At 39.1% G+C, this 288358-nt stretch overlaps 16 protein-coding genes, 1 long non-coding RNA gene and 2 other non-coding genes across 19 annotated transcripts in view; 10 read left to right on the forward strand and 9 right to left on the reverse strand.

The window, feature by feature from the left end:
* LOC140935322 (uncharacterized) overlaps positions 1-10250 on the reverse strand; it is a 12634-nt gene extending 2384 nt beyond the window's left edge. Inside the window, exons 1-4 of the mRNA XM_073384874.1 lie at positions 9752-10250; positions 2194-2495; positions 908-1009; positions 1-198 (exon numbers count right to left, since the gene is read on the reverse strand). The exon at positions 1-198 is cut by the window's left edge and continues 198 nt beyond it. Of these exons, the coding sequence (XP_073240975.1) occupies positions 1-198; positions 908-1009; positions 2194-2495; positions 9752-9885 (736 nt within the window). The 5' untranslated portion in view covers positions 9886-10250. The remainder of the gene's footprint in view (positions 199-907; positions 1010-2193; positions 2496-9751) is intronic.
* A 6896-nt stretch (positions 10251-17146) lies between these two features.
* On the reverse strand, positions 17147-23767 carry LOC140934045 (ephrin-B2a-like). The gene is made up of 5 exons (XM_073383729.1): positions 23441-23767; positions 19503-19801; positions 18724-18825; positions 17740-17919; positions 17147-17340 (listed from the first exon to the last, which is right to left on the reverse strand). The coding sequence occupies exons 1-5, from the start codon at positions 23545-23547 to the stop codon at positions 17147-17149; spliced, it is 882 nt and encodes a 293-aa protein (XP_073239830.1). The 5' UTR covers positions 23548-23767.
* A 3273-nt stretch (positions 23768-27040) lies between these two features.
* LOC140935338 (ras-related protein Rab-11A) lies at positions 27041-32462 on the forward strand. Its single transcript, XM_073384890.1, has 6 exons — positions 27041-27334; positions 27428-27589; positions 27934-27967; positions 28803-28996; positions 29953-30033; positions 30521-32462. The coding sequence occupies exons 1-6, from the start codon at positions 27295-27297 to the stop codon at positions 30664-30666; spliced, it is 657 nt and encodes a 218-aa protein (XP_073240991.1). The 5' UTR covers positions 27041-27294; the 3' UTR covers positions 30667-32462.
* An 11607-nt stretch (positions 32463-44069) lies between these two features.
* On the forward strand, positions 44070-79867 carry LOC140934046 (transient receptor potential cation channel subfamily A member 1-like). Its single transcript, XM_073383730.1, has 31 exons — positions 44070-45281; positions 49946-50042; positions 50324-50499; positions 51960-52076; positions 53455-53563; positions 53895-54001; positions 55222-55269; positions 55407-55543; positions 56976-57024; positions 57143-57331; positions 58047-58139; positions 58224-58306; positions 58977-59138; positions 60076-60193; positions 60797-60966; positions 61632-61713; positions 62343-62402; positions 63049-63129; positions 64443-64513; positions 66217-66409; positions 67423-67610; positions 67938-67998; positions 68561-68635; positions 69125-69319; positions 70525-70593; positions 72080-72190; positions 72856-72980; positions 73959-74079; positions 74730-74795; positions 79214-79357; positions 79751-79867. The coding sequence occupies exons 1-31, from the start codon at positions 44829-44831 to the stop codon at positions 79865-79867; spliced, it is 3867 nt and encodes a 1288-aa protein (XP_073239831.1). The 5' UTR covers positions 44070-44828.
* On the forward strand, positions 53650-53731 carry Trnas-gcu (transfer RNA serine (anticodon GCU)). The gene has a single exon. It is a non-coding gene; the product is annotated as a tRNA-Ser (tRNA).
* Positions 57750-57831, forward strand: Trnas-gcu (transfer RNA serine (anticodon GCU)). The gene has a single exon. It is a non-coding gene; the product is annotated as a tRNA-Ser (tRNA).
* A 3078-nt stretch (positions 79868-82945) lies between the features above and the next one.
* Positions 82946-90475, reverse strand: LOC140935316 (peroxidasin homolog). The gene is made up of 6 exons (XM_073384869.1): positions 90375-90475; positions 89701-89935; positions 88874-89055; positions 87021-87349; positions 84530-85086; positions 82946-83370 (listed from the first exon to the last, which is right to left on the reverse strand). The coding sequence occupies exons 2-6, from the start codon at positions 89912-89914 to the stop codon at positions 83312-83314; spliced, it is 1341 nt and encodes a 446-aa protein (XP_073240970.1). The 5' UTR covers positions 89915-89935; positions 90375-90475; the 3' UTR covers positions 82946-83311.
* Positions 90476-90484: 9 nt separating this feature from the next.
* LOC140935361 (uncharacterized) lies at positions 90485-94114 on the reverse strand. The gene is made up of 3 exons (XR_012165194.1): positions 94024-94114; positions 93613-93658; positions 90485-90972 (listed from the first exon to the last, which is right to left on the reverse strand). It is a non-coding gene; the product is annotated as an uncharacterized lncRNA (long non-coding RNA).
* A 12678-nt stretch (positions 94115-106792) lies between these two features.
* Positions 106793-112403, forward strand: LOC140934048 (zinc metalloproteinase nas-4-like). The gene is made up of 6 exons (XM_073383731.1): positions 106793-106918; positions 108277-108441; positions 109109-109238; positions 110464-110558; positions 111894-112036; positions 112323-112403. Exons 1-6 carry the CDS (start codon positions 106855-106857, stop codon positions 112401-112403), a joined length of 678 nt encoding a protein of 225 aa, XP_073239832.1. The 5' UTR covers positions 106793-106854.
* A 4250-nt stretch (positions 112404-116653) lies between these two features.
* Positions 116654-144941, reverse strand: LOC140935310 (cold shock domain-containing protein E1-like). The gene is made up of 29 exons (XM_073384861.1): positions 144816-144941; positions 143871-144030; positions 142764-142939; positions 141582-141709; positions 140887-140920; positions 139751-139847; positions 139345-139439; positions 138261-138335; positions 138029-138085; positions 137399-137499; positions 136832-136895; positions 135772-135834; positions 134890-134976; positions 134037-134304; positions 133583-133665; positions 133364-133459; positions 131972-132019; positions 131745-131816; positions 131557-131639; positions 130440-130548; positions 130040-130132; positions 129376-129455; positions 128274-128463; positions 120373-120537; positions 119556-119663; positions 119304-119387; positions 118991-119070; positions 118589-118657; positions 116654-117651 (listed from the first exon to the last, which is right to left on the reverse strand). Exons 3-29 carry the CDS (start codon positions 142782-142784, stop codon positions 117483-117485), a joined length of 2619 nt encoding a protein of 872 aa, XP_073240962.1. The 5' UTR covers positions 142785-142939; positions 143871-144030; positions 144816-144941; the 3' UTR covers positions 116654-117482.
* Positions 144942-146028: 1087 nt separating this feature from the next.
* On the reverse strand, positions 146029-154614 carry LOC140935341 (ras-related protein Rab-8A-like). Its single transcript, XM_073384893.1, has 7 exons — positions 154424-154614; positions 154245-154305; positions 152803-152863; positions 151325-151402; positions 150194-150349; positions 149608-149658; positions 146029-149529 (listed from the first exon to the last, which is right to left on the reverse strand). Exons 1-7 carry the CDS (start codon positions 154545-154547, stop codon positions 149440-149442), a joined length of 621 nt encoding a protein of 206 aa, XP_073240994.1. The 5' UTR covers positions 154548-154614; the 3' UTR covers positions 146029-149439.
* Positions 154615-154716: 102 nt separating this feature from the next.
* On the forward strand, positions 154717-164272 carry LOC140935339 (ras-related protein Rab-8B-like). Its single transcript, XM_073384891.1, has 8 exons — positions 154717-154879; positions 155467-155527; positions 157841-157901; positions 158973-159050; positions 159893-159982; positions 160725-160790; positions 162276-162323; positions 163336-164272. Exons 1-8 carry the CDS (start codon positions 154753-154755, stop codon positions 163432-163434), a joined length of 630 nt encoding a protein of 209 aa, XP_073240992.1. The 5' UTR covers positions 154717-154752; the 3' UTR covers positions 163435-164272.
* Positions 164273-171631: 7359 nt separating this feature from the next.
* Positions 171632-185928, reverse strand: LOC140934049 (uncharacterized). Its single transcript, XM_073383732.1, has 10 exons — positions 185863-185928; positions 185175-185258; positions 184948-185034; positions 184155-184220; positions 183673-183762; positions 182807-182870; positions 179273-179431; positions 178841-178965; positions 178105-178348; positions 171632-177565 (listed from the first exon to the last, which is right to left on the reverse strand). The coding sequence occupies exons 1-10, from the start codon at positions 185926-185928 to the stop codon at positions 172836-172838; spliced, it is 5715 nt and encodes a 1904-aa protein (XP_073239833.1). The 3' UTR covers positions 171632-172835.
* Positions 185929-204835: 18907 nt separating this feature from the next.
* On the reverse strand, positions 204836-214730 carry LOC140935319 (testis-expressed protein 9-like). The gene is made up of 14 exons (XM_073384872.1): positions 214669-214730; positions 214411-214574; positions 213315-213378; positions 212862-212926; positions 212175-212238; positions 211857-211939; positions 210455-210657; positions 209634-209716; positions 209365-209451; positions 208914-209000; positions 208374-208438; positions 207678-207747; positions 206927-207061; positions 204836-205612 (listed from the first exon to the last, which is right to left on the reverse strand). Exons 1-14 carry the CDS (start codon positions 214669-214671, stop codon positions 205538-205540), a joined length of 1248 nt encoding a protein of 415 aa, XP_073240973.1. The 5' UTR covers positions 214672-214730; the 3' UTR covers positions 204836-205537.
* Positions 214731-214863: 133 nt separating this feature from the next.
* On the forward strand, positions 214864-215643 carry LOC140934050 (carnosine N-methyltransferase 2-like). Its single transcript, XM_073383733.1, has one exon. The coding sequence runs from the start codon at positions 214864-214866 to the stop codon at positions 215641-215643; it is 780 nt and encodes a 259-aa protein (XP_073239834.1).
* Positions 215644-222425: 6782 nt separating this feature from the next.
* LOC140934051 (histamine N-methyltransferase-like) lies at positions 222426-223394 on the reverse strand. Its single transcript, XM_073383735.1, has one exon. It carries the CDS (start codon positions 223350-223352, stop codon positions 222426-222428), a length of 927 nt encoding a protein of 308 aa, XP_073239836.1. The 5' UTR covers positions 223353-223394.
* A 3157-nt stretch (positions 223395-226551) lies between these two features.
* Positions 226552-235269, forward strand: LOC140935317 (ferrochelatase, mitochondrial-like). The gene is made up of 11 exons (XM_073384870.1): positions 226552-226700; positions 226770-226893; positions 227175-227312; positions 227911-228059; positions 228978-229050; positions 229232-229400; positions 230700-230798; positions 231600-231707; positions 232364-232528; positions 233276-233335; positions 233627-235269. Exons 1-11 carry the CDS (start codon positions 226661-226663, stop codon positions 233759-233761), a joined length of 1260 nt encoding a protein of 419 aa, XP_073240971.1. The 5' UTR covers positions 226552-226660; the 3' UTR covers positions 233762-235269.
* Positions 235270-237789: 2520 nt separating this feature from the next.
* LOC140934052 (uncharacterized) lies at positions 237790-249312 on the forward strand. The gene is made up of 15 exons (XM_073383736.1): positions 237790-237880; positions 238115-238276; positions 239239-239362; positions 240156-240247; positions 240752-240835; positions 242409-242545; positions 242984-243065; positions 243822-243875; positions 244012-244062; positions 244175-244228; positions 244693-244746; positions 246398-246469; positions 247014-247070; positions 247446-247644; positions 248718-249312. The coding sequence occupies exons 1-15, from the start codon at positions 237790-237792 to the stop codon at positions 249310-249312; spliced, it is 1908 nt and encodes a 635-aa protein (XP_073239837.1).
* Positions 249313-249484: 172 nt separating this feature from the next.
* LOC140934053 (chymotrypsin-like protease CTRL-1) lies at positions 249485-256027 on the forward strand. Its single transcript, XM_073383737.1, has 9 exons — positions 249485-249494; positions 249645-249695; positions 250451-250819; positions 251611-251652; positions 252355-252440; positions 253119-253219; positions 253943-254187; positions 255559-255649; positions 255808-256027. The coding sequence occupies exons 1-9, from the start codon at positions 249485-249487 to the stop codon at positions 256025-256027; spliced, it is 1215 nt and encodes a 404-aa protein (XP_073239838.1).
* The last annotated feature ends 32331 nt before the right edge of the window (positions 256028-288358 follow it).

Genomic DNA, 288358 nt, shown 5'->3' on the forward strand with positions numbered 1-288358 from the left:
GAACAGTGGTGGATCCCGCATTTGTAGATAGGATCGCTGCTTGAATATCTGTGTCAGTACTTATAACTTTTGTTCTTGCTTTTGCTGACGTTGCATTTGTGACGCGTGGTTTTGTTGTTGTTGTTATTGTTGTTGTTGCTGTTGCTGTAGTTGTTGCTCTTGTCGCTGTCGTTGTTGTTTGCGGATTGCAACGGGGGTCTTGAGGAAAACAATAAACAAATCAGAGAATTAACTAATTACTATATAAACAGTTTATTATCATTGAGTCATACTAATCTAACGACCGTCGACGGCTTTTTAAAGCGAGAGAGAAGAGAGCTACTGGCGCCCTGTATGCTGACGTCCCAGCATGTTAATGTGTAAAGAGGGCACGTCCTGTTGTCCTCTTGTCTCATCCACGACATTCGGCTTCGGTAAATAATTGATCTGCTCGCCAATGACAAATCACGATATTTCGCTCAACCTCGTCCAATTTATTTACGCTGACAACAAGCGGCAGAAGTTAGACTTACATGGACACTTTCTAAAAAAAATAAAGAAAATGTGCAAAATGACATTTGTGGATGAACCTATCGAAACCTGACATGCTGTGCAAATACAATGAACATTTAACAAAAAGCAGCGAACAATTTGCCATTTGCCGTAAACGTGATTCTAGATTTCTCTCTACTCTCTAATCGTGAATGACTTTTCCACGAAAGACAGAAGAGTTATTCGATCAACAACGGATATTACTAAAGTTAGGAAAGACGCAAGCCCGACAAATCACTCCACGAAGGCCTGTTATTTTCTTGAAAATTGAATCCTTCTTTAGTCCAATTTGATTCGGAATCAACAAGCGGAAATACGAATGTTCACTAAGTTTACTGAATGCCTACACTGTCATACATTTTGAAATATTTCTAACCTTTCTTGTTGAGACACACAAATATTCGTAGTTTCATATTCCTATGTTGGCAATTTCCTCCTGAGGGTCTATCAAGTGATTCTAGAGAACCATCCGAAGTCGCTGAAATTTCATCAGATTAAAATCAGTTTAAGCAATCTTACACAAAAAGGCAACTTCACATAACATACATCACATAATAACAAACATTTTATTCCAGGCAAAAAACCAAAGGAGAGATTGCATTCACATTTTCCGCATCGCTCATTGCAAAATGTTGTTGAATGATACAGTGCTTGCCTAGTCTCTGTACGTCGTCTTCCTGAGCCTCCTAGGTCAATGCATTCGGATGACGTATCCGTGACCCAGCGAATCGCTCGGACCACGTGACCCGAAACGCATAAGCCGCGCGTAATAATCAGGACTAGCGACTAGGAAATGATAGCAGAGAGGAGGACGACTACGAGTACGAGATTTTCTCAATGTATAACTCAAACGTGAATCAGCGTCACTTTGGCGGGAAAACGTGGTAGCCGTCGTCATTCTGCTACGAGTTTTAGCGAGAATGTCGTAGCGGCGGGAGCAAGTTATCAAATGTACGAAGTTTTATCATTTTGCCATCGGGAAAGGGCTTAAGCTCCTTCAGTATAAATAACCATACTAACTTTTTTGGTGAAAAAAAGTAGAATGAAGCTTTCCGGTGTGTCTTTTTTTTTAGAACTCGCACAACAAATCTCGTACTCGTTCTCGTCCTCAAATCTAAGCTCTCTATTTACTGATCAATCAAATAGAACGCACCGGTGAGAGGACACAAGATGTCTTGATTTTGTGGCCGCCCGTTGGGGTGTGGGGTGGGGCGAAGAGACAGCTGACATTTTAAGGTACGGTCAAACGGGCCGCAAATACATGCAACGAGAAGAAAACGATGTTGCTCGTCATTTTTACACCCACGTTCAAACCTGTCTTGCAACAAATCAGGTTGTTGCAGGTTACGAAAAATTTTTGCAGAAAGTAGACAAAATGTTTACACGTTGCGCGCTCTACCCGCCCAAGGCAAACTTGCATGGCGTGATTCCCGCGTACTTTTATCCAATCAGACGTGAGTATTCACGCAACTTGCATTATCCTGATTTGTTCATGAAAGACTGGTTTGAAAGTGGGTGGCAAAACACGCAATATCGTTTTCAAACTAGTTTTGTAGCAATGCTTCAAAACAAGTTGCACGTATTTGTTGCCTGATTTACGGTAGCGTAAACTGTGTACTACGCGACGGCACGTATCAAGAACCATGGACTAAATCAACATACCAATGAAGTAATACTCTTGCCCAGGAATGTAGCCAAAATCGTAAACAGCACTATATCTCTGAAACAATAATGTGAGGTACTTAAGTGACAAGGGAGTGTCGCATCGCAAAAGCAGTTTACTCCCTTGGCTCTTGTCAGTGCTACAGCGCTCATAGCTTTCGCGTGAGACGATCCATAGGTTCTGGTATTCCTTTTCTGTGCTGTCTACTTTCACTTTTTTCATAACAGTTGATGGATTTGGGCACACAACCTGAACTCTGGACAAAGGAAGTACGTAAAGAACGCTATCATTTCGATCAAACCTGAAAGGACAAGAAATTGAATAACTTCAACAATGGAATCAGTTCTGCTTGTCACAGGGCGAGAGTGACATAAATGACATATCGTAAAATTCCGAAAATAAGTCCCAGGGCTTTCGGAGGGGCTTATGTACGGAGGGCAATTATTTGGTACAAGTAATAGAAAGTTCTTTGGAAAATAGAAAAATTTATATGTTACCGCACCGATTTTGCTTTGTTTTATCACTTTGTATTTGAGGGCAATTTCCAAGTGCAGGCCCCCGAGGGTTTATATTGGGAGGGGCGATTTAACGGAGGATTTTTTTGCGTTACGAGTTTGGGGTGCTTTTATTTGGAGGGGCTTATACATATACACGAAGGGCTTATTTTCGGAATTTTACGGTATAATTAAAACAAATAGGCTTTCAAACCGAAGTTACATAATCAGCTTAATCCGCGAAAAAACTGCTTTCCTTGCCGGGTTCGACTAATTGCTATGATTTAGTCGAGCAATATACATTGAAGCTATGTTCACACGGCACACCGAACAAATTATAATTCCGACAGGGTGCAGGTGTTCCGTTCACACAAGGAATCACCTTAGGCGTATGAAATTTCAAAGCCAAAATTTAGGAGATATTTTAAGCCGGTACAGTCGAAAATTTGACTGAAGCAATGCGCGAACACCACGACCTTCTTAATTTTTCTACAGCAGGCGTGGTTGCATGGATGCGTGGTAAGTCAGCTCGGAGGCGCCATGATTGGATTTGCGTAAATAACTAGCGCTCTGTGCATGGGCCGATAGTGAAGCCTCTAACAAAAGTTAAAATTCAACCTGTTCGAAAATATATAAATAATGCACAGTTCAGTGTGAACCAAGCAACTCGCCAAATTTTTCAGCCGATAGAAAATCCGTCCAGTGCCCTGTGAACGAAGCCTGAAATTTGCGTCAAAACAATTCAGCAGTGTAATAACATGCCTCGCTGGTCACACAAGAACCCAAAGTGCGCAGGGACTTAGGTCTCGGTCAAGGGCTTTTTAAAAGTGTGAAGCGTTTCTACAGGTCACGTCAGTACGCTACCAGACAATTTTAGACATATTTAAAGACTTGAACAAATGGGCAAATTAAATTAAGACAGACAAAACACTTTTCTCATAAAGACTACGCTTGGTATCATATCCGTATTTTAATTTTTAATTTTTAGTTCAACGTGATCCCAACTTCAGTCTGCAACAAAACATTTAAATCTCTACAAAGAAGATCTCTTGACGGTCCTCTGACACTTTGTAATAAACAGGAAATCTGCCATGAACAAAGAATTGGCACGGGCGAAGCTTTGACTAACAATATTAATGGAAAAGCTAACAATACGACGAAGAAATCTTAAGTACTTTCGGAAACGAGTGGAACTAACTCTTAATGAAAGCCGACGAAAACATCAACCGACCAGGCATGCACGCACCGCTTTGAACACGCGATTTTTGACAATGAATAGACAAGCTTTAGGGCTTGTCTCAAGGTCGAAGGGACAGGGTTAAAGCATTGGAGAAAGCGAGAATAATTCCTGCCAAAAAAAGTAAGGAAAAGCTGGAAAGTGAACATAATAACAATACAAAAATAACTTTGATTTTTTTACTTTACACCTGACTTAACTTTTTCGAACGGAAGGTAATGAATTCTGCCATTGTCAAATTAGTGCGACACTAAAAAAATAAAATATGGCGCTCACGGAAGTACTGTAATCAAATAAATAAACCATACAAGTCTGACAAAAAAAGAAAATAGTGGTACCAGACAAAGACTTTTTGAAGTCTTGTGCGAATTAACAGAGGCTAAAAGGGTCTTTGACGAAGCCCATATGGCCACGAAAGGCCCCCATTTCCGATTCGGTTGTAGTTCTAGTGGGGACATGGATTAATTTTATGCCGTCTTGAATATGTGTGGTATAAAAAATCTCCGTTAAAGCAAATACTCTAAGCAAAGAACATCTGTGTTAAGCGAAAACCCTCTCTTTCTAATTGTCAATATCACTTCTCCTCACTCCCGCCTCTATCTGAGAAACAGTAAAAAAAAACTTTTCAATGGCTCAATTAAAAAAGATACGATGCTTGTCTAATAAGACTGTGAGGGTCGGTTATTTACGGTTTAGTAAATCTTTGGACCTCCAGACCTCCTCGTTACTGGGTCATTTTAAGAAAATATATGCTTTTCTAGAATACGCCATATGCTTTCATGAAACTGTTCACGATAAATGGCGTTTACATTAAAGCGTTCGGCAAACTGCAATGGCTTAGAAGAAGCAGTTTTGCTAAACACTGCAGGCTAAACTGGCCCTGAATCTTCATCGCTCTTGGCCTAGAAAGGGCGCAATAGATTTTAATCAACGCAATAGATTTTAATCGCAACGGACATTTAAAAATGTCCGTTGCGGGTTTTTTTAGTCGTTGCCTAGTAGACACAACTCCACCTTCTTTAAACTTTTTATTTACGCGTCGCATTGTTATGCTTGCGGTGAAAAAATACCACGCAAAACACCACTGAACAATTCCATGCATGTTTGTTCCATAAACAGATTTAATGAAATTTGTATTGCAAAATTAATCAAGATTAGAGGAACTTTGATGCATTCTATACTTATGTCGACAAGTTATTAAGCCTGTCGAAGTTCGTGTAAAATAAAGGCACCGGGTGATATGACTCGATAAAAAGTATGGCTGAGAATATCTTCCAGTAATATGGATGCTTATGGTTGAAAACCTCGGCTATCACGTGAGGTAAGAAGAGGCAGCGTCAGTGTTCTCCTTAGTTTTTTCCGTCTGCAATATCAAATCCCCCTTTGTTAAACTAACTATTAAACCATATGTGCCAGTCTGCGAGAGTGTTTTTTACAAATTTACAGACAAAATTATGTAGGTGTGTATTAATTACTGTATCGTTTCGTTGACGATTTGTCTAACTCCGCATGAGTTCGAACGCGTCGAAACAACAGTCCTGGGGGTACGTTTTCAAACTCGCGCATGGATTTTGGGGCGTGATTGAAGTTGTTACTATGTAAACTACGTCCGTATGGCGGTCTTGTTGTTTTTCTGAAGGAATTTAAATGGACCTTCTTGATAGGCAAATTACTGAAAGCAATGTTTTTCGTTTGAAATATGCTAAAACGCTACTGACATTGTGACAAGTTAATTTACATCCGCTTGTAGCTTTGAAAACGTAACAAGGAATTGCTTCTGCATTGCTTCTGTCGGAGGCAAATTAAAAAAGCACTTGTCGCCGCGTATAAAAGGAGGAAACTGCTGTAAATCAGTCCTAATAAAATCAAATTATCTTTTGCGTCTCCTAATGAGTTAAAGACGTAAGCAAAAAGCTGTGATGTTCCAATGTTTCAAATGACTTCACTGTCGTATATCAATGATTTTCAGGGTCCTTTTATTGCCTATGACGTTGGACTTACCAACGTTTGAATTTCATGTCCAAACAATCGCGAATCAACTTCTACTGGAAGCTTCTACCGGAATAGACGCCTTTAAGGAAGGAATTGTGTGGTTCTTATAACAATATTACTTTTCAGCTTCCAGAAAAAGAAAACAGCGGATCTCCAATATTTTTCTTTTGACATTATCGCCTTCGGAATCACAAAAAAGTCAGTCAACACAGCATCTTTTATAACTTGTGATTTGCCGCTAGTCGAATATTAATAAGATATTCCTTTGTAATAAAAACAAACTTTATTGGATTTTATTATCTTGATGATATTACTTCATGAAAGCGTAAGTATGTTTTTCTTCACGTCCTGATATTACTTTATGTATAAAAAGTAAGTCTGTTCTGCCTACGAGGATTGAAGAAATATAACAAAAAACATCAGATAACTAAAAAAGAACTACTACAACTGTGCTATAACGTAACGACATTGTTAACTCTTGGTATTTCACTTTTTATCCTGAACATGTGGTTAAACTGAAGACTCAACCGTTCCAAACAAAATAATCGTACTTGGAATTTCTCACAATGCATGGGGCCGGATCAATCAAAGATTTGTGAAATTATTCAGACACCTGATTTACAACAGATGGCTTTTCCGTACGTTCCAAAAATAGCATTTATTAGCCTATAGTTTGAATACAACGTGGAAATTGGGACACACACGTTAATTGACAAACGATGGATATGTCCTTGAACAGCTAATAAACACCTATCCTTATCTTCAAATACTGATTTTCTGATTTTATCTCAGAGCTGTAGCTGGAGCGTACACGCAAGTTTCTTTGACATGTTTTATTTTCATACAAGCTTAGCCTAACCATTGCATGACAGTTTATCGTGGCAAAAATGTATGGTATTCGTTTCGTCTTTCATAAAATAGGAAAAAAGCTCACCTAGTGTATTTTTCTTAACTGAAATCGCCACTAAGAACCAATTTTGAGGCCGTTTAAATTTGTAGGCGATGTGGTTGCTGTAGTGTACAGGTTTCATTTTAAACAAAATCACACCGAAAAATGATAAGTATGATTACTGGTTTAGGGCAATAAATCTGTCAAATCTCTACATAGCTGTTTTCGCTTGCAATCTGCAAAGTCAGGCAAAGTTAAAGACGGTGAAAGGCCAATGTCAGGTCCTGCGCATTCCAGCAACTATTAAACAAGCCAGTAACGCAATTTATGAAAGGATTATAGCAGAAACTCATTAAAACTACCACGTTTACAACGTAAAGACACCTAAAGAAATGTAATTCCTGCCCTTACAACTATTTTAACACCCCGAGGTCTATTAAATCCGGAGGTCTTAATACATTGCAATGAAACACGCCGTCTTTTAGCTTGCTCGGCAGGCTAGCTATATCATTTCATTCAGTTCATCTAGTGTATATACTGCCATTTTCATCTTTTTCGTATTAATGTGTTTCGTGAAGATATTTTTATGATTTAAAGCTCTGCATGCAAGAGGCTAGTGCCAGATGACCTCACGTCTTTTTCATCTTGGAGAGCACATCTAACACCTTTTCAGACACAATCCAGGAAAAATCCGACAAGCCAGTTGAAATCTCCGGAAAGTAATTTTCTTGACCGTGATGACGGACAAGGGTGGCCTTTGCAACAACTCAATCAACTTTTCTAAGGTATTGGACTCATTTCAGAACGCTCTAATGAAATGAAAGATATCGCTAGTCGCCTGAATTGCCAACTGACAACAATTATATCTCCAAAAGGACCAAAAGTACTAAAAAAGCCAAAGAGAATTCAATTAACAAAATAACACCGCAAATAGAATGGAGAGGAAACGATTAACACTAAAGGTGTTATCCGCTGATTAGTTGCTCTCAAGTAGAACACAAGCCGTCTTGCATGGCGAATATTCGCTTGCCAATGCAGATGAAGTATAAGTTGTACTACTGGACAGTCAATAGTGGCTGACTTGTGTTATCTCCTCTCTCACAAACGAAAATAAGCTGTTAATATCTGAGCGGTGATATCATTTCATCACTTGGCAAATAAAGGACCCACTCTGTCTTTAAGAATTAATTACAAAAATCTATATCAGAGGGTATCAAAAAAGCTCGTGACATAGAATATTCAATATTTTAAGCACTTTTTTCAGCTATAACATTTCAAAGGCTGCGCTTTTCAAGTGCTGCTTTCAACATTGGTTAACTTTGGCCCCCAGGAGCTGGGTTAAAACGTCAAAATAGTTTCACATACTGTTTTCACATGTTTTTGTAAATTTACATTGCACATCATCCGATTCCTTTCTCTCATTTCGTCGCATTATCAAAATGTTATTCTTAGAAACGACAGAATCAACCCAGACGGAAAAACAAATAAGGATTTCAAATTCCAAGAGTTGGCCTACTTAATTTTTGTGCAAACAGGATTATCCCACAAAATTGCCATGAACCGGGGTCATACGTTTCGCTTTTGTCTGAGGTTGAAGGCACAAAACTGTCTTGATTCAACGCTACATGGATCTTAGCTTATCAGAAAGGTGTATTGTTTTCGATAAAACTTAATTTACGTTGGGTCACTCAAAACAATTCACGGGTCATTTACTGTTGTTAGCTCAGGAAGAGTCTACCGCAAACGAAGTAATCAAATCAAGCGGTTACAGAACATTGAGGGAAGGGTATAAATTAAGCAAACACATAGACAAATAAAGAAATCCTTTTGTCACTAGTGTTACGAATACCGCCAAAGTCTCTCGAACGGCAGAAATCTGGTGGCACGGAGTGCTCACATTTCGCGTAAGACAAACAGTTAGTTTTCTAAAGAGTTTTCGCTTGGAAATTCTCTGTGTAACTAAGGTAACAACGCTTATCCCAATGGCATTCTCTAATTAAATTTATCAGAAAACTCAATACAAATGGCCAATTCTGAAGTACTTTCTTTTAGTTGTGTACACATTCATTATTACGAATGTGGTCTTTCATTACAACTTGTTGTTCTTGTAGCTTTCCAGTAGCCGGATATTTTTACTTGGTTAGGCTACACACACGAAGTTGCGAGAGTTATCAGTTGTTGGGTTATTGAACATGCCAAGCTAATATAGAAAAAGTCATAAAAGATAAAAGGTTTCCGCACAGACTTCGTTTTACTTCTGACATTGTTTTGCACTAGTGGTTTTCGAAGCAAACCCAACAGGACTATGTAAACAACGCGACATGAAGCAACAAAACAAAGCTACAAACGCCAGAAGTGAACGAATATAACTCAAAGCTGTTCCGCAAGTAAAAAGGCTTTTCATTGCACAAATATGCATAATGAAAGAGAGCGTTCAAAGCTACACGATATTGTCTATTTTAGTTGAAAAAGAAACTGCTCTCTTCAGCGAGTAAATAGACCGATACATGGCTGTAGTTCTCCACAACGTACTGCACTTTATAGTTGTGGCCACAAATCCTTATCAGTAACTTGTGACACATTATTAAAGGTAACAAAACCGCGAATAAGTTTAGGGAGTAATAACTTTCCTCCGACTCGATTGAACTGATAACAGTGCGCGATTTGTATTCACTGTAAAGGCTCCACTAAACACATAATTAGTAAGCAAGACAATAGGAAATTTAGCAATTTCAATAGGGAATACAATCAAGCGATGTCATTTAATAGCTTAGAGCCGCAAGAATCTAGGTAGAGAGGTTTCAAAAGAATGAGAAAACGGATTGTCCGAGAGACTGAAGAGTAAGTCAAAGAACTGACTGAAAATACTCGCGAAGTTTGATTTGCGTAATCTTATTAAACCATTACCCATGTAAATGAGCTATAGATTGAAAATGATGACTTACAGCGGATTCTGAGGAGTCCAGTAAATTGATGGATGATACAAAGCACACTCCACGACGTAGAAAAACAAGATAACTTGCGCCACAATCAGTAGAAGATGTTGCATCTTGAACACCGCGCCGCCAGCCATGTGCATTGAGATAGCTCTGCCTCGTAAAAACCGCGCGACGGGTTTTCCCTATTCAATTCCGTTTCACAACAGTTGGAGAGACGAATGTTTCACAGCTTCCTCCCCAACAACCGTAGCATACCGGAAAGGCTTTGATTCGTCTAATCCTCTTGCCACAAATAGCCGTGTTTTCATGGAGAAATATCAGACTGCCACTCTTGCCACTCCAATATGGTACCTGTGCTGAAGGCTCGTGACAGTCGCTGACAACCCTTTCGTCTTGTTTTGGAACGTGCCCGCGAGCAAAGACGGCGCGTGAACTTGTCACCTGACAATCCAAAGCAATCCGTATCAAAATTTCCCGACTGCAAATGTACTTTGTAAAGTTAATCCGTTTTTGTTCTTCTCCGCACGGTGTGTTTGTCTCGATTTCTGGTTGTACGCCAACTGCCCTTGAAACTCAAAACTTCATTGAGAGGCGTTGAAAACTGTTGGTGTTGATTAACGATTCTTCTTACTGTTCTTCAGCCCTCCCCCACTGTAATTTTCTCAAATCGTCCTCTCCCCTCCCCGCACCCTTGTTTATTGTTTCACCTTATATCAATCACATGGGATAACACTTTACGAAATCATACTAAAGCACAAATACGCAACTCGCTTCTTCCGTTACCTTTAAAAATATCAGATGAGCTTTTTTCTAGCCACTGGGACTTGCAAATTATTTCCCGTTTGGTGAATACTCGGACTGACATGTTTTGATTTTCATCTCAGGCCCCCTGCTGAAAACAGCATTACTATCCACAAAGAATAGCAAATAAATCTGTCAGTCTTTCAATAATTGCGGAAACTGAATAAGAAATATTATTCAGTGATCAAAACAGAAAGGAGCTATGACCCGACAATACTTTTTCTGGGATAAAATAAGTAACAGAGTAAGGATAACTGATAGGTAGTAAAAGTACTGATACTTTCTTTTAATTTCTTTGTGAGTAAAGAAGTATACTAATTCTATAAAATGGTAACCAATGTTTTAGTGTTTAACAATTAAAAACAGTGTGGTTAAGCGTTGACAGGCTCTCAACCAACAAGCAAAACAAAATGTATCAGACTTGCGTGAATAAGATTTAATAAAAGTTGAACTTGTTTGCAGTAAAATGTGCGAGAAAGTAGACGTAGGTCTTTTTCGTAATAACTGCCCCTTGCATCGGTCTGAAAGGTTAGGGCAAGCTTTTATTCTAAAGCAACGAAGGGTAAAAGAAAAGAAAAGTTCATAAATATGTTTGAGTCGATCTCTGCATGTCTCTTTAATCCCGCTGTGATATCTATTAGTTTATTAAGACGGCGTGGCTTTAACAGAGTCTCTAAATTTGTTGATCGATAAGCCGTCATGCAACTTGAACACAGTCACGCGATGTTCTGGCAGCTTCGCATAAGAGTTGACAAATGACTTTATGATTAGGTTTAACACAAAGTTATTAACAGCATTATTGTGGGAAGGTAATTACAACCCGATTCCATCGAGAGAGAAAGTAAAGTTATCATAAAAATTACATTTTCCTGGACAAATATTTTACTTTATGCTATTTTTAAGCGAGAGCTGAGAAAGTACTTTAATTAGTGCAAAAGAAGGCTGTAAGGGTCTCAAACAGAAATCAGATGTTTTGGTGTTCAGCTCGAGTAATTCCGTAGCATTAATTTTACGATGCGCTTTACATGCAAGTCGTCATTTATTTTCATAAAACTTGCTTTAAAAAGACCTCATTCTCTCCTGAAAAGGATGCAAACGGTTCCTCTTACTGGCCACTTTTGCTTTAACAGGCACTTACCATGCATTTCATTGAAACTGGATTTGCATGAAATTCTGGGCTGGCTTTTTATAAAAAATTTTCTTTTAAATTAATACTCTTCAGTATTAATGCTTTTTCCTTAAACAGTCGGTTTTAGCGCTCGGAAATACAGTTATATCCTTCGGACAACAAACAAAAATGTCAAGATTTTAGCAGCACCACTGAAGTATTTCACTTGAGAACTCCCTCTTTGGAATGGGTACTACCTCTCGGCGCAATGATTTCTGGGATCATTTGGCTAGACATGCGTTTCCCGGGTTATGGGCTCCTGGCGTTTCTTAATTTTGATTGGTTAATGGTTGCCTTGCATGAGTGCCATCGACCAATCATAATTACTGTACTCAAATTCGTCCCTAATAATGGGCTAATCATTACTAGCCTGCGTCGCAGACACTCTAAACCGCCGGTCACGAGCGTCACCAAATGCAACGATCTAGATGATACCAGGGTCGGCTGCAACGCAGGGTAGTCATTACAGGTACAGTAATCAAGAGAGGCTCTTGAGGAGCTACTTAGTGCTAGGGTAAATAAACAGCGAAAGAATATTACAGTCTATTTCCGTCATTTCAGAAACCCCCAGCCTCGAGACCGTGACTATATAAGGTCATGTTCACACTGCACCGAGAGCTCTTGTGTCGAAACGAAAACCATACAGTATTGGGTGGGTTTCCATAAGAACGGAGGTTTCGGCTGGACTTTTGTAACGGGGCAAAGCTGTGCTGCGCCGATCTCGAAACTGAAGCGTCACGTATCGGATAGGCTCTGTGGCGCACTTTGGGGCAATGTGAATTTCGGCCAATCGTCCCGGCACGATTGATGTTTGTGAACGACTTGTTCTAGTACCTGACCGTTGCTGTTCATACTGAGTACCAGATAGCTTTTCGAGTCGACACTAAAAGCTATTGGGTATAGTGTACGCATAGCTTTAGCGTCAGTAATAGCGGGGTGCGAGAAGAACTTCATTAGTAAACCTGGCCATAAAAGGCGGAGGAAATATATTTCAGTTGTCTTAACCTTAAAAGATGCCGCTGGAGCCGCTAGATGTCGGTCAGAACTACAGTGGAGCGATAAAATTGTGGTGTCGAAACCGAAGAAGGTGACCGCAAGTCAGCAATAGCGGGACTCAGTTAAACGTCTGAAATATAATTTTTGCTGGAGAAGTAGATGCTGTGTCCGTGTGATAGCGAGGCTTTACAAGGAGAGTGTTGACTGTACTAAAGGAGATAGCATAGATCAAGACAGGTGAGATTGATATGGCGACTATATATTAAACGATGGCCCGATTCAAGACATTCAGTTAATGTTGCAAAGTGTAACTGATATTGCCACCAGGCTATTTATAAACAGTGCCACGTACACGGATATTTACCGACTGGTGTCTACCTCCAAAACGTGAAAGATATTGCGTAACGATTTGGCATTACCAACAACTGAGTGTGGGGAACATTATCAGAGATGAGATTGTTACAAAGTGCAATTGATAAGACAGTAAAAAGATTTTGCGACGCGATTATCGTAAAGTGCAAAAAGTGTCGCAAAGTGCGGCCGTTAGAAACGGTGGCACGAGTAACAATACTCACAGGTTCTGTTGGAGGTTCTGCTTGGGGTTATCAATCCCTGCCTCACCTCCACTCCCCAAGAGCTTGTTCGATGGCTAATAAAAAAGCGAAACTAAGCCTCGATAGCAGTCCTTTTTGCTACATTTTTGGGAGTTAGTTTCTGTTCTTAATTCATTGCCTAAGGTTGTGTTCCTCCCGAAGACAAGAAGTTTTTAGAAAATCTAAATCGAAAAATCTTCACTATAGCAGTGAAGTAATAGAATGCATATTTATAATATACTTTAGCCAGGGCTAAAAGCGAAACTCACGTTTCTATACTTAGAATTTTCTCACACAAAAATAAAATCATGTAATGCAACGCGAAGGCAACGAGAACATCAAAAATGAAACAAAATGAAAGCAAAAAAATCAGTTTAATTAGCATTAAAAACAACTTTGCACGCGTGTAGCACACTTTTTTGTACATTTCTTTGCCGTTGTTGTTGCATGACTACAACGTGGAACTATCTACAGTGTAGTTACACGTTTTATGGAGGAAATGTCGCATTTTCTCTCAAAAAAAATATTGTTGTCTGTGTTCCTGTTCGCTTTATTTTTCACTGCCGCGCATTTTCACCGTACTGGTCGCTAACATTTCTCATTTTCTCACCACCGTTTTAAAATTTTCATGTTTTGTGAAGTTCTTCTCCGCTTTGCTTTTGTTTTTTATCTCTTGCTCTAGCTCTTTCTCTTTTATTCATGTCAGCGTAGACACAAAAATTTAGTCGCGAAAAAGGCTTTAATTTGTTGCTGTCCGGGCGGCCAAGACGACCATGATATGGACGTCTATCATTAAGTTAAACACAGGTTGCAGGCTCCACACAATGTAAAAAAGTGTGGTGCGGACAGACGGGCGGGCGGACGTACGGTCACCTTACTACCAAAATTTCTCGCGGCTAACCAAATTTTCTTACCCATGTTGCTCCGCTGCGCGCTCCGCTATTAGTTTTTTCCTTTTTTTGTCTCGCGGTCCCCAGGGCTTTTTCTTTTGCAGTAAAACATTTCAAGGTCGCGTTAGGAATAAACAGGTATAAAATATGGGACGTTTAATTAACATTTTAAAAACTTATTGCGTTCGACGAAGGAGAACGCTTACTATTTGTGTACCGTACATGAAGTAGTAACCGTTCAGCATGCCATGCGATTTCACGGTTTGGACGCCATCTTGGACCGGCCAGGCAGATTTTGCCTCGATCTCATGTGTTCAGTTTTTCTCACCCGGGAGCTGGTATCTATTTTGTGACTCTCGTTCACAGACTGGGGAAACGTTGGCGATTTTCCTGTATCCCAATTTTTAGCCAATTTTATTGACCATAATAGAGTGCAAAGGAATATCCTGAGGATCATGGTCAGTGTTTGACCTGTTGTTACATACATGTACTTTACTTAGAGGTTTAGTCAAGTAAATGTAAAAAGTACAGTACGCTCTTGCATTTTGAGGAAAAATGAAATAGTAACGAATTGTAAAGTGGGAGGATAAACAATAACACTGATAAAGACAGCTGCTGATATTCGTATTGATAAAAGCGTTTGATTTTGATTTCTCAATATTACAGGCCCATCAGGTTTTGCACCCCTTTCCAACTACCACTCACTATCCACCACCCCACCCTCCCCCCTCTCCATCGAACGCACTCCCCTAATTTGCAATTATTACTAGTTAGGGTAACCATATATTTGACCCGGATTTGGAATCGTAATCATATGCATATAGCCTGCGCATGCGTGCATACGGCTCCTATTTCCTTTTGTCACTTTTCCGCGTCCCGCGTGCAGAAAGGAAATCACGGGAGACGTCATGCAGGCTGTGTGCGAAGCCGTAGGGCTTAGCGATCTAGTGGAAACAACGTTCTGATTCCCCTCACGTCTCTGCTGCTTCATGAATGTGTTGAGAACTTTGTCGGAGTCACAATTAGCGAAGAACTAACTCAATCTAAAAAGCGTGGAAAAGGGCCTAACCTTGTGGTTAGTGTATTCTTCCGTTTCTGGTTCCGACTCGGACAATTTGTTGGTCACTAGAGTCGCCACTTGCACATCTCCCATAATGTACCTTATTTACCCACTAAAATTTTGCAAAGCCTTTGTTTTTTATTTCTCCTGGGTATTGCAGCCGTCCCAAGAGGAATTCAAAACAATATGCTTATACAAAATTTTGGGGGACAAATGAGGTGCATCCTGAGAGGTGTGCAAGTGGCGAATTGTCGGAGTGGGAATTGAAAATGGAAGAAATGGTTGTGCTTATGACTCGTCTTAAGTGGTTAGTAAGGCTAGCTAATTTTGTATTCATATTGCAACTTTGAAATGCGCAGATGCCGTTTGTGGAATCGCCAAGAATCAAATTTGGCGAACGTACAGGCCAACCACTCCTTGAAGAGTGCGCTTGCTCATCCCAAATGGAAGTCAGTCTGTGGCCTTGAATCTACTCCAAAAATAGACAAAACACTCCCTGACAACATTTTTATGCACTAGTGCGATTTTATTGACCATTCTTTTACAGAATAATGAGTTACAACTTTCGTTTGAAACATGGTGTAATACTGTAACCTCAACTGAGCTTGGATCTGAATTCAGGAGGCACACACTGCATTTAATAATAATAGATTTAGCCAGGGGTAAAAGTGCAGCTCTCGATAATATTTACAGTTTGTTCAAACAAAATATAAAATCGTGTAATGCAAAGGCAACGCCGGAGAACGGTGAAAAACAACAATAGGTCTAATTAGCAAAAAAGCAACTTTACACGCGCAACACACTTTTTTTGTACATTTCTTTGCCGTTGTTCTGCACGACTACAACGTGAAACTTCCAGAAACGTCTTAGTTACACGTTTTATTGAAGAAATGTCGTACGTTTTCTCGTTCACTATTTTTCCACTGCCGCTGATTTTCATCTTGCATTGGTGGCCGCTAGCATTTCTCATTTTGTCACTGCCGTTACAAAATTTTCATGTTGTTCTTCCACCAAAAAAATTGCTCCTTTGTTTTTTCTCTCTCGCTCTAAATCTCTGTCGCCCTTTGTCTCGTTGAGAAAATTTGTGGACATGACAATTAATCTAAGCTTAATACTTTAGAAAACACGAATACAGAGACAATTTCACTTCTCATTTTCCTCTTCATTGACTCTTTCGTTGTCTCTGCTTTACAAGACGCCGGTGGCTATGCGATTTGCCGTCAAAATAACCTCGAGTTGCATTTGGGTTGCCATGCCTGATGATTAAGTTATTTTACATTAGTATGCCTGTGGTACGGACGGACGGTCGGGCGGTCGGTCCGTGTACGGTCACGTGATTACCAAATTTTCTTGGATGGGTAGTTTACGACATTTTCTTAGCTATAGTGCTCCGCTATATATTAATAACAACATATATTCTCTGTTTAAAAAACCACCAAAGGAATCGAAAACGCCACTTTCTTTTTTGCTACATCTTAAAAACCGATTGCATCTACATGTGTATGATGAACTGTCGCAAGGTTATAATGGGTGGATTTCTAACCCACTCAAGATCAATATAAATTAAGTTTTAGTTATCTCTTTATGTGTAAATCATGGCATATTTGTAGTACTTTATAAATTGGCGCGTATGTAAAAAGCAAAATATATAAATTCTGGTTACCATCAGCACCAGTGGCAGAATCATCACCACTCCAACACGATTTACTTCTTGTTTAATCGATTGGTTCGTTGCTCACACCTCTTTCCGCAAAGCTTTTGGTCGGCTTGGATAGTGGTAGGTTGTCCAAAGCAGAACCTTTCCATACAAACTCGCCACACCTATGCCAGGGCCATTTTCCTTCAGTTTGATTTACATTTATATGTAAAGATATCGTATTTTCCGAACACACTTTAAACGTCGGTGGGCGTGTCGTGACTTGACAGCGGTTGGCGTGACTTGTGCATTCTGTTCCGATTTAACCGATAGATCAAAATAACAGAAACGATGATAAGAAGAACGCACAGGAACACAAGAACACCAATGGCTATAAAGTACGTAGTTTCCTTAAAGGATCTCTTTCTTTCACGTCCGGGATTGGCTGCAACTGAAAAGAATGTTGCGTTTTTCAGTATTTGGAAATAGAAAAGTTTTTCGACTGCCTCATCTACTTATACTTTGTCCTTGGCGACCAACGTAAGTTCCCGCCAGTAATTAACTTTACTTTAAATGAAAATAATTTGAGGAGGAGGAGGAGGAGGAGGAGGAGGAGGAGGAGGAGGAGGAGGAGGAGGAGGAGGAGGAGGAGGAGGAGTAGTAGTAGTAGTAGTAGTAGTAGTAGTACTATTAGTAACAGTGGTACAAATAATGGAATTGTAAAGAAGTTTACTAGTATATCTTATGCTACAGCTTCATAGAGAACACGTCAAAAGAATGCCTACTAAGCTCGAGGATTTAGGCATTGAATATTATTTCGTGCGAGTAACATTCAGGCTTTTTCAGTTACCTGTAGTTTTTATCCACGAGGTGGGAACTATGTACGCTGTGGATGAAGTGTTTTTTACCACGTTAGTGGTAGCGGGAGTGGTTTGTGTCGATTTCGTTGTTGCCTTCGCAGTGCTAGCAGTTGTTGGAGCATGTGTAGGAACTATACCATTGCACAGATCATCGCTTTGGCACCGTGGATCTAAAGTGGAACCGAAAGAGATTGCTTGATAGCGGAAAGAACAAATTAAGCTATGGTCGCTCGCAGTCAGAAAGCAGACAATTCAATTTAAAAGTTACCAGTAGTAGTTTTACACACATAGGATCCAATATTGAGACTCTCCTTTGCACTGTCTCCACGGTTAATATCAAAAATAGCCCAATCTCGAAGCAGCTACATGTGTATGTGGCGGGGTAACGATCACAGAACAAAAGACCCTTCCACGGTTTTTTTTCATCTTTTTACCGCGACCAGTTAGCAAAAATCCTTTAACACCGCTGGGAAAAATAATCAGTAAGGAGGCTCATTTTTAGAGGGATTTGTTGAAAACTAAGGAAGATCTCGATCAGCAAAGCTGCGAAACTTTACAAAACGTTTGTATGGTGGGGAGCACGAACTCGCCCCCACACCATACAAACGTCTGTAAAATTTGGCGACTTTGTGGAGCAGCAATAGCTTCGCGCACTTTAATAGACGTATCACCTTTAAACTTGGCAAATTTACTTTTTGTAAGGCGCTGAAACCTCCCAGCGGTGTCGATGGATATTCACCAACTGTCCTTTATTAAAACTTGACAAAAGCGTCGGAAAGGTCTATTGCCTAATTGTGGCTTTATCTTTTAGTAGCGGCGTTATATAGTTTGTATCTTTCATTTTTACTTGCACCTGTTCATAAACCAGGGAATTCCTTCAACCGTTCATTCTTTAGCTCATTCATTCTTGTTGAGAAATAAAAAACGACCCCAAGCCAGCAGCCACTTTTGCTTCCGGGAAGTTCTGTACTAACCTGTATTGTTTGTACAAACATAGAACTTAAGCTTCATCGTATGTGAGCTGCAACGCCCTCCGGAAGTTTTGTCCAAGGACGATCTTGTACCATCTGAAGTCGCTAAAAACGTAGCATAGAGGACTTAGTTGGCCCCATATTAGAAAGAAGTGGACAAGGAACAGGCCAGAAAACTTGGTCAGCCCCACCAAAATTCGTCTCCAAGGCTAATAGGAGGGACCGTAAAGGGGGATAGGGGGCAAGCTCAAGGCGCGGATGATCAGAATTTGCTATATTACCTTGATTCCAAACCAGACAAAAACCAGATTGACTTATCTAGCTCTGGCATCATGAGTGCAGAAAAGCCAGCAATTAATTTTCTATTTTCCCTATAAGTGGGAACTTTTACACTGGATATCTGAGGTCGAACAAGCAAGTATTTGAACTGACTTTAAGGATGGAAGATCTTCGGCATTTTCCGGGAATGTCAAGAAGTCACGTGACCAGTGCCTTGCCGTCAGGTTTGCGGTTTGAGGTTCACGTTTACCGCAAGGTTTTTAGCACCCTAAAACATCACATACTACTTTTAAGAGCTCTTTTGCTCATTAAATAACGATTTCTCTTTTTTTATAGAAACGTACGTAATTTCGAAAACGATTTCTCACAGCCTGCCAAAATCGACCTTAAGGGCTCTAACAACAAACTTCTTAGGCCTTAAATGACCGTAAACTTTGATTAAATTATGAAAATTAATAGGGGAGTTATTGCGGTCACCATTCTTACTTACTATGTAATCTTACCAATAAAATAGTACTCCTTTCCTGGTTCAAACACTGGAGCACTCATGACTGCACTGTATCTCTTAAATATGACTTCATAATAGAGCAAGTTCAATGGATTATTGCAATCTATTAGCTTCTTGTCGATCGATTTGTTCACCTCACAACCTTCAAAGCCTTGTTTGCCAACCAACCACAGATTCTCGTATTGCGGACTTGATTGACTGGTTTTTAGTCTGGTTAGGATGGTAACAGTATTTGGACAAATGAAGAATACTCTGGACAACGGATTAACACAATGTGTTCTGTTTATCGTAAATCTGAAAGAAAAATAGAATATAAGCAGTAAATCCTAGTCTGCGTAGAAAACGTTTCCGATCGAGCTATTGCGCGGAAGTTAGAGCGAGAGCAAAAACAAAAATTCAAAAAAGAGGGGCGGGAGGGGGGGGGGGGGGGGGGGAAGGGAAGTGAAAACACTTGCCTCTTCCACTTCAAACCTCTTTTTGCTCCTTTTCCAAGTTTCCCAACGAACTTGCGCGGAAACGCTTGCTATGCAAGCTAAATAAATCCGGGAATTAAGATTCATGTGTACCGAAGGAATACGAGGCCAAGAGTATTTAATAAAAAATTAAGAAAATTCTCCATATTTATATTTTCATATTTATCTTTTTCACCATCTCGTATGATTTGTTACCCTTGGTGCCAGAGGCTTTTCATGTGCGGTTTCCTGTTTCGGTTACCCGCGGCTTTTTGTGGCGGTTTCGGCCTTCGGCTTATTTGTGTTTCCTTATTCAAAAAAGGGATAGATCCTAGGTCGTCTTATTAGTCCCTAAAAGAGCCCACATTCCTTAATTCTTAGTTTTTGCAGACAGGCTTAGAAGAAAGCAGTTTCTAGTTACACCACTGCCAACATAGCCAGATCGGATATGAATCGCCCTGCATACCATAGAGTTTAGAGGACTTAGAAACAGGCTTTATTCCAAGTAGTATTCTCAAGTTATTTTAAGTAACAAATTGGCGGGAAATTTAAACCTCAAAGAGTTATCTCTTTCTGGTGGATATATTGGCTCAGGACTGTTTATAGTCCCCTATTATTTTTTGTAAGATCTTCAAGATCGAAGACTTAGCGTTGCGGGCGGCCATCTTTGTTGAATTTCAAATTTACCGGCCCTCGGTATATATGGAACCAAGATGGCCGCCCGTACCGGTAAGCGCTCGATGCTGACAATCTTACGAAACAATAAGGCACTGTGAACAGTCTAATTAATAGACCCCAACCACGTGACATGGCGGACAAATTGGTTGAGAAAACAATATTCATCATTTTTATTCAAGGAATTTGCATCAAAAAAGAGTGTACTTCCACAAGGCTTTTTTTCTCTTGGAATCTAGGAGGGGCGGGAAAAGGCCCTTACCATTTTCCGCTCCTCCAAGATTTAAAGGGAAATCCTGTCATTCGGTAGCCTGCGTGCGCAGAGGTTTCTCTCTTGCATGGCTTTTAGCATTGACGAAATCGTTCTCGCGTAGTGTTTTGCAATTCTTTACGCCCTAACCACGCGACTGACAAGCGACACGAAACACTTCGTAAATGCTGTGAAACCTCTGCTGCTGGCAAGGTAGTCATTCAGTATAATAAAACCAAAATAAAGCACTAAATTATTTTGCGACATGATTTTCTTTTGAACTCGTCCCGCAAAAAGACGTTTTCGGATAACCATATTAAAACTAAAAAAATATCTTCCATATTTCATGTTTCATGCTCCTCGATAGCCCTGGAAGCACTTATTTAACAATAAGGACTTTCAGGGCTTAAAGCAGTGAAAATTATAATAATAATTTAATAATAATAATGATAATTTATTGCTGGCTAAACAGTACAAATGTACTATAAACGTTTTTGTCAGTAACATTATATACATATTCCTAATTGATAATGATGTGAGCAGCATTGCGTGAAACCTTGTTTATTCTGGAAGCCTTACACAAGTTGCTTTTACACAATAGAACTAATCCATGTCAGGATTGAAGGTTCCTGTTAATGCTTGTGACTTTCGGCGCATATTTTTACACTTAGTATACGAATAGACGATGTAACTACGCACGCAAAATGTACCAGATAAAACACAGAGACCAGAACGACGCCCAAAATACAATAAAAATACACAATGACTGATTACGACCTGCCAGACATCTGAACAGGTGCTGCATCGAAAACAAAATAATAATAACCAAAAAAAACGCACATCGAATTTGCAAACAAAATTGCCTATTTTGAAACTGATTTCCGGTCACGAGTTATTTCCCCTCACAGACCAGCTCAAAGAGTTTCCAACTACTTTTCGAGAAATTGTCGTTCACAAGAGTACGGACCTGAGCCATTATCAGTATCTTAACCTGCTATCTAGAAATAAGAGAATATTAAATCCGTCTTTTGGCCGAGAAATGTTGCTGCACAAATTGCCACTGACTGCAACAGTATTCAGTAGGTCCTTATTTCGCACTAACTACTTTGTCGGGGGAAATTGCGCTGCATTCGCCGCCGGTCGGTATATAAGACACACCAACTGATGACAAGTATCGTATTGAATCAATATATTCGTTAAGGGCTAAATTATTGGAGAAATTAAGTTATTACGTAATAAATGCTTTCGAGATAATTGCCTGAAACTGAGCTACTTTTCGGAGAAACTCTTATCAATATATTATTAAAAAAAAGGCGTGATATGTTCAGTGGGTAAAATGCTTCCGAAAGTCGGAAATTGCAGAAAGAGAGCAGAAAAGAAAGTGCTTTAATGAGCATAATTTATATTACCCTCAGTCTTAATGCTGAATTGTTGCCAAGTCTACTGAATCTCTACTGAAACCTCTCTTGAACTTGACAAGCTTGAACGGCACTTCTGTAGTGAAATCAAGGTCACTACAAAAGCCAAATAACATTGTAATCTCTATATAAATAGATATTGATCTGGGTGTTTCGTGATCATCAACTCATCCGGTAAGAGAATATAGAAAATTATTTATATTCTAGACCTCTTTCAATATTCAAACAAACATTATGATAATTACGCTCGTTTGTTCTTTGCTCTGGCTCAAAAATATTATTTTTCAGAAGTATCAGTGATGGCTTAAGACTCGGCTTCTCGTTTGTCCAAATGAGAAAAAACGATGTCTGCTGATGGCCCGGGGCTGATGGGCGAGTAGGAGTTTCTCAGTTCGCCTTTTCTCTGTGCAGTGTGCGACAAACGCAGGCTGCATATTTTATTTCTATATGAAAAATAATGTTGCGTAGTTGGAGAAGACGGGAGAATGGTGTGCGACAAACGCAGACTGCAGACTTGCAGACTGGCAGGTAGACGAGATAAACATTGTTGTCAGTGAAATACTCAAACAGATTCCCTATCCCTAAACTTGACTTTTAGGAGACTTGAAGTTTAGCGATAGAGAATCTGTTAGAGCATTTCACAACAATGTTTATCTTGTTTACCTGCCAGTCTGCAAGTCTGCAGTCTGCGTTTGTCGCACACCATTCTCCCGTCTTCTCCAACTACGCAACATTATTTTTCATATAGAAATAAAATATTCAAACTCTCTCCCACCTCTCTTCTACACGGTGAAGCATTATTTTAGAACATAAGGTGTAGAATACCGTTATTTTCTGACTAAGAATCTTGTCAAAAAGGTACCTCGTTGTGCCATTACACTTTCCCTCAACACCTTATAAAGATTACGATCTCATAAAGATAACGCACTTCCGTTTCGGTCCCTGGAGTTGTAAATACAGTACAGTTGTTACGTGTTTGACTTAAAATCTATGAACCTATGATCCTGCCAATCTTTGAGGACGGATTTGTTTTGCCTGATTCGTCAGTAAGTATTTTTTCCAATCGCTAATTAGCCCAATCAAACTTGGCAAAAAGTACATGCAATTCAATTTTCACTGTTTCACATGAACTACTTACAACGGATTTGAGTGAGTCCACTGTATCGAAGGATTCAGCTCGCATCTTCCCAAATAAAACATAATGGATAAGATTAAACCATACTGAACTCCGAAGAGAAATCCCATGATCGCCCTTGTAGAGTCCGCTGAAATCCTGATATACTGCTTAGAATATTGATATTAAAGTTCTTGATAATCGGTTTCCACGAATACCCAGAAATTGCTTTCGGTTATTTGCAAGGGCGTTCAAGTAAACAACCCAAGCAGAGAATAACGTAATTTCCGGTTTTCTTCACGTGAGCTCTTGACATGATAAGGGAAAACACCTTTTTAACAGTTCCTCGATGGCTTCATTATAAAATAAGCGAAACTGTTGTAAAGTAGTTCAGGAAAAGAGGTTGACAGTCTTGACAGACAAGGACAAACCCTTCACTTACAGGCACGACGAACCAATAAAATTGAAATTTATTCTTCGTTACGTGACACCCACGACTGGCACAAGACCACAAAACCTCCGTGACAGCACCTTAAATCATGCATATCAAGGCACAAGTTTGTTTAAATATATATATTGTTGTTTTATTCTTTTGTTTACTTCTTCATCGCCTTGCCGTTAGGATCAGTTTGCCGTTTCATATTTTTCTACAAGTTTAATTGTACTGATTCAGGTCTACAACTGGGAAATCCGGCACCACTCATTGGTTTGTTGCTGTGGACCTGCTGACATTTTACACAAGTTTATCGCCTGGCAACCAGACTGCACACTCTCAGATCACTGTTGTCGCGCGTAGTCGCGCGTTTATCGCACAGGCCACGATAACGTACAAGCTCTCTTCCAGTTTCTCTTGGCTCGTTCGCTCTATACCAAATTGAACTCTGTACGCTATACCGAAAACAAGAAACTCTCACGGCGCAGTCTACCTAAAAATTAAGTCTCTAATTTTTCAGTGCTATTGATTGGGACTTCCGGGGTGGTGCAAGTGCCGATTGTTCTAGTACCTAATAAAGAAAGGATCAAAATTATTCATTATTACTATCGTCTTTTATCATTATTTATTATCATTATCATTATTTTCATGTTAAAAATAACTATAGCTTTTTGCTAAATCTTCCGCTTCTTTCAAAAATTTGCTGCCAGAAGAAAAGACTCAGGTGAGTCTATATAAATTTTTTTTATCTTTGAAGGCGATTTATTTCACCTTTTTTGTCGTAAGCATTATGCCCTGATGGTGTTTGCCGACTTATAGTCTTAGTTTTAACCGATAGATTTTCCAGTATAGTGAAAATGTAAGGCTTCTTACTTTTTATCAAGTCAAACTGTACTACATGCAACCTCGCACAAAACCTGTTAAAACACATCTCAAAGAAGCTATTTTTTCCTGTAATCCTGAAAAAAACGGAAACCGTCGCCCGCATGAATGTCCGTTTTCCCCCCTCCCCCCATTCAATGTTGTTTAGCATAACATGAGAATAGGACATTTGGACGATGACGTCATTTTGTGCTTTCCATTCATATGTTTTTAACATGCTCCCAGCAAGCCTAGCTAACAAAAGCCCTGATTTGCATAAGAAAGCAAAACTCAAAGGATTCTGGTCGTAGTAGTAAAATGAAGTCCCGTGCAGATGGCCTATTAGACACGTCATGTTTCCTTTAGACAGCCCTGGGGGCCAGCCTCGACTCAGCCTCGTCTCCAGGGCTAAGGAAAAAGCACTGGGGACAAGCAAGGGGGGCGGGGTTTTTTTTAAAACCAAAACAACTTTGTATTGGGGGTAGGAAAGGGACTCACTTTTTCTGTTTAGAGGAGATAGTAATATGGCGCAAGAGTTAGAAATAGATGGAAGTGTCTCAACAATTTTGTAGCCTGTGATTCAGATGACCCCACCTAACCCGTAAGCTAGCTAGCCTGTGAACAGGCCTTTGGTCGAGCGGGGCTATAACCTAGCCTGTACATCACCTAACCTGCTGCAGAAGAAGGAAGTAGTACCAGGAGCCACACATGTCCAATACTCTCGACCAGATTCCAGTGGACAAAACTTGGACAACCCTCCCAGGAGCCGATTACTTAGTTTGGCTGGCCGAAGCAGTTGTGAATACTTCAATTTTGGAGGGTGAATCCTCGTGTTTTTTTTTTTTTTTTTCAACTTTTGAGATACTTGTAAAAGCCGTCCTGTCCTCCAAACCCTCACCTTATTTTTAACCAAAATATTTCATTTTCCAACACTCTAGTTTGTTTCTCCGATGTCAAAATGTCAATCAAATAAAAGGTAAAACTAACGCAAGGTTGTTGTTGTTGGTTAAAATGAAATTATCACGACACTTCCCGTCACCTGACTGTCCGTCTTAGAGAAGTGTCCGACTTGTAGAGAGTCAAGGTAACGTGACATCAGTAAAAACTTAAACTGAACCCATTCGCTTTGAATATAATCGTCTGTTTAACTTGTGCAAAAGTTCAGCTAAAACTGGAACATTGAAACAGAAAAGTGGAATCATTTTTAATTTCTTAGTTAAGCAATCAAACGTTCATTGTAAGCAAACGGCTTTGTTGTCCTGGAGGGGCACTCAATAATTTTTTATAAGGGGAGGCTTCGCCCCGACAGCCTTTTATATACCTTTTTTTACGAAAAGGGTGCCCCTTTCGTATACCTTATATTGAAAAATGGTACCCCTTTCACATACCTTGTTTAGAACTTTGCAGCCCTTTTAACTACTGTAAATGCACTTTCATTTAAATAGGAATTAATCACGAAAATAGAACGTTTTCTTGACTTTATAAAGCCGTAAAATCCATGTATTAGCCCTTTGGGCCCTTTCACAGAGCCAAATGACAGATTTCTCTGCCCTTTCATATACTTCTACGAGTAAAGTCCCTACCCTTTCATCAGTATACCTGCAGCCTAAAAAAGGTAATCCTTTCGGGCGGAGCCTCTCCCTATGGACCAGTATAGGGAGTAGCCCCCCCCCCCCGGGTTTGCAGTCTAAAAGCGTAACAGTATACACTCTGCGAACTGGAGAAAGACTACAAAATATTAAAGTGAATTTTGCATTTACTGTCATTTATATAGCACACCTACATTTTCGTTTTGAGGTATTGATTACTGCATAAAGCGATTTTCAAGCGTCTTAATTAGAGACTAGAGAGGTGTCCGTCTTACAGGGGTGTCCGTTAAGAGACAATTGACAGTACCCGTTATTCATGGTTTGATTACTCTTATTTCTACTTAGATTAGAACGTCAGCAAAAAGATTTGTTAAAATGGAAAACCATACCCACATATTATAATGTTCACTTAAATCTGTACAATTATGACCCTGGTCTTTTAGGTTAAATCTTCAACTGCCAAAAAGTCCCAAAAGAACTGAACTATGTTAAGAATAGTTTTGCTTTCACGGGTGTTAAACTTTGGAATTCTCTCCCTTCGAGTTTAACGGAAGAGACTTTTCTGAATGACAAAATTTCAAAGTTTAGATCAGGTCGTACACTGAGAATCGAGAAGTTCTTGGAAAGTGTGAAAGTGTGGCAGTTAATTAATAGTGTGACAGAATGTGTGACAGTGGAACGGGAGGTTTTTGCTGTGGTCTCGTTCCCAGGCGCTTAGATCATTTCCAAATTTGGAATCCTCCAGGCCCACTCCTGCAAGGGCGGCCATTTTGTATCGCTTCCGCCCGTTTGAAAAACTACAATCTACAAGAAATCCTTGCCATCCTCTGGCCTTTTTCAAGGCTTTTTGGTAATAGAAGATCGGAGATACCTCCTTTGACCTTCCTCGTCCCTATTTCCGGCTGTAAACGAATTTGCGAAGCAGGAGGCTGTGATAAGGTGAAGTAAGATTTGAAAGACGTTATATTTATCAGGATTTACCAAAGGTTACCGCTATGGGCACGAAAGATGACGAATACGACTATCTTTTTAAAGGTATGTATATTGTACATCTTGTTTTTGCCTATCGCTGGACAGATGTTCCGAGAACTTTTCTGACACTTTTTGTCCTGTCCTATGTTTCCACAGTTGTTCTCATCGGCGACTCAGGTGTTGGCAAGTCAAATCTTCTCTCTCGGTTTACAAGAAACGAGTTTAATTTAGAGTCAAAGTCCACTATCGGAGTAGAATTTGCTACCAGAAGTATACAAGTTGACGGAAAAACCATCAAAGCCCAAATATGGGACACTGGTAAGATGACATGGGCATTTTGTTTATCAGTTGCTCGGTTATTTGGGCTTGTAAATTGCTCGATCTTTTGAGCTGGTGTAAGCTTTCAACCATGGAGGGGGAGTGTTAGTTCTTCTTCCCCCGGAAGCTATGTGTTAACCGAGTTTTCTGACACTAGGAGAGCATAAAACTTAAATAGTTCATGAAAGGGAACTCGTAAGACAGCATTACTATTATGCCGTAAGTGTGTTATAAAAAATAATGATCAGGACTTATCACACTCTTCGTTGAATGCTAGAAATTGGCTTCACGAGTGTTAATATTGATCATGCAGTATTAACTTTCGCTTGTTTCACTTTTCACAGCGGGACAAGAAAGATACAGAGCTATAACAAGCGCGTAAGTTTTCCCGAATATCACGTATTAATTGTTATTGTGTCTAGTCTGCCATTGCGTCTTGTCACGAGCCTCAAATTGCTATTATTGTACCATTTTTTACTGTGCATTTTATACCGCCCTGTGTTAATGATACAGCTTACGAATTTGTTATAACTTGCAAAGTATTCCAAATACACAATCCATGATGTACGCATTTGTTGTAATTTTGTACACATGCATGAATGTTTCAACATCTATGACAGCATAGGTGTCAAACCCCAAATACTTGAACTTTATACAGTACATGGATGGTGTAGAACTCGACAGCAGCAGGGGCCTTTAGCTACTAAAATATCTATGTATTGAATAGAAAGCCTGCTTGACTTCACTAAAGCACAGGCTAATGGTGTAAGCAACATGGCTTTTTAATTTTCTGAGTAAAAGTTTAAAAAATTATTAAACAACAGAGTGTTCAAAAGCTGGCCAAGACTTCTTGATTTTCAGTAGGAAACCATTTCTACTTACCAAAGATCAAGTCATTGAAAAAGCTGTTTGGTATTTCTGTTTACAAGGTCTTAATGGTATTGTTGTATCATGGTGCCCCTTAACAACAGAAATAAAATGACTTTTGTGTTGCATATATCATTGCCAACACTGTATGCCTATTGTTAAAAGTTAAGTTTGTACTTGCACTATGTGGAATATCTTTCATAAAATTACAACAATCCTGAGCGATTCATCATCCATTTTGGTACCATGCAAAGAAATTACTGCTGGTCTCGGGAAACCTCTGTTTTCATTGGATATTTTTCATTGGGAAATCTCTGTTTTCATTGGATATTTTTCATTTTGATAGATATTACAGGGGAGCTGTTGGTGCCCTTTTGGTTTATGACATTGCAAAGCACTTGACATATGAAAATGTGGAAAGATGGCTGAAGGAACTCAGGGATCATGCTGATAGCAACATTGTGATCATGTTAGTGGGCAACAAGAGTGATCTTCGGCATCTGAGGGCTGTTCCCACAGATGAGGCTAAAGCCTTTGCAGGTGTAGTATTTTATAATTATAACAGGGTTGCTTTTCAGTGGGAAAGGGAGAATGCCATAGATTTACTGCATTTTTAAATTTTGGATTTAATAATTTGTTTTACACAGTGAGACACAGAAGTTGATTATTTAATAGTAATACAGTCGGGAAATCTGAAGTTCGTATGGGCCTTTGCTATATGCTGGGGTCTATTTAAATCCACTTGATTGACAAATCTTTCGTATTTTATTTTGTTGGTGTCTTTGGCTGTCTGAAGGGTAGACATCTCGCCCTTTTTCTTGTAACCTCCTTGATGGTGTCTCTGTTTTAACTTTTTTTCCTGCAAGTCACTGTACTTTACACTGCATACACTATCAAAATCTCATGTGAAGCCCCTGAAAAAGAATGGAAAATTAAACCTCTATTAAGTGGCCACTTCTGTTAAGCAGCCGCGGCCATTGTCATCACCTGTATTAAGTGGGCATCAGGCACTTGATACACTTAGTTTGGCTTCATGTTAACCCTTTAAGCCCCAATATCCACATGCAAATTCTCCAAACTGATCTCCATACATTTCCTTCATGGATGGGTTGAGAGAAATTGATAAAAGATGAAAGCATTGCCTCTTAGGTGATCATTTTGTTAATTCTCATAACCTAATCTCTTGACATTGTGTGGATATTGTTAGGAGAAAATTGATGTTGGTCACCACTGGGACTTAAAGGGTTAAGAATATGATGAAGGAAAATAAAGTCCGAGATAGAAAGTGGCAACCAATTGTGGACCAGTAATGCTTCTTCCGCTGCACGTTTGTTTCAAAATAAAGTTATGTTTAACTTCTACTAAACATTATGCTGATTTACGATGAACCTCTATTGAGTGGCCAACCTCTTTTGAGCGGCCACTTGTTGATACCCAAGGGTGGCCGCTTAATGGAGCTGTTTCAACTGGAACTGTTTTCCTACTTACAATTTCAGAAAAAAACGGTCTTTCATTCATTGAGACATCAGCATTGGACTCGACAAATGTGGAGGTGGCATTTCACAACATCTTAACAGGTTAGCTTCCAGCTTCTTAATGCATACAATACACATGTATAAAATTATTGTTTTATGACACTACCAATTTTTTTAATGGTCAAAAGTGGCCTTGATGTACATTGTACAACTAGTGCAGAAAGAGTTCTGGGCTTTAGATCATTTTTGAAATACATGTTTTTGTTTTCCTTAAATAAGTTTCGATCCTAAAGTATCACCAGAAATGAATTACATGCAGTACTGTCATAAATATTATTGCAAGTTTCAACCGTAAATTGTCATCTTTTTTGGTGATTATGTTACTGTATGTGTACCAGTTGGCTTTTCATGATATTAAATTATTTTTTAAAGTACATGTAAAGAAAAACTCTGTCCATATCTACACGTATTTCATATTTTATTTACTTAAAAAACATTTTAAACTGTCATTGAACCATGCATTCACATTCCTATATTATAATCATGTATTATATATAATTATTAATAATAACACTCTTTTGTTTGGCAGAAATCTACCACATTGTATCCCAAAAGCAAATTCATGACTCACCTGGTTCAGATGGAAACCAACCGAGTAGCAATGTCCAGACTATTCATGTAGAACCCACAACAGAGGCTGATCATAAAAAGAAAGTTCAATGTTGTAATGCTTGATTACCTAATTAAGTCTTAGTCTAATGTCAACCAATACATATTGGGCTATAAGCCTTTCAGTACACTGCCAATTGAACCTTTCCAAAAGTCTTGTTTATTTTCCCTTGATAGTATATTAATGTTAAATCGAATAGTCTATAGAGAGAGACTACAAAAATATTGTTCAATTGTCTCTGAAAATTGTCTCTTTTAGGGGAATTTTGTAACAGGTATCTTTTTGGGCGCTTTCTACTTGCTAAGCCTGATAGGCCTTCCTTGAAATACTATAATCTTCTCTGTGCACTGTATACAACAAGGCCAAGTTGTTTGAAGTATCATTTAATCTAATCCTGGGTGAAATTAACCTATGCAGAATTTCTTTTGGCTCATCAGTCAATCCTCTCCAGCCTTGTAGAGCATTGCATGATGAACCAAAGTACTATCTTCTTGGGTGAGACGGGTTAACAAGAGAAGCGACAGCCGGAAATGCTTCTATGTTCGCTGGCTGGGGTTAACACTAAAGAAGACAGGATTATTGCTAATTGGCCTTAAAATAATTATCTTGGCCCACACTGACTTTTTTGCTCTAGAACTACATTAATATTTTTGCTACTTTAACCTGCATGAATTCAAAGATTTTCATCAGCTGTAAAAGCCTACATGCTACCTCTGAGTTTTGATAAGGGTGACAAGAAGGCTTTCAGTTACAATAAAGAGAAAAGCTACTTAAACTGAGGTTACTATTGTCATGCATATGGTAATTTTTGGGAAGGTCTACTGGTATACTGGTATACTGGCAAGTGAAAATATGAACTAAATTTTATTTTGTATTTCCATCTTTTTGGAATGATTCATCTTTTCAATATTGTAACTTTTTTCCGGGAGGTTGAGTTTGTGAACTTGTTTAAAGAGGTGCTGTGGATATGCCACGCCTGAACTGTACCCAAGTTAATTCGCTGACCAAGGACAAGTTCTTGATTGTGTGTGCTTTCAAGCAGCCTGTCTTCTTTGTTCCTTTGGTTTTCATTCAGTGTTTTTTTTTTTCAGTCATTCATCAGTTCTTGATGATGATCACTGAGCTATTAATTGAAAAAGGCATAAAAAAGAATTGAAACAATGAATGATGCTTTCTTTTCTGGCATTGTGGCAGCAGGATGGGAAACAGGATGGTTTCTATTCTTTTTGTTCAGCAAGAGCCTATACCATGTTATGATTTGGGCATTTTCACCAAAGCTGGCAGATGGAGTGAAAAAATTAAAGCATCCCTAAAGAAGTGGATGAATAAGTGATGAGTTTCGGTGAAAAACAAGGATTTAGTGGACATTTATTCTTGATGTACTGTAATTGGCTCTTTGTGCAGGTACCATCAACTCAAAGGAATCAAAGGAACCAAACAATAGAGTTCTCCTGGGTGCTTTATTGTTTGGTTGTATTTTTTCTTTTGTTGTACATAATCTGTGCCTTGATACCTACAGAAGAAACCTAAATGGATTGCAGGTTTTTTCTGTTTTCTGTTTAGTTTTTTCTTCTTGTTGGGGATTTCTTTAGGTCTCAAGCTAATGTTCTTTTATGTTGACTGAGCTTTATTATATCTTCTCAATATCAAAACTGATTACTAACATAATAACACGATAAACTTGAGATGATGAAAGTCTCTAGTGTTAATTATATTTTGGAAAAATGTAGAATAAAGGCCTGAGTTAGCTTAGGCATCCTGCCTGCAATATACAGGATTATTGTGTATAATTCAACACATTGAATCTAATGACATTTTAATATGGACACATATTTTACGTTTATGTATACATTTGTTTCTACGTGTTGACTTGCTTGATAAAGGAGTGTTTAGATTAACCATAATCAGTATTTGAGGATCAGGTCAAAGTAATTTGTAATGTTATTGACTAAACTGAATGCGAGCAAAGGAAAATACATGGTCTTTGTGTAATTTTCAAGAAAGAGTTTTATTGAGAGACTATATGATATTGGCTAGACCCTTTTATGAAAGTTAAAGGTCTTCTAAACCCAAGTAATCTCTCTGTTCATCACAAACTTCTTGTGTTGCCTGTAGATGAAATGTGCAGGTAAAATATACGTTTCATCGTTTCCCTTACCGTGTCGATCCAGAATATACCCATGGAAAGGAAGGTGTGTCAAAGACTCATAAAAAGGGGCCTGTGAACAGGCACTCTGTTTGAGGAAAGGGTGAAAAAATCGCGAAGAAAGAGAACGGCACCCTTTTCCTTCCCTTTCCTCGCGATTTTTTCACCCTTTCCCCAGACAGAGAGCCTGTTCACAGGCTAATAAAAAAGCATTGTTTTATGTTAATTGGAATTTCCACATGTCCTAGGGAGTCCTCGAAAAAAATCCCTTCCATGGGGAAGGGTAACATCCTCGTAACCTTTTTTAATGAAACAGTATTCTAAACTGTGAATTGGGTTACAACAAATTTATGCAATACCACTGACTATTTTCACCGAGACCGAGAATTTTGCATAAACATTGTCTTGTTTTCTCTTGGGACGACTGTAATACCCAGGAGAAATAACCCGTTCTATGTCATGTGAAAACACCATTAAAATTCTAACATGACTCCGAGCTTCAGTTGTCTCGTAATTGCCAGAAGAGACTTAACACAAAAACAAACCAAACTAAATATAGAAAAGAGATCAGAAAGCCTCTGAGTCATGTTAGAATTCTGATACAGCTATTTCGAGAAAGGTTGTTGAAAAAATGTGCACGCGACAATCCCGAAAGGTAATATGGGATATGTTCAATACACTGTTCCTGACCGGCTGTAGCCGTCGAACCTACTTTTGTTGCTTTCCTTTAGCACTCGCAGACATATGCCCATGGCCTCTCTTGCCATTCTTTCAAATTTCTTTGAAAAACAGTAACCTGAGATCAGGCTCTATTTTCGTTTCGCTTTGAAAATTACATTCCGGCGGGCATGGCGAAACGAAAAGAGAGCCCAATTTTAGCGGTAGCTGTTAGAGAGAATGTATGAGAACCGCCAAAATTGGGCCTGTTCTCAGGTTAGAAAAACAGTGAACTCAAAACCACCCACAATACCTTTCGGGGTTGTTGCGTGCACTTTATCCGACAACCTTCCTCGAAATAGCTGTATATCGAACGTGGGAACATTGATTATGTAAAACTGGGGGGGGGGGGGAGGGGGCGGGGGTAAAAAAGGTGCGTTACTGGTCTTGGTAAAGTTAAAAATAATGTGCAAGCAGGCAATGGCGAACTCTCGTGTCTCCTTTCTAGATACAGTTCCGAAATGGAGAGTACCAGCTCATTCGCAGGCTAATACCGACCTAAATTCTAAATTTGTTCTATTGTCCTAAATCCTTAAAAAGGACGTTAAAGACGAGGCGTGGCTGGGTTGGGGGCGGGGGGGGGGGGGTGGGGACGGCCGGATTGTGGGTGGCTTTGCGTACGGGCAACTTTGTTCAGCTTTGCTCACACTATGTACCGGATAGAACCGGATAGCTTTGGCGCCGACACGAAAACCATAGCGGATACTGAGTGTCCACGAGCCAGCGAATCCTGTGTTCTGATTGGCTACCCAACAGGCAAGACGCGGACATATCGGGACAGTTATTTAAGGTGGCTGAACACTGTTTTGGCAGTTTGTGAGTATATGTCATTTGCCAAATCATGTCAAGAGCAATGTCGCAGCTCACAAGCTGAAACTTGGCAAGTGAAAAATATACTGATAAAAGATGCTTATTGACAGGTAAAATTTGACGATTTCGTAGTTTCCATGGCAACATGTAAGATTGAATACAACCTTTAAATTTCACTTTCGCTCAGTTTACATAAAATTCGCTCATTAGATTTTCCTATAAAACTTGCACACAGCTTACTATAATTAATCATTGCCATTTGAAACTTATTTGACAGAGTTTTAACAGACGAGTTTTTAGATAATCAATAATATGATTGTAGTGTAATTATTAAATGTGTCACAAAATTCGTCTGTTCAACTTGCATTTAAAAGTTCTCATTATACAAAATACGATAAAAGTAAAAATTCTGCCAAATAACGTAAATTTTAATAAGTAGATTTTTTGAGAAATCGTCTTCTGTGTACCATTGCTTTTTTCGCCGCCATGTTTGTTCACGTCTAATTTAAAACACGCGCTACCGCTGACCGCCCGCAAAACTGTGTTCAGACACCTTAAACGGAGTTTAGCCGGTATTTAACCAAACTGGTGCGTTCTAAGCCTTTTTCAGTTTACAGAACGCTTTTACGTCAACACCATTTATCTTGAACAGTTTCATGAAAACATTTAGCGTAGACTAGAAAAGCATTTGTCTTCTTAAAATAACCCATTGATGAAGATATCTGAAGGTCCAAAGATTTGTTAAACCGCGGTTTAAGTTAGACTTCGTTTAGATAATCGACCCATCTTGTCTGAAATGTCATCTGTCTCTTCGCCCCACCCCCCAACGGGCAGCAAGACGAGAGAGACTCTCCTCGCCGCCCGGGATTGCGCCTATGCCCCGAGACAAAAATTTCTTTTTGCATCATGATCGATATTTTACATTCTTTCGACCAAGATGACTGGACATTGGCTGAGTCCTTTTCTCATTTTTGGCTTTCGGTGGCCAAACAGTAAAAACCCGCGATTAACAACCTAACGGATCGCACACAAAAAAAGATGGGGGTGAAAGGGGGGTGGGGGGAGAGGTTGAAAGAAATTAGCGAAATTCTGTCTACAGCCACCTTTACACAAATCCCTAAACACAACACGAACAACAACAACAAAAAAAAGGTCCTGAAACTGAGCTCAGTAAAGAAGCTATTGGACAGGGGAAGTTAAGAGAAATTAATTACAAAATGTTTACTAACCCGCGGTTTTCACAACTCCAGGTAGATTTTAATTTTCTCTTTTCACAACTTCCTTCATTTGACGGGGAAGAAATTGACGGGACGCGGGTTAACTACGAGGGTCTTCTTTTCCCGCGGCCGCACGGTATAAATATGCCTCGTTCCGCTTTATCCCGTCTCGCGTCCCGTTACCACGGCTTCCAGGGGACGGGAAAATAAATGAAATAAAGAGCATGAAACAGGGTGAAGAAAAACGCTGCTATTAAAACGAGACTCATCAAATCGTGAAAAGTAAAACGACTGTTCTTAAGGAACTAAGAGGTTGAATAGGTCATTGTTAAATCAATAAAAGGGGACGAGAGGTATTGTCGTATCGTTCTTGTCCCATGATTCGTTGCAAACTGTTCTTCTTTTGGTACAAGCCAATCAAATTGTGCGCCAACACACCTGGTTTCTTCAGCTTAGTTTCTTCGCGTCAATTTCATTTCCGTGCTCAATTTGCATTTTCTAAGACAGAATTAAAGTAAAACCAACAATATTAATTTAATCAGATTGGCCAGCTTTCTCGCTGTTAAAAAAAACCCGTCTTAATTGATTGCTGTTGTTCGTCGATTGTGAGTTCATCGGCCATACAAACAAGAATAACTACGGACGCTTTCGTAGTTTTGTAAATGCACTCGCTCACTTGCTTATAATCCTACGAATATGATGCAGATGGTCTAAAATTTGACGGATGATCAGAGTGTTGTGCGCATGCATTCTTAAATGAGATCTCATTTCATTCTTTTTGCTGGTTGATCGATAAACTTCTAACCGTCCAACTTAAGTTGTACACTGATCTGCTGTCTCTGTGTAGTCTTCTGTGTAAGTGTACATAGATATGGCTTCATTACAACGGCTTCTGGATTGTCAGAAATGAGGGTATCTCGTTATAATCGTCGATCAAGGCCGCGACGGCTCTCTTTTCGAAAGGTAAGATTAAACCACGCTGCTTATTAAATAATTTTCATGACCTTACTAGGGAGTCATTCAAAGAGAAACGAATTTGGGTGAATACCGGCTTTCTGAAAATATATCAACATCTCTTTTGTTCAATCGAAATTACTGCTGAAATTAGAAGACAATACCATCGTATAATTTTTAAACACAATATTTCTAAGAAACACACTAGGTACTTCAATATTACAATGTGTTTATCCAACGTAAGTAATAGGCCTCAGTGCGTTTTAGTCGGGTTCTCAGGTCTCCTGTTGGATTTTATATCCCTTCCAACGGTGTTCCAAGCATTGTGAGCAGAAATGTCATGTCCTCGAAGGTCACATATATCATAATCACATTACGTTTTATACACAAAGGTAGTTTCCTAGTTCTGTGGTAAGAGAACAGCAGACTCAACTTCGTGCTTTTTACAGATAAAATGGAAAATTGCCAGCCTGGGCACAGTACACGCAGATGGCCAGTTTGCAGGGGCACCCAACGACAATTTTCGGAAAATATCTGTCCGGAAGACGATTTGAGATCTAGAATTTTTGGAACATTTGTTGAAAAATTTCTTGCTTGCCTGCCTCTCCGAGGATTTTCGAACATCTAAAAACTACTATCATTGCCCATTCATTAACGGATTATTACCTTTAAAACGTCACCTAGAATTTTCGGGAGCCTTTTTTCTGCCTGAAATTTTCGAAAAGATACGTTTTGATCCCTATGATTTTCGGATCACTAGACTTTCAGCTAGAAAATCCGAACAGATGAAAAATTTTTAGGGGGATAAAAATATGCCTATATCTACCGTTTAAATACTAAAATAAGTTTAACAATGCTATGTTTAAGTGGTTTTGAACTATATTCTCGTTGGGTGCCCCTGAGTTAAGTCTCCAAGGATGTTTGAATTGAGCGTTGACAAAACGCGAGCAAACAAATGTATACATAAACATCAAAATCACTCAAACTGTTCTTAAACATGGAAACTAAACTGCGAAGAGAAACGGCATTTATCGTTTCTTAGAAACAGAATTTCGAAATTGTCAACGCCAACTGACAACTGTAACGTCACCCATAATGTATATTATTGTGATCTTAATAATATTTTTGTTTTTTATCCGTTTTTATTCAGTCATCCAGGGACTTTGATAAATCGTCAATTCTTCGGTTCATGTATTATTAAAGCACGATCCCCACGCACCACAACAAAAGAGTCTCAATAGGGTTAACCGTTGTCCCCAAAACCGACCGAATATTACGTTTGAATAACAGAAAAAACTTCAACCACTACTAGCAAAACAATTAAAAAGTAAAATGATTGATAGACTTTATGCTAGCTATAATTTTTCATTTAGAGATTTTCGAGATCACTTGTTACGTCTGTCTGTCCGTCTTATCTTTTGAAGATTTTTTCACAAGATAGATCCTTAGAAAATAACAGACCCGGCCAAGATAAAGGCCCTGACAGACAATTGCCGATAAAAGCGTTTTGAAGCTAGTCTAGCCATTTTCTGGTCACTGTCTGGCCAAAAGGAACGAAAGATGCCCAAAACGCCCGTTTATTAGTCGACCACTACGCTGCCAGTCAAATAATAGCTTTGACATGCACACCGTAAGAGCAAAATTTCGAGATTTCGACTTTTACTTTTCTCTTTCATCCTTGCATCTTCTTTTGCATATGCTAGGTATTTACTAGGCTTCATTTCGGTGGGAAAAGATTTTTGGAAGACCTTTACGTTTTTCTTTGGCCTGTTTGACTAAATTATGTTCATTCGTATGCTTCAAGATTTCGGCTTTAGTTCCCCCTGCACAAGTTAGATATCAAAGTTGTCTTTGAACGTTACATGTAAAATTGATTTGATTGCTTTGAAATCAAGATCATGTAGGCTGGCTTAATTTAACACAACTTTAATCCGCCGCTCAAGTTGGTTATATGCATCGACTTATGGATGTATGAACCAAAGAGTTGCTACGGCCATGTGCAACCGTCAAGAAAATTATAAATTTTAATTAATAAAAGGATAAAATGAATGAATGAATGTATAAATGGATGAAGGAATGAACGAACGAACGAACGAACGAACGAACGAACGAACGAACGAACGAACGAACGAACGAACGAACGAATGAATGAATGAATGAATGAATGAATGAATGAATGAATGAATGAATGAATGAATGAATGAATGAATGAATGAATGAATGAATGAATTACGCGGGAAAAACGAAAGTCACCCCGTGACATTAGAAAGTTCTACATACATGGGTAGGGAACAGGGGTCTTTTTTGAATGAGCATGCGCGACCGCTGACTTGTCAAAGAGCACTAACAAAGAGCACGCGACCAGTGACAGCGACCGTGCTGCATAGTCATAGGAACCAAATTGTTCACTTTGAACGCTTGCTTGAGATTGAAATGGTAGCAGGAACTTAAGAAAGAACTTCGTTGTACAAAATAAGTAAAGATCTGTTGATTTAAAGTGGAGACTGATGCGCTGAACGAGGTGAAAGGGCAAGTTTCTCAAGGATGTCTGACACGAACATGGCTGCTTGTTGTTGTTTGGCGCTCGACTCGTGTCTTGATTCCCCTTTAAGAAACGCAAAGTTTGGCATAGAATGCATTGCTGATGCGTAGCTACTGAGCAAAATGTTCTTTATTTAATGTTTGTCTATAAATCGGATGTAAATCAGTTTCTCGATGCCGTAGAGGATTTCTGACAATTATTTGTTAATAGCTGATTTAGCCATATTTCGGGAGTGGATTAATAACGATCAGCGGGCGACTACCACGCCGTTTTCAGTTGGAATAGAAAGTTTTTGCCTTAAGTATTTTAGTGATACAAAGTTTGTTTATAGGAAAATTGTAGAACTTCTTGTTTTTGCGTGGACTAATATTGTAACGCATCTTTTGCAGGAATTTGCTTTTAGCCAGAACTTAAATGTTCTAATGATTTTTAACTTTTGGTCGGCATCACATGTTTACTGTACTTCTTGGGAAACCTAACCGTATGTTTCATCAAAATCGGTCACAAGATTGGACTTTAATTTCGGTCCTATTGAATGCAGTTTTGACTGTGTCTCATTGATATTCATCTTTTTTATTGTTCGAGACATACAGAGTGACTACCACCAACATCTCACCAGGTGACTAATCTACGTCTCGTGTGCTCTTAATTTTGTAGCTTTAAAGTGCTGGGAAAATTGTAGAACATATATTAATTCACTGCTGAACTGAACATCGGCTTTCGCGCACTCCGAACCCACTCGCTGAAATTTGCTTTGTTTTTTTTTCTAATATTTCTCTTCCTTTCCGATTTCAAAACAAAGAAAATTGAAAGTGTTTACTTGCATCAACAAACTGTTTCTGCACTTTGTTTAGACTTTGATGAGGTCAGCGCAATCTTCCAGGCACTACATACACGCGCGCTGTTGTCCAGGTCAAGTGGGGAGATGAAATTTGATAGTAGCTCGTGTATGTTTAAGCTTGTCTACTTCGCTTTTGTTAAGACCATGTTAGAGTTTTTTTTGCAAACTACACATTTTGTTAAATCACGAGCACATTCGCCAAGACCAACGAGCAAAATAACCGCTATGATAGCTTTGAGACGCGCCATTTTGATGAAGGCAAACCCTGTGGTGAGCCGCCCCATGCACATCGCTTGTTCAGCGGTCGCGCATGCTCATGCAAAAAAGACCCCTGTTTGGGTAGGGTAGGTTAAATTGTTCATAGTTCCAGGCTAACTGTTTCGGTCATGACTCTTCTTAATCGTGTGCAACGGGCTTAATTTATCACAGTATGTCCATCATGTGGTCGGCTCGTGAAGTTTGTTAACGATACAAACCAGTATAAAATTACCGTCTATCGTGAACGGTTTCCAGAGAAAACAGCTATTCAGAAAAACCAAAATAGCACTTGATGCACTCAGACATCACTGACGGCCTTTGGTGTCAAGGGGCCTGACGGCTACGCTTTTAGTGCTAATGATCCCCGAGGGCGATACAGCTGTCCGTGGCGCCAATTCCTGGGTGATATGGCTGTGCGCATGCCTGAGATACTGGCCAGGACGTAGATTTAGGGTGCGTTCGATCATAGTAGTAATCCCCTCTACCAACTATGGTTCGATTGGGAAATCTGGATTAAGGTTTTAATCCGGATTTCGGATTGGCAATCGAACGCGAAATCCGAAACCGGATTTCAGCGCTGAGATCATACTGAGATATCTTTTTTTGGATTTCCATTTTTACCGTTCGATTCGGAAATCCGAAAAAGGATTTTAAAAACTTTCCTTAAGAACAGCGGTCTTGCACGCGCACGCATCATTAACAAAAAGAACACCACTGTTCAAGAGAACAGTTTTGCAAATACTTTTTTGGATTTCGCAATCGAACGGAAAGGAAATCCAAGAAATCCGGCACTGAAATCCGACGCGCTTTTGGATTTCGTGTTCGATCGCAAAATCCGAAATCCGGATTTCAATACTGGATCTAAATCCGGATTTCCCAATCGAACGCAACCTTAGTCATCTAATCATAATCTGTGTAGCTCATTTGTGAGGACAGCTGTTGAAAAACATGGTGATGTTGTTAGCGACTAAAACGGTCTTCGCGCAGACATGGTGATTACATCTTGCAGACAGACACTCAGTTTTAATTGAGGTTGTTCCTGTAACTAACTCTTATTTTTAGCCTGGAGAAAAAAAAAACTTTCAAACATGATCTCACCAGTCGTTGTATTTTAGGTGATTGTCGCTTTTAATTATGATACCGTATTTCCTTGAATAATAGCTGAGGCGATTATTTCTTTTTTCGCACCAAAAGGGGGCGAAATATTCACTCGACAGCTCATTAGAAGTCGTACCCTAAATATTTTGTTCTATTTTGTGCCATTGAATCAAAAAATAATCACATCAAATAAACTGAACATTCGCATGCAAAGTGTTCCAAATTTAGTTCCTTGATTAATTTTCAATGTCAAGGTCCTCGGCGTCAGGGGGGGGGGGGGGCGATTATTATTCGAGGGGGCGATTAATCGAGGGACGGCTATTATTCGAGGAAATGCGGTATATAAATAGGCTTGGATAAATTCTTCCGGCAGAATTTCGAGCAAAATAAGCGATTTTGAGGTGAGCATTCTGCCGGCAGAATAAGGCATTTTCGAGCAGAATTTGAGCAGAAAAAGGGAAAATCAGCGGCACTAATGATATGCATAACAGTTGTAAGAAAAATTTAAAACTAAATAAAAAGCAAACGGAAAATACCTTGTGATTAATTTGATTATTTAATAGCTACAACGCATTAAAACATTGAATAAAAAGTAGGATGAATTAAAATTTTGCTACGCATAATGAATATCTAATTAGTTTTCAAGGGTTAGGCCCAGTCCTTTTTATATTTGCGAAAATAAAATTTTTCAGATACCGTGCAGAATTTTGAGCAGAATGAGCGATTTTTACAAGCACTACCGGCAGGTAGAATAAGCCATTTTACGAGTAGAATTTATCCAACCTATATATTATAAATCACCATTATTTACCTGGGTTTCTCTTTGAAAAGTTCGTCAGATCTTTTCTAGGCGAATGGCACAAGAAAAACCAACCACCAGTTTCCATGTTCCCAAAACACGTCTTCTAGACATTACAAACCCTTAATAATTGCTTATGTCTGAAATTATTTCGAAATTTTATAAATAGTGCTGAAGGCCAAGAAAACCTCCAAAACACAACATTTAATATAAATTTATACAGAGGTCAATATTTACTAAAACTCCAATGGACTAAATTTCCACTTAATAACCTTCAACGTTGCAACCGTCAAAATTGGAGAAAATTGACCATTAACCGTCAAAGCTACCACCCTATTGAGAAGGCGGCCCTCATTCCCAACCCACGAATTAAAATAGGTTTCGTTAACCTTTGCAATAGAGTACTAAAGTGTGACGTCATAAAAATGAAATTTCTGAAATTATGGGATTTGTCAGGATATTCTGAAAGAACAATGTCCAAGAGGCCTACTTGCCAAAAATGAGCATTTGGGGGCAAATTGTCTCTGAGATCGTAGCCCAGTTATGCTTACAAAACTCCATACAAACCCTTCTAAATTTTTTTTGGGTCGACCCAAAAAAAGATTAGAAGGGTTTGTATGGAGTTTTCTGAGTATAACTGGGCTACGATCTCAGAGACAATTTGCTACGAAATGCTCATTTTTGGCAAGAAGGCCTTTTGGACATTACTCTTTCAGAATATCCTGACAAATCCCATAATTTCAGAAATTTCATTTTTATGACGTCATCACTTTAGTACTCTATAAGAAGAGTTCAATTCTTCTTCTTTTAAGCCTTAAAACTTGTAATGAATTTTCAAAAGACTCATGGCCGGAAGAGTAAACATTTTTGCAAAATTAAAGTGGTTGCTGACCATGAGTTTTATTCGGAGCCGGCTTTGACCTGAGGTCTACGACATTACTTAACTGAGGAGTTCAAATTCAAAGTACGCCCAATTTCGTTTGAACAATTACAATAATTCAAGCAATAGGTAGTTAAAATCTTTCGTATAGTGCTATATTTCCTTTCATTTATTTTATCTTATTAATTATTATTATTATTACTTTAATTAATTCTCTATTTTCTTCTATCTCGGAGATTAGCTTTAAGAGCTACACTGTAAATCTGAGTGTGTATGTAGGCCACCGAATTTACTTTGATTCGAAACATAGACTGCTAGCAGTCTCTTATTTTTCTTTGCAAAGCTACTCCACGAGTAAACAACCCTTACCAGGATAAGAACTGGGTGGATTTTCAAAGAAAAGGCGAAATCCACTCGGTCTATTCGAAATAAAAACCGCTAGGCAATAGAATTCTGTACGTCAAACGATAGAAAGCAAGCCGGCTACTGGCGTCTTCTGACTCTGGCAGTAATAATTATGGTAACTACTTTAAAAATCAAATTTGTGAAATGAAGAGAGAAATAAAGTTCAGTGAAACTTGTCCGTACGAAATATCGGGAAACCTCAAGTCACTTTAATTTGTCTTTGCTGTTTTGTTATCAATGCTTAAAGTTTGTCTTGGGTAAAACAGCAGGATTTGGATTGTTTTTTCACCGTGGCAACCTAATTTTCCGTTTGCTTTTTCATAAATTATTTTTTTTCACAAACATGACATGTGGAAACGACGGTATTTTAAAGAAACAGCTCTCTAGAGCAGCACCATGGCTTACGATGGAAAAACAAACAAACTAAGACGGTAAGGAAGCTGGAAGGACATAGATTAGTCTCCATGTCAGAAGCCCACAAATGCACACGAGATGACTAATCATAAGGTGACTCATGGTAACCATAGCAGTTGATGGCTTCATAAAGCCTTGCGTAGCCGACATGAATATTTGCGATGCCCCAACCGCTAGTTCCGTGTTATCTATATATCCGTTCACTGATCAAATTACATTCTGTAAAAAGTTTCTCACTGTGCTGCCTTCACTTACCATCCAACCACTGCACTGAAAGGCAGAGTTAACCACACTCTTGATTGAACACTGTGTGAGCGCTCAATTCCTTTTGTACGGTTGGCATCAATACAAATAAGATGATATTTGTTCACGAATACTAATTCTTGCAAATTAAAGTTGTTGGCCAGACAAACGTCATTCAAATAACCTTCAGGTTATATTTCCTTTTTCAAAAAACTGGCGATGCATTGATTTGAAAACGATCCTAGAGGCAATTTCTTTCTAGCAAACAATATGTGATTTATTCATGAATTATTTACTGCCGGGCAAGATTAAGGCTAGAGGATATGTTTTGTTGGTAATGACAGATGCACACAAATGTTTATATTTCACGGACCAATAATATTCTAGGGAATCTTTAATTTTGGTTCACCATTATAATAATTACATGGGTAACTTTGTTTAATTATGCCCACCGTTTCGAGGAAAATCCGTAAACGTCTTAACGTGGTTGGCAATATAAGCTTCAACGCCATATATCATTTATCTTTTTTTTTCAAATGATTCACGGGAAGTATAATTTATAATTAGCTGCGCGGGCGTGACATCAAGAGAAGAGCAGAAGATAAATATATTTTAAGCCTTACACTGACCTACATATATCGTTCGAAGAATTATTTTTGATTTGATATGATCAAGTGGAGAATTGAATAGTTTCCTCTGCCAGTCAATGAAGTCTGTCCATCGGAAACGAGGAACGATTATAGTACTAAGACCGACAAAATATTGTTAAATGTCTGATTGCTCTACCGAAGAACATTGAATCAGTGGTATGATAATCTGATGATCGGCAACGTATGATGATGGAATAAGTTGGACATCTCAGGAGAAATTCTACCATTTACTATTCTACGTCTTCGATATGAAATGGCAACGAAGTGGGAGAAGGTGAAGTATATAAGGCGCGTGAGGCCAGATTCAGACGACGGGTTAACAGATGAATGTAATGATGCCATTGACGACTCCAAAGTGAATATAACACTCAATGGAGAACAATCGGCCCTTACGTCCCAAGAGGGTATCAAACTGAAATTCTACCAAGAGAATCCACTGTTATCTCAATCTCAACCGATTCTGAAGCACCGATCGAACAGTTGCTTATACTTGTCAGTTCCACAAAACATTGGTAGACAAAAGATTCATGAAGAAGCCAAAGGAACTTCTCCTTTGAGAAAAACTTCCAGTACATTTTCTTTGGTTAACAGCCATGAAATCGATGGAGATATTTCTACTCGATCACAGCCATCAAAAAATACTCCGCGAATACTCGTGAAGGATTTGTTTAATTCCAAACCCGAGTACAAATCGCACCGGTTAAAGGTAAGTTTAAACATCATTTACATAAACAAACTTACTTTATGCCGCAAAATCGCGGTTTTCCACATTTCTGTGTTTTATAATATATGCAAATTTCCCAATTGTGATAAAAGTACGTGATATTGTATTAAATGAAGTTGATATTACTGAGCTAGCGGAGAGAAGTTTGGAAAAAGATCGATTTTCATAAATATTGAGTAACAAATAAACGAGCCCGAAGGTTAATATGTATCTCCACGTGCTACTGAAGTTGATAAAAAAAATACCATTCACTGCTCCCCAGTGTGTGAATTTTAATTCGCGTCACAGGCAAATTGCCAAGCGATACTGGTTAATCTTGCACTAGTTTCGTTGCGTCACTCTTTTATAGCTCTATTTGTAAGTAGAATAATGTCATTTTTGCAATATGCAACGAGCCTTCCATCATTTCATATAAAAGAGCAAAATCGCTAGGAGATATCCTCGTTAGAGCAACTATAACGTCACGTATCACACTATGAAGAGCTTATGAGTCATGTTTGGCCTGTCAACACCTTCCACAGATGGTCTTGATCAACGATCACTGAAGCGTGAACGAAAATTCAGAAGTCGTGCTGAAAATTTTCAAGGTCGAGTTTGAAATATGAATCGGCAAGTGTAATTTGATGAAGCGAGTTACGGCGAGCAAGGTCGTTTAATAAAAAGACGAGTGTAAAAAAAGACGAGTGTAAAAACGTTTTCCAATGATGCGAAATCTGAAGGAAGAGTGTACAATTTTATATTCGGCTATAAAATTCAAGTAGAAATTTAAATGATGAATTTAAAAATCAAACAATGAATTTTTGCGGGGATCGTAAGCCCTAGAATGGGGGTACCTCGATAACACTAAACACTTAACAAGGAGTTTTTGGTCATTCTCCAACATTTCCTGATTATTCGAAGATTTCCGTAAACTCCCGAAGATTCTCGAAACTTGCGAAGATTTCCGGAAATGACCGAAGAAATCCGAAGATTTGCAAGGAGGAATCCGAAAATTTTTTACCTTACTTTTTCGTCCCTAATTTCACATGTGAAAGATATATTTTCTCATAGGGTACAGATAGGATTTTTTTTTTTCAGGTAAGACCCCTCTCCCAAAACAGTGAAACATTAAAAAATTGTCCACTTTAACAGCAAACACTAAAAGTTATGGCTAAATAACAATAAACACTATATAAACCCTTATCCAGACCCTCTCTCAGGAAGAAGAACGGCTTCACACCGTTCGAAATATCGGGAATAGTTACTCAAGTCGCTTTGTTCTTTGCTGTTTTGTTGTTACAGTTTATTGGTCTTTGTTAAAACAGCAAGATTTGGATACCGTCATTACTATAAAAAAAACTTATGTCAGGTCCCGAGGGAAACATTAGCACTCTCGCAAAAACAAACTGGTTTCCCGAGAGATCTGTCATGAAGTGTTTCGTTTTATTCTCATATTTTCACTCAAAGAAATAAGTTCGAATCAAACAAAGTAGGTACATATAGAAACACAAGTTTAATTCACAAAGGACAAAGACAACATCTGGTCAGTGAAAAAAACAAGGGACTAATAATTACCTGGAGAGGAGGTTGGGAAATTAGAGGTGGACAGAGAGAGAGGGGGGTTGGATGTAAAATTTAATACATACAGGGGGGGCTTTACTTTTTCATTGCTTTTTGCAAATTGGAAAAGTAGTGGAAGAGTTATTAGAGTTCAAATATAAATACTAACATTGGAATAAAACTGACAAATTTATCAACTCTAAGGTGTTCTGATCTATGAACTGTTGTTTTCCTATCTGTAATGCAGTAGGAAAGGAATGCCTCTGTTATATATGTTTAAACAGTGCTACTTTATTTGCACTAGGATTTAATAAAAGAGAAAACTTTAATTAAAAGTTGCAAAAGTAAAACTATAATGTGATTCAATGAAAAAGAAAGATGCCAATGTTAGCGCACATGGCATCACAATTTAGCAGAATGAAAGACCCAACTGTTGAAATTTTAATAGCAATACAACTTAAAGTATGGTAAATAAAACATGTAAAAGATGTAAACGCGATTACCACCAGGCTGCTAAAAATGTATCTAAAGCAAAAAGGTCTTAAATTAAGTGGAAGCAAGGCTGAGTTGATTGGTCGAGTTCTCACCCACGCACGCGGGAACCTTAATGCCAGAGACCACTGTAGAAGATGAGGAATCTCTCAATTCATGGGAAGAAGACACAAGCTCAGAGTCCAGTGATTCTGATGACTCTTCAAATGACTCTTCGACATACGTCGGAGAGTCATTTGCAGTGACTTTTGTACCGGAGGAAGAAACCCAACAAGTAAACTAGTTATGAGGGAATCAATAGGAGGAGACTTTTTTAAAGGGGGTTGGGGGGGGGGAAGGTTAGCCTTAATATTATCATTATGTGGGGGGGGGGGGGGTTGAGATTAATTTTTGCTTAATGAGAGGGGGGTATGACTGAGTTTGGGGGTATATTTCACTCATTTTCCAACCCCCCCCCCCCCCCTCCTCACCCTCAGGGTAATTATTGCACAGTCCCTAAATGCTGAAGAAACAACTCACAATTTATTCACAGTTTTTACGCATGCACAGTAGAGCCGAGGACCATCCCATGACGGAAAAGCCGGTGGCCTTTTCGGGTATAAAGCTAGGGAGCCTACATGCTGCTGTTCTCATAAAATCATTTTATCAATGGATCAGTACAACAGTAAATTAAATATAACGGGATGTGCGATACTGATAAATTTGACCTTTTCTTTCGTCATTCAATAACTACCCAAATTCTTTCGACCAAAACTGGTAAAAAAGCACCAAGGCACTTTATTATTTTGAAGACCACCTCGTTGTTACGACGGGATTTTATGGCCCAAAAGTCACTTTAAAGGAGTTCAACTGTACTTGAAGTTAGCCTCTTTACAGGACAACGGAAATATTGCATGAATGCGACAGGGGTTAAACTGCGGCATTTTTGCAAAGAAGACTGCCATGCAATCGTAATGAGCGGGCTGACCCCACAACTACTGAGATATACGATATAAATGAAAGTAAAGGAAAATTTGGTAGTAAAAGAAATTAGGCTGAAGTGCTCACTTCTGATCGATATCATGAGAGAAACAAGAATGATTGTAATCATGAAAGCTTCATCGAACATTCGGTTTATCACCTGACCCCGTTTCTGTAATATCTAGGTTTCATTTACGGTTAAAATGTCAAATACAGATTGTTGCGTTTTATAGCAATTTAGCAAGAATATCTGGTTGGTTTTCTAAAAGGGTCACTTTGCTCTTAGCCAATTAGCTCTTTATGAGAGTAAATATTATTCAATTTCAGTGCAAGGTAGCTCATTTTCTGTGGTTTTAATCGTTTTCATTTATAAAAGAGTCTTGTTTCAAGATATTTGTATTATGCTATTAAAAAGCTTTTTTCATCGTCACCCTTGCTAAAAAATGCAAAAAATTTACCCAACACCGACTATATGTGATTGCTTATTTTCTTAAGTTTGACCAAAACTATTTCTTTTACTTTGTCGTTTATTATCTGAAGAATATTGAGTTTTAATAATTAAAATGTATCGACAGATGTTTTGGCTGCCTTTCTGTTTAAAATGAAACAAAATGATAAAAAATCAATCCTTCGACTCATGTCTATCCATGATCGGAGAAATTTTCGCGAATAATGAAATGCCAAAATTGCATTCCGGTACGATGCAAGGTAAATATTTAATTGTTTCCTTCATAAATTATTTTACTCTTGTGTCAGAAACAATTTACAGGCTACAAGCAAATTGAAAAAATCACGACCAAGTCCTGATATGTATTGTTTTCAGTCGCAGGGTCGGTTTCATATTTTTTTGGCTCTTTAGCTTCTTTTGTGTGTTAACTGAGTTGCCCAATAATTCTTATAGACTCAAAGAAAGGTGCACAACCAATCTTGTCTTCAGCGATCAGGCGATTTAAAAATCTGCTCCAGAATTTATTCGCCTACTCATAAATAGACACACACAATGTATTTCTCGATGACTTGTCTAAATACCTTGTTACTTCAGTGTTTGACACCAACCAGCTCATCACAAGTGAGCCCAATCAGTCAAATTTAGACTGACAATTTGATTTATATTCTTATTGTCCTTTTGTTATTCTGTAATTGTATATGTTTTCTTTTTAAAACATTTCTCGAGAGCCAGGCTGTATATATCAACTTATGCCGCAGGTGAAGTATTTCCCATCAAAATGTCTTTTAAGGATAATTAAGAGTCACCTGACCTAACTAGGTGAGCTTCAAAAAGTTATTGAGTAAAGGTAAAAATACAGTCTAAGTTCCCGTTCTTCGGTCCCTCCGTCCATCTCTTCGTCCGTCCGTCAGTCCGTACGTCTGTCTGTCCGTCTGTCGGTCCATCTGTTTCCGTCTGTCTGTCCGTGACTGGAGCTGACCGCCAGAGGTATGATACTCGTAACAGGTCACTTGTAAACCAAGCTTTACGTGTATTTTATCTTTTCTCCGGAACTTAACCCTCTATTCTATTCTATTCTATTCTTTTCCATTCAATTCCATTCCATCCCACCCCATCCCATCCCATTCTATTCTATTCAATTCTATTCTGTTCATCAATTTAGTTCGCATGTTTCAGATTTTTTCCCATATGTTGTTTGATTCTTCAGTCTAGTGAGTATGGTGACAGCGAGAAGGAAACACTCCACACTCACTCAAGGAAAGGAAATACACAGGAAATCAAAGCGCTTCTTCAGCAAAACGAAGGTCAGTTTTATTATAAGAAGAAAACATCGAGGGTCAGAACAAACTTTTATAAGTTGATTAATAGTATTATATTCCTCAGTTCTTACGGGCACTCTGACTGGGCAGTTTAGCAGACCATATCTCACTCTTACAAACCGGAAATTTCAAAGTTTGTCTTGGTTGCGATTCATGACATAAGCATGTTATAAGGCTGTTCTTGCCAAGTACGTTTGTTTAAATAACCCGGCCTTAAAAATTACTACTGGTTCATAAAAGCAAACACCCTCCGCGTTTACCTACAGACATTGATAAAAGAGACAATTATGGCAAAACCGCCCTCCACCATGCTGTATCAGCAGGACAGGCCGGTACAGTGAAATTTCTCCTCCATCACCATGCCAACCCAAACCTGAAAGATCACAGAGATGAGGCACCTCTACACGCCGCAGTGCGGACAGGGAACTTGGAAGTGGTGGAGGTATTCCCGATTTTAATCGACTTTAATCAAGTGTTCAATAGACCTTCTTACCGATACGGCGGCCATATTGAATTTACTAGATTTAAGGAGTATTATGGGATACCCAGGGGGCACTCGCTCAGTATTTAAGCGCGCTTTTCGGGCGAAGAGAGAACTTCACTGTATATATCTCGGGACAAAGGCGATCATTAGTACATCCAAACACGGCGCAACGATCTTTTTTGCCCATTACAATCTTTTTTCTAGGAGGACTTAAAGAAAAATTGGCCTGAAAAACGCGGGTAAATACTGAGCGAGTATATCGGATCGTGTTCATGCCCCCTGGGAATCCCATGATAGTCCTTAACTCTAATAAATTCAATATGGCCGCCGTATCGGTAAAAAGGTCTATTGGTTTCCTTTATGATTGGCTAAGAAATCTTCTCTGGCCACCCCTTTTTTAAGTAAAAAAAGAATGCAGGCACGCATCGTGACTAACTTGATTTCTCTTCGTTTGGTCGCCGATACATCCATATGTTACGAGGAGTGATTGTTGTACTTGATTGTCACCAATAGCAGCGTCATTATGATTTTTAGTGGTGTGTGGTTACTTCCCTGGTGTGAAAACCTCTCATAAAGGCATGAAATAAAGTAAATTCCAACTTATAGAATTATTTTAAAATGACTTATTTAATCAATAGAACACGGTTTTTTTGTCTTTTCACTTTTTAGCCTTGTGATATCAATTTAAACCTTCAAAAAATATTGTTAACTTGGAAGAGGTAATTTGTGACATTACTTAGAGAACAAGCAATCCAAAATGCTCAAATATGTGCAGTGTACTTTCAGTTGAATGTCGTGTATTAAAAGCTAGACAAACATAAAAGAAAAGGGAAGCCCCTACACCAACTCACGGCCCGGCCAGTAACACACGCATGCACACAACCATATCACACGGGCAGTGGCAGCCAGGAACAGCTGTTTCGCCTTATTTGGGGTCATCAGAATGCCATAACCCGGTCGAACCTCTGTGAGGTCAAAGCCGCGTTCAGAGGCCCTTTACTTCTGGTGCGTGTGTATAGTCAGGCTCCTTTAAGCGCAAGCTCCACACAGAGCCTCAGCTAGGTGTCAACGGCTTCTTTAGTATGCGAAAAGTAAAATGAGTGCACTACTTCGATACTCCGCCTTAATCCTTTGGCCTTCTCCGCTTGCCCCGTTGTCCGCGCGAAGTCTGGGGAAGGGTTCGGTGACGTCACAGGTCATGTTAGGGTCCAGGTTTGACCAAAAAGAGAACTCCAGTGGACTAGGCTGACAATACTCAAAAGTACAAATCCTTTTTTAAGAGTTTGTTCAACGGTGTTCTCTTTGCTTTCAAATACGCTTTTGATTTAATTTTGCATACTGAGCTGCCTATCAAACTGGGAAAAACTAGTCAGTTATGGACAGCAATCTCAAACATTAGACTTTTCCTTATTTGTCAGGTCTTACTTCACCACAAAGTAACCAATGTTAACATCGAGGGACGTAACAAGTACACACCGCTCCATAATGCTGCTTATCTGGAAAATAGAAACGCTCTTGAAATATGCCAAAAGCTGGTAAGGATAACTCAAAGGGTGAAAATATACCGGGGTGCGGAAGGGTATTCCCGAGGGGAGGGGGGCATCCGGGATTTGACCAAAATACAGTGCAGAATTCGGGCAACGTTACCGAGATACGGGATTAGACTGCTACCCTGGAAGCGGGATTCGCCAAAATTTGGGGAAGAAAACGATATTCGGGATAGCAATGACGGAAGTTCAGGACGCGGGATTCTCGTGGAACAGAGGCGGGAAAGCGGGATCAGGAACTTTCCTTTCCAGATCCTGATTTACCACTGGAATGAAGTGGTGCCTTTTTTTAAAGCCAAATGTAAGCAGGCCAAGGCACCTATGCGTTCGTAATTTGTAAGGCTTCTTATCGGGTCCCGTCTGTGCGTCTGTGTAGGTCCACGGTCGCCTTATACCTGATACCTGATAGTGAAGTCAAAACTCTAGTGATTCAAAGAGGAATAAAAGCGCTAACTTATGTATAACCTGTTCTAAACTGTCAGTTGGTCGGGACGAGCAAGAAAGAAAAAACGAGCGCTGCCTGAAAATAAAGAAACTTTATCATAATGACGAAGAAATTTTAGGAGCGAATACGTGAATATGGCAGGAATGGGAAAAGAATCACGAAAGCACCTAACTGTGACTGAAATATTGAAGGAAAGTCCAGCCTCCACTTTAAGACTATTTTCTCAGTTAAGCGTGTTTTGTTTTGTACTAGTTCATGATTTATTTCATCCTGTACATGTAAGAAACAAGAAGCTGTTTATGTTTATTCCAATGACAAAAGCAAACAAAATGGAGATAAGACGTGAAATTGTACGAAGTTGGCACTGCATACCTATAATGTCCCGACAAGGGAAACTAAGTTATGGGAGGAAACGACGACTGCCAGGACAAAAGGCATGCCGAATAATGAGGGAATGCGAGGTCAACCAGCACCATGGGAGGTGGGAGGGGCGAAACTTTGAAGTCACTTCCACTACTGGCCAAGAGGCGGGCAAAAAACGAATAATTCTAACCAAGGACCGCAATGCATCAGGCCACCAGCGCGCAGGCCCAACTCGACGGAATTTAAAGGAGTTACTTATTTCCCGCGTGACGGGTTAATTATGTATGCAGTGGGAATAGAAAACAAAATTCATTCTCTCTTGGTTTAATAGGACACTCCCGAGTTCCAAAAACTCTCACTTTCAAAATAAGGCCTAGTGCACAACCTTTCTTGTGAAAACGAGTTTTATTTGCATGAGAATGAGAAATCATTTCCATATCAAAGGCTGAGCACTTAACCTCATTCTGATACAGAGGCCCGGAGAAACTCGGAAATGGCCTGTTGCCTGTAATAATGAGAAAATGAAGGTCGAATGTTCTTTTTTTCCTTTATTTTCAGTTAGACTGCGGCGCAAAAGTTACAGCTAAAGGAATAGATCAGATGACTCCACTTAGTGTGGCAGCTCAGAAGGGGTCGGCGGATATAATGGCCCTCTTTTTCAAGAAATGTACGTACGTTAATGATCGGGCATGTCTTTTGAAAATAACAAGTGGTTACGTAGCAACCTAGTTCGCTCCTTTTCCGTACAGGTCGGACGAGGTGGCCGAGTGGTTAAGGCGTTGGACTGCTAATCCAATGTGCTCTGCACGCGTGGGTTCGAATCCCATCCTCGTCGCACGTTTAATTTTATTAAATTTTATGTATTTTTAGTAAGTGTCTTTTCTTGGATTATGTAATGAGAAAAATATAAATCTGGTCTTTTTGGCTGACGTCAAACAACCGTGGCTTTTCATGATTAAAGAGCTCGTTGTTTTTATTTTTCGATTCATGTCCAACAGGCGATGAAGTTAAAAGAGGAACAAAACAGCAGCACGACCTGATCTACAATGTTGACTACGAGGGTAGCTCTCTTTTGCATTTAGCAATAGACAGTGGTGTTTTGAAGGTAACAAAGAATTGCGCATAATGGCCAGTATTAATATACCGTATTTCCTAGAATAATAGCCAGTGGCGATGATTATTTTTTTCGCACAAAAAGAAGTGATTATTCGGGGGAGGCGATTTTTTAAATATTCAAGGGAAGTCGTTCCCTAAATAGAAAAATGATCACGTCAAATAAACTGAACAAGGGCTTTTTAAGTGTTCCAAATTGGGTTCTATGATTAATTTTCAATGACAATATCCTCGGCGATAGAGCTTGAATCGTTAGTGATCAGTTTTGCTGGATCAGACTCTACTTTGACTTGGCAGGGAGTGGATAAAAGAAAGGGAAGAAGACCAGAGGGGTGGGGAGGGCGATTATTCAAGGGAAGAGATTATTTTAAAAAATTTCCGTCTAAGGGGGCGATTATTCGAGGAAATACGGTATCCATGCCATGATTTTTCATTTACCAGTTTACAAAGCCCCTACTTAGAAAAAAAGTATTATCTCAATTCAGTATTACAAGGTCGACAACAGTTCCCAGTTAACATTAAAACATACCTGTTCGCTACTTTACAGGGTTATCCCAGAAGTGGAACTCGTGTTCCGCCGTGAAATACACGAGGACTTGAGCTGGGAGCGTCCTAATCAGTAACGCGCCATCTAGACCACTTGCATCACCTAATAATTTGCGTAGAAGTGTAACTCTGTTTAGTTGTATAAGTAATTTTGTCACTAATTATTCTTCCTTAGTAACTTGAAAACTCTTAATTTAATTTCTAAACAGTAATTCTGTCTTTATGCCTATTACGTAACTTACACTATGAACTTCTTCAAGTTGTCGCTATATGAACTTCTTCAAGTTGTCGCTCCTTGTGATTCAAGCTGACAGTGTGCTTTTCGTTCATTTGCTATTCCTCAAAAACCCATAACAAAAGTAAAAAAACATCGTTCTTGTGACTGAAAGTCAAACACTTTTATTGTCTCAAAATAATAATTGTATCTGCTGATGTAGCTCAAACAAGTAAACATATTTTTATTGTAAGCGTGGAATTAATAACTGTCAGAATAACTGAAACAATCCGCAAAAATGATTTTCATGTAAAAGCGTAAACTTTCTTAGATAAGGTTGCTGCGTTAAGTATCTTTTTGGGAGAGACACGCAGCAACCTTATCATAGTATTACTGAATACTATGTATTGCCTTTAACAGTTATACGTATTCTCTTTTTATAATTTTTTCAGGCAGTTAAGCTGTGCCTGGATTCCGGGTGTTCTGTAGCAGCAGTAAAGGTATAATTTAGCCTCATAATCTAGTTTGAACACTTAGTGAATATTACCGATTTGCTCAGGCTAATGACCCAACAGACTTTTAAAAAGTCTATGTGTTTTGCTTTTCCGCTTTGATGATTTGGTATTCGGTTTTACAGAGGATAAATGGTGGTACTCCGATCCACTTGGCTTGCAGACTTGGCGCGCTGGAAATCTTACAATGCTTGTATGAACACGATCCAGCGGCCTTCAGATTCCCCTTGGTAGACAAAGAAGCTATGACCCCTTTACACAGGTAATCAATTTAGAAATTACATAGAAGTCTATTCATTCAGAATTGTAGTTTTCAGTTCAGCTCGAAGTTAAGGGGTCATCTGCAAAACACGAAACACAATGTCAGTCATCACATATCAAACATAACATGATAAGAGAGTTCAAAAGGCGATGGGTAGGTGAATATTTTTAAGAGGAACTTCGAGTCATAATACCGTAAAAGTCCGAAAATAAGCCCGTCCATGTACAAGCCTCTCCAAATATAAGCTCCCCAAACTCGAAACGGATAAAACCCCCGTTTAATCGTCCCCCCGAATTGTTAAAACTCCCGTGGGATTATACTTAAGAATTGCTCTCAAATACAAGCCAAAACGGTACACTAACACATATTTTTTTGTTTGCCTAAGAACTCTGGGGGCTTGGATTTCTTCGTTCCATAGACAAAGTACTTGCAAGGGCCGGAAGTTATATTCAGCCACCCTGCACCCAAACTCTTTCTGGTGCTCCTCGCTTTTCACCTGTTATCTTTGCGACGATAGAATATACTTTCATAAATTTCCTTCCAACTTTAAGCTAGCCCAACAGATTTTGAGACGCAGCTTTCCCTCCAAGTATAAGCCTAAGCCGATTTTGTAACGCAAATTTCCTTCCGTATATAAGCCCATCCGAATATAACCCCTTCAAAACATAAGCCCCTCAAAAAGGGTCCATGAAAAAGTGAAAACTATAAGCTCTGCGGGGGCTTATTTTCGGTATTTTACGGTATCAAGAGAGAATGATTCTCTCCTGACGGTATTAAAGCATAAGTGACGTCATAAGCACATGCATTGATCTATCAGTTACTAATTATATAAGTATGGGTTTAGTAAGTAAGGTTACCATAAAACAGGCAACAAAAACGTGCAACTCGTTTTGCAACATTGCTGTAAAAAGAGTTGGAAGCGCGTTTTACCACTCACGTTCAAACCTATCTTGTAACAAATCAGAAATTTCTTATTGGATAAAACTACGCGGGAGTCACGCCATACAAGTTAGCCTTGGGCTGGTAAAACACGCAACATGTACAGATTTTGTTGCAAAAAGTAGAATAACTCTCTATTTTCTGCAACAACTTTCGCAACTTGCAACAACCTGATTTGTTGCAAGACATGTTTGAAGGTGATTGGTAAAACGCGCGTCTTCGCATTTCAACTCGTTTTACAGCAATGTTGCAAAACAAGTTGCACGTTTTCAGTTCTTTGTCGGTTTTACCATACCTTAAGGCGGCTTTTTTTCGCATCTTTTTATCATTTTTAAACCTAAATCTCATGGCTGGCTTCAAATCAGCAGCACGTTCATGGCTTTTTCATTTAGAAATCGTTCAGATCAGTCGATCTGCATCCGCTTTACTCTTAATGATGACTCTGGTTCTATAAAATTAACCTTTGTATTTCTAACACGCTTTCTTCTTGCAGATGTGCAATGTATAATCATGTAGGAGTTGTTCAATTTTTAGTGGATCATGTAAGTATCCACTCTGTAAATTTCTTTCAGTCTTAAGATCTCTTAATAACACTAGTAAATGGTTTGTCCTTGGATTTTTCTTAATCTTCTCTCCTTCGTCTCTCCTTATCGTTTTCAGGGAGTAGAATTAAACCCACGAGACCGAGAAAAATGTACACCACTACTCTTGGCAGCGGCTCACGGCTGTCCAGCGGTTGTATCTTATTTGTTGGAAAGTGGAGCTGACGTCACATGTGAAGATGACAAGAAAAGAACAGCACTACACTGGGCGGTTGGTCAGGATAAAACCATAGAGCGGCTATTGAAGGTAAAATTTTATGCGCTGACCAGTGAATTAGCACGGTCCTGTTTAGACAGCGTTTTGCCAAACGTAAGGGCTATCTGCACTTCAGTGGGCCCCATCATCCATCGTATAAGAAGATCACGAAAGCAGCGAGATAGATGCTGGCCACTGATTGGGCACAAAATGATTTTTTTGCTGAATCACAGACAAACATTCGAATAAGTCGTGGAACTGATTCGTTAAGAGTAGTATCCAAGGGGCTCTCTCCCCCGTTCTTGAAAACTTTCGCCGCCGTTTTTCCTGACCCAACAGACAGGCAGTGGCGATGAAGATAGTTTTGACAACATTCTGTCATTAGAGTTACACTAAATCCATTGTTGGGATTTTTGAAACGGCACTTTGTCCGTTATGCTTATTAGTGGCGAACAAGCTGCACCAGTCCGACGAGGTGGCCGAGTGGTTAAGGCGTTGGACTGCTAATCCAATGTGCTCTGCACGCGTGGGTTCGAATCCCATCCTCGTCGTGCTCTTATTTAACTTTTTTTTACTTTTGTTATATACTTTAATATGCGTTTTGACGATAACAGTAGAAGGAGCTATACAATATTGAAAATAAACGTCTGAAATACTGAAAAAAAGCATTGAAATTTTCTCATTTTCCAAATTAGCTCGACACGTCATGTTTTGCGTTTAAAAAGTTTTTTAATAACTTGGTTTACACGCTTAACTTGTTACACAGGATTCCCTCGTACAGAAAATGAAGCTTGTGAACCAGCAGGACAGTACAGGGGCGACAGCTCTTCATTACGCTGCACAAGGCGGATTCCTCAAGGTGAGACTTATTTTTATTTCCCTCTAGTTTCATATTTTTGTTTTTGTTTTATTTCTGTCATTTCCTTTCCATTTCTTTTTACAGAGCGTTCTTTTATTGCTCAAGAATGGAACTGATCCAAGCATAAAAAACAATACGCTTGAAACTCCGCTTCATTTATCCGCCAGGTAAAGTAGGCACATCAAACAACAGGGCTATAGTTAAGCTTTTGGGCCTGTTTATATGAGGTGAGCCAGCCGGGTTAGCCGGGATGGTCCGTTTTACCGGGCTGCCTGGCTCATGCCTTGCGTTCTCTCAAAATTGTTGTTGTTGTTGTTTCTTTTTTTATGAGAAGGCGGCCGAGATCTCTGCACGAGCAACCGGGATCTCGGCAAGAGGGCCAATCTGCTTTCTCATGTAAGCAAAACACTTATTATATGAGGAAACAAAAAAACTTAAACAAGGCATGAGCCCGAGCCAGTCTGGCAAAGCTTGCCAGCCCGGGTAAAAGGGCTGGCTAACTTCGTATAAACAGGCCCTTAATTAGTAGGCTCTTGGTTCGTCTCATAAAACAGGCTTATCCCTAATTTAGTGCTCCTCTTAATAATGCTAAGAAAAAAAAACAATAACAGCAACAGCAACAGCAACAACAAGAGCTTTTTAAAGACTATTGTTGATTAATTTCCAAAGTGGTCTTGGTTTATTTCTTATGAAGCTACTGCGCGTTTAGTCGGCTTAAGCGCGGGTTTAGGTATCGCAACTGTGACTGATGACGCTTTGTGTAAATCTACCTCATGTCTCAAGACTACAGTAGTTACAGTAGTAAATGATGTTATCTTCTTATGCTTGTTTCTTCAGCCATGGCTGGCTACCGATCGTAAAGAAGCTAATGGAAGGTCGACAGACGCGTTTAATGAATGTAGGTAACTTAAGCGATCACACGCCTCTTCACTTAGCTGCTTCTAATGGACAAGACAAAGTTGTCAAATTTCTCTTGGACAGAGGTGCTACGATAGAAAGGTGAAAAGTAACTTTAGCTAATAATTATTTCAACTCTTCTAAATAAACTAAAAGTGCCGTGTGTCAAAAGCCTTATTGTACAGCTTGATTGAGGATAAAGTCATCAAAAACGGCATACTTGCATGCAGTAGCATAACAATAAAATTTTCTTTTCATGGTTTTAAGCATATGCTTGTGCTTGCTTTTAGAGTGTTCTATTGCGCTGGATTCGTTCAGAAGTTGCAGAAACTCGTTGGCTACCGTGGAAGGCTTTTAAAGGCCTAGGGAAGAGGTGTGAGAGAACAAAAAGGGCGCGCACATCGTGTTAACGTGCGCTTTTATTCCCCCTACACCTTTGAACCCCCACACCTTCAAGCGTTTGTCACGAGAACCAAGCTTAATACAGGGCTCGATAAAGTCATGAAAAATCTAAAAAGGGGTGAAATGTAAGAACTTCATTTTCCAGGCCTGAAAAGTCATGGAATTTAATTGTCGGTCATGGAAGGCCATGTAAAATTGAAGTTATTTGTGGTAGATTAGTTATTGCAAATTTCAAAGCAACTGAGGAAAATGTAAGATAGAGACGACAGACGAGTAATTCAATAGCGCGAACGGGACCCACCTTGGTGGACACAAGTGTTTCTGTCTGTTTAACAGAGTTAGGCGAAAATATTGCCAAAAACAAGAAAAGTTTTCAAAAATTTCGAAAGTGACAGCTAATCTGACTTAAGGTCATGGAAAACATGGAAAAGTTCATGGAAAAAGTGGTGGAAAGTATAAGTCATGGAAGAGCTCAAAAAAGTTCGAACCCTGTGATAGTATTTAGTGGCTTTCCAGCTTTCTGCTGGACTCCTTACGACTCTACATTCGATTGTTGTGATGTATTAAATGGGAAAGTTGACGTTTTAACAATGCAAAGACTGTCTTTTTATCATTATTATTATTATTATTATTTTAGGGATACAGACGGGCGTACACCACTGCATTTTGCCGCAGCTAAGGGTTCATTGAAAAGCGTCCAGTTAATCTGTGCTGCGAGTGCTAACTGCATCAACGTGGAAGATAATGCAGATCAGGTAATTATAAGAAAATGCTGGAAAACACTGTTTTCGATGAGAACAACACATGCGAGTAAATTCCGAAATATAAATCACACTAATCTCGCTTCCATTCCATCAGGGTATGAGGATAAGTTATGGTAACAGGACTGAGTGGAGACCAATTCGGTCTGTAATCATATGAGTGATTAACAACATCGGATGACCACGTAGCGGGAGTCCGATTTGTTTAATCACGAGTATGATTACAGACCGAATTGGAAGACACGAAGTTCTGTTACCAATTAATCATAACTTTAACAAAATTTGTGATATATAAGGCTCTTTTTAAAATCAAAACACAAGAAATTCTAAGATTTTTTTTGCCAGCAATGAAAAAAAGCCATTTCAGTGCGCGCGTAATGGCGTGTACTGTTCACGCGTACTGTCCTATTAAACTGTTCTATTAAGGCTGAAATCAGGGCAGTTGATAACCAATCATATTTGAGAATTTTGTTATAGTTATGATTAAATACCGTATAACCCCGCCAAAATTAGGTAAGGCAATTATACACTTACCCTAAAAGCAAGAGTTCCGGACGTCAAACCGTGTTTTAATTTCACTTTATCTTTCTCCTACAGGACACTGCCTTGCATCTTGCGGCGAAAAATGGTCATTCAAGTCTAGTTACCTATCTCTTATCCCATGACTCTCAGAATGTGACGTATAATGCTTACAACCAGAATGCCCTGGATGTCGCCATAGAGGCGGGAAAAGAGTCAGTTGTTCTGGCCGTTGCGGCGCATGGAAGGTAGGTAAACTGCGCTAACGAAAAAACATTGTGGTCGCACAATGCGGTCGCACAATGCGGTCGCACAATCGAACAGCGCCATTGCGTTAACACGGGACCATTATCAACGTCGACGCAGTAGAAATTAAAGTGCTAACACTACAAAATGTGGCCGTATTAACAGAGAATTAACAGAGCTTAAGGAATTTTTTTTTATTGTTAAGACTATTCTCTTTAACTTTATACCTTAATACAACATAATAGCCGACTGCCTTTTCCTAGGGCCTGGGGTTAGGATGAGGTAGAAGTTAATTTGATGGATAGTGTCTTTCTTAGGATATTAGGATATGAGATGTTCTAAGTAGTGTGATCTTCTGTAGTTCATGCATTTTAATGTTATCCGGGATCTGCTGTGTATATTTCTTCTTACTATTATTTGTTATTATCATTATTATTTGAAAAAGTGGCAACAGCGAATCAAAAAGCTAGAAAATCCTCCCCATAAACAATGGCTGGCTATCTGCTCGAGCAAAGGCCTGTTATATTTACTCACGTGCGGAATAACAGACTACTCCCATATTCCAAACGTATCTTACTTCAGTTGTTACTGACTGTGTCGTCCTAACTTCGACTACGGAAAACTAAAAATGATTAATACTGACTTAATTTCACCTTTATTTTATTAGGTGGAGGGAAATGTGTCACCGCGTAGAAGAAGGCATAACACAACTACAGCGTCTTGTAATGAAAATGCCATTAGCCGCGGAGGTTTGAATCAGTGTTGTAAATTTTTTGACGTACTCTTACCTTCTTTTGGTAATTCTCTCTTAAGACATGGAAGTAGAAGCAGAAGCTATATCTCAGGAGAAAACGTTTCCTGCTTTGTTGATGACTATATAATATATAATCATTATTAAAAAGCTTTAAAATTATGACACCAAAGGAACAGTTTCTTAAGTGAATCACTGGAACGAAAAATAATAAGGAAAAATCAGAGACGGCCCATTGCATTTTCGAGTTGGAATCCTTCGCCTTGTCGTGGCCAAAAATAACTCAAACTAATGCTTGTAATTATATATTACTTATGTTTAAAGGGACTTAAACAGTTGGTTACAAGGATTGTTGCTAAGACACAAGGTTTTGACCACCGCAACTCGTCATTGTCAAGTTTTTCACTGTGAAAAAAATACGGACAGTTATGTTTATCTGTGGAACGCAACCGAAAGAACGAGAACAACTAAGAAAAAAATTGCTAATAGATAAGGTAGAAGAAGAAATAAAGCAAAAAAGTTTTGCAAACGCACCTTCTAGTTTTTCCATATTTTGAGACAATTCCCTTAACTGAGTCCTTGTAAAGAAATCAGCCTTTATAATTTGATTTTCTTGTTCGTTTACAGAAATTCCTCGACAAATGTGTTGAGGAGAGCGGAGATAAAGATAAAAGTGAAGATTATACAGTAAGTTTATCGGCGTCACTTTACGACAGAATTACTAACTTTTCCACTTTTTCCTATTCCCTATCTCTCCAAACAACTCTTGCCTAATTTAACGTCCGCGGTTTTTCTTAATAACTGAGTAATTGATAGATTTACTGGTCCTACCAGTTTTTTTCTAGCCTCGTTCCAGTCCTCCCAGTCCTTGCTCGTTCCCACTAACCAAGAGACTAGAACATGGTCGCGTTTCTCCAAATTTCCAATCAAGCAAAGACACCATACAAGTACCACCAACAGGGTGATCGTGTGCTATAGTCGCAATACTTAACGGCGTTAGAGCTTTAAATCCGCGCTCTTTGTTTTTGGAGCAGAAAGGTTTCTCTAGTCGCTAAATCGTTCGTACGAATAATCTGTTGTTGACTTTTCGAGAAAAGGCTTGTTCCTCTTAGATGCAGATTCCTTGTATTTATTTATGTAGATATTATTTCCTTAGGATATTATAGTCATGTTATTAGTAAATATTATTTAATGCTTCAAATCTTATAATAGCTTAAAATGAAGTGATTTTCAGATCGTATTTTCATAATAGTTCATAATAAGGTCAGTGATATCGTGCTTCAGCACGCCAGTTTTTGTGATGACAGTTCCTGATTTATTTTACTGTTTACAGGTAACGTACGACTTCACGTTGCTGCAAGGCATGCCAGACATCAGAAAAGATGATCCTAAGAAATATCTTGACAGTCTACATGTTAGTTGTTATAGTGAATATTTTATTTATTGTGACCTTTTCTCTTCAACGTAATCAGAGATCGTGGTCAGTTTACGCTGATAATTTTAGTTTTAGTTTTTAGTCTAATGATGGTAGCACTTTACAGCAGAATAAGGACAAACCTGTTTCCCTCCCTTAAATTACAGTTAGAAGCTAATTTATTACAGATATATTTACAACAAAATCCCCATACCTCTACAGAATAAACTATGACAAAAATTTTGAACACCAAAAGAAATCGAATAGAGTAGAAAAAACAAGCCAGAAATAATCATTAAAAAAGTAATTGACTGCTACATGATTAAAATTCTCGTCAACCGTTAGGTCTGATTGTACCAGATCACATACCTTTAATGCCAAAATTAGCGCTAGCCTTGAAAAAAGCGGCCCCTTTTACGGACCGGTCATTATTTAATGCTTGGGGGGAAGGGGGCGGAGGATTTGGGGCAAAACAAGGTGAAATTTAGCCGATCCCCCACTTGAATGTTACTTCACTGAAGTGATCCCCCCTAAGAACATTTGATGACTTTCGCGATTCTCCGCCCATGTATTCATTTTCCAAGCAAACTTGAGTGGTCTCCCAGCTGAATCCTTTTAAAGTTTTCAGTGATCCCCCCTTTTGTTACGACTGATCCCCCTTTCGTTCTCCCTCCCCCCCGCAGGCGATAAATAATGACCAGTCCCTTAGACTAAAAAAAAAATAGTATGCACCCCCTTAACACCCGTCCTTACTGAATACAGTCGACTCTCTCTTAACGGACACCTCTGTAAAACGGACAGCTAGAGTTGGTCCCTGCCTTTCTTTGCTCCCTCTATTTGACTTTCTATACAGCTAGTATAGGTGTCCTTCTTAGAGAGAGTTGACTGTATAAGGTAAACTGTCCTACATACTCTATGATCAGGAATAAATTTTATTATGAAGTCAAGACTCTGATTCCAAATATTACCCAGATACCTATAAACGGTTTAATCAATAAACTGATGAACTCTTCTAATTACTTTATCAATATACAATTCATAAAATATATTTCAGTTTGTTTTGATGTCCGTGACAAATTATTATCAAAAGTAACGTTTTTGCTTGTGTTGTAATTTTGATTCCTAAACATAGCTTTTGCAATACTGTATGTGCTTGTATGGTCATGCAAACAAAGCTCGTTGTTGTTGTTATTAAACACTTCATGACTGGTCCCGAGGGAAACAGTTAAAGCTTTTTGTTTCCCGAGAATCCGCTCAATGGAGCCAAACCAAGCAAGCGTAATGTACTAAAAGTGTTGTGATTCTCTTGACAGACCATGGTAAAATATAAACAAGTGAACTGCTTGTCACATCCAGTTACTGGAGCAATCATGAACATCAAATGGTGAGATGATATAGATGTTAATGCCTACAAAAAAGAGAAGTGTGACGTGATGTTACCATGGTAGCAAAATTTCTGGATCTCAACAATTTTTCTTGACAGAGACGGCCATTTGCCTTGTCGAATGTCATGCGCAGGAGGGTCACACAAACATTTCAATTATTTCGTTTTTTCCTGCCGTATTTACAGGACCACGGTTTGTTGAGATCCAGAAATTTTGTTACCATGGCAACATGGCGTAACGACGTCATGTCTCTATTCAAGGCTTTACAAAAAGAAATAGCCTTGGAAACATTGTTAGTTATGTTGGACAACTGAGAAAGAGGTAACAAAGGTACCGTATGAATACTCGAAATAGCACCCCATTCCCCACTTGACTTAGCTATAGCACCCACTTGAGGTAAAAAATTTTTAATTGAGCCCACCACAGCTCTGATCAGTTTTCCTCCTCAAGAAGAAAAATTCCTGAATATCGAAAATGACCTAATAAACGTCCACCTCCAATTAAACGCCTCTTATCTAATCAACTCCTCCCCTAGGCTGTTAAAATATCTTTAGACGCCTGTCTCTAATAAACGCCCCACTGTCTAATAGACGCCCCCTATGAGAATTACTCCAATATACTAGGAATTAGCTAAAAATAAATGAAATCATTCAATTCATTTAGTTTTTTTTATTGATTAACAAGGCTTTGCGTATCTCATCTTGTTCAATGCCAAGTTTAAAGTAAGGACAAACTAACAATAGCAACACAATCCTTAGCAAGGATTCTGACATCAATGTTGGGATTTGAAAGAGCGATATGGATCTCTAGAAGCCTAGACGTATTAATTGATGGAAGGGTGGATATTCGGCTATTTTAAAACTCTTTTGATATTTTCGCCGAAAGCATATTATTTTTGTTGAGTTTGTTAAAGTTATGAAAATAAAGGCCGCCTCCTATCTATTAAACGCCCCCACTTAGATCCCTAAAATATAATAGACGCCCCCGGCATTTATCAGTTCATTAGAGAGATTAAGATCCACGTTTACGCCAAACGGCAAACGTGAATTTGTACCACGTAACCAAGTGATCCCCTTGTTTTTCGTTTACTGTTTATTGCTTCTACACAAAAATAAGTAGTTTTATGCCAGTTTTATCCATGAGAATCATTCTGGACTGTTTTTATCTGCTTATTTTCTATTCTGAGAAATTTTCAACTGACGTTTGCCATTTGCCGTATGCTGTAAACGTGAATCTTAATCTCTCTATTGGCTCCCGTAACTCGGAATATCCTTGGCAAAGATGGCGTCTCATTTCGAGACATTTTTGGAAGACGTAATTTGAACGATAAATAAAGCAGGCATACAAACAAATACCAACTTTGGCTTGGCGGTGTTTACTGGTAGATGGAAAATTATAGTTTCATACTGAATTTGCAACAAAATCGTAAAAATGCAGTTGACAAAATCCCCGAAATGTTTGAAAATTGTAAACAAAGTTACTACTAAGTGACGTTTTTAATTTACCCAAATTTCCTTTTTTTGTGTGATTTTTATCCAACTGATCATGTGTTGGTAAATACTAAAACAACTATCCCCCTCAGGTCGGTGAACAACACTAGATATATACCTCGACGCTTCACTATTCCCTCCCCTTCGGGGGATAGTTGAAAAAAAAAAAGGAAGATAGAATTAGTTATTTGATTCAACGCGTTTACTTTCAGGCGGAAAGTTGGGTGGAAGGCTTACGTCATGAATTTAGGATTTTACATTTTATTCCTTGTTATGCTGACTACTATGACTATATTACTGGAGGAGAAAACACATAGAAGCTCTCTGTTGAATATACCACGGTTTACTATCGTAATAATGAGTCTTTTTCACCTGCTGAAGGAATTATTTCAAATATGGGACGAGGTGAGTAGTGGATAGAGTCAATATTTTTTCCATAACGTTTTTTATCCAGCAATTTTTAGTCCCAAAAACTTTAAACTTGGCAAGTAACCGGAGGGTCATGGCTTACTTAAGAGTAAATTGTGAAGATGGGCTACGAAAAACGCTGTTTACCTCTGCGGCAAATTTCTGATGGACGTAAAAGGCCAGACTTTTGTGTCGATCCTCTTGAGGACGAGGACTCAGTGTTACATGTTTTTGCACACCAAAGAAAAGGGTACTCTCTCATTTGTTACATATAGGCTATCGCAGTATGTATAAACGTTAACGAATAGCTCATCATGGAGACCCAAAAAATACTCCGACCTAGCATAAACACCTTTCCACACTGCCACCAGGAGAGACACAGAAACCTCCAGGATAGGTGACCATCCACTTCAGTCAAGATGAGATCGGCGAGGCGCAAAGGAAAAGAGGAAAGCATCACTAGAAACACTTAAATCACCGTTCTGACATGTGAACAAAATGGTTTTCGTACTGTCGGAAAAGCTATCCAGCACTAATGTAGACATGTTCTAACCAGCAAGTTCCATCTTTTTCTTTTTTTATTTTACACTTTCCGTGCCTCTCCCGTCGCCTTGCTGCTGGGATCATTCCACCATCTCGTAAATAAACTGACCCTCAAAGAAGGTGTATTTAGATTGAAAGGGCCAAGTTTCAAACTTTGCATTTATTGGTTCTATTCCCTCACAAATTGAGTCATTGAACAATATCCCATCGACCTAAGTGGACAAATACGAGAGGAGAGACCAACTGACTCCAGACCGAAGCACCGCTAACCTGCGTAGCTGGCAGAATTGTTCTCGCGCTTTTCCCTCTCCGCGCAGTTTCCAACGAAGCTGCTCTGCCACGATCCTGCCGGCTACGCTTCGTCATCGGGATAAAGAATCAAACGCGGTACAAGTAGTTTGTAAAGTAGTATACGCTCTTTTATGATAGATACTGAATATTGACGGACTTCTGTTTATCTTTTTTAGAAATTCAAATATCTTTTGAAGATAGATAACTGGATGGAATGGTTTCTGTATATGACAAGTCTTGTTTACATGTTTCAATATCGGGAACTCAACAGTAAAGCCGGAACGAACACTGAGTTAAATATCACGGCTGTGGCTGCTACTGCAATTTTTATCGCTTGGGTTATATTTGTACTTTATTTAAGAAGGTAGGTTATAATTAGACGTCGATTCCTTTCTCCTCCACTCACTCCTCTTAATAAGTAAAACAACAGCTTTGCCTGGCAGCAAACCTCATTGTCCCTTTCTTTGCCTTCACTGCACGACTACGAAGTGAAAATGCCTAATTTTGGTCAGTCTGCCGTTTTGGTCCTCTAACTAATTTGAATGGTATTGTGAATTCTATCTTTTAGAAGCGCAAAAGTTGGCGTAAAAGCAAAGAGCGATAGCGTCCCCTAACCGGTTTTATTGTTGCCCCACCAGTTCGGGAACTGGTCAGAAGAGTTTTTATTAAGTAAAATTTGGTTTCATTTCAGGTTTTCTACGTTTGGTATTTACATTATCATGATGATGAACATTATACGAACTCTCGTCAAGGTAACGATAGTTTATTAAAATAATAATGAATTTCGCGATTGTGCAACAAGTTACCTGTATAGAGAGGAAACAAACTCAAGGCAATGTCAGGGACCGATTTTTTTCTAACTTTTGATAGCAAAGCTTGTATACTTTGCCTTTCTCTTAATATTACCTTAAAAACTATGTTATGTGGCCCTTATGTGAATTCTTGGAGACAATTAGCAGTTTTTCAAGCTGATTCTTTTTCTATACGCCTTCCGTGGTTACCTGTGATTCGAGTCTCTATTTTCGTTTCGCATGGTAAATATAATCCTAGCGCCGACCAAATGAGAGCCGTCAAAATTGTGACTGATCTCAAGTTAGTCTGCGGCCAAATTGAAACAGGCCCGGTACATTTATTTCTAGTGTAAGAACATAGTATTAAAAAGTACTTTTTCTGTCGCGTGAACCGGAACCTTTATATGTTTTTTCATCGTTTGAAATAAACCTCTCCTTTTTTTTAGTGTCCAGTTTTTCAAGATTCGACTATGTTAGTTTTACTTAACTGTTTCTGAGATTTCCTCTCTCTTCCATCCCACAGATCATTATTTTGTTCATTCCTTTTGTGATTGCCTTTGGAATACCGTTTTACCTTTTGCTCCGCGACAAAAGTCCAGTGAGTAACCACTATATTTTACAAATGAAAGGAAAAAACAACTATCAGGATTATCACCCTTAACGATCCCAAATTGTACGAAATGGAGATTTTTTATGTTGCGTTGACGTGTATGCACAGAAAACATAACCTTATTGATGGGTTTAGTGGAAATTAAGTCACTGCAGATTATAGCCTGCCAACAATTTTTTTTTTTTCAACAATTTCAGTCTGTCGTGTTGAGCCTTGCAAGCAGGAGTGGGGAGGATGTGCGTTAGCCTGCGTAACAAAGGCGGACGAGGGTAGAGAAACCGCGAGGAATATTTTTCTCGCCGCTTCGCCGCTCGTGCGCCTCGGCTCGACAAAAACTGTCATGCTACACAGGCTAGGTATGCGTTTGCTTAAAATGCTCGCCCGCACGACAATCCTGAGGAACTACTAGCTTTCCGCCTGCGGATAATGGTCTGCTCATGTCCAATGACTGTGATTTTTTTCCTCTACCATTAACAGGAGAAATCGGATGAAAAAACTTACCTGTTTGAACGTCTTCCTTACTCCCTATTTACAACCTTTATGTTGATACTTGGAGAGATGAAATACCCGCATACAGTTTTCAAGTACCAACCTCTTCCATATCCTTGGATAAGCTATGTTGTTTATATCATTTTCTGCTTGTGCATGCCAATCATAATAAAGAATCTCTTGGTAAGTATATGGCCCTTTAGATGTCATTAGGAATGTATATGTTGAGTTATTTTTTTTTATCTCAGGTACTTTCTATTTTTCCTTGTTTCAACTTCATTAGCATACATTACCGTGCCCAAAAATGAAAAAGAAATAAAAATTACCTGAGATAAAAATTTGCTACGACATGTACACCACTGGTTATAGAGCTTTCTCACTCACGTGGTCAGTAGCTATGCAAATTTATCGCAACAAAAGAAAGTTGTTACTTGAGAAAAAGGTTCTACTCCCAGAGGATGGTTTTGGAACACCAACATGACCGCCGTTTCACTGTTTTGGTACAAACGCCGGCTGTATTTGCTATTTGCACATCTCCCATAATACACCTTATCTGCCACCCAAACATTTTGCATAACCTTTGTTTTTAATTTCTTCTTGGTATTTCAGTGGTCTCAAGAGAAACTGAAGACAATGCTAATATTTTTTTTATTTGGGGGGCGGGGGGAGGGGGTGAATAAGGTGTATTTAACAATTATTCCTCGAGCCCGGATGGGTTATTGACTCAGAGGCCATGAGGGCGAGAGGAATAATTGTTTTAGTAAAATCCAACTAGTTGGTCAAGAATATCGAGACAAAACAACTTTAGCTAGCAAAGCGCGATTCAGCCGCCATTGTTTCAATTGGTTTTCAAAGCCGGCGCTTTTCGCTGCTAATGGGCTATAACATATAGCCTAGTAGTAGCTCAACCAATCAGAACGCAGCATTGATAATAGACCACAAGTTGGATTTTACCAATATGGAAGACACCCTATTGGCGAATAGTTTTCAATATTTTTACATTATCAGCGCATTGCTTAGCCGCGAATGTTTTGAAACACTAAACACGTAAACGCAAAGCAAATGCTTTTTACGGTCGAACCTTCAACGTGTGTTATAAGCCAACTGAATACATCTATAAGATGTTTGTAAAGGGTGGGTTTCGCGTCACATGAAACGGGGACGTTAACTGGACAGTGAACAAAACGGAAGGAAGAGGACCATCATGAAAAATTACTAAAATACTCTAAATTTTACCGGAATATTCTTTTCCTGTTTAAACTCATCTTACTGAATTGTGATTTGTGAATCAACTACGTCCTCTCGCCGATGTCCTTAACAGGGGCAAGATATTATATTCGTACTCCGACATTTTGTCTTATTTTATGTTCTGTACATTTCGTTTTCAGATTGGTCTTTCAGTCGGTGACGTCAATAGAATTCTTCAATCTGCCAAAATGGAGCAACATGCAATGCAGGTTTGTACATTCAAATAGAAAATTGCGCGTATGAGAACCTTGTCAGTGTTAACCGGTTTTGCTTGTTAGTTATAATAAGCAAGATTACTATGTTTTAATTCCATTACTCTTTAAGATGTTTTTCTGACAAGTCTATGACACAGTACACCTCAGGTAATTCGTTGAATAACAGGTACGGTTACGCAAAAAAGGAGTTGCGTCTACCCGCGCCAAATAGGGAGCTTAAGCAATTACAACGGCGTCTGCGACGAAAACCTCACTTAAAAAGTGCATTAGTGCTCATTCAAACTTCATTGCTCTCGTTTTATCTCGTTCAATTTGACAAAGGTTGGTGAATTTTTCTGCAGTTGAGTTCTGAAGGTCTGTATCTTAGTGTAGGAAAAGAAGAAGAAGGAAATCGTAGCCTGCGAGCAAGCTCTTCAGAGCGCGGGGCGGGAAAAGGAAGTAGAACTTGCAACTACGTCTCTGGAATTTGAATTCCGCCTCCAATTCCCCTGTGGCTCCCCTTCGACAAAGCTGCCAGATTTCCGCCAGTCAGTGCGAAGCGGAAACGAGCGCGAATGTAAACAAAAGTTGAAAAACACGTGAAAGCACGCGGCAAGGGTATTGACGTCATTACTAATGTCAGCTCCGCCAATCAGCATTTCGCATCGACTTTTTCGATGTAGATATTCAAATTCCAGGGACGTAGTTGCAAGCTATCCTTCCTTTTTCCGCCCCGCCGCCAGAGCGCCCCGGAGAGCTTGCTCGTAGGCTAAGAATATCGTTGTCTTATGTACGCTTTACTACTTTCTAGTAAACGTGAATTAGACCTTATTCACGATACCTGCCGTCTTTGCGCGCACTTTTAAAAGGACTATGTCACGTGGTTTCTCAAGGGGCAAAAAAGTGAAAAAAATTTCCAATGCAAGAAATCATAATCCAGTTTGTTTATTTAAGACAACAGAAAATGAAGAAATTTTCATCTTTAAGACGATATTGGCAAATTATGGGTGGAAGTGATCATTGTTACTACTTCTTTGGATTCAGTAGCGACCGTAGATGTCCTCACAGCAAAAAAAATGACTTAAATCTTGTCGAAACTCGATATGTACATTTTGCACGACTATTACGTCGTCGCCTCTTTTTTAGAGAATAAACAAAGTCGACCGCGATTACTCGCATAGGTAAATTTTATCTCTGGTTGCCCCCAAATACCACTTGACATTTCTTTTATTCAATCGATCCTAAAGCGCGTGCAAAGATGGCGGGTATAGTGAATAAGGTCTATTGCGATGTTTCTCGTGGCAATCGTTCAACTACGGCTAAGAAATCAACAAAAAAAATGTGATGCACGTGCAAAGTTGATGTTTTACCAAGCCCATCGTTGCCGGCGCCGTCGTCGTTGCGCCTAATACTATTACTACTGCCCGTTACTAAAAACGTGTAATCATTCAATTCCGTGACAATGTTCAGTGTTTTACCGTAACGCTCCCTTTCTTTTAAGGTCGAATTGCTTTTGGAATTAGAGCGGGCCACGCCCAGGAAAGTCCTTAGGAAAATTTGGGTCCCTTACTTCATTGAGTACCCTAACAGAAAAAGGACATGGATACAGAAGGTAACTAACCGTCTAATTTCCATCCCTCAAGGTTTTTCATCTTTTAATTAACTTGGACAGATTAGAGAAAATACATTGATACCGATGGAACGAGGGCCTCAAAATAAGTAAAGCTGCCAGTTTGAGAGTGATAGAGGTTGAGAATAAACGCAAAGCAAAGGGTGGGAGATTTTATAGACGTTTTCTCTGGTGAGGGGGCAAGTTTGTGCCTCCGCCATTCACAAACCTCTGTAGAATTTCGCGGCCATAACTTGGCTAGTTTCTAACATATCAGTCTCAAACTATGCAAGTAATGAACTGATTTTAAGGCGCCCTAAATGTAGAGGTGTTGATGGATTTTCGCTAACTGGATCTTTCAATTTTGTTTGCAATATTTTACATTGGAATGTATAATTTGAATCGAAACGCATCACTCAAGTTTAGAGTCTTCTCACCAAAAACATCATGAATTAACCCGACTTAGTTCACCATAAACCAGTGTTCAATGCCATCAATGGTACACAACCCTCTTTGACTCTTATGATGGCGTCTGAACAGGCTGTCAAAATGTCAGTCAACGACAGTCCTATTCATGTCAGGACTGCACTTACGCGGATGATCAAACACCTCACCCATTTATGACAGCAATTAGAACTGGGCTCAAACCGCTGTGTATCATTCAACAGCTGGTAGAGTTGGGATCTCCTAAGAAACACACAGCCACTCAACAGACTTACGTCAATCCCGCTCTGGTGCAAATAAATGAAAAGGTCACCAAACTAACGGATAAAGTTGAACTACAAGAGGACAAGTTAGTATATAAACTTTCGTAGCTATTTTTTTGTTGTTGACACGTCGATACTTAACTGAGTATTCATCAATGCAAGTACCTGGGCGTAACCAGGATTTGTGGCATCTCGCGTGTAGTCAAATTATTGAGTATCAGGGGAAGAGGGGACTTAAAACGTGCTTGACACCCCTGCGCGTTTTACTGCGTCTAGCAATAGCTGCATGCTCTTTTTTCATACTAGCAGCATATCAGTTCCCAATTCAATTCAATTTTTATTTTCCACTTTTAACTGGAAATTACTAATTAAAATTACTAAAATATATGTATTACATCTATAACATAATCTATTAGCAGAAGTTCTATGCAAGCTCAGCTGAGCTTTTTCCTAGAGGTCCCCTTTAATGTGTGCATTACAAACTCGAGTTGAATTTGGTGGCCTTACATATTATTAAGCAGCAACAGTAATACACTTTATATATGTTCCACCATGTAGAGTCGATGTATTTCTGTTGAACAAAACATTTCAATTTTCTTTTAAACAACTGCAAATGACTTAATGTCCTTCAAACTATTTGGCAAACTGTTCCATATCATAGCACCTCTATATCTAACTGAGAAACGTCTATAATTAGGTCTTTCATCGTTAATTTATACTTTGTTTTGTTCGCAGACCTTGTATTATAGGAATGAATAGTATTATTAATTCTCCAAAAAGTAATCTGAAAAAGATGGCGGCAATTGTCCTCTAAAGTAAGAGTTTAACCCATATATTGTTAGTAAATTCAAAGAAAGGAATACAGGTCTTATTCCCTCTGCCCCTTTCAAGTGTCCGTTTCAGTCTGACGCTGTTTCCGCCTTTTCCAGCGGAGACAAACATGTCTCCAGCATGTCTACTTCCTCTTGTGATTAGCAGTTCTCTTTAATGAACGCTTGAGACTAAGGGGGTTGGGGTGGGGGGAATGTGATTTTGAATCGGTGAGTTTTTACTTCTTTCTTCAGATTACAAAACATCATTCGCCTTCTTGGAAGACTTGATCAAAGACTGACGGAGATGAGTCCTGGAGGGAAACCGCTGACTAGCACAGTGGATGGACATCAGGCAGTGACCAGAGAAACTTCGGTTAGACCTTGTCTTACAGAAAATAGCCCTTTTTCACGACACCCGCCATCTATTACACGGGGTAGATTTGAAGGCCGTTACTCTAGCCCGTTCAAGGCTCCAAGAAATGCGCGAAAACCGTGTGGGGGCAGGGAAGCGACAGGGTAGTGGAGCCTGTGAGCATTATTTTTAATACTTCATCTTGGTATTACCTCCTGACTGGTAAATTTCGACAGTTTACGTCAACACTAAGGTCAATCACTCGGCTTCTCTCGCACAAGGCCAAACAAACATGGGTAATTTACCAGGAAGAAAACGTACGGTTTGGGCCGTAAAATGAATGAGTTTGTTGCAGCTACCAAGTGAGATCATAATGATCCCACTTGGTAGCTGCAACAAACTCGTGTTGAGTGTGAGTGTTGAATGATCATCATTCGCAAGTAAATAGGGAGCAAGAAATCCCCAATCGTTGAAATATTCAAATTGAGGGCCCTTTATTTTAAAATTGCTTCTAGACAAAAAATGGCGGAGAAGATGTTTGAACAGCAGCAACGGCAGCAATGGCAAAGAAAAATTTTAAATCAAAATTATTTAATGAGGGGAGTGCACGTTAAGTCGAGGGCATTCTTATTATTCGATTATAATCGCATCACTGGTCTCTTTTTTTGAAGGGGGCTTCGCACAGGGGTTTCTCACCGGAACGTCAGCCTCCCGGAATCATGCGGAGGCCATCCATGGTAAGAACTCTGCATTAATTCAAATAAATTGCATTAAATATTGCAGGGACCGCTATTCTTTAAAGAGACTGACTTGGATTATGCATGATTCTTTTATTACGATTTTTGTTGGTGACAGTGGTGGTTTTGTTGCTCACGCTACTGTTTTTCTTTGATACGTATTTTGACTAAATCTAAGGAGTAGAGGTTGAGTGATTTTTACTAAAAGGTCAACAATTACATAATGTTGAAAAACTGAAACTTCGGATATTTGATAAAAATAAGTGTGGTTAAAATAATGACAGTATTTTACTTTCCGTATCTCTATTGTAGGAATCCACCGTTTGAGGAGTCTCGGCGTTCTTCATGAAACCATGAGAGATCTGCCACAGAAAAGTGGTACATTCGAGATTACTAGGCAATAGCTGCTACAACTCAGTAAATGGCTGGATTTTGATAACTGAGTTTTAGTTTAGTTCCGGTGGGACTGCAAAAGCGGATACCACCGATACAACTGACCGCGGTATCGTCATCATCGTTACCATCCCAGTGATTATCGTCATTATAGTTGGCAGTTTTTTTTTATTGTCGTGCAAGAGTTCTAATTAGTGTAATGTCTCACGACAAGTCAAGGACAAGCCATCAAAGAAAAATTTCCCAGTCGTTGTTATTGAAAGTGTTTTTACCAAAAGGAAAAAATCCACAACTCAAAGTCCAACCCGGGTCTTTCCTATCCTGACATCTGTCCCTTACCACTACACTATCAAACCCATCCGCCAAGACTGTCTTTCATAAGTGACAATTTAATGATAGGTGACCCGGCCTAGTCCTTTCAATTCAACTTTCCCCTTTTTTCTTGCTAATACCATTTCAAAAATGCCTTTGCCTTATTTTAACTTAATCGAGTGCGCATATTGCATCTTACGTGGTTAAAGGCAAGGTTGTCGATGATCGTATCGACCTTAAAACATGGCAAAGATGAAGCCATGAAAATTGCTTAAACATGTGCAGAAGAACGTTTAAGAAATGAAGGAAGAGATTGCAACACACAAAATATCTTTTTAGGAGCAAATTGCAAGAAAGAAGAAGTTGGCTTGAAACCGAAATAAATATTACGTGAATCATTTCAATGACAATTTAGTGACATAGAAAAAACTATTTCTTAGGTTACGTACCAGGAAAGAAATGCCCTTTTGTGGAGTTGTTACAATTAATTGTAAAAGGACATTTAAGACAACGAAAAAGATCATTAAATACTTTCAGTTAGTAACATTAAAACTTCTCCTTTTTGTGGCGCATATAACCATGATAACGTTTGCCACTGGAAAGAACGCATTTGACGCTTGAAGCGTGTTTGTAGTGTTTTATTAGCTGAAAATCACAAAATAATTAAAAGTGATTTGTCGTTTTATAGCCCCACGACTTATTTTGATGAGCATCTTTAATGTAAATATCACTCAATACGGAGAGATTTGTCCATAGTGTATATATTTAAATCTCGACATATTAGCTGTGAATCGTTTTTAAAAAATATTGCTGCCACAAATCCCCTTCCATCAACCAGGCTTGGTAGTGAAATTTGCTCATTTGAAGTAAACACGTATAAGGGCTAGAAGTTTAACTAGATAACATTTAAATTTCAGAGATATTTATAACTTTCTATGAGATATGAAGATCCTAACTTGCTTTTTATTTCAGCAGGCATGTCAGAAAATAATGAAAAATAAAATAAAGTTGTAATTTAATTTTTTCTCGTTGTTTTCCTTTTGTTTACCGACCCAGAACCAAGGCAGCACTAAACTCTTTCAAGCAAGATGCTTTGCTGTTTCTTTTTCTTTTCATCTCCGATCCATTAAAAAAATCTTCTTTGCCGTGTGTAGAATATCTTTTATATCTGTAAGCATAGCAGACAAACCTTTCCTTAGGGATAGCAAATATATATATAGGGGATTGCGCGTAAAAATTGCCACGCGGAAGGAAGAGAGAACTTAAGAGATTTTTTTCACGCGTGCGCTTATAGCGCGTTTTTCGGTCGCTTACTTGAAGGAAAATAAGGTATTACTCGTATTCTGTGAGCACAGCCATACATAAAACCATGCAAACGACTATTTTAATCTTTAAATAATGCTTCACTTTACTTGAACCGCACGGGGTCTGTAAAATGAGGGAGCTTTAGCATCCCCGACTGACGACGAAGTCAGTGAAAACTCACAGTAAATTTAATGCAGTTGCGTTCTTACACACTGTATAGTGTTTATTTAGTCTGGCTCAATTTGTTAAATGCGGGCGAATTTCTTCATGGCATTGATTTCTTTTGGAACGGCATACAAGCTCTGAGTGAAAAAAAAAACCATTCCTCGTAGAAGTGTGTTCTCGTCCCCCATAAAACGTCATACAGTCAACTCTCGCCTTGCGGACACCCCGCTATAACGGACACCCCGATAATACGGACAGCAGCTAAATCCCCAGCAAACAGAAATTACAGATGTTTGACTGAAATCAACTCCAGCTATTACGGACACTCGCTAATGAGGACACTAACTCGAAGTCCCCACAGCGTCCGCTATCTGAAGGGAGTTGACTGTATTGGGAAGTTTCACGTCGTTGTCGGGCAGTAGACTGTAAATCAATTTGTCTTTTTGTACGTTTTCTTTATTATTGTCGTCGTAAATAGTTGAGCTCCCTATAAATGTAGCACCAAGAGTCACCATCTCTGCAAAATAATAGGCCAAAAGCACTAGACCATTCACATGGGAAAACCGGAAATTCCAGTTGGAAAACAAATGGTTCGCGCCACTGAATCCGTTTGGAAAGCTTCAGAAAATATGGGCTGTGATTGGTGGCAATGAAAAATTTCTATCCTTTTTAGTCTGTTCAGCTGATTTTGATTTGCTTTGTAGCGGTTCGTTCTCCCACCAAGTGACTTTTTTTTAGTTTTATGTTTATGCACGAGATTTCCACCCACAGGTGGTTTGTAAATTGTAAGCACCCAATTTTGTGATGGTCCCGTTTTAAGTTCAAACTGAACAGAATGTTTTAAGACGCTTTTTCATGAATAAATATTATTAGTAAAATCCAGCTAGTGGTCTATTATCAATGCTGCGTTCTGATTGGTTGAGCTACTACTAGGCTATATGTTATAGCCTACTTGTAGCGAAAAGCGCGCGCTTTTTGGCGGCAAAAAGGGATTTACGTCTAGCTTTAACCAGCTAGTTGTTTTGTCTCCATATTTTTTACCAACTAGTTGGATTTTACTAAAACAATTATTCCTCTCGACCTCATGGCCTCTGAGTCAATAGCCCATTCAGCCTTCGCCCTCATGGGCTAATGACTCAGAGCCCATTCGGGCTCGAGGAATAATTGTTAATTAGTTTTTGTGAAGAAGAAAAAGATTACAATATTTAGAATTTTTTTGAGTTCAATAATCAATTTAAACTTTAAATAACTGCTAATAATGAGAAATACAGCTGAATCTATGAATGTAAACCTAAATCCAAATGAAGGGATGCCGACTACAAAACAGTTGAATCAAATTTAAACAATCTGTTCAGATGTTTTTCGCCTTTTCTGTTGTTAAATTTACTTTTTCAACATTCAAGAAAAGGCTTCCTTACAATGAGATGGCAAACTATGTTAATGTAATATTTATGTACTGTGCATAGAAATTTATAAAATCCGAACCTGTGATCCAGTTCGGAAATAGTTCAGTTGAGATACGGTGTGTGATTCAAGATGGCAAAGTTCTACGCTGTTTTTCTTCTCGCTCTTATCACTGGCTGTATGGCACAGTTTCCTGGTGAGATTATTACTATTCTTTTTTTTTCAAGTGAATTTCAGCCTTCACAGTTTTTTGATTTCTTATGAACATCGACTATAACCGGGTTTAAACTTCATTCAAGACGAAACGTTTTGAGTATGTAACTTCACTTTATTGAAATCAGTTTTTGAGTTTGTTTTTATGTCCGTGTGTTGAGAACATTTTTTCGTAAGCTTACATATATACTCATATTTGGCATCATTAGGTCCTCAATCATGCAGGAAAGGTGTAGTATTGAACGGCTATAGTATCTTTCTCGCTTAGCCCGCTCGCTCCATTACTGCGCGCGGCCGATGCGTTTCGGGTCGATTGGTCCCAGCCAGTTTTTGGCCGTTCGTCTCGGATATATCACCGAAATGTATTGACCGAGAAGGCATGGCAAGACGCTGTACATAGGCACGTATCGTTCCACTTACCTATGTAGTTGGAGCCAACAACTGATATTCGGCGACTCTTCGGCAGCGGTAATTCGTATGCAAAAGGAGCGTGGAATTTGTTTTGTCACTAAAACCAATGATTAGAATATTTTGCCGTATGCCGTTAATATCTAATCGCATCATTTTTGTAAATTTCAGTGCGTTTATTAATCAGTTTTTATTCATCTTGTCGTCTTCTTTGCCAGGCCAGGGTAACAAATACTACGGCTCGATCTGTGAGAATAAGAAAGGAATACTGCGTTGCCCAGGAACTCAAACCATTACAATCAAGTTTGCGAACTATGGCAGAACTCGATTCTTTAAGTGTGGGATGGGCTTTAACACCAAATGTATCTCTGAAACGTCTCTTAAAATAGTAAGTATTTATTTGAATGTATATTTGAGCTTCTCTTGACAGCCCGTCACAGGATTAGAGAACTTAAGTTACAACATTTCCCGACTTAAGCGTAAGGGGAAATGACATGATTGTACCCTGTTACCGACGTAAATACACGAGTGGATTGCCTCTTACCCTGGAGAGGAGAATCAAGACTAAATCTCGATTGTTGGAGCACTGATCTAGGGACAGAGCCATTACTGGATTCCTAGATCACTGACAGAGCGAGGCATTGCTCAATTTTAATTCCTTTGTTCTATCCTACCCACAATCCCTTTATCTATGGAAACTGAATATTATCTGCCATTTTTGAGATTCAAAGTAAGGTGAATTATTGTTCTTATAGGTGAGTGATCTGTGTAACGGAAAAAACAGCTGTGTTCTACACGCCTCAGATGATGTATTTGGTGACCCGTGCTCCTGGACTAAGAAGTACCTCGCTCTTTACTGGGAATGCGACTGACGGTAATTATAAACTATAGAGAATCTTATGTTTACGATCGAAGCATATTGCTCCTTAACACTTCAAATGACGACATCTGGGAAATTTCAGAGCGGAAAAAACGATAATATTTCCCAAGCAGAATTTTTCTTGCACAGAAGAAGGTTTCCCATATCATATTTGTTTGAAAAATAATTAGATTTTAACATCACCTTGCTGTTTGGAGGTTACGAACTGCTATCAGAGCAGCCAAAAATGCAAACCAGAGTTCAAATGAATAACATTTGTTTCTGCTGTTGCTGTGACTGATATTGTTGCTGTTTTTTTCTTTTTTAAAAAAAACGTCATTTTTTAATACATTTCATCACTAATGTTTAATTTTGCAGAGCCTAGAAGAAATCAAGCGAGGGATTTTTTCCCCCGAAAGAGTGTTTTACGTTTTAAAAAATAAAGTTTGCAAATCTTAATAAATTATTCGACCTGTCGCTTACTTGTCTTTTTTCAGTTGTTTCTCCTACCTTATTTGACCGTGTCTTTTACCAATGATTAGCCTGCGATCTTAATTTCCCCTACATCTCTCTCTGTCTAAAAAAACGCCTTATCGCAGGTTAACCAACGATTACATTCTGTCCCCTCTGAAAACAGAAAGCGCGTGTGGGATCTAGCGATACAGTGTATCCCTATTGAAAACGACACGCGCCTCGTGAGAGCAATGGTGTTAAGTATAATGTCCATTTGGAATATAAGGCGGAGAGCAACTGGCAAGTTATGCCAGGAGCCCTGGTTAGGCAGATAACTCCATTGACACCCATATAAATGGAGAGTCTATTGCATTTATATAAATCGTTTACAGAGATTTCATTTGGTACTAGGCCTACTGAGTCCCAGCACTTTTAACTCCTTAAACAGAGCCTTCCTAATAAACAAAAACCACTCATGGTAGACATTAAAGCATGAATAACTTAAGCAAAGCAAACTACCACTTCCCAAGTTGCAACAGTTTCAATTAATTTTGCACAATTTATCCCCCCATTCAAGGGAATCCGGGAAAGTTTTGCTTCTGGAATCCGGAACATTGGGTTTTGGAATCCAGAAAACAGTTCAAGGAATCCGGAATCCCACTAGCGATTGGAATCTGGAGTCCAAGTTCCACCGTCAAAGTCCGGCGTGGAATCCAGAATCCAACACCGTCTTGACACCCTTGCGTCGGACAATATGTATGATGCTGATAGTAAAACCACAAACTAAGTGGCGATAAAGCAAAAAATCAACAGACGTAGTCTTCATTTTAGAGGACAATTCTGATAGATTGGAGACGTCACTCGTATTTAATTTTAAAACAAAATCTAGCTTATACGATGCTCTATCTTAAAATTTATTGTGTTACGACGGTACACTACCTGAGCAGACAAGAATCAAATACCGTTCGTTTCAAATGAGAATGAATTGCGGCCATGCTTGCGTTTAGTCCCATAATTAGTTTCAAGGATGCAATTATTTAGCCAGTACTTTAATTACTGCGGAAGACTTACAAACTTTGGGATTTGATTTTTGAAAGACGGAAAAAATGTCAATTAAAAGCGTTTAATTGGATTGCCATGAGAAAAACAAACGCTGGAACATTCAGTAGATTCAATAGATCTGAATGAATTTACGTAAAAATGGCTTCAGTGAGTATCTACAAGTCCTCAGCTAAGTATGTCCTGGATAGCAAGAATTTCACCCTCTCCACCCAGGACACTGGGTAACTGTCCGGTGCCTCCCCCTCAGCTCTGCATTTATCATGATAATTATTGTCAGCAGAGGCCTGATTCAGCTGGCTAGGGCCAAGTAAAAACAAGGTACTTGCCAGTCAACTCCTCTAGTAAACTGAAAGCATTTTGTGAAAATAGCCCCCTCCCTACCTCGATAGTTTTGCCCCCCAGGCCTGAGACACTCACCCACTGTTAGGGCAGTCCCGGGGTTATCCGCCTGTGCCGACCAAGACGCCAAGCGCCCTACATTTTTGGAGACCGCATTGGCATTGGCATCAACGCTATGTTCATATCCTGGACCTGTTATTGCAATTTAGCCAGCAAATTAAAAAAAAAACAGAGTCATCTCAGTAAGTCCCCTTTAATTTCTGCCAAAACATAATCCAGGCGGGGAGAAGAATAACGCAATGCACTTGATGTTAGGAGAAGGCAGCCCAATTCGTCTTAGTTCCTGTTTGAAAGTTACAGGCCTATTCCTTTCTTGTCATATATACCTTAACCTGAACACCGGGAGCCTAGCCTGTGTACAGGATATAGGTAGGTAGGTAGGGGGCGGCTGTACACAGGCTGCCGGGAGGCGGATCCACGAAGAGTTCTCAGGATAAAACTTTTCCCAATGATTGCTCCTGACCATAGTCTATTTTTGTTAAAATCACTGTTTTTAAACAATAAACAAAAATTGCAAAGCTAAAAAAAAGAGGAAACATTTAACTAGTCTTTACAAGTGCTCTCTATACTTCAGGGTATATACCTTGTAAATTCATTTTCATGCTGACTTTGTACAGCCAATGAACGTGTTTAGCGGGCTTTCAAAACCATTCACAAGCAGTGAAGTCGAGTGGGAACAGAGGCCACAGCCCAAATTCAACATTTCTTAACGAGGCCATGTTGATAGAGGTCAAAAATGACATTTCACAGGTACTTCCAGTTAAAAAAGAAAATCATCTTAATTACTGTTTCTCAAGATTTATTTTTGTTTGCCACCCATCCTTCCTTTAAAGTACACATCTGATCTGAGTGACCGTATTAACGAAGTGAATTGATAAACAAAGGGCTATACCCGTTTGGATTTCACAACCTAGTTGCATTGGTAATTGAACGACGGAGGTGGCTGCATCAACAGGGTTCTCTTATAAGAAAATTTACGGCCCTTACGCGGTGAAAAATCAGAGTGTCTGACCATTTTTTGATAATAAAGAGACGGCTATTATTATAATCAAGGTAGCCGCATGGCAAGGGCCAGGTCTGGGCCAAATGATTCGTTTCTTAAATGTCGCAGTTATTTTAAACTACGCCAGAAACATAACATTTAATGCCTTTATTAATCAAGCAAACGATTATACTACAGTTTTCAAAAGAACATAACCTGCGAATACTGTTAATTAAGAACAGAGTTGAAGTGAAGGAGGATTATAATAAATATACAAAAAGTACTCAGTACAAAACTATCGCAGATTGAAATCTAATTAGATTATAAAGACATTAACTGAGAAGTTTTCTCATAAAGCTTGCCGTGAGTGAATGTTAAATTCAGACAAACAACCTGCCTGAACAGTGGGTAAGCTGACGCGTTATAATGAAAGAGAAAAGCTAGGCTGCCTTGTCTGCTTTTGTCCAACTGAAAGGTTTGTATGATTTGCTTAGTATTACTAAGAATAAATGGAACGACGATTGAAAGAATAGAATAAGGTTTCCTAACAAGATGAATGATTTAGGCAGCAGTATTTTCTTCATTACCAGTATTTCCTTCACTACTTTCCACCCCAGCTCCTGTAACAGCAAAAGAAAAGAAAAAAAGGTTGTAATTTATTAGTTATTTTATGGTATAATTTACTCGAACAGTATATTTTCACTTAAAGTCGTTATTTGAACATTTAAGGTATATTTCCATCCTGGACATAATGCATTTGATGCTAGCGTCATACATTTTAGCAATCCTATGCAATTTGATGATAAAACGTACAGTAATTTTAACCCTTGGAAGTCAAGCAATTTCATACCCCTCCTACCCCACGGTGTTCAAAAGAGGATGTTGTTGCACCTCCCTCCCCTTCCCGACTTTTTTGGCGTGTTAGAAATTACTGTAATTAAATACTTTATAGTTAGTGTGCGACGAGCTCTATCAAATGAGTGGCACCTGCAGTTTCATTCAAACTAGATTCCATATTGGGAACCACTAGGTCTAATCACGAGATACTCCAAGTTTTCAGAGACGTTGCCAAAGAAAGCCAAAATTTGCCCAAATATTGCGATGTCAAAAGTTGCTCCAATTATGTTTGTATATATGTATCTAGCCGTATTTTTGATAACGTTATCGCCAGATAGACCTTTTGCGTCTAACAGTTATTTTCGGTAAAAAAAAGTAGCTATTATAAAAACTAAGAGTGCAACCATTGCTTTTTTCTCTTCTCCCCCTTTCCTTCTACTCGCTCTTTCTTTTTCTCCTTTACTTTTCCCTCGTTACTTTGATTTTGAAGCTTCTCGGGCTCAAGAAACGTGCCTTTTGACGCTTTTTCAGGTAAATGACTGCAAATTTCGTTAGGTTGGTTTTCAAAAAATCGGCTAGATATACATGTATATTGTATTATATTGCCGATCAACAACCTTCCTTTTTTATAAATTTCTTGTTTTCTTAATTTTCATCGACTTCTTATGGTAAGAGGGCATGTTTCGCACTTCCCTAATACCCCTAGCCCACTGAGAAAGTCGATCCAGCCACTTCCATGCATGGAGCTTTTTGCTATTTTCTTTGTATATAAAAGTCCTAACTTGTCTGTCTTAATGTCTAACAGAAACGAAGAAAATTAAGTGGAATAATCGTACCTCACATGTCTAAAAACTATTAATAATAACAATAATAATAATGATAAAATATCAATAGTAATAATAACATTGATAACAGAATTATGTTAGCAAAAGCAAACATTACCTTGACTGAATTCTTTCAAGTTTACGTAATCCAAGTCTGAACAGGCCCTCCTTCTTTGCCCAAATCTATTCTCGAAAACCCTTTCGTGAGTGAAGGTCACGCCGTCGAGATTGTCACACAAAATCCTGGCCATGGAAGATTTTCTTATCTCGTCCAACTGAGTGATTGTAAACCCTGTCTGGTGGTCATCTCTCTCATACCAAAATCGGTCACCATGGCGGAACGCAGAAAACTGCTTTAGTAAAATCGCTGTAAACACGCTGCCCAGCCGACTTCCTGGAGCGGGATACTCTGTTATGCCGCCCATAAATATATCAATATCTCTGACATTTTTGTATACCAGCTGAAATTTGTTAATCTGGTTTTGGGAGAAAGTGTCCAAAAGATCTGTAAACTGAGTGACTCGTCCTAAACCTAGTGCCTCTCGGTACTCGGTGTAGCCCGGTAAGCCATGATCCCGAGCACGCTGACAATTTATGGCAGGAAGATCACCAACAATACCATCAGGGGTTGGTCCTTCGATGATGAGTTGCTCGCGTACGATGTTAGAAAAGAACCTATAAAAGGAATATGACTCTATAAGTGGCTTAAAATCTATGGAAAAGGGGGAAATAAAAATAAAAAAAGAAGCAAGAAAGAAAGAAAAGGAAAGAAAAGCAAAAGACTTAAGAAAAAAATCTTGACCAATGCTTATTGTCCCTCGACCAACAAGGCTGAAGGCTGAAAAGAATGTCGCACTGACGAAAATGGCAGTGATCATGATATTATGACAATAAGAACACTGATAGAAATACCTCTAGCTCTCTCTATTAAGTCCCAGTCCCCCTTTTTATCAAGCTCCCCCCTTTTAACGAGAGATGAATGTGGCGTTCTTATAACGATTTGACCAGCACAGGGCTTTAAAATTTTGGTAGGGTAACAGGATAAGAGTATAGCAGAAGACAGTGTAATTGGCGCGATTACTTCGATTGGGACATCAAAACATAGTGAAACTGACTGACTTTACCTTTGATAACAGGTGCGGTTAACGCTATTCAGACTCAGCCACCCCTCCCTAAAAAGTTAAATAGCTTCAAAGCCGTTCAAGGTACGATCACCAAACTTAGCGCCTTTTCCTAAAAATTATCAGGAGACATTTTATTTAGTAAAGTCATCTCGACGCTTACGTCAACATTGACATTACCACGGCAACCGAGTTTTGACAGCCATGTTTTTCAAATTTGCTCTTTTCCTACAAAAAAGGATTTATTTTTATCTTTACTAATTGGGTTTTAGAATTACGGTTAATTTAGCAATATTTCATTAAATTCATTATAACTGATATTGTAATCCAGTCTTTTCAGTGATTGATTTGAGAAAAAACATGAGTGACCAAATGACAGATTCTGGGTCTAATTTTTAACAGAGATAATTTCTCTCGGAATTTCATAACTTGCGGATTTTTTTTACTTTCTAAGCATTCTTTTATACACAGATAAATTTTTCTGTAACGACTACCTCGATTTATACGGGTTTTTAAGGAAAATGGAATATATTTCATCAATTCGAAATGAGTTCATTATTCCGTGTAATTTGGCGGCCGTATCATGAGCGGTTTTGAAGTTATAGAGGGGGCCTCCCGGTCGCAGGAAGCAAAACAGAAAGGCCCATTCTGAATAGGGTTACACTAAACCTATTTCCCCTGAGCTTTGGGTTCTAATAAATATCGTGTTTGCGGTTACACGCTGATAACTTGTAATGCCCAAGGGGAAAACAACTTAAACACGATTTCGCGGTTTAACGTCCTTTTCTACCGTTTTTTTTCACTCTTAATAAAACCTCCATATCAGGTACGTTTAGCGACAGTGATTCAGCGCTTAATTTTGAGACGACAACAAAGAAGGCGTTGACTTCATTCACGCGTTTTCCAGTGCCATTGAAGCTTTTCTTTTCTTTTATTTAGAACCGGCATGTCAGATTGTCGCTCGCCAGCCAACGTACCAATCACCAAAGCTGGTTCCAACTTTTTTCTAAGGAAAGAATTCTCTACTACTGATGCAGCGAAAGCATCAAAGTGTCTGGAGGTGATTTTGAATAATTATTAAGAGTAAAAACATTGACACTAGTGCTCGAAATCCCGCAATGAGTGTCAAACGTTTTAAAAGTGTATTGCGGTGCAGTTAGGCTTTGGCACAGAGAGGAACACGGCACGTGAACAGCACGTGACTTCTAGTGCTCTGCTTATCTCTCTGCCTCTTGATTGGCTGAGCTGCTTTGGGTTCTTGTTGACCCATGGATTTTTCATGGGCAATTCTGTAGTTCTTTTTTTTTTACCTATCCATAGAAATTTCCTGGAGGCAACTTCAACTATGGGAAGATCGTTCACACAAAAACACTCTCCCTAGTGGACAGTAGCCACACTTCCCCAAACCCCCCCCCCCCCCCTCCCTACGTAGATGTCTAAAACAACCCCACTCTAATTAACGTTAAGATATATGGGTCCTATTCTTACTTGTCAATAGCCCGAGCTTGTACTGCAGTCAGCCCAATCAAGATTCTTGATAAAAAGCTGAGTTCTCCTTTATTGAAGAATCTTACTGGGTTAAAAAAGTCGACACGAGGCTCAATCTGTTCTGAAAACGGTCTAATGGTTCTATCACGCCCTCTAAACCGTCTAAAAAAGCCGTCTCCTGTCCTCAGCGTAAAAGTAGGACGAATCAGACTGTGACCCATTCTCAGAGCAGCTGTAGAGAAAACGTTTTTGCATTCCGGATTCACATTGGGGTCATATCCGGTGAAGAATGTTCCTTTAGGATTTAGAAGAACCCCAGATTCATTTCTCTGAAATAAATATGTAAGAATATTTTTTAGATGCGCTTTGTTATATTAAATGTGTTAAGGATGGTGCATTAAATGTAAATGCGCTCCCCGGCCAGCGTACCCTGCGAGCAGAGGCCCTTCGATCTTCCTAGATAAGTCGGGAAGAGGAAGGGACCGACTTATCTAGGAAGATCGAAGGGCCTCTGCTCGCAGGGTACGGCCAGCGATGTACGTAGTTGGTTAAGTTCAAATCATAGAGGACAAATTCATGGTCTACGCATACAATTTATAATCTCTTTAACCCCAATTGTAACATTCATTAATTATCCATCAAAGTCATAACCAATTAATTTTTATATGTAGTATGTGAGTCACATGTACACCTCTGTAAACCCTAATACAAATCAATTAGGTTGGTGAATTTTTTAACGGTAGAATTAACTTTTGATTCAAACTCCAGCTCAGCTAATTAGTATTCTCTAGTTTTTGACACAGATCTATCTACTAACTGTTTCATTTCACAAGTTTTATAAGATATTCACGTCCGATCTGTATGGGTTTTACAGTGGTTCTTTTTTGACTTGCCATCGTAAACTGGCCCATAAAGACCTCACGCTCATAGCGAAGCCTCCGCGTGCGAAGTGCGCTCGGCGAAGCCTTCATTGCTGTAGAATGATGGAAACCAATCGATGCGAGAAAATTTGATTATAACGTCAGCGTACGACCGACAACCAATAGGGACTGGCAGGGAGGGACTAAGTAGATTCTGCAAAGGGAGGGGACGGGGAATCCAAGACATGCATCTTCTGTTTGTTTTGGAGAAACGTTAAGCCGTTCTCATAGCGGCAGGCAATGAAGTTTTTCCAGTAACGATATTGAATTTCGCTTGTTTGACTTACGACGAAAAGCTTTTGAAAATATAGTTTTAAGGATGTGTGTTTAGCTTAGTCACGCTTTTCGAAAAAAATTTCACATAACTGTTCCATTCCGGAGCCGATAGAAAGAAAACATAATAAACTTATGGCGAACACAAAAGTCGGCGAGATTTCTTTTATATCAGGGAGCTTTAGCAACGATGAAGGCCGTCCCATGAAAGGAGGATTCTTTTTAATGGCTTAGAGTTTATTACATTATAAGTTTATAAAACGGAGGCTTCGCTTTTAGCCCTGGCTAAATCTATATATTATTTTATCTAGTACTTAATGATAAGCACATGTAAACGTTGGGCCAAACGTTCAAACAGAAAGATAGAAAAAATGAAATAATAATAATAATAATAAAATTATTGGTTGACTACAGTCTTTGAATTCCTTCACCGTTCACAGTGATATTTAACCACTGCTGTTTGTTGTTGTTTTACATAGCAAAACAGTTTAGAAACTTTATTCAATTGAACTAGGCTCAACTAGAACAAGTGTCCACACTAGGAGCAAAACTAAAGAATTAACTGCAAATAGATTTAAAATGTGATATTCCTCCTAAAACTATTAATAAGCTATTGGTACACCAATTATGGTAGGGAACATCACCTAATAAAGTCCTTACCAAACTTTCATCGAATAAAACTGGAAGCCACTCATTGTAGGTGATATGTTGAAGTTCTGCTATTACAATCTTACGCGTCTCTTGAAACAGTGTCTCGTCATCTGCGTAGGGACGGAGTAATTTCAGGTTTGTTGCTATACGGTTGTGCTCGCGTACCCACAAAGTGTGCATCGCCATGAGAGCTATCAATAAAAATACGCAAAGGTTAGTCTTAAAATTCGCCAGCTAAGGGGCGAGTTCTGAACGAAACGTCGACAATTTATTAATTATAATAGTATTAGGGGATGGCATACGCGTTTGCCAGAGGGTTAATAGATGTTCAAAATCTTTATCAATTTATAGACTGCTTGCAGTCCGCCTTTTCTCTTAAAATCCGTCTAGTCCTTATCTCATCCAGCGCATTCCAAACCACGACGTTATTATTACGCCCTCGTTTCTGGCGGTTCCCTGCTTCGCCGCTGGCGTGCTTAGGTTTGCTTAAGTTACAGTGCAAATTGTTTCTGGTGTATCTGGTGTCATCACTCAAATAAACATGCCAGGTGCATATTATTAGTTTCACTACATCTTGCTCTTCTCCTCATTTTTCTTTATTCTTAGAAGTTGTTGAAAAGAATATGGGAGAAAAGAGAAAAATGAAATACATAAAAAACAACAACAACAAATGAATAAATAAACAAACAAATAAAAAAATAAATAGATAAACTATTAATAGTGGGAGGAAATTAATACGATGCTATTTCAAATTTGTTAGATATTAAGGTTATCTTGGATTTTTTTTCTGGATTTTTACTAGCAAAAGGTCAAGGAGGACTCGAAGGCTTTCCTACCTTGATTTTCATTAACTCGAATATCGCCAGCAAGAAAGCAAGGTTTTTCTTCTGGATTAGGAGATCTACAGAAAGCTTCTTCATCAGCATTCGGAAGTCTTGGCCGGTCTCCAACGTTTCTTAGTGGCACCACATCCAGAAGTCCGTGGCCTTTAAGGCTTCGAAGTCTTCGAGCTACTTCTTCGCTTGATCCGTACACTTGTGACCCATCCATATAAGAAGTAATAATATTTATCTGAAAAAATGATATTAATAATTATAAATCATTACTATATGCCAACGCGTATATGATGCTTTCTGTGCGCTCTGTTTACCTTTTCAGTCTTTTCAAGCTCTGGAATCCTTTTGTTTGTACATGTGACTTTTCCCGCGCTTTTTTTGGTCGCCCACACAAAATAATGTCATTCAAAAATATATTCTTTTCATATAAGTACTAACTGCGAATAAATTTGTTGTAAATTTCTTCTGAAAATAACTCCGGCTTTGATCTGTGTGTTTTTCAGTCCTTTTCAGGCTCTTAACTTTTATTTTCAATCAATTCTACTCCAACTTGTTTTTAAGGCATCTCCTGTCCGGATCACACCCTGATTCTGAGAAACGATATAAGAAAAAGGATCTACTCCGTGTATCCTATGTAACTGGACATGGAGGAGTAAAATATTCTTACTACTGACCTGGTTACCCTCACCGTCTCTCAAAGACCTGGGGAGAGGAATACACTGTGCACTTTGGTTGAAGAGAAGTTCTTCACCATTCGGGATTTTTATGTTAACACAATCAGGAATTTGTTGACATGGTGCATTATTTACGCCACAGTCCACGTTTGGAGTCAGCTCTGTTAAGGTGACATCGTGATCTATGAATTGTCCCCAGGTCATTGTCAGGTGGGTAAAATTTACAGCATTATCGTTGCTATTCGCAGTATCATTGTTCCTCAGAGTTTGAAAGCTAACTTTTCTGCAATTTGTGAGTGGCTTAAAATCAACTCCCAGACTTCGTGGTGCTGTACTTCCGGGAGGTCCTTCATAGTCGGAAGGCACTAAACGCACCAGTGGTCTTTCCGCGGATCCTTGAGTTATGTTGCACAGGTTGTTGCATGTGCCGTCGAATGTGCGATATTTGCTGGATAGGCATGCAAAAGCCGCTTTAAGGGGGCTTTCGCAGTTTTCCCTCATCTTCAGTATATCCAAAGTCTGGCTGGCAGCCGCAGCAGAAGACAATGCTTGTCGGACTTCATACGTGCTGACAATCACAACAATGCATACAAGAATGCTGAAATGAAACAATTAACAACAGCAACTTTCAGTTATTTATTGACCTTAGTTACAAGTAAGCTGAATAAATGCGTACAGAAAAGTGCATAGCAAAAGCTAATCGACGCGGTTGGGTACTATAATTAAATAGATTATTAAAAAGGTACAGGATAACTAGAAAAATGACAATAATAAGAAGATAGAGCGCAATAAATGACACACAAATAAGGAAACAGAAGCTACTTAAAGTATCTATGCTTCAAAGAAAAGATAAATTCGCCAATAAAACATGAGAGTCAAGAACGTGAAGGCATACAAGAAAAATATTTTTTTACCCTTTTCATTTCCATTCTCATTTACCAGTTTAAAAATGACAAAACGAATTGACATTAAGGTTAAGGTTCATTGTTGCGTGTATTGGCACAAATTTAGGTGGGGCATGGAATATGATAAATTAAAACAAGTTCCATAAGGAAACCAAAGAATTTCCTTTTGTCTTCTTAATAAATAGATTGATGATTGTTGACTTGTCTTGAAGATCGAAGATGACGTCCAAATGATGACGTAGGAATAAGAAAGTCACAGTCACGTGAGCAGCATACTGTCCTTTTTGGCAAAAACTCCTGCTAAACTTTCCTTGAGGCCTTCACTAATCAAAAATAATCTCATAAAAAGTGTAAACTTTTCAAAACTGAGTACCATTTTGGACAAAGAAAAGGAAACAGTTTTTCTGTGTCGTCAAACTTATGTCTTTTCTCTGATAGACCAAAGGCAACAGCTAAGCATAGATAACAGCTCTCGGCCAATAAGCTCGAGAAATCGGGTAGTTATTGACTGATGAAGAGGTTTGGTACTCATTCGGGAGAAGAGCCTAATAAATGTCATCCTCGGAGACCCAGGGGCAGTCAGTCGGGCCGGGAGAAAAGGCGCGACGAAAGTTTTCAAGCACAGGCGGAAGAGCCCCTGGGCACCGACTCTCACCGGACCATTTCCAAACGGTCAAGTGAATGCTGGCTCCTGATTGGGCACAAAAAATGCTTTGTATTATTGTGCCCAATCGGCGAACATGTTTCTCGTGAGTTCTTTTCGTGAGTTCGTACACGATGGGTATTATGTCGCCACAGTTGCCCGGTTCGTTCACCAAGCTTGTGCGTACAAGGGAAACTTCCATTTTCTACTTTCCTAACCAGAAACGAAGGACCTACCGATGAGTCGAAAAACGTTTCGGATGCTATCAGCAGGAACAATTCATTTTGCACTGAGAAAATTCTGTTTCTGACGGATCACAATGTATCGTAAATAATCAGATAATAGGAAGTTTAAGATGCGGCGGCGACGAGATAATAAAAAAGTAATAGCTTGACAAGGCAAAACAACAACTTTGCACGTGCATCACGCATTTTGCAGATTTCTTTGCCGTCACTGCACGACTACCACGTGAAGATGCCTAATTTCAGGTTTTGTGAAGGAGGTAAACAAACAATGACAAAATTTTCTTTCTCTTTATGAACTTGGATATGGTTGATAGAAAATCAGCTCCAGAAGAGTTCGCTTGCATTTGACAAAGTAAGCGAGTTGGGAGAATCACGATAGAGACTTGAAAAATGTGAATTCACTTTTCATGCGACGTTTTCGTGGCTGTCAGCTGTCGTGGAATCTTAAACTCCTTAAGATTTACGAAGGCATGATCGATGCAAGTATGAATACCTATTGTAAGCTCAAGCTTGTATTTTTGGAAAAGCGTCTTTAGTTTTCGGGTAGACAGTGGTAGTCTTTACACTAGAGCCTAAATAAGCTAAGAAATATTTCAAGACAAGTAAGTTTTAATTACTTCAAGTAAAATAAAGCTTCACACACAACCGATTCTTTTTTACTTCAGGTTATTTTCCCACGCAACAAAATTAAGATTGATTGACATGTCTCGCCTTTCTCAAAGCTCAAGAAACCGCAAAACCGCAAGTCAGCTAAGTAGGTCATAAGGATAGTTTTCAAGTCGCTTGAAACTTTCTTGAACCGTTTCAACTTTCCGACTTTAATAAGATGCAAAGCAAAGTTACTTGAGATTTTACTTAGGCCTTCACCCACAAATTTTTGGTTAAGTAAAACTTAGCGGCTCTTAAGTCTTACTTAACAGCCTAGTGTAAAGACAGCCAACCAGTATTTTGAAATAAAGTGTTTGTATCAAACTGAAAGTTTCCTGACTGCGTGCATTTGTTTGGTGCATGAGCCAGACAAGCCGTGATCGAGTCAATAGCTATCGCGTCGTGTACGAACTCACGAAAAGAACTCAGGAGATGCTGTTCCCCGATTGGGCACAATAATACAAAGCATTTTTTGTGCCCAATCAGGAGCCAGCATTCACTTGACCGTTTGGAAATGGTCCGGTGAGAGTCGGTACCCAGGGGCTCTTCCGCCTGTGCTTGAAAACTGACTGACTGCCCCTGGGTCTCCGAGGATGAATAAATGTGTGGTCGGTGAAAAAAGCGTTGTCCGTGAGATACGTTGCACTGGGAAGATTTGAGGCGTGAAAAGGTATCAGTAAACAGAAAAATTTAATTTTACGAAGATAGCGAGTAACTGTCGGCGCTTGGGTAGTTTTCTCCGTGTTCCCAGATCATGTGAAAATAAATAAATTAATAATAATAATAAACGTCAATACCTTGTTGGTTTCATTTTACTCTTTGAAAATGCTTCTCCGTTTACAACTGTTAAAACAAAATAAGGAATATTTTGATGAATCAGTATTGTCTGACAGTGACACTTGAATTAAAGAAAGAAAACAAAAAATAAGAAGTAAATGTTTTATCTATGGTCAAAAATAAACAATCTAAACAGAACGTAACCAACTGGTAGGGAACGAAGAAACCACTTGGTACAAGCATGGCCAAGGATCCGGATTTGAACCAAGGACGATCGAGAAGCAAATCTAGCCAGTGGACAGAGTGCGACTCGAGCCCTGAATAATAGTGAGGGTAAAAAAGATCGCAGCAATTCGGTGGAGAGTATCCTGACTGCTAATCATTGTAAGAAGAAACAGTAAACAGTCTTTCTAATTGGTACCTTAGCTTACCTTATCCAAGATGTAGCAGAGAAACCAAGATAATGGGGAAGAAGTCCTTGACTTGAGGCCACTGTATCTCCTCTCAGGTGAGCTTACTTCTCGCAGTGAAGTGATTTGAGTAGTCCTCTTCCTTAAATATCATTTCTTGGCTGACTTCCTCTCTTTGGGGAGGGCAGAGTCGCTCGGTGTAAAACAATAGTAAAGACCAATATTAGAAAAGGGGTTTTTTAGTGGTTAAGCTCATATGCGTATCTACGTGAAGTTGCAACCTATTTTCAGGTACCCACGCAAACGGTATAGGACTGCTAGTTGCAATATTCTGTTTATTTGTTTGTTTTGTGACGAAAGAAGGATAAGCAATTGATATGGTAATCATTGCTGAAACTCGACTGAAATGGCAATAAAGTGGGCAGTCAGGAACCCTATTTTAGGGCAAAAAGTTGCAACCAAACTGCAGGAAGTTATTTGCTGAAATGATTGAACTTCTTTGCTGCGAAAAACTTTAATTCTGTTGTCGAATTCGTCTCGTTCTGTGCGGAAGACTCCCGGTTTATGATATTAGTAAGAGGATATATTTATCCAAAATGAATATGGAATGCAATACTAAACTAGGATACATTACTCCATTTAATTATTGGAAGCGGCCTTTAAGAACTAATGGTAATAATATGCTAACGAGTTTGAGGTTTAAAGATAAGCTGATTTGATTTTAATTCCCTTATACCTTTTGCCCAACTAACTTTGACACTAAGGGGGTATAATTGTTCATAGCTATAGAATGGAAATGGGAGGAGTGATTAACAGGTCGAATTTTGTGCCCTTGTGATGTATAAAGCTATCACAAAATGTATACCAACAAACAAACAGTCCTTGCTTATCAACCTGAGAGCAGTACTGATAGCCTTGAGTTCACCGCTCACTTAAATATATTAGGCGTTAATTTTGTATCCATTCACTTCAGGTGACCGCGCTGTCCTTGTTTTATTTTACAAACATACTACTGGTTTGTGGGTGATAATGATTAGAAAAATCGAAAACGGTGTTCGACAAATCATTGACAAGCAAACAAACTAGCAAATCGGTGTTATAACGTGATGCGCAAATTTGCCCCTTCACGGATTATAGAATACACTAGATAAAAAAAACAACATTTAATTTTAGCTCTGCCATGCTGTTTCACAATGTATTGAGTACTACCAAAGATAACATTACTGAGCCAACCGTGACCAATTGAAGGCGGCAATTAGGGTGTAAGGAAGCGTTAGAATAAAAGATTTTTAAAATCTCTTTAAAGCTTAAATTCAGCTAAATGATACAGCTAAGACCGGTTGCTGAGGACTTAGAAATCCTAACTTGTAACTTTCCTTTTTTCTCGCGCTCACTAATTTCGTCAAATAAAAAAAAAAGAAAAAACGTCTGTAGACAGGCTAATCATGCGCCGCTCATATAAGGATGTTTCGGTGAGTAAAGTAACATTGATCAGTACATTTCCATCTACCATCTAGGTCTGTCACTCAATACTGAGCATTTTAGACCGCTCTTAAAAAAACAACCAAAAAAAAAAAAAAACAGAAGGGAAACAAAAGTAACTGAAATGGCGCTTATGCATATGAGCGCAAAGTGATAAAAGTGTTAATAAATGTTTGAAATTACATTTTCAAAAGCAGCCAGTGAATCGGACAATGCTATATTCTTTAGGAGTTTATTCCATTCTGTAATTGTCACCCTGGAGTAGAAGGAATACTTGTAGTGTTATCCCTAATGGCTGTCGACTGTGTGTAAGAGTACTCTATGGAGCGAGTTGAGTACGAATGGCAAGCAGATTTAGTTTGGCATCTTCGTGAGAGACTAGCCTGAAACGCATTTTATACAGCATAGATAGACGTGCTATGGTTCGCCTACTTGCTAGTGTCTTCTATTTCAGGGTTGAAAGCATTTCGGTTACATTATCTTTGCGGCCGAAGCGATTTAAAACCAAACGTGCAGCTCTCAGTTTGGACCATCTCGACCGTGTTTGTGTTTTCAGCTGTATGTGGATCCCACACAGATGAATAGTATTCCAGAGTTGGGCGTACTAGGGCCTTGTATGCTGTTTCCTCAGTCCTTGGTGGGCAATATATTAAATTCCGCTTTAAAATGCCAAGAGTTTTGTTAGTTTTGTTGGAGAGTGGTTTGTGGTTTGTGGTTTGTTCCTGGTGGGGCGCTTAAATAAACCATTTATTGACGAAGTGCATTGAAGTTAAAATTTCTGAATAAATAAAATTAAAAAAGGAAACTGTTATTCTGAGATTGTGGCGATAGCTGGACACGTAGAAGACTGGTAATCAGCCTCCACGTCACATTTCAGTGATGACAATAATTACAGGTGATACGGAAAGCACATTTAATCCAAAGAACAGTTATCAGGTTTAAGAAATTTTAATTATTACAACTTTTCTCCCAGATTGTTAATAACAAATAAATTCAACACAACGCACAGTTTTACTCATAACTGCCTAATTTATGATTAATAACAAGGAAACACCGTTACAGACAATCCCAGTAGGAATGAACCGTATCTTCTGCCGTGATGGCGTTTCGAGAAAGAGCTGATATCTGGTTCCAATATTTGCTTTAAATCCCTTTGATTAATGAGTTCATTTTTCACGCCTGTGAAACTTTTACTGATCATTGATGACGTCATTACATTTTTAAATATGTCGGCTTACTGCTATTTTTTGCCGGTTCCATTTTGCTGCCGGAAAATCGTAATTCATCAGGGTTTTTTTTTTTGCATGTGCTGTAAACCGTGGTAAACTGTCACTGAGCATCCAGCAATATTTGCGGCTTATTTCTCATAATTAGTGATTGAATAGTAGTCGACGGACTTAGAAGAAAGAGAAACTGCTCGTAGTCTCTCCCCGGCCAGTCACATATAAAATTTTCCTTTAGCTGTTATGGACCTCAAGAGCCAGTAGGACACTTGGCGGAAAAATAGTGAAAATTTGGATTGTGACCCAGGAGTTTGCAATAGTCACCCTCATTTTCCTGCGCCAGCTTCCCGTAAACGATAAATGCCTTGAAAAGACGCAAACTGTCAGAACTTGGCAAAGTCAAAAAGATTTTTTTTTTCACCGAAATTAAATTGCACCTAAAAGTTTAACAATTTTTTAATATTTTACCCTTTCAAACGCAAAATCAGAAGTAAAAGGCCCAAAATCCTGCAATAACTCAGCTAAGACAACATTAGTAAAAAAAAATTCAACTGTAGCTTTTAGAACTTTGACTGAAACACTTCATTATATAAAAAAAAGGGAAGTGGTGACATGGATATACCGTCAATAAAGGTTCCGGTATGACTATAAGTTTATAGCCTGCGTGGTAGGCGTTTGAAAGGAAAGGGAAAGGGAGTTTTAGGTGCGAGAGAAACGCCCGTGGTTCTATGACTAAAGGAAATATCAATAAATATCTTTCAATGGGAAAAACTGCCGATAGCATTTCCCACGTCACGATAGTGTGACTCTTTCCGGTGGCCTCTGAACTTGGATACCAGCGTGGTTGTTTTAGCTGCAACGGTGCAACCCACACACTAATTCACCGACAACGAACAAGCGAACCGAAGCATTTTCCTTAATTGTTTTCTGAAATAAATGGAGAAATATATTATATTGAGTACTAAGCTGAAGAGCTAAACTACAGTTAGAAGAAAACATATAAACAGAACTCGGAATCAAAAGTTAGTAATTAGGTAAGAACTAACGTAACTTTGGACAATTTAAAACAATTAATTTTCAAAATAAGGCCGGTCAGGTTGTGGTTTTTACAAGTCTGGTAACGATAATACCTTCAGCTGATGAGGTACAGTTCTGCCGTTCAATACCAAACGAGAACTTATTAGAGACCTTAAGGTGGCTCGACCCAGTATTCTTATAGGCACACCCTTCATCTTTGAAACTCTTATACTTAAAAACAAATCGATCTATATTGTAAAACGATTATGACATATGGATTTTACCTAGACTAAACTTTATTATGATATTATTTTTTGGGCGATTCAAAAACGTATGAAAAAACGCATCGTGCTAAGCTCTTTTGGTAATTTCTAAGGCTAATTTTACGAAAACAGCGATTAAAACAAATTTTGTTGATAGATTTCTTTTAAAACTTTTTTAGTACATTAATTGATCAGTGTACTATTAAATTCCAGAATTTCGTGTCGATTGAAAACTTCTAAAGTTGTCTAGCATAGGCGCAAAAGGGAGTGAATATTGATTAGAAGCGATGTCATATACGTACCTTACTAAGTTTTTGCTCTGGGATTTCCTATTGCCTCGAGTTTAGCACAACATCAAATTCCGGCATGCAGCACGCGAGAATTTACCGCGCTTGGTTGCCCTCTGAAATCCTTCCGAAATATGGGAATGCTGTAGAATGGGAGAAAACAATATAGCGAATAGATTTCAAAGGGCAACCAAGCATGGTAAATTCTCGCGTGCTGCATGGGAATTTGATGTTGTGTTAAACTCGATTGCGTTTTTCCCTGATTCAAACGTTTTCGGGTGTTTGGAAATAGCACAAGCGTACTTGCGTTCAGCGGCTTCTAGAGTGTATAAGGGTCATTTCAAAAATGAACGACGGATAAAACCTTTTCGGAAACATCCAAAACCTAGCAAATTTGTCTGCATCAAGTCCAGTCTTCAGTGCATGCATAATTTATACCCTTTTTATAGAAATTCCAAGATATCTCGAAAATCCTCTTATACTGATGTTTGTGAAACTTTGCACAGCAGAAGACATTTATCCAAAGAATATGTAGCATAAAGCATTTCAAAAGAAAATGCCGAACAGGACTGGATTCGATTTAGAGTTAAAACCACTGTAACGTCATTGCCACGTGACATTTATTCAGAGATTCTGGGGGTCATATTCCAATGCGACAGCAAATTTTCAGTACACGTGAAGAAAGAAACTTATTAAAGCTAACAAAAAATACTCGGCGTCTAAGCCTGTGAGTGTTTATGATTTCTCAGAGAGGCAAGACCGTAAAATGTTCAGAAAAGTTTCTAATTCTAAAGGACATCCACTTTGCCATCCACTTTGCCACCATGCCTCGTGTTAAACCGTCCAGTTACAATCTTAGGAAAGAAAGATTAACACTATGCGTTTTAAAAACTCTTTTAATCACCGTTTAGTTTTTAAATATGAATTAGCTATGTACTATACTAGGGTATACTATACTGGATCGAGTCACCTTAAGATTGAGGTTTTTCGGGAAATTCCTGCGAACCGCGAACGTCAAGAAGTCATGTGATCAGGGCCTTGACGACAGGTTTGCGGTTTGAGGTTCACGTTTGTACGGCTAGACCACGCTGCAGAGGTTAGTGATATACTGAAAGGTTTTTTGCACCCTAAAACTTTAGAATTCCACGTTTGCGAAGAAATACAACTTTTTACAACACTTTTGCTTATATTGATTAGCAATTCTATTTCAAAAAAAGGTAATTTTGAAGACAATTTCTCAGCTAGAAATAGAAGTAAGAGGATGAATGAAATCAAACACGACAGCCGCGAGCTACCATCCGCGAATCTTAAGTCCCAAATATGGGTAGACGGGTAGTGAAACCTTTAACCGCAAACCGCAGTTTGTCGTTTGCAGTAAAATGACCAAACCTAGGCATGAATAGATTGTGCTAGTAAATTCAGGAAAAGTTGCTTCACAATATACCCAAAAGTTGCTCTTAAGTTGCTCAAATATCAAAAAGTTGCCACCAAAATTTAGAAAAGTTGCTTGCTCTCTAGAGTCGTTTTGTTTTAGATAAATACTCAAAACGTGTTTGTTTGTTTGTTGCTATTTAAACATTTTCATTAAATATTCTTACAATCATTAAAAGAGGTCAAAACCTTGCAAAGTTTACTTGGATGGGCATCATAATGTTAACTATAAAACCAGTTTTAATAAAATCCTTCGAAATGAAACGACCTTTTATGGTTTAGATCGGTTTTATATCAATTTGTTGCTCAAAAGTTGCCAAGGAAGGCAAAAGTTGCCCTAAGTTGCTAGTACTACAAAGAGTTGCTCAAAACGCTAAAAGTTGCTCAAAAGTTGCCGAGCACAATCTATTTATGCCTAACCAAACCTCGATCTTAAGGTCTCTATTCATTTTATGTAACTCTGCTCAGTTATGTACTCTGTCGAGTATTAAGTCTCCTACGCAGCCATTATTTGTCTCGAACAATCAATAATTTTTTATTCTTTGAAATCGAGGTGATTAATTCCCGAGCCACGAAGCGGCGAGGTAAATATTCCTAAAGCCACTATTCACCATGTCGTTCGTTGTATTAAGTGCTGACCGTAATGGCGGCTCGTCGGTTGCTCGAGGTCAGACGTCGTCTTCCTGTAGCATTCTTTTTCCTGTTTACTTGAAACGTAGAATTTGAAATTGTTTTGTTAGGAAACGCTGAGTTGACGAAACGGTCTCTTCTACGCGAATAAACGGGAGTTGTAAACAAACCATCGAGCACAAAACTCAGCTACAGTAATTGGAAAAACGCCGTTTTGAATCCTTCGAAGTCTTTTGTTGCCTTAAAAACAGTCAACCCTTGTATTTTGTCCACTTTTAAAAGATCATTCAAAAAAAAATGGGAAACTGAACACCGAGCTCACACTTTATCCACTCGCTATCATACTGATTCACTTAATCTATTTGTACCACTTACACAATCCAAAAAAGTAACTATGTGGGTATCATCGTGCAGCGGACAAGCTGTTCGATAAGCAGTGAGTTATTAAAGTTTTTGCGCGTGTTCTTCCGGAAAGCTTCAATATACCTTTTTTCACCGAGAAGTTTAGTACTAACGGTTATTTAAACTGAAGTCGAGGTTAAGCCCTCTCCCGATGGCAAAATGATAAGACTTCTTATATTATTTGATAACTTGTTTCCGCCATTACGACATTCTCGCTAAAACTCGTCGTAGAATGACGACGGCTATCATGTTTTCCCGCCAAAATGACGCTGGCTCACGCGTGAGCAATACTCAAAATCTCGTACTCGTTGTCGTCCTCGTCTCAGAAACTGAAGCCCTCTATTAATGTTTCTCACTTTATGCCTGTCAGTAATTTTACTAATTGCTTAAGATAACTACTAATTATTGGCGGTTCTTTAAAAATACCCGGGTTTTTCCAATTCCTTTTTACAACCAGTGACCACAAAACGTCAGTCTATTTTTCTTGATATCAGCTATTAATAGCTGAAAGACGTCAAATACTGATGATCAATTATTTAGAATTATTACAAACGCTAGGTCTTGATCATGTCTTGATGGAAGTTTTGTACGTAAAAACCTAAAATGGAATCACAACAGAAAGGGTGAGAGATGAGAGAATATTAGACAATGGTCCGAATAAAATACAAAAAAATAACGATAATAAAATAAATAAAAAACAAAACAAACTACAACGAAAATGGTCCTTGCGGTATTGTTCTCAGTTTCAGTCTTAATATTGCTTAGTCCACAAACAAACACTATAATTACCGTCGTTAGACCTCCCCGGACTCGGAAACCAATGAGACAAGAGCGAAATATCCGCATTGACAGAGGTGTTGGTATCATGGACTAGGAATTGCATGAAGTTGTTATCAATACATGTATCTTCGAAAGGCTTTAGAACAAGTACACACAGTACCAGACGTTGCTCTCATTCAGATGGACAATTCTTGGAGTGATAAAATGAAATCAGTTTAAAAAAAAGGTGATTGTTATTTTAGTTATTGAGAGAATCTCAAATTTCTCGTTCTGTGGTTATCCGCAATACCGGCCTTTGAGTTTTACACTGTTGTTATAAATTCTGAGTAATTAAATTGATCTCCATTTATTATTTAGCGGTGAATTGGAAGCTACGGACGTCGATTAATATTATTACCTACGTGTATAACTAGCAACTTTATATAACTAGAACATTCCATGAAACATAGTGTCATTGCATTTCAAAGAATCTAGTTGGGAGCTGGTTTAAGATTTATCTGAGTTAGGCCACCGTTATCTCAGTTAGAATGAATGTTAATAAGTGATGCTTTCTTTTTTTGAGAAAAAGGCAAAAACCAACTTCCTCATGGTAGACCACATGCTTGAGAACAATCGACTGGTGTTTACTCGAATTGCAGGTGATATATCACAAAGAAAAACATCAGAACCTTGATATGCAATTCGGCAGTTATAATTATATTTATGTTATATTTATCAACTATCTCAGGGGCATCCAACGACAATATAGTTCAAAAGCACTTCAACATAGCATTTTTAAACGTATTTTAGTATTTAAACGGTAGATGTAGCCATATTTTTTATCCTGTAATGACTTTTCATCTGTTCGGGTATCCTAGCTGAAAGTCTAGTGATCCGAAAATTGTAGGGATCAAAACTTACCTTTTCGAAAATTTCAGCCAGAAAAAAGGCTTCCGACAATTCTAGGCGACCTTTTGAGGGAAGAAATCCGTTAAAAATGGGCAATTATACCATTTTTTAAATGTTCGAAAATCCTAGGAGAGGCAGGCAAGTAAGAAATTTTACAACAAATGTTCCAAAGATCCTAGATCTCAAATCGTCTTCCGAACACATATTTTCCAAAAACTGACGTTGGGTGCCCCACCATTAGTTCTGAAACCTTTCTGTTACGTAACGGGATACTTTACATCGCTGACAAAGGTCTAGCGATTCGATTCGAACTGTTGCTCTGAGTTTTGAATGAATGAATGAATGAAAACTTTATTAACGTGTCTTCAAGATAATAGCTAAGGGGAAAGTCCCCTCTACTAAGTAAGGAGACCTACTAACACTATCTTAAAATAAATTAAATAAATAAATAAATTACGTTAAGCTTAAACTTAAGATTATACATGACTACAAAGTTGCATATTTTACAATTTTTACACAGATCAGTGTCAAGAATGTTAGACAGATCGGCCTTGCGAATGAAGAATTTAAATTGCTTTAGGGATGAGATATTTCTTGCTTCAGATGAAAGTTTGTTCCATAGTTTAGGTCCAGTATAGCGAAGGGAGTGCTTTCCAAATTAACAGTCGAAAATCGGGGGGAGAATAAAGTCAGCGCTTCTCATATTATAGGGTGTAAATAAATCCTAGATTCTCTGTGGTAGAAGTTTCAACTTTACTTTGTACATGAGGATTAAAATGTCTTGTATACGTCTGTTGTATAAAGAGGGTAAGTTGGCTTTTACTAGCAGTTCTTCATAACCAGATTGTTTGTCATTGAATGTCGTCCTAAGCCCTCTTTCTTGAATGCGCTCCAGTTTCCTCCTGTCACTCTCCCTACACTGAAAAGTGCCAGGTTAAATGGCCATAGGTTAGACGAAGAAGTATGGCCGCTTTGTACAGTTGTAGCTTCGCGGCTGTTGGTACGAGGATTTTTAGCCTCATGAGAACCCCAATCTTTCGACTAGCTTGAAAATTTTATCAATACTAAATGCCTTCGGCAGAGTAGATGAAAAACGTTTGGTGATATCAAATTATTGGTAAGTAGTTTACTAAGACATTTTACTTTGGTCAAAGAAAACACTCCCACAGTTTCATTTTCACGCGAATCTGGAAAATTTATAAGCATTAGATATATATAAAATCTGTTTCATAATTATAAGCTTTACCTTACTATTTACACCCGTTCTGCTGCAGCTCAAAAACTCGCATGATAAATAATGAATTTAAAGATTAATATAATTATTTTTATCATTGTTCTTTTGAACATTTTGGCGTCCTAAACAAGACTTTTAGTTACTGATGAGTAGATAACCATATTTCTTAACTTTTTTGTCAAAAATATGGCCAAGATCCTCAGTTTTTGCCAGAGATACTTCTCCAGAATACCAACTTTAACTTTTAGAAATTCGAATGTGTTCTCGGTATTTATTCCCGACTGTTTATTGCAAAACACAGTTTGATCGGGTTTTAGGTCTTCAAGGTCCACACACGCGGAGCCCCATATCCATCCTAGAAAATTTGGTAATCACTTGACCATACACCGAGCGACGGTCCGTCCGCACCACAGGCATACCAATGTAAAATAATTCAATCAACAAGTATGGCAACTCGAGGTTATTTTGGCTGGAAATTGCATAGCCATTCGTGTCTTGTAAAGCAGAGACAACTAACGAGTCAATAGAGACGAAAACGGAAAGCGGAAATTGTTTCTGTATCCGTGTTGTCTAAAGTATTAAGCTTAGATAAATTGTCATCTCCACAAATTTGGAATACAGAGAAAAAGAGAAAGTAGGCGACGGAACAGCGAAGCTCAACGGGGGCCCTTTTTTTTCAAGCACTCACACGTTTGTTTCATTTGATTTACCATGCATTTATCTCTTGTGAAATTAGCCTCATACAATTAGTTGTGAACTTTGGCAGACTCAACAATATGTACAGATGGGAAATACAGTTTCGTCAAAGCAAACAATGACGTGCGGTATTCCACAAGGAAGTTCCCTAGGCCCAGTATTATTTTTAATCTACATAAACGATTTACCAACCTGTTCAAATGCTCTAACATTTAGAATATTTACAGACGATACAAATTTGCCTCAGCCCGCAACCTGAAATATCTTGAGGAAATAGTTAACTCTGAACTTAAAAAATTGAAAATATGGTGTGATGTAAATAGATTGTCAATTAATTTCACTAAAACAAACTTCATGATCATTAAATCGTCAAAAAAAAAAAAGATGACCAAGTAAGTATCAAGATTGAAAGTGCAGATGGTACAATAAATGTGTTGCAAAGGAAGCAAAAAATAAAGTATCTAGGTGTCTTGCTTGATGAAACGATGTCTTTTAATCACCATACATCTGTACAAGAATTGCGCGAAACAATGGTATTATATCTAAGTTGAGACATTATCTAACTCTTCTACAAATGAAACAAATCTACTACAGCTTAATATACCCATATATCTCTTATGCAATATTAGCATAGGGGAGTGCATACAAAACACATATTGATAAGATACAAACTAAGCAAAATCATTCTGCTAGGCTTATTTTCTTTGCCACCACTTATGGTGAACACACAGAAAGTGCACTTCCCCTACTAAATTTATTAGACGTTCTTACGGTACATAATGTTATCGATTTCAGATTCTAAAATTCACGTATCTCTCGCATAAAGGCCTCCTGCCAAAGCTGTTCTCAAACTATTTTCAATATGCCAATAATGTCCACAAATACAATACCAGATATGCATCGAAACAGAATCTTTACGTAAAAATAGTGCGAACTAATACGGGGAAACAAACAATCTGATATGCATGTACCATCTGGGACAAAATTCCCATAACTCTTAAAGAACTAAACACATAACAATTCCAAAAACAATTGAAACCTTATTTGCTGTCAGAACAACATAGTTAACATAACTTAAGCATATACTCTTTCTTTCTTACATTGTATTTTAAAACTGCTTCTTTGTTAATAAATTCTATCTCAATTCTCTAAAACTTTAAATTCTGGAGAACTGGCTAGAAAATCTTAGGATTATTTCAGCTCCAGGCCTTATTAAGTACAAATAAATATATATATATATATATATATATATATATATATATATATATATATATATATATATATTTTCTCTTTCATGTGTGTATGTAATTAATTAAGTACAAGGCGAATAAAGGTATTGTTGTTGTTGTTGTCGCAACAAGCCAGTATAAAAACATGTACGAGAAGTTGAGCTCAACATGTTATATATTTTTTTCATATTGCCCTTGCATGTTTTAAGGTCTGTTAACATTCCATTTCTTTTTTGTTACACTTAACTTCCAGGAATAAACAAATTGGAGATAATTTCTTTCCTAGCGAGCAATTCTTTAACGATGTCAGTTACTCACTTACGTTGAGTTAAAAAAAAGAACACAGACACTAAAAAAGACGCAAGAATTCGTAAATTCTTTCGTAAGACCATGTTGTTTACCCCTTACACCTTTACCGGCAAGATTATTTGTCACTTCAAATGACACAATGCAGACTTAACGTCAGAAGTAACTTCTAAAATGTGACGTCAAAATGAAGAGTTTGACTCCTTAATGTCAGGTTTTATTTCCAACCTTAAAATGTATGCAACTTGCCCAGGACCTGTGCGTCTTTAAATTGGTAAAAGTCAAACAGAATTTGTTTTTGAAAGTCAAAACACGGTTAAATTGATGATTACACTCAGGCAAAGCCTACGCCAGTTTTCCTAACATACGACAGGGGTTTCATATTCAACAACAACTTTGCTGTTGGAGACAAAGTTGTTGTATATGCAGGCTACGATCTCAGAAGGAAATGCAATCTGTCGTTATTGGTACGCAGTTCATTATAACACCAATTTCGATGGGCCTGTAACATTGAACAGCAATCAGATTCTTACGTCTCTCCAAGGACAAGTGAGATTTTAAAACGTTAACTTCTCTTAAAACACGAAATCGTAGCGTATTTTATCCATCAGTCAATTGAAACCCCAACCCCCCGACCCCCGGGGCATAGCGATGATGGACCCGGGAACCCAATCTGATTCCCGATTTCGCACGTTTTTAGATTCAGTAACACATATGCATACCTTTCACCAGCTGTGTCGACACTATAAAGACTTCTTCCCCAATTCATTTTGCCCAGGATAGCATCAAAAACTGCATTTGAAATTAACAGAGCGTTAAAAGCAATAAACCTTAAGGTTATTTTTAATTTTCTAATGTAGGCGTGATATACTTGTCTTCATTTTGAAGTATCTTGCCGCGAGTACCTGTACAATCTTGGATTGAAAATACTTGTACTGTTAAATTGGAACGTTGCAAGTAAATTTACTAACTTCACCAGGGGTCATGAAACTTCTTTTGGTTTCAGTATTATTAGTAGCGTATGGTGCTATCTTTGTTTTCACCAAAGGTAAGTTTAAGAACATGAGTCGAGCAGTATTTAATATTTATTTGATAGTATTTTATTTCAAATCCTGGACTTAAAAGTTTAGCGTACTGCTTACTGATTATATTAAAGACAATATTAATTACATCGGAATTTTTCATTCCATTTTTATCGTTCAGGTTAAATAGTTAAATAGTTTTATTGTGAAAGAGGCAATGTCACTTCACTAGTATTTCTTTGTAATAAATCAAGAGAATATGATTGAATCAATAAATAAACTGTGGCTAAACTATTCGATATTTCGTTTCAAACTACACATTACACTTTTTCGCTGCAAATAGCAGGTTTCCAAATCATGAACCTAGCTCTTCAAGCCTCAATGAATTAAGAACGAATTCGAAATACAAATTGAGTGCACCCACATTTTTATTGGTTATCCGGCTGAGGACCAACGTCAAACCAAAACGTCCATGAGTCTTTTAATATGAAATACATTGCAATTCAAGTTCTAAAAATTTTTATTAAAAAACTTAAAGTAACAAAATAAAAGAAATTGTTTCTTCATCTCACTTTAATTGATATTTATTCATTCTTTGGCAGCACGGTATCTAACCGTAGATTTGCTGTCCGTGCTTTCAATTCAATTCGTCAAAAAAAAAACCAACCCAACAGTACAAAATGATTTTTAGGGCTCAGATCAATTTCTAGCTATCGCTTAGACCACGGTTATACCATATACAGGTGTGTTCCAAATACCCCACGTCATTTAGCCGGAGGTTTCGTCGACCAATGGCGGAAAGAAAATTTATTTGCGGCAAAGCAGCCAGGAAAAAGAAGGAAAACTGAAACCTTTTCGTTCCTCTTTCCCATTCCTCTCACGGCTTCGTCACAAATGAAGTCACGCAGCTCTGTGTAGAATAAATTCGTTTTTTCAAAGATCGGTTTTTTTTAGAATTCTTAAATTGAATAAAACTGGGGTCAATGAAGCCGAACAGGACATTCTTGTTTAAAAAGAACGACGTACGGTTTCACTTAAGTGAAACACAATAATGGCCTGCTGGTTGTTAAACAATGGACAGGTGCGTTAGATCAGGTGATGCCCTCACTCAAAGATTTAAAAAATGCTATAACCTCTTGCTATACGCTCGGTCATTATTTTTAAGAGGGCCCCGGGGCTATACCTTTTATCATAACAGATAAAATTTGTATTTGTGTCTCGAATTATTTGACACGAAACTCCCATTTATATACATCCAAAATAGAAAAATGTGACATTGCAGTGACAAAACCAAGTAGAACCAGACAATATTGATATTGTCAAAACTTCACCCCCAATTTCGCACGTGATTGATCATGTTGACAATCTTTGAAACATCTTACAGGCATAAAGAGACATCTATACGAAGGGGACTTATTACTGACGGCCCATGAATACAAGGTGCTTAAAACTAGGACCCAAGGACATAAACGAGGTTTCACACTCGGTCGCAGGTGGCCTGATGGGCCTGATGGCCCCATGATCCCTTTCCAGCTGGACAGTGATCTAGGTAAGTTCAGTTGTACTAGAGTTTTAAAAGGGGAAATCTAGGAGAGTTAATTACTGGCCATCCTTGTCTAATTGTGCTTTAAAACTCGTTTTGCACTCGGCTTTTTTTTGAGAGGAAAACTGCCGGGGTCGGCTATAACTGCTTTTCTTAGATCCGTTTACGCCTGTCCGGACAATTTTTTTAACCTGGGCGACCCGTTTACTCGGAACTGTGCACTTCTGTCACAGATTACAGTGTTGTTGCCAGTGGCGGATCCAGTGAAGGAGCCCGGGGGACCGCTCCCCCCTCCCCACCTTATTTTTAGACTAAAATGAGGCCCGAAGGGCCGAAAACAATTTTTTCTGAAAGTCTGGATCCGCGACTGGTTGCCATTCAAAAACTTGCACGGTTCCGCGGGTCCCGTGTGAACAAAAGACGGATCTTTGCAAGTTTTGGTCCGTTCCAAATTTGTACATACCCGTGTAGAATCGTTCGGAAGGAGTCCCTACCTTATAAGCGGACTGTTGCGGGGTTGAGATCTTTCTGTGAGAGAATAGTTCTTTAAAAGGGGTTTGAGCGCATGATGAAATGTTACTTACTGTTCCTTATTGTCGAAGAGCTAGAGGGTCGACATAACCACAGAAAAAGGTAGAGTTAACTTGATTTTATTAACCGTTGCCTTTTGAAGGGAAGAGTTCGAAGGCTGGTGACGCAATTGAAGGAGCCATGAAAGAATGGGAGAAAAAATCGTGCGTGAAATTTGTACCTCGGTCCAACCAAAGGGTCTACATTACGTTTGTCCAAGATAAAAGGGATCGGTAAGTACCAAGAGATGATAAAGTACTTATGGTTTTTTTCTTGAAAGTACATATGTCTTACAAGTCAAGAAAACGGTGTACCGATTGGCGGCAGTGTGGGGCTTGGCGGGATTTTTGTTTCATCAGTTTCTTAAGCTAATTTTTCACGAGTCCTTTCAGAAAAGCCAAATACGGATTATAGTTCCATTTTGATATATAAATATAGTAATATACATTTAGGATCACCTCTTGTAAGCGACCACTTATCCAAAACACCAAACATTTTCGCTGTCAAAGCCTTATAGTTGGAAACTCTCTTAAACGTTGCTAACTCTCGTTAGAGTTCGCTTCCACTTTTTACTATGATTTCTTTAAAACTTTGCATTGTTTGCTACTTGTTCTGAACGACCTTTTGATACAATGGTCTGATCTTTGTGATCCCTTTATGTACTACGCTGCTCAGAGTGTATGAAGATCTTTATTGTAACCTAAAAAATGCATGCTATACGTTCTCTCCAAAAAGTAGATATGTTCGGACTTGTCCTCGTAAAATACTTCCTGCAGTTGAACTCTCGAAAGGGACCACTAACTCTTCGCAACTTGGGTGGTCGCTTACGGGAGGTTCGACTGTGGCAGAACATTCTATGATGAGGCGAGTCCTGTGTTTCGGTAAGCTACCCGAGCAGGCAAGAGCGGGAAAGATAGGCCTTTCCTTTTCCGCCACAAAATAAATCCCATTATCGACAAAGTTTGAGCGGGCAAGATGGTTGGAAACGTCTTACAAGTGCGTGATTTGGAGCTCGGATGATTCTTTTATATTATGCATAGAGTGGTTTTCGCTTGAGTGTCGTAAAACCAAAACCAAAGTAATTACTCTGGCCAATCACATAGGACACAGACAATACATTGAACCAATCAAAACTCGAAGTAATTACATGTGGCTGACGCAAAGCGCGGGAAAATGCATGCGAGCGCGTCACAATTGGCTTTGGTTTTACTTCTGATTGGATGAAAAGGTGGCGCGAATCTTTTAAGCCAATCGCATCGTGTAGAAAGTGCAAAACCAATTACTTTTCGACACTCAAATGAAAACCGCTCTATCTGTGATTACATTGTTCAGAAAATGTTGACCGACACCATGTGACGTTACCCAGTTCATTATACTATATTAATATGGCCAAACCGTTGTCGTGTTAACGGGTTCCATTGTATCAAGTGTTTGCTTATGTGTAAGTTTTCTTTTCAGTTGTGCCTCAACAAACGTTGGTTACACTGGTAGACCATACTCTGTGCTTCTTGCTCCAAGATGCTGGTGGCATGGAATGATTCTTCATGAACTTGGTTAGTGCTCTTTCAATAAGTTTACAAGCTTCTATTCTGGATGCTAGTGCTTGTGACGACGAATTACGCTGATTGAGGAAAAGAAATATCAATACTAAATGAGTACCTTTGTCATTTTAAGGTCATGTTATTGGATATTTGCATGAACACACTCGTCCTGACCGTGACCGGTACGTGACAGTCAAATGGGAGAACATCAAGAAAGGTAAGTTACTAAGGAGCATTTCTGCTCGTGTAGTCTTTTTGATTCCAAATACCTTAGAAGTATCAAACAAAGAAACACCAAATGATCTCTTTCCTTCAATCGATGCAGATCAGGTTAATCTTATCCAGTTTGTGGATTATAGTACGAGATCAATGCGTGTAAAACGTCTTCTTCTAAACCTCGTCAAGAGAAGATTTTGTGTTTGTATAGCGTGAACAAGTGCTTGGTGGGACAACGTACCGAGAGGCCTGACCATTTTGGTCCGTATAGCTGCAAAAAAATTTTTGCTCGGTTTGCGAATGCCTTCTAGCAAGTAATTACCAGCTGTAGATCGCAGTAGCGTCTCGTCTAGACTAGTGATTCCAAACTGGATACACCAGACCCAATTCGTGTTGACGCAAATATCAAGTATACGGGTTCAGCGTATTTGGATCCGTTTGGAAGTGGCCTTAGAGTCACGTCTACTGCAAACTTCAAACGTCAGATTCAAGTTGAGAATTTCTCAAAATAGAAAACGTGCAGCTAAAAACAGTGCAAAACAATTATTGTAGACCAAGGCTAATATGAAGCTACTAATCTTAGGGTAGACGTAATGAATAGTAAAGCACCTATTAAGGAAAAATTTGGTCAGGTGCTGCAAATTTACGTTTGCTGTTTGCCGTAAACTTCACGTGCGAAAAAGGACCTAAAACGTGCTCCTATACTACTTCCATAAGAAAAGTGAAAAAGAAAGTAAGATGGGCCTTGCAATTAAGAAACCTGAACTATTAACGAATGAACAATCCATGATGAATATCGAAAACCTGAACAGAATTAGTTGACCGCCACGATACTGTTTTTGGCCAAATAAGACTTTCTCTATTTTATTAAGGACTTCCTTTTGAATTTACACCATGCATAATTGTGTTAAGAGAAAACACTTAAGTGAAACAACAAACGAGAACTCAAATTCTGAAGGAAGGGGTTCCGTTAACCTGTTTTTTTAAAAAACAAGGTTAACCAGGTTAACTAAATAAGCAAATTAAAATGATTTCTATCTAATAACAATATTGCCGCCAATCAAACATACACGTCAAGTGAATGTTTAATATACATGCAAATTTGATACGCTTACGTTCACTGCATTCTAGGCCGAGGATGGGATTTCCAAAGACAGAACAACAGCGACCCAAGTTCCTACGCAACTCCTTACGATTACAGCAGCATTATGCATTATGGAGATGGATTTGCCTCTAAAAATGACGAGAAGACCTTGGTACCGAAAAAATCAGGGGTAAGAAGCAGGAAAAACCATTTGTCTGTTTAAAAATACTACATTGTGGTTCATTGCTGTTGAAACCCTGAATTTCGTCTTTCCCGGCCTTCCCCTTCCACGTTGATCTACGACGTTTATGCTCGAGCAACTTAGTTTATTCTATTTTTTCGTGAATTTAGATGTTTCAATTATTTATGAACGGGATTGCAGACGTCTCCTGAACAAGAGATTTGGAGATCAGAAATATTTCTGCTTCAAAGAGTAATAGATTTTTAACATACTCTTATACTCTCGCTTTCTCCAGGTAACTATAGGACACTGGGACTCCCTCAGTGAAATCGACATTCAGCAAATCAATTTACACTACAACTGTCCTGCAGGTTAGTTAAGTACTATGACATATAACATATATAACAGCAGGGGACACAACATTTTTGAGTGGAGGCACTGGTCTTGGGAATATCAGAGTTCGACAAACCAACCCGCTCTAAATGGAGTATCAGGACTTCAAAAGGGGTTAGAGGAATGGAGATTTGAAACTCGAAGGGGAAGTGAACACTCGACGGTTAAGACAGAGCTTTTTTGTATTCTAAACTCTTTGAAAAAAACAAATGGTTTATTTTGATACAACATTTAACTGGTAAAGGTCTTTGTATTAATTTATAGCTTGCGATGATAATCAGAGCGTTCGAATACAATGCATGAGTCAATCGATCATCAAATGGCGTGGTCTTGAAAGTGAAAGCTGTTCTTTGTTTGTAGATTCCTACATCTTCGAAAAATCCATCTGCCAAGATGAGAAGGACAAGATCGAATGTTACGGGGGAAGAAAAATTAAGATAACACTTGCCTACTACGGCAGGACAAAAGTGTTTAAATGCGGACTGGGTTTCTCAACCAACTGCAAAGCAAAGGGATCAGAAGATAAGGTAACGCCAGTCAAACCCCGCGGACACCTCGTTATTGCAGGCATGCAGTGTTTTGCTGTGTCCCTGGGAAAAGAAAGCCCTTACATTTTCTCTAAATTCAACCCGCTTAATACCGATATCCCGTTAATAAGGACGCTTTCTATGGTCCCAGCAAGGTCCGTATTTACAGGGTTGACTGTAATTCTTTTCACTGAAAAAAAAAAACAATAAGCATAGGCTAATCATCGGAAAAGTTACGGTGAAGGAAAGTTTGGCAGAGAGTACGCTTGAAAGATGCACAACTTTGTTAAGTTGTTATACCTGTCAGACGGTAGCTTCATCTGAAATCAAAGTATTTACACTGTTATTCCTATAATCACCAGGCTCCATTTGTTCAAAAGGTAGCACAATTTGTTTCCCTAATACTTATCCACTGGATAGTGATTTATCCGATGGATAGAGCTATCCACCTTTTGACCAAATGGCGCCAGGAAGGTGATCTATCAGTGGACCCATTCTGTAAACTGCCTTTTCCAGGATTTTTTCACATTTAATAGAGCTCCACCCACTGAATCGTTCGTAGAAACCATAAATATTTACGTCACACTTCCTTGAAGCTCTAACGAGGGGCTTGAGCTCGAGTCCTATTTTGAATCTCAGCTGGTAACAGCTTAGAAACTTATTCCGTTACCATGTATTACTCATGGAATTCGAAAGTCAAATCAGGGTGACTTTTTTAACGAATGATCACATATTAAAGTCACTCTATTAACTAAAGTTTCTATCTTGTTCTATCTATCACGTGGAAGCAGGGGGAAGGTTGGCGCAGTGGTGACAGCACTCGCCTCCCACCAATGTAGCCCGGATTTAAATCCGCTACACCATATCTGGATTGAGTTTGTAGTTACATCTCTCCCTTGCTCCCTGACGTATTTCTCCGGGTATTCCGGTTTTTCCCTCTCAAAAACTAACATTTTCAAATTCCAATTCGATCTAGAACGCATGAACACGTTTTAACGAATTCTTAAGAACTCCTAAGTGCTTCATGGGCAAACAAATTACTGTCAAACCCGTTAATACAGACACTGAGGGGCTATAAAAAGTGTCCTTATTATAATTAATAGGGGGTCCGTATTAAGCGGGTTAAATTTAGAGAAAATGTAAGGGCTTTCTTTCCCCAGGGGTAAAGCAAACTGTCCCTAATAATGAGGTGTTCCTATAAAGCGGATGTCCTAAAAGCGGAGTTTCACTGTACAATTTACAATTTGCAATTTTTACAGATAAAACGTGCTTGTGATGGGAAAGTCTCCTGTGAGCTTCATGCTTCCAATGACGTTTACGGAAACCCTTGTCCTGTTTGGTCATCCAAGTACATCGAAGTCAAATACATGTGCAGTCCCTAACTAAATAAAAAAGGTACGTTTACTTGACAAATTTTTCTGAGAAGAAATCTCAGTCCTTATCCACAAGAAGTTTCCACTAGTTTACTTCCTGGTATAGAACTTCTACACTTCTGTTCTTTATGAATTCTGTATGGTATTAACCCTTTAAGCCCTAAGAGTGATCGGCATCAAATTTCTCTTTGTAATATTAATGCTTTGTAAAACAGAGTGTTCATGAGAATTAGGGACATGGTCGCACAAGATGAATTTTCTTGATGTTGCAACAAATGAGAATTCAAATTTTGATCTTAGGGCTTTTTAAGGGTTAATAAGGGTAAGGATAGGAACATGTTGGACACTGGTTCGAGGTATAAATTAACAGCGATTGTTTTTCATCTTTTCTACAGGACATTTGAGCAAGTCAGAATAAAATGGCGTCAAGAAATCAAAGCTGTCACATGCTTTTGTCTTAAAGTCAAGAGAATACCGGCCACTTGTCTGTAATAATTTTTTCTAGGTGAAGCTACTGACTTCGAGGTTCCTTTGAAGACATTCTTTTGCCCCGTCACGCAATAAAATATTGGCGAGTAATGCATAACGAGTCACGAGAAATTTCGCATAGCAGGCAAACTGACTTGGATAAACCGTTGACGACTTAATTTTCCTGTTGGACTACGGTCTGTTGACGGTAACCTAGCGGCGGACCCAGTTGTAAGTGGTGCAGGGCGCACCGTTTAGGACTCTTTTTCGAGATGGAATCTCATTAACATGAGCAAGAACATGTTTTATTTTTTCCAAGCTTGCGAGCGAGCGGAATCCTCCAAATCCTGCAATCTGATTGGTTCCGAGAGCGGGCGGTATTTTACGATTTTGCCCGCTAACCCTGGCGGAATCGTTGGCAGCTTCATTCACAAATTTGTTTGTTGTTTGTGAATGAGCAAAAACCGTCATTTTCAAACCATTTTTCCTTCTAAACTTGCGCTATTAGTAGCATTAGCTAGGGAAAAGTGAATTTTATTATTCAGACAAAAAATCTGAAGGGAGAATCAAGCAAGTAAGCCAGGAAAACCGCTAAAGTATTCAAAGCAAAACAGGTGGCTCGTGATGTCGCTTCACTAGCTTTATAACGCCCTGTAAATACTGCAATCTTGCTTTTATGCACCGTTTATTAGACATTTTTGCTCTGTTTGTAGTTCTGTTCTCCATTTTTTCTGTATGAATCTAAATTTTGCCGTTTTTTTATTGAATTTGCTTCGCTAGTTTTCTACTTATCAGAAAAGGTTGTTGTCAATGATTGCAGTTAGCTTTCGATCTTAAATAAACAACACGAATCACTTTACCAGCAGTCAATTATCGCCGTTTTCATTTCTCTGTTTGTACCTTGTTACTCAAATCGCGTCAATTCAAAACCTTAAAACTGGTATGTGTAATTAGCTCTTTTGTACAGTTTCCATCCCGCTCAATTGAACTAATCTTAAAGCAATTTTTGAATTATTCAGCCGAAGAAAATACTTGCTGTATTTTTTACCCTGGGGCTTTTAATATCAAGCTCGTCGATTCCTTGTTTGACACTCCGATTAGGAATTGTCTAGCAAGACACAAAAACCATTCCTTACTTTAAAAGAGAGCAGTAAGTGCCATAAAATTAATTACCGAGTTAAAAATCATGTTGTAATGTTTGGTACTGGTTGTGGTATCAATTTGGTTTAAGGATGGATTTGACTAACACCTTATGCATGGTGAATACATTTTTCTTTTTTGAGGGCGCTCACTGAATAGAGTTACGGAATCATCAAAATATTCCGTGAAATGGGGTTGAGGTACACAAAAACAACCAGCAAGCAAAAAAAGCCGACATTTTCGAGTTTCAAAAAAACCTCACTTTCAAAATGAGGCCAAGAGCAATATCTTTCACTTTATGAAATGAATTTTATTTGAAGGAGAACAGAAAATGATTGCTGCAATGTATGACAGATTATGGGCACCTAGGAGGATTTGGGCTATTTGTAACTTGGAGCTTCATTTGGCTTGTAACTAGAATGCTGAGATGTGGGGTTTTATGAAGCTAATCAAAGACGAAATGTCACTGTTGTGGTTAAATTTTGTCCTTGGTTTAAATCTTGTTTTCCTTTGTTCTAAACTCATTATCACCCCAAAACAAAGGAAAATAAACATTAAAACAAGGATAAAATTGAACGAAGACATCACTTTTGAATACCATTTAAAAACATAGCACCTTTATGGTATAGAACGATCATAATTATTGGGTGCCAATAAATGGTCGTGAAGTCTTTCCTAAAAGCAACCGAACTCTGCTGTACCTTAAATCACGATTCTTCATGGAATCCTTTGACTTGTAGTTTATTACTTTATAAAGGGACTTCATTGACATTCACTATCTAATTAAGTAACTACCCTAATACAATTTCTACTTATTCTCACTCGTGCGCAAACCTTTACAAAATACTAAAGCACCACCGTTCCTATTGACCCAATCTGTCCCATTTGAGACCGCCTTAAACAATCAATCACAATATCACTGATGATTTCATTTACAACGTCATTCATGTATTACTTCTGTTTCAGTGATTTTACAAAACAAGGTAAAGGGAGTTTACCTTGCGATGCGTCGATAATTGAGATACCATGTTCAATTGTTTATCCTTTCGGCAACGTAATCTTACAATTGCACATCCAAGGTAAGAGTGGGTCCACGGTTCCGTCTCTGGTTACTTATTTTGGTTATGGCTTCGTGCAGAAATTAAAAAAAAATCAATTAAAATAAACGAAATAAACATTAAGCATGCAAAACAATCATCGAGTACAAAAAAATTCTTTCACACAAGGAACGTCTTGAGTAAACGTAAGGTCTAAACTATCTAGTGACATGTTGAAATCTAGTAGAAGCTAGTGGTTAGAATATGATACGCCACCTAGCATACAACGCGTTCAACAGTTGACATTATTTTGTTAACCTGATCCATGAGTCGTTTTCTCCACTTATTCGAAGCTGCATCTACTGGTAGCAAGACCTAACCATTAAAATACTAGCAACTGCTTGACGCGAGTTTGTTTTGTGGCTGGAACACTAAAGTCGATCCAAAAGCATGCAGTTTTCTATTTTACAGAAGTCCTTTTGTGGATATATAACGTTCGTGTTAAGTTCCTTTTCTGCTAATCCTGATCAAATATTTGGGCTACAAGGTCCTCAAATACGCTTCCCTCCTCAGCTGATGTCCCATTTTGTAGCTTGTCCGATGTGTGGGAGTTGTACAAGAGGACTCGTGGCTGTGTAAATCCCTTCGTGCCGTCTGGTCCTGTCGGCTGGCGAATCACCTCCACTCTGTTGAAACAAAAATGAATCAATTTCGAATCAGTAACTTCAGTATCTTAATCAGTATCTTAATTCACACTTACTTAAATAACAACTGAAACATATTTTTAAAGTTACATGCATAATAAGTTAATACCTAACCGGAAAAAAATAAAACTAGTATGCTAGTAACAAACTAGAATCCGAGTACAAGGCTAGCAAACCACTAGGGTTAGCGACAACGCCCCGAAGCACTTGGAATTATCAATACTTTTTTAAATGTTGAAATTTAAGACAGACAGGGCATCCGCAGTTTCTCTTACGATCTCGCTAATGCAACTACAAATAAGTGTGACAACAATATTTTGTTCAACTTTGAAACAAATGTGGAAAAAAGACTCCAAAGAGAATGGAATAACAATGCTCCAAAGAAAGTCACGTGAGTAAATCGTGTCAACAAATTTCGTTTATTCCCCCGCTTTTCTGCAGATTGCCAAGAGGAACTTAGTCCTCCACAACAAGTACATCAATCTGTTGCTCCCGTATTCATTAGACGAAGTCAGGGGCGCCCGACGACCAGTATTCTGGGTTGCCATTGGTTCGAACCACGTAAGGAACCTAACAGCTCACGACATCAAAACTAACGTAAGACGTACTTGCTAAAGCTTCGCATTAAAATGGAAAGGTTTGACTGGGTTGATCGACGGTTGTCTGACGTTAAGATATAAGCATCTGGTCCCTGATTTTTTCTCTCCCACATCACGAATAGAACATCTTTTCAAAAACTATTACTGGTAAAAAAAGGTGCATCTGGGACCATGCACATCCATAATTTCGTAATCTCGTACCCAGATCTCTTGTCGGTATCCTCGCCCATATGAAGTCTGGGTAAGTCTTCGTCGAAAAGAGATCTGGGTAAGAGATTAGTCCAGGCAAACTTCCTGACGCGCTTGTGTGTTTTTCTTACCTGGGTCCAGGACTATCTGTAGCTTCGGAATATGTTCTGCGGATGAGCCTTTCAGGCCGCTGAGATTCGCTGCGAGAAAAAACGAAACAAACACTTACTGGAACGGTTTAAACAAATTGCTAATGGACGAATTCACTAGTGATGAGATAGTTTTTTCATGAGGACAGCTTAAATGAAGGACGCTTTTCTGCTTTCCGAGGGTACCAGCTTACTGAAGCGCTGGCTTCGAGTTGGAGATGAAATCTTTAGCACCCTCGATACCATTTGCTTTCCCATAATACTTCACTGATGATTTTCTTGAATTTTTTTCAACTCAAAACATTTGATACATTTTAAGTGTCTCCATGTTTGATTAGGGACAGAAGTAAAAAGATGGACAGCCACTATATATCTTGCACTAACCACATTTTCCTCAGGCTACAAGCACTCATTTTACGAGTCTTCTGATTCTGGACAACGACAAATTCAACTTCGTCTCCTGGCTGAAGTGGGGAAAAAGGATGATTTTAGAAAAATGTTTAACATTGGTTTAAGCTCATAAAAAGATATATGGCAAAAAGCTAAGAACCTAGATGTAACAATTAAAACAAAGAAGTAACTAATGAAATACATCAAATAATAAAATATCTAGCTGCAACATCAATAAAACAGCATGGAATATGGATAGGAACAAAAAAAAATACAATCAACATTACGTAAACCAAAATATGGTTACCTGTAGTTCCATATCACCCTCCACTTCACTCATGTGAAAGAAGAGATTCTTTCCTTCTTCGTTTTCATAAGCAATGAAACCGAACTGAGCAAAACAAAAACAAAACATAAGCAAATTCTCGCGAGTAATACTTTATTTCCATTACCTACGTTTTGAAGACTTCACTTAGCAACGTCTTACTAAGTTGATAAACCAAGTTCATGTTTTTCAAAATCACGTACTCGTAAATAATAATGCTGAAGGAAAACAAACCTGGCCTTTGACTGACTCAACACGTGCTCGCACGCGTTGACGTACGCTGACTATTTTCATGGCTCTCTCTTTCCCAGTGATTTTATCCACGCCCAGCTGAAAGCGGACCTAAAGTAATGTTAAATGGAAAAAAAGTTAACCTGTTATTTCTGTGCTCAACTAGTTAAAAAAGCGAAACGTAACTCTTGATCTCTGTTTAAAGGGGCTTTGTCATAAAGATATTGATCTCTTTGGTCAATTTTATGCTTAGTCAATACTTGATGCCTGGTTACCCATAAAGAAAAATTCTCCGGACGAGTTATGAAGACGATAGAACATCTTTTATCAGGGAGCCCGTATTTTTGGTAATTTTGGCAGGCACAGCATTTCAACATGTCCTTTGGCCTGGGGCAGTTCTGTACCCTGGAATGTCAATCTTATTCTCGTTGCGCGTGTCTCTGTTGTGAATTTCAGACCTCGTTTTACATTTTTTAGCCAGATAGTCTGGAGCCAATCCCCTTAAGCACTTAAAAAGCCAGTATGCCATCCCTGTAGACAAGCATGGATGCGACAGGTAGACGTTTTAGTTCTCTAAGAACAGGAATGACGTGCTCAAATTTACACGAACGGGTTATGATCCTACAATGTAGCTGCAAAGTTTTAAACATGCTGTAAAACGGACGAACAGTAGTAGAGTTTGCTAAAGAATAGTGCATTTATAACGTTTTACCGTATTAATTTGACATAAACTCAACTATAATAGAACTGACACGATATACAGCCAGGAATATAAAACTAAAGTTCACATAAATAAAAGTGATGTGATTGATATGCATACCTTATCGCCTGGCTGCAGGACTGTCTTTTTATCCACTAAACTTGTGATGCCATACTGAACAGAAAATGACAATTCATCATCCTTCTCTGTTTCCACGCCATTCTCCTCCTCACTATCTGGACCTTCAGATGTGATGCGCTCAATCAACCCAGCATACTCTATTTGCTGCAAAAGTAACATACAAGTATGTAATAAACTGGACTTGCACAGTACAAGTTCAATAATAAAAATTTGAATGCCTTCAGTTTTGACTGGACTGCTATGCTAACTTTACCAGCTTCAGTCTGAAATTCCACGACTTCCTAAATCCTAAAACATTATCCCTGTTAAGTCTATTTCAAATTTGAGTCACAACCCTCCAAGTTATGACCATTTTAATCACCATGGCACCTAGAATTTTGAAGCAGGTGACTTGATTTGTAAAAAAGTCTCCCTAAACCTAAAGAGTTTGTCGCCAAATGGCGACCAAGCAAAAACTTTAACCTGGAGGGTTGAAACGGCTTGGAAACTAAAATTCGATAGCATTTTGTTTTGAATAAGGGTATGGGCATGATTTTCAGTTGAACATGCTTAGCGAGCGTAAAAATCGCATCCAGTCTGAGGATTAATGAGAGAGGGAAAATTTTATATATTTAGGCATGACAAAATTCAAGGGAACATTGGTACTTAGAAATAACATCTCATAGGCATGGAAAAAATGGGTTCATGCCCTCGCAGCCCAAAATTGACTCAGCTAAACTTAGGTCCCAGATCTCTCGCCGGGTTGATAATTCATTCCCAGTTTTTGCTCCTCTGGTTTGGCATGCCGGGCATTTAAACCGGGCATGCGATAATGGTTTGGCATTCAGGGCGGAAAAACGTAATGAGCATGCGTGAACTTTTTTGCCCAGATCCCCTGGCCGGGTTTGAAAAAATGGCGGGATTTCAAATATTTTCTTGCCTCAAAATAAAATGTTTCCACTCATAACCTGGAAAGAACAGGAAATTTGTCTTCAAAAGTTGCAAGCTGTGGTTATAACCTTGTCGTTACTTAATTTTCTTGAAGAATACCTCATAGTAAAACGGACTTTAACGACATTAATTTCCTTGCGTTGTACTGGAAATGTGCATGCGTAGGTCCGATTTTTTTCAAGATGCATTCACAAAATGTGTTCATATAAGGAAGTTTCTGGATATATAAGGTCCGGAGCTCCACTGTGGACACAAAAACAACATATCTTTGGACAGTGATTTGCCCAAAAAAATTAACGCTTGCCCACAATGCGTTTGAAGTCACTGAACTTTGTCGCACTCGAGCTGTCATTTAAAACCCTCGCTCGATCGGACACTCGTAGTTTCGTAGATCACTAAAATATAAACAAAATCCTCAATGTAGAAGTTATTGCGTTGATATGTGGGCAGAAAAAAGGTCAATCTTTATCCAGTAAAATCTTCCCAAAAATCGGTTTCAAAGCAAATATAGTTTTTTAAACTTGCTCGTTTCGCGCAGATATATAAATTTTGCTTTGTGTTGTCAAGTTGAACACGCATAACATCTGTCAAAAACCTACAAGTAAGAAGGATTTTTCCTTCAACCAAAGTTAAAGTTACATTATTTCAAAAACTTGTTGCTGATAATGAAGAAATGAATTTTCTGTAAGAAAACAACCTACCTTAAGATCTTAAAAGCAAAAGATCAGTTGCAACTTGGCAGCCAAGCCATGATTCACCATTTAGCTATTTTCAATACGCTTAACTGGTCCATCAGTGCAAGGGTCTTCGTTTAAGCAAATTAAACTCAGCCGATCATTAGAAAATACAGAAGATTGCACATAAGGGTTTGTTTTGCTCGCCTCAGTCAAATCAAACTGCAGCAATTGTTTACGGGAAAAGAGTCAATTGTTTTGAAGTCACTGCCGGCAGTTGTCGTTCTCTACTTCACAGCGAGTGAAAAGGACAATTTGCGTACAGAAAGTTATTCTTATAAAGAACAGAAACTTTCACAGTGCACTGGAAAACAAAACTATGTACAAAACAAAACAAAACTCTGACTATTATTACTTGAGCAACAGAAAAGTGATCTTGAGTGAGCTTGCTGGCCTTCTATTTCCGAGAAAGTTTAATTTAATTAGGCGCACAAGTTTGTTCACTCTTATGCGTTATTACAGCAATATGGTTCTTTGACTGAAGACCAAGATAAATCTGGTTCTGCAAAGGTAATAAATCTGGGCATGTAAAAAAAGTAACCGTAATTACTAATAACAGAATACAAGCGGGTTTTCATTCAACCCGGCGAAATCAACTCACAAATTAATCGGATGCGCAATCAGAAAAATACTCGCCTCTTAAGAAATGTTCAAAACCTTTTATTCCACCTCAGACTGACGGAATGATCCGTTTTTCCTTTAACGTTGGTTGTTCTGAATCCAAAGTAATTTTCAAGCGACGAAAAAAAAGCAAACATTTCAAATAAAAATGCGTTACAGGGAGCAAACGTTCGCACCTCGTGCATTTCACTCAACTTCAGCAACAAACAAACCCAGTCAACACACAGAAAAAGCCCGCCTTGAGCCTGCGATAAGGGATGCGCAGAAGCTTGCGCAGAACGTTTTTCCGCCCTGAAGGTTTGGCATGCCCGGCATGCCAGGCAAGAAATTGGCATGCCCAGCGAGACTGATTTTGATGTTCGCTTCAGCATCATATCCTGAGAATCACATATAATCGCCAAATATATCTTAGGGAGCTTGAAGTTACAGGTTTCATGCCTGGCAATAAATGCAGATTATAACGAAAAGTCATGTTTGTCACAATGTGTGTCACGGGATCGACTGGCAAAACTGAAGACAGAACCCTGGATTTATAAATAAAAAGCACAACAAAACAACATTATTCATGCATAAAATAGAATACTTAACTTGCAATCAAAGATTAATCCTTTTATTTCAAACCGATACTGACATTTCTGGGTCCAGATTTAAATTTGATCGCGGAAAAGCGTCTTAAACAATAAGATAACAAATCTTCTCAGTATAAACTTATCCATGCTTAAGTTTTATCGCGTCGGAATGTTTCCCGGTCAACAGCATTAAAAGACTGGTAAAAATTAAGCTTACCAGGTCGTTCAAGTCAGTGCGAGAGTACGACGTTAATACTGCAAAGACGTTCTGATTTGGTGAATGATTTGGACTGCCTTCTCAGAGAGATTTTACTTAGTTTTTCAGTGCGCTTCTTGTCGGCTATGCGAATCTCGCAAACTGTTTTACTCCTTGCTGACGATAGTCCTTTGAGCAACGTCATCTGCGTCATCCGAAGATGCCCCGAGCACGCACGAAATCGGCCGAATTTCCGCAGAACTGTTTTCGGATGACGATGAATCTAGTTTGTTGTAGCGTGGCAGTTGTGGCGTCACGATGTCGTCATGTCTCTTCGCACTTGTTTGTCTTTTTTTTCTGCGGTGCATGGTTGAGATGTTGGTGAATGCTGGACAAGAAATGGATTCTGCGAGAGACTGTAAGTACAAATTTAGTATTAATTTGGTAAAGAAAAAGCCTGAATATCGAACAAATCCCGTGAATTAGCCTTTTGGCATTCAGTTTATCTTGCTGTTGAGCATGCCTAAGAACTCCGGCATAAGTGGTTGTCAACTCGTTCACTTCGGATTGTTTCTGTTTGTATGTCTTGTAATCTTCTTCTGCTGCTAAGAAGACTAGAGAAAACTTCAAAAATATAGAAACCAAAGCTAAAAAAGTCAGATCTAATTTTATAGCTCGAGTATAATTATCTTTGGCACCTACGGTCATATGTTTTCACTGTACTGGTAAAGTTACTTATTTTTGCTGCATAGTTTGACGTAATATATCAAACATGAGACGCAGTGTTTCATCACCAGATGAAACACCGAGAAGAGAGTTGAAAATACGACGCGCAGCGGAGTATTTTTGACGAACTTCGAGATGTTTCATCTGGTGATGAAACACTGTGTCGAATGTTTGATATTTCTTCTCAAACAAAATCACTTTTGAAGGAGAAATTAAGGATGCAAAAATGAGCAGTTTTTCATCTGATATCCAAACACTCATTAAACATTAATTTCCTTTGAATTTTCTTTATGAATTATTAATGAGTTTGAGAATGTTGTTTGAAAGACAATCAAACGGATATTACAATCACTTTAGGAGACAAAATAAAATATCCGTAAATCAAATGCCAAAATCAGATTTGGATTTCGCTTTAAAAAAATGAACGTGCTGCAAGTGTCAATGCAAAGTTGTAAACAACTCAATATAAGCAGTCTCTGAATGTGCGTTTAGGTCCACAAAACTAATTTTTCTTTTGGACATCTCATCCAAGCAAAGACTTAAGGCTTACATTGCTTGTCTTGTGTACTACAAAATGCTTTGCTACAGTAAGCCTCTGAGAGGCGATTCTGGTAAATTTATAGGACGCTAAAATGCAAATAATTCTAAGCTTAAACAACCTGGCTGGGTCCGTCTTGTGAATTACAAAATTTTCACGTTTGCTTGCTCTACTTTAAATGAACATGGTTTTTGAAATGATTTTGTACTATTTTAACCCGAAAATTATGACTGGGTTATAAAGCTTTTAAAACGGACGAAAACTAAGCTAATAAACATGTTCAATGTAAAAAAACTAAGATTTAGTCGCTTTTTCAACTTTGCTTTGTGGGCCGAAAAATTTAACAATGAGGCTTTTATTCGACATATTTTCTGAGAATTTTATCTGATCAATTTAATGTCACTAACATTGTTTTCGTATAGGAATTTTCCTAATTATATGAGCTTTTTAATAATTTTGATACTCTATAAACTTCTCATTTGATAGCTTCACTTTTTTATACACCGATTGAGAAACAAATTCGCTCTCGTTTATCCTATTTTATGACCTATTTATTAGAACTCTAGGTAACATACGAAATCATGTAACATACGAAATGATGTAACCTTTGATCCTAATTTATTTTTTCTTCGCAACCCCTAATCAGTTGACGGGCCGTGAGAGAATATCGCCACAAAAAGATGCGAAAAAGTTTTCGCTGAGTTTCCTTTACATATTCCGGCTTTATATGGGTCTACACCTTACCTGCTTAAAAATGAAACTGTTGTTCAATTAAGTGTCAGTCAAACTCGGTATAATCTTGACTTGCAAATCCAAATGCAAAGGTTTATTTCGCAGTAGAATTAAGAGCGTGTAAACATCATCGAACAACGCAATGTAAATTGGCTAATGTGAAACCACGTTTCTTTCACTTTATTTACGATGCATTTATCTCAATTGCACACTCTTGTGAAATTAGCCTCAGACAATTAGTTGCGACCTTTAACAGACTCAGCAAGCCAGTATGAAAATATGTTAAGAGAAGCTGAGCCCTACATGTTCTATTTCTTTTTTTCATATTGCCCTTGCATGTGTTAACATTCCACTTCTTTTTTGTTACAGGTAACTTCCAGACATGACGAGGAGATAATTACTTTTCAAGAGAGCAATTCTTTGATACTGTCAGTTATTACTGACTTTGAGTTAAAAACAAAGAACACAGACACTGGTAATGACACAAAAACATTAATCCCTGGCAAGCCTACAAAACAAGAAAGAGGAACTCAGACTCCTTATCAAAATGTGAAACAAGATAAAAACAGCTTTTCTAACGTAGGGAAAATTGCGTTAGAGAGATTTGTAATTGCAACGTTATATTCAAGCACATTGCATTGTCAAACATTATACACTTAATGTCAGATCCCGAGGGAAACAGTTAGTTTTGTTTTCCCAAGAGTCCTGATGTTTCCCGAGACGAAGTCGAGGGAAACATCAGGACTCGAGGGAAAACAAAACTAACTGGTTTCCCGAGGGACCTGACATTAAGTGTTTTGTTATATTTCTAGACTTTCACTTCAACAGCAACAAAAGAATAACCGGAGCGAACTAAAACAGTCGACTCGGTACTTATAACAACGCAAATTTAATTCTCAAAATCACTGAATGAATGATTTACAAACAAAAGTACTTTCCTCATATTATCTGCATCTTTTTCCTCCACTAGCTGCTGTTTTTCTTCTGGGAGCTTCTGGGATAACTTTAAAAATCGTTGCTTTTTAGCTTGAGGCTTCGTTTTTGTGTTGTTGTGTTTATTCACGAAAAAGAAAACTGGCTGGACCTGGCGGTGTTTTTCCCGCCTTCTGTCACACCACTTTCCACCATGCTTTGATCACGTGCTGCAATGTATCCCGAGCGGGATACATTGTTTAATGTATCACGATCAATCACGATCGGGATACATTTGATTTTAGTCAAGGCCACGTGACCAAGAATCAACCAATGGCAGTCCCTGTTTAGTTGAGTAAAAGTCTAGGAATATAGCAACATAATTTACTGAATAATGAACAGTCATTTTGGGGCTAATGGCTCAGTTTGTAATGAACTTTGAAAGATATTCTATAACCTTGTATTTTTAAAAGCTTTCATGGAACATAGATGCATTTTATTATACAATGAAAATAGTCTCTGTCTCTCTTTTTACTGATTTCAGTCAATTCCATTTTATTCGCAATGTGAAATGGGAATCCTATTAAAGACTCATTAAAAGACCGGGGGTGAGCAGTTTTTACAATCCCCCGACAGGTCATCTCCACGATGACGCTGTTTTATTACTACGGCAGAATCCCTCAGGGTTTTTCTTTCTTGTGAAAATTAGAGCTTTTGTTATTTAAACTTCGCTGGGACAACCAAATCTATGAAAATGAAAGGAATAGCAATGACGTCATCGTGTAACCGTACATCAAACGATAAGCACTGTGATCTGTTTAGTTTTTTTTTTTTTAGCCAGGCTTAAAATATCTGTAGATTCAAGGAATTATAACCTGTGCGTTGAGAGCATGCCAGAGACCGATTTTGGCATGCCCGGCATGACCCAGATTATGGCACGCCCGGCAAGCCAGAGAATTTGGCATGCCGGGCATGCCAGAAAATTTGGCATGCCCGGCATGCCGGAGATTTTGCTGGCTATGAGTTACTTATTACTAGAACCTAGGCTTCTCGCGGCATGGGTGAGAAGGTCACGGAACCTCAAATTATGCTTACAAGGCATGCGAAATTCTGTTGCATGCCAATTTCAATGCAAAACCACTCTGGGGCCACCCCCTCTTTTACCAGTGAGCAAATCATTGACGATAGGCATGGGAAAAATCCTTGCATGCTAACCAACATTGAAAACGTAGCAGAAATGTCCTCAGTTGCTGAGTCATGCCCTAGGGGAGGCTTTAAAATACAGAATTTCCAGACATGGATGAGGGAATTTTCCGTAAACAGCATGTGATCATGCCTGCTAGGACGTATTGCCTCCATATTGCCCCTTTTTACAGCTAGCTAGGCTCATTTTTAGGTTCCATGGCCTGAAATGACGATAAATTCATGCCCTAAATGTAAAAAGTCCAAAAACATCCTCGAAATTTTAGTTTCCAAGCCGTTTTGAGTCACCAAATTTATTGATGTGTCAAAGGGTTAAACAGCATCATACTCATACACTGCCCCATATTCAATTTCATTTTCTTGCTAAGAAGTTTTAAAGTCAAGTCTGTCCTAAATTGTCTTGCCTGAAGTTAACTAGTTAAAAACTGATGCCCTACATCTGTACATGGTGCACATAACTGCCTTCTTTTTTCTATTTCTTGCTTCCGAAGAACAACAAATACACATATTTACTGTCTACAGCTATGCAGACAAGTCTCAGTAACTTTGTTTTGTCATAAGCTGAAGTTCAGGGACTAGTTGTTAGAAAGGTGGATAATGCTATCTACTGGATAGCGCAAGTGGTTTTCCATTACACTTATCCACTGGATAGAAATTTATCCAACGTTCCAACAACCGAGGCCAGACCAGGAAAAGGTTTAGAAAAGCACTTTACTCACCTGTGGATCAGCCCTTCTTAGAGACCTGAGCACTCGTCCAATGTAAACTTCTGGTAGAATATCCTCCCGAACAATTGTCCCCTGCGGCAGCTTAACAACCCTTTCTGCACTGACTTTGCTATTTTTACATTTGATTGTATATTCCATCTCATCACCAAGTATCAGCTCGTTTGGATCACCATCATATTCACTGTAATGGAGGTGGAAATTTGACTGTGGAGATTTCTCAAGAGCTTTAGACCTTCCCACGGTTTTTTTTTTTTCAGCCTTTGACATGGATGAGTTAGTGAAAATCTGTCAACTCCACTATAAAGAGCGCAGATTAAATTAATAAAATTACCAAGTTTGAAGGTGATTTGTTCGAAACTAACAAAGATATAGCTTCTCAAAGTTGCAAAATTTTACAGACGTTTGTGTGGTGGGGGGCACAAACTTGCCCACCATTTAAATGTCAGTAAATTTTCTCAAAGCTATATAATATCTTTGCTCGTTTGAGACATATCACTTTCAAACTTAGCAGGGTTGTCATTAAGAGCTGGAGGTACTCAGAGAGTGGCCCCCGGCTACTTTTATTGGAAAATAGAACAAAAATCCCTAGCCGTTTGATTCCCCGCCTACTTGTTGTATTTACCTGGCAACTTGAAATCTTAGTGACAACCCTGAACTTAGCAATTTCACTCATTTTTGTCCATGTCAAAAGTTGAAAAAACCGTGAAAGGGTCTATTGAATTATTTAATGAGTCTATTTTAAGGCAGTTACCAAAAGTCAGACCCGGCTGGCCAGTTAAAAAACTTATAGTGACAACATGAAACAACACATAACTTACTGTCAATTAGAAATAATTTGTTTGCAATAAATTTTCTTCCAAACAGTAGACGTGTCCAGACCACTCCCTAAAACCCCAAAGATTTGCATTTTGGGGGTTGCTTAGAGGTTAACTACAGCTGTTGAAAAAATTACGGCTTACAAGACAGTAGAATAATTCTAAGGCACGTTTATATGCCAAATATTGTTTAATTTATTGACTTACAAAGTAGTTTTGGTTTCATTTATTAATCAATTAAATTATCTATTTATTTTTAGTGCACATCTGATACATACCTGTAGTGAAAAAACACTTCCTTGTCATGTTCTGATGTTTCCAAAAAGCCAAAGTTTTCCTTTAGTGTAGCAACAAATCCCTTAAAAAATTAACGTTGTCTGGCAGTCAATTGACATGATTGACAAATCAACTCTGTTAATGTTAATGAAACACATGGCCCCAAAACTCTAATGACAAAAACTTTTGAGTAGGATTTGTTAGCCACAATCATATTCACAATCATCATGTGCAAGGGTCTATTAAAAGAACATGACTTCTCTGTTAAATTACAGTAGCTGGTTGGTAGGAAAAAAAAAGAAAATTCATGTCATACTGGGGTTTTTCTTCAGTGAAAATATAACCCTTCAAGCCCCAGTATCCATAATATGCAAATTCTTCAGGCTGATCTCACAATCTTATTCCTTAAAGCAATAATTGATAGAATTTGAGAAGGATCAAAGCAGTTTTCCTTTGGTGATTACTTCATCAAAACTCCCAACCTTTCTTGAGGGTGTATGGTTAAAATAATTGTTTTGGACAAGATTGGAGTAGGTCACTCTCAGGAAATTGGGACCCATTGACTTGATTATAAATGGACGTGTTCTCATAAACATAACAAGCTAAATTACAGTAACTACAAGTAAGACACATTTTATCTCTGTTGATAAAATATTATTATCTTACCTTGTGTCTTACTTCACTGTTTCTCTTCACAACAGTCACATTCACAGCCTTCCTGAAACCAGTTCTTTGACTTTGAGACAGATTGAACTCCACCTTAGATACATTAAGAAAACAACATTTCATTCAAATTAATTTAGTGTATTCCTTAGGTACAGCTGTTAAACCACTACAATGCCAATGGAATTAGAATCCATGCTTAAGTCTTTATCTAGCTCTACTTAATTTATGCAGATTTAAAGTACTTCACTCACTTTGAACTCTCACGTATTTAGTTTCCAATTCTTTAGCTAACGGCATAATGAGGTCACCGAAACATCAGAACATTACCTAGTTAGTTTTTGCATGTTTATTTTTCTCTAAATCACTGTCAATAATTTTGTAAATAGTCATAGCTTATTACCATGTCTCCAAACTGTGTTGCCCCTCTCAAATCAAAGCTGTTGATTTCAAATGGCAGAGTTTCTCTTGCTCCATTGATGCAGCAACTGATTAGGCCAGACTCACTCTCTCTACAAAACAATTTGACAACACTTTTTTTGCAGTAGTGTTGGTAAAGTTATAGAACATGTATAATTATCAACTATTTAAGGAAGCATCAAGCTCTTAGCTACATTATTACAATCTGTAAAACAAAGTGTACTCTTAGCAAAAATTCGCTGGAAGTTTAAATTATTTGGCTTTAGCCAACAGAACAGGGAGACAACCTCAAATAATGGAAAAGGAAGGGGAAAAAAAGGAGAAAAGATGACAAAGACATTAAATGTGGCATTTACTCCACCCTGGTCAACTGAAATGTTTTTGTTTGGTAGCAAATTGAGGGGAAATGCGTTAGGAGAGGCACTGTCATTGTGGTTAAGGGACAGAACTTTTAAAGTGCCCATCACCTAAAATTTTTTATTTTCTTATCTGAAACTATACCTTATTAAAATAACTTGTGCGAAAAAATTTTGTGATTTGAACAAAACCCGATTTTTTTACAATTTTTTGAAAACGTTCAAATTTGCCACCATTTTACACACCATTCGTCTTAGTCTTCTCTCGGAGTATGACGTACTTTAAGGAACACGTGACCTTATCGACAGGAAAACATTAAGAGTTCTGATAGGTTTTTCTTTTTCAGAAAAACTTTCTTCTTACGAAGACATTGTGATTCAATCCTTACTTGAAATTTATCTTTTTTGTGTACAGCCGGTGAAGGCAAGGTAATGCGAGTTCCTTAATTTATGTCACATGACGTCATATGTGAGCTTGCTAGTTTGCATGATCAGCAGCGCGAGTGTACTGCAAAAATGTAGACTTCAAAAAATTGTAAAAAAATCGGCTTTTGTTCAAATCGCAAAATTTTTTCGCAGAAGTTATTTTAATAAGGTATAGTTTCAGAAAAGAAAATCAAAAATTTTAGGTGATGGACACTTTAAGGAGTGGTTAAAGCTGGTTCAAGTGGTTTTCATCAAATACATGTTATGTGTCTGATTTAGTAAAGCAAGATTACAGCTGTACTACAGAATATAACTCACCTATTGCTATCCTTTCTGGGACTGCGGCTGCTATAACATGGCTCTCGTTCAACATAACCTTTATATATTTGGGATGATACACTCTGTAAAAGAATATATTGAATTAAATTCATTCAAATTTAAGGGTACATGTCTTGGTATGTTACAGTATTGGCAGCAATCTTAAATGCAACTTTGTTTCAACTTACCTCCATCTGAATGGTCCCTTTGGGTACAACTCTTACTCTGATAGCATGCAGACGTTTAATAGCAGACATGTCCTAACAAACACAGCAAAATGCACTAAGTAGGTTGATAAATTGGGCACTTGTTCAAGTAATCATGGTTATTACATGAATGGAACACTTTTAAAATAAACACGTTTGTGCCACTATAGAAGAAAAACTCTAGATGTTAAGAAACATGCATAACCAACCTCTGAAATTGCAAATTCCACTTCATCACCAACTTGAATCTGGTGTGCCTATCAAGAGAGTTTAAAAATATTATGCAAAGACATTCACTTTTAACTTACAATTTTTATATTAAATACTTTACTGCAAATAACTGAACACTGACTCCAGGCATAAAAATAGGCCATTTTGTTAAACTTGGTCACATAAAACCCTTCATTACAACAAAAATATTAGTGAATTTGATGTAAAACAACCAGTAATGCACCTATCAATGTAAATCCCGTGGGGGGGGAGTGCGGGCAAGGGGAGGGGATTTGATGCCTGAGACTATCCCGCTGTCGGGCTTTTGATCATGTGAAGCGACCCCGGGGTCGGGACATTTGACTTTGACCGACAGAAGCCTGGTATTCCTGGTATCAATTCAGAAGCGGTTACCAGGTCCGTTCCTCGAGGCTTTCTGAACGTCACGCTGTTGGAGAAAGGTATGAAGTTTTCATTTGTTTTAATCGCCATAATCCGATACTTTAAACTGTCTATAATGTCTATTGTAAGAAAGTTTTTATCTTCAAGTTCCCATCTGATTGTAAAACTCGATTGAAATCGAATTCCACCATGAAAGTCAGAGGATTTTTTTCGAGTCACTGATCCGACATGTTGACCAGATGTTATAAAGCATTTTACGTTTCATTAATATTATTATAGCAAGGTCAGTCTTCCTTGAGTGATTTTGTTGTTCAAAATAAGAAATGCTAGTGGAGAGAGAAAATACTTAATTACAGCAAGTAACTTAACGGAGCTTACGTTAACCTTAAATAAAAGTAGTAAGATTGTACTTTTGAAATGTTTCTTTATTCGTTTTATATAGTATTATAGTATTGTTTGTTTAGATTTTTTCCCCTGGGGTGGGGTCTCTTTTGACACTTTTGATTGATCTTTCGTTTCCCACCCTGGGGAATTTGATCAAAAAATTTTAAAATTTGTCAAATCCCCACCCCTTGCCCGCACTCCCCCCCCACGGGGTTTACATTGATAGGTGCATAAGATTACATAGAAATTTTAACGATTTCAAATTAGGAAGACTTTCTTGGGAAAACAATTATTATTCTGGCAATAATGTAGGTCATGGGAGAGACAAACATTGCATAGACTCACAGTTAAATATGCAGTGTAGGTCTTGTCAGAGGAAAAAACACTTACACCTTAGACTGGGTTTGAAAATGTTAACGCCACTAAGCAAAATTAATACCACGCCCTATAATTACCTGCGGTCACAAGTACAAACCCACAACACTCATTACTGATATCCAAAATACTTGCGGAGCCCCATAGTTAATAAACATAAATATAAATCCATACTACAATTCAACAGTCAGTCGCAAAAATTAATATTAGTATAAGAGCTTGTCTCTTACGGAGTCAAGAAGTTCACTGTAGTGGAAGAACATCCGAGCATCTCTGTCACAGCATTTTATAAAACCAAATCCTTCCTTTAATGACACCACAACACCCTAGGAATACACACATCCAACATGTGGTCAATAGTATAGAAATAGTAAGAAATCTTGGACCATTACCTGTAAATCGATGGAAAATTTAATAATTACGGACTTAATTAACTTTTAAGTAAGTACCATTTCTCTAATTTCTCCTTCATCTGCTTCTGCTACATCAACCAAGCTGATATTTGCAGCTCTTTTAAGTGAGTCGCGGCGATCTAAATAATAAGACAGAAAAAAAAATTGTCAGAGAACCCATAATGTACAATAGCTAGACATTTACTGGCAAAAAATGTATCATTTTTAACCACAAACTAATGAATCAACAAAGTGATACAACAGTTACTGAAGACTAATCCAGCAGCTACTGAGTCTGATGTGCAAAAACCAACTTCATATTATGTTAAAAAAAAATACCACCCATGGGCGCTTAAGAGGTAAGAAGGGCTAGTGCGAAGCTAAAAAACAAAAGCATAAGTATAGATTCAACATTTTCCCAAACTATGGCTAATCACCCAAACGGCAATAATAACATTGCTTAAAATAGCTATTTTGATTGAGACATGGGTCCCAGGAGTTTATAACCCACCTACTGCAATATTGAATTCCACCAAGTCTCCAGCCCTCAAGGAAAAGTCTCCTTGCAAGTCTCTCTCAGAGAAAACAATCTCCTCCTCGATATCTTCATTATCAGGCAGAGTGTAGACAATTTTTCCATGTAATGGATCATGCTGCCTCTTTGCGGCAGATTTACTCAAGGGCCGGTCCACAGTTCCCTGATATCTAACACTGCTGACATCTTCAAATTTCACTGTGCCTTCAGGTAACTTTTCCACACGTACAGCAACTTCCTTACCCTGCAAGACAGTTAATGTTATTTTTGACAAGAGCCACTTTTTAAATTTTTATAGATATTTTTGGGGGACAGTGTAAAATAAAACAATCTGTAATTCAATTGATGTTCACCTTTTGTTGAATAAATAGATAATGATGATGAACACAATTCATAAAGACAGAGATGAAAATAATCACTGGACAATAACTGACTACAACTGACTCATAAACGAGTTAATCATAACAGCAGTTGCACATGACATCCAAAAAAAGCTAACACCAGGAATTATCATTTTTGGTTGCAGTGAATAGCCAGCAGTAATCAGTCTACCTGTGAGTCCTTCACCTACAATGCAATATTTTCATTTAAGACGCATAAGGCTTCCTTGATTGAATCCAACCACATTTTTGTTTTGTTTGACAAAAATGGAGTCAAAATTATTTGCAGTTCTTATAGAAATGTTCTCCTCATTGAATATTGTTTTTTATTACTGATTGCATTAATTTTACTTGAGCACATTTTATTTACATGTATAATATAAAGAGATAATTTGCTTTGATAATTATTATTAGATTAATTCTAATACATGTACGTTTCTGTCACATACATTTCTTGTTTGTATTCCAAACTCAACATCATCTCCCAACATGAGTTCATTAACATTTCCACTGAATTCACTGTAATGGAAAAAAATCTGCAAGAAACAAAAAAACATTAATCCTGTTTTGGATCATGCTATTAAAGTCAAAAAACATCTTTTATTAGAACAAAATACCAAAGAAATAGAAAGGACATTAGCATCATCAAATTAAACATCTCTGACTTTCACAAAGTCATCATTCCGTCGACTTAGTCCATGGAAACACTAAAAAAAACGCTCATTTATATACTAATATTATTAATCAATGGAAACACTAAAAAAAAAGCTCATTTATATACTTATATTATCAATCAAAGCTGTTCTCTGTACAACTAATTTGATGCTTGAAAATAGGCTGAAATTGATGTCTATGTCATAGTTAATTTTTTATCTCAGGTACAGCTGTAATTATTTTTGTTTTTCTTTTGTTTTTGGGTATGGTAGTGTAGGCTAATGAAGTTAAAATAAAATAAAAACAAAAACTACTTGAGATAAAAAACTACAACACATCTACAAATCATATTCGGTGTACTGTAGCACTGGGAACATCCACATGCTCTCAACTGAAGATTTTTTTTTATCTTCAAGAAGGTTATTACAACACAAAGTTACTACTAAAGTGTCTGCATCAGCGAGGTTAACTTTCTACATGTATGAGAATCTGTTCCTCGGGCAAGAAACAAGTGTCTGTTGTCCACATAAATGGGTGTCCATATTAAATGGGTTTAATTTAGAAAAAATGTAACAGCTTTCCCCAGGGACAAAAAAATTCTCTGTAATAACGAGGTGTCCCTACAGCAGAGTTTGACTGTATTTATTGAAAATTGGATTGACTTTCACGAATCTCACCTCACTGACTTTGTCTGCCCTCTCAATAAATCCAAATGACTCTTTCATTGATGAAACAACTCCCTTTCAAAAGAAAAAAACATCAATGAGACAGGACTAAAGATAACACAGCAACTGATGAATATCCACACATACAAAACTAGATTTGAGGAATGTCAAACATTAATAAATTAGTTAAAGTTTCCAACTTTAAAGCAAGGCTTAAAATTTAAATTATTCTTTAAGTTAAGAACAATAAGCTCATTAAAAAGCATAAAATCTAGTGCATCATAAAAACTTTTCAGCTTTAATAATCATGAAAGATCTAAAAACAATAAATGCACAAAGTTGTACTGAATGGAGAGTGATTCCTACAATTTAAGATCCTTTCCTGTCCCTAAAACAAAGTGCACGAGCCTTAAGGACAAGCCCTTTGCTCATGTCGGCCCCTCACTATGGGACACTCTTCCTTTAGGGATGGAAAACTTATGGGGGCGGGCAGGCGAAGTACAAAAAAACTATTTGCGCAAGGGAAAATTAAATGAAAAAAAAATTCATGCACGCCAATTAATCAAAAAAAAATACTCATTCTACAGCCTAAAAAAATTCTTACAAGGAATTTGATGACAAAAAAAATTCCTGTGGCTCGAAAATTCTCCCCCACCCCCCCATAACTTTTCTAATGGTCCATCCCTTAGCTAACATTAAGTATCCAGGCTGTTCAGGGTTTTAAGCAGGTTCTACAGACTTTTGTTAATTAGTTTCTACAGTGAATGCAGTGTTTTATTTTCATTTTCTATGAGTATAATGTTTGTCATGTGTTAGTGTTTGTCAGCTTTTATTAGTGCTTTAGAATAATAATTACGTATATAGTTTTAGCACTGACTAAATAAAGTATCTTTAAAAAAAATTTAGTTACATTTCTGTAAAAGTATTTCTTCTACTTGTTCAGGATTACCAGACAGGGTTTTTTTCCGACCCCTGAGTCATACAAATGTACTGGTCTGTGCATGTACAGTATATTTTGTGGCACTCTACTCACATGTTACTTGTATCATTTATTATTTTTTTCTTTGTTTACCTGGCACTTCTCAGTTTCTGCTGCTTCCAAAAGGGCTAACTCACGAGCTCTGACAACCCCTGTTCTATTATAACACAGAAAATGTTAGAGTACTCCTCAATCAGATACCATTTTCAGAAAAACCTAAATACCAACTGCAAGTATTAACAGCACTGTTTTAAAAAATCTAAACTTGCTTCACTGATGCATTTTCAAGACGCATTTTTCCTACAGTAGATGTGCATCTTTTCCTAAGGTTTCAGGAAAATTATCTGTAAGCAACCAAAGATGAAAGAAAAGAAAGAAAAGAAAAACATTCCAGCACAGCAAGCTTTTAAACACAACTATAAGAGTATGAGTACAGTTCACTTTTGTTTGAGCTGTATGAACAAACTTTTGGTAGGCAGATGGTACACAAGCCTGCACAGACTACATCCGCGATGCAGGCTAAAGGTACAGAGTCAACCTTAACGTTTAACCCTTTCAACTCTCACATTTCTCACATACTGTTCCCCATGCGATCTCTACGGTTCTCATGAAAAGAACTTATTGCTTGACAAAACCTGACAAAACTAATTTTATCATTACCTCTTGTCTGTAGCTACATAAAATTCAACTTTATCTCCCTTGTGCAGGGGAGTACCAGAAGTACAAACATCACTTGGGGAGAATGATAGATAGAAATATTCCTGAAAAAAGAAAATTGTACTTTAAATGACTTGTAATCAACATCGTGATAAACAAAATAAAGCCTTTGTAGCACAACCAACAATCAGTCAATTTGACAGCATTGCAATACAATGTACATTTTTATTATTCCCAAGTAGCTGGTATCATATACTTTGAGAAGTAATTTGAATGTAGGACTCAAAATGGTGTCATTGTGGGCATACAGTGGCAATTCTTTTTTTTTTGCTACATTGCATCCTTTCCGAGTAAAACACATTTTGAATTCAGTAGGTGCAATCAAGGCAAAGAGGGCTAATTAACGTAACCATGAAAGAAAAGTAGTATTGCCGCCATTTTGGAATAAGGTGTACGTGTATGTATACAGAGGAGACTGCGCTACTGGACGTCTCAAAAAACTTATCTAACAAAAATTATGCTAATTTCTGATAGTCAGAAAGATGCCAAACCCATTAAGCAGCCATTTGCTGTGATTCCAAATACAATTTTCAGACTTACACAGAAATGTAAGTTCCTAGTGATTCTACTTACCCCATTTCTCTCATAGCTGACTCGACCCATTTCAGGATCAATAAATCCATTTGAAGGCTGTAATTAAAAGAAACAAATAAAGAAAAAAACAAACACAAAGAATACAGTATATTCCACGAGCAAGAAAGGTAAAAGTTTATGGCAAAATAAAAATTGTCTTTTATTCACTTAATATCAACTATGTGATATAGTGAAGCAAAATATTTATATAATCACATAATATCATACTCACAGATTTAACAGGGTTCTTATATGATAGTTTAGGTTCAGCATCTATGATTCCAACCACTTTGTCTTCACTTCGAATCTAAATCCAAACAACACATATGATGATGATGAATGGATACAAAGGAAAATGAAAGCCATTAACCATTACACTGCATGGTACACAAAGCGAGCAGAACCTACTTTTGACTTTTTGAGCAAAGGAGCTGAAAAGGAGGCACTCCCTAAATAAACCATTTTACAGTTATAAGTGAAAAAAAGGCTGGAGTTGATCTTTTTTTGATACAAACCCTCACACTCTATTATTTAAATAATGTTGTTCTTATGCTGACTAGTATTTTCTATGCACAATTTCCATAAGAAAAAGAAAGAGGTTTGGATTCAAAAAAGGTCAACCTTAGCCTCATGTCCAGTCAAAGGCTAGGATACTATGCCCACAACTGTAAAATGGTCCATTGCATCAAACCTTTTGAATTCCAAGGTTCTAGATTAGTCAATCTTGCTCTTTCTCATTAAAACTAGTTTTCTGAGTGCCAACAGCAGTTATTGCTAAATCAATGGTCATAACTGTGCTCGCTTTACCAAGCACACTGCTGTATATCAGGCCTGGGTTCAAAACTTTATTCCAGCAATGAGTAGCTCATACTCAGCTAAGATTTTACTTGATTCATGCAGAGTCTTTCAAAGAGTGGGCCGGAATCAAACAAGTGAAGGAAAGGCTCTGCTGGCAGGCTGTGTGGAGCATTACAAAACTAGTAAAAATAGATGCCAAACATTCTGACCAAAAGGGGTGATATGGGCAATTTCCAAGAGAATGTTGTTAGCTATAACGATTTTATTTCAAAAATTACTCTTTTAATCTGTCAATTATAAAGTCAAAAGTGAAGACATGTAAAATATTTCTTACTTCTAATCTTGCATCAGATCGGGAAAATACTACAGAGTGACATTTTCTTCAGCATGCAACATAAAATTAAATTCATTTCTAAAATTTTTGAACTCCTGAACTTTTAGGAGTGAAATATTTTCATGCATGTTTTAACTAAAGGAAAAGAGCTGTAAATAATTATTAGTTGATACCAGTGACATACCTCGAAGGACACAGATCCCACTTCAAGCCTCACCACACGACAGGCAATTGGTTTGCCTGTTCTTTGATCTGAAGAAATCTCAAACTCCATTTCATCTAACAAAGTCAAACAGCAGAAAAAGGCTCATTACAAATGTACATAACTATTCTTTCAATATTATTTTTTTCAGTTCAAAGACGGTATTAAAACCCCAGTTTAAGAAAAAAATAGAGCCAAAGAGCCACAGGGAAGTGCAGAGAAGAGTACACTCAGTATAAGCGCTACAGCCCTGACCGATGGGCTGTTTTAGGGTGAAGACAAAAATTTATTTCAATGCTATATATGTAGATATAAACAACCTTCCAAAAGTTCAGGTAAGACTAGACTACATTATTATGTGAAGCAAACAAAACATAAATGTCCTAACCTCCAATATTCAGGTCCTCAGGGTCTTCATTAATTTGACTATAATGGAAGAAAATCCGCAGGTCTCTCTCACAACACTGAATAAAGCCATATGTGGGCTGCAACAATGAACCAACAAAATTAGTTAATGGAGTAGCATATACATTGTACAGTGCAATGCAAGAGTGCTGTCCAATAGCCCCAGGCAAGGGCAGCAAGCCGTCAGACTGGAATGTTTAGATTAAAAGCTTTGCAAAGGGCAAGCAACATTTGTGTAATAAAGTAATTAATAATAAGGGGGGTTGGTAGGTCTGTGCAACTGTTCCGGGCTACATGCAGCAAACATCAGCTAAAGGGCAAGCAATTTTTTAAATTTAATCTAGCCCTAAGCAAAGGATTGTGAATAAATGTACACTCCCAATATCCATGGCATAGTTGACCTGACAATTACCTCACACACAAATTCTCACAGCCAGCAATTTTGCTGGCAGCCTAAAAATATGTTGGTGATTTTCTTAACACTTAATTTCAACACTGATTTTAACAACATAACAAAGGGCTCCACTGTACAAGTACAGTGAACGTATGTTGTGGTTAAACTTATCACCAACAGATGAGCTTGGGCACTGGTGCCTACAAAGTTGGTGGAGCCGGGCAATGCTCTAGCACAAGGAAGGAGGTATAAACCATGGCAACCCTGCGAGGGGCCCCCACCAGGCACTGTCACAATGAACTGGTCAGTGGAATCCTTACCAACCAATATGTTTTTTTCCCTCACCTGGCCCTGAACTAAAGAGGGAGGGAGGGCTGGAAAAAAACACTGCACAAAAATTGGCAAGCAAGCAACAAGGCTCTAGCGCACACACTTTGCGAAGAACTGCAAGCAAGCAATTGCTTATACAAGTCACAAGGTGCCCCTGCTAAAAGCATCGGGCTGGCCACCCCCAGCACTGTTGGGAAAACTGCTGACCAGCATTGCTGTGAGGTTGACTTTGCCTAAAGTACATTTAGCCACATTTAAATTATTTTTATTCTTTTTTTGTTTCAAACATTGAATCAATAGCAAACTAAAACATGAGTACATGTACATAGTATGCAAGAGAATACTTAGTTCTCTGACAACGTTATCAAAAATGTACATGTGGTGACATTTCTTACCAAGAGTTTCTCTACTACACCAGTTTCTCTGGATCTGAGGGTAAAAGTAACACACAAAGTAAATCTTGACAATAACATCTGCTTAGAAAAACAGAGGTTGGATGCCTGAGACATCCAGAAACTTGTACTACTAGTGGCCAGCTTTCAGATAAAGACTACCATCGGGGCAGCACTAGCAGGCACCCATCACACTCATAAACAGTGGTAATAGTGAAGAAAGAAAGAAGATGATTGTCTATGAGAAGAAGACCCCTGCAAGCACACTCAAGGGAAAAAACACTGACGGTCATGAAACACACACTGAAAGTTGCTAAATGCTACAGTACACTTTGGTCCAAGGGCACATGAAAGCATGGCACAAGACTAAAGCTACTTGTGGTTAACTCTTTTAAACTGTATTTAATCACACTATGCACATTATTATGTTCAAAGTATAACTATACTGTACAAGTATATAAATGTTCTGTAGATATAGGAAAAACACATAGGGGAATCTACATGAAGATGTATCAGAACCTCTCACGTGCTTGAATCCTGACAATGATATAACATTATAAAACCTACAGAAAACTTTAAGAGCAAACATTGTTTCAAAAAAGCTAACCCCCTCCCCCCCCCCTCTTCCACCCCCCCCAAAAAAACTGCATAATGTACAGTGTTTTCAGCTTAGGCATACATCTAGGATAAAAACTTACCCAGAATGACTGGAGAAAGAATTTCCATCATAGGAAAATGCTCTTCCTCTGTTATGATTGCCAATGTAATAATCACGCCCACTTAAGTCGTATGGACTTGTCCTTGTGCGATCTCGACGATCAGAACCCTGCAACAACAGTACATATATCTTACTCTTATTCAGGATGCTTACCTGAAGCTAACTACCCTTTTAAGTTTGGGAGGTTCCTGATCTTAATAATTTTGTTCTCAAGCTTCAAAAAATTACACTGGGCCAGGATGAGTGTTGAAACTCTTAAACTTCAACTTCTCAACCTTATTGGAATAAATAATTAATAATTACAAATGTACAAGACAAAGAGACTGGTCCACAAGGAACATCTGCTAATCTGGGCCAAACAGCCACACACACACACAGACACAAATGTAAATTACAATGAGAATAATCAATATAAATTTACTAAAATTACTAAAGGAGACCTAACTACTTAGAGAAATTTGGTAGTTTGCATAAGAGAAGACACATTACAAGTTCAGTTTCAGTAAGTTTGAATGAAGCAACTAACGTCAGTTCTATTTATACGTTTTCAGAGCAGATGTAATTTGGAAAATATCAGTACAGTCATCATGTTTCTTAAGATGTGGATTTTGCTCTAATCAAACATATCAACCTCTCAACAGCAGCCACCTTGGGAACAGAAGAAAATGGCCATTGTGGAGAGGTTTAAATAAGAGTCAACAAATGGACTGTCTAGAGAGATAAATGTAGCAACAAAAGTAGTTTCAAATAACCCGGGATAGGCAGTCTGCAGGGCAAGAATGTTTTTTATTACAAGTTGCCCAAAGGGCAAGAAACCTTTCTTGAGGGAAAGTTTAATGCTGGTGAAAATAGGCCTGTTCTGAGCTACTAAAAATAATGTCAGCACAGCTTGACCAAAGGACAAGAATTCTTTAAATTATCTCTGTCCCCTTGTCTGTTTTCAATATTCTGAAGTTTTTAAATTTTATTAATTTATCTGTGGTAGATACTGGTACATACGTGTATTTGTATGTGTCTATTTCAGGCTCACAAAATGTTGTGTTAAAATAAAGATGATTGATTGACTAATTGATGTCATTTACCTACAGTAAACAAAATGCATATGCTAGTTATTTTCCATGATCTTTATGAAATCACCATGTACAGGTAACTTGAAGCTTACCTTCCAAGTATCTGTTGCCATCTCCAGAAATATTTAACACAGTTTGCAAAATGAAAAACAATACAAATCCTTTGATATCTCTTTTTAAAACGGCTTTTCTAAACAACAAATTCTAATAATACAAAAACGCTTTGAGAACATTAATTTGGGCCTGAAACTCCAGTCACCAATTTTTCCTGAAGAATAAAAAGACAAAGCAGGAGCTTAATAAAATAGTATCATATGGAAAAAGTTATAATTTTGAGATTATTAACATTCTCAACATTAAAAAATTCACTCCTTATTCTGCATTGATATTAAAGTCCCCCTTGCCTGATAACAAAGTTGCATACAGCACTTTTTTTTCTTCAAAAAGCACCCTCCCTCAAATAAGCATGTAGACAGGGCTGAAAATAAGTCCTGTCCAGTCATCAGGGACAAGTAGATTTTCTTGCTGGGCATGTTACTTTTAAAATTCACATGCCCAAAGGGCAAGGGCCTAAGCATGTCATCTTCTAACCTAATCATTAACCCTTTGAATGACAGGGACGTATATATATCATATATGTCCTCAAAGGTATGTTTCTGCTACTAAGGACGTTTCGGTTGCTCAGCGTTTTTGTCTGTGGTTGTTTGAAAGGGTCTGAGAAGAAATAATGTTAAGTGCTGACCTGAATGTTTTTTAAGGAAGTTATCAACAGTTATGTTGTGTTGTGACGTAATATTAAAGTAGCTGACATGATAGTTGTGAGTACCTTGCCAGATCACTTACATTTTTACTGTATTTACTAGTTTAAGGCAAGATATACAACTAAACAAAGTTATAAAGTTCTTACATTGCCAAAAATACATTTTTGTGAAAAAATCCAATATGGTTGCCGGTTGCTAAGGTGTGTTTGGGTTGGCATTCAAAGGGTTAAATACGACGAGGAAGAAGTGGCCCTGGGCAAGAAAAATGTAAGAGCTGCTTGCTCAAATTCAAGTTTTTTAGCCCTGTGAAGAGAAAAGAAAAGTTGCCCCACTACCTTCAGCTATGTATGAAACAAAGCCTTCTTTCACTCTGACCCCGCTTTAATCATATTATAATAGACATCGAAAGGTAGTGAAAGATATTAAATATTGGCTTACCAGAAGACAACTAACTAAAAAAAGCCTTTGCAGTCAAGCTTGGGTATGAACAACGAATTTCACAGAATTTGAGGCAAGGAAGGCCACTACAGATGAGTTTGCATCTCAGGGATGAAGTATATAAAATCATCATCTTGTTTTTATTAGGTTCCGGAACTTCCTGGTTAAAGAAAAACAAAAGATTTGATGAGTATTAATAGAAGTGATTTTTTTTAACGTTGTCACAGAAGTGAATATAGTCTTTTTGTTGCAATAAATATAAACACAATTTTTGACCTTAAGGCAACAATTGATCTGCAAGTAAACACAAGAAAAGACAAATAATTAGAGATTAAAAGTTTGGAGAGTGTAATTAAAATAGGTAATAATAATTGTGTCCTTGAAGGAGTTAACAACATGTCACCGCTCCGACACAAGCTAAAGATACATGTTCTCTAACCTCACTATTTGAAAGCGCTCAAATGAAACAAGAAGCTTTAAAATCATATTGTCAACGATGCCAGTTGACTTTGTAATCTTATAATCTTTTCAGAAAACAATGGCCAAAGACAAAACGTTCCAGACACATACCAGTTAGTGCAGACATTGTCAAAACGCCGTGTGGCACAAAGCACTTTTTCAGCAATTATTAATATTAAGCAAACTTGTCCCATCAAGATTAACTCTATTAAGAAGGAATTGTTTGAGAAAACTCTCACCAGAATAGCTGAATTTCTAGACGATGGCAAACTGACAAAAGATTAGCCAAGAAAAAGCTCTTCGCCGACATGTATTTCCAGTGAACGTCGGTAATTTTGTTGTTGCCGAAAGATGGAAAAATAAGCTTATATTAAGTCTTATATTGTCGCTCTTTTTGTGAGAATCGAATGCTCTTACTTTGACGAAGAAAACAACTAAAAGAGTAACCTATGTAATAATCCTCAATTAGAAAGTGATTCTACCAACCTTCGGAAGGAATATCGCGTACAAGGCGACTGATTCCTCCCCGTTCGACAGGTCCTACATGCAGCCATCTTGGATCTTCTTTACCATAACAGTGATCATGTGACCGCTGAGCCACATGTGCCCCCCTCAAGAAGGGCGGAATAATGATTGACGGATGGCTTTGCGAATGGTTGCCCACAGGGCGGATAAATGTTATCCGCATCCATCTACGCGCGGGTAAGTGCGCGAGGTACTTTGAATTTTTGCAAATGAGTATTCAGTTCTGATGATTATTTAAAAATAAGATTAAAAAGTGTGCGTACATGACAGGGCTTCTTGCCTTTATTGTTTCAAACACCCGAGCATTCATAGCTGTGGACCTGTGTACGAGTACTTCATTTCCTTTCTTCACTCCCACACACTTGCCGGCCGGGTATTTTCATTTTCACGTCCGATTTTGTGAGTTCCCACGTGATTCGTCAGACCTTCCGAGGCGCCCTAAGCCTCTGTTTCAAAGAGAGGCTAAGTGCAAAGATTCATGCAATAGATGCATAGCCAATGCATAGCTTCGTTTTAAAATTGAGAGTTTTTGGAACTCGGAAATGGCCTGATATCTTGCAATCTGAAACAAGGCAATCTGTGGTCCTTACACTTTCTTACAGTAGGAAAACGCCAAAAGCCGGACAAATTCGCTGGGTTCAAGTTACAGCTGTGCAGGTGTGAACCTTTACTCTATAAATCAAAACCACCCTCAGCTGCACCTGCAAAACGAGGCTAAAATCTAGAAAAATGTGTCTAATCTCCACAAAATAAATGAACGCCTTCTGCGCTTTGCATTCCTTTCTAGTTCTTCCCTTTACCACGCTCCTGCATTCGATGTATGCATAACCTTAGTGGGCGCTAGAAGTAGCTTGTGTACGGCCGCCCCTCCCCTCAGAAAAACGCTTGCCTGTTCACAGACCCTCTATTTCCTCTTCATCAGTCTGTCAAGCGCGCGTGATAAAAAATGAAAAACCGAGGGGGATTTAGTGACCGCCAGCGCAAAGGGTAGTTCTTTCTCGCGCTCCGCGCTCGCCGATATTTTCGAACAGAACGGAAAGAAAAATAAACCAACGGCTGTGTACAGGCTAGAAAAACGCTTGAAGTCAATAGAGGGGACCATTTTTCCTTTTTCACCAGCTTGACGAGCACTCCGTTTTGCTTCAGGAAAACAAACAATGTACACAAACTTCACTTCTTTAAGAAACAATCAGCTTTATATAGTTTATTTCCATGATTCAAGTAAATGTATTTCTTAGCCTGCCGAGCAAGCTCTCCATTTTCAGTAGAGAGCGAAGCAAGCCGTGAGAAAACATACTCGCGTCACCTTTACTATGCATTTCTCAAAAACGTGTAATTTGTATAGGTAACAGCATGATTTGCAGTGATATTTGGCATAAATACCATGAGTGATATTTCGAAATTGTTATCGGCGAGTGAAATTTGAGACAATTTTGAAATATCACAAGTGGTATTTATGCCAAATATCATGCACAAATCATGCTATTATTTGTTTATACTACTACCCACAAAAGGTTTGTAATTTTCACATGTAGGTATTTCAAATTAAGCTGAAATACCACTGCTCTAAGCCAATCAAATTGCAGAAATTTCTCATGTAGTGGTATAACGGCCAGAATAATTTTTTTCGAGTTGATTAATGAAATACAACAGAATCTCTCCTTATTTTGTCTTGAACATCAAACAACAAAAACTCTCACCTTGGACAATAAAATAAATTATTCAAAGTTAACCAGAGTTCAATGAAAACAGATCTTGGAATTGGCATTCTATAAACAAGACTACAACAAAAAATTAAGGGTGTTCTTATAATATTCTGTGCATAAAATATTTTTGTCATAAGGGACTTCTGGTTTTTTTTTTGAGAAATACAAGCCAGTTAGAGAGAAGCCTTCTGTGTAGATACAGACTTCTTCTAACAGGGAAACCACATTTCGCTACAAATAACCCTGGCTTGAGACATTTATCAGAATGGTAAGATAATTTATTATATAAGAAAATTCGTAAGGTAATAATAATAATAATTTGTTTTCCAAATAAAAAGAAAAAAGGTAATTGTTTCTCTATAGCAGTGAGGCACTTAATGAAATAGCCCCCAAAGAAGGGAAAGTACTTGGTGAGCAGAATCAGTGAAGCCAGGTGTCTAGTCAATTTGCTACAAAGCCCTTCCACTGCACAGTGTTTTTGCTACAAATGGTTGCTTGATATAATTGTCATGGCAAAACTAAGCCTGGTGAGCAAATGAGATTGATGTGACACACGAGATTTGATTCAGTTATTTCACCCAGAAGCTCTCCCAAGTGGGAGAACTCAGATTTTTTTTTTCTGAGTACCCTGTGTTACTCTCGGAAAATACATTCCCAAACTACACTACATTGCAGCTTCTTCTAAGTATCAAAATGTTTGCATGTTAAGCAAGTTGAACTTCTCGCCTGGTATATTATCACACATATCCAATGTAGTGAATAAATAAAACCAGAGTGGAGCAGAATGGCTTTGTAGTGAAACGCCTGGTAACTTAAGTATCAATAACAGGAAAGAACACAAGGAAGTTTTGAAGTTTTAAACATAAGCAAAAGGAGAAAGTTCAAATAGCTATAACAAGAGAATGAAACATGTTCTATTTTGTTTGTTTTGATTAACATAAATAAATGAACTGCTCACCAAGTAAAATTAACTATAAAAATCTTTATTTAAGGTTACTTCAAATGCTAAAGGGTACTGTATGCTTTTATACAAAGTAAAACGATCCTTAATCCTGGATAGGTCCACTTAGTCTCCTTTGCAGCTATTTTTGCGTTCCTACACAACTCTCCTACGCACAAATTGCATAACGACACAGAGAATGGCTGCGAAGAAGACTAAGGTCTACTCAGTTCTTAACAAAAAGAGCCAAACAAAAGCCATGTTTTCACTACAATACCTAAAAGACAAGATCACTAGACCTCTGGGACTGGTCTGACACACAGAAGATAAAATTCCCAAATCATACAAGTACAGTTCCTTCCCATAAACTAGTCTACTGAATAAATCCTACCCTTCTACATGTATGACTACTGTACAATCTCTCTCAGGTGGGTTTGAAATCCCACAATATTATAATAATTTTAACACTCAAAATCTAGCCCCCTCACTGTGCAAACAGATTTTGGGCTCCAAGAGCTCATTCCCACGGCCCTCTCCTACCCACTGGGACAGGTAGGAGAGGACCTTAAATGTAGGAATGAGGTTGTTTGGGCTCATCATGAAACTAAAAATTAATTTTCTCATTGATGGACTAAGCCAAAAAATGTCTGCAAGAGAGGCTTCTTACAATCCACAGCAATGGCATTCCATGGGTGCTACACCAAACTGAACTTTTTTTGATACAAGTAGAATTAACTATCATAAGGTTTCCAAGAAACTCTGCTATCTCAAACTCGCGTGCTGTGTACCTCAATTTCCTCACATTACCTTGAGTTTGATAGACAACGGGCAATGTGTTGCAGAAAAAAATCACTGGGACAAACCCCCTACACTGTATGTGTACCAAACAATTATGCTTCTCTTACATATCCACTTTTGCTTTAGCAAAAAGACAAATTAAAACTCTAAGATGCTCCTTCCATTTTGCATTATACTTGTACTATTATCTTTGTCAATCAAAGAGAAAATTTCACATCGGATTAGGAACTTTTAAGGCCTTACTTTTCCATGTCTCCATGACTAACCTTGGTCTCAGCCTAAATCAAACCAGTTGCAATTTATGATATCCAGTGCTGCAACCACATTTCAATGTTGTCACACAGGAGGAAATGTTCCTGTGTCAGTGAATAGTCCCTTAGACAAATCATTACAATGTGAGACCAACTGTGTTTTGAAATTAAGAGAGAGCAGGATTCTGCTGTAAATGAGTCAAGTTAAGATGGACTTGTTAAATTTTCTCCGTGTTCTATCATTTTTTAATTTCCCCAATCTTCACCAAAGTGTATAAAATTTATTTGATTGAATCAGTAAAGGCCTTGATTCTCATGGTCCACCCAATAATTGATGAAAAAATGAAGACTATAATTACTTTGGACTAATCTAGGCCACTTCAACGTTACTCAGCCACAATAACACATTATTTTAATAGCTTTAACCTATGATCAACTCATCCGAAAAATGTGGGGCATGTGTAAAACATGAACAAAATTATCTCAAATGTATGAGAAGTAAAGGTGGTAAGGGAAATACAGAAAAATATTATCAAAGAGAAGAGTCTTTTGTAAGTGTCAATTTTCTGATTTTCTGATCATCTATGATTAGAGGATACAGAAATTGGAGCAGGCTACAATGTGTATGGATGGACTTGTGACTGGAAAGCAATGATATAAAAGGGTCCCTAAGGGCCACTTTTATGAACATTCTGAGGAACATCCTTGCTGATGATATCATGCACTAGCCAGAATAATGTGACTCTAATAAGCATCCATCTTTTAACCAAAAAAGATAGTCTTATAACCCAAAACTTGACTCATACAGAGGAGAAAGCCACCTGGCCACTACATATGTTGCAATCAATTCCTCATAAAGGAATATCCTTGCTTTTAGAAATTTAAACACTCTACAATATTGTACAGCGGAAAAACCCTCTGGATTGCTTAGGTTGTTGTGTAACATGGATTGTTGATGTAGCTTGAGGACTGGATTGTTCCTGAAGAAGAAAAATAAGGCAAATGAATGTGTTGTTCTTAAGACAAATTCACGCAAAGCCATCTTGCTACAGACTTACAAGTTTCTTGTCCATTTTAAGTTTTATATCTCTCGCAAGTGTGAAAAAGGCCTGTGTAATAAAATTAAGAAAATTCTACAGTTAGTAACGGTTAATGGAAAGATTAATAACTAATAATTATCTAAAAAGGAATAAATAAAGCAAAACCTTCTGCTGGTTCTAAATAAAACCCTTGATGTGTAGCTAACAGAGCATGTTTTGACCAACCATTACGATTTAGTACTAATGTAGTTGTTCGATTTGGCAAAATTGACAAAAAATTAACACCCGGCCTTGCTCCTTAAAATCAAGGATGAGAAATGACACACTGAGTTGGCCTTCATACAATTTCAGAGTTCCATTTTTTCATTTCCAGTGTGTGGGGGATGCTTTTCAATTTTATTCTGTCCAAGATTTAGCTAATGAGTATCATTTGATCATGTCAAAGTCAAAGTTCCCTTTTTTATGGAGTCATGTCGTAAGTGACTTGAGCTCCCCAAATTGCACTGTGAGTGTCTGAATGGTTGATAACAATACAAGAAGACTGTAGCACTGCTGTCTCCAAGTCCAATAAATCAAATCAAAGCCTTTACAAGACAGTCCATACCTCCTCCACGTTAATGCTAGCTTTAGCACTGGTCTCCATGAATTTTATTCCATATTCTGTAGCCAACTGTGTTCCTCTTTCTTTAGACACTAATCTACGATCCTCCATGTCACACTTATTTCCCAACACCATTTTCTCAACATCAGATGATGCATGCTAAATAAATGTACAAATTTGTTATATACAGTTCCACGAATAATAATTTATGTGAATTTTTTTTTTTTACTTTTTATTCTGTTTTTTTTTTTCTAAAGAAAAAAGAGAAATGTAAAGAATTTGCACTCAGTTGTTAGCTTTTCAAGGTGGTACAGCTTAAAGAATAGCAATTAACCAAGTTCCAACTTCCGATTGCTTTTCTTACACTTAGAGAATATGTGCTACATTCATTCAATGAATTGGCTTGGCAAAGGAAGTGAACCCATTTTCACTTTTTACACTTTATTTCAATTATACAGTATCTATAAAATAATGTGTATTCATGATTTTTTTTCTCTGCTAAAAAATACATGTATGCTCTTCTTTTGTTTAGTTGTAGTACAATAAAAAGTCATTAACAATTTCTTTTTCTGCGATCTGTCTGACAGAGTGTTACTGTCAAATTCTGAAAACCTTAAACACCTGAAGTGTTTAAGGAATGCTGAATGAGTACTGGCTAATAATCACTACAAAGATCAGGACACCCGAACAAACAAACTTATTATTGGTCTTCCCGATTTTCACTGTTTTAACTGCTTCCTTGTTTTGTTTATTCATAAGAATAGTTGCCAACACAACCTGGATCAGACCAGATTTGTCTTCTATGTGTTTGGAATGATGACATGGCACTTTTGTTTTTTATGAGTAGTTTGAAATCACTGGTAAACCCATTAACCAACTGGTTTATGCCAACCATTTTCTATTTGTGTTCCGTTTAGAATACTTAATAACCTGTTCAGCCACTCAATGGACCTGTTCAAACAGGGGAGTAAGCCATTTGCCTGTTTGTGTTCACCATTTGGAAAACTTAATAACCCGTTCAGCCAATCTATAGCCCTGTTTGAATGGGTAAGTAAGCCATTAGTAACCTGTTCAATAACTGTGAGTTTCACCCACTTAATGGAAAGCCATTACTGTGCATTTTCGCATACTTACCTCCTCAATATTTCTGATCCAGTTTTTGATATTCTCAAAGGACTTGTCATTTGTGATGTCATATACAAGCATGATGCCCTACAACGAAACAAAAATATGGGTAAACAACATTTTAGTAAATATCACATTACTTCAAAGCTTATATACTTTAACTGTAATACAAACCGACGTGTTTGTCTTTTTTTGCCTCTCAGTACAATTTTGGTTTATGAGGGAGATTAACAGATTAAGTAAAAGCTCAATATTTGACTTCTAACTAAACAAGGGTAAAGGGTTCTTAAACATGAGCCAGGGACTCACATTCCTCAAGTCCCAGGACACATTTCAGTTGGTTTCTAGATGGATCACTGAAAGTATCTGCTATTTAACTTATTATCAAAAATGAGACAAAAATAAAAGCAAGCGGGAAAAGAATGAACATAAAATTAGTTGAAAGAGAAATAAAAATAAATCAGCTTTCCGGAGGGAGATGATGCTCCACCAGTTTAATAGCCTTGAGCTAGGTTGCATGAAGCATCTTAAGATTACAAGAACTGTAATCCACAACAACACTTAAGAGCCATCTTATCTGAAGAACATCTCCTGCAACCTGCTCCTGGCCCTAGTAGTTCAAAAGGTGGATAACCAAATCTCTATCCTGTGAGTAAAGTAATTATTAGTTTTCCTAATAGTTATTCACTGCAGGAGGATAGTGCTATCCACCTTTTGAAAAATCTGGGCCCTGGTGCTCAAGTGCATTGTAGGTATCTCATGCTTATTTAGTACTCTAATTACCAAACTTTCACAATAACAAACTTTGGTTGCTCTTTGGGTAAGTTGTATAAACAAGGTTTTGAACATAGAGGCTGACCTGAGAAGTATGTCATTGTACATGTATTTAAAGAACATGTGGCTGTCTTCACCAAAGCGTGTGAAGTGAGAGAAACTGTTAAAACTGCAAATTTTGGTGGCAATTGGAAGTAATGCAGTTTTCTTTCAATACTTTTAAGCACAGAAGAACCTCAATAACTCAAAACTCGGATAACTCGAATTCCCCGCTAACTCACACTAAATTTCCTTTTCCTTGATCACAATTTCACCTAAATCTACCTTAATAACTCGAAATATTTAATGTTTCCCTTCAGAGTTCCAGTTACCGGGGTTCTACTGTATCTGTCTCTTATCATGGAAATCCCTAGAGTCAGAGCAACACGTGTCAAAACCCATAAAAATCCTGAAGAGGAAAGGCAGCGGTTTGACTGCACACCAACTTTTGGCTCTTCCAGCAAAATTGGTCATTTCAACTTGTATCAAAATAGCTTTGTATTGAAATGACTGTTATCTCTCCCAACAAGAATATAGAATACTGAGCCACTTATTTCTAAATCATAAAATATGAGTGGCAACTTCTGTAATGACATGCTTTGTTCTAAAAGGCATTGAGGGATTATTTAATAAGTAGCCAGGTATTCCAAAATTAATCTAGCAATCTTAATTACCATAGCCCCACGGTAGTAAGCGGTGGTGATGGTACGAAACCTTTCCTGGCCAGCTGTGTCCCTAACAACCAAACACATGACAAAAGTAGCAATTAAATAAGATCAACTTGATTAAGGAGACTATTGCAGAAATTTTAACTATTGCAATAGGCCACATGGATATTGCGATAGTATTGTGATAGAGGAGGTACTATAGCAATGGCATTGCGACAGTTTTCAGGAATATCTGTTTTTACAAAATGCCTTATACTTTAAGAAATAACTAAGAAGAGGTGGTCAGTCAATACAGGTACTACGCGGTTCAAGAATCAAGAGGCTAAAACATTATAGACAGGGTTCACTATATATAGGTGCAGTAGGACCGTAGATTGTTTTTAATTTCTTGTTTATCGTTATTGTGACCTTAGGTATCAAAGGTGGGTAAAAAAAGGGTGTCCTTATTTTCCAAAGAAGTTAAAAATTATGTTAGAAGAATAAAATTAATGAAACTATCAATAGTTCACTACGCGATCGCAGCATTAATATCGCAATTAATTGATAGTGCAATGTATTGTTCAGGGTTTTCAAAACTTGCCGACGCCCGACGCCATGTGCCGGCTACTTGCCGTGTTCGTGTCGGGTACTTTTGAGCCAAAATTTCACTTTGTTATAATGACGTTGATTTTGACCTGCTAAAAATCACGTTTTGAGCCCTGAAAATGCACCAGAATACATCATTGGACGTTCAAATTTTCAAAATTTTCTGGGGGAGGCCCTCCCGGACACCCCCCCCCCTAACAGGAGGGGGACACCCTCTCCCGTACCCTCCCCCACCTGCGCCTTTGCCACACGACGCCGCTCCACGGCACATTACTGAGTCAGGTAGAATTCAATTTCCTCCTGCTACTTTTTATAAAAATGAAAGCCCTGACTGTTACCGCCTTATTGATGCTGGTCTACTGCCCTCTGTCATCACTCATTAGATAAAAAAAGCATTTAGTGATGTTACAATGTAATTTGGGTACACCACTGACATTTAGGAAAGCTTGTAGCTTCTAATTATCAATTGCCTCAAAGACAAAAAAATTTTTGAAGAAGTTTTTAAAAACCCTATGCACTCAAATTGCATTTTATCAAAATTACACCTCATGTTACAAACAGTGGTGTATAGTACTTCTTAGATAGCAAAAGGAAGGGAATATTTTTTCAGGTTATCTTATCACCAGGAAAGTGCTGGGTCAAGCACGCAAAGCATAAATAAGGATTTATAGTACCAGCTTATGCACACCACAGCATGTAATAAGACACACGCTATAGTTATAAGGTCGATTAGACACTTAAACGCGTAGGAGCCTAGTTAAGGAAAAGAGCAATGCCTCTCTCACTAAACCTAAAACGGAGAAGATGACTGAGTACAAGTAGCTTGCTTTTAACTATCATGTGCACTGTGATTCTTCTCTCACCATATTTGAAGTTTTATCTTCTTCCCATCCAACTCTATCGTCCTTATCTTAAAATCAATGCCTGAAAACCACAAAAGAATTCCTTCAATATTCTGAAGTCACACTGAACCCTCTAAATTCCAAAGCAAAACACAGTACACCCGAAGAATTCTTCAACGGTTTCTCTTCGATGCACCAACCTATGGTAGAGATAAATGTCGAATTGAACGCATCTTCGGAAAATCGGAACAGTACGCAGGTCTTGCCAACTCCTGAATCTCCTATAAGTAATAGTTTGAAGAGGAAATCATATGTTTTGGCCATTCCAGAACACTGCTAAATGACTTTCTTCCCGACTTTGAAACTGTTCAACTGAGCAGGCGTGGCTCCTCACTGCGTCTGCGCGCCCCGTTACAAAGTAACAGCAGCCAGGCCTTATTACAGAACCGCGCCAGTCTGGACTATAGCGCTTTTCCGGTGAAATGTGAAATGAGAACACTTCCTTTTTTTATGTTTCGAGAGCTTCGAGATGGGGGAGAAAGACTACGAAGTAACGTACAAGATCCTCATTCTTGGAGACAGTGGTGTGGGAAAAACTTGCCTGATCTTCAGATTTATAGAAAATATTTTTTCTGACTCGTATATATCCACTATAGGTAAGTTAGTTGTTTTGCAAAGTTGCAAAGAAACCTGCATATTTGATGATGAGCTTCATAAGCTTGAGCTTGTTTATGAAAAACGCAAGCTAATTAATCAAAATAAAACGTTTTTTAGCTGAAAGTAAAGAAAGAAATATGCGTTCAAATAAGTTCAATTTTGGAGGTTATATATATCGTTGATCAACCTATAAGTGGAAAACAATAATTTATTGCAAGTATTTGAGCAAACCTTACTTATACATTAGCCCAACAATACATCGTAGTTTAGCGCATATCAGCTGCAGTGTCTGCCAGGTTTCAAACGTGCACAGCTTGCTTATAGAACTTATGTTGTGATCGTAGTTAACCTATCTAAATACGCGCTAGTTCCAATATAGTTCCATATTTCAAAAGTGAAGACATACCTAATATGTCAAGGGTAATTGAAAGTTTCACACTTACAGTTTTAATTAAATAATTATGAGCTCGATCCGAATGCTCAGCGGCAATGCTTCATCAAGATATTTTAATTCATTTCCGTTTCAAAATTTGCGGAATAAAAAAAATCTTTAAATCTACGCATATTTCTCTATTTCTCTATCAAGGTATTGACTGCAGGAGTAAAATAGTAGACCTTGATGGCAAAAGAGTGCGTCTACAAATCTGGTAAAATTTATTGCTATTTAAGTTATGTGGATTTCTAAATTAGCTGTCATGATTACAATTTTCGTCACTGGGTCTGGTTCTCAAAAAGGAATCTATGGTAATTGAAGCCTGAGAGTTTTTTTCCTTTGGATCAAGTACATTAATGTAGAACTGGACCAGAAGCAACCTACTACCTTTACCTTACCTTTAGATACTTTGAAAACTTTATGTAGTTGTCTTTTCTTATCTTACATCAATTATTGTAGTTTAATATGGGCATTTACATATGCTCCTTATTACCTTGAACCACTATATGTACTTATTAAAAGAAAGCCATTCGAATAATTACGTTTTCTAATCTGCGCACAACCTTCAAGGGGCACCCAATGACTGTTTTCCGTAAAACATCTGTTCGGAGAAGCAAATGTTGCCTAGAATTTTGAGGACAGCTAAAAAATTCCAGATAGATAGATGACCGTTCTATTCATCTACAAGTTTTGAAGCTTATCTAATAAATCCTCTGTGATTTTCTGAAGTCTAATTTTTCATGATTCATTCCCCAGGTAAGGCAATTTTTTGTTGAAAAAAGGAAACCTTAAATTTTTGGATTAAAAAATGCAATGGAGAGAGGAATCAGGAAAATTCTTACTTTGATAATAAATTAAATTGCATCTAAAATTTTCAGGAAAATAATACTGAAGCCCTTGTAATTTTGAAAGGCTCAAGTTGCCCTAGGATGACTGAACAGATACAAATTTCATAGCACCGCTTAGAATAAATTCTAGAGATCTTAAAGTGCTCTGGATAGCCGAAAAAGTGATTTCAATGTGTGTAGGAGGAGACCGTCGTTGGGTGCCCCCGACCCTCTAAGCCCCTTTTTTTCTCTCCACTGTATCCATAAATTCCATGCTGCCTGTTTTGTATTTTCACATTTTAATAGCCTTTTACCTACTCCTGTTTCCTCAATCCTACATTTTAATTCTGAATATCACGATTATATGACTCGTTCAAGTTTTAATCTGCATAAAACCTTGTCATAAGTATCAATTTGTTATCACTTTGCAAGCTTCTATTATTTGGAATGATATTCTGTTAACTGTGCACAATAGCCTTCACAACAATTAACTTTAAAAAAAGTACTTGAATTAGCCTATGCATAAATGGTTGAAGGGCTGTAGAATTTATATCCCTTAAGTTTATAGTTTAATCTAATCTCTAATGTCACCAATTTTGTATACCTTGTTGGACTATTCTAGGTGTATTTGTTTGTATGGTCTATAGGAATATGTTATCGAGTGTTTGTAAATTTAGTAGTCGTAATTAGTTGCTGAGTATTTAATAATAATTACTTGTTAGTTTAATCAAGCTTAAACTTAATTAAACATGTTAAAACATGTAGTTTAATCAAGTCTCCTGTCACCAATTTTGTGTACCCAGCTTTGGTTGTTCTCATGTATTTTTCTGAGTGTGTGATATGTAATTAAGTAAAAGTGAAAGTTAAGTTACTTTAATTTTTGCAGTTTTTCTGCTGCCACTACCTTTGTTCCAGAGATTCCTTGCATGGATCTTCGTCAATTTGTCAGACAAAGGCAGAATAAACAAAGACAGCACTAGCTAGAAAATAATTTCCTCCAAAGAAAAGATTAATGTTTGCAGAAAATTTGCAGTCAAATTATCTTGATTAATAGACTGCTTTATGCAGGCCCTGGAGTGTAATATAGTAGACTGTCTGGTTGTGTTGAATTTTTCGGAAAATAGTGGAGCTGGAACCCTAAAGCCCTTTTCCAGGTTGATGATCACCTTAGCCTCAATGTTGGTCATGACAGCTTATGCATGATGTTCAGCCCGGTCAAACTCTTTCATAAGCTGTGAGTCTGACATTGCCATTTATGCCACTGCTCTGTATATTTTATCTTCAAGCCCAGCTGAAGGTCTGCCATCTGGAGCTCTAGACCCATAAGAGGCTTCATCAATAGCTCCATTATTCTGTCGCTCAAGGCCATAAGGGGGGTGGGGAGGGGTCAATTATTTCATTAAGTTTGCCCTCATCATATTTATGCTCATTTATAGGAGCAAAATGCTGAAACTGGAAATTATAAGTGGTCAACTTGTTTAAGATGGAAACTCTTTTGGTTGTTGGAAAAAGAGGCCAGAACATAGTTTTCCATATTTTGAGACACAGAATAAACTACATTTGCCAGCCCTGTAGAAATTAATTAGAACCAGTTAGTCAGATTCATAGGCTCAATTACAAACTAATCACTTTCATATTAAGTATGTAACAATTAAATTATGTATTTGAGAAAGTGATTTTCCTGTTCCTGTTGACGTTAGGGATACTGCAGGACAGGAAAGATTTAGAACCCTCACAAGTGCATATTTCAGAGGAGCAATGGTATATTTTTCTAATTTATTAAATTGCATTTGTATTTGAATAGATACAGTATTTAATTTTCAGTTAACTATATCAAGAAAACAAGGCCAAAAAGTCAAATTGATGGTAAGCAGCAAGAAAGCATTTAAGACACTGTACAAGCGTAGCTCTTTGAAAAAGTCACACAGCCGCACATTAACTGCTTTTATTAATGATCATCACTCTGACTCTTTTAATATAAAAATTATTGTTGTTGCTTGGTTAAAGAACTGGCCTCAGTTGTTCAAAAGGTGGATAACTTATAGAGATATTTACTTATATATGTAAATGTAAGAGTGAACTGCATTGAAGGTTGTTAATGTGAGCATAAGTCAATAGGTTGTACATAAAAAGTTGAGTTTCTTGGAAAGTGAGGGTTGAAGCTGCTTGGTTTTTGAGGTTTTTAACTTTGGCAAAATTTATGCACAGCATAGATCTGATTAGCATGGTAGTGAGATCTTGGTTAATTAGGTTGAGTGAACTTTATTTCCTAGCAACACTAGGATGTATACAAAACATGGACCCTCGGTCCAGCATGGACCACACCTGTGGACCTAGTCCATGGACCCCTTCATGGACCCAGTCCATGGACTTTCCCTGTGGACCACCTCTAATACGAGTATTTGAAGATGAATCTTACCAGGTGTCGAAAAATTAGGGGTTGTCCACAAGGGTAGTCTATGGACCTGGTCCACGAGGAGGTTAATGGACTGGGGGTCCATATTTTGTATGTGTCCGCAACACTAGGCAAGCAACAAAGCAAAACCTCAACTAGATTGGTTGATTCTTTTTACTGCCATTTTGGTGGTCACCTGACCAAAGTAAATTTTAATATTTGAATTCATTTGACACCAAGGTAAACCGACAATAAACTTGGCGCATGAATAAGTTTCAGGTCCACACCTCAGCAGTAATTGTATTACCACTACTTCTGGGCGAGTTTGCACACGTTGACCTTGCCAAATGTATGTTTTTCATCCTTCAGGTCAAACCATGCCAAATTTGTTTCAAACCTCATTTCAGACTCATTACACTTTGATAATTATATTTCAGGGTATTGTATTAGTGTATGATGTAACTACTGAGGACTCATTTAAACACATAGCACAGTGGCTACAAAATATTCAGGATGTAAGTGCAGCAGTCATTAGCCTTTGTAGTTTATAAAATACACTGTATATATGACCAGGCAATTCACAGGAAAATGCAAAAAACCTGCAGTTTTTAAGACTTAGAATTCCATCAAGGAGAGGCCAAGATGTAATATATCAAGCATGAGATGCAGTATTTATCACGAGATGAAACACCAAGAACAGAGTTGAAAATACGACTCACAGCAGAGTATTTTTGACGAACTTCGGGTTTCATCTGGTGATGGAACACCATGTCGAATGCTTGATTTTACTTCTCAAACCAATTGATTTTAGAAGGAGAAATTAAGGATGCAAAAATGAGCAGTTTATCATCTGTTTTCCAAACACTCATTAACATTGATTTTCTTTGTATTTTCTTTATAAATTATTAATGAGTTTAAGAATGCCATTTCAGACAGGCAAATCCTAAGTCTTATTCATTGAACCAGCTCCTTTAAATACGTGTATAATAAATAAACATTATAACTTAAAAGCTAATGTAATAGACAAAATAGGAGCAGCAGACCTGCATGGGTGTTTACAACATTGAGCCAAAGGCTCACAAAGGTATTGTAAGTTCCATTTGGCCTGAATTTCAACCAATTCTTCACTAGGATTCTCGAGGAGACAGCTTCCATTTCAATAACTTTCCTTGTTAATTTGAGTTATAAATCTTAGCTGAGTATATTGAAGTATAAGGACAATTCTTCTGGACACCATTCTGTTTGAAGTTTTACGGATGGTCATGATTTTAAACCTTTTTATTTCATTCTTGAATCATTTATCAATTTGCAATTTTTATTGTCATACAGCTCTTTTTGTTTTTTTTTTTCTTTTCAGAATGCATCGCCTGATGTTTGTAAAGTCCTTGTTGGCAACAAAATAGATTGTGATGATGAAAGAGTCATAGACACTGACAAAGGCAAATCGGTGGGGCTGGTCTTTTTCATAATTAAAGAACAATGTTGGAGTCATAAGCTCTTCAAAGAGGCATACATTTTACAAGTTAATCCACGTCACTGTTTTAATGTTTTTATTACATACCCTTCCGCTGCCACATTTGTTGGTAATGTCCTTGTTCAAGAAATGTTGAACAGTGATAATTTTGACGAAAAAGGCCGTTCATTTAAACTTATGTAAAAAGTCGCAACTTGTTTAGTCAATCTTTGAAGACTCTTTGAAAAGTTTTGAAAAATGCCCAACACTTGGATTATATTTTCTACTCACTCGACAAACTGCAACATTTCTCACCATTTGCTGAGCAACAGAAATTCAAATATTAATTGCTGATAACGTTTCCAGGGTTAATCAAGAAGAAACGGCAGGGAGTTTGTTTACCGCGGTTCGCACCGGGTACAGTGCGCCTTTTACGCGGGAAATTTCATAGCCACGCTCAGAAAGGTCGTTGCCCTTGTAGGTTAATTAAAGATCTTATGCCGCGAGGTAAGCTCTATATGAGATAAATTTTTCCTAGTTCAAACTGGGCGTTACATGTTTAATATTTTAGTGATGTTAGAGGTAGAATGATTGTAGTGTTTTAACTTAAGCTTGAGCTTATATTTTCAATGATTCCTCAAGATGTACCACCGCCGTTTTCACTCTCATTTATAATAAGCTTAATTTTTTTTTTATTTTGTTCAAGTTTGAAGTCTTTTTCTTTCCGCCTGTACAGATTAGTGAAAATGCTGACTTGGAATTTTTTGAAACAAGTGCCCGAACGGGTGAAGGAGTATCAGAGGTAAAACACTGAATTAAAAGAAGTTTTTATTACTTGGAAAAAGGCAGGTCTCCGCAATACAAGTTCCTTTGAGTTTTCAGCCATTCAGAATTATTTTCCCCCATTTCAGGGGCACCCAACGAGAATATAGTTCAAAACCACTTAAAGTAGCATCGTTAAACGTATTTTAGTATTTAAACGGTAGATATAGGCATATTTTTATTTCCTAAAAATTTTTCATCTGTTCGGATTTCCTAGCTGAAAGTCTAGTGATCCGAAAATTATAGGGATCAAAACTTACCTTTTCGAAAATTTCAGCCAGAAAAAAGGCTTCCGAAAAATTCTAGGTGACCCTTCTAGGGTAAAAATCCGTTAAAAATGGGCTATTATACCATTTTTTAGATGTTCGAGAATCCTAGGAGTGGCAGACAAGCAAGAAATTTTATAACAAATGTTCCGAAAATTCCAGGTCTGAAATCGTCTTCTGAACAGATATTTTCCGAAAATTGACGTTGGGTGCCCCTGCCATTTGATAGGCTGTGTTGTACTGTCTAGTTTGTAGTTCACCAAAATGCTTTGGAAGTATTTTTTTTGTCTGTTTGTTTGTTTTCCTCATTTTGTCTTTAATACTCTACAATGATACAAATGTTCCTTTCTAAATGGTTGAGAAATTAGCGACCATAGCCTTGGCGTTCTTTTTGTGTGGTTTTATCAAGTACTTTTTTTTTGACACTTTATTTGGGCAAGATTGCAATCATGATAGAATTTACAAGAAGACATATAATTAACGAAATAAGAGTAATTAATTATGGTTATAAGAATAATTAAAAACAATTGCTGATCGGCAAAAGAGCAAGTGCAAATAGGTCCCTAGACCCATGCAAGGCACCGTCCTGTTGTTACTTACAATTACAATTTCAATTTCAATGCTGTTAAATAGCTCATTTACCCTTGAAAAAAAAATTAATTCAAACCTTAGATGTACGTTAACAACAAAAGTAAATAAAAATTCCAGGAAAGTGGATGCGGTAGGCACGGTCACTTTCACAGTCACTTTCACTGTATTGAAGCTCTCGAGATAAGCTCACATGTAATTATTAAGGCCCGGTAAAAGGGTTCAAACGTCCAAATGTTTCACATGCCGAATTCAATGCTAATAAGGAAACTCTATTATTCTCGGTCATTTTTAGTAGAATCGGCACATGTGACATGCATTTTTCGTTCGAGCCTAGACTTTCTCAAAGTCATTCGCTTCTCATTTCCAGTTCCGGTAGTTGACCCCAGCGCGAAGGTCGAGCTCCCACTCTCTCCCTCACTTTTGCCGCAGAAACATAAAAAATATACCGCTCGCACTTCGCGTTCGTGAAAAACATTGAGCTCGACTTGTAGGCAAGCCTAGTTTGAGACGTGCTTTATGAGACCGCTATCTTGATAGTTTGGTTTTGGTTTTGTTTTTCTTGCAAACCTTTGATTTGATAACATGATTGTTGTCTTGTTTTCTTACAGGCTTTTTTGGCCGTTGCAAGACAGATCAAGGAATATCACCAGAGGAGGGTTAGTTCAGTATAAAAATATAAATACAATCACGGACATGTTCATAGGTGACAAAAACAGACTCTGGATATACAAGTGTATAGATCTCCCCAGGAGATTCTTACTTTTCTGGGATCCTATGAAGAATTTCTATGGCGGCCAAGTTAACCAGCCCGCTGTTTAATCTGGGAGATGGGTTACCTGTTTCAGTTTTCAGATTGTCCTTTGTCGTTTTTCCTGCTCGATTCTTCCAGTTTGCTATTGTGTCACTCAAATTTGTTTTATTATGACAATGCTGTCGTTTTTGGCGTGAAAAACGCATCGAGCCTTCAATCAATCAATCAGTCAGCTGATCAGTCAATACACGTTACGCATATTGAGCTAAAAGCTAGTTCATCATGAGTACAATTTCGTGTTTCCCGTTCTACCAGTATGCAGTATGTACATGAGTTCTAGCCTCATGTAGCTTGTGGAAGAGCTCAGTTCTGGACTAGTGGCCAGAAGGTCGTAGATTTGACTCTCGCATTTCTGTCCCCGAATCATTTCTCAAGATACACATTCTTGCACTGTGTTTTATCAGAACACCGTTTACCCTGACAGCTACCCTGAAACAAAATGTAGTCTCAACGTAGTCAATCAAGTTCTAAGGCTCCTCATCTCTTAGTTTCTCTTCCGCGTACTGTTATAACTCCGTTTAACAGTTATTTGAAGAGAGGAGGACCCGCCATCGTTCCCAAGCTTTATGTCTTCTTCCTGCGGAGGAACTGACGAACGAAGTCCCTAGTAAGGAGATTGAGATGGAGAATTCGATCTTCTCATAAATAGTGCCATTTAACAGTGCTACGTTTTCCTCTTTATCCACTTTCTAGAGGGATAGAAATGGTCAGCTCTTTTACAGTGAATAAGGGTCTCCCTAACTGAAGGCAATTGTCATATATTTATCCTTAGCCTAATTACGTTATACTCTGAACACTAAGGTATTTGACGGCCTCTCGGGTCGTGTCTGACTTGTATTCGTTGTTTTGATTTCCAGAACGCAAGGTTAAATGATTTGAATGAATCAGGCCTCACTCCTATCCTCGGACAAGAGGGATCCCAGGGCAATACTCAGTCTTCTTGTTGTAGTTCGTGATGAAATTATACAACATTAATTATCACTATCATATGTAGCTTGATATTAACAGGGCTTAGCTTGGTTCCATATAATTGTACCTATCGTCCTAGAATTTTAGAGTATGACAGGGACATTGAGGGTTACATTGGAACAAGGCTTTAGAACTCTCTTAAAGCAAGTCTTTAGAGGATAATACATATCAGCATCTCGGTCTGTAAGTACAACTCAAACAATACTGAGAAGCGGACCCCTTAGGGAATTTAAAGAGTAATGTCACAAATTCTTGCGCGGCGAATAGAAAATCGCGTTCAGATTTCCCCATTCATCGGCTTAAGGGTTGAGTACTTTGTAGCTTTTTCAATAAGTACATTTTTAGGATTGATAAATTTTTAATTCCTAAGGTATTTGACGGCCTCTCGGGTCGTGTCTGACTTGTATTCGTTGACCAGTTTTATTAAATAGATACAAAACGGTGTATATCACTGAGCTGAGGCTATAAAAAAGCTTTACCACTCAAATACCGCGAGTAAAAAGAACATGAAACGTGTATCTAGTCTAAACTGACTCACAGGCTCCATTTCCCTTAAACTTCGTCTATGGCTTGTCTCTTTGGCTCTTCTTTTTTATTCTAATCTTACTTTGCCTGGGGATGAGTTTGACTTCTTGCATGATGACGTACATCGTACTTACACGCCAATAGAAAGTCATTTTAAGTAGTTCACTGTAATCAATGCAATGCAGATTTATGTTCCAAATATTGTAATAAAAGAGGAGTTTATATAGTTCTTAGGATTTCAAGTTCCTTTTATTCAACACTATGTAATGTATCTATGTTTATATTAAAGTAATAAATGCATTTATTCACCGAACTATCAATTTCATCTTACACCAAATGCCGATCGGGCGTTTACCACCAGGAAACCCATTTCCCCATTTCTGGGTAGCCCTTTGAACAAAGCCGATTAGGCTTGTAAACGTAGTTAGCCCGTCCCTCCTGCTCGGAAGCCAGTACGTTCAGCATCTCTACATAAATTTTGTTTTGTGCGTCGCTGTCTGGTGCAAATTCTTGTTTGATAATTACGTGCTGCCCGAGACATTTTCAAGCTATTTCCTTCATCAGATTTCTGCCATAAGTAGTCACTATCGCGCCTTTACACTTCTTCACAGACACTTATTGATAAACAATTGAAACTTCTTCTTCGATGCTTTGCTGATCCTCAGAAATCAGAAGCCTAAACTTGAAGTTAGACGTGAAGAGTTTGCATGATGTTTCAAGTACTCCATGGCATCGGGCAGGGGATAAACGTGCCACCCTGCGAGCAGTGCCTTCTCTTAGCTTCTTGATCGAGGAGGAGAAAAGGAGACTGCCTGAATCGTGTCAAGCCTTTGAAATCGCCGCCACGCGACTGTTTAAACTAGTCAAGCTTGTTTTCTCTTGCTAAACTGGTTTTTTGATTGCGGGCATGCAATAGACCCAAATGGAGCAAGCGAAAGAAAGGCTCTGCTGGTAGGGTGTGAATGTGTCTTTTTGACGTCATTGACTGGCGATGGTGTCACTGCCTTGGTGCCAAACATTTCATGTTGCCCCTGTGGCAGACTGGATCTTTTTGTGTCAGTGGTGAATCCTAGTGCCCTAGTGAATCAAAGGTATATCTGACCTGGGTTAAGATATTGTCCGGGTTGTGACCTTTTTTCTGTAACTGAATAGCCTAACAGCAAGCTCTGTCGACTTGAGAGTTACGCCAAGAGCCGGGGCCAAGAGGTCAGAAATTGAAGATCGTCAGGCCATAATGACATCCGTGTCTCATGAATTCCATTGCTCATGTTTGTTACAGTATTTCGGATAATTCAGTGAATGTCCAGGAGAAAATAAATGGTGATAGGAAGTACCTCTACCCGACTCCAGTAACCCAGTGGAAATCTAACCATTGATGTATGACCTCACAAGTCATGCCTTGTAGGAATTTTTATCCCCCATCAGACCTCCAAGAAAGCTATCTAGGCTGTCGTTTTGAGCTAGGTAGTTTGCAGGAGGAAGTAGTCCTTTTTATTTAAAAGACCAATTCGGAGTCGAACTGACCATCTACGCCTGTATCTGGAATATCTTGCGGGGCGATCAACAAGTTCTTTTAGGCATTCTGCTTATCTCTTTCTGATTGAGTCCGTGAGCAAGGCTCCCTCCTTGCTTTTTACTGGCCCAGTACACAATGATATCTTCCAGAGATGTTATTTTTATCTGATAGCAACACTTGTCAGTTGCCTGCCTTTCAGTAGCCTGGGGACCGAGACGTATTTCGGGTCGTCTCATGGACTTCCTTGGCTAGGGCTTAAAAAAAAATCATGCTTTTCACTCCTGATGAGACCAGACAACTCGGGTTTTCTTCTTCCTGAGCCGGCTTTATCACTAAAGGACGTGCTCTTACTTCTGTGTCTATGCAGAAGGGGATCCAGGGGGGAGGGTTGAGGGGGTTGCAACCCCCCCTTTGAGAAGTTTTCGAACTTGTCTGGTCACAGCTGGATGACGAAGTAGGAGGCATACTGGGAGGAACACAATTCATTTCCCAAATCCCTTGGAAATGAGGTACGTAGATGGAAAACACTCTGTCAGTCAACAGATATGGTGCTTCCAAACAAAAGCTGAAAAGCGATTCTCTGATCGTGCAGTGATCGCCATGCAATTGTCGAGGTAGACGACCAGATATGAATAGTACCTCAAATTCCTCTGAAATCCAAATGAAAAAATCTACATGTTCAGACATAACCCTAACTCTAACCCTTCCCCCCATCCCACCTCTCCCATTCCCTTGGCCTTGGAACGTTTGCCCTGAACTCTCATACTTACAAGCGCCTTTTTGAAAAAATGGTGGATCCGCCCCTGCCATCTCTGCAATCTGCCTTGGCAGAACAAGTGACACTGTTGTCAACACATATGAATTGTCTCTTGCAGACTGACTCACTAACCCTCACCCAATGCCACCAAGCATGCACTTTTATAAGTTTTCTTAGCGTATACTGATCCATACCATAATATTCTTTGCCTGTTGCAACTGGGTCTGCGGACAAAGGTACCAGACACTGTTTGATGAGAACACGTACGAGCTTGGTAAATCATGGTAGTTACTCTGACTAGGTATCTTCGGGGGATGGAAATAACAGTGGAAGGGAAGATAGGTAAACAGAATCAAGCCGCCAGACGATTCTTAGAGAGTCCTAAGATCCAGTGTTTGAAGAAGATTTGGGGTTTTTAAGCGTGGATGAAAGAATCCAAAATGCCGGACATGGGAGAAAGTAGCTCTGTTGTTAAATGGTACCCATTTGGTTTCAGTTGAAATCATGTACAAGAATACTTCAACCAAAGTTTATCACGCCAAATGGCCCAACTAAACTGCTGAAGTATTGCAAGGTTACGCCGTTGCTACATATCTTCTAGATTAGTCAGATTATGCTCTTATGAAAGCTGTAGCAGGAAGAAGAGTTTGGTTCCGAGAGAGAGACGGCGGAGCGGAAGACATCAACTACTTATCCAAGATTTCGACATTGCCCTTACGACATAAACGGCAAAAGACGGCCCTCTTGTCCAATCGTGGGAAGGCAGCAGGAGACGTTGGCTTGCACATTTAAGCGAAAAAGACCCACTTCATGACATTCAATCAGAAATTCGCACCTCATATCGCCACTAGAAATGGAGAGAGCGTACAAAGAATAACTTATTTTAAGTATCGAGGTGGTCACATCAAAAGCTCTGAGAAAGGCAAAGGCTTGGAAAGCTATGGACAAGACGAAGAAACTGTAAAAAACAAAGATGAATCGAGAGAGGAAGGTCGGGCTGTTCAAAGCCAAAGTTGAACCAGGGTCTGGAATGGTATTTTCCGGATCCATGATTTCACCAAGCGGTACGTTGCTGGATTTGGGAAAACGCAAAATATCTTGACAGGAAACGGTATTTGACTGCTACCCGGGAGGCGGGATTCACGAAAGTTTGGTCACGTGACGCAGGTTTTTTTGCCTGTCTGTCGGAGAATGCGACAGAGTGGTTTCTGCTATCAAAGCAAACGCTAAATTGACCCAGTTAGGTTGTCAGTTAATCAACAGACGAAAGAGTTTTACGAGCGGACAGAAGACCCGACTGTCTCAACTGAATGCATGCCAGTAATTGTTCAAGCTTTTTGCACTAATTGTAAATCTTGAAGAAATAAGTTGATTAGTCATTCTCTGTGTTAAACTTTCAAGATATGGTAAGCAGTACAGTGATCTCAGCACAGCTCCCTTGAATTAGACAGTCATAGTTTTGGCGTCGTTCTTTCTTGCGGTCACAGAAGAGTCTTCTAGCGCCAGAATAGCCTGCTCCAGGCGTTCAGAAAGTGGGGGAGGCGTAAAGAAAAGTGAACAGGAAAAAACAGCGAGCGATAAAGTGGGGGTTAGGAATGAGGGGGGAAGAAACCCTGATCCTCTCTCCCGCTTTCCCCCCTCCGCTTCGTTATGCTGAGGTATAATTCAAAATATCAATAAAGAGGGACAATCCACATCTTTGCAGCAATTATCGAATTTTTAACTTATACAGGTTTTTTGGAAACAAGGCCCTGTTGAACCAGTTCATGAAACGTGGACCATCACAAGTAAGATTGTCCAGATTCAAGCAGCTTGATGGTTGCTACACTAGTCTTCCCACATTCATTCATAAGATCATCAAATAAGGTCACGAAGAATAAAACTGGCTCGGTATTGCTTGGGACAACAGAGAGAACGTCTCCTGTTACGGAGCCTGATCCACAGTAGCGGGGTGGGACGAAGGCTACCTCAAAACTACATCGACGTGCTTAATGAGGGTGCTGGGCTTGCGTTTCAGGAATTGGAAAAAGGCAATGGAGGATAGATGTCGTGGCAAACAAGTAGGCCTCGGTAAAGTAAAGTAAAATGTTCTCCCTTTCACTTAAAAAGTGAACATGAGCACCACAGAGGATTTGGAAGGGAAGAGCAAGCTGGTAAATCTTGTTTGAAAATCACGTTTACCAACTGTAGTAGTCCCATTAAGTGTATCCGAATAATGGCCGCAAAAGCCTGAAACTTGATTCAACAAAAGATTTGAAAAAGGGGGACACGAAGTTCGGAGTTTCCATTACTTTGCCAACGGAATTTCTGGAAACGTTTTGGAAATGGTAAACCATCTGTGGGCGTCACTCAAAGACGAACTTCTGGAGGGATGGGTACGGTTAAGAAATGAAAAGGCTAGAAAAAAATCAAGATTTGGCGAAGTAAGGAAACCTCCTGAAGCTACTTTTAGACCATGAAAGGCATCTTTGACTTTCCAAAATAAACAAATACACCCTACTAATACTATGGCTAGGGCTATTGGAACAAATGAAGCAAAAACGCAGAAAACCGTATTCTTCTAGAAATATGCGTCAAAAAGCACTTGATATTTTGGGTGGCTTGTTAACATCAAACGTCAAATATCAAGTTAAGGACAAATTGAAGCCCAACCTCGTCCCCAGGGCTTTTCCCGCCCCACCCATTTTTTGCGGGAAAAGCGCTGGGGACGAGGTTGATTGAAGCCAAAGTTAGCGTAAACCATCCATTCGCCATAGCAAACCATTGTATCTTATCATCAGGATCACTGAATCTGAAGCCAATGCCTAAAATCAAAACCTGAGAACTCCAGGAACAGAGCCCGCTGTACCAAGCGCACGGATATCAGGCCTGGCATGGGTTCGAAGCACTATCCAAGCAACATGCAACACATGCTCAACAAAGATCTTACTCGATTCATGCAGTCTTTCAATTCTCGAGGACCCAATGCATTCTCGTTCCCAGAGCTTCGATCCTTTTAGTCAGCGTCGGCGAGAATGTCGAATACCGTAACCACTTTCAAATATAGGCCTCTTACCTAATTAACGCCCCCGCTACGCCTTTTAAGTTCTATTAGACACCCCTCCCCAATGAATGCTCCCTCCCTCATGAGAAGCAAAAGAAAGAAGTAAAATCATTCAATTAATTCAGTTTCTTGCCAAAGAAGGCTTTGCGTGTTTGATCTTGCCTAATGTCAAGTTCAAAGTAAGGAAAAACTAACGACGACAACTCAATAACCCTGAGCGAGGATTCTGACATCGATTTTGGGTCCCTAGACGACCTAAACGTATCAATTGATGGAGTGGATATTCCGCTATTTTTAAACTCTCTTGATATTTTTGGCGAAAGCATATTAGTTTTGTTGAGCTTGTCACAGTTATGAGAATAAACGCCTCCTCTTATAAAGGCCTCCTATCTATTAAACGCTCCTGCTTAGACCCCTAAAAATAATTAGACGGCCCTGGCGTTTTAGGTCATTTACGGTACGCCAAAATAGAATAAGCTAAAGAAAGGCTCTGCTGGGTAAACATTTAATTTCGTCGTTAGAACTCAGCGCGCGTGTTTGACCCCAGCGAAGAAAAGTTAACGTTTCTTGCAGGGTCTGGTACTGCCAAGGGACAAATTGTCAAGGAAGAAAAAAAAAAACACGATTGAAAACAACTAACACCATGGGACCATACTAACGGAGTGGCATCATTTAAATGCATCTGTCATTAAATTTTGACCTGCAGTACGGGGATCCTCAATGAACAGTAAAGAGAGGAGACTGTCTGTATAACCTACTAATACGGATTGTGACACAATAATGCTCTTATCCCTGAAAACAATGGAAGTGCAGATTAAAGGGGACCAATGAAATGGGAGGTTTAGAACGGTGCAGATTGAGATTGGGGTTTTCGGGTCTGAACCCCAGGAAAACACGGAGTGCTCGTGGGATTTCCGAACCTTTTTGGCTTGGAGATGGAAGTACCCTCCTCAGCCCAGTTGTTCGAAAGGTGGATAACGCTATCCAACAGATAAATCTTTACCCAGTGGATAAGGCAATTTGTTGCCTAAAAGCAGGGGCGGATCTAAGGGTAGGGTGCAGGGGGTGCGCACCCCCCCCCCCCCACCCCTGAGATGACCTGCGGTTTTCTAATACAACTGGTATTCTGCAAAAAAAAAAAACTATGTGGTTTATTGGTGTTGAAGTAGAGCAAGAGACGAGTGCACCCCCTCCTAAAAAAATCCTGGATCCGCCCCTGAAAAGGTATCCGCTGGATAGTGATTTATCCGGTGGATGGCGTTACACGTTTGAACAACCATGGCCTGGACAATATTTTAGAAACGGAATTTTTCATATGTCAAAGTTATTCGTTGTAAGTTTTCCAGTGGAACGCCCCAAAAAACTCTTGGTATCAAATGGAAAGCACTCATAGTCCTAGCTGTTTTCCAGGCTGAAACGTCTGAATGGATTTCCGTATTCCATAAACGTGTTTCCCTTAATCTGGAAAATTTCAAACTTGGGCCCACGGCAATAAAATGATCACGGGTGTTCGATAAACATGAAATAAGATGAGGACGGGCTTATACGCAATACCCACTGGACCTAGGTAGCCTAGAGTTACCTTCATGGTTTCTTTTTCCGTTGCACTGATCAAACTCTGTTCAAACAAGGATGAAGTGGCCGCAGTCGATAACACCTTTTTGCTTTAACATGGCATTTCTTCTCGAATCAGCTCTAATTCAACGCAGATGCATTCCTTTTAGATATATATTTCTCAAACTCATTAATAATTCATAAAGAAAATTCAAAGGAAATTAATGTTTAATGAGTGTTTTGGATATCGGATGAAAAACTGCTCATTTTTGCATCCTTAATTTCTCCTTCAAAAATGATTTTGTTTGAGAAGAAATATCAAACATTCGACACAGTGTTTCATCACCAGATGAAACACCTCGAAGTTCGTCAAAAATACTCCGCTACGCGTCGTATTTTCAACTGTCTTCTCGGTGTTTCATCTGGTGATGAAACACTGCGTCTCATGTTTGATATATTACTTCGTAGTAAGAAATCCCATGATTTGTCAATTTTCTACGGACTGTACTCTATTGTGCTGCACACTGGTGTTCTTCATAGTCGATTCAAAGTAATACAACTTTGCCGTTTCGTTCGGTTTTATTACCTAACCAAGGCAGAAGGGAAAACCATATCAGCCGCAACTCACAAAACATAAGCTTCGAAGGGGTTTGGCACAAGGTATTTCCAGTCCTCCTGGGGTATCAGACGGAAATCGTACTTTTTGGCGATAGAATGCTTACTATTTTAAGAAAGTATGTTTCAGATCCTAACACATGCTAGCGGAAAAAATTACCAGAGCAACATAGACTCCATTTAGGATGTTTATTTCATAGCCTAAACTTTGTGTATAATAACTTCTGAAATATCTTCAGTTAAAATCTGTTATCTTAAAATAATAACAATCGTTTCTATTAGATCTCGAAAATATCGACCTTTTAAAACCAAGCTCTTTAATACAAGGATAAATTTTGATATAAGTAACTTCATCTGCTATTTGGTAAACGAATATAAGTTAGACAAGTCTAGAACGAAAATTTTAAACTTCCATCACCTTTTTTGTAGGAAAAAAAGAGTAGAATTGCATTTACACTTCAAGAATAGGCCATTTTACAGTTGTCTGCTTAGTGCCCTGCCCTTTGAATAGAAGCGAGGGTAAAGGTGACCTTGTTTTGTTACCTTCCTGATTTTCACATGTAAAAAGCTGGAAATTTCTTCCCAACAGCGCGCGCTCTCATTGGCTACTTCGAGGTCACATACCATCTAACAATGAAACTGTTTCCCGCCAAAATCTCTTAGAGGGCGAAATTGAAAATCTATGACTTCAGAGGGTAACGACCGCCGTTACAGTGCGGTTTAATGACTTTCCCGCTTCAAAATTTCCAGCAATATAACCAATTACTTGAAGACTAGTCCCTCGGGAAACAGTTAAATTTTGTTTCCGTCGGGACCAGTCAAAGGTGTTTAATGTTAACGGGCGCGTCAGCATGAAAATACACTGTAACACGATTTGCAAATGAAGAGCAGGAGGTTTGTAACATAACAGGGCAACTTCCAGCCTCGCTTCTATTAAAAGGCCAGGGCACTAAGCACACAACTGTCAAATGGTCTACTGAAGTAGGTTTCCCTTGACCTTCGTAAACCAAAGTCAGAGTAAAACCCCAGACCAACCAAAGAGAAAAAGAGACGGACCAACAAAAATTGGAGGAAATTTCTTCACGTAGGCGGGAAAACCCAAGCTGATGAATCAATATCTGGTGCATCAAAGGCTTTACAAGCCGGAGAAGTGCAAAACCAAAATAATGCGCTCTAATATTCTAAAAAATTGGGAACAACTACAAGGTGTCAGTGCACCATGGATGAGAAATTTGGAGCAATAGACCGATGGCAATCAATAACGCTAAGGTTACAATTTTAAAATTAAATTGACCTCTTCATATGACATTCAAACGGAATCCTAAATTGCGAATACGTTTCAACCACGCCAAGGTTTATCTTAATTTCTTCTGTCGCATTAATGATATACCATATGGTCATTTCTTTTGGAAGCATACCCGCAATTATTACATTGAAATGGTGTGTCATCGCAATGCTTGCTCTTCTTGTGACGTGAAACACAGTCCTTTCTACTGAAAAAGAGAAAACAAATGTCGCATTGCAACGTGTTAGAGATAGCCGGCATTGTGGGAAGACACACGACGTGATTGGGTGTGGCCATGTTCTTCGCACACACTTCTTTGTCATTGCTGATTTGTCTGCAAGTGACCCCTCTCTTTCTCGGTAGTCGAACGCTATTGTTTTCGAAAGAAACCGAAATTGGTCTTAAAACTGGTCTTGAAGGATTACAGATCCCACGTGGCACTCGTTCAACACCATTGTGTTCGTCATTGACGTGAGCGGTCCAGTCAATTTTGGTCTGGAAGAGCTTGGCACAAATTCTGCATGCGAACGAATCCATGTCTTCCTCAGTAGTAGATACTATATCTGGGAAGTTGACATGAAGAGGACTATGTCCCAGACCACCTGCATAGCCTTGTGAAACTAGGTCACTATCCTTTGGGTTTATCGTACCCGTAGGGATGGGTACTGGCGGGTGCGATGGCTTCTTGGTCGGGCACGCCATTGGTCGAACAAAATCATGTTCTCCCAAATTACCAAACCTGGAATGAACAAGAAGGTAGTGCTTGTACATTACACTGCACGTATGGAACCGCTTTGAACAGTAATCGCACTGAAACGCTTTCAGTTTAGTGGATGGCTGTGAAGCAGAGGTTGAACCCGGCCTAAAGCAGCCAAAAGGGACGTCACTCTCAACGGTCTGGCCAATGGCATTTTCCAGTTCTAGCGATTGATCAGAAGATTTTGACCCCATCTCTTCGGCAGGAGACATCATCTGTTTTCCAGTGAGACTTTTAAATTCTTCGTCACAATACGAGCGTTTGAAAGGTCGGGCAGCCTCCTTTTCATACTCTTTCCACTTTTTCCTACGGTGTTTTTCCCTGGAGTGTCTTCGCAAGCCACTGTCACTTTTAAATTGCTTTTCACAGTAAAGGCAATTCCATAAGTCCACGGCGCCTTCTCCGTTTGGCTCCAAGCTTTGTTCGTTATTTCTTGACGGTTGAGTTTTCTTGGGTGGCGAAGTCGTTTTCTGTGACGATTCTTCATCGCCTTGCCTTGACGCACGGAGCTGTATACAATCGCGAGTACCGGACAATGCTTCGGCGGTACGGAAACGCTCTGTTGTTTTGCAACACGTGTTCATTTCACTGTTGCTGTTATGTTTAATGCCTTCACCTATGGAACGTAATTTGTCTTCAACAAAACGATTGGTTGAACTGTGTTGACTTTGCTTGTGTCTCAGCAAACTCCTTTTAGAGGAAAGCCCCTTGTGACAGATGGAACATACACAAGGACTAGTTACACCCGCATGAGAACGCCTGTGGTTACTCAAGGAGCGTGTGGATGGAAACGTCTGTAAGCATGTCTTACATTCATGAGTTTCTTGACGACCTGAATCAAGAGCTGGCTTCGACTCGACAGTTGTCTTCTGTTTCATCGAGGTTTCCTTGTCGCGGTTTTTCTCTCCTGGGCATACATGACGATCATGAGTGCGTTTTGTTCCAAACCGGCCACTGTGAACAATCACGACGTGCTTGTAGCGACTACTTGCGTTGAAGAAACCTTTGACGCAATATTGACATTTGAATGCTCCCTTCGTTGCTGTTTCGCTCGAATTCATTGGTGGGCTAGTATCCCACCTAAACGGCATCTTTGCTGGATATTCTTTGCTATATGGGCCAAAATGTGGACGAGTGCTTTGGCTTCCAGACGAAAAAGGTGGATAGTTACAAGTGTGGTGCTTTTCCTTAACGTGCTGATGTTTTCCAGAGAGACTTTTAAATTCTTCGACACAATACGGGCACTTGAAAGATCGGGCAGCCTCCTTTTCATACTCTATCCATTTTGTCGTACCGTGTTGTTCCCTGGAGTGTCTTCGCAAGACATTGTCACTTTTAAATTGCTTTTCGCAGTAAAGGCAATTCCATAAGCCCACGGTGCCTTCTCCGTTTGGCTCCAAGCTTTGTTCGTCATTTCTTGATGGTTGAGTTTTCTTGGGTGGCGAAGCCGTTTTCTCTGACGATTGTCCAACGCCTTGCTTCGAGGCACTGTGCTCTATACAATCGCGAGTACCGGACAATGCTTCGGCGCTACGGAAACGCTCTGTTGTTTTGCAACACGTGTTCACTTCACTGTTGCTGTTATGTTTAATGCCTTCACCTATGGAACGTAATTTGTTTTCAACTAAAAGATTGGTCGAACTGTGTTGACTTTTTTTGTGTCTCAGCAAACTCCTTTTAGAGGAAAGCCCCTTATGACAGATGGAACATACACAAGGACTAGTTACACCGGCATGAGAACGCTTGTGGTTACTCAAGGAGCGTGTGGATGGAAACGTCTGTAGGCATGTCTTACATTCATGAGTTTCTTGACGACCTGAATCAAGAGCTGACTTCGACTCGACAGTTGCCTTTTGTTTCACCGAGGTCTCCTTGTCGCAGTTTTCCTTTCCAGGGCATACATGACGATCACGAGTGCGTTTTGTTCCAAACCGACCATCACAGCGGATACAAGTGAAAGGGTCTGCCGTGCTGTGTAGGTCTTGCTTATGCATCCAAAGATCTTCCCTGGATGAAAATCTCAAGTCACAGAAAGGACAGACAAAGGATGCAGGATCTACTGCTTCGTGCAAACGATTCTTGTGACATTTGAGGGAACTTCTCGAGTGAAAAAACTCCAAGCAAGTACTGCATTCGTAAGTGTTTGACAACTTTGGATTGAGGATAGAACTTCCCCTGGAATGATGTCCCTTGTGACGATGAAGATTTTTTTTGTCAAGAAATTTCTTTCCACAAACCCCACATATGAATACTCTTGGTTTACTCATTGGAAAAGTACTCGCGTTTGATTGTTTTCTCAACAAGGAACTTGTCAGAAGGTGTTCCTTGCGGGTGTTCAATCCTCTAACATCATTCTGTTCTTCAATGGCAGGATCTGGTGATGTGTTATTGAATCTACTATGGTGGGTCTTGTGTGATCGCAGTGATCTCTCCGTGAGGAATGACTTAGTGCACTTGTTACAACTAAACGTTCTGATGCACTTTCGTGAATGAATGCCACTGCGAGAATCACTCAATGGAGATGTTCTCCGTTTAAAACTGTGATGGCTCTTGTGTGCGTTTAAAGACGACTTCTTTTGAAATGTCTTGCCGCAGACGTTGCAAGCCAATTTTCCCATTTTAAGTTTTAAGGTTTTACCGTTGTTCCCGTTAATGTCACGACTTTCACTTGATGGCACTGTGGGTTGCACATGAGTTGCAGCGAGCAATGTTGGATGCATCGTTCTAGAATGGGAAGCTCTGTGTGCCTTTAAAGACAGCTTCTTTTGAAATGACTTGCCGCAGACGTTGCAAGCAAATTTCCCCATTTTACTTTTTCGTAGGTCTTTACTGTTATGCCCGTTACAACTAAACGTTCTGATGCCCTTTCGTGAATGAATGCCACTGCGAGAATCACTCAATGGAGATGTTCTCCGTTTAAAACTGTGATGGCTCTTGTGTGCGTTTAAAGACAGCTTCTTTTGAAATGACTTGCCGCAGACGTTGCAAACAAATTTTCCCATTTTACGTTTTAAGGTTTTACCGTTGTGCCCGTTAATGTCACGACTTTTACTTGATGGCACTGCGGGTTGAACATAAGTAGCAGCGGACAATGCTGGACGTCTCGTTCTAGAATGGGAAGCTTTGTGTGCGTTTAAAGACAGCTTCTTTCGAAATGACTTGCCGCAAACGTTGCAAGCAAAGTTTCCCATTTTACATTTTAGGTCCTTACTGCTGTGCCCGTTAATGTCACGACTTTCACTTGATGGCACCGCGTGATGGTCATAAGTAGCAACGGGCAATGTTGGATTTTTGGTTCTAAAATGGGCAGCTCTATGACGATTCATAAGAGCTAAAGTAGGAAAAGCTTTCAAACAAAATTCGCATTTCACCGCGCTTTTCTGTTTCACCGACGAATTCCCACGTAAGGGTACTGCCTGGCGGTCATCACTGAAGAAAAATCTGTTGCCATGTTTTGTCGAGTGCTTGACGGCAAAGTGTAGTGCTAAGCGGCGTTTATCTGAACAAAACTTTCCACATTTTCCACATCTATAAATCTTTACCCTTGGGTGCTTCTCTCGTAAGTGCTTCGCAAGGGTGGAGGAATGAGCGAATCTCTTCTTGCAAATCGAACAAACATTCTGCGCTTCTGATCTTTCATGTGCTCTTTTGTGGTTGGATAAACTAATCCCAGAGGTAAAACACTCGCCACAGGCTTGGCATTTGTAATCACCTGGATTATGATAATTCTTTTCGTGTGCGTCGAGGGCATTCTTATTTGCAAAAACTTTGTCACATGGCTTGCAACTGACAGCCTCCCACTGCCCGTGCTGTTGAGCGTAGTGCCTTTTTCGGGACGCAGGGAACGAGAAAACCGCACCACAAAGTTTACATGAGAAAGGTTTTATGCCTTTATGAATGTTCTTGTGAAAATGAAGCGAACTTGGTGTCTTGAAGCTTCTGTCACAGTGCATGCAGCGCCAAAGGTGATGTTCACTGCTCATCTGGCAACGGAATTTGTTGTGACTGGCCAGCGAACTAGGCCCTGAGCAGATCATGAAACACTTCTGACATTGTACAGGACCATCTAAAACGTAAGAAAGGTGTTCTTAAGTTACTGTTAGGATTAAGCCTAGGCCGACAGGTATGGAACCGATCTCCTGGCCCTCTGATTACGTGCCTCCATGCTCTACCGATAAGGCACAGAAGATACGCGGGGAAGGCCTTTAAACACCGTTCACGTATCGAACATGCAGCATAAATCCTAGTACTGGGAAGTATATAGTTGGCAAATCAGCAGTGATGTAAATGTGATAATAAACGTTAGCTTGGAGAGTAATGAGAGTGATGTTTTTTTTTTAAAAAAAAGCTTCAGTTTGGACATGCAGTCACTGTCAAGCCAGCCTTAAACTAGCAAAGCATGCGCCAATGCCTGTTCACGTTTACAGTCAGTAGAGGTAAGCCTTTCATGGGCAAAAAAAAGACAAAATCTATAAGTAATGAGCAAATTTCGACGTCGTTTAACGCATGGTTTGCAGAAATTTAGTAGCAACAGAGTTAAGCCCATTACGCCAACTTGCTGATCTTTCATTTGGTTATTAACATTAACTTTTCTCAGACACAGACCTGCGGGTTTCTTTTCTTTGTTCAGGATATCCAAGTCACAGGCGTATCTATCTCCATACCACACAAGGAGCTCCATACCCGGTTCGATCACCTTGTACGCGCGGTAGTAAATATCACCTCTATACTGAAAAGCCACTAGATTTTGTTCATCTTCATTGCGAGCACAGTTGACGAAACGCAGCCAATTACTGTGACTCTCGTCCCGAGCATCAACAACTTGGGTGACACGCCCACGTTCAATTATCTGTAAATAAAGAAGGGAAAACGAACAGTATTGATGTACAGCTGTAAACCAAAAAAGGATGTCACCTTCTACTAAAAAAATCATTATTCTCTTTAACAGAGAAACACAGCTAGTAGATTGGAAACAAGAAAAAAGGCCCATTGACTCGCTGTCTCTCTCGATACAAAGGTGCTTATAGGAGGTACCTGTAGTGACGGATAGTACTAGGCTAGTGGATCGTATGCTTCCCTATCTTTTTACGCACTTTAAACCGTGGTTTGAAAACAGTAAGAAATTACATTCGTGCATTCAATGAACTACCGGTTTTGGTGTCTTCTGGTTTTAACTAACCGACCGCGATATCATAACATGACGTAAATAGCCTTCATCATCAAGGAAATGTCCAAAATGAGAGGTTTACGCTTGTGACAAATATCATGGAAAGGTACATCTAGCGGGAAAATGAACTTTTGCATGAAGGGACAACTTTAACGACAATAATAAGCCTCTTACATCCCACATGTAGCCCTGATCCATGTTAGGTGTTACATTTGCCACGTCTATCTTTTCACCCCAATACGGGCCAAACACTACATCACTTTCAAACCTCTCCAAGGCAAAAATTCCCAGGCCAGCATCTAAAAAACGAACCAGATAATGATTAACAGTTCTGTTTCGAGCACACTTGACAGGTTAATGCGCATTCTACAACAGAAACGGTAACGTCGGGTATACAATACGCTGAGGTTTTCTTCTGTGAATAATCTGTAATTTTTCACCATCAAAAGGAGAGCCTCTTTCTGAATGTTGTGAGAGCCTGTTCCAGTTGTCGTCTCAGACCACAAAGTTAGATTTCATCTGACATTTAGCCACTCTCAAAATGCCCTGCATTTTAGATTTAACGCATATAAGCCAACAAAGACAAAACTAAAAGCAAGCTTTTACCTGGAATACTAGAAGATTTCAATTCCATGTTTTTGGGAATTGTAGCTCTTGCTTTTGTCAACCCTTCTGACATCACAACATTTGAACTCTCCTTCATCCATTGCAGAGCAGAGTGAATTGAGCAAGCACCTATTTGCAGTTTGTCGCATTTGCTACAGACTGCAAGAAAATATGTTATTATCAAGAATTGGTTTGTTTTTGCTTGCATGCGAAATGGGCCTGCAAGGCCATGCTCAGTCCAAAACAGCCATGGCAAGGTTCTGTTTTAGTACAAATAAAGGGGGTTCCTGCGTAGCGTTTGTGTGTGTTAAAAGTGGGAAGGTGGTAAGTTAAACGTTGATAATTGCAAATAAAACTCCGACGTTTCGGCAATGCTGCCTTCATCAGGGAAAATATGCGAGTTCGTTATAGCGGAAAATTTGAAAATTTGAAAATGCGCGCGTAAAAACCAACGAGTTTGCACGCGCGCAAGTCACGTGGAAGAGAAATCTTGATTGAGTCCACCCGGCGCGAGGGTGTCAAGTAAGAGCCTTTATCTTCGCTTCTTCTTACCGTCTTATGCGTCTGACGATAGCAACAATGAAACATCTCCGCGACAATGTCTCTGTTGACATTCAGAATTGTCCTAAGGACCTTACCTCACTTTGCGATGCTAGATCATATTCACGTTTAACGTATTTGATTCATAGACTTAATAGACGTTTATATGATCAAGTATCTGCAATCAAAGAGGAAAAGTTCTCACGTTTAACAACAACCCAACCTGCTCGTTACACACGTAACACACAAACTATGAATACCGTTTTACAAGACAACAACTAGAGCACAGATAGATTGGTAGTTGGAACACCTGAAGATCTTGCTTTGGATGAGGACGAAAGATCTCCGCTGGCAAAGGGGATAAATTTTATACCCACAACACCCACTACGGATGAACTCACTTCTAAAGAAGATACTGAGAAATTTTTCAGACGCCTACGCCTTAAAGCGCACTTTACTGAGGGCTCATCCAGAGTTACGACCGGTAGTGATGCCCCAAGTGAAGTCACGAATGACAATCTTTCATACCGCTGTGATGGCGTTTCCTCTGGTCCTAATGGTGACTCCATTAACGAAACTAACCAACCAAGCAGACCTAATGATGATATTTTTTAATCCTTAAAACCCAAGCGGAGTAAGTGGACTTCTCAACCAAGTCAGTTGTCAGCCTTGGACCACTATATTGACAAATGTTGCAGGGAAGGAAACCAACTAGTCTTCAAACGAAAACATAGGCGGTGCAACCTTACTCCGGGAGAACAAGAGGCCTTACGGAGACTGCGATGTAGAACTGACGTTATATTCCGACCTGCCGACAAAGGTGGGGCTTTTGTAGTTTGGAGTAAAGACCTCTACTTGGCTGAGGCTTTAAAAAAAGCTATCGGACGAACGGTTTTACCAGCAAATAGCCGAAGATGCTACCGGGGAACACCGGGTTTTGGTCCGTTCATTTATACAGCAGGCTATGGAGGCCAAACAACTTCCACCATCAGCAACTAGCCTTGTTGTTGAATGTCCTCGTACTTCTAAATTTTATTTGTTGCCTAAGATACACAAACCTGGCAACCCTGGGCGGCCAACTGTCTCCGCTTGCGTATGTCCTACAGAGAAATTAGCTTTATATCTCGACAAGGTAACAGCTCCCTTCGTACGCGGCCCGGAGAGTTACGTGAAAGACACAACCCATATGCTGAACATACTAGACTCTTTTCGTTTCAGCAATGACGGGGGGCAGCGTTTGGTGTTAACAATGGACATCAAATCACTGTATACAGTCATTCCCAATGATGAAGGTCTGGTGTCGCTGGAATATTTGCTAGACAAGAGGGAGGCCAAAAACCCACCCACTGATACTCTTCTTCGCATGGCTGAATTGGTGTTGACCCTCAACACCTTTGAGTTCAACGGCGAATATTAAGAGCAAGCAGGCGGCGTGGCAATGGGTAGCAGATTAGGGCCAAACCACGCATGTCTCGTCGTTGGCTATGTCGAAGAGAGGATGCTAGCCGAATACACCGGTAGGAAGCCTGATTTGTATAAGAGATACATGGACGACGTAACGGGCGCAGCCTCGGGCAGTGAACAAGACCTACAGCAGTTTCTTGACTTTGCTTCGAAGTACCATCCTAAGCTTGTCTACACGTGGTCTATCTCATCTGACAAACTCCCGTTCCCGGACATTTATATGACACCCCGTCACGACCGCCTATCGACATCGATTTATTACAAAGACACTGACAGCCATTCATATCTGAACTTGCGGCCGACCGACCCCCATTGGTCATTACATACTATCCTAAGAACATCGCCGTCTGTAATATCCTACTGCGACATTATACAACACTACAGGATGACGATAGCATCAAGGTCACATTTGACAAACCGCCGCTTAAAGCCTTCCGTCGCGCTAAAAACCTGAAAGATCTTCTCGTTCATAGCTCCTTACCGCAGGTTCTCCAACGTCAGATAGGCACTTTTCGTCGTAATAGACGTGACTGCCGGACCTGTCCCTTCATTAACTCCTCTGACCGAATTACCACTACACAAGGGCAGATCAAAATCTCGGGGTTTTTTTACATGCATCTCCAGCCAACTGATCTATGGAATTTCGTGCCGCAAATGCCCTGGGGTAGTTTACATAGGAAAGACAGGCCGTAGCCTTAGCGACCGTTTTCGGGAGCACCGTTTGGACGTCATTAAGAAGAAAGTGGCCCTGCCGGTGCCTGCCCACTTTGCGGGAATGGTCCACCAGCTGGAGGACACGCAAGTAGCCGTGATTAGAGCTGGTCTGCCCGAACAAGACAAAACAAGACGCGAGGAGATGCGCTTTATTCATAATTTTGGCACCCTCGCGCCGGGTGGACCCAATCAAGATTTCTCTTTCACGTGACTTGCGCGCGCGCACACTCGCTTGTTTTTACGCGCGCAATTTCAAATTTTCCGCTATAACGAACTCCGATGTTTTCCCTGATGAAGGCAGCATTGCCGAAACGTCGGAGTTTTATTTGCAATTATCAGCATTTAACTTACCACCTTCTCTATTTCAGTAAATGACTTGCTTTGAATATGTACAAACATGTCCGGAGCAAGTGCCATAGGTAATTCTGCAAGTGAACTGCAAAACACTGACCACTTTGGAAGTTTTTTTTTAACTTAGTGCCAGTGGGTGGTACATTGTTGATTACTGACCTCCAATAACAGATAACAGAGGGCCAAAATGTTCACCTAAATGGGCATCTGCCGGTATTTTACATCAAATAGTTATATTCCTTTTTGTAATCACACTTGACTGAGCTTTGTGCCCAGTTATGGAGGGAACCTGTTGTCAGTGTGTTTGTTAGACTTTCAAACCAGTAATTTCGTTTTGGAATGGAATCAGTGTCAGCCTCCTTTATGAGAGAAAGTGATAAGCCCATCAACAAAGTTGCATTTCATGATATTGCCAACAAATTTGTGTTTCACTATCAAAAGAAACAATGACTGTTGATAACTTACAGATGTACTCATCTTCTTCAAGTTCCAGTTTCTTATTAACACAATTTGTAGTAACTCTCAGTTTCTGGGAATAAACAGAATGCAAAAGCACAAAAGGTTGCTAATGATCTCACATGAATTTAGAAGGGGAACAACGATGTTATTGAATTAATGCTTAGCATTATCATTAAGGCAGGAAGTCAGGCACCCAGGGAGACATGAGAAAAAAGAACAAAAACTGGCTAACATGAAAGAAAACCAGAAGGAAAGAATCAACACTGAAACGTTTCCAAGTAGTAAAATCTGCTCTCACAAGGTTGGCAAAAAGAAGTGAAACACTGTTTTTCTTTAGTTTTCAGACACAGGTTCATGACCAAAGCATTGTCTAGCATAGAATTGGCTTGCAAAACCCCAGCTCCTATGAAGCTGGTTTTTAAGACTTAGTTTTCACAAAAGATGAAGCATTAGTTGCAATGTTGGTGATGTAGATTTGGGTGGTGTTTGGGAAGAGGAAGAAGTGAGCAACTGGTCTGTTTAGTGTCCTTGCAAAGTCATGGGCAGCTGATAATAAGTAGTTGTATCCTCCTTGATTAAAAATTCTTTAACTTTGTTATGGGTGAAGATAGAACCCCCTTGCCAAGAATGAGATTCTGCACCCTACTGGTTCCAGCATAGTATCAAAATCTGAATGAGACAAGGGTCTGCAGCATCAAGGTCCTTTGAGATCCATGTTTAAGTCTTTTGAGACAACCAACCTTGTGATTGCCAGATTCAAAAGTGAAATGGAGTTTAATTTGTTACTATATTATGTAAACAAATCCTCTTGGAGAAAAGATTAGTTTTCCATATGCTCACAGGTTGATATTACTCTAATAATATTACCTTACCTTCAAAGGAATTTTGAATTCCTTCATTTCTGACTTTCGTTTGAGTGAGCCACTTACAACTTTAGGTGGCAATGGAGTCTCTACAATGTCCTTTAAAAAGAGAGGAGAAAGTCTTAGTTTTCGGGTCTAATCACTCAAAAGAACTTTCCTCGTCATACACATCTACAGCAAACATCAAGCCAAAGTCAAAGCCATCAAGCCAAAGTCTGGTAGAAATACAGTATTGTTTAGCAGATTTTCTACATCATGGACCATTCTGAATTGTCTGTAGCAAAATTCTGTTTTTCCAAGATACTAAAAAGGGACCAAATGATACTAATAGCTATTTCGGTAGAAATCTAAAAAAAATATATTGTTTTTGAAGCATAGGAAAGTGTGATAAGAAATTACCAGAGTCTTCATTTCGCTATTATAAATGGCCAATACAAATTCTTCACAGAAGAAACAAAGGCAATTGATTATATTCCCTGACAGTTCATTACCTCAGAGGAATTTGGAGTAGTTAGTATAATGTCGGGAGAACAATCCCTTATTGGTCCATTCCTTTCCTAGAAGTGAATTAAGAATATTCAAAAGTCAGGTACAGTATTTTCAAGGACAAATGTACTTGTACAACAAAAAAAATCATAAAACTGTTCAGTTAGGTGGTGTCATCATTTGGGAAATGAGTGCATGAGAAACATCAAGGAAATGATTTTTATGGATGTAACAAAATTAAACCTTATGGAAAGATTAAAGCCCACAGAAGAAAAAAGAAAAAAGAAAAAATCAGAAAAGTCAGAATCCACGATGGGAATCAAATTGATGATCAAACTGGTTGGATCTCCAGGGCTTGAAAAAGATTTTGTACATGTACTTGCCCTTTGAACAAGCGAACCTCAACAGCGTGCAAAGAAACTTGTGTCCGTTAGCCCGGGACTAGTAGATTTTGCTATCGGGCTAGTGAATTCTGTTCTTAACTTGCCAGACAGGCAAGCGAAGCTGTTATAGGGAATTCAAATTACAGAAGAACTGTAATCAATCCTGCTCATCTAAAAAAAAATTGGGGCTAGTTAAAATGACTCTTGGACTAGTACACGCTACCTGCAGCTTGCCTGAATGACAAGCTGTAAAACTGACTTTCTTTGCACCCTGCCTCAAATTTTCCTTCTCCTCGGCAATTTTCTTGAAATCTTAGAACCAGCCAGCAATGCCTCACATTTGAAACCCACTCAATTGTATTTAAAACAATTAAACACCCTCTAATTTATAAACAATTTTAAAGTACCATCTTACCATGCAAGAATCAAGACAAGGTGCACTCTTTTCAGTGATGCAAAATTCATGGTCATCATTAAATTTTGTATAACCATCTTGAATTTCCTAATGGTTTCAAGGATCAAAAAAAATAAAGCATTCTTTCTGACTCAATACAGGCCTTGAAATGGATTAAGGAAAACATTAACTATAATATTCTGTTGAATGTATGATACACAAAATTTTATAATCATCATAATTATTACCTGGCAAAACTCAGGATCTGGTGAACTCTTTCCTGTAATGTAACCTCCATCAATAGTATCATCTGAATGATCACCTGTTTTATCCTAAAGGTTCCAAAGTTGCCAAAATAAAATTTATGTGCATGTAAAAAGCATACCTGCTGTCTTTCTTAAAACAATTCCCGACTATGGGACAAAAACACTTTCAAAGATGCAGTTACCGTTTATAAGGGTTTGGGCAAAAATGAAAACCCCTTTGCTTTCCTTTTTCATAGCTCACAAAGGAAGATTTTTCTTGTAAATAAAATATTTCACATTCCCTGATTAAGAACTGGAAAGGCCAAAGATTATTGAACTCAATATAGTAAATACAACATCGTCAACAGCAGCATAATTATCATCATAATAATTATTAAGGGTGGCCTGGCTGTCCAGTTTGCTCAGTTTTTCATGCGTGCCAAGAGATCGCTAGTATTTGAGGCTGCCATATCCCTCATTAGAGTGTCAATAAATGTAGCCAACGGACGATGGCGTCCTTGCCACGACTGCCACAGGAAAAGCTATAAAATACTGTCCAGAGTACAAAATATGCAGTATGACTTGTGTCAATGTTGAGACAAAAGCTCTAAGTCAAATGTCCTGAGCACATAACTGTTACATTACAAAGTTAATGGCAAGAGAGAGTAATTGTACAAACAAGTGCCCTTACCTCACATGTGACAATGTCAATGTCATCTTCATCAACCTCCATTTGCAGACTGTCCTCACAGGGCATATCCTGCAGGTATGACAAGGATCCAACTAGAGTCAACTTTTTTGTTTTAAATATATATATTTTTGCTGTTGGTAGTTTCTTTCATTCTAATAAAAGATAATTTCAGAGTTTATAGATCCTTTCAATGCATTTCTAGGTAACAGGTAAATGAGAGTGCAGCAGTAGGGTCACACACATCACTCTGAGGTGGAAGCATGCACAGTAACAGGTCAGTTGTGGTCAGAAATGATACTGCTTTCAATGTAATGCTGAGTCTAAGCACAGACACACTAAACTGATCACATGCCTAGATTAAAGCATGTACTTCTAACAGCAGCAGATGTTTGACATCTACAAGGGGCTTGTACAGTAGGATTATACATCATCATTTTGAGATAGAAGCACATGTAGTATCTGGAATGGCATCCTTAACAGTTTAGTTGTGGTCAGAAGTGGTGCAAGGGTAAGCTTGCAAACTGCTTTCAGAGTAAAGCTGAGTCCAAACACACACTCTCTAAGCCAAATCACATGCCGAGATTAAGACAAGTGATTATTTTTCCGATGACTGCCCAGTTTATCTAGGCATCAGAACTTCCCTAAACAGAAAGGCACTGTTCGCTGGCCTGGGTCTGAATGAGAACTGCTCCAAGTCCATTTTGATGATGCATGTGCTGCAATGATGAGTGTATGACTGGGATCTATTTGACCTACTGATTGGCGATTTGCTGCACATCTTTCCAATGACACATAGTTTCCTTGTGACGTAGTTAGACAAATTCATTCAACTAGTTACCATACTTTCCAACCCCTGGAAACAATGCTATAATATTTTTGCAGAAAAATTCAAATTGGGTCAAAGGCTGTTGTCTTTTCTGGATCAGCATGCACCCCTTCAAAATCAGAAATTAGACTCACAGCACCATGAATTGCACACCACTGAATGTCCGATGTGAGCACGTGGGAGTTGAAACAAAATACCCTGAATGCAAAAATCGTGTTGCAGTTGTTCATAGATAATGATCTTGTACTCATCAACACCCTCCAAGATAACTGACATGGACCACTGGACTATTTAATGCAGTATACCAGATGACAATCTTTTGAGGAAGTGCTGTCTGATGGGCTAAGGAAAACCCTGAGCCAATGAGATGTATTCCAGCTTTGAAATACATCACAGTGAATCTGTAACTAGCCGTTCATTGGCCTTTCGCAGAGAAACCAATGCCAGAGCACCACTGGAGAACAGAAGAAATGAAGCCTTGCTACAGGAGTGGATAACAATGCAGGTGGAATGGAGAGCTGATAAGATATCAATCCAAGAGGAATAGAAATTTCCAAGGATGGTAGAGCAGGATTAGATTACAATGAAGGTGGAATTAAATTTTCCTTGGAGTGTACATGCAGAGCAGAACTAGATTACAAGACAGGTGGAATGGAATATCTTCCTTAGAAAGTAGAGCAGGATTAAATAACAAGGCAGGTGGAATGGAGTTTTTCATGGAGTGTCACACAGGATTGGACAAAGAATGCAGGTGGAATGGAATTTTCCTTGGGGTGTTGCCAGGACTGGATAACAATGCCAGTGGAATGGAATTTTTCTTGGGTTGTCAAGCAGGATTGGATAAAGAATGCAGCTGGAATGGAATTTTGCTTGGGGTGTTGAGCAGGGTTGGATAACAATGCAGACGGAATGCAGTTTTTCTGGGGTAGCTGGCACGATTGGATAGTAATGGAAATGAATGAATTTTCCTTAGGTGTTTTCCTTGAAATTGGCAGGCTGAGTAGTCAACATTAGCTCATTTACTTTTGAGAACATAGACTGGTTCAGGTATTCTTGCACAATTTTAGTTCTCAAGTGGTATTAAACGTGTCAATAACTGATTGTTTTTTTGATGATAGCCTTTTCATCAGTTCTTGCATTCACCATTTGCCTATCTTTCCATAATACACATTGTTTGGCGTCCCACATTTTAAATAAGCTTTGCCTTGAATTTCTCTTGGGAAGAATAATAATCAGAGGAATTTAAAAACATGTTATAAAAAACATCTTTGGGGGGACAAACAAGGTGTTTTATAGCAGATGCGGGAAATGGCGAATGTACTTATAGTTTAAGTTTGCAAGACTTCTTGTGCCATATTCTTACATTTCTCAGGTGAAAGAGGCTTAATTAAAAGCATTTTATCAAATGGAGTTTCCAATTTGTCTTTCATCAGTATTTTGGGTACTCACAGCGGTTCCAGCCATTCAGATGGTGGACCACCGGTGACAAAAAAGTGAGCAAAAAAAGAAGCTGGGATAGATTGGAGAAAACAGCATTACTGCTTCTCTTTTGAATAAGTTCTACAGTCATGCCTTCACCACTCTCCCAAATCTCTCCTCAGTTTCTCCCGCTCTATTTTTCACCTGCACTCCACTCTGAACATCTGCAAAAGGCAATGGTGCTCATGGGAGAATAGGGGTGAGACTTACCTCTTGTTTGGATAGCTCAGGGTCACTTTCAAACAGGTACTTAACTGGCAGGATAACATCAGGTTCACTTAGCAGTCTTGCTGGACTACACTGCATGGAGAGCTGAAGTGAAATTCAGCCAAAAAAGGTTTTAAAAGAGGTATGAATTGTGAACTACTAACCAATGGTTAGTAGTTGCCAACAGTCAGTTACTAAAAATGAGCCTAACTATCCCTGAAACAGTAAAAATTTCTGTCCTTGAAAATCTTGCACATTTCTTTTTGTGTTCTATCTCATTCAATTTATTGTTCTAAAAGATATCCTTACAGCACCATTGAACAACATGAAAAATGTGCATTTCACAGAACTCGAGGTAACTCGGCTTTTGTTGGATGGGAAGATTTGGACACAGCCTTAATATATCATTTGCAAGTGGCTCATCTATGCAACCTATTTGTTACACATATCAGATACAGAGATGCTTGAATAGTTTTTTCAGGAAAAGGTCACCACTTAAATTTTTTGTGAAGAGGACTTGGAAGATCGAGAAAAACAACAAGGAAGAAGTACAATTTCAAACACTAAAGATGGCTCTCGCACAGAGGGTGTATGAAGAAAGAAAACTTTCCACCAAAAATCAAAAAAGGCTTTCACCTGGCTGCAGTTTGGTGAGTCTGAACAAACAACGTTTTGCAGTATTTATGGTGAATTTCCCCGCCCTCATGTAATGTAATTGAAAGGAAACTGTAAATGAGTATTAAATCTTCCATATATTTCATTTTGAACCAATCCATCCATCCATTAGTTTGCCCATTTATTAGCACTACTTTCAATATTCAAAATGTTGTTATTTCAAGATCAGATTCTTGGATAATAAACTTTATAATTTGGTTGGCAAAATTTAAGAGCACTAACCCAAAGGGTTACTTATCCAAAACAAATAATTTTGAGTCGTGCAAATATTATAATGTAAAGATTAAAATGGGAAAGGACTTCCACATGCAAATGATGTGGATGCTTGTCCTGTCTTGTCTCCAAGAGCTAGAAATAATTATTGCAGATTATTGTCCCATTTACGGTGATCCGGATGGAAAGCCAATATTTTACCCATAAGGGTATTGCTACAGGTAATTCTTGAATAACAAATGCCATATCATCCTGTGTTGGACTAAGGTCTCCATTACGGGTCAAATAAAGCCTGAGTCATACCCAAATTGGTCTCCTTTAGAGTTTTTTGTTTTCTAATTTTCCAACAAGCATTCCATCTTTCTCATAGGAGAGTCTGCCCCAGGACAAATCCACCCAATTATTATATAAAAAATCTGAGTTTAATCACTGTATAGACTTTTCAGGTGATTGAAAATCACAGCTACCATGCACCTTGCTGTAAATGTTCCCACTTAGAAGACCCTATTAGCTGGGTTTGTACACTTTTAATAAAACCAAGCTACTGTGAGAGGGTTTGTCATTCTGACCCTCCAGTTGGTTGCAGGCACAATCTTATGTTATTACCATTCATACACAACCATTTCACAGGATTTTTGCACGGTACTATGCCTATTTGTTTCCAAAGATTTTACAAAAAAGAAATTTAGAGTTTAGGGAGAATTTTCATTTCAGCCACTTTTACAAATGAAAGGGTTAAAATTTCATATCTTTCCACAACCTTTCGAAGCAGTTCTTTTCAAAACTATTTTTGACCTTTTTTCACCTCTGAGGCAAAAACAGCATGCTTCATCAATGGCTTTCTACCAGGAGCATTACTAATTTTCATAACTTTCCCTAACCTGCGCTTAAAAATAATAAATTCCATGACTGTCCAGGGTTTTCCATGACTAAACAAATCATGTTTTACTAACAAGTATTTTAAGATTTAAATTTAAAATTATTCAGCATATTTTCACTTTTAAAATACTTTTTTTTTCATTTAATACTAAACATTGTTTTATGCAAAGGAAATAAATAACTTTATATCATGTAATAATTCTAACTAAAATACCATAAAATTCTGAAAATAAGCCCCTCCGTGTATAAGCCCCCCAAACTGGTAACGCAAAGAACCCTCCGTTAAATCACCCCTCCAAATATATGCCCCCCAGGGGCTTGTACATGGAAGATTTCCCTCAAATACAAAGTAAAACAAAGCAAAAACGGTATATTTACTTCCAACTATAAGGCTAGCCCATCCGATTTTGAAACGCAAATTTCCCTCCATAGATAAGCCCCTCCGAATATAAGCCCCTCCAAAAATAAGCCCCTCAAAAGGAGCCTTTGAAAAATATAAGCCCCGGGGCTTTTTTTCGGAATTTTACGGTATGCTTTCCATGACAGTTACCTGTAATGAATTGTAAATGTAATGTATTGTAATTGTTTGTGTGTTTGCGAAATTAAAAAGAAAAAAAAAAAATGCTTTCCAAAGATACATCTGCTTTTGTCTCTGACAATTACAGTCAAACCCCGCTTTACAGACACCCGCTTAATATGGACGACACCTCCTTATATGGACAGTTTTCCTTGTCCCTAGCCCTTGTATTTTCTCTACATTCAATCTGCTTAATATGGACACCCAGTTAAGACGGACACATTCTATGGCCCCCTCAGTGTCCATATTAACATGGTTTGACTGTACAACTCTACAATGGCCAATGAAAACATACCGTAAAATTCCGAAAATAAGCCCCTCCATGTATAAGCCCCTCCAAATATAAGCCCCCCAATCCAGTAATGCAAAAACCCTCCGTTAAATCGCCCCTCCAAAAATAAGCCCCCCAGGGGCTTGTAATTGGAAAATTGCCCTCAAACACAAAGCAAAACAAAGCAAAAACAGTAAATTTACTTCTAACTATACGACTAGCCCAATCGATTTTGAAATGCAAATTTCCCCTTGAGATAAGCCCCTGAAAAAGGGCCTTTGAATAATATAAGTCCCGGGGCTTATTTTCAGAATTTTACGGGTATTATAACAAAACTCACTAGACAAAATAAAAGACTAATTAATTGTCAGAAATAGTTCAGAACAATCTTCTGTCAAAAAAATGCGCCCTATAGACCTGGTCATTCAGATCTCAGAGAGCAGCCTCTCCTAGTACAAACAACCATTCAAGGGTAAGATTAAAGGTCGCATACACTGATGAACAAGTTTCCAATTCACACTGTTTTCTATCACACTCACTGTTTGTTTTTATATCCATAATATAAAATATAGCAGACTACGTAAAAATCTTAAAGAAATTATGATGAAGATTTCAACTTTTTTTTTCAGTCACACGACCTGAAAATTAAAGCGCTCGGCTACTGGCCAAAGTGTCTGTAATATGACCAGGCCAGCAAGATGGCGCAAACCAGCTTCGTGTTGAAATCAGCAACCGCGATGAAATTTACTGTTTTAGAACGGTCACCTGCTGTACATTTCGTCTACCATCTTCGCTGTGAATTTCGCATAAAAAATCGACAATAAACACAGAGAGCTCAAACTTTCATTCAAGGGATTTTTGAAGCGTCAATTTACACGGCGACTTTGTGTTGGCGATTCAAGCATGTGGAATTCAAATGACTTGATCAATAATTTCTCCCATTCGAAAGTGCTCTGCGATTACTATACAGACTTTAGGCGTGAACGTCAACTGATTAAAAGCCATTCATATAAGCTACCAGCAAACGATAAAAAGGGAAAAATAAAGAAGATCTCACCTCGCCTGCAATGATCGCCATGTTGCCCTGCCGGAGGACAAAGAATGAACATTTTGGCGGGAAATTTGATAATCCCTGCGACTCCCCTGCGCATTGATTTCGCGCATTTATTTCGTAAGCACATTTCCCAGCATGCTTTACTCTGTCACTTTGGATAAAAATAGAAGAGTGACGAGATAATCCCAAGGGAATTTTCCTTTTGTCTTGACGCATACATACGCACATGGAGAGATCGACGGTTGAAAGAAACAGGTCTCTGGGATAACACCACATGATCTGAAATCATTCGTCATTTTCTCATCTCTAATAATAATACACCTTGTTCGCCCCACCCCCCCCCCCCCCCACCAAATTTTTTTCATAAGCATTGTCTTGGATTTCTTTTGGGACCACAGCTGTTTTTAGTGTCGTCACGCAACGCACCTCCCAACAAAACCTCCTGGAGAGGAGCATTGCGTGACGACACGTAGGGCAGACTAAAACAAAAGCTAGGCACAATTTTGGGTGGCAAACACACCAAACAGGTTGGAGATGTGCAAAAGGCGAATTCAGGAAATCATAAACAAGCCAGCTAAAAAGGTCTGTTTGTTAAGCCCGCTTCGGACGCCGTAATTTTCATGAGCAGAACCTAATTCGAGTTAATGCCGACCCAAATTATTTAGACCGGCTGAATTGATTCAGACACCGATCTTAATTTCTGCTGAATTAAGTTCAAAAGGCGAAAAATGCTCGTTTCGGTCAAACTGCTTCCAAAGTACGTTATAATAATTTATGCATTAGCTTCGCCCCAACAACCGTTCGGCGACTGGATCAAAAAAGAAAAGAGCCGTTCCAAATTGAAACAACAGGCGTTCCCAATTGATTCAGACGCCGAACTTTTCATGTACTTAATTCAATGTGTTGGCTTCGGCCCATGAAAAGTTCGGCGTCTGAACCGGGCCTTAGGTGATGGACATCTATCATGTGCTATTCGTAACACCAACCACTTTATCCCACAAGATCTCAGGGTGCGCTTCATTGCAAGCCTCTCACAGTCAGGTTCGCTTTGCCCATCTTATTCGGAGAGGGCATTTTTTAACGTTTGGTCAAGGGATCGATTGGTTATCCGCCGATTTGTCCTGCGACATTCAGCTACATTTCAGCACCCTCCAGCGACAATCGACAATAAAGAGTAAATTGACATCACTTGTGGAATTTCCAACCCGTTCTGCTTTATCAAAAACATTTTCTCTTGATTTCTTCCGATTAGCGGCCTCTTTAATCACGATGCTGTCATTTTTGCTCCCACTGGGTCCCGTATTCACCGCTGAATCATCTAGAAACGTCTTCCAGCATCAAAGAGTCTTCCAGTGCGCATTCGTTTTCCCTGAGATGAATTCGGTCCAGGATAACAGTCAGGTGATAATTATTGGACCTCTACCCGAGGGACGTTTTTCTAGGATGCATGGTATACAAGATGACAAAACGCCATCTCCATCATATCGGCTCGATAATTGAGAAGAAAGGCAAACGAGCGCCCAAAAGGTCTGTAAGGATTGCATTCACAGTAGTTCTATATAAAAACGCTGGACACGAGTGCTTGTCAGAAGCTTGTCTACGCAACAACGGGAGAAACCTAGGCGTCAGTCAGAAACCCCTTGGCCACGCGAGCTATCTTATCTTTACTGAAATCAACATTGGAGCGGTGTTGACCATTGACCAAAACATGGGTACAAGGGTTCTAGGCATGAGGGACCTTACGTACCCTACGGGTACGAGTACACAAATATGTCGGCCACACAGTTACAAAAAAAGCAACCATGATTTCCTAGATGGGATAACGACACTAGCGTTCTACCCGGTAGCCAGCCTTTTCTCCGGGGGAAGAGGCAATCTACCAGTACATATAGCGACGGGTATGGGAAATTTACCTGTTCCGCCGTGCATGTAAAAGAAAATGGTGTATCATAAGGTCTCTATGGTCTTGTTTTAAGCTCCCACAGTCGATGGGTGCAGTATTTCTTCATCTTCCTGGTGGATCGGTTGGATCAAGTAAAGTTAATTTATCAAAATACCTAAGCACGCGAGCGATAGGATAAAAAACAACGTGCACTAATCCCGTATCTTCACTGATGCGTGTTCTATCAGAGAATGAATTCTCTGTCGGAAGAGTGGATGGTCAGAGACAAGTATAGGAGATTACAAAGTTCGACAAAGCCGCAAATATATGCTCGTGTCCTTAGAAGTCTTAATTTGATTTGTTTGTTCCGAAGGAATGTAGTGCATTCAACGTTGCTATCCTAGTCTTCTTCAGACATTCGTCACGCAATCTTCTATGCCCATTGACGCCGAGCGTACTACGAGCGAACGTAGGAAACGGGGCCGAAATCACTGCTCCGTTCCTTTAACCTCTCCGCTTTGGGCACCAATCGTGTTCACCCTGCTTTCCCAAATCGACTGACTAAAAATTAAGTGACTGTCAGGAGTCTGATTTCAATGAGAAGACTTTGCTAATTCTTAAATCATCTTTTGTACGTAGCCAGAAAACCCTAAAGATGAGTTCATTTGTTACAGCAAATGCTCTGTCCGGTTTTCCTGACAGTTGGTTGACTGCACAAGACCCATTAAATGACTACCATTTATGTGTGCCTCTCACCCGAGAGAGGTGTACATGCCATGCTTATTGATCCTTGGCACAAATATGCCGCCGACCCATCTGCAATATTGTTCCGATATAAACCCATGGTAAATATAAAAGCTTGCCATGTATCTTGGTGTCAGCGATGCATTTTCTCGTGTGTCGGAACAGTATCCCCGGCAGCACCGGAGGCAATGTAACAGATCGCTCCGCTGCATACTGAAACCAGGCGTTTCTTTGAAGGGCTCTGAAACTTACCAGGAATGGATATGTCATTTACCTGAAAGTGCCAAGTTGTTCGCCCATGGATGACTATACCCTCTTCTAATGGATCTTAACTAGGGCTAACCGTGAAATCTTCCAGCGAGACTTGCTCAAAAAGCCTCTAATTCCGGAGAATGCAATTTGCTCCTGCTAAATGTTACAGCACTTTTGTTACTCCAAGGCGCCAAAATTCATGACTCTTGTGCACCCTTGTGGTACGGCCATGGAGGGAGACGTAAAATGGAATTCAATCAGAATACACGATTTGACCGTGAGAGATCAAGCAGGTAGTCTTTGTTATTGACAAACGAAACCTCACATCTTGCAATTCCGATCACGACGGATCTGCTGTACTGAACTGGCCAACCTTATAATATGCCTTGTTTACCAAATACTCGAATACGCCTCTTCCCGATTCGTGGCTGGTCTCCCAAGTTGAACGGGCAGAATCGCTCCATCCGCGCTACCAGCTTTGTGCATGTGTAATAATCACAGTTGGAGCTAGAGGGTCAGTGCACTGATGTTAAACCTCTGATAACGGCATTAAGAGTCTGCAAGAAATGTGACTGATCTGGCAATGTTTTTTAAAATTAAAACCTGGCACGACTGGCCGGTTTTCTATTTAATATCTGCAGTTGATGCACGTACGTTTTTACTGTGTCAGATCTTTTCTTACCCTAAATCTCCTTACTTCTTTTCGTTTCAAGCATTATCTGGATCCGTCAAAACGGCAACCCCACCCCCCATGCTCATTCTGTACTGACTCTATTCATTTGAATGTTTATCATGTTTTGTATCATGTTTTTCTCGGAGAGGAGCACTGTAGTTTCCACTACAAGCAGGTACGCAAAGCTGTTTTCGTGTATAATACGCAGGTCACTGCCATACGTAGGGGCGGATGTATAAAAAGTTGGCACTTGTTTGCGCCAAAGAATCCACAGTATCAGTCCAACGAGACGAGCGCAATGGCTTTTTTTGCTTATGTTTATACCGGATCCTTTCCGGTTTACGTATGTGACACAAGGACGCAAGCTCAAGCAACAGCACAAGAGGATAAAAATTGTTTCATTACTCGATGCGAATACTTACTCTTGCGTCGTGTTGTAGCGTGTCCAAACCGTGACGATGCAACAAAGCATACGAGCTGGGTCAATGTTGGTTGTGTCGTATGTGTGAAAGGGAATACACACAGCGATTTAACTGTTCTCATACTCGTGTGCGATACAGTATAGTTACACAGTTTGCCAGTGCCCTTGTATGTTACTGTAAGATGAAGTCAGCCAGTATTGTTGGCGATAACAAGATCAAACTTCCTCTCCTACTGGTGAGTGTTTTTTGGAGCCTCTACGTCTCACAATTAACTAACTGAGACTGCTTCCGATACAGAGAAGCTATAATTTATTGGCTAGATTGTGGCCTCACCGGCTACGTTACAAGGACTTCATTTATTGCAAGTGCAAATCCTTTTTGGAAGTGAGTGTAAGTGCAAAACGTTTGGCGCCTGGCATCTGCACTCCTGCTTTGTCAAGGATTCCTCCAGGCGTCTTTTTGGCCACATTTGTCACTTACGGAGCTAAGTCTATAGCTGTCTAAGGGCCAAGTAGCACTAATCCCCGGTTAGTTACTTGGACAACTCATACTTGACGCCCCGCTTGTTCAAACATTACTTTGCGCAATCCACCGGATAAATCACTATCCAATTGCGTTATTCACTTGATAGAGATATATCAATCGGATCGCTTTATGCACCTTTTAAACAGCTGGATTTTTCAGCCGTTTTTCCGCTGACCCAGGATTCGAGTTAACAGACTTCGAACAACTCGGCCCTGATAAGACACAACTGGATTATCCGCCTGGGTGAGGCTGTCAAAAAGTGACTATGTATGTCTCTGGAACAAGGACTACCTGTACACTATATGAAAAGTACCATCATCCTTTATTTACATATTATACGTTATTCTTTGTTTTACAAATATGACTTGACAAGGAAGTCATATAGAGCAAAAGAGGTTTGTCTCATAAGTCTGCTGGAGATGACTACCATTTAATTTTTCAATCTCCCATAATAATTAGGACGTCTCTATTTAGGTCGCTTCAACGCCATGGTTTCAGTTGAGCTGCCTTTTCGCGTGCGAATTCCTCTTGAAGCAACCACCGAAGCTCTTCTTCTAGCTCGCCTTGGCGAATGTCTCGAGGCGATCTTTACAACAAAGACGAAAATGAGTTAATCACATTGTTTTGGTATTTAATTATCAATGATCGGGGTTGTCAATCAGGTGGCAACTAAGATCGTAAAGTAGTTAAGTGGAGCGTGAATTTCAGCCGTCCACCTACACGTTGTACATTCCCGAGAGTGACGTCGACACTCTGGGTAGCCTGAGAAAACAGCTGACATTTTGCGATGCCACAACTGGTTTACCCGTGAAACGACTCCAGAGGAACGACTGCAGAATTTCTATACTGATCTGGGAAGTGCTTCCCTTTAAGGGATCGAAATATACAGAAATTTCCATTTCGCCTCAACGACTCCAAGCACCGAAGAAGGCAAAGAACCATTTCCTGGAGAACACCGGAGCAATTAGGCATCTGTGATAGGGAGTTTGATGCTTATTATACTAATCGTAAGCCCCCTGTTAATGTTGAGATGAAAATTTGGTTGCATTTGAAGAGAGTTCCATAGCAGAGTCTTGATTCCCGGGTGAACACTGTTAGATCAGAAAAAGGGCTAATAAACCCAGGTTCCCAAAGGAGTTCCATGAACAAGCAATAAGAGATAAGATTACTTTCTCGTGTACTGACGATCCCTCAGAACTGAAACTGTATGATCAGGGAACAGATTTGTCTCTTGAGAAAGCAATACAGATCCTCTCTCTCAAAGAAACCTCCCTGAGAATTGCAAGAATCAAAGTCAGCGACAATCGATGCTATTAGATATTAACGATGTGGGTATTGCAACCTAGAACATCCCCAGGGTAAAAGGTTCTTTCCCGCAGCCAAAAACACTTGTGAGAAAAGTAGGAAAACTGGACATTACGCAGTTGTTTGCCCTAGTTCTTAGAGGGCACAGGTTAATCAACCACACAAATTTGCCTCAACACCGGCCAATAAACCCAGTCGTGGGTCCCATGCCCACCTTCATAGGAAGCATTGCAAATGAAGCTCATTATGAGAAAGAACCCTTGGAATCAGGATGGCAAATTAACTTGCAATCTGGAGATGAGGAACTTACCTGGTGCGTAGATACTGGAGCCCACGTATCAGTCATTCCAAAGTCAGCCTACAAGCCTAAAAATGGCAAGCTGTCAGCAACTCATAGGGACCTTCTCGGAGCAGGAGACACAGGAAGAGACAGTTGGATATGTGGAGATGCCCTTAACACCTGGCCAAAATTTAGTTAAAGAGAAAGTGTACGTTGTCAGGGGTACACCCAAACTACTGCTGCGCATTCTCGCTATTCGCCATCTGGGACTCATTCATGATATCCTAGGAAAATACGTCATAAAGGCCATAGAAAAAAAGGTATCACCACCTCCTCTCCGCTCGAAAGAAGATGTTTTAAAAGCCTACCCAAAGCTGTTTACTGGGCTTGGCAAGCTGAAAGGAGAGTACAACATTCGACTGAATGAGGATGCAAAACCATTTTGCATGACCTCCCCTCGGAGAGTACCCTTGCCCGTCCTGGGGAGATTGGAAAAAGAAATTACTCGCTTAACAGTTATCGATGTCATTGAGCCAGCTGAAGAACCCACTGAATGGTGTGCCTCCGTAATAGTTGTCCCAAAGTCAAATGGAGACATACGGATGTGTTGATCTGACAAAGTAAGGTGATTGGTCGTAACCAAATAGAGCATTATGAGCGGCTAAGAGCTGTGCTGAATCGTCTTCAGGAAGAAGGCATTACCCTGAATGATAAAAAGTGTGTATTTTCTGTTTCCAGGCTTGAGTACCTTGGATAGATTATTGATGGACAAGGAATTCGAAAAGATCCTTCCAAAGTTCAGGCCATTGTCGACTTTCCGGCGCTACGTGATGTCGCAGAATTGCGTAGGTTCTTTGGCATGGTAAACCAGCTTATGAAGTTCTGCCCTAATTTGGCTGAGCACACCAACGCGAGATTTGCTTAGGACCAACACTGTTTGGTTGTGGGGCCCACAGCAAGTAGATGCCTTCACCTGTCTTAAGAAAGAGTTTGCCTCTGAACGCATCTTGTCGATTTACTATCCAGAGTACGAAACTATCGTGTCTGCTGATGCCAGTAGCTACGGATTAGGCGCTGTCCTTCCTCAGAAGCAACCCACGTGTGAACTTAAACCTGTCGCATACGCCGGTAGGTCTACGACAGATTCCGAATGCAGATATGCGCAAGTCGAAAAAGAAGTATTTGCGCTATATAACTTGGGCTCTAGAACATAGGCGAGATTTCCTGATCGGGCTACCAAAGGTTAAAGTGGAGACAGGCCACAAACCGCTTGTGCCATTGTTCACGACAAGGCTAATTGAAGAGCTCCCACTAAGGATCTAAAGGTTTCGCATACAAATGATGCAGTTTACCATTACAGTGCAGAGCGCTCTCTCGAGGCCCTGGAGAATCTTCTCCCGAGAAAGAAAATGACCTAGAAACTGAATCAGATTTCTTGGTTAACGCTGTCATGGTAACATTATCAGCCTCTGACCAGCGTCTGAACGAGATAAGGTGCAAGTTAAAGAAAGATAACACCTTGAAAGTTGTTATGCAGTTTGTCCAGGAAGGATGGCCTCCTGACAAGCGTAAACTGGAATGAGAGAGGTGACCTAAACATCCACAGCGACTTGCTCCTCCTCAGAAGAAGATTAGTCATTCCAGAAACCCTCAGACAGAACGTCATTACATGTCTACACGATACCCACCAAAGTATTACAAAGACACTTGAAAACTCAGCTTCTTCCGTCTGGTGGCCTGGACTTTCACGTGGCATCGAGAAGATGGTGCAGGACTGCGACATGTGCTCTAATCTTCGAACAGAAAAGATCGAGCGGATGAGGGGTACATCTTATCCCAATAGACAATGGGGAAAAGTTGCAGCAGACTCATCCTTCCATAAAGGTCACAATTACCCGCCTGTGGTAGATTACTATTCACTTGACGTTGAAATATGTCTTGTATCTAGAAGTGTCAATACTGCTGAGACCATCCTGCGAATGAAGAAAGTGTTCAGTTTGCAGAGTTTGCAGTTTGCATCTCTATGGGGGTTCGAACAGGTTACATCGTCCCCACTGTATGCACAGTCCAATGGCGAAGTCGAGCATGCAGTACAGACCATGAAGGCAAACCTTGACAAGTGCGACGATGACCACTTCCAAAAGGGTATCCTCCCGCACCACTGAGTATGGGTCGCAAACTAAAAACTCGAGTACCTGCCATCCAGATGAACTACTTCCTAAAATGCCGGACTATGATGAGTTGTGCAGAAGAGAAAAGAAGTGCAGGGAGAAGATGGCACAAGATTATCGGTATGACCACAGACTCAAAGTTGTATTAGGCGAACAGCTGTCATCAGTAGACCGTGTCTGCATACCAGATCTGCACATAGAGGGCTCTGTAGTAAAATGTCATGAGATGCCAAGGTCAGTTGTAATCGACACGTCTAAAAGTAATGTCCGGAGAAACCGTCGCATGACGCGGAAACTAGAGTCCCAAATTAATGACCAGCCGGATGGAGAGTAACACACCCAAAGCGTACCTGAAGCAGTTATACCCGACATCCCGACAGAGGAAAAACCTTCACAAATGCCCTAGCAACCTGTTCCCGACAGACCTTTGGAAATTCAAGAACCACGTCGCTCGGGAAGACTACGTAGACCGCCTAGAAGATATTTAGAAGAGTGCTGCATGCTGATCACGAACAAAGTGACATTTGGGTGCCAATCCTAGAACACTGAACATTTAGCATTGAATGCGTTCATTTGCAAAACGTTTGTTGTTATTTGACTTTCATTTAAGACTCTTTAAGTCTGGACAGTCAGAACGTAAAAAAAGGGAGATGTAGTATGAGCGCACGCGGGTAATGGACGCATACGCAAGGGGCGACGACAATCTTATTGCGGCCATTTTCCTGAGCACTTTCACTATTACGCTCTTGTACAACAGACCAACACTAGAGCGGTACCCAAGTCTTAGAACACCGAGAACCAATGGAATGGGGAAGGGGGAGGCGGAGGGTTATGTTTGAATATGTAGATTTTCTTCATTTTGATTTCAGAGTAATTTAAGGCACTATTACAACGACAAAGAGTACAGTGTAAGCAGTGTTTAAAAACAGACAAGCTTGAAAGACAAACTCATAGCAACGAGCACACATACACTAACCCACGGCCTGGCAAGTACCTCACGCATGCGTACAGCCTTATCACCGGGGCAGTGGCAGCCATGGACAGCTGTTTCGCCCTTATCACTGGCACTCAGATCGGGGTAACTCCTGATACGCCTTCCCCTCGCATGCTGTGGGAGAACTGCCGTGCCGGTTCCCTGCCAACAGCTCCCACATGTTTTGTGTGGAGCTGGCGCTTAAAGGAGTGCTTTCCACACGCCTAGGTGGTAAAGGGAATCTGAAAACGGATTTGTCCGTACAGAGATCCGTCTGCTAAGCCATGCTGGTAAGCCCGCATGGCGCTCATTGCGAGATCAGAGAATCGCTCTTCAGACATTGTTGACCTAGGGCAGGTCTTGATTCGTTTCATCATTGAACACGATCACTCAGCTTCTGCGCTTGTGAACGGTAGGCTGCAGGCAGTGACCTGAAGGCGATGGATGTTTGGGAAGAAGCATCTTCGTCGCACTTACGAAGTGCTAGTAAAAGGTTGTTTGGAAGCTCCCTATCTGTTGAATGCCAGAGTGTTTTCCATCTAAGTACCTCGTTTCTAAAGGACAAACCAAACTTCGCAACAGACGATCTTAACTTAATTTAGGTCGACTCTAATTAGAGTTTGGTTCCTCTCATAAAAGGTTCGACTTCTGGCCTGTCTACTCTCACGGAGACAAGCATATCAATTGACATCATTAGATGGATGTGTTTGAAAACTGATACTGGTGTTTTGGTTGGCATCACTTTGCTAGCATCATAGAGATGTAATACTCTGACGCGAAGCGTTTTGAGCTGAATATTGCTCAATATTTTGAGAAAAAAATGAAAACTTTTAAGATAGTTACGTCAACAAATTAGTTTTTTATCCTTCCCGTGTTTCCACGTACTGGTGAATGAATCCTGAGCAAAAAAAAAAAACAAGAAATCGACTAAGATGTTTTATCGCGGTGGAAGTATCAATAGCAGACAATAAAGACGATTGACGTATCTTCGAATGCGCGCGCTTGAATAGTTACCTTGAACAAGTAACCACAGCAACAAAAAAGCAAAACAAATAAAAGATTTTGCTTTCAACTGGTCTGAGCCATTAACAGAATATTGTACGATAAATTTTTATTTTCCCTCAGATGAACTGACCTAGCCCTATTATTTTAGGCGCAGTCATTCTATAATTAAATTGAAAGGGCAAAATAAAATTACTTTCTGAAAAGTAATGCTTTTGCGCATGCCTTTTGTTTGTGACACTAGATTACACCACTGATCAGGAAAAAATAACGTGAAGATTCTTAATCTAAAAATAAAACGAGCTTTACCTTCCTTCTCGGTATTTTCTGAAGCAGTCGAGGTTTCTAGCACCGTCAGTAACAAACCATTGTAGATGAAAAGCGTCTTCATCTTGTCAAACATGGCTTTTTACTCTCCTCAACGGGACGAGGCTGAACTCGTTTCTCAACGTGGATCGAATGAAAAATAGACGTCATAAAGGACAAAATAGCACACTTTTACGTGCGCGTTCAGTTATCGAAAACACTTCGTAACCTTCCTATTATGTACTTTGACTCTGATTTCTAATGTTTATTTATTTGTTAAAAAAAAATTAAATAGGTGGAATATACCATATATATTAGAAAAAACGCGTTCCAGAAAAATAGACCCTTTTCAAGGACGAAGTAGATTTGTTGAAGACTGTGAGACAAAAAACCTTTTATATCAATTTTAAGAGAGGAAATAACAAATAACGGTACATAAGACACATAAATGTTGCGCATTAATAAAAGCATAAATTTTGCTTGTAACTGGAAATGCTTTATTGTCAAACAAACTGACAACGATAGAATGACTGGACAATTTGACTGATCATAAACGACTGCTGTAATAACAGTGACAAAAAACGGATCGAATCGCACCAATAACATTTTCCCTTCAAAGACAAAAACATCACGGCTTAGCTAACAGACGACCAAAAAACATCGCGACTTATTGACCGATCACGTCAAAAACCAGAGTTTAATACCACGATCGATCAACCAACGTGATATATCGGTAACCCAGAATGATTCTGAAGATGACTTCCGCACAGGTTGTCGACAATAGTCCTATTCAGCGCTACGCTCACCTGGACGATCATATTCCACTTACATTTAAAGGAAATAATTTGTTGGGCAATAATCTTGTTTTAACAGAATTCTTCTCAAGCGAACCTGTCCCGGCTGGCTTTGAATTGAACCTTTGCTGTTGAAATCCTGACGATCCTTCACTATTGAACTCGCAAATCTCCTTTCCCATTATGGTACGTAACCGAGGTAACATAGCTCTAACTTTTGACCGAGTGGTAAATGTAAGATGAAGCTTGGCCCTGCGCAGTGACAACCAAAACTTAATTGCAGGCGCAGAAGAGTTGGAATTGACAACACTCTCAGCTATAAAGAAATTCGCATTTAAATACAGTAAAAACTTGCGACGAAGAACCTGCATTTTCCCAACTTTCCGTAAACAGGTTCTTACAAAAACGGTAATTAGCACAAATTTAGGCTATTTAGGTTCTCAAATCCTAGGTTATTATTTTCTGCAGAAGATAACACATTGTAGCTAAGAGTATGTAGTAGTATTCAGCTTATTCCTCATATAAAATCTTCATACCAAAACATGGTAGTTGGAGTGACACCTATTACTCCAAAGAGGATCCTGAATGCTGACTTATCTTATTTGCCGAAGTGTACAGAATTTTTTTTATCAATTTAAGAAACTCACTTTGTCTCTGAAGATGACTACCACACAGGTTGTCGAAACGTCAGTCACTGTCAACAACAGTCCTATTTAGAACTACGTTGACCCGGACGATCATACTCAACCTACTTATGAAATGACGCCTGGGTTCAAACCTTTCACAGTTTAAGAAAGTAAGAGCCTGTTTCAAATTTTAAGCGAAACAGGTTGGTGTACGGAGAGGGCCTAACTGCCAAATTTTAGCCTGACAGGTTCTTACTTCTTACGCGTTAACATGATTTCATTAAAACGGAGTTCGTTCGATCAAAGAGGAGAACCTTTAGGAAAAAGGATCGCATGGCCGGCAGAAACTTCAAAACTTCGTTAAAACGTATTTGTGGTGCATATATTTATTTCACATTGCTTATTTTCTAATAATGATACAGGTTGGGTCAAAATGTTCGGTGTATTTCCATGTCCAGGGAAGTGGTAGAACTTGAGAGCGATCAACAGTACAGAAAAAACCGTAAAAACAACCAGTGATTTTTTTTCAGGGTGATGCGTTTTTTATTAGAGAGATTTAGAGTCGCGTTTACGGCAAACGTCAGATCCATGTTGAGAAATTCTCAAAAGAGAAAATGAGCAGATAAAAAAGCTTAAAACTATTCTTATGGACAAAACGGGGGTAAATCTATCGATTTCCGTGTAGTTGCAAGGTACAGTAAACGACAAGTTAAGTGAAAACTTGACCACGTGGTACGAATTCACGTTTGCCGTAAACGTCACTGTAAAGTTAAGCGAAAACTTGGTCACGTGGTACAAATATACGTTTGCCGTTTGCCGTAATATAGCGTCACTCCCAATCTCTCTATATGTATTAAATAGGTTGCGTAGTGAGAAGTCAGCCCGGAAAATGTTAAAGAGGTTCTCGGAAACTGTCTCAAATGTTAAACAGCTTTACCAAACGTTAGCTTTAATAAGTGAATTCACAATGTACAATCCAGTCCCTTCTGCAGGGTGGGTATGGAGATTTTCTGAAACTGCACATTGTGTGTTTGTCTAGCACACTACCAGGATCCTTCCAAGTTTTGAGTTGTCTAATATTCGGTAGTTCTTCTTATAAGAACCTGCTTCATTTGTCTGCCTGAATTATGATTCTCATCAGACAAATTTTAGCCGAAGGTTCTTAACCTGCTGCTTACTGCTTCAAGTATAGATCTTGTACAGTGGCAATTGTGAGAAGAGTAATGGGTTCCACACAATGAATTGTATCATGTACTAACACTACTAGTAAGCAATATCTGTGGGTTTACTTTGGCACTCTTTTAAGAGAACTTTCATGAGAACTTCAAAAGCAATAAATAAATATTGAGAGGAACGCTTGGATGAGTCTATTATTTTACAAAACTAGGAAAGTGTTGTTGACGCCTGTACAAAAGTCGCAGATCGTATGTAAACCGTGGGAGTACCACGACAAGAAGCAACAATACGGTCATGCCCTGGAAAATCTTCTATTTACAACATGTCAATGGATGATTTGTCATTTCGAACAGTTAGCGAAGTTCAGGTTCCCCAGTCTAGTGCTTTGACGAATTCTTCCTCTGAAAATTGAAGTAGCTTGGCAGCTTCGATGTGCATCTAGGAGAAAACAACAAGATATACCAACAGTTGATGAGAACAGGGGTCATTTAAAAAAACTTTTACGAGTATAATTTACAAGTCTAGCTATATTGTTTTCAGACCTTAAACAATGACTACACTTGCAAATTACAAGTGTAAAAGTTTTATTAAACTGACCCCAGGTTGGAATTTCAGTTTTACGGTAGCCGGTTTATCAAAGCTTGGATAAACCAACTCCCCGGCGGAGGCTATAATGTACGATGGAGGTCAGAAGTGTTAAGGACTTCCCAGTGATATCAGTACAACTGGCGACCTACCCTCTCCACCCTAGACAATGTTGAATTTTGATCAAAATGGCTGGAAATGAGTCTTCTTGGGGTCAAAACATTATCGTGCAGGGGAGTGGGGGTATGAAGGGATGAACCCAAAGCCGATCGAAACATTGTTACTAGCAGCAGAGTCCTATGTTACAGTTACTTGGATGGGTTTTTCCACCGAGTCCCAAATTCTTTTGAGCTACATTGTACGTTTTTTGAAGAAATGCTCACAAAGAATTTGCTTTTCTCGTGTTACATGTAGGTGGCAACTCCAAAATACCGTGTACTACCCAGGAGGAACAGATCAAAGCCAGGACAGTCTCGCTGGCGAGAATGGCAGTTAAGAGTGTCCTGACGCAAACCAGTGGTTCCAGTCGTTTGCTTCCATAAAAGAACGGATATCAATTTACCTCCCTTATGGCTAAATTACGGAGAAGCCATAGAGGTGTATACATATATACAGGCGCAGTTTGGTGGCACTTCAGTTTTTGTACTCATCTCACCCCAAACTATCAAGAACATTGGTGGAGCATGATTTCAGGGTCTACGCCCACTGCTCTTTTTAATCAATAGCATGGGTTCCTTTACGTCCTCTTATGATTTACGGCGAAGCTAGCCTGAGAAAACAGCAGACGTTTCGCGACGTTACCACTGGTTTCCTTGCCAAATAAAGTCTGAGGAAAGCGCTAAAAAAATCCATACTGATGACGCCTCACTACCCAGATCTGCCTAGTGCTTCTGATTGGTTGAAGCAAATACCCTACGCGGCACGGCCAATCTGAAGCACCACCCAGATCTGGGTAGTGACACGTCATCAGTATGGAATTTTTGCGCTCGTTTCTCAGACGTCATTTCGCGGGGAGAACGGTGGTGGCGTCCCGAAATGTCGGCTGTTTTCTCAAGTTAGGGCGAAGGAAACCAGCGACGTGATTGCTCACACCAACAATGCTCGTGAGGACTTGATAAATGTCTCACTGTTGATTAGCAGCGGAGAGAAAAGAAAGTTAAAAGTTACCTTTTGTCTTTTCAGAACGTCAATAAGCTTCATTTGTTTCTTGAAACCAGCCATTAGTTCGTTTTTCTGTTTCTCGAGGCGTTTGTTTTCCGCCAGCAGTTGTTCAATGCGCTTTCTGTCCTGTTCACCAGAGTCCTGGGAACGAAATAACAAGTACAACAAAAAGCTTCAAGTTTTGAAAAAGACATTCAGGAACAGTGCAAAACCTTTCTGGTGCAAATGAGTTTTATTTGCATGAGAATAGAAAAAATCACTTTCATATCAATGGCTTGAGGCAAGTCGGAGATGATCTATTAATGGTCAACGAGCGCAGAAATTCCATACTGACGACGCGTCACCCAGTACCCAGATTTGCGTAGTGCAAATTTCCCACGCGGCATGACCAATCACGAGCACTACCCAGATCTGGGTAGTCATCAGTATGGCTAAATGCAAAACCTTTCTTGGGCAAATGAGTTTTATTTGCAAGAGTATAAAAAATCATTTTCATATCAATGGCTTGAGGCAAGTCGGAAATAATGACCTATTTATGGATCAAATAGCAGCAAACGTCACTAATGAAGGGATTCGGATGGGTTCTGAAAGCTCTGAGTAACTTTCAAGAAATTGTTGGTGGTGAATAATATTTCTCTGTAAAACCGTGTTATCATCTCCGGCAACTTCCCTGGTTTATCCTACTAAATCAGTGGCCTGGTCGGGCACATGCCATTTGTACAAGAGGAATAATAAGTACGGCTGTGTCTCTTCTTACTTTAGACTGACTTTTGGTCTTCTGAAGAGCAGTTTTGTACTTCTCGACTTCTTCCAGAGCCCGGTTCAACCTACAACATAAACAATGGAGAAAAGGAGTTGTTTTCGGTATGTTAATAGTCTCCATCTGAATCGTCAACAGCCCGTATCTCATCTGCCTTTAGTAGTATCGGGCGCTCCGAATTAACCTTTTTAAGGAGGAATCGCAATAGAGAATTAGAGTCACGTTAACGGCAAATGTCAAACATCAGATTCAAGTTAAGAATTTTCAAAATAGAGGACAAGCAGACAGAAACAGCGCAAAACAATTTTTAAGGATAAAACTGGCGTGAATCTACTGATTTCCGTGTAGCAATAGGGAACAGTAAATGGCAAGTAAATGGTTAACTTGGTCACGTGGTACAAATTCACGTTTTTGCCATTTGCCGTAAACCTGACTCTAATTTCCCTATTACTTTCCATCTGAAGCAATACATGAACGCCATGACATCATAGTCTTAGTCCGGTGGAATTACAGTAGCCTCATGAAAATAACATCTTGCGCTATTTCAAGGTGGTTCAACCGGTTTGACACTTTTCTAGTTATTTCCAGGTCAATGAGAGCCTTTTGATTGGTTAACAAGAAACTAAGAATAATATTCATTGGTTTGATTTAAACTGTGGAAGGAATAAGCGTTAACTCGTACAATACACCTACCTGACTTCTGTGACATTTTTGTTAGACGCAGCTTGCTTTTGATCTCTCTGAACAGAGTCAAGATCCTGCATTGATAGTAAAGTAAACGATTAATTGATAATCCGTTAAAACACGCAAAGGTTAAATGAAAGCACCTAGCGAACTATTCGAGTGGCTACCACCCATTCAATTCAGACGAAGACCTTGGGTCTTGTTTAATTTGTTGACGGTCATACAGTAGCCTAGTCTGCTACACAGAGTACCCTGGGTACCAGAGGGTTTTTCTCGCTGCGACGAGGAGCTTCGTCGGCCGCAGGCCGACACGTCTTCGGCCAAAACCGGAACCGCGCATAAAAAGCCTCTGGCACCCAGGGTAGCTATACAGGTGTGAACATAAAAATAGGCCAAAACGCGTTAAACAGTCACTTCCTGAAATGCAAAAGCAAGTATTTGTTGTTGACTTGTGTATCCGAGCAAGAAGAGAGAGAGTTGTGCTGAGACAGCAGACTGTGGCTTATGGCGGCAACAAGAAATATACAGCTACCAAGCTAATGGGGTTACCTTCCTCAAAGCTACCAGTTGTTGTTCCAGTCCTTCATTCTTGTGTTTGCACTCATCGTATAGTTTCTTATATTTGTCAATTTGAGCCTAAAAACACAAAGGAAAGCTTCAGAAATAGGGCTACTAGTTTCAAAGTCCTTAACCCTTTAAACCCTAAGATCAAAATTTGAATTCTCATTTGTTGCCTCTATTCATTTCCTGCAGAAGTAATGGGAAGAAGTTGATAAAATATCAAGCAAATTCATCTTGTGTGACCATGTCCGTAATTCTCATTACGACTCTGTTTGATAGAGCACTGATTTTACAAGGAGAAATTTGATGCTGATCACTCTTAAGGCTTAAAGGGTTAATACACCTACCGTTCTAACCCAGCAGACTGCTCCAATAGAGACTTGGGGCTTTACTTTTAACTTTATCAAACCATTACAGTAACAAACATTGCAGCACTGACCTGCAATCCCTGGTTATTTTTTTGTAATCTACCCTGTTCCTCCGTCAGTTCCTTTACTTTCTTTTGAACTGATGTAGTTTTCTCATCCTATAGGAAGAAGCAATAGAAGATTAATCACTGTGAAACGCGTTTCTTAATTACAAAAATATAGAAAAAAATTCCTGTCAACTAGACTCCTTCGTGGCCCTCAAACATTAACAAGTGAAATTATTAGTCTGAAAATGTTTAAATGAACATTTTTTACTAATAAAATACTTTCAGTATTATACCTTTTTGTTGCACTCAGCTACAACTCTGTCTAGTTCCTCCTGCATAACCCTCAGTTTTGCCTTAAGAAACCTAATAGTTGCTTCTAAATAAATAAGCAATAAAACAATCATGGTGATTAAGCGTTTAAAAACACTTAACCTCAGGGGCTAAACGTGAGACAGGCAAAGAGATAAAAAAGTTTTTCTCTCCTCCTCTAATTCTCCAATCAATGAGATCAATGCTCATCTCTCAAATTTTACCTCAGCTTAATAATTCCAGGTTTAGAGTGGTTTTCGTTTGAGTGTCGTAAAACCAAAACCACAGTAATTACTCTGGCCAATCACATAGGACACAGACAAGACATTGAACCAATCAAAACTCGAAGTAATTACATGTGGCTGACGCAAAGCGCGGGAAAATGCATGCGAGCGGGTCACAATTGGCTTTGGTTTTACTTCTGATTGGATGAAAAGGTGGCGCGAATCTTTTAAGCCAATCGCATTGTGTAGAAAGTGAAAAACCAATTACTTTTCAACACTCAAATGAAAACCGCTCTAATAGGTAAGCTATAGATAACTAAACAACTTTAATTCACTTTTTTTTCTTCATTGACCCCTTAAAATACCTAGGTGGGTCAGTCATTAGGTCCATATCTTCAAGAAAGACTCCTCTAGATTCACTTAAATTGCAGTTTTTCTTACTCTTTCCATAACTCAAACTGTGAAATTGCCACCCAGTTATAAACCTCTTAATTCCTAGGAAAGCCACCCAGAACTCAAACATGCCCTCATGATTTCTGAAAGTTGCTTAAGCAGGCCTGTCTTGGACATGTATTACAAACCTGATCCCATGTCTTCAGCCCCAACAGGTAACACATTGTCATCAACAGTAGTTGTGTAACTGTCATCTCGTGCATCATCCTCCAGAGTGCTGATTGTATTTGCCAGGGTAATCCTGTCGTGAAGCATGTCCATTGCGGCATGATCGGAAGGGATGGGTGTGTTTGCTACACTCCCAGGAGCTGATGCTGTCTTGGATTTAGGCCTTAAAGAATGTTTACTTCACAAATTAAACTTACATGTACTTAAAAGGGAAGAGAAGTGATGATCTCACGAAAACTCCATTTGTGAAATTATGGGATAGGTTGGCAATCCAGAAGATGAATATGAAAAATGTTAACTTTCCGAAAATCAGCCTGATAGGGCAAATTGACGGGGAGATATAAGCATTGTTATGCTCCAGTGAACCTCTATAAATCCTTCTAAAATAGGCCACGTCCAAGCCAATTAACTTTGCGAAGGATTGTAGAGAGTCATCAGAGCATAACGGTGCTCATATCTCCCCGCCAATTTGCACTAAAAGGCTGATTTTTGGCAAGGGGAATATGCCATCCAATCCCATAATTTCACAAATTTGAATTTTTGTGATCTCACACTTCACGCTAGGAAACAAAGGAAATTCTAAATCAAACTAGGTTAAATACTGATTTAACTTGAGATTGATTTTACCTACAACAGATACAATTCCCACTTTTTATTACAGATACCCTCTCCTCCATCTTTTAAAGTGCATATTACCTCAAATTTGAAAACAATTTGATGAATTCTATGCACTTTCAGCTTCAATTTGCTTCAATCGGATAAAATTAGTGGACTCCATGCTCGGTTAAAGAGAACAAAATTTGACTATAGTATTTGAACAGTATTTGGTCAGAAGGCTGCTTAGATATATGGTTCCCTGGGTCGAGTGAAACAATGACGTATTTTGACACATTGTTCTTAGCTCTGCCTCACTTTGTTGTAGCTTCTCCCTTAACCCCTCTTCCATTGCTCTTTTCCTATTGTACTCTTGGATAAACTGTTGACTTCACTCGCCAAAGGCTAGTGTGCATAAGGAATAACAATATCTTCATGTTCAGCCTCCCCGCTCGCTTGTGTATTTTATCTATTATGGCGATGTTTCAATTGATACTTTGAAGTGCAAATGTTGTCCTATCAGAAAAAATTATAATAACAATAATAATAGCCTTCCCATAGACCCTGCTCATAGAGACTATTGCCCCTTTGGTATTTGATAGCAACTATTAGTTTATGGCTACTACCGTTCAATGATTATTTTTAAAAAACTGTTTAATTTGTAGGAAGATATGTGAAGTTGTGTGGTAAGTGATGAGTTGTGCATGTACACTATGGTCTAAAAGTTCTGAAATTTTAATATTGCATCATTATATTAATTTTATCCACCTTGTCCTCTTCGCTCTTGAAGTTGGCCGTGATCCTTGTTTTCCTGTTGTGCCACTCGAAGGTCTTACACTGACTCCTGATTTCTAAAATAATTAAAAAAGGAAATGTAGATTTGAAAATGTCACAGTTCACATTCAGATCTAAGAGGAAATGAAGAAGTTAAGGAGAACAGGTTCTTGTGTCCAAGATAAAATTTTCAGTATTGTTTTAGGACTGATACCTGGAAAACATATGTGTTTAACAAGAGTACTAGTGTACATGTACATTAACCTGAAAAATAAGACACAGTTTTAAATATTAACTGCTTAAGGAAAATACCTGTTTGGTGGCTGCTGAATGAGGTTTGTTGACTTGTGACAAATCCACTGATGGCAAAAAATCACTGGTCAAACAAAAAGTTTTTTTTTCATAAGTATGTTGAACTACATGTACACTAGAATAGACATGGTGAGATACTGCACTATATGTGGAAATACTGTACTTAACATGGTAAACTGCCACTTATAATATGCCCTGGACTTAAACATCTCCATGAGGGGTTTTAAAAATGTAGGAGCGCTTATACATAAAGTGCATCAAAACAAAGTTATAGTAGTGCTCAACAAAATTAATGTGTTTTGCATTTACTGGTTCTAATTAACCTTCAAAACTTCGTAATAAATCAATCGTTCGAGCTAGAAGAGGGCTTATAGGCTTATAATCAGATTTTTTTTTTTTGTTTGCAGGTAGATGGGCCTTTAACTGGGAGGTCAGATACATATTATCTGGATCCAAAAAGCTCCAAAAAATTGAATACATGGTAAATCATGGATTATATAGAGGGTGAGGAGTAGGGGGGGGGGGGGGAATGATATTACTTCTGCAATTGGCAGATATTTCTTTGATTGTCTTGTTGTAGAAATGTTTGATAACAGATTTAAACTACATTCTGTATTGAGCATGTACATGTATAGCAAAGTGTGCTATATGGAGTGAAGAGAAACACTGTTAAATAACACTACTTACTCCAAGTCATCTGTGTATTCCACTTCTGTTGTGCTAGGTCTGGCAAGAAGCTCCTCCTGATCAAGCTAAGATAACACCAGGTCTGGTGACATTCTTATAGAATTAACCATTTTTGGCATGAATCAACGAGTGATAATTATTTTATAAACTTTTTTTTTGGTTTCACAGAGGAAGTAGGTATAGAAAGAGTAGCTGAAGAGTGTCCAGGATCTTTACGGAAAGACATTCCCAGGGAAGGACTACCACATGAAGGGGATGGGATACTCATAAAAAATGGGACTTCAAATATTATTAATACCTGAAAGGAGACCAATCTGCTTGTGGCTCAAGCATTTTTGATTTCTAAAAAACACATTGTGTTGCACCATTCAAAAAGGCATATCTGTATCAGTATTCATTACAGTGTAATGCCCTAAGGACTGGCAACTGGTGAAGAAATGTAGGTTAATTTACCATGACTTCCTCTGCCTCCTTAATCAAACTTGCAGTTCTTTCCTCCAGCTCTGCATTTAATCGCCTTAGAAACAAAAGACAAGATATTCCTTTCAAACAAAATAATTTTAACATTTATCCAGGTGGAACGAAAACATTATATTACTTATAGAAACGGTAAGGTGACAGCACTGCCTCGCTAGAAAACAAAATTTTTATTGTGAAAGGTTTGAACCCAGGTGTCATTTCATAAGTAGGTTGAGTATAATCGCCCAGGTGAACGTAGTCCTGAATAGGACTGTTGTTGTTGACAGTGACTGATGTTTCCACAACCTGTGTGGTAGTCATCTTCAGAGTCAAAGTGAGTGCTATCACGTCAGTTGATGGTATTAAACTCTGGTTATTGACCTGATTGGTCAATTAAGTCATGATGTTATTGGTTGTCTGTCAGTTAAGCTGTGATGTTATTGGCTATGAAGACTCATATTGTCTTTGGTGCATTTCAATCCGTCTATTGTCACAGCTAAACAGTCGTTTATTGTTAGTAGGATTATTGTCAGTGTCCAGTTGTTCTCTCATTGGTAGTTTTGCTTGATTACGTCAATAAGTTGTTTGTACAGTGCCGGTAACTGTTGACTACAATTCACGGGCATTAATTTGTTCTAAGTTAGTAAACCAGGTGTCTAAAGTGAGTCGGTGATAGTACTCTGTAGAATATGTAATACATGTTGCAGAGTCCCAGTCAATTTGATGTTTTGTCTGTAAGTGGTGCTTGACGTGTCACTGCGTGAGCTCGTAGCAAAACGACATGTACTGAAACGACCAGTGAAAAAAACTCTTGCACACTGCTAGGGCTGGAATGTCATTGGGAATAATTATACTGAATGAAAACCTGGTTAAATCCATGAGACTGATGCTTACTCCGTCAGAGACACAGCGACACAAAAAGTATCAGAGTTCTCCTGAAAAGATTCCAACCTCTGAGGTTCTGGTTACGAGTTGTAATCACCCAGACTTGAACTGAAACAACGTATTAAGCTTAACTGCTAGAAGTTAGAATACGGTTGTGCATAACGCTACTGGAATGTCGACGGTGTTTAGTTTTCCCCTTACTTACATGTACTCTTCTTCCTTGCTTAGCAGGCCCTGCGCGATGTTCTTCGTCTTTCCCGACGGTGGCTTCTCCGAAGATGAAACTCCCTGAGCACTGCTAACGGATCGGCGACCGCCATTTGTAGCAGCTGAAGAAGGTCTTTTGGCGACGGAATTAGCCCGCGAAGACTGAGGAAAAGAGTGAAAATTTGACCTGTCATAATGCCAAAACGCACTTGTTTTTACTACTTGACAAATCGTACATAAAGGCAAATTTACATACCATTTTAAGAAGACAAAAATAACACCACTAAACCTTATGAGAGACCGCCATGACACTTTCCGTTTAGGACTTAGTCTTCCAAAGCGCTGATATTTTTGGCGCGCGGGTTCGCGCGCGGGGCCTTGGTTGCGGGAAGTTTTGGAAGCGTCACGCAAGAGGAGGGCGTTAGTCACGTTCTCCTTTAATAGTCAAACTATGGCTACTGAGCTTGGGGGTTGCTCTCTCGTAAGCTGTCAAGAAGCCTATGCAAAATCTCTTAACAGTTTTATTGCTTCACTTGATTCAAAGGAAGGGAATCTTACCCTCAAATGCCTTGCAGGGCACGTAGTTCCCCTTTTGAGTGACCTTCTCAAAGTTCATACTGCGGAGAAGTTGCCCTTTTGTGTTCTTAGCGTAGGAAGTGGAGAAGGTAGTAATGATTTGTCCTTCATTGAAATGCTGATCAAATCCCTTCAAGGGACAGGTATCAGACCGCGGATCTTTCAGCATGCCATTGAACCAGACGAAGCTAAACTGGAGTCCTTTCGCGCGAAAGCAGAAGACTTGCGCGTGCGTTTGAATGTTGATTTTGAATGGTTCCCCATGACATACGACGAGTACATTGAACAAGCCAAAAGCAAAGTTGTCAAATTTAATGTGGTTCATTTTCTACACAGCATATACTACATTGGTCCTGATCTTGAAACAGCGCTAAAGCATTGCTACGAGAAAGAACTTGAGCCGAAAGGGGTAATTTTTTCAATTACTCCAGATTTTAACTCTCCTTATGCGAGATATGGAAAAGCGTTTTCTTCGGAAGGCTTGATTTTGAGTCCTGGATCTTACTACAGCAACAAGGAAGTTATAGATATAGCTAAAAGAAATGGGTGGAAGTACAAGGAATGTTCAGGCGAGTCGGTTTCCTGTAACGTAGCAGGCATTTTCGATCGTTCTTCAGTGGAGGGCAATCTTTTGCTTGACTTCCTAACACAATAGAAGAACATTTCACAGACTGCAGGAGAAGAAAATTTAACGAAAATTTTAAGCTTCTGGGAAAATGAATGCACTGCTAGTAGCCATGGACAAAAGCTAGTAACGTTTGAAAACAGGACTGTTATGATCTTCAAAGGATCGTAATGTAGAGCTTACCCCATGTAACGGAATCTGGTAAATTTTTGCCTTTGGGATCGAAAATCTGGAAAAATTTTGCTTGTGGAATCCGGAATCCTGGGCTTTGGAATCCAGGAAACAGCTCAAGGAATCCGGAATACCAGTAACGATTGGAACCTACAAAGAATGGAATCCAGTACCTGGAATCCGGAATCCACGACATGGGATCCAGAATCCAAGACTATCTGGCAGACCGTCTTGGATTAGGCTATGTAGTCAGGATATATTAGATATCAGCCCATTATAGAGGCATGGGGTGTTTATCCTTCACTGGGGATTTAGGGCGTGGTGTCTGATGTTTCAGTAAATTAATTTACATCATTTATCTCTCCTTCTATCATTTTTCTTTTAGTGGTAAGTAAAAAATTGACAGACCACAAATCAAGATAAAATAAATTATTTGTGAAAACATTGTTTCCAGATACAAAACAAATTCTAAGTGTTTTTCTTCAGTAATCTATGAAACAAAGAAAAGTGTCAGTAGTCAGAGTTTTAATAAACAGAATGTGTTTTGCTTATTTTTTGTATGTGCATCCACAAGTAGTGCTACAACCTCAGACAAAACTGTTGAGTCAGTCCATCTATTTTCTGACTTTTGCAGCATGCTACCATCTCCTCTAAGCAGAAAAAATAAGCCCCCTTCCCATCCCCTAGTCAAAGTTGTTTTGGTCTAAAAACCAAGGTGTATAATTCTAGCATTACCCTAAACATAACGTCTACATCTACATAATTTATTTGCAAAATCCTAAAAAGACATCTGGCGCATAATTATCTGGTGGTAAACTGTTCCGGTCATTAATTGTTCTAGGCCAGAAACTATATTTATACTCATCACATGATGTTAGTACTGGAATAAACTTCATTGGGTCAGAGTTTCTAGTTTTCATTAATTACAGTTTTATGTTTCACATAAGGTGGTATATTGATTGCTGCTTGGTGATATAGTGTCTTGTACATTAAAGTTAGTCTGTTCACTTTCCTTCTATGCTCCAATGTTGGCCAATTAAGATGGTTTAGTGTCTTTAGTGCTTGGGTAACCCATCCTTCCTGTCCTGAATATGTTTTAGTAGCAAAATGCGCAGCATGTCGCTGTACTTGTTCGAGCCAGGATTTTTGATACATCCTGTAAGGATCCCATACAGTACTTCCATATTCTAGGATAGGTCTCACTAAGGAGGTGTATGCTTGTGCTTTAACTCTTTCTGGACACAAGTGGAGATTCCTTTTAATGCAGCCTAAGATCTTATTTGCTTTATTCTTCACATCCAAGATATGAGTTTTCCAGTTAAGTGTTTCTGAGTTGGTAATGCCCAGATAAGGTTGGTGGTCAACAACTTTTACTGTTTGACCTAGCATGGTGTAATGGTGTATAATAGGGTTAGAACTTGATCCTGTAAATGCAAAGAAAATAACATTTAGAGGGTGGAGGTTCATTTGCCATTCCTCTGCCCAGGTAACAAGGCTGTCTAGGTCTCGTTGAAGATGAAGAGCATCACTTGCATTATGGACAAGGCCATACAGGAGGGTGTCATCAGCAAAAAGTTTCAGATTGGATGAGATGTTATTTCCCGTGTCATTAATGTAGAGTTAAAAGCAAAGGGGCCCTAAGACTGTTCCTTGTGGGTTTTCATCTGTAATAGACACTAATAATATTGTACTGTTTATTAAGAATATCTGCCTTTTCTTTTGAGTCAGTGACTTCCTTTCTGTTGGATTTAAGGATGTGGGAATTCCAGAAGAGTCTTTACGTTTGGCTTTGATGTACTCCCAGAAGCGTTCAGTTATCCTGGGTTTGGTGTTCTCACTAATGACATCATCGCCAATGTTTAGAAGATTGTTGATGTAGTTTTGGTGAGCCTATATTTTCACATTTCATCATGTATACCTGACTTTTCAAAGATTTCTGAGTTTGCACCAATTTTATTCACTATTGCTGTGTCTGGCAGCATTGTAATGTCGCTGCTTTTGGCGAATAAGATGTTTAATGCGTGAATTAAACGAATGGAGTAGACTTTTTCTTGCTAAGGGTCTTTTGGGGAATGTGCTTCCTAATGGTATAGAAGAGTATGGTTTTGAACTAAGTCCAGTTTTCTTTAACTGATTTTGTAGAACAGTCTGAAGCTTGAGATGATGTATATGAATTCCTTAATTGTTCCTGCAGTCCTCCCATATCTGCAAGTTTGTATAAGTAGACAGATCTTCGTGGATAGAGGGGGCTTGGTCTTGAAATTAATGTCACAAATTACTGTGTTGTGGTCACTCATACCTGGGACAACATAGGTACCTTCAATAAGGTCTGGGTGGGTTGTAAACACTAAGTCTAGTACCTTGTTTTGACGGGTGGGTTCTTGTACTACTTGTGACCATTATTAATGGTGCCTATAATGCCTAGCATTTTTTCACTCATCCCATTTGCATATTGAGGACTTCTCCTAATGGATCCATCCTTCCAATTTACATCTGGTAGATTGAAATCACCTTAAAGTATGACATGTTTACTGTTTAGTCCATTGGGCTCTTTAAGGTTGTTCATGGAGAATTCAAGTTGTTCAATAGTCTCAATGGGGGATGTAGGCTGGCGATAAAATGCACCAAACATAATATCACCCTTTTTGAGTGAGATTTTGGTCCAGACAATCTCACAGTCAGAAAGTGATGATTGCTCTACTGAGATAATACGACTGTGAATAGCGTATAGCTATAGGACTCCACCCTTTTCCGCAGAAGCTCTGTCCTTACGGTTTGGAGAAGGATGAGGGAATTCATTATGGAATATACCATTACTGTTGATTTCTTCCTTAAGGTGTGTCTCACATCCTAGTATCACATCAGGTTTGCATGTCTCAATGACTTGATGGAGTGGGAAATCTGGCACATGGTTATGCACCAATCAATGTAAACCCCGTGGGGGAGGAGTGTGGGCAAGGGGTGGGGATTTGACAAATTCTATAATTTTTTGATCAAATTCCCCAGGGTGGGAAACGAAAGGTCAATCAAAAGTGTCAAAAAAGCCCCCACCCCTGGGGAAAAAATTTAAACGAACAATACTATAATACTATGTAAAACGAATAAAAGAACATTTCAAAAGTACGTTCTTACTACTTTAAAAAAAAAGGTTAACGTGAGCACCGTTAAGTTACTCGCTGTAATTAAGTATTTTCTCTCTCCACTAGCATCTCTTATTTTGAACAACATAATCACTCCAGGAAGATTGACCGTGCTATTATAATATTAATGAAACGTAAAATGCTTTATACCATCTGCTGCTCAACATGTCGGAACAGGTCGGATCAGTGACCCGTAAAAAATCCTCTGACTTTCATGGTGGAATTCGATTTCAATCGAGTTTTACAATCAGATGGGAACTTGAAGATAAAACTTTCTCAAAATACACATTATCTGTTTAGATGACAGTTTAAAGTGTCGGATTATGGCGATTAACAAATGAAAACTTCATACCTTTCTCCAACAGCGTGACTTTCAGAAAGCCTCGACGGACGGACTCGGTAACCGTTTCTGAATTGATACCAGGCTTCTGTCGGTCAAAGTCAAAAGTCCAGACCCCGGGGTAGCTTCGCACGATCAAAAGCCCGACAGGGGGATAGTCTCAGGCATCAAATCCCCTTCCCTTGCCCGCAGTCCCCCCCTCCACGGGATTTACATTGATAGGTCCATTAGGTGTTGTTTTGGAGTTAGTACTAGGTGATCCATCGACGTGCAACTGCCCTTATGTTCTTTGTCTTTGTGTAATGGAGGAGAATTGAGGTCCAGGGAAGTTATCGTTATTTATGGGAGAAAATCTATTTGAGTGTTCGATATCATACAGAGTATGAGTTCAGTAGAGAACTGGAATAGTTTGGCATACCACACTTGTTACATCCCCATAATCGGCCGCCCAGGGCTGTCAACCTGTGTCAACTCTCCCGGATAATCCAGGAGACTCCAGATTTTGAACCGTTTCTCCCAGTCTCCAGGTTAGAGTCTGAAATCTCCCAGTAATCGCCGAAGTTTTCCATTTGTTGTAGATTCGACTTTCTGACAACGAAATTTCAAATGGTTTACGTTGTTTGAGCTATTCTACTGTTAACATCGAACGTTTCCTCACAAACTCCGGTATGCATTGTAATATAAGCAATAATGTGATTGGTGGGAAATAAACCAATCAGGTCAAACGCTACAATTCCAACATCTTTTTCGCGCGTTTTTTTCACAAATGACGTCACATGCCGTGCATTATGACGTATCTATCATCCCATACCTACCCTTACCTACCCTGGGTGCCAGAGACTTTTCTAGGCCGAAGATGTGTCGGCCTTCGGCCAACACCGAAAATTCCCGCCGCACGCGAGAAAAACCTCTGGTACCCAGGGTAGCGCTCGACGGACTTTGAAGAGAAAATAGAGGGTCTGTGAACAGGCTACGCACGTATTGGCTGTTTCGATGAAGTAAGGTATTTAGAGTCTTCTCGGTGGTGTTGTAATGAGTAACAAGCGAGTATAAGGCCAATAAAGGTCAATAAATAGGACGTTGAGTGGAGCTATAAATTTTCCATCCACCATCTTCTGTGAGCTGACCGCTAAATGAATGATATGAATGATAACTTTATTTATACACGGTTAAAAATCAGTCTAACATAGAAAATTAATTAAAAATTTTCAAAAACTGTTTTACATATTTGCGGTGTGGGAGTACTGATCAGAAAACCATCTATGGGAACTTCTCTTAGAGAAACGTAAGGAATTTGATGTACGTATTTCCTCAGGAAGATTGTTTTAATAGAAGAGCGCCACTGTAACTAAAGTTACGCTCCAGGTAATCAGTTCTTGGTTTTGGGAGCATTAATTTTTTTCTTCGCGTTGCGAAAATAGTAATTCGGTGTTCTTGTGGCAAACAAATTACAGAGATAAGCTGGGGCGAGATTATTAATGCACTTGTACATTAAATTAGCCTTTTGTTTAGCCCTCCTAACCGATAAATTGTCCCAACCAAGCGAGTTAAGAAGAAATCTGGAACTAGTATCATAGCTAGATTTGGTAATAAATCTGATGGCCAGATTTTGAAGTTTTTGAAGTTTCTCACTAAGCTTTAGGGTCAAGCCATCCCATACAGCACTGCAATAATCGAAGTGTGGCTCGATAAGACCTTTGTATTTTTGGATACACTGGATACACTGGATAAGGGGGAACGGGCATAAATTTGGCAATGGTTCCCATTTTGTGTAAATGTAATGTAAATGTAAATATCATATTATCCACTCCCCTCAGGGCTTTTCAGGGATAATTTACAACACTGGTTGGTGGACTTTGCCAGACTGCTTAACGTGCAGTTTACAAGTAATGAAGGAATGAGTAATGATGCCCCCATACATGAGTGAGAAAGTGAGATAGACCACTACACCGTACCGGGCACTACGTGCCCTACTCTTTACGAAGAGTCACGGTGTGGGTTTTTTAACGTCCCACAGATTTATTACATGTGCAAGGGCTTGTGAGACGGGGCCTACGGCTTATCGTCCTTATCCGTGAAGACTAGAAAGTCAAACCGTTTGCAGATGTTATTACAAAGGCAGCACTTTCTCCTCATTGAAAGACCCTAAGTGTTGGTCTGGCCGGGGTTTGAACCTACGGCCTCCTGCTCAGCAGACCGGCGCTTATCCCAGACACATACAGATACACTTTTTATCGTTATTTACTTATCTATCTAAGAATTTTCAATAATTTTCTTTTTAAATTCTGAAAAAGTTCTCAAAATCTTCTTTACACTAAGCGCATGCATTCTTTGATTGAGGAGCCATCCAACTTCATGGACAAATAAATTAACTTTCAACTGGTAAAGCCTGGTGAAACAAGTTAAGGCTCTCGTACATTTCCTTACGCCTATTATTGCTGCCTTAATGCCAGCCTGCTGTCAATTTGTATTCTTTAAGTTTTTACTGCGATTATTCCTACCCACTAACATTGTGGTCAAAACTGGAGTTGAATTCCTAGGGACCATATCCACGTTCAGAAAGAGAAATTAAATTTTGTCGTTGCTTGTTTATGTTCTGTATAAAACGTGAAATTAGGCATTCACGTAGTGGTGCAAAAACGTTAAATAAATGTACAAAAAAAGTGTGATGCACTTGCAAAGTTGTTGCTTTGCTTATTGAACCTATTGTCTTTTTAGACTCTCGTTGCCATCGCGTCTTTGGATCTTAAAATCCCTAACGTTTTATGCAAAACAAGCTAGGGAATGATGTCATTTAACTTAGATGTCACATGGATGCGCATGCTATATGGAAAAGCAAACAGTTGCTTGGAGTGGTCGATTTTAAATTAAGCCGAGTGGCTTTGGGGACGAGAATGTGGTTTTTCTCCCTTCGTGGCGTAGCATCTGGCCTGGAGAAACCGAAGGGAGCTCTAGTACAATCTTGCATATTTCTTTATGTAAACTTTTTTTAATACTATGATTTCGCCCATGAATATCCTATCCCAATCAACTGGGTCTTTGTGGCTGTCTGTTGTTCCCTTTAGTTTGTGGGAAATGATCCCATGTGTACATAGCATCAGTATGTTTTAATTTTTTAAAAAACAAATGTATTACTACAGGTGTGTGGGCATGAAGTAATTCTACATTCCTTTTACAATTACAATCATGCACACCTTCATCCAGACTGTTCTTTTTTCAGAGTCTTTATCTTCCTCACAAACATTTTTCCAGTAATCAAGAACTTTTTGCCGATTTTCTTGGCTTGCAGTTGCACGGAAATCAACCCAGTGTGTCAGGAAATTTAATAACTGATTTCCCTCTACCGAAGAATGGTCGAAGATAGAAGTTATGTCACAGGGAATGTAGTGACCAGGACATTCCAAATATTTCCAGCTATTCTTTTTAGCCAAATCTGTGATGTCCTTGCTGCTGTAGTAAGGGCCAGGGTTCAAGATCAAGTCTTGCTGAGAAAATTCTTTGCTATACCTTACAAACGCACTCTCTTCATGCGAAATAGCGCATGCAATTATTCCCTTGGACCCGAGTTCCTTCTCATAGCAATACACGAGCGCTGTTTCGAAATCAACGTAGTAAGCGCTATGGAAAAAATGAACCACATCGAAATTGATGTCATCTTTCTTTTCCTTTTTAACATACTCTTGGAATGTCATGGGGAACCATTCAAATTTGACATCAGCTCCGCTCGTCAAACGCTCGGGCAAATATTTTGATTTAGCTTGAAAGGTTTCCAGACTCTCCTCGTTTGGTTCGATGGTACGTTGAAAGAGCTGCAGATATTTGTCTTTTATTTTGGGACCACCATTGCTTAGCACTTCAAGAAAACAAATATCTTTACACCCATCCCCACTTCCAATTCCAAGGACACGAAGTGGTTTCCTTGTATGGTCTTCTAGCTGTAGCATATCACTCACGTAATCGCTGATTAGAGTAGCTAGGTGGTCTCTAATACACTCAGGCGTAGGATCTCCTCCTGACAGTGAGGCGTAACAGCTTTTCAGGGATAGCAGATAGGATTCTAGACAAGTTATGAGCGCTTGGCACGCCATATTGGCAAGAGAGAATGATATTGGAAAGGACTTCCGCTTAACTTTACCCCTGTGACAGTGGCTACGTAACGTGGCTACGTAGTCAGGGTTAGAGTTAGCTCCAAGTTCTTTAATCCCACAACGACACTTATGGAAAAAAAAACGCATGTGGTATATTTCGTTCTTTGAGCTTTGAGCCGAAACAAGCGTCCTACTCATGTAATTTCTAACCGAGCCCAGTTAGTCCCACATAATTTTTCTCATCAAGTTTCTTTTTCACGATGTTAGTTTTCTCTGGCACGACTCTTTTTTTCGGCACGACTGTTCTATTGGCACGACTTTTCTTTTTCGGTACGACTTTCTTTTCGGCACGACTTTCTTTTCGGCACGACTTTTTTTTGGCACGACTTTTTGTTTTTGGCACGACTTTTTGTTTTCGGCACGACGCTTTTTTTTTCGCGACCTTTTTTTCGGCACGACTTGTTTTTGGCGCGACTGTTTTATTTCGGCACGACTTTTTTCACTCAACACTAACAGGACACCGCTGACCTATCGCAGTTTCATGTGATTAGAAATTCAACACGGAAGCCACAGGATGTTTGAAATGTCGTTTTTTGTTATTTCTGCTTTTAATATCATTCTCCACGTGCACGGGGGTTTTGCCTGAGAAAATGCAAGGGGTGACAGACCGCACATCTATACCGGCGTGAAACCTTGTGTTAACCTTTTATATTTTAGCTCTAACGAGCGTTTCCTTTAGGGATTTTCCTTTCTTGTAAGAAATGATAGATGGTTCAATTCGTTAAAAATTTGGCGAAGTAACAGTTGGTTTTGTATAAGATTCCATTTTTTCATTAAAACTTCTTTTAAAATAGACACTGAGGGCTGGTACTGTGTCACTAAAGGCAATATTTCTTTTTCCTCTTTGTTGTTTTGTTTCAGGAGTGCAGACTCCCTCTCTGTCATTTATATCTGATAGAGGGTTTTCTATCATAGTTTGTGGGTAGCCTCTGTCAATCAGGCGTTTTTTAAAATTTGAAATATTATCCTCAAACGTCATTTCTGTGCCAATATTTTGAAAGAAATGGAAAGCAGGCATAAGCCCGCAAATTGACCGCTGGCTGTCTCTGATTTCTGCCAGGGGTTTTTCTTGAGGAGTTTGGTCTGTTCGTAGGATTCTCAAGGCTTCTCCTTTGACAAATCCTTTTTTAACATGCAGTCGGCGGGTGACAAGAGGTGAAATGTGTGTACTGGAAGGTTTCCGTTTTTTAAAATGTGTCTTTACATCAAGGATAGATTTTTCCTTGAATCTTGTGCCTTTGTATACAACCGTGTCTAAAACACAGTCTCAGTGTCAGTGCGATCTTGTTCGATAAAGTCTTCGATGTCTGGTTTACTTATGTCCCCATCCCACAGGGAAAAGATATCGTAAATGTAGCGTTTCCAAACTGTAGGTTCAAAAACGGTTCTGCTTAGAATTGTTGTTTCAATGTGTGCCATAAAAATATTGGCAAAAGAAACTGCTGTCTTTGTGCCCATTGCAGTACCATGGGAAATCCATTGAAGTGGAAAGAATTTTCTTTGAGGACTTTAATGAACAGAAATTTCAAGAGACAGAGAAACCTCTTGTAAGAAAAGTGAAATTTCTTGTGAGAGCCACTGAGAGGAAGATGTCAGTTTGGCGGATGGAAACAAGTGACGACACGACCGTGAAAACGTAGCCGCTTGCGCAGCCACGTTGTCGCAATTTCTCGTGGCTGAAGTCACGCAAGTAGTATTGCGTGACTTTGGTTCAAGCGGCCGTGAGGCCATGAGGCGATTAGCCTGTTCCAAGCGTTCAGATAGTGGAGAGCGGTGCGGAGTTAAGAAAGCGATGAAAAGTAGAGGGGGACTGGGGAGAGAGGTGCGGGAACGCTTGTAAGAATTCTTAACAAAAGTGCGTTCAGGTATACCAGATCCTGGTATACCCTCTGATTGGTTGATTTTGACAGTTTTTGTCAACAGTGGAGCGTCTTCGATCACAGCGAGAAATGCGATATGGCCGTTGTGACAGCCTCTACGTGCCGTCACGCAGAATTCAAACTCGCAACAAACACAGCGCTGAGTGACTTTCCAAACGTGGAGGCTAAAAGCGAAGAGCAAAGAAACTGTTTAAAACACGTAGTCGGTAGGATAGATGTCTTAGCAATTTCTCACCGACTGGCTTTAGAAAAATCTTATTTTCCAGCTTTTTCCTCGAATAAAGCGTGCGTTGGAATGAAGGCAGGATAGAATGCCATTTACGATTGTTGTGGTAACTCCGTTGATTACCATCATGGAAGACCAAGTGCAATATTTGAACAAAATCGGAGTAGCGGCGGCAATGATGGGAGGAGATATGGATGAAGCCGTTAAAAGTGGAAGCTGTGAAATTGTTTACTGAAGTGCCAAATCGTGGTTGCCTAATGAATGGACAAAAGGACTTCAAAAAGGAAAGCTTGGAAAGCAAGTTGCAGCTATCGCTATTGACGAGGTCCACTCAATCACTGAATAGTAAATTTTCCCTTCAATTGTTGTGCATTTTCATTGCTTGAGTTAACGATCTGTATTGAAACGGCTTTCTATCGAAATGAGCGATATTTGTTTGTCACTTGATTCATAATTTTTTGTCACGTACACGCTGAAATCATGTTTTAAAGCCGTAAATAAATTCATTATACATGAATACTTCTCCCGCCTTCTATTGTCTGAAAGTCTTACATTGGGTTTTTAGTAAGATTACGTAAACATAATATTAATTTTTGATCTGACAAACTTCGATTTATTCACAAGAAAAATAATAAATGCATCGATCGGGTTGTAACACCAGTCTTGATTGACAAGTGAAGACCACCTACAGCTGATGCGGTCTGAGTGGGCGGAAGAGTCTATTTAAAACAAATCTAACAGGCGTTCCCTCTCTCGCCTCTCCTCCTCCCTCGCTTTTATTTTTTCGCGCTCCTTTTTACTTCGCACCGCTCCCCACTATCTGAACGCCTGGAACAGGCTATGAGGCGATTGCCTGCGAGCACGTTCTCCATTTGAGGATATCGTGAGCAACAAAATAACGACAGGTCTTTGAAATCGACGCGTGGTCATGACAATGAATCGTTGTTGGTTTATGGTTTACTAATGGTTTACACGAAGCTGAGAGTACATTCCACGGTTGAGAGAGCGCGCGTATGTAACGTTAAATGTAACGCGATATAAGGAGCCGGTACCAGTTTCTTTCTCTGATTTCGTGAGCTGAGGGAACGCCTGACAGATTTTCTACAACTGATCAATATTGCACCCTTGTATTGTTCCTCAAAATGGCCTTAAGATTTTGTCGTAAAGTACAGACAAATCACAGTAAGTCTTAAATGATATGTTTCATGAACAGTTTCCTCGGCTCTTAGTGCATTTTGTTGATTTTTCCAGATATTCTACCATCACAATCGAGGCAACTTCTCAAAAATTATCTACCATGTCTTTCACGAGTGTTCTGTCTCAAAACGTCCTCTGCCGGTTCAGCGAGTGGAGTTTCCCAACCAAAAATTGATAGGTAAACATTCACTTTTTATACATTCAATGTGTTTTTTGTATTTTCCGTGTGTATTTTCCCTTTGCCGGCCCAGAAGGTCTAAGAAAGTGAGCTTCTCGATCGATCGAGGTCCTCAACAAAGTCAAGTGGTTTCAAGTTACGTAACTCCAGATGCAGATGGAAAGAACAATATCCATGCAACTTGGTTTTTCTTTGCTGAGGTTCTACGCAAAGTTTTGTCTTCATGACAACAAAGGAACAGATAAGTAGTATTTATTCATTTTTTTGTGTTTTTTTTTCAGTACGGTGCAAGTCGGTTCAAAGCCAAAGACTGGCGTAATGCTATTGAACATGGGTGGCCCCGAAACAACAGATGATGTACATGATTTCCTATTGCGACTCTTTTCTGATCGAGACCTCATGGTGTTACCAGCTCAAAGGTCTGTAGACTACAATAAACAAGCTTACATATACTATGTGATCAATCATTTCTCTGCCTATAATAAGAACACTTTTGAGGAGAATGTTAATCAGATGGAGAGGAGAAAGTCGTTTACGTCACATCGCAAAATTGGCAAGCAAAGCATGTTGAGTCGTAGTCTGGAGAGAGGGAATGGTGGCAGAGCCTGTAGACATGCCTTTGATGCCACCAATCTGCTGGCACCAGCAATTAACTTGTCATTGAAATGTCTTGAACAAAGGAGTTTTCTGCTGTCTCATCCAGTTTTTTGCCTTTTTTGCCAGCCCCACTGTGAAGCCTAATCCACATGAGGCTATTCCTGTGCAAGATTGCACTCAGGAACAAAACAGTAGTCCATACATTTTTTTCCAGCGTTTGACAATGCAAATGGATAGTGCAAGTTATTAACATGCAGCAAAAGGTTAATTTAAATGCCATTTCTTCTCATAAAATAAACACAATTTTTTTTCAAGTTGCTAAACATGTGTTGATAATAATATTTGACGCTTGTAGCTTTTAATGGATGATTTACCTATTTGTCCTTTTGCTTTTTTTTTTCTTAAATTAATGGATCACAGTAAAATGGCTGCCTGGATTGCAAGAAGAAGAACTCCTAAAATACAAAAACAGTATGAGAAAATTGGTGGAGGATCTCCCATCAAAATGTGGACTGAGAAACAGGGCGAAGGGATGGTCAAACTGCTGGATGAGATGTGCCCTGAAACTGGTAAACCTTTCTTTCATTCTACCTCATGGTATAATATTATTGTATCAATAATTATAAACAGTAAAAGGTCATTTCATCATGGCTTGACTGACAGATCAGTGACATCTCCATTTAATTGACCAATCAGGTCAATAACCATCAACTGACATGGTGCAACCCACTTGGACTCTGAAGATGACTATCCAGTTTGTGTAATGTAAATGACGCAGCTCATAGTATGGCGCATTCCTATCAGATTTGATTGTTTAAAAATATCACGGATGGAAGTCGGTATAAATTAGGAGGTATAGGGGCTTTGCTTGTGCAATTTGGCACAATTTTTATGATGAAAGCAAAGCAAGATAAGATGAAATGTTACCACACTTCTTATGACAATACTTACATTTACATGGAGGGAAAATAAAAACAACTTAAATTAATATAACAAGGGAAAAATGCAAAATCCGATGTAACAGCATTTGCAACTATTTAAACCTAAAATTGTTTTACAAATTAGACTACTAATTGCAAAATTGCAAACTAGAACATGATACAACAAAAATATAAAGAGTCTGTCCTACTAACTAAAAGGTGCTTTGCATTTCCATTATAAAAATGTTATTATGAAAAAAAAAGATGAAATGTTTGTTTTAACTTTACTCTTTTAATTAATTTACCTAGATGTAAATCATAGAGAAACCTGGTCACCAAAGTGGCAACTAAACCAGAATTTTTAGTCACCAAGGAGAAAATGTTAGTCGCGTTAGTGACCGTATCAGTCACAATTTCGAGCCCTGCTATACTTAACAGCAGGTTGTCAAAACTTCAGAAACTGTCAGCAACAGTCCTATTCAGGACTACAATCACCCAGATTCCACCTGGTTATTATGTATTGTAAAATAAAAGTATAGTGAATTTTTATTGAAAATTAATTTATAGCACCACACAAGTTTTACATTGGATTTCGTTATGTGCATCCCTTGACAGAGGACACTGTTGACGAGATGGAAAGGTAGGTGACTAGTTATATAAGATTCAGTGTAAGAGTTGTTATAGCAGCCATAAAAATCCTAAATGTTAGGATTAAAAAAATAACAATACAGTGTTTTGTATTTTATTAGTAAATCGAGGCCACAAAAGTTGAATGCAAGTGTTACTGTTTCGTTCATGCTGTGTTAATCGTAATTCTGTAGGGATGGAATAGAAAGGGCAGTGGCATTCACTCAGTATCCACAATACTCTTGTTCCACTACTGGAAGCAGTTTAAATGCAATCTACAGACATTACCAGCAGAAAGGAGCTGTGCCATCCATTAAATGGAGTGTGATTGACAGATGGCCAACACATCCAGGTTTAGTTCAGGTAAATAAGTATCAATATGTGTTTGATTATAACTGGATATATAAATCCACTCCAATTCTTGGGAGGTTGCCAATATATTCTGGGATGAGGTTCACGTCTGAAAGTTTTCTGCTCCATCCATTTTTCGTGGCAGTTTCCAACAAACATTTAAAACCTAATCAGTCCATTACTAAGTTTAATAGAATTGATATTTTCTCCCTACTAGCTTGACTCTGGTCATTTTTGGGATAATTAGCAATTAATGAATGAGGCTTAGTAGGATTATGAAGAATTAAGCAGATCTCGCAGGGTGTTAACCACTGAGGCTGAAAGAAGATGTGGCAACACCCTCCGAGATCTGCTTAATTCTTCATATCCTACAAAAGCCGAATTCATTAATTGCTTTATTATTCATTCAAAGTAATTCCTAGTTTAAAAACATAGCTAAAATATGCTTACCTGCATCGATGTTAAGTTCATCTTTAATAGTGTACGTGTAGGTTTGTCCAGCTCCGCAAATATTCTCCAAATAGCAGATGTCGCCCTCCTAGTTGTCTTCTTGCTGTTTTTGCTATGTTTTTAGCTATTATTATTTTTGCCTAGTTCCAGCTGTAGTTCTTACTCTTGAAACGAGTGAAGTGTCCACCATTTTTGTTTTCACAACCAAAACAACTCAACCTCTTCCCCAGGTCTTCTTGGTAATGGTGCCTTAACCTGTAGCAGGCTGCGTTTTTGATGTCATTTACTCATTAAACATAAAATTCTTCCAAATTTGGTCATCAGTAACTGATTAATGTGAATTATGCATGTGCTTTTAGCCAATCAGAATTGGGGAAATATTTGAATGAATAATGATATAACTTAAACATCTAAACGGAACTTCACACTCTTGGGCCTCCTCTACCAATTTTTTAGTCTCTTCCCCCTCCCCCTTACAGGAAATGTCATCATTTTTGACAATGCCACTCCAGCGCTTTGTATAATGCGCTACGCATATATGGATTAAAGTGACAACAACATCAAAATTGCTAGACACGCCAGCGCGGTATTTACAAGTTACTAGTACTTTGCTGAGACTCTTTAACAGCCAAATGCCAAGAAATACAGGCAACAAATGAAATTCAATCAACATATTTAGGATTTTTATGAAATGAATTTGTGTCATAAAATACTTCGCTATAGCTTGTTTACTGAATCTGCCAGGTGCAAATAGCTTGTCCATGAGAACACGTTTCTGTATGGTTGGAATGTCTTTGCAATCCACTTAGCCTCCTTTTAATTTAGTGGTGGACTGTTTTTTTATTTATTTGCCTAATGTAGGCCTTTGCAGAAAATGTTCAGGCTGAATTAGCAAAGTTTCCTGCGGATGCCCAGAATGACGTAGTGATTCTTTTCTCTGCCCACTCTCTTCCAATGAAGGTATTCTAACTCATATTTTTATGTATAAGACATCACCATGAATGAATTATTTGAATGTATTATTAGATGAGATTAGCAATCCAGGCTTGAATTTAACACCATTGTATCCTTACATTACTTATTTATTACTTAGATTTGTATTTCAGTCATATCTTGGTACGTGTGCATGCACAGTTTTATTCTGTACGCATGTATTATTTATTTATTTAATTGACATGTACATTTAGTTTGTTAAATAACATCTTAATTTTACTTTGCGTTATTTTCCTCACTTATTTGTGTTGTCCGTGACTGTGCTGACATTGTGGGTGGTTCCTTCTAAAATGTTCTGCAATTATTATTGGTATAGGATTTAATGGAGCCGAAACCAATTGTGAAATTGCACACATTTTTGGCATCCTACAGATGAACAGTTGACCAGACCCTTAGAAAGAGGGGGGGGGGGGGGCTGGTCTCCAAAAAATTTTTTTCAGCCCTTTGGGCCTCAGTTTGGTCTAAAAATAAGCGGGGAGGCAGGTCCTAGGGCCCCTCCCCTGGATCCGCCACTGCATTAGGGTTCCAGAGCAAACATCTTGGTGCTGCCTTGCAGATGTTGCTAGCTGAGGTTAGATAAATTTTGCCACGCAGGCTAGATACCAGTCACCTTAACCCAGATAAATTATTTGCCGAGTGACACATGGCTTGCCCTATCTTTAGATCATTGTCTTTCAGGCAATGCCTGTTTTTTTTAATATGATCTGCTGGACACTTAACCTCTCTAAGCCTTGTCTACGTATGAGAAAGAACTCCCATTTTTTATAGGTTGTGGAGAGGGGCGATCCATATCCTCAAGAGGTTGCTGCCACTGTTCAACGTGTGATGGAGACCTTGGGCCACTCCCATCCATACAGACTTGTATGGCAGTCAAAGGTCAGAATAATCTTATTATTTACTAAAGCTCTGTATGGTTGCCCTTCTCGAAGGGGCCAGAGATCAAGAGACTCCAGGCAAAGTGATATCAAATGCCCCTTCTGTTAATCAGGTTAATGGAACAAAACGGAACGAAATCCTGCTCATTTTTACTTAGATCATATCTCTTGATCGTTACCTACTTTTTCTAAGTGTCATTAAAACACTCCCTTTGAACAGTGCTTCAGTAACTGGACATTTATTTTTGTTTTGCAAAACGTTACCTTGCCATATTTACTTGAAGGAGAACTGTAGCTCTTACAAAATTTTTTTGACTGGTCCGTATTTGATAAAGTTTGATCTGTATGCTTGAATTGTCCCCCTCCTCGCGCGTCCCTCGTATCGAGCTCTCAAGCGCCCAAATTCCCCCTTCCCTCTCCCCTTTTAACGCCTGCCGCGTAGGCTTCCCCTCTCATAAATAAAATATTTTACCTCTTAATTTTAGAATGCTGATCATGACAAAAATAGACCCGTTGTATTGATAGTTTTTTGAAACTATAATGGTGGGGGTAATTGGTAGGTGTTTTTATTGCAGTGTTTAGTAGAGCCAGGTAGTGGAGTTATTATCTTATGTGTTTATTGCACTGTATCATGTTATGATTTTGGGTCTTTGTTAGGTTGGTCCCATGCCATGGTTGGGACCTCAGACAGAGGATGCCATAAAGGGCCTTGCAAAGAAAGGAAAAAAGAACATTCTGTTGGTCCCTATTGCATTTACCTCTGACCATATCGAGACACTTCATGAGCTGGACATAGAGTATGCTGAGGAAGTAGCACATGAGGTGTGTTTAGTGACGTACATGTAACGCATGAACGCTTTTCATAACGCTTAACATATCACTAATCCTCTAGCCTGCGTGCAGGCTCACTTATGCGAGCTCGGGAAAAATGTTTGGCGGCGGAGTCCCAAGTGGGAGAAGAATGGGTGATCGAGCCGCGTGGGAAATTTCCAGATCTGGGTAGTGACGCGTCATCAGTGTGGAATTCCTGCGCTCGTTTCTCAGACGTCAGTTTACAGGGAAACCCGTAGTGGCATCGCGAACTGTTGGCCGTTTTCTCAGGCTAGGCCAGGGACAAAATGGCAAATTGAGCAGCGGAGTTACGTTCAACTCTTTCGCGTTCTTTTGCGTCCTCATTTGTCGTTGCTTTGTCTTTGTTGTGGTTCAATTTTATGCTTGGTTTAATTTTTTTTTCAAACTCATCATCATACATTACCATATCCCAAAATAAAAGTAAATAAATTTAAACCAAGGAGAAAATTAAACCACACTATCTTTGTTAAATCCGCCTAATTTTAAGAAGCCGACCATTAGAACTGATATAGATGACCAACAGCCTCTTTTTGAGATCCTTACCCTCTCTTCCGGCAAAAACAAGAACAAGAGGTAAAGAAACAGTTTTATTCTGGCGGTATTGTGGCGTTATTTTTTTGCAGAAAGTTTGAAGGAACCATAAGAACTGTTCTGTTATATAAGAAGAGAGCAAAAACGTAATATTATGATGTTCATCTTAACTTTTTGCTTTTGCAGGCTGGTATCGAGAACATACGTCGAGCTGCTTCGTTGAATGACAGTCCGACTTTTATTCAGGTAAACGGTTAGATAAGTAAATTCTCCCTACAAGCACCCGCTGGTAAGTAAGAGAAGAGCATGTTAGGGACTATAAACCATAATTGATAATTATTCGTTACACACGGGCAACAGGAACAATAACAAATTAATGCTATGTACATCTTTGACTCTCACACTCATCAAGCTACAACTTGACTGGCACGTGGTCCGTGAAACTACTCTCGTACATGCGCAGTAACATTGACCTATTGAAACTATTCTCTCATGACAATAATAACTAAATTTTTTGTTACTTTTTTTCTTGTTTAGGCAATGGCTGATGTGGTGAAGTCTCATTTGGACTCTGGAGTCAACTGCTCTCGCCAGCTTCCTCTCCGCTGTCCAATGTGTGTGAACCCAACCTGTGGCCTCGCTAAAGAGTTCTTTCTCAACAGTGCATTGTGAAATGATCAGAATAGGGCTAAATAGTAAAAACGTTCGCGCTCTCTCCTCCGTAAAGAGGCTTGAGCAAGGTGTTGATTGGTGAAAAACATGAAGCTAAAATCAGTAGTGGGTGCATTCGTTTTTGACAATTCTTGTTTCGTTCTTTACAGATAGCATGGGGATAAATGGAAATGGAAAATAAGAGTTGACGATTGGCTTAGAGTAACTGATGAAATTATCACTTATTGCTGATTCGAGTTCTAATGTTTGAGTAACTCGTTGTCAAACGTGGCACCATTAGAGAACTTTAGATTTGAGGATGAGAACGACTACGAGTACGAGATTTTATTTAATGTTCTCTCGCGTACTGCAAAAAAATAGACACCCTGTAGAGCTTCATTGTACTTTTTTTTTTACCAGAAAAGTTAGTACTGTTATCTTTATTGAAGGAGGTTAAGTCCTCTCCCGATAGCAAAATCATAAAACTTCCAACATTTGATAACTTGTTTCCGCCACTACAACATTCTTGCTTAACTCGTGGTAGCAGGAAGACGGCCATCACATTTTCCACCAAAATCGCATTGGTTCACGCGCACTCACTACTTAGTATTGAGAAAATCTAGTAGTCGTCCTCGTCTTAAATCTAAAGGTCTCTAATTGAAATGCTTTACATCCTTACTTCTGGTCTTTTTCCTCCTTTTTTAGCCTGTGCCAGGCTACAAAATAGAAGGGAAAGCGGATAGAGAAAATTTGCGCGAAAACCGTGTGGGAGCCGGTGAGAGTCGCGGAAGTGGAGTCTGCTAGCATTGTTTTCTATACCTCATTCCGGTATACCAGCTCCTGATATACCCTATACCTGGTCAATTTTGACAGTTTCCGTCAACATCTACGTCAATCAGTTAGCTTCGTGCACGCACAGTCAAACAAACATGTCGTTTTTCGCTCGCTCGCGTAATCGCTGCTCGTCCGCTTTTTTCGTCTACTCGCCTTTGCCGTCCAAGAGCCTGGCACAGGTTACCTTTTTCTATAATAAGGCAAGGTCATGTGATGCAACAGCACAGCAACTTTTCTCGCATCTTTTGAAAACCTGGCACCTAATCTACGATGCGACAAAACATTGTACTCTTGGAAGTATGCGCGCAACAATTCGTACATGGCTGCAACAAATTTTCCATCCAACATTGAGTGCTTTAATGCAGACCTAACAACTGAAAAGCGACCGTGATCATGTTGTTGTCTTTTTTGGATAAAAACGCGGAGAAAAACGGAAAAATCGTTGCGCTTGGCTTTCATTGCAGCTGGTTGACCTTGCGTTTGTGTGCGATATTGTATCGATTTTCCGCGCCTTGCTGTAGCCCCGTTTTGCGGTCAAGTGGCCAGTTTTGTATTTCATGGTCTCAGCATTTAATTTTTCACATTTCCGCCTAGCGGCTGCCTCTATTTTAATGTGAATGCTAAGAGCGTTCCTTTTCTGTATGTAAATGCAAACATATTTAAAGTGCCAAATAAAAGTAGATGAATAAATTAAACAGGCAGTACATGTTAATTTCAACAGTCTCCAAATCGAACTGGCCACTGGTTGAATCAAATCACATCTATCTGTTTGAATTAAACACTATAGGCGGAAATCTTTACAGTCGAACCAATCTGTACCACGGGAATCCTCCTTCCCCACCCTCCCTTGGAAAATTATTATTAAATAGGTTAGACGCAGTCGCAACAAAGCTGGTTGCAATGGTGGAAGTGTAGAACTTCAAAGACCTTAACCTTTTTCTTGCACACCCCATTTTAAAGGAATTTTTGAAGTGGAATTCTTTTTTTGAACCTTGAAAAGTCTGTCGTTAAAACAAAGAGAAAATACATTAAATTTTAAACAAATCAAAAGGCTTCACTTCAGGAAAACTGCCAATCCAATAATCAAAGTGTTAGTTTGCGCTAGAAATCACTGAATTTCAGGGAAGTCAAAACCTAGCAAGGAAAACTTTTGGACCATTTTGATTTGTTGCTTAACTTGACTCCTGTCTAAAGCTCGGACAAAAGCTGGGTCTTGTCCCTCATACTTTCAGAATAGTTTGCAAAAATTGGTGTGCTCGCCCGATTAATTCTGAGGATCCAATTGCAATAAACCAAGTAACGCTGGGCGTAGGTGTTCTATTAAACGTCTAGCGATAAAATGTTTGAACGTTAGACGCTCTTAGGTGGTAAAGTCCGATGCTGAAATTTGTAAAACTGGCCCCATTGGGTGTTTCTTCGTCAAGGGCACAGAAGATACGAAAGCTGAACAATAGCTGCTCGTTAGATAACAATGAATTCCTGATAAAGTTACATCATCACACAAAGTACATTATTTAGAATTAACCGTATCATTAGGGCTTGTACAAAAATTTGTAGTCAATTTTGATCCTTGGTCCATTGGTTAGTAAGTCCTACAGTAGGTAAGTTTAAATTGTTTTGAAGGAGGCAATATCGACGAAGTTTGTTAGGGTTATCCAGTCATTTACGCTTTTACCTTAATTTCTGCTACAACTCTAAACCGTATGTGAATGCTAGAGGTCCATTAATGGGTTGATTAGCGTTTTATATTTGAAGCCAAAGCCACTTGATGGTGGACCGTCAAATGTAAGTCAATTCACTTCAGGCTTCATTTTAGTTTGCTGGTATACGATATGCGTAGATGGAATATTTATCCTTTCCCCATGAAACTTATGAAGCTGGAATTCGCTGATTATAAGCTGTCAAATTGAAAAAACGAAATACGTCCGAAGGGAATCCTTTTTTTCGCGAATACAAGAAAGCGGGCCGGGAGCTTCGTGGTCGATGTAGTGAAGCGATATCTTTGGACTTGTTTGATTCGCCTTCATTCTAATGAACGGTCCCAAAAATTGTTTTTTTTAATGCTATCTGGTAAACAGTGTGTAGATCTATTCTTCTACACGTTCTACTCGTGTACGTTCTACACACACACGTTTCAAATGTTAAGATGTTCCTTGCTCCGAGAAACAAACCTCATTTCCATCAAGGGGCCTTATTCTTAGCGATTTTTGAGGCGGATCTGATACAATTGCAATTGGTTCTAGAAAAGTCTCTCCCACACAAGAAAGGATCCAAAAGCGAATTTTGCGGTAGACTGAAAAAAGGCGACGACCATCAAGAGCTTTTTTACTTGGGTTTGAGTCGGGGAAGGTCTGTGAGTTACTGAGACAAAAATCTAATATGTCTTTACCTATATACACCTATTTCAATTAAGGTTGCTCCTGTGAACCATGTTTCATAGCCTGCAGTGCACTATGGTAAACCCTTTTGTAGCGGGAAGTTTAATCTTGTTCACGTTCATTGAAATAATGGAGACCGTTTGTAAAAAGGCGTTCAAGAGAGCTTTCAAGTCCAATGGCTGCTAAAATTCTTAAGCATAAGCGAGCTGAAAATTTTCATTTTTAAAATCTCATAGTAAAAAATTACTTATTACTAATTATTTCTTTTAACAACATTAATGATTAAGATTAAGCTGCGTTTTTTGCATGGGCCAGAATGCTGTTTATTTCAATAAATCAAATCAACGCTATTCTTTTTTTATTCAGTTTTTTAAAAAAATGCCTTAAAAATAGATAAACACGTAATGTTAAGTTATTTATTGCTGTTCAACAAACGCCTTGAACTTTATTTGATTTTTTTTAAACTCCATCCAAAATTCCAACGTGCACGGAGCCAAGAAAACTCGTTGAAAACTTGCAGCATTTGCATATTACCACAGAGAAAAACCTAACCTCAAATCACTGTCTTAAATTAAAAAGCCTAGGATTCAGTGTTTTGAAATACATTGTCTTAAAATATAACGTTCTGCTGACATAGCATAGAAGCGTCAGCAGCGTTTGCTTTCTAGGTTTCTAGGCTCGTTGCAGGCACATAATTTACTAGACTTACTATAATAATGCACCGCGGGCTATGAAACATGGATCATGCATCATTCTTCTCTGAAGCAACCTTAACTGAAATAGGTGTATACATTTTTGTAGTAGTTTAGTGAAGCATTAGAAGCTACTGCTGGCAAAATGCAAAACGAAGTATTCCTGTTTCGATCTTGGAGATTGGTGTTCCTGTATCTCAGCTGTTTTATTGTGTTGGTGTTGAGCTCCGTTGAAGGTATAGTTCACTGTCTCTGTTATCAAACACCAACAACAAATAATTTTTTCTCTCGTATGTGTTGCTTCTAAACCATAAAAAAATGGCCGCTTTAAACATTGACCCTATATTTATTTGTAAGATTCTTCTTTTTTTATTGTAACATTTACCACATGAAAACATCTAAGACGTAAAGGATGAAATTAGATTAAATTAGAAGCGTGATCCATATCTGTTGATGATTTTGTTTTACAGAAAATCTTTTGACTGGAGACAAAGATCTTATCGAGGGTGACATGAAACTAACTTTAGACCAGAAGCTTGAACTTCTTGCTGGATCTGGGGGACAAAAGATTTTCAAGGCTACAAAACTTTGGCCTGGAGGGATTGTCACATACGATATTGATACCTCTCTCGGTGAGCGAGCTTAGTACGCTTTTATATTTTATATCAACTATTTTGCTAGAGACAATTCGTCCTTCGCATTCTCTTATACGACATTCAGCACGCATATATTCTAAATTCCTGTTATCCATGGTGAACAGAAGTCCCATCCGGTATGATTTTCATGGCGGCCCAATGCTATCAGGTATAGCCTTAAATCACAAACATTCCAACAGACCAGCATACTTTGCGCCACACCTTGGTTAGTTTGTCGTTCCCTTTCAGTTTTTGCTACTATCTCAAGAGATCCTTTTGTTCGTTCGTTTTTTTTTTTTAACTCTTTACTTTCATACATGTACTTGTTCCTGAAAAGGTCACGTGATACCTTAGCGTCTCAATACCTTCTCTTGGCAAGCAAATTTAAGAAACTTAATAATCGAGTGTGCAGGGTACGATGGGAAGAGGAAAAGGCAGGACTTCGTTTCCCCTCCTTTTCCTTCTCATCGTTTACACTGCGCCTGCGCGTCAGGCGTTAGAAGGACAAGGGAAAGGGCGCAATTATAAAACGATTGGGGAGGAGACGATAACAATTGCCTTTTCCCTTTCAAACGATTTCTACGTAGTCCACACCACTGCTTCCTAGTGTTAGTGGTGTAGGTGGTGTAATGTCTAATCGATTTTTAACGACGTCATGGTAATAAAATGTAGATGTAGATTTAGTGGCTCAAAAGAAGCCTCTGGCGAGTGGAGGTACTAGAGGCGCTTCACGGTGTTTTCAGTGAATATTGACACACATAGAATAATGCTTACTTAGATATTCGCAAAATATTTATGCCATTAGCACATGCAGCATCACCCGACATCCTATCGATCCCTTTCATTTTAATTTCATATTTGCTCTTGTACGGGGGAATTGTTGATCTGAAGAGCAGTGTTTGTGAGAGCTGAAAATTGTATTTATTTAATAAACACACAGTTATATTTTCAATCTGCAGCCCATGACATGAAGGCGTTATTTGCAATCTGGCTAGCTATGAACGAATTCGAAAGGAAAACTTGCATTCGATTCCAGAAGCGAAAAACTGAAAATGAATACATATGGTTCTACCGTGGAGTAGGGTAAGTTAATATTCATCCGAGTGGAAGTCGGACTCTTCGTTCAGAAAACAGAGATTCGGAATTTTAGAGAAAGAGGGAAGCAAAATGCTACGGTAAATAATATTCCGAACGGGACACGGCATATGGTGGTTTACTATTTAAGTTTTTTTTTATTATTTACTCAATTCAATTACACAAACAATCAAAACAATACATTAAAAAAACGAAGAAAATCCTAATACAAAAAGTGCTGCATAATAGGGAACACGAGGATTCCTCATAAATTGAATGGTGCGGAATTCGAAAAAACGTTGTTTTATAGAACCGAAATTCGGTAGGGAAAGTGCCTGCCTTTCATTAATAATCGAATAAAAACGTTTATTTTGATTTAACCTAAGTTAAACATTTTCCCCGATCCTGTCAAATGATCGAGTCAAGTGAAGTCAACTTTATTTAGGCAGGTTAGCGGCCTGTCAGCCATTGGCTGGTATCAAAAGCGGCCCTGTGTAATTACGACTACACGATAAAAAATTTTTTAAGAAAATTAAAAATTAGTTTAAAAATATGTACAAAGATTTTAAAAGTGAATAAAAGTGAAATTATATAATTCATAAAAATCACAATTTGTTTACGATTAAGGTGATAGCCTAGTGATCGTTACACTTTACCAGTCGGTGATCATCTCCCATGGGTCTATATCTTAATAAGGGACGTACCATTTGTAATGCACCTACTGATTTTCGAGATGGGATTAACAATTCAAAACCGTGGGATTGCAGAATTTAGATGAATAAATGTTGTTGATGTTTTCCAGTTGCTGGTCTCATGTGGGGAAAACAGGATTAAAACAGCCTATTTCGCTCGCGCCCGACTGCTGGTACTATGGCATCGTGATTCACGAGATTGGTGGGTTGGTCATTTTTCTTTTAAGATAACCATATCCAAACGCAAAAGTACGCCCATTTTTCTTAAAAGGTGGTATATCTATGGTATATATATGGTCACTATTTTTTGTCTTCTTGTCTTTGTGTTGTCGGCCGTCAATTTAAACCTTTTTTCTTATAGAGATGATATTTCTCTTTTAGGTTTACCCCCTTCGGATTCGCTCTATTTTGTTAAATTTTTAAATACCCTCTATAATTGTAAGGCTGTCGGGCGGCGGCCCAATTTCGCCACTGTTGACGTTACTGCCAAACTTATTTTCCATATAAGGTCAAATTTAAGTATTTAAGTGGCTGATAATCGAGAATCAAAGGGACAGCTAGAAATGCATCATCCGAGGTTGAGAATTTAATATGTTTTTATTATTCATTTTCGTTTTCCTGCAACGGAAATTAGATCATACTGTTGCATTTCCAGTGCCCTGTTGGCTAAACAGGCATTTCATATGGATGTTTTTGTTATTTTTAGCTCATTCCTTGGGATGTTTTCACGAACATTCACGGCTGGACAGGGATAAATATGTGACCATAGAATGGCGTAATATCATGGAAGGTGAGAAAAGTTAGAAAATTCAGATTGACTCATAGAATACTCATTTTTCCACCAAGGTTAAGAGGAAGTCATTATTTTGTCGATTTTGCGAGGGTGCAAAAACTGAATCAAATTTACGTTTTAGTTCAACTATTTTACCTACTAGGAGAGGGGTGGGTGGGGATAATTTTGAACTGTTTGTTATGGTTAAGCCGGTATATGGATATGACGTCAGAGGATCAGAAACCAAGAAACGAATCAAAGAATTAAACAGTACCCAAAGACTTAGGAATCCTAGGGATTGCTTGGAGGAAGGGACAGCAAAAGTATGGCGGACAGCAGTAAGCCACCTGTTAAAGACGCTCTTAGAAGGTTATTCCGACTGAAAAAGACATACCTGGCGCATCAGGGTTTTAAGGAATTCTGTTAGAGTGAAAATTAAAGTATAGCTCCGCTATAACGAAGACCCTGTTATAACGAAAAGCATCTGAAATCCCGGCAGAATTACAGTAAAATATGTGGAAACGAACCGCGCTATAAGGAATAGATTTTGACGGGTTCAAACGCGCAATTTACCCAGCTGTAACGAATAGTTTGTCCGGTCGCTCGCAGCAGTCATAAAAAGCGACAGATTTGAGAAGAAATCACAGCTTGCTTTAATTGAAAGTGTTTTTGAATTTGATGTCTTGATATTCAGTGCTTTACACTAACAGTTTACAGAATCAAGTGAATACAAATGATGCCTTCTACGTGCAGTATTAAATTTTTGGCAATTGTAATTTATTAAATTACCCGGCTATCACTAATATTTTTGCTGTTAACCAAATAATTCGTTAAAACGGGGTCTTTGCTATAACGTAGACCCCGCTATAACGAACAATTTTTCCTGGTACCTTGGCACGTTAGAGCTAGCGTGGTTCCACTGTAACTATCTGAAACTATCAGTTTGGAACACGGCAGCACTTGTAGCGCGCACTGTTTGTTGACTGTCACGTAACCTCGTACCCAAATCTCACTCTGTCTTACGCTGAAAAGTGAGATCTCCCTTTGCCTTGGCCGTGGGAAATCTGGGTACGAGATTAACTGTCACGTTTTCCTTCCAAACGATCCCAAGAAGCTTTGTGGTCGCATATCGCACCCTGTTTTTTACTCGTTTAGAACAAGGTGAATTACAGTTATGTTGGTCTTCAAGCACAAACGCTGCTTTGTTTGTAAAATGTTTGCTAGGTGAATCTGAATCTGGGGATTTAGAAGGCGACCATTTTGAATGACGAAGTTTCCTGCCAACCACATTTTGGTGTACCTAGGTGCCGGTGTGAATTAGTCACTATGCTTGACTCTTCTTAAGAAATAACGTATAGCTAAATTGTAGAAAAATTGGAATCGTTAGTTACCAAAAAGGGATGACAATTTTTTTTGGCTTAAAAAAACGAAAAACTAGAAGTGAAGGTATTAGTTCCGTTTACCGTATTTTTTAAATCACCTTTTCAATCGAAACATGTACAATACATTTACAACATGTTAAAAAAATCTTTCCCCTTTGTATATTCTTAACTTCAGTATTTAACAGATGTATAAACAATATTTTGTTTAGGTGCTGTGGATAAATTTATGAAGCATGCATCAATTGACTCCCAAAACACTCCCTATGATTACGAGAGCGTGATGCATTATGGGCCAAGATTCTTTTCTAAAAATGGAAAACCAACAATTGTCGCCAAGAAACCCGGAGTAAGTTTACGAGTTGATCTGTCACTGATAGCAGGATTTGGCAAATATTTGCGCATGCGCGCCATAATCCTCATCCTTTATAGAAATAGCAGCTATCAAAAGGGCATTTATAGCAGAATTAGTGTGGTGATATTGAAAGCGATACAATATAGACAATCTTGGTGTAGGCAGACATCGATATTTTAAAGAGAATGAGGGACTTATTGCCGCCTGGCTTTTCTGCAGTTTGCAGTGATTAATGTCTGATAATTCCTTGACATTTATAAGGTGACCGTAAAGTCCGTAAGTGCATTACTTACACAGTTAAGTTTAATCGGTTCTTTTTTGAAGACACTAACTATGTAGTAATCCAAACCGTCCGCAAGGAATTGCGCACTTCTATAGTTAGCTAAGATGTGTAAAATACATTGTACGTAATAATATTCTGTTTAATTGCAGGTTGTCATTGGTCAGAGAATTGGATTAAGCCGTATGGACACTAAAAAGATTAATCTACTCTATAAGGCTGAATGCCACGTTTGTAAGTTATCATCACAATTTAGTACAACATTAAGTAAGAACTATCTATATTTTATTCGATGGACGCGGTTTTTTCTTTCTAGTGACCAGTTGATGCATCCGATTTCGGATCTGTAGGACTGGGTTCAAGCCTTTCCTTCGCCCCGTTTCCTTAGACTTTTTATTTCCCGCTGTCAAATCAGGGGCGGATCCAGGATTTTTTTTAGGAGGGGGTGCACTCGTCTCTTGCTCAATAAACCAGATAGTTTTTTTTTTTTTTTGCAGAATACCAGTTGTATGAGAAAACGGCAGGTAATCTCAGGGGAGGGTGCGCACCCCCTACACCCTCCCCCTAGATCCGCCCCTGCAAATGAAAAAAGCTAAGTATTTCGAAGCGTACAGCTGTTATTTATAGTTCGTTTCTCTTCCTAAGTGGTTCAGTGTATTACGCATATGGACTATATTCCCTATAATAAAAACAAACGCCATCGTTAATATCGGACGTTTGTGATTTTATCTAGTATTTGTTGTTTTATTTTCTGCTTTATGAAGGTAAATAATATATTTGGTCTTACCTTTTCCAACGTATCTAACTTTCCTAACTCATAGTAACAACGTCGAATCTACCCACGACATTGCCGACTTCTTTACCCACAAACGGCGGTAAGCAAACGTCCTTCTTCATAATTTCGTCTAGTTCTTTTTGATAAATTTTTTGTTTCATAAAGGTGAAATACGTTTGTCTCACCTTTGTCAACGTCTTTTTGCTTTTTAATAGCAGCAGCGTCTCATCCACTGACGACAAAGCAGACTTCTTTACCTACAAACGGCGGTAAGTAAAAATTAAAGGCGCCTGCTCTTCATAATTTCATCTGTAACTCATTTGTTGTTTTAATTTTCTGCTTTAGAGGTCTAAATATGTTGGTCTTATCGGCTTTCTCAACTTTTCTTTTTAATTCAAATTGTAGAAACAACGTCTCATCCACCGACGACAATGCAGACTTCTTCACCCACAAACGGTAAGTAAACGCCTGTTCTTCATAATTTGATCTAGTATTTATTGTAGTTATTTTTAAGGTAAAGATATGTTGGTCTTATCTTGCCTAACGTTTCCTTTAATTCAAATGATAGCAACAACATCTCATCCACCGACGACAATGCCGACTTCTTTACCCACAAACGGAGGTAAGTACAGCGTCTGCTGTTCATTATTTGATCCAGTATTTATTGTTAATTTTCTACTTTAAAGGTCTAAATATGTTGGTCTTATCAGCTTTCCTGACTTTTCCTTTTAATTCAAATGACAGCAACAACATCTCATCCACCAACGACAATACAGACTTCTTTACCCTGCACAAACGGCGGTAAGTACAACTTGTGCTCTTCATAGTTTGATCTAGTATTAATTGTAATTTTTAAAGGTCAAATATGATGGTCTTATTGGCGTTTCTTTTTATTATTCACATGATAGCAACAACATCTCATCCACCGACGACAATGCAGAATTCTTTACCCACACACGGCGGTAAGTACGTTTGCGTCTGCTCGTCATAATTTCATCGCGATTTGTTGTTAATTTTACGCTTTAAAGGTCTAAATATGTTGCTCTTTATAATATTCCTAACGTTTCTTTTTTGATCAAATGACAGCAACAACGTCTCAACCCCAGACGACAATGCCGACGACTAATTTACCCACAAACGGTAAGTAAACGCCTGCTTCTCTGGTATTTATTGTTAATTTTCTGCTTTTAAAGGTCAAAATGTGTTGGTGTTGTCTTTGCAAACGCTTAAGGAGTGGTTGGATAAAAGCAATGTCACGTGGTTTCTAAGGAGGCAGGCCAGTGATTGACTCCGCGAATACAAAGAAATTTTGGTCGAGTTTTCTTGCTCTAGACAACAGAAAACAAGAGTCCCATTATAGCTCTTGCAGAAAACGAATAAATTTATTGTATGACAGAGTGAAGATTATGCTGTTGGGACATTAAATTACAGAAAAAAGATAGGGCCATTTATACGAGGAAAAATAAGACGCGTCTTACATAAGACGCGTCTTAAATAACACGCGAACTTTCCGTATAAACGGCACATTTCGTCTAAAATAAGACGCGGCTTAGCTAAGACGCGTCTTATTAGATAAGACAAGCTCGTATAAATGGTACAGTTCGCGTCTTATTTAATTTAAGACGCGTCTTATGTAAGACGCGTCTTATTTTTCCTCGTATAAATGGCCCTAATTCTTCAACACCAACAATTTGAGGAAGGTTTGGCAGAGCTTTTGGTGAACCTATCCGGATCCCTTCATCGGTGATGAAGTTTGCTATTATTCGCAGCCTCGTTTTTACGAGGCCGTAAACATTCATACCGGGCGACCGGAACCTACAACCTTCCCCCAATAGGCCATTTACATGATGGCATCATTTTACTACGACTATGACCAGGATCCTTGTGGGTTTTGCTTTCATGTGCAAATTAGGGCTTTTGTTATTTAAACCTCACCGGGGCTACCAAATTTAAATATGAAAAGAAAAACGAAAAGAATTCTGGTCGTAGTAGTAAAATGACGCCATTGTGCAAATGGCGTATTTATGGAACAATTTAGCGAATAACAGCAAACGTCATCACTGATGAAGGGATCTGAATGGGTTCCGAAAGCTCTTATCAAATTGTCGGTTGAAGAATATCTCTTTTCTGTAACATATATGTAAAACTTTAATGGCAAATTATGGGTGGAGGTGATCATCGTTACTTTTTTAGATGCAGTGGCGACCGTAGATGTCCTTACAGTAAGCAATAGTAACGTAAAACTTGTCAAAACTCGAACCGTAGATTTTGCATGACTATTAATCGCCGTCTCGTTTTAAGAGAATAAACAAACTCGACCCCGATTTTCTTCTTTTGTCCGCGATTATCTTCTTTTGTGCCCTAAAATATCACGTGACATTGCTTTAATCCTATCAATCCTAAAGTGCGTGCAAAGATGCCGGGTATTGTGAATAAGGTCTATTTTCTGCTCAGTTTTGTTAACCTAATATGATTGTTTTCTTCTTTGAAGAACTAGTGATCGAAACATCAGGTTTTCAATCTTTCAAGTTCTGTGGTCAATTTAATCTCTAAAGTTCGATACGTCCGTCAATATTCATGAGCGGCAGTCAGATCGTAGACGGATGTATAGAAAGTAGCCTTTTCCAGGCTTCAAGTGGTAATGAGCACAAACTGTGAATCTGATGCGAAAAACGCCACTTCTCCAGAACACGCGCGTCTTATTTTCGCATGCCTTGTTTAGGCGCCATCGTTACGTATCTGAGGGCCTGGTGAAGTATACGTAGAAAGTATCAGTTCATTTTTTTTGCAGGTCCTGTCATCCCATCACTTCCACCAACGCCTCCCCCTCTCCCTACTCTTCCACCTATTCCGTCTAACACTCGTGAGTAGTATTCCTTTTATTCAGTACTGCATTGCATACAGATGGCATAGATTTTAAAATGAAGAGGACAAACCTGTGTTGTATCAGTATATAAACATACCATAAATCCTCTATTAAGCCCCCCTCTTAAGTAAGCTCCCTTTCTAATGAGCCTCCCTTTTCATGGGAAGAAAGTTATTAAGCCCCCTCCCCCTCTTTTAAGCCCCCCTATCCTCCCTCCTTTTTTCGGTACCAAATTAATACAAGATGGACTGATCCGGTATGCTTTATTCATATGCAGGAAGTGCGGATTTGTTTTAATCTTCGGCTGCAAGACTTTAACGTCATGTGCTTGAGATTCTCCACTTTGCATCCTTGTTCTTTATGGTAAATTGATGCCAACTTCTGGTTGTTTGAAAAAGTAGTATGATGCCCTATTTTGGCAAATTATTTAAGCCCCCCCTGTCAAATCCCTATTAAGCCCCCTTTCAAACTTTCTTGAAATAAATAAGCCCCTCCGAGGGCTTAATAGAGGATGTATGGTACCTTAATCGTTGTGTTATAGAGACTACTCCAGCAACGCCGCCTACTCCGCCAACTCCGCCCAGTCCGCCAACAGCCAGTAAGTTACGATTGTTTTGTTGATTTTTTTGTTTTCTTTGTTTCACATTCCTCTTGAAGGCTACAGATTCTTCATACAACGAGGATGAGTTTTTCCTGTTACGGTACCGTCAACAATGTTCATGAAATTCATGAGACTTACAGATTTCACGCCTAGATTGAGGTCATGTTTGCTTTAGAATAGAGATATTTAGAGCCAAAATTAGCAGGCAATGCATACCACGTGATCACGTTTTCCCTTAACTTATCGACTATTCTCTACATGGACATAAAAATAAGTAGTTTCATGTCATTTTCATCCATTAGAATGGTTTGCTTAAATTGTGATTTAAGCGTCTCAAATTACATTTCTAACTACGCTTGACAACATTTTCAGAACCAAAATCATGTGGAATAAGGAATGCCCATGGAAGAATCGTGGGAGGAACTGTAGCACTAAAAAACAGCTGGCCATGGCAGGCTATGTTAATTTCATATGGAATCCAGTTTTGTGGAGGATCATTAATACATCCTTTTTGGGTGTTGACAGCTGCTCACTGCATCGAACATGAATCGACAGCGAGTTTCTATATCAGGTGATTAAAATTCACTATCTAACTAACAGTGCTTCAAACGCAACGATAGAAGGATGAGTATCAAGAAATATCTATTTCCTCTTTTGCAAGCACAACTAACAAATAATAGAGACCAGGGGGATCTTTTGATTCTAGGACTAGTATGACTACACTTAGTAATGTGCGCGCGTGGAGCAGCGTCATTTTGGCGGGAAAACGCGATAGCCTTCGTCATTCTGCTACGGGTTTTCGGGAAAATCATGATTTCGTAGTGGCGAAAGCAACTTATTAAAAGGTAAAGGTTTAATAGCAGTTTAAAATCGGGGGACGGGTTAACCTTCTTCAATTTTTAAATAATCATGTTAACTTTTCTGTTGAAAAAAATAAAATGAGGCTTTCCGGGTTGTCTTTTTTTGAGAATGCACGAAGAAAGCTGTTAGTCAAATTTCGTTGTCGTAGCTGTCCTCGTCCTAGAATCTAAAGGCGTCTAGTATGAAAATGCGAGAAGGCAAACAGGCAATAATCGAGGTCTTTCGGTCTCCTGCAATGTTTTTTGGGTATAAACCACTTGAATGAGTTAAAGATAGGCAAATCATTTTAAGGGTTCAGTGTTCATATAATGATAATGATAATCAAGATAACTATTCAGTTGTTATTTTACTTTCGCCACCATGTAATGTTACAATAACAAAATACTAATTGAAACACCAAAACACCAAATATTAATTTGAGGGCGAGGGCAGAGTAACAATACGTGTTAATAAGGTAACAAATAGATTAAAACGATAAACGGAGGGGGATCGAGGGAAAAGAAAAAGAAGTGTTGAAAGTAAGGTCTTCCTTCAGTTTGTTCGAAAAAGTTGACACACCAAGTGCGCTTTGAATGTATGGGCTTAGAGTCGGCTTATAGAGTTTTAGAACAAAGGAACTTGGTGAAAAGAAGTGGCATTCCCTGGAATTATAACTGGTATCTAATGCCGTAGTAGATAGTGATGATAATAATGATAATAAACTGTTATCAGGTGACAAAATGTGATAGAAAGAGCTTTTTCTGGTGATTGTAACTTTGTTATAACTTTTTTTTTATACTAAAGGCTTGGGGCACATAACAGATCAAACGCCGACACAGGAATAGAGCAAGACGTTCGTGTAGCAAAGATTGTTGTTCATCCAAATTACAACAAACCAATTGCGTTATCTAAAGACATTGCTCTTCTCAAATTAGCCAAACCTGCCAGATTGGGAAAAGGAATTGGGATTGTTTGTCTAGAAGACAATGAATACGATCTCCCGATGAATAAACACTCAAAATGCTATATCACTGGATGGGGAAAGCTGTCGTCTGGAGGAGGCCAGCCAGATGTATTGATGCAGGCTTCAGTTCCACTAGTTTCAAAAGAGAAATGTCTTAAAACTTACCCCAATCAAATCGATGATTCCATGTTATGTGCTGGGCTGGATAAAGGAGGCGTGGATGCGTGTCAGGGTGACAGTGGAGGGCCGTTAGTCTGCGAGCACCACCATCATTGGTACCTTGAGGGAGCCACAAGCTGGGGGTGGGGATGCGCTAAACCTGGAAAATATGGCGTTTATGCAAAAGTACGACATTTTAGAAGATGGATAATGGATACAATAGCCCCAGGAAGCGGTATGGTAGAAGATGACCTACATTATTTAGTGATGCTATGAAACTTGAAACTCGATCGCCAACTAGTCATTTGTTACTGTTTTAAAAAGACAACGGCTGACTCGGTGGTAGATTATATAGCTGATGCGCATCTGCCTCGTCCCCAGTCACTGGCGATCACTTTTTGAGGGATATTCGAGCAAATTGTTTAGGAAAGAGAGGGCGAAAGGAGTGATGGGAATAGGTAAATTATTTACCGGCCGCGTATTGAGTCAGAAGACCACCAGGGGCCTGCAAATTAAGTCAACTCCCTGTTTTGAGAAGTCGATGAACTGTGCATTACGTCAGTTATATTTTACTTACAATAGTATTTTCTCTATATTTCTGAATTTAGGAGAATCATTTGCGACTACGAGGGCAAGTATTGCACCTACAACTTCTCAAGGTAACAGAGGAATTCAATTTGTTCAAATATAAACAATGGTTTGGCCTTCTCCCTTAATGCAAATGTCTCTTAAAAGTTTTTGTTTGGACGATTCAATGAAGCGGGCGCTTAGATTCAAATATAGCCTGCGAACACAGACGTATTTCCGGTTGTCGCTTCTCTCCATCCATACAAAAAATAATTATAAAGGTGGAGAGAAGGGGAGACCGGAAATACGTCTGTGGTCGCAGGCTAATTCAAATGATGCTAACGTCCCAAGTTAGTTTACACAAATTATATTCAGCGATACGACAAGACAGGACTCCTCCGCAGGCATCACTGTCCTGTTTTAGAGAACGGGTGGGAGAATGGGGAGAGAACGGGTAGTGACAGTGTTGACAGTGACTCCTCCTCTTTCTTTTGTCCTTTTCTTGTTCTCAGACTCCTAACAGTCAGTGTAACCATTCAAAAGGTGTTGCCCGTGGAGATAGTCTGTTCATAGGCCCAATATTTTCTCTTTAGAGATCATCGTTTAAGCGTGCTCGCTTCGCGCGTGTGCCTGCCGATTTTGGAAAAGAAAAAGAAAACGTCGTCTGTGATATGTGCAGGTTAGCGGAGGAGGCTAGGCTAAGACTCCATTATCTTTGAGGATTTGCGAAATAAGTGGTTTGATGTTCCACTTGTTCAGCGAGATCATCTGACACCACAACCCTTCATCCTTTAAGTAGATTACAGTCAGGGGATACTGAGCGCCAATGCTAACTCTTTATCTTTAGAATGCTCAGTTTACACAAACCTCGAGGACACGTTGAGGGGAAGATTCAGCGAACTGAAAGGATCACCTCAGTGTGACACAAACCTGACGCCAGGATGGTACAGATTCCGAGGAGGAGCTGGCAATCAAATGGCTACTTCTTGCGTAGCTATTAAACATTGTGGTACGCTTGCTCCAGGATGGATGAATGGTTCTCACCCGACAGTGGCCGAAGGCGCAACCGCTGTTCAAGTGTGTTTCCACTGGGCGATGAATTGTTGCCACAGGTCTTCGACCATTCGTGTCCGCAACTGCAGCGGGTTTTACGTATATGAGTTGAAGAAACCTCCTCAGTGCAGCTTGCGTTACTGTGGAAACGGTGGATTGTCAGGTAATGTGAATTTAACCTCCTTAAGTGGGAGATTTTTGCAGAGGCTCTTAAGTCAAAGTAGTGGATTTTGCTTATAATTAAAAGTCGTCAATGTCTGCCGGGCTGGTTCTGTATAAGGATAGCCTGCGAATTCAGCTGTCTATCCTCTCTCTTTGCCGCTGGGGTCGTTTCGCAGAAGAGACTCTGTCAGTAAGTAGACTGCGCTTAAGAATTTAAAACTTGAATCTTTTGTAGAAACGGTCCCTTAAAAGATAAAAGTTATCACAAAATCATTGTTAAAATGTATCTAAAATAAAAAGCCTTAGACTTGGGTAAAAAGAAAGAGAGAAAAATGTTCAAAACAATGCTTGAAACGTGTCTACTTTATCTTTCCAATCACATTTGCAATTTCTGCCCGCTAAAATCGGTGTTTAACTCATGTTTAATTGTTCTGGAGCCTCTTACACATAAAACTGCTGTGAGATCAAAGTAAACTTTACAGACTGACTTTAAGAGGAGACATGCTTGATTGCAAACAAGGTCCCTATTTTTAATAATAGTAATTTCTGTTTTAGCTTCAGTATTCAAATGAGACACATTTTATTATAGATATATGATTTATTAGTCTACCCCTTTTTAAATTTACTACATTTTAATGTAATTAAATTTCAGCTTTTGATCTAGTGTAGTCAGATTTCAGGTTTCTATGATGTACTGACTTTCAAGTCAGGTACACATCGGCTTTGCTGCCTTCTTACAACCTGAATTTTTCACGTATCAGTGATCTTATATATCGAAATCTTTTATTTCAGCTTCAAGTATCAAGCCAGTGACAATTAGCACAATTCCCACAGGTAAAATAACATAATGTCTGTGATTTCTAACCTGGTCAATGAACTTGCACAGTGTGCAAGTTTAGGTTATACACTTTTCTTGTGGAAAGATTTTGCGCTACATTCAGCTTAAATCCCAAACTAAATTTTGAATATAAGGCTCAGTTCATACATCACTCTTCTTTTGTGCCAAAGATCACTTGCAGAAGCACGACGTCTGCATCAAAAATTAAAGTTTGAACTTGTTTGGCAGAGCAGTTATGTTCGACAAGGTCTGAATTGCTACACGACCATGGCACGGCAGCACGGTGATCCTACCGTCGTGCCTATGCCGGCCGTAACGAGCTTAATTCATATATGTTGGAAATGTCTTTCAGTCAGAAATGTAACAGCTATATGATTATGTACTTTTTCATTTTACCGCTTTACTTTCACAATTAAGTTCGACTCTGGCATGACGTCTGAAGTTGTACGGAGAGGCAAAACGGCATGACGTATTATTTGGGTCTAAAGATATGCCTAAGAAACTATACTCTGAATCATTATCCTCTCTTGTTTGAATTGATTAGTCAAGAACAATTCTAAATCCGGATTTAGGATTCACGATCAGAAAGATATATTACGGTATGCGTAAAAGACGTGCAAAACGAAACATCACCTAAGGGCACTCAAGCAAGGAAAATATACCTAAGTTACAGTTTAATGAATCTATTCCATTTATAGGTCCTTCGTCTCAATGCGGTGTTTCTTCAATGCAATCGCGTGTCATTGGTGGAGTTGATGCTAAAATTGGGTCTTGGCCTTGGCAGGTATGCTTTATTTTTAAATACCTTTATTTATTTTTGGAACAAAAATTCTCCTTTCAAGTGTCTCAGCAATTGCACGTCATTTGCTAACAATTACAGGTCAATACCATGGTAGTTGTCCTGCCTTTTCTACTAGCTTCTACTGTTACTGTGAAGTGACGCTTCTGAGCGTCCCTTTGGTTGTACAACTTTGTAAGGGGTTTTAGTAGGACTTATAAACCGAGGGGCTTATATCCGAGGGGGCTTTTCAGGGTGTTCGGTAGTATTTGGAAATACCGGATGCAGAGGTTCAGCTGTCGGACTTGAACCGTTCGTGCTGCAGGCGCTAATGTTGAGTGCCGGATCTGAGTCACGAACTTTTTTTAATTACTGGTTTTTAATTCAACTTCAGAAAGTCATAATAAATCGAGGGGGTTAATATTCTTGTGGGGGAGGGGGGGAGGGGGGAGGGAGGGGGGAGGGGAGGGGTTGGGCTTAAAATCGGATGTATTTTTTGGTTTACAGGTAGATGAACCTTTAATTGGAGGTGTGCCTATATATATGTGTGTGTGTGTGTGTGTGTGTGGGGGGGGGGGGGGGGGGGGTAGGGCGGGTTTGTTGGGGGCTTATATTTGGGTGTTTATATTTCTGTATTTATATTTTATGTATTATATATATTTCTGTATTTATATTTTATTACAGGTCGCCCTTCTCCGAGGAGAGTCTAAGGTGTTTAGTTGCGGTGGATCTCTGATTGCTCCCGACTGGGTTGTCACAGCTGCGCATTGCATAGTCCCTGGAAGGTAAGTTATAGAGATGTGTGATGTCACGTTACCATGGTAGCAATATTTATGGATTTTAACAATCTCTCTTGACGGAGACGGCCATTTGCATTGTCAAACGACGGAAGAAAAGTATGGGCTACCGTTTTCTCGAGTGCAATAATGCACAGGAATTATAGTCATACATTGTACATCCGTTTGTTGAGATCCAGAAATTTTGCTACCATTGCATCGTGACGTGTTTCTATTCATTTCCTAATTTGAGAAACTGTCAACTAGAACCTGACGGCAATTTGCTGCCCCCCTTCCCCCAACGTACAAACTTCTGTAAAACTTTGCGACATTGCAGAACTATATCTTCGTTCTTTTTCTACAAACCTCCCTCAAACGTGACCATTTTACTATTTTTTAGGCTCTCTTTTCAGTACCAAAAACGAGAAGTCCAAAGAGCACTGCAAAGCTGATTTCAGAACAATATTTCGGCTGGCCATACCAGCCTTCTTCAGGTTTACAGATGTTACTGAACCTATGTAGGAATCACAATTGTATTATATGGATGGAGAATTTCGCAATGAAAATTGTTAAAAAGGGAGAGGCGGAAAGGCACCACTCTTTTCAGTGGTGTCGACCAGTTTTCAGTAACTGATCCATGTCAAAAGTTGAAAACTAACCGTGGAAGAGGCTATTCTCTCAGCAATTATTCATGCACCATATTTTCTAAGGAGTGTATTTTTTGTTTTCTAGCTCTGCAGATTACTATACAATTCGTCTTGGCGAATATCATCGGATCCGCGTGGAAGGAAACGAACAAGACATCAAGGGCAAGCAGATAATAACACATCCGGGGTATAATTCACCAAGTCCCTTTAACAACGACATAGCCTTAATCCAACTGGAAAAACCAGCCTCACTGAACTCAAAAGTTGGAATCGTTTGCCTCCCAAAGCCTAATGAAATGGCTTTTTCGAGAAAGAGTTGTTATATTACAGGTGCGACGACTTTTTCAAGTACTCGTAAATCGATTTATTGCTTCTTCGTCACAATGTCTTGTTTCTGATATTTTATCTGAACTAGTGGACGGTAACTTGTACATGTGAGATATGACCTGTCTTTTCAAGACAATAAAGACTTTTTGGTTCGAGGACGAGAACGACGACATTGACTTTAGAGCATTCTCAAAAGATAGACTGACCCCGGAAAGCTTCATTGTACTTTTTCTAAACCGGAAAATTAACACAGTTATTGTCATTGAAGACGGTTAAGTCCTCTTCCGAGCTAAAGCACAGAATGTTGAAACTTCTATCTTTTTGTGAAAGGTTTGAACCCAGGAGTCATTTCAAAAGGTTGAGTTTGATCGTCCGGGTGAACGTAGTCCTGAATAGGACTGTTGTTGTTGACAGTGACTGACGTTTCGACAACCTGTGCGGTAGTCATCTTCAGAGTCAAATTGAGTTGTATCACGTCAGTTGATGGTATTATACTCTGGTTATTGATCTGATTGGTCAATTATGTCGCGATGTTATTGGTCGTCTGTCAGTTAAGCCGTGATGTTATTGGCTATTAAGACTCTATCTTTTGATAACTTGTTTTGAGAATGTAAGATCGGGGTATCTTTTAATCACCAACGAATCACGGGTGCGCCGTAGGCGAGAACCACTAGAGGGCCTAGGGGTGTGGTGCTCCTGCAGAAAATTTTGACGCCTTGATGCGCTGAAACGCCAATTTCTAATATTCTGAGAGAACAATTTCTTTCTAAAATGTCCGTTAAACCGATTATAAATTTATTGCTCATTTCAATTTGCATGGCTTTGCGTAAAAGTACCCCGCGATTTTGTTTTGTATTTTTCGTGCAATCTTTTAAAGTTTTCCGGATATCAGTTTCATTTAATTAAGTACATACTCTGTTAGGTGTCCGAAGAACTCATTTGAAAATATCAGAACAGATTTTAAAACCAGATCTCAAGAATTTTTTCCACCCGGATCCCATATTGGTCAGGATTAGTGATTTTCAAGCAAAGTGGGAGAATCCCGACGAGATAGGGATGGTCGAACATCTCTCGCTAAACCCGAAATAGAATGATGACTACACGTCAAAGTTCCCGCCAAAATAACGCTGGTTCACACGCGCGCTCTACTTTGCATTCAGGAAATCTCGTTTTCGTAGTCGTCCTCGTCCTAAGATCAGTAAAATCTCTAAAGGTCTCTGTTCTCTTAGTCCATTCCACTTAATCTATTCTTTTCTCAAAACTCTAGTGTGCAGCAATTTTTTCCATTCTGTTTAAAGCGTTTAAGTATAAGATCACATTACGTTTTGGGAAAAAAAAACCCTCTCGCGTTCAGTTTGTCAATTTCTCTTCCAGGCTGGGGCAAAATCAAACATTCCGGCTCCTCACACATTATCCTGCAGCAGGCAAAAATACCACCCGTCAATAACACGGCGTGTGCCGCTAAGTTAGCAAACTCTTCAGGTATGGATTTTTTACATGTTTAGATTATTTGTCGTCATTGCTCGGCAGACTTTTTATTATATTTCTACCAAGGGAACAGTCTGTTACACTTAGAATGGGATCTCATCGTTTTTTTTTTATCACAGGCGCCGGCTCCTTAAGGATAACTCCCGAAATGCTCTGCGCAGGCGAAAAAGGCTTAAATGTTGGCGGTTGTCATGGAGACAGTGGTGGCCCTTACGTTTGCCAGGAATCAAACAAGCGATGGGTTTTGCAAGGGGTAGTGAGTTGGGGCTCACCACAGTGTTCTGCGCTTGAACGATACACTGTATTTGCTCGTGTGGCAAAATTTAGAAAATGGATCGATGACTTCGTGAACTGACTTGACCATGGGAACAAGCCATTTTGACCGAAATGAATAGCAAATTAATACAGCCATTTTTCAGGAACTGGGTAGGAGGGACCACTTTTAGACTTAAGCTTCCTATACATGGTTTTGATTGGCTGCATCGCTTTTTTCTTCCATATCTTGTTCTGTTTTTAGTTACTCAACTTGCACGTATTGTTAACACCCACAATATTTATAAGGAGCTCACATGGCGAAAAGATTGTTGTACAAAAGGAAGCCCTTGTCAGTGATGATGATGAAGATTTGGCACCTGCACTGATACTTTAAGTCAGTTGTATTGACTCTGTAAATGATCTGCTAAATGAAATGAGTTGTAACTGAAAAGGAAAAAAAAATTAAAGATACGCATAAAACAGAAAACAGAAAACTCTCAGCTATTTACTGTTGTAAAAAATAAAAAAACTGAAAAATGATCCCGTATGCACATCCACCTCCCCTTCCTTTCCAACCCATGTATTTCCGTGTGATTTTATTATTATGAATTATTATTATTTTCAAAAAAATTAAAATGGCATAAATTTACTTACATCTGTACTGCGAATAAATGTAAATGAACCGAACCAAACTGAACGGACTCAGAGGACATTATACGTTAGTAGCCTGCTAACGCAGATGCGTTTCAGGCCGTCGCTTGCTCTCCACCATAAGCGACGGCCGTAAATACAGTTGCGTACACAGGCCACATTACAACCGAACACTGACCAAGTACCAGACGTAACTAATCGATGATAAAAGACATCAATGAGTAATCGATGAGTAATCGCTATAATCAATAGGTAATCGATGACTAATCGATGGCCAAAAATTTTGTGGTGTATCGATTAGTCATCGATGACATCAATTATTCATTGGTGTCATTGATGAGTCCTGATGCGTTCGATTTCTCATCGATTAGTCATTGATTACAAATCTCAAACACTTTCTAGCAATATTTTTTCTCAACTTATTTCCGATGTTAAAATTTACGTGGTTTTTGACGATAATAATCGCGAAGAAGGAATTGAACGTGCATGTAGAAAACTAATGTATATGGGCCACGACGAAAACAGAGCGGGAAATTAAATACATTAAGGTGACTCGACCCAGTTTTTTTTGGGGGGTACTATCCTACTTTGAAGCTCTCTGGTATCCCCACCTTTACTTTTATCGTAAGTCTAACACATAGAATGGATAACATATAGATCAATCTACAATATAACATAAAATTTTTGGCGATCGGAGTAAATGTCACGTGGTTATAATGCCACGCCCCTTTGAGGTCTTAGTCGAGAATCTGCTGTTGCAGGCATTTTTTCGTGAAAATCTCTCGGCTACACATAGCGCGCATTAGTGCCTTGCGCTGAACAAAGTTTCACCAAAATCGCAAAGACCCAATTCGAGAAATTCAGCGGTTTCCAAATTTAGGTCATAATTTATGCGAAAATGATAAGCAAACTTTACACGGATTATATCTAATAAACTATGCGATTCATCTCTTTATTTTGGGCATCGTTATAACAGATGGGTCCTTGCAAGTCAGCAAAACGCTTTAGGGCCTTGTAAATGCGTGCGATTTCGAGCAAAGCAAACATATAGAAATTATAGTTTTCGCTATTTGTTGACGTTTGTTAGCGTTTAAGAGTCTTGCTCACGAAAAAAGCATTTTCTTAAAAATTCGTAGTTTTTTTTCCTTCAAATTTTTTCAGGGCCACAATTGATTAACTAACTACCCGGACTCTGAATTTCATGGTCATTGAAAAACTGTGACATTATCTTCTATAAACCCAAACTTGAGTAAACATTGAAGATTTTTAGCGTTTTGGCTGAGTTTGTGCTTTGGGAGTTGTCTATTGTTTCTAGTCTGTCATTATACGGCATTCTTGTTCAGCACGCGTGCAATGACCGCGCTTGGCTGACTTCCGAATACTCACCGAGATATTCCGTCACGAGTTGATTTAATTATTGGCTTGCATTAAACCTATGAAAAAATGATATTTTTTTAATAGTAAGTAGATTTAGTGTGTAGCACTTCTTTAATTTTTTTGCAAAGGCACAAGAAGCACGAGAATTGATTAAAAATTTTGAGTTAAACCTCTATGTATCACGCGATGGCCTGTCTCACTGTACCAAACTTATTAAATCTCGGTGAACATTCGGAAGTCAGCCAAGCGCGGTCATTGCACGCGTGCTGAACAAGAATGCTGTATAATGACAGACTAGAAACAATAGACAACTCCCAAAGCACAAACTCAGCCAAAACGCTAAAAATCTTCAATGTTTACTCAAGTTTGGGTTTATAGAAGATAATGTCACAGTTTTTCAATGACCATGAAATTCAGAGTCCGGGTAGTTAGTTAATCAATTGTGGCCCTGAAAAAATTTGAAGGAAAAAAAACTACGAATTTTTAAGAAAATGCTTTTTTCGTGAGAAAGACTCTTAAACGCTAACAAACGTCAACAAATAGCGAAAATTATAATTTCTATATGTTTGCTTTGCTCGAAATCGCACGCATTTACAAGGCCCTAAAGCGTTTTGCTGACTTGAAGGACCCATCTGTTATAACAATGCCCAAAATAAAGAGATGAATCGCATAGTTTATTAGATATAATCCGTGTAAAGTTTGCTTATCATTTTCGCATAAATTATGACCTAAATTTGGAAACCGCTGAATTTCTCGAATTGGGTCTTTGCGATTTTGGTGAAACTTTGTTCAGCGCAAGGCACTAATGCGCGCTATGTGTAGCCGAGAGATTTTCACGAAAAAATGCCTGCAACAGCAGATTTTCGACTAAGTCCTCAAAGGGGCGTGGCATTATAACCACGTGACATTTACTCCCGATCGCCAAAAATTTTATGTTATATTGTAGATTGATCTATATGTTATCCATTCTACGTGTTAGACTTACGATAAAAGTAAAAGTGGGGATACCAGAGAGCTTCAAAGTAGGATGGTACCCCCCAAAAAAAACTGGGTCGAGTCACCTTAAATATTATAATTATTCACTATAATCAATAGGTAATCGATGACTAATGACTAATAGATGGCCAAAAATTTTGTGGTCTATCGATTAATCATCGATCATAGATGACATCGATTACTCATTGATGTCATCGATGAGTCTTGATGCGTTCGATTTCTCATCGATCATCTAATGATTATCCATCGATCAGTCATTGATTACACACCTCAAACACTTTCTAGCAATACTTTTTCTCAACTTATTTCTGATGTTAAAATTTACGTGGTTTTTGACGATAATTGAACTTACATGTAGAAACCAATGTATATGGGCCACGACGAAAACAGAGCGGGAAATTAAATATATTTATTGGACAATAACAGAAAATCAAAAACGAAATGTTCAGAAGGTCGAGTTATCTGTCTTTACTCTCTTGGCTATTTTATAGAGTCTCTGTCTTTGTTGAGAAACGGAGCCACCGCAGAGTACCTACCTGGTAAAAGATTATTATTATATAAAGCTTGTATTGTGACATTTATGCCAAGGCCTTGGTTTGCGTACCCGCGAGATTATATCGATAATTAATCAATGACTAAATGATGACTGAAAATTTTGTGGCCTATCGATTATTCATTGATTACTCATTGAATATCTGATGTAATCAATGACTAATCAACTGATTACCCATCGACTACCTATTGATTACTCATTGATTTCGTTGATATCTTCTATTAGTTACGTCTGGCATCAGGGGATGGCTAAGCCAATCAGAGCTCTAGAATTGCATTATCTAATGATTCAGTTTTTAATAATTAATGTTATAACATGGTAGGGGCCTATACCATCCTGAACATGGGTACTGGTTAGAATTTGGCATGGACAGTGCCCGTTTTTAGCAAAGGTTTGAGGACGAAGGGAAGTCATTCGACAATTGCATATATCGCAAAATACAAATGAGTGTCTGAAATAACAGTAGTGCCATAATAAAAGATGTTCTACAGGGTGACCTCAGCTTGGGCTCTTCGAAATGCTCAGCGAAAGAACTATACACGCTTGTTTGGACGGGTTTCAAAGTTCAGGAATGGAATCGACAAGACCATGAAATCTTGATACGCTAGATATTCAGAAAATCAAGCGAAAAGAAAATGTGTTTTCTCGATGAGAAATGTGTTTGTTTGTGCCTGTGCTATATAATTATAAAATCACGTTATGTAATAGCCTGCAATGTTGCTTAGTTGCAAGTCGATTATGCAATTCCAGGAACTAATAGAAAAAAGAAAATTAGAAAGATCTGTTTCAGCCCCAAAGTGTCAATTCAGCCCTGCAGGCCAAAGTCTGATTCAGCCCTTCCTGGAGCCATTTGAGCACAATTTAGGCCAAAAAAGCTCAATCAAAAGGCTATTCCAGCCCACGGTAGGACCCATTTTAACCCTGGGACCAAATCAGCCCTAGCTAATTGGATTGTATCGGCCCTGATTTAAGGGAGCCACATTAGACCCAAAAATAGGACTGTATTTTACTCACCGAAATGGCCTTGTTTTTAGGGCTAAAACAGATCTTTCTGATTTAGAGTGTGTACAAACAAAATTACTCTTAGACTGGATTTGTTTTTTTTTGTACTGTTAAGTTTCCTTATCTTTCCTTACGCCTTGGAGTTCGAACTTCTCATCTTCGACAAAAACTACGCAATATAGTAAAATTATTGTTATAAAGAATTAGTCTCCCAAAACTTTTGCCGTCTCCCTAGCTCTTAGAGATAAATACATGTACAGGAGATCAGAGATGATCATCACAAATGATCATGACTCGCCGAGAATCTTTTTTTTTTAACGAATAAAACAAAAACGAAAACTAGATGGATAACTTTGTTTCTTGATGTTCTTGTTTATCACCCCTGCTGCCGCGCCTATTATCAAATCAGCTTTTCACACCATAAAATCACTCCTTTTTGAACCAACTACTCGATTATGTTGGCCAATTAAGTAAATTTTCTATTTTGAAGAAAATCCTTTGTTACTAGTAATAATACTTTTGCTGTTGACCCCTAAATGTTGCTCAATTTGTTTAGTGAACTTTTGAACCATGTTTGTCAGCCGGAAGACTCTATCTTATTTCAGTGGAGCGCTTTAAATCTTAAAAGCTTCAAATCATTACAAACTGCATGGTTACACCATATATAAGTGCACTGAGTCAAACAGATTCTGAAGACAACTGCCGGTGGAGATGATTACTCTAAAAAAATTGTTCTAGTATTTGAATACTTATGAGAAATTTAACACAATTAATTTTCATAAACTTCATAGCGTCGTCGTTTTTTTTTCGGCGCCCAATTGAATATGGATAGCCCTTGCTACTTTTTTATGGCTAATTAATACACCGCTGCATTCTTCCCCCGCCTGCGGCAAAGCCTGTCACAAAGAAAAAACGATTAAATCAGACCACTTCCCCCAAAATTGAGTCAGCAATAAATTTATCTTGTTTTCCTATAAAATTCTATAAAAAACATAGACCCAATATCACCACCGCCACCTTTTAAACAAAATTACAACAGTAGCAAGGTAAGTGTTAATCAAAGCTCAGCCCTCAGTTATCGCTCTGACTACCTAACCATCAGCTGTGGAATGTTTCTGTATGTACAATCAAACGAGATTTATTTGCTTCCTTTTTTCATTCACGGAAAACAGTTAGTACACCCATCCTGTATATTGACATTTTATCAAGAAAGAATTCTACAGTTTTGTAGTAATTGCAAATTGTTATTTAACCTTTTAGTTAGTTCCAGATAAAAATTGTTGTTCTTCCCTAGTTCTTTTTCAGAAGGCTCGCGATCGCGGCAAATAAGAAGTTAACACTCGTGCTAATTTGTCAAAATGTTTAAAAGAAATTAATCTAGCCGGATTTTTGAAAACCTTACCGCCAAATGGACCTTTTGCGTCCAACAGTGTTTTCCGCCAACTGAAATATCTATAAAGTAGCCATTAGGAAAAAATTGCCTTTTTCTCTTCTCCTCCTTTCTTCCTCCTCGCTCTTTCTTTTTCTCCTTCCCTTTTCCTTCGTTAGTGTGGTTTTGGAGCTATCGATCCCAAAAAGCATCTGTCTTTTGACGCCTTTTCACTCAAATGTCTGCATATTTCCATAGGTTAGTTTTCAAAAAATGGGCGAGACACATATTGTGAAGAGGGCGCGTCTGTTGTCCTCCCATCCCCGATTCCTTCCTCCTTCCTTCTTTCCTTGACGCTACCAAATTTCTATTACTAAGTGTCTTGACTTTTACAGAAACAATTTGCCCGAAGATTTGGTCAAAATCACCCCCAAGAATACAAAAAGTCGACTTGCGGTTGCAATCTTAACGGGAACCTTTTCACGTTTCTCAACTTGTCTGAATAAAATATAGTTTGATAGAATTATAATTAGTAACGCTTTTTATAAGTCACTGGAAAATTCATCATAACGAAACGCCCAATCTCCACTGAGTCAGAAGGATTTTCTCCTGGATTTTCAGTTTTGGAGCACTAAAAATTTTATGATAATACCGGCGAATTTTAAAGGCCATTAAAGTATAAGTAATGAATGACCTTTGAAGCGTTGTGTATGAAAGATCCTAATTATTTTGATCTGATTTAGAGTAGCTGTTGTTATATGATGACAAAGGAGAAGTGGACTTGAGGAAAAAAATCAAAAAACTGTTTTGCTTGTAATGAGGTATAAGTCCCTTCTTAAGGGACTTTTACTTTCAAACATAAACATTTTTTTAGTATAACACAAGCTTAAAGGGCGTAGGTTGATAGATTAATTTGTCAAAAAAGTACGAAAAACTATATGTTGGCAAAATTCGAAAGAGATAGCGGGAAATTAGCTATTGAGTTTTTCCTTCGATGAAGGGAAACTGAGTTACTTGGACTAATTTGCCCAATGAGAAAATCTGCAATACATGAGTAAAGAGCTGACTGGAACTGAAAAAAAAAAAAAAAAAAAAAAAAAAAAGAAATATATATATATATATATATATATATATATATATATATATATATATATATATATATATATATATATATATATATATATATATGCGAGTATACAGTAAATTGTCAGTATAAAAATAATCCCGAACACTCAGAATGTTGACGAGAGGAGCAGGTGTTAATACAAGCCAGGTAAGACTCTGCTTATTGCTTGTTAGTCTTAATTTAGTCTTCCACTTTCTGGATTTTAACTGTATTACGATGGAAAAAAAGCAAACAAAAAAGACAAAAAAAAACCGAGGCCGAAACACCCACTGAGGCAATTGCTTTTCCATAAATCATGATCTGTCACTACTTAAAAGCGAAGCATACCATGGAAACTAGAATAATACAGTCATTTGGGATAAGGTCCCATGAATTTTGTCTTTATGTTTCTTGATGTTTTTGTTGTCACCCTTGCTGCCGCGACTATTATCAAATCACACAGCTTTTCACACCACAAATCAACCCTTTTTAAACCAACTTCTAGCTTATAGTGCCTAAAATAAAATTTGTATTTCGAATAAAATTCTTCATTATTACTCTTGCCGTTTGACCCTATACGTTACTTAATTTATTAATTAAGTGCAATTTTGCATAAGGCTTAATTTTTAAGCGGAAGCCTATAACTCTTTTTTAGTGGAGTGCCTTAAAATTTTTTGAACTTTCAGTTCAAATCATAGTAAGCGAAACTGATTATCTACCTATTGTAAACTATTTGTGCATGGTCAAACCGATTCCGAAGACAAACTGATTGAGCGGCTAACTCAAAAAGTGCTTGTAAAATCGAATGCTTATGAACTTTTTCACGTTTATTTATAAGCTTCATGGTGTTAAATCTTTGGCCCGCAATTGAACATATGGAATACGGATGGCATTTTGCACCTGTCTCAATGCCACCTTTTTAACGCCAGTCACCAGGAAAAAATATACTAAACATGAAAATAAATCAGTTCCCGAACAAACTGAGTAATCGCAAAAGTCTTTCTTTTAGTCGGCCATGGGAGTGCATCTATAGAAAATATCATTCGTTAATTAAAGTAAAGAAAACAGCCATGAAAATAACAGCCAAGACTCTTCAGCGGCCAGGTGTTGGCTTCGTTCCAGGGTGAAAGTTATGCCGGTCAATCGAGCCAGCTCACGTCAAAGTGGTCAAAAAGCCTGATTCATAAATCAGTCGGTCCTGTGTGTTGATGTTATATTGTACCAAGGCAAGCATCTGTAATATGGCTGTGGATGAGATGCCGCAGTTAAGCCTTTTATTAGTCATTGAAAATCAAGGCAATATGTTCCAAGAGAAAAACGGAGACTTCTAGAGATTCATTCCCTTTCCATTAGAAATTCGGTTTTGTGGAGAAAAGAGATACGAAAATTATAATTATAATAAAGTAAATTTACCTTAGGCCTATTATTATCACCGCCACCCTTTTAAACAACTTACATGTACGACATGAGCGAGGTAAGTGTTAATCAAACTCAGCGCACATTTGTCGTTATGACTACCTAACCTGCAGCTATAGAATGCGTTTGTATGTACGGTCAAACAAGGTTTGCTTTCTGTCATTAGTTGTCTTATTTTAGCGATCCATTTCAAAGTACGGGAGAGTAACAGCCGAAAAAGGTAAGTACACCCGTATATTGACATTTTATCAAGAGAGAGTACTGTACCGAAGAGTTTTGTATGCCATTATTATAAATCGGCGTTATTTCGCATTCCACTCAATGTAAATTTTGTTGTTCCTACTTTTACTTTTCAGCAGACAATCCGGCAGTTGCGGCAAATAAGGAGTAAACAAAGTAAGTGACCTTCTCATCCAGCATATTAGAAATATTCACTAGACAGCTCCAACGAACTAAGAGCCTTAATCATAAACTCTCTGTCTGCGTCAAACTCACAAAAAACCTTTCACACGCTGTCGCTAACCTTTTTATAGAGCACACTCCCATTTTTACTCAAACTGCCAAGTCCGTGCCAATTTGCTTTCACCGGAATTTCTGCACAGTGTAGACGGAAGGTGGGTAAAACGGGGTTAAGCTGAGAAGGGGAAGGATTTTATCTTACTGTTTCGTGTACCATTTTGAATGCCTCGTGAAAGCTAGCTAAAAGCTTTAGTTTAAATGAGACCTTCTCAAATGCCGTTTTGGTTAATTAAATAGGATATAGGACAGTAAAAGCTTTCGATTTCAAGCCGTATTAGTATAGATAATAGCATGATTGTCGTGATATTTCGAAATAATTGTAATCGTAACTGAAAATTGAGAATAAAGTCGCAAAACGATAACCCATCTCCTGAAATTCTACACGAGAGCCAAGCAAATTAGCGGGTTCCCTCGCGAGTTTGTGACGAGAAGGGTGGCTCAGTTTGTCCTAAAAATAGCACAATTGGCTATTTCGATGGAACTGTGTAGACCCCCATTATGGCTCCTGGTTTCGTGAAAAAAAAAAAAAAAACGAAGACAAAAGGGAACGAAGACAAAACGTAAAAAATATAGTTACCTCGACTTTCACATCTGAACTTGAGCTGAATTAATTTTACCGGTTTTGATGAAAGCTTCTTGTATTTTTGGCGCGGTCTTAGATTTTCGGGTTACAGCAGAGGCAAAGATGGACACAGAAATGAGATAAAATTAGCGACGCAAAATTGACTTTCCTTATCATCTGTCTGATGTTCCTAGATAACTGGAAAAGTTGTTTGACCAAGGCGGTTTTTCCAATTGAACACAAACACTTAACCAAAACGAGTCTGATCCCTAGAGATCACGACCTCTTTATGAACCTACCAGAGGAGCCACTGGAACGTACTAATAAAGGCACAAAAAAGGAAGAGAGATTAAAACCGCAAAACATCCCTATCGTCCTGTAATTTGTCCTCATTTAAACAAAGCTTATTTTATGTTTTTTTTTAGGTTTCAAGTAAACACTTTTCGTTCGTTTTCCAGCGAATATTGGAAGGATAAGATGAGGTCTACGGTATTTCTCCTAATATTCATTGTGTTCGCAAGCGCGATGTATCAAGCAGCAGGTACTGTGCCCAACATAGAACCTAACACTCAACAGGGGCACCCAATGACTGTTTTCTGTAAAACATCTGTTCGGAGAAGCAAACATCGCCTTTTTTTTGTTACTTGAGGACGGCTAAAAATTTCTAGATGGACGTTCCTTGATGTACAACTTTCGAAGCTCATCTAATAAATTCTCTATGATATTCTGAAGTTTAATTTTTCACATTTCGCTCCCCATAGACTATTTTCCGTAGAAAAAAAAGACAACCTAAAAATGTCGGATTCAAAAATGTGATGGAAAGAGGAATCAGAAAAATTCTCTCTTTCGTAATGCGCTAATAATTGCAGGTAAAATTTTGGGGAAAATAGCACTGAATACCTCGTTATTTCGAAAAGACTCAAGTTCCCCTAGGATGACCTATAGTTAGTTCATGGTCAAATTCATTTGGCTGCACAATATACCAATGGGGTTTTATGGCACTTTCAAAATGCCTCCTGGAAGGCTGGATTTTTGGTGCTCAATGGGCAAAAATGATCGACCCGCTCCCCCCAACTCCAAAACTAAAAGTCAGAGAAGTGAGCCAACTTCTGTTCCAAGTTTCAGCCAAATCGGTTGACCACAACTTTTGGCCCCTGGAAACTCAGACAGAGACACTTAGATGGTGTATACAATAGAAACACTTGCAATTATAAAATTTCTATTTCAGTACACAATGAGTGTTCCTTTTCTTATTATCTGTCATTGAATAACGAACCGGGGTGTTTATTGCTTTTAGATCAACATTTATCACTATTCATTGCCATCGCAGTTTTTGTTTGCTGTCCATACCAAGGCCTCAGCTGGTTACTTTCCAAGTATTTTTGGCTCGGATAGAAGTGTCAAAATTTGTTGCTTGTAGATTTATTAAGCCCAATTTCTCAATCCCAAGTTGTCAGGAACAGAGGCTAAAAAGCATAGTGAAGAATTTTGTTTTTGAGTTAGGTTTGAACTCATTCCCACTAAGAATGTAGCCAAAAGCGTGGTACAGACTAGTAGTTCTTTTTTACGTACGTAAAAAAAAAAAATCAAAAACAGAAAGAAAGAAAACTTCTTCTTGTAACTTGTGATTTCATCTTTAGATGCGAAAAACCTACCCAACAGGAATGTGACCTGCCAGGAAAACGACGGTAGGTTGTAAATAAAAGATTTGTTAATGTAGGTCAAGAAACATGCAGCTTTTGGCTGATCACTAGAGAATCAAAGTATTGCACTGAAGCTCCTGGTAATTATTTTGCCGGGCAGTATTTGTTATTGTTATTGTAATTGTATTTATTTGCCACTCATAACACGATTACAATTATCTTCTAAACGCTTGCCTCTTGGTTATGTAAGGATCATGCAATCATTAATTAAAGGCAAGAGTTAATGTTACAGCCACTTAATGTAATGGATTTTCCAGTTGAAGGGCTTGAAACGACTCACTCAAGTAGTATAGGGCGCACCGGTTACTCCGGTTTTTTTGGGGGGAATCTCATTAAGGTGGGGGGGGAATAAATTAACGTCGCTGACGTCATAGGCTATTGTATTGATCTCATGAATAAAATGCGGTGGTTTCTCATTAAATTGCTGTGGAATAAATTAACGTCGCTGACGTCATAGGCTATTGTATTGATCTCATGAATAAAATGCGCAGGAATCTCATAAAGATAAGGTCATGTGCTATTTTTAGATGGATGATGTCATGGTTGGTATAACCGGTTTGACAGGATTTAGTTATTTTCGGAAGATGATGTCATACGTATTCCGGGGTACTATGATGTCATAGTTGTTTTGAATACTTCAATAGGAACAGTAGGCTTGCCTAGACTTGCCCGGGCTCTTTTAACCCTGATTGGATAGTAAACAATCTATTATGTGTTTAACATAAAAGCGCGCTTTCCCTTCAGTATTTCATTCTCGCAATCGCTTTGCTAAGGAAAAAGTCTTACTATCACCAATATTTTTTAAAACATTGCTCCAAACATGCAAGTCGAATAGAGCTGTAAACTTGTCTGACTAATACAGAACTTTTTTCTCCCATCTATCTCGAGGACATGAAAAACTATTGAAGTCTCAACGTTTCAAGCACGGTTAATCAGGTAATTATGCGAGTTCACAAGCCCAAAGTTGAATACAAATTAGCTCTACAGGAAAAACCTCAAGGGAGCATATTGACGTATTATTATAAAACAAATAACTTAACAAGGATCAATTAAAACACGCGACTCATAATTGCTAGCAATAAAACCACAAGAGAGATACCGTTTTGAAAACTTTATTAAAAGTCAATAACAAAAAGAGTCAAATACGCAGGAATGGAAATTAATTAATCTTCATCTTCGCCCATGGAGTACTTGTAAGGTTTGAATTTCTTATGCCGACGTTTCTTCAGCTGTTTGCCATGAGATTTAGGATCATCCAAATAATTTAGAAATTGAATCCGACGCCTCTTGCGCTTCGGGCCTTGTGGTGATGGGGTTTCTACTGTTGGAGGAGGGGTCAGGAAAGCAGGATTTAAGGGTGTTGGAGGGGTGAGGCTTTCTTTGTCAGGTTTTTGAGAGATAGCCGCTTGGGTTAATTCAGGTGTTACATTAAACGGGTTGAGGGGAGTCGAGAATGCTGTCGTTGCTGTCGAAGAATCTTGTGTCCTTGATGTTAAGTCTGGAACAGTGCTGATTATTTCTTCCGGTCGTGTTCTTGTATTTAATTGTTCTTTAAAAGCCAGGTATCTGTTTTGCAACTGAAGGTATCGTTTAGCTTTTTCATCGTCCCGACGATCGTTTCGAGAAAGCACGTCATCCATGTTGTCCTGTATTTCTTGCATAGCTTGAAGAAGTGGGACAGGCGAAAGAGTTTGCTGCTTCAGATATTTTAGGAGCTCTTGAGGAATATTTTCTTGAAACCCGGCTTGGTTAAAGCCTACTTCATTGGGCAGGACGTTTGTTCGCAACCGACAATTATCTTGGGTAGTAGTTTTCAGATCAATCAGAAGATAACCAAAAGGTCTTTTTACAGCCTCTTCGTACTCATTTAAAAAGAAATCCGTCTGCCCGGGATACATTTGCTTCGCTAGAGTCAAGATTTGCAATTTGTCTCGTGGAATAACACCAGATAATGGCTGTTTAGGCTTATGTTGCGGGTACCTTTCCCCTGATGAAATATATTCTGCACGATATAAATCACGCTCAGATTGCGATGATGAGAACCACGAGTAAAGAGGTTCACAATTCGCTTGTCTTTACTGGCATCAATCATTTGATCATCAAACACGATCAAATTCCGTTTGTTCACATCAAAATAGGAATCCTGCTTCAAAGCCGTGGGAATTCCCTTGACGAATTCAATGTGTGGAATGGCGACTAGCATTTCTGTATACGCAGGCTGCCATTGTGAATAACACCAAACAATCCTCTCTGGGGGAGGGTAAATTGTCTCTGAAGCTTGTTGTAATAGAGATCGAACCCAGGCCGTTTTTCCTGAGCCGGTCATTCCGGCAATCATGGAGGTAAAAGGATGCTCGAATCGAAACCGCTGACATTTCTGTGAAAACGGAACTGTTTGAAATGGTGTGAGACCATCATTGTGGTGTTTAGACATCACGTGCCTTTGCATGCTATCCTTTCTAGTAAATGATTTTTCGCAGACAGAACAGAACCAACTCATGTCAACTCCTCAGGAGCAGAATGTAGACTGAGAAAGAGGTAGAATGTTGCGCATTGATATAGTGTTCAAGGCTATAAAATTCAATAGTTTTCCTCCACCACCACCACCACCGCCACCACATTTCTATTTTTTTTGCCTCCACCACCACCACCACCACCACCGCCACCACATTTCTATTGTTTTCCCTCCACCACCACCACCACCACCACCACCGCCACCACATTTCTATTGTTTTCTCTCCACCACCACCACCACCACCACCACATTTCTATTGTTTTCCCTCCACCACCACCACCACCACCGCCACCACATTTCTATTGTTTTCCCTCCACCACCACCACCACCACCACCGCCACCACATTTCTATTGTTTTCCCTCCAGCACCACCACCACCACCGCCACCACATTTCTATTGTTTTCCCTCCACCACCACCACCACCACCGCCACCACATTTCTATTGTTTTCCCTCCACCACCACCACCACCACATTTCTACTGTTTTACTCCACGACAGTCAATAAAAGACTGCAAACCACTATCATAAGTTCAGTTTGTCGCAATGTCTCAAGTTGTCAAGAACAATCGTGGTTTTCTTCAATTCTTAGCGGTTTGTCCAGCTCATCAGCGACAGTTTCTTTTACGGACAGCCAGTCGACAACAACTACATGCATTAGTCCAAGTCTTATACAATATACTTAAGGAATACATTCTTATCCCCGAAGAAAATAAGCGGAACGTGTTGCCATATAAGGATGCTCTAGTAAACATAGCAGAAACAAATGTCCCTTACAAAACAAAGAAGCGAATCCTTGTACAAGAGGGTGATGGTTTTATTCAAGACCTATTGGTACCTGCTGTTACAAGTCTAGGATTTTTGATGCTATAAAAGAGGAAACGAAACTATAAGTTACTCATTTGAAGGTACGGTCTGTCACGGGTACTCATCAAAATGAAGAGAAAGATAGATTTGGTTGAAGAAGAACACGAGAGTGAACATGAAGAAAGCGAAAGTTCTGGTGATGAAAGCGAGGATGAAGAACCAAGAATAAAAGAAGAACCAAGAATAAAAGATGTTTTGAGTAATCTTTCCCGAGCAGTGTCGGAAAAGCGTGCTTCTGAATTGCTGCATAGTATGGCCGCGTCCAAAGATATTCTTTTCTGGACTCCCAGCGGACAATTACTTCGAAATAAACGCACTATTCCCGTCACAAACATCGCCGAGCTAGTTGAGTATGTGTTGCTCCCTCATAACAAGGAGGTTACCAAGCCTCGTGCGCTGAATACGTTTCTAGATGGATTTCTAAAGAGGAGAACGAAGATGAAGATTAATTAATTTCCATTCCTGTGTATTTGACTCTTTTTGTTATTGACTTTTAATAAAGTTTTCAAAACGGTATCTCTCTTGTGGTTTTATTGCTAGCAATTATGAGTCGCGTGTTTTAATTGATCCTTGTTAAGTTATTTGTTTTATAATAATACGTCAATATGCTCCCTTGAGGTTTTTCCTGTAGAGCTAATTTGTATTCAACTTTGGGCTTGTGAACTCGCATAATTACCTGATTAACCGTGCTTGAAACGTTGAGACTTCAATAGTTTTTCATGTCCTCGAGATAGATGGGAGAAAAAAGTTCTGTATTAGTCAGACAAGTTTACAGCTCTATTGGACTTGCATGTTTGGAGCAATGTTTTAAAAAATATTGGTGATAGTCAGACTTTTTCCTTAGCAAAGCGATTGCGAGAATGAAATGAAATGAAAGGGAAAGCGCGCTTTTATGTTAAACACATAATAGATTGTTTACTATCCAATCAGGGTTAAAAGAGCCCGGGCAAGTCTAGGCAAGCCTATTGTTCCTATTGAAGTATTCAAAACAACTGTGACATCATAGTACCCCGGAATACATATGACATCATCTTCCGAAAATAACTAAATCCTGTCAAACCGGTTATACCAACCATGACATCATCCATCTAAAAATAGCACATGACCTTATCTTTATGAGATTCCTGCGCATTTTATTCATGAAATCAATACAATAGCCTATGACGTCAGCGACGTTAATTTATTCCACAGCAATTAAATGAGAAACCACCGCATTTTATTCATGAGATCAATACAATAGCCTATGACGTCAGCGACGTTAATTTATTCCCTCCCACCTTAATGAGATTCCCCCCAAAAAAACCGGAGTAACCGGTGCGCCCTATACTACTCACTCAAATATAGACCAAATAAAATGCAAGAGGGTTTGCTTCATATCTTCCGAGGAAAATAATGATCTTCAAACGAAATTCTAAGGGTTCAGTAAACCTGTACGGAGACTTACTAAATCAGAAAGGGAAGCCGAAAGAGTAACTCAAGGAGCTTTTCTTACCGACTGAGGTTTCATGTGCGGATGCATATTCAGGAAACACCATCGGCTCAGTCTGTACAGTCACCTCTGCATATTGCAGCAGAGTCCGCATTATTGAAGCTTTACATAAAATAAATAACAGTTATTAACCGAAGTGGATGTGGTTAGTGGCATACTTACCGAGGCCGCGAAGCGGCGAGGTAAATCTCTCCTACCAGCCACCGACACTGCGGTGAATAATTGTTTAAGTACTACTAAACAGGGAGATAATTGAGCGCAAAAATGATGACTTTTAAACTCATTTACTGTTGCCAACGATTACAATTTTCGCGCACTATGACCGAACGGCCTTGGTCGTCGCAAATAAAATCTTGAAGGCATCTGTTTCGCTCTTGCGGGGAAATTTCTTCAAAAGGAGTTGTGAATTCCTTTTTTCAACTAAATAAAGTAACGCAAGACTTACGCTTAATTTGCATTTGTAAACAAAAAACTTTTCACCGGTTTTATCGATAAATTCAAATAAAAAAAACAAAGCTTTACCTGTTAAAACTTCGTGTATTTCGGGAAGAGCTTGCTTGATTAGTTGTGAAATTTCTCTGCTAGTCTAATTGGCCAAAGAGCAACTTTGTACGTTTAGCACACCTTTTTTGTACATTTCCTTGCCGTTGTTTTGCACGACTACAACGTGAAACTTCCAGAAACTTGTTAGTTACACGTTTTATGAGGAAAAAGTCGTACGTTTTCTCATTCACTTTTTTTTTCACTGCCGCTCATTTTCACCTTGCATTGGTGGCCGCTAGCATTTCTCATTTTGTCACCTCCGCTACAAAATTTTCATGTTATTCTTCCAACAAAAAAATGTCTCCTTTCTTTTTTTATCTCTCGCTCTAGCTCTCTGACGCCCTTTATCTCGTTGAGCTTCACTGGCCTGCAGCCTACTTTATCTTTTTTTCTGTCTTTCTCTTGCTCTATATTCCAAATTTGTGGACATGACAATTAATCTAAGCTTAATGCTTTAGACAACACGGATACAGAAACAATTTCCGCTTTCCGTTTTCGTCTTTATTGACTCCTTAGTTGTCTCTGCTTTACATGACGTGGGTGGCTATGCGATTTCCCGCCCAAATAACCTCGAGTTGCATTTGGGTTGCCATACCTGTTGATTGAGTCATTTTACATTGGTATGCCTGTGGTGCGGACGGACTGTTGGTCGCTCGGTCCAGAGGGTCATGTGATGGGTAGATTATCACATTTTCTTACCCATGGTGCTTCGCGCGTGAGAGCTCCGCTATAAATAACATCATTGCAGAGCTGGATCCGGGTAGAACTCTATTATAAAAACCATTTGCCTTTTAAACTCGCCAGTGATATTCGTTCCAAATCAGTGGTGACTTATTTAAATTCAGCAACTACGAGGACGAGATTTTATCAATACTAAGTAGTGCGTGCTTCCGTGAGCCCTTATCGTCATTTTGGAAAGAAAACGCAATATGACCCAATAGCCACCGTCATTTTAGTGAGAATACTAAGAATAGTGAACTTATGCAACAGCAGGGAACCTTCTGTGACAAGCATGACAATAATTTTGTTTGATAAAACCTTCCGCCAAACTTCACTTCTCCTTACACAGAACTTTTTATAGAAGAAGAGACACTAATATTACGTGGAGACCGCGACAAAACACGCAATTAGTAGCCTTGTCACGTTTTTCACACACAAGCGTTTTGCCGTCCTCTTCTTTCTACCGTCCTGTTGCGTATTGAAACTCACTCACTGTTGTCAAAATGGCGAAAACAAAATAAAAAGTTATCGAAGTTAGAAGTCTTATCATTTTGCAATCGGAAGAGAGCTTAACCTCCAATAAAAATAACTGTGCTAATTTTTCTTGTGAAATAAAAAAAGTAAAAGAAAGCTTTCTAGGGTGAATAAAATATACGCGAAAAAAAAAAGAGTAAAGTCTCGTCCTCTTAGTCGTGGTCTTCGTAAAGGTCTTAAATGACGTTTCTGCTCACTTTTTAAATAGGATCAGATGTCGAGCACGACCCGCTAGCGTTTATGTTTACCGCTGAAAATACGAGATCGGATAGTGACTTGATCGAGGGCGATATAAAGCAGTCCCATCTGGATGCTAGAAGTTCAGATAAACCAGATCTTTGGACCAATGGAGTTGTTCCGTATGAAATTGACAGCAGTTTAGGTAAGTAAAATATTTTTGATTTGCAAGTGGCCTTGAACGCGAAAGACTAAACAATGCACTCACAGAGTAGGGTATACATGATACGTGTTGTTAGTACTTAATTTCGCGTTTTTCGCGATTCTGGAAAAATCGCGAAATTAAAGACCAGCGAAATTTAAACACCCGAAATTTAATACCCATACAGAAAATGGTAGCCTGTGAAAATAGCAGTTTCTCCTCGCTCCTCGTCGCTGGGGACAGAAAATTGAAATCCCAGAAAAAAATAAATAACATTTATAACATATACTGTACAAGTTATATGTGATGACAAAAAATACCGACAAATAATCAGCTGATTTAATTAACTGCATGGTAAGTTCCACTCCTTGACTGTGTCTTCTGTTGTGAAATTACGACATTAATATGCGTTTTGCTTTCAAACGTTTGAAAAATAAAATCAGGTTGAGAACGCTTTAATCGCGAAATTTAATGCCCTTTTTCATACTTGCCTAATGAAATCGCGAAAATGAAACCCCGCGAAATACTGTCTTGCCAAAATCGCGAAATTAAGTACACCTACAGTAACACGCGAATAATGTTACTATGATGTAAATGATTTCCTACAGCAAATGATCCCCAGACCGCAAATCCGGGGGGGGAGTGACTCCGCATATGGAAGGGGTGAGGATGCTCGCCGTCTCACTTAGGGGTGTAAATTTCGGATTTTGGTCTCACTTAGGGTGTTCTGGGCAAAACGCCATCATATTTAGCCGTGAAAGTCTCGTTTAGGGTTGCATGCGAAAAAATATAAAAATATATATATTGTCTGTCAGTAATCGGATCCTGTGTCTCTGTTTTAACATGGTCTCTTTTAACGGTCAAAAAAAGCTTGGGCCACGCCCAGATCTGTCTTCTTTAGGGGTTTAATTCAAAATTTCCGACGAGCATCCCTACCGCTTTCATATGCGGAGTCCCCCCCGGCCGCAGATGATCCCTAACTGCAAATGATCGCCAGACCGCAAAAAGATCCCCAAGGATCTGATCTGCGACATTGATTCTACTTATTATAACCTGCTTTAGATTTTTAGCTTTCTTAATTCTTGGTTTTCAACTGTCAATCTTTTAACATGCGCTCGCTCTACTATCCCTAAGGAAAAATGGGGACTACTCGTAGTCTAGGGTAAACACTCCCTGTATATTTGACCGTAGATGACCGCAAATGATCCGGTCCAGTGAAAAGTTGAAGAATTGAATGGATTTTAGGCTTGGACGATCAAGGGTCGGTGCTGCGGCGTAAGACAATGAAATAAATAAAAAGATGAATAACCGTACTGCTTCTCTGGCAATTGCTTTTCCTTTCTTTGCAGCATTGATGTTTCGTTGCCGTTAAAACAGGGGCAACCAACGACGGTTTCCTCCTAAAGTCATTGAAAACACCTATAAAGGCTATCCAGAGTACTTTTAGATCTCCAGAAAAGCCGATTCTTAGCGGCGCTATAAAATTTGTAGCTGTTCGGTCATCCTAGGACAACTTGAGTCTTTTCGAAATTTCAAGGGCGTCAGTATTACTTTGCCGAAAATTTTGGATGCAATCCCAGTAACGTATGACGAAAATGAGAATTTTTCTGATTCTACTCGCCATCACATTTTTGAATCCGAAAATTTTAGGTTTCCTTGTTCTTAGAAAAATAGCCTAACACAAGGAGTAAAAAATGAAAAATTAAACTTCAGAAAATCGTAGAGAATTTATTAGATAAGCTTCGAAAATTGTACATGAATAGCACGGTCATAAAGAAATTTTTAGCCGTCCTCGAGTAACTGAAAATTCTAGGCAATGTATGCTTCTCCGAACAGATATTCTACAGAAGCAGTCTTTGGGTGCCCCTGAAGGAAGGAAGGACGTTAAGCAGGAGGACTTGTCCTTTATTTTAACGCGAAAGAATACAAAAAAAAGTCCCCAGATCTCCAAAAATGCGTAATGTTTTTAACCCCCATAAGAGCTTTCCCGGCCGCCAGCTAAATGGCGCGTCACGCAAAAGCCTGGAAATTCAAGCGTCCTGTATCGCAAAACAAAGAATCCCTTTGAACCGAAAATTTGTTTGTATAAAGGTTTTAAGGTGCTCTAATATCACATGGAAGTAGAAACTCAGAAGAAGCGATAGTTTCTTAGTTTGAATTTTGATGACGTCATGTGAAAACCAAGAATTCATTTCTTGATTTTTTCTGCTGGAGACAGAGACAAATATACAAAATCATGGATTGAGAAAGGAAGGAGCAAGTTAACAGAAATTATCGGAAAGATCGGCCCCCATCCGATCATCCCTGTCACTTGAAATCCGGAGTACCCGAACCCCGCTCGTCCCCCCCTGCCCCCGATGAATCGTTACCAAAATCGGAGACCATCCAACAAAAGTAACTGCTTGTCTAAACTGCATTGAGTGCTCTACGAATATATTCCGAGTGGTCATTAAAATTAATTATTTTAATATTAATATATCCCGCTGCGTAAAATGTGTCCGTTAGGTTTTCGCTTGAACATGCATTGGCACAACTAGCGTTTAAGCGACTTCAATGTTTAATGCCGGAAAATGTTCAAGTCCGCCACATCGGTGCAAGGTACCCTTTTCAGCAGCCAGTTACCTTGAAACAAATAATGAAGTTGGCATGACACACTTAAACGATTTAAACGAGATAGTTGTTCAGTGAATATTGTCCAGAGAGGCAAACTGTATAGACAACTCATAGCCTGCGTTGCAGACGTAATTTAACCTTCGTTAAAGCCTAGTTTTCACTAGCGCATAAGCATAAGCATAAACATAAGCACAAGCACATGTGTAAGCAAGTGAAAACTGGGTCGACATGAGCATTAGTATAAGGACAAGAAAAACGGGCAAGTTCGTTCTTCTTGTGCTTGTGCTTATGCTTATGTTGTAAGCACAAGTATAAGCACAAAGCCGTGGATAGCCTGCGATCATGCCCTCTCCCTTTATCTCTGTAATCTGCTTTCGGGAGGAGGGCGTTATTTTTTCCCTCTCGGGCCAAAGAAACAAAGAAGCAAAGAAGCAAAAAAAAAATAAAAAATAACGCCTGATCTCAGGTTAGGCCGTGGATAGCCTGCGTGGCAGGCGTTCGAAAGGGAAGGGGAAGGGAAACGCCTGCCACGCAGGCTAGGCCGTGGACCAGCCATAGACCACTTTGATCCGCACCTCATGCGAACATATCAAAGGCAATGTGGCGGACGAAGCGCCACATTGCTTTCCGCTATCTTCTTTATCATCGGGTTGAGGAGAGCTGATATCGAGAATTAAGTCAAATATAATATGCCATTCTGCGCGTGCGTATGTCCTTATGCTTATGCTAATGCGCCAGTGAAAACCAGGCTTACGGATTCAACCAATTACCGGATATGTGTTTCGAATTTCCTCTCTTCCTGATTGGTAAATCGACAATGGCTTTCTTAACAGACAAATCATGGCGCATATACAGGTGGGGGTCTAGAACAAGGATTTTGGCCGGTTTTCGCAGACGGAGTAATTTCGTCTGTAGCGCAGGCCAGAATGTTTACAATCCCCCATTTTTCAGTAAGATATCGTCAGGATCGATCGCTCACGGGTCAGGCGGCCATCTTGGTTTCACTGTACCGACGGGGCGGGCGTCTGGGTTTATAACGGTGGGGGTGCGTAAGGAGGCGAGAAAAAACGCCTCTCGCCTCTTCCTAAACCGTCCCCCGCTCCTTAAGTAGATTTGAAACTCATCCAAATTAGCTGCACGTAACGCAAAGCGCTCGGTCTCCACTATCTTACTGAAAAATAGGGGACTGTAAACAGTCTATAAACTGACATTACCAACCGCACTTCTGCAGCAACCTTCCCTCCCCGCTTGGGATTGCGTGGGGGCCAATGCACTTAGAAAGTTAGCTCAGGGCCTGAGCTAGCTTGTGACTGAGTAAGCTCTTCGTTTTGGGGACTCGCGAGAAGTAACGAGGGAGCGGTACTCAAAGGAGGTGTGAGTGCGAGGGGGTGGCGGGGGAGTAACCCCGCCCCCTTGCGGCTTCGCCGCTCGCGTGTTCCCTCGCGGCTGGCTTCGCTCGTCACGGTAAATGGAGAGTATACTGTCAGGCTATAAGCTGTTATGCAGGCAACCTTCCTGGAAATATTTCCATTGCCAATATTCTAGTCGTTTTTCAAGAATCTTTTCAAAAACACGCGTAATTAACATAGAATTGTAGGTTAGCTAAAAAAGTAAATAAGACCCAAAAATACCTGGTGTCTCAGGGGCAGTGGCTTGGTGGATTCTCTTAAAATGACCAAAATTGTGAAATAAGTGTCACGTCATTCTTTTCATGGAATACTTCAGACTTTCAGGACAAGAGACTGACTCATGCCCAGGGTCATGCCATTGCTTAACGCCGCCGACTCGCCTTAAAAAAAGAAGCTGCATGTTTGAACTTAACTTTAACTTTAACTACTAGCAATAACCAAAGGTTAGGGAGTGCGGGCGACAACGATCGGAGGTCCAAACGGTTTTGCTCCATCTCTGTGCTTTGCGTAAGTTTCACGTGACAGATGGTCAAAACACGCGTGATCAGATTACAAGAGGCAGAGGGTCGAGACGCGCGTGATCAAATTGCGTTTTGTGCATTCCATTTATTCTTAGTGGAAGTCCAAACGACTTCTGACTACAAACATGTGACGCATGCGTAATAACAACCTGGAGATTAGGATTGTGGGCTCTTCTTATCGCCCGCAATAATTTCGTGTTCATTAATTATAAATTTTATTCCCCGGCTGTATTTAGCTAAAGCGACAAAGGTCATACAAGAGGCGATAGCTGAATGGAAAGAAAAGACCGGAGGCTGCATAAAGCTTGAACCCTGGCGTGGCCAAAAAGACTATTTGCTGTTTTTTAAAGAAAATGGGTAAGTTTATTCTTATTTAAACGAAAAATTACAACAAAGTGATCAGCTTGAAACCTGTTTAAGTCCGTTGAGAAGACCCAGGAGGCTGTTGTTGCTTACATGCAAGGTATATAAAATCGTGTAATGCTAAGCGGCTAAGGTATGTAACGCCGGAAAAAGGTGAAAAACAAGAATAGGTCTAATGAGCAAAAGCAACTTTCTACGTGCAGCACACTTTTTTTGTACATTTCTTTCCTTGGTTTTGCACGACTACAACGTGAAACTTCCAGAAACTTCTTAGTTACAAGTTTTATGGAGGAAATGTCGTACGGGTTCCCGTTCACCTTTTTTCACTGCCGCTCATTTTCAGCTTGTATTGGTGGCCGCTAGCATTTCTCATTTTGTCACCTCCGCTACAAAATCTTCATGTTGTTCTTCCAACAAATAAATGTCTCCTTTGTTTTTTATCTCTCGCTCTAAATCCCTGTCGCCCTTTTTCTCGTTGAGCTTCGCTGGCCTGCGCCCACATTCTCTTTTTCTCTGTCTGTCGCTTGCTCGATATTCCAAATTTGTGGACATGCCAATTTATCTAAGCTTAATACCTTAGACAACACGGATGCAGAAACAATTACCGCTTTCCGTTTTCGTCTTTATTGACTCTTTTGTTGTCTCTGCTTTACAAGACGCCGGTGGCTATGCGATTTCCCGCCAAAATAACCTCGAGTTTTCATTTGGGTCACCATACCTGTTGATTGAGTTATTTACATTGGTATGCCTGTGGTGCGAACGGACGGTCTCTAGGGCGGGAGGGCGGGCGGGCGGTGTACGGTCACGTGATTACCAAATTTTCTCGGATGGGTAGATTACTTCATTTTCTTACCTATGGTGCTCCGCTGGCGCGCTTCGCACGCGAGAGCTCCGCTATAATTGCATCACGTGACCAGCCACGCCCTATTAACAACAGAGAGATTAAGCTTCGCGTTTACGGCAAATGGCAAACGTGAATTTGTACCACGTGACCAAGTTTTCCATTTCCCTATCGTTTACTGTTCATTATAGCTACACGAAAATCGGTAGATTCACTTCAATTCTATCCATAAGAATTGTTTTAAGCTGTTTTTATCTGCTCCTTCTCATTTTGAAAATTTGTCAACATGAATCTCACGTTTGCCGTTGTCCGTAAGCGCGATGCTTAATCTCTCTAATAGAACAAAGTCTTTCTGCACTAAATTCCCGCCAGTTAGAAAGCAAAAGTACTTCCCAGACAGACAATATTAGGCTCACTTATCAACAGAACGGAAACTTCAGTTGGCGACGGAAAAGCGCGCAGAAAAGATTGAATGCGACTTCCGGTGTCCAGTTTGCTGCTCTTCCATTTGTCAAGCCACAATTGCCTTCTATCAAGTATTTCTTCAGCAGGGTAGGGTGGCTTTGGGCAAATGATATATCGGTCCCCGGAAAAGTCACCTCAGGACTCCCGGGATGGATTTTTTTGGACAGTGCCCAGGCCTCATTTTCCTGGCCGCGCGTTGATCTGGCCTGGCTGCTTCGGCGAGCATATTCTCGGTCTGTTTGGATTATATCCTTCGAGTTTGTGGGCTTCGTTTCTCTATCTGGGAAAGCTTCATTGGTTTCTATATCTGCTGCTATCCTATTTCTACGATCCTGGCATGTTCATTTTCCGTTGTAGTTCGAATTGCGTGGAAAAAGTTGTGTTGAATGAGAGCATGTCGGCGAAAATGGCATCTCGTGTTTCCTGCCTTGTATATTATTATTGTATATAGAGTGAATTTGAAAAAATTACTGCAAATTATCACGAAACTTCGTTGGAGCAATAAGGACAACAACAATTAACTGCAGAGTAAGTTTCATTGATCTTTATTTAGTATTTCCTAGAAAATTTTAGGATCGTATTTTTACCCCATACAAACACTGTAATTTTACTGGAACCGTACTGTGGTACTATCACAGAGCCTGGGTTACCTGTGCCTAAATCGCACATGTGATGAATAAGAACATGGCGGCAACTAGCACGAGTCCTAAGCAAAATGGTAACAACCGCTGACCATAAATATTGAAAACTCCTTACTACGGCACTGCTGTAGTAACATGGCTCCTCAACTGCATGTCTTGCAGTTAAGAAAAAATAGTAAACCTACATGAGTCCCTCAGGCTAAACGTTCAACAAACTATCAGTTCGATACTCAAACAGTAGAATCTCGAAAGTTCAAGCAACTGATCGGCAACAGCGAATGAATGTTAAATGAGTTAATCAAAATCAAATGTTCACTACAATGTTCATTGACAATAAAACCTTTGTAACGTCTTTCAATTGTGTTTTGTTGGCTCCTCGATGGGGACTTCCCTGGTCTCCTCGTGAAAGACATCCTCCTGGAACACTTCATCTGCAGTCAACAATAGAACGAGCTTGTGTATAGGTCTGTGTAAATATGATGGTGGGCGATGGCGTTAGCCACTATCATCCAAATTTCCGTCTGCTAACCTGACCTTTCTGACATATCCGTCGTCACTTGGGTACACCGGCACAACTTTGCCAAGTGGCCACTTGTTGGCGTGCTTTCACTTTCCTTAGAGATGACTATATTACCAACAGCAAGGTTCCTCTTAAGCTGGACGCAGTTTTGCCTGACTTGTAACATTTGAAGATACTCTCTCCGCCATCTGAACTCTTCTCCAACGTCTGCGACAATACAGATCGGCTCTTTGAAACTTTCCTGGGGGCGGTAGCACTCTTTTAGGTTTCATAGTAAGAAGATGGTTAGGAGTCAACGGCTCTGGCGCTTCTGCATCACATAAGTTATCGACGCTGAGAAGTCTTGAATTAATAATGAACTTGACTTCTGTCAAGAGTGTTGGCAATGTCTCATCATCAAGTTGGCTGCCAGCTTGTAACAGTAGTGGTTCAAGTGCGTTGCGTACACTTCAAATCATACGTTCCCATGTCCCGCCCATGTGACTAGAATGGGGTACGTTCAACTTGAATGGAATCCACGCGCATCCATTCCTTAGAAAATAGTCTTGAACATGATCTTGATTCTTCTCACATAATGCTGCTTTCATTTCACTTCGTACACCAATGAAATTTGTCCCTTGGTCGGACCTCAGTTGTCTAACAGCACCTCTCCGATTCATCAAACGTCTCAATGCATTGATAAAGAAAGAACTCTTCAATGAATTGGCAGTCTCTAGATGAACACTTCGTGACTCCATACACGTAAACAATTCTCTATAACGTTTGACTTCATTTTTTCTCTCTTTGACAATGAACGGTCCAAAGTAATCAACGGCACAAAACGAAAAAGGAGAAGCTGGTTCAACTCTATCGCCAGGAAGGCAGGCCATCTACTGCTGCTCAGTGGGCCTACGAAGTAATCTACATGTCACAAAACTCGATATGAACCTCGCTACTTTTAATGAACCATTGATGAACCAATAGCCACTTTGCCGCAACTCGTTATGCGTCATACCACCACCCATATGGTTCACTTTGAGATGGTGATGTTGAATCAATAGTTCAGTCAAGTGTCCTTTTCGCGGAATAATGACGGGATGCTTCAGATCAACTGAACGCCATCATGGTCCACAAACGGATCCAGTTTGTACAGCGAACTGGTCTTTCGTAACGCTACGTTCCTCTTTCTAGCTTGGTTTCTGTTTGTCTCTCCGTCGGTTACATTTAAGTCGCAGTGATTTGAAGTTCCTCACGGAAATGTTCGTTCTGCAAACATCTGATGATGATCTTCTCTGCCTCCTGAAGCTCTGGACGTGTAACTCTCAGTATTGACTTCTCAACCTCTGTACTTGACCTTGTTACCAGACTCTCGGGTTTCTTAATTTCTCTTCTTTGAAGCTTGGACTTCAGACGCAAGCATAGAGCAATGACCTTCATGGCATGATACCGGCACCATATAGTCTGCTTATTTTAGAGTGACCAGGAAATGAAGCAACAATTCTGACCTTCGTGGTCAAAACGGACACTTTTTTTCACCGGGTACTCCAACTCATTTCTCACGAATTCACTCATTCTTGCAGAGGTAGAGCAGCAGCAAACTTCAGCCTTAGAATAGTCTTGTACTTAAGGGGGGTCACCCGTGCTTTTCCGACGATGAAGGAACAATCGAGCTTGATCGAGTTCGTTAATCAATCTTAGATAACAGCATTGACCATAACCTTCCACTGCAACGTCTGAAAAATGGTGGGCCTCCACTGCGCATTTATATTGCGCATTTTCTATAAAAATAATCAAATGCGCATTACAAACATTACAAAAAATACAAAAATAAGAACCTATTTACAATCACTATGAAATCAAAGATGAAAACTACACTATTTACAATTGGTTATAATAAAAGTGATTTGCAGAAAAACTACATAAAAATCTAAATACAAACTAATTGTAACAACAAAATGCCTTGCTGAATAAAAATGTCTTAAGTTTCTGTCTAAAACCACCTTTGGTGCAAGTAGATCTAATGCTCACGGGAAGACTGTTCCAAAGCCGTGGCGCTGCCGCCATGAAGGATCGATCCCCCATGGCAACTTTTGTGAAACGCTTTGGAGTGCTCAGAAGAATTCCCTTGTTATTTCGCCGTAAATCATAATGGGATGGCGGTAAAACAGAAATTAAACCAATGAGATATTTAGGAGCTGAGCCCTGGAGTACTTTAAAGGTGTTCAAAAGGATTTTAAACTCGATACATAGGCGGACAGGTAACCAGTAAAGCTGTTGAAAGAGCGGCGTAATATGACAGTGTTGAGGTGCGCAGAAGATCAATCGCGCACTGGCATTCATGACACGTTGGAGTTTTTGCATGTGATAGTCGGAAACTCCATAGAGGAGACTGTTAGATGCAATGTGTGCAATATCAGTTTTCCTGTGCTCCCAAACTTGCTAGAAAGTGTGAGATTGAACATTAGTTTTCCTGTGGTCTGGACGGACGGGCGGGTACGGTCACGTGATTGCCAAATTTTCTGGGATGGGTAGATTTACTTAGATATGGGGCTCCGCTCGCGCGCACCTCGCGCGTGAAGCTCATATAATGATAGGTTCGCTTTGATTCACAATAATTTTCTGGTCGCACTTGGGGGCGCTGGGTCGAGTTTTAATTTCTTTTTTCGCTTTTGAGTTCACGATCTGAGACTCTGCTTGCGAAACAGCTCCGAAAATTTCGTTCTGGACCTTCATCTGTGATTTGATCACGCGCCATGATCGGCCCGTTAAAAAAGCCATTTTCAATTTGCCAATCACCTTGAGGGGAAGTTCGAAAAGCTTTTCCGGTCTGACTAGTCTCCAGTCGTCTTCGTATAACGCCAGCGCGCCACTAGGGAGAGATAGGGAGAGACTACTGGGCACGAGTCAGCTTTTCCGGTAATTCATTGAGTCCGTTGGGGGCCCAGAACATGGATTTTGGCGATGCTTTGTAGACCTAATGACTATGACTATCCCTAACTTCATCTTCTTTTTACAAAAGGACAAAAGTGTTTGTCAAAAATGATCTTGACTAAAACCGCCGCAGGCTGGGCTGGACTTAAATTTAAAGGGACATTTTCTTCTGCAAAGAACTAGTGATTTCTGAAATAGGTTAGCATTTTGGATTTTTTAAAGACATAAGCCGTAATCTGGAACTATTAAGCTTTCAGAAAATGTACAATTTATAGGGATAATTATTAAAAGTTGCAAGCGCTATCGCGATCCTCGCGAAAACGGCCCTGAAGGGTAGATCTTAAAATAGCCAACCCAATTAAGCCATAGTTTCTAGTCGTAAAGTTAATTTTACTAACTTTATCAATGTGAATCGCTTTTAAATATTTATAAATTAGGGCTCTAAACATGTATGATGATGATGATGATGAAGCTGATGATGATGATGATTACTATTATCACTTCCGCTTCTCCTATGTCACACTGCCAATGAAAACCCTGGTCTCGCCTTTCGACTTTTTCACGGATATTTTTCCTCGTTTCTTTTAAATACAGTTGTTGGTCCTATGTGGGTAAACAAGGCGGAAGGCAAGAAGTGTCTCTCGGGAATGGATGCGAGTATAAGGGAGTAGCTATTCATGAAATAGGTAGGTTTCGAGGTCGAATGTGAAAACAACGCATCGTTTTTGCAAGCTCTGTTTAAATATTGAACTTTCGTAGAGGTGAATCTTTTTTAACGTTAAGCCCCGACCTTTTTGCCTTGTGTAAATACATTACCTGTGCATTACAATAGCACTCAAAAAATAAACAACAACAACAACATTGACAAAACTGCAGAGAAAAAGCGTTGATGGATGACATCTGAAGATACTAATTTTGTCCTGGTCAATAGCCTAACCGATTATGACTTACCAATAAGGACATTATTAGGCAGGGTGGTCAATATAAATATTCAGTCAACTGACATATCCGGTAGGTTCTCATTTTAATTTGTTGCTTCGGTTAGCATCTTTTCTAGTGTCGTCATTTATTTCACTTATAGCCATCTTTGTAGTTCGATACCCTTAAGTCATTGCCTAAATCATGTCCGCATAGTGTGCTTTCATCCAGAAATCTCCTAACCCTTTGATTTTTTTGCTCCAGAAAGCTTTATGTTCATTCCATTTAATGTCATTGTATGCTATTTGGGATACTTTGTTTTCATTTTTGGTTAAGGTTAACTAGAACTTAAAGCTCCTACATTGGGCTTCAATTCTCACTGGAAACCTTCCTGTCTCTGGTGGCCTGCACCGCGCGCATTATTAGTACTGCAGTATATGTTATCTCCCAGCAACGCACTTTTGAACTAATTCTGCTGGATCCTTTTCTAATTGTCCATTGCAATTATCCCCCGCATAAAAGAGTATGGGAGATATCAGTCCTTCAAATGACTTCATCGTTAGTTTTATTTTTTCTCTGAAGTGGTTTCCCATCTCTTTTCGTAATTTATAGAGAGCTTTGAGTGCAACTTTATTTAACTCTTGCCGAGCGAGATTAAAGTTTCTATATCTCATTATTAGGTCCAAGCATGTAGGATTTGACGTTCTCTAGTTCATCAGCGCCGTATCTGAACGACTGAGTCGTTTAAAGACTTACCACATGTGCTATTAAAAATCATAATGTTTTGTCTTGTCTAAATCGGCATTTTCACGGGAAGATTCCAGCTTATTAAGGATCATTTGAAGGCTTTTTTCTGATCTAGAGAAGATCACAAGATCGTCCGTATTTACTCCGTATTTGTCGCCAGGTCTCTTTGGAGTTCTACATATCGATATTAGACATGCATGCCTTCGCTGATATACAGTCGATTCCGATAACTCGAACCTTCAAGGGAAATTGAAAAAAGTTTGAGTTATCGGGAGCTCGAAGAAAATAGCCGGGAGTAAGGAAAAAAGAACAGTTTTTACTGCACAGTGAATATTTTAATCACAGTTAATTGTAGAAATGTTAAGTGAAAATTGAGAGATATTTCTAGATTTGTTTATAAATCTGAACGTAACGTAACAAAATGTTACCAAAATAGAGTATGCGTTTTACTGTTTTGAGAAGTAAAGCTGTTTCACGTTGGATTTGTGACAAACAAAATCAGCCTCCACTAGTAAATTATTGCTGGTTTTCAGTGTCTTGCCATTCAAAATAGACCGAAATAAAAATCAAAACCGTTCTACAGATAAAATCCGGAATCTGGGAAATGAAAGGACGTAAATATACCAAGTTTCTCGCCAAGATTCAGGCCAGAAGGATATTCCGTATACGAGATATCCGAAGAAATGTTTTACCCAAATTTATAGCGATTTGTATGGAGTCGCCATGCTGGTGCCCACCTGGGTGGGCACCAACATGGCGGACGAAAACCAACAAAAACATCTGTTACCGAGTTTTGGTACAAAAGAGTGTATTTATTCCTCGAGGAACTCATAAACATTAAAGTAATACTTATTCTAATCCATGAACTGTTTTGATAGCAAAAGTTCCCCGAAATACGTCACTTTTTTTAACCTACATGACAGCTCTCTCGGCCTTCATGTAAATGCCACGTCACGCAAAAGCTTAGAAATTAAAGCGTACTCTATCACAAAACAAAGAACCCTTTTGAAGCGAAAATTTGTATGAAAATTAGTTTTCAGCTGCTCTGATACATCATGAAAGTAAAATCTCAGTAGGATCGTTAGTTTTGTAGCTTGAATTTTACTGACGTCACTTAAAAAGCAACAATATACCCGCAACACGTGGTTTCGGACGCCAGTAGACTGTTTTTCCCGACTTTTTAAGGGCTCAAAACATGGTTCGAGTTATCGAGGGTAAAATTATATAGAAATGATCTGAGGGGGAAAAACTAATTCGAGTTAACGGGAGGTTAGAGTTATCGTGGGTTCGAGTTACCGAGGGTAAAATTACAGTAAATGTATGACGGAAATCCAGGGGATATCGATTTTGGTTCGAATAGCGCGAGGTTCGATCGAGTTAGCGAGGGTTCGAGTTATCGGGAGTCAACTGTACCCCCGTTTCTTTCGTTTATAAGTTTGTTTGAACCTCTTCTTTTTGTCTCGCGGTAGTTGTTCCAGTTCTGAATTATTGCCCCCGCAGGGATTTCGCCCAGAAGGCGAAATCGCGAGGAGGCACTCTAGTAACTCGCGCGTATATTAAGGAAAGTACTTACAGTTGAAGTATACAGTCATACAGTCAATATCGAAGAAATCTCGATTTGCTTGAATAGGGGCCGCAAGGAATCGGTAGGTAATGATGACGTTTCTATTGTTTGCGCCCGCAAGTACGAAATGGTTAGGATGACGTAAAGACAGAAAATCCCGAAGGGACCGCTCAGGTAGATTTTGTGACATTTATTGTGCAGTCATACTTCCATGATCATCGTTTGCGTTACGCAGTGACATTCTGTGGAACAGTTGTTTTGAAAGTTATGGACCAAAAGTGAGCAAGTCTAAGATGAGGTTATAAGGTGCCTTTAATTGCGTATATATAAACACTTGGAGAGTTTGCCAGATACGAGTTCACAAATCTTTGATTTATATTGGAAACCTTGCAGACAATCTTTCTCTCTCTTTGACCGGAATGAAACTCAGCCCCAAACAAGCAAGACGAGTGAACAACGGCTAGCTTATCACTAGCAGAACGATGGACGATTACAGAAATCCGCCGACAATTAAATTCTGTGCTAACTTATTCCCTGCTCCCTATCCCCTACCCCCTACCCCTTTCGACGCCTGCTACGTAGGCTACTGCTCACAGATGTCCTTCCGTTATAAAGTTTCAA

The sequence above is a fragment of the Porites lutea genome, chromosome 4 (genome assembly GCF_958299795.1).
Source record: "Porites lutea chromosome 4, jaPorLute2.1, whole genome shotgun sequence".
Classification (NCBI taxonomy): Eukaryota; Metazoa; Cnidaria; class Anthozoa; order Scleractinia; family Poritidae; genus Porites; species Porites lutea.

Bases quoted from the DNA above. Each gene is read 5' to 3' on its own strand.
- LOC140935339 (XM_073384891.1), top strand. From the start codon at position 154,753: ATGGGGGAGAAAGACTACGAAGTAACGTACAAGATCCTCATTCTTGGA. The intron at 157,902-158,972 runs GTATATTTTTCT...ATTATATTTCAG, and splicing joins CATATTTCAGAGGAGCAATG to GGTATTGTATTAGTGTATGA. The intron at 159,983-160,724 runs GTGGGGCTGGTC...CCGCCTGTACAG, and splicing joins ACACTGACAAAGGCAAATCG to ATTAGTGAAAATGCTGACTT.
- LOC140935338 (XM_073384890.1), top strand. From the start codon at position 27,295: ATGGGCACGAAAGATGACGAATACGACTATCTTTTTAAAG. The intron at 28,997-29,952 runs GTGTAGTATTTT...TTACAATTTCAG, and splicing joins TGAGGCTAAAGCCTTTGCAG to AAAAAAACGGTCTTTCATTC. The intron at 30,034-30,520 runs GTTAGCTTCCAG...TTTGTTTGGCAG, and splicing joins ATTTCACAACATCTTAACAG to AAATCTACCACATTGTATCC.
- LOC140934052 (XM_073383736.1), top strand. From the start codon at position 237,790: ATGCAAAACGAAGTATTCCTGTTTCGATCTTGGAGATTGGTGTTCCTG. The intron at 240,836-242,408 runs GTGAGAAAAGTT...TATTTTGTTTAG, and splicing joins ATGGCGTAATATCATGGAAG to GTGCTGTGGATAAATTTATG. The intron at 243,066-243,821 runs GTAAGTTATCAT...GCTTTTTAATAG, and splicing joins TAAGGCTGAATGCCACGTTT to CAGCAGCGTCTCATCCACTG.
- LOC140934051 (XM_073383735.1), bottom strand. From the start codon at position 223,352: ATGGCGTGCCAAGCGCTCATAACTTGTCTAGAATCCTATCTGCTATCC.
- LOC140935316 (XM_073384869.1), bottom strand. From the start codon at position 89,914: ATGGATGGGTCACAAGTGTACGGATCAAGCGAAGAAGTAGCTCGAAGA. The intron at 87,350-88,873 runs GTAAGGACTTTA...TATTTATTTCAG, and splicing joins TTTTATTCGATGAAAGTTTG to AGAAATGAATCTGGGGTTCT. The intron at 83,371-84,529 runs GTAATGTTTGCT...TTGCTGTTACAG, and splicing joins CTTGAAAGAATTCAGTCAAG to GAGCTGGGGTGGAAAGTAGT.
- LOC140934045 (XM_073383729.1), bottom strand. From the start codon at position 23,547: ATGGGATTTCTCTTCGGAGTTCAGTATGGTTTAATCTTATCCATTATG. The intron at 19,802-23,440 runs GTAAGTAGTTCA...TTTTTCTTTCAG, and splicing joins TGGACTCACTCAAATCCGTT to ATTTACGATAAACAGAACAC. The intron at 18,826-19,502 runs GTAAGATTACAT...CTACGTTTTTAG, and splicing joins AAAGGAGTACTATTTTATTG to CGACTTCAGATGGTACAAGA.
- LOC140934050 (XM_073383733.1), top strand. From the start codon at position 214,864: ATGGCTACTGAGCTTGGGGGTTGCTCTCTCGTAAGCTGTCAAGAAGCC.
- LOC140935310 (XM_073384861.1), bottom strand. From the start codon at position 142,784: ATGGCAACAGATACTTGGAAG. The intron at 130,549-131,556 runs GTGAGTTATATT...ATTGTTTTGTAG, and splicing joins CCCAGAAAGGATAGCAATAG to AGAGAGTGAGTCTGGCCTAA. The intron at 130,133-130,439 runs GTAATAAGCTAT...AATGTATCTAAG, and splicing joins CAACACAGTTTGGAGACATG to GTGGAGTTCAATCTGTCTCA.
- LOC140935319 (XM_073384872.1), bottom strand. The intron at 209,452-209,633 runs GTATAATACTGA...TTCTTCCTATAG, and splicing joins TAGCTGAGTGCAACAAAAAG to GATGAGAAAACTACATCAGT. The intron at 205,613-206,926 runs GTAACTTTTAAC...GTTTTCTCCTAG, and splicing joins ACGTTCTGAAAAGACAAAAG to ATGCACATCGAAGCTGCCAA.
- LOC140935317 (XM_073384870.1), top strand. From the start codon at position 226,661: ATGGCCTTAAGATTTTGTCGTAAAGTACAGACAAATCACA. The intron at 226,894-227,174 runs GTAAACATTCAC...TTTTTTTTTCAG, and splicing joins TCCCAACCAAAAATTGATAG to TACGGTGCAAGTCGGTTCAA. The intron at 228,060-228,977 runs GTAAACCTTTCT...ATTAATTTATAG, and splicing joins TGAGATGTGCCCTGAAACTG to CACCACACAAGTTTTACATT.
- LOC140934053 (XM_073383737.1), top strand. The intron at 251,653-252,354 runs GTAAAATAACAT...TTCCATTTATAG, and splicing joins AATTAGCACAATTCCCACAG to GTCCTTCGTCTCAATGCGGT. The intron at 255,650-255,807 runs GTTAGCAAACTC...CGGCTCCTTAAG, and splicing joins AACACGGCGTGTGCCGCTAA to GATAACTCCCGAAATGCTCT.
- LOC140934049 (XM_073383732.1), bottom strand. From the start codon at position 185,928: ATGCCCTGTGAGGACAGTCTGCAAATGGAGGTTGATGAAGATGACATT. The intron at 182,871-183,672 runs GTAAGGTAATAT...GTTTATTCCCAG, and splicing joins AATTCAAAATTCCTTTGAAG to AAACTGAGAGTTACTACAAA. The intron at 179,432-182,806 runs GTAAGTTATCAA...ATTTTCTTGCAG, and splicing joins TGAAGAAGATGAGTACATCT to TCTGTAGCAAATGCGACAAA.
- LOC140934048 (XM_073383731.1), top strand. From the start codon at position 106,855: ATGAAACTTCTTTTGGTTTCAGTATTATTAGTAGCGTATGGTGCTATC. The intron at 110,559-111,893 runs GTTAGTGCTCTT...ACTGCATTCTAG, and splicing joins AATGATTCTTCATGAACTTG to GCCGAGGATGGGATTTCCAA. The intron at 112,037-112,322 runs GTAAGAAGCAGG...CGCTTTCTCCAG, and splicing joins TGGTACCGAAAAAATCAGGG to GTAACTATAGGACACTGGGA.
- LOC140935341 (XM_073384893.1), bottom strand. From the start codon at position 154,547: ATGGCCAAAACATATGATTTCCTCTTCAAACTATTACTTATAGGAGAT. The intron at 152,864-154,244 runs GTGAGAGAAGAA...TTTGGTTGTTAG, and splicing joins AAGATAAAACTTCAAATATG to GGACACAGCTGGCCAGGAAA. The intron at 149,659-150,193 runs GTATGGACTGTC...TTTATTACACAG, and splicing joins CTAGCATTAACGTGGAGGAG to GCCTTTTTCACACTTGCGAG.
- LOC140934046 (XM_073383730.1), top strand. From the start codon at position 44,829: ATGGCAACGAAGTGGGAGAAGGTGAAGTATATAAGGCGCGTGAGGCCA. The intron at 53,564-53,894 runs GTACGTACGTTA...CATGTCCAACAG, and splicing joins GGCCCTCTTTTTCAAGAAAT to GCGATGAAGTTAAAAGAGGA. The intron at 60,194-60,796 runs GTAATTATAAGA...TTTCTCCTACAG, and splicing joins TGGAAGATAATGCAGATCAG to GACACTGCCTTGCATCTTGC.